This window comes from Mchenga conophoros, linkage group LG11 (assembly GCF_057382185.1).
Source record: "Mchenga conophoros isolate Kocher_MC1m ecotype Shallow Benthic linkage group LG11, M_conophoros_male_GT1.1, whole genome shotgun sequence".
Taxonomy (NCBI): domain Eukaryota; kingdom Metazoa; phylum Chordata; class Actinopteri; order Cichliformes; family Cichlidae; genus Mchenga; species Mchenga conophoros.
Window position 1 is genome coordinate 12,706,032 of NC_140536.1, and position 257,500 is coordinate 12,963,531.

General features: G+C 40.5%; 22 protein-coding genes, 1 long non-coding RNA gene, 2 other non-coding genes and 1 pseudogene across 35 annotated transcripts in view; 11 read left to right on the forward strand and 15 right to left on the reverse strand.

Moving 5' to 3' along the window:
• Window positions 1–9,057: 9,057 nt before the first annotated feature.
• On the reverse strand, window positions 9,058–14,438 carry LOC146563691 (uncharacterized). Its single transcript, XM_085290943.1, has 5 exons — window positions 14,269–14,438; window positions 13,951–13,974; window positions 12,951–13,245; window positions 12,389–12,543; window positions 9,058–11,189 (listed from the first exon to the last, which is right to left on the reverse strand). The coding sequence occupies exons 1-5, from the start codon at window positions 14,300–14,302 to the stop codon at window positions 10,846–10,848; spliced, it is 852 nt and encodes a 283-aa protein (XP_085147069.1). The 5' UTR covers window positions 14,303–14,438; the 3' UTR covers window positions 9,058–10,845.
• Window positions 14,439–18,413: 3,975 nt separating this feature from the next.
• LOC146563692 (fucolectin-2-like) lies at window positions 18,414–21,337 on the reverse strand. Of its 2 annotated transcripts, none has more exons than XM_085290942.1 (5): window positions 21,202–21,337; window positions 20,884–20,907; window positions 19,862–20,156; window positions 19,300–19,454; window positions 18,414–19,122 (listed from the first exon to the last, which is right to left on the reverse strand). In XM_085290942.1, the coding sequence occupies exons 1-5, from the start codon at window positions 21,233–21,235 to the stop codon at window positions 18,776–18,778; spliced, it is 855 nt and encodes a 284-aa protein (XP_085147068.1). In that variant the 5' UTR covers window positions 21,236–21,337; the 3' UTR covers window positions 18,414–18,775. The 2 variants fall into 2 exon arrangements, with proteins under 2 accessions (XP_085147068.1, XP_085147067.1); XM_085290941.1 differs by having other exon boundaries at window positions 19,862–20,168.
• A 3,373-nt stretch (window positions 21,338–24,710) lies between these two features.
• Window positions 24,711–37,023, reverse strand: lg11h8orf76 (linkage group 11 C8orf76 homolog). Of its 2 annotated transcripts, none has more exons than XM_085290940.1 (8): window positions 36,836–37,023; window positions 36,096–36,197; window positions 35,358–35,501; window positions 29,108–29,158; window positions 28,520–28,664; window positions 28,269–28,395; window positions 25,747–25,879; window positions 24,711–25,198 (listed from the first exon to the last, which is right to left on the reverse strand). In XM_085290940.1, the coding sequence occupies exons 1-8, from the start codon at window positions 36,938–36,940 to the stop codon at window positions 24,926–24,928; spliced, it is 1,080 nt and encodes a 359-aa protein (XP_085147066.1). In that variant the 5' UTR covers window positions 36,941–37,023; the 3' UTR covers window positions 24,711–24,925. The 2 variants fall into 2 exon arrangements, with proteins under 2 accessions (XP_085147066.1, XP_085147065.1); XM_085290939.1 differs by having other exon boundaries at window positions 28,517–28,664.
• Window positions 37,024–51,619: 14,596 nt separating this feature from the next.
• LOC146563694 (fucolectin-2-like) lies at window positions 51,620–55,756 on the reverse strand. Of its 2 annotated transcripts, none has more exons than XM_085290945.1 (5): window positions 55,582–55,756; window positions 55,264–55,287; window positions 54,295–54,577; window positions 53,733–53,887; window positions 51,620–52,190 (listed from the first exon to the last, which is right to left on the reverse strand). In XM_085290945.1, exons 1-5 carry the CDS (start codon window positions 55,613–55,615, stop codon window positions 51,844–51,846), a joined length of 843 nt encoding a protein of 280 aa, XP_085147071.1. In that variant the 5' UTR covers window positions 55,616–55,756; the 3' UTR covers window positions 51,620–51,843. The 2 variants fall into 2 exon arrangements, with proteins under 2 accessions (XP_085147071.1, XP_085147070.1); XM_085290944.1 differs by having other exon boundaries at window positions 54,295–54,601.
• An 11,359-nt stretch (window positions 55,757–67,115) lies between these two features.
• Window positions 67,116–69,935, forward strand: LOC146563695 (uncharacterized). Its single transcript, XM_085290298.1, has 5 exons — window positions 67,116–67,285; window positions 67,580–67,603; window positions 68,291–68,600; window positions 69,007–69,155; window positions 69,333–69,935. The coding sequence occupies exons 1-5, from the start codon at window positions 67,252–67,254 to the stop codon at window positions 69,677–69,679; spliced, it is 864 nt and encodes a 287-aa protein (XP_085146424.1). The 5' UTR covers window positions 67,116–67,251; the 3' UTR covers window positions 69,680–69,935.
• Window positions 69,936–84,811: 14,876 nt separating this feature from the next.
• LOC146563696 (uncharacterized) lies at window positions 84,812–87,521 on the forward strand. The gene is made up of 4 exons (XM_085291087.1): window positions 84,812–84,845; window positions 85,923–86,160; window positions 86,567–86,715; window positions 86,893–87,521. Exons 1-4 carry the CDS (start codon window positions 84,812–84,814, stop codon window positions 87,237–87,239), a joined length of 768 nt encoding a protein of 255 aa, XP_085147213.1. The 3' UTR covers window positions 87,240–87,521.
• A 15,407-nt stretch (window positions 87,522–102,928) lies between these two features.
• On the forward strand, window positions 102,929–104,863 carry LOC146563697 (fucolectin-2-like). The gene is made up of 4 exons (XM_085290593.1): window positions 102,929–102,944; window positions 103,417–103,654; window positions 104,061–104,209; window positions 104,387–104,863. The coding sequence occupies exons 1-4, from the start codon at window positions 102,929–102,931 to the stop codon at window positions 104,731–104,733; spliced, it is 750 nt and encodes a 249-aa protein (XP_085146719.1). The 3' UTR covers window positions 104,734–104,863.
• Window positions 104,864–108,531: 3,668 nt separating this feature from the next.
• On the forward strand, window positions 108,532–111,724 carry LOC146563698 (fucolectin-4-like). Its single transcript, XM_085290953.1, has 5 exons — window positions 108,532–108,706; window positions 109,001–109,024; window positions 109,733–110,039; window positions 110,446–110,597; window positions 110,775–111,724. Exons 1-5 carry the CDS (start codon window positions 108,673–108,675, stop codon window positions 111,119–111,121), a joined length of 864 nt encoding a protein of 287 aa, XP_085147079.1. The 5' UTR covers window positions 108,532–108,672; the 3' UTR covers window positions 111,122–111,724.
• Window positions 111,531–115,321, reverse strand: LOC146563699 (fucolectin-3-like). Its single transcript, XM_085290955.1, has 4 exons — window positions 115,134–115,321; window positions 114,816–114,839; window positions 114,178–114,472; window positions 111,531–113,451 (listed from the first exon to the last, which is right to left on the reverse strand). Exons 1-4 carry the CDS (start codon window positions 115,165–115,167, stop codon window positions 113,271–113,273), a joined length of 534 nt encoding a protein of 177 aa, XP_085147081.1. The 5' UTR covers window positions 115,168–115,321; the 3' UTR covers window positions 111,531–113,270.
• A 386-nt stretch (window positions 115,322–115,707) lies between these two features.
• Window positions 115,708–132,023, reverse strand: zhx1 (zinc fingers and homeoboxes 1). Of its 3 annotated transcripts, XM_085290950.1 has the most exons (10): window positions 131,190–132,023; window positions 128,548–128,878; window positions 127,972–128,435; window positions 127,445–127,648; window positions 126,924–127,139; window positions 126,079–126,243; window positions 124,700–125,923; window positions 124,548–124,576; window positions 123,911–123,977; window positions 120,974–121,104 (listed from the first exon to the last, which is right to left on the reverse strand). In XM_085290950.1, the coding sequence occupies exons 2-9, from the start codon at window positions 128,762–128,764 to the stop codon at window positions 123,947–123,949; spliced, it is 2,550 nt and encodes an 849-aa protein (XP_085147076.1). In that variant the 5' UTR covers window positions 128,765–128,878; window positions 131,190–132,023; the 3' UTR covers window positions 120,974–121,104; window positions 123,911–123,946. The 3 variants fall into 3 exon arrangements, with proteins under 3 accessions (XP_085147075.1, XP_085147076.1, XP_085147078.1); XM_085290952.1 differs by lacking the exon at window positions 123,911–123,977 and having other exon boundaries at window positions 120,977–121,104; XM_085290949.1 differs by lacking the exons at window positions 123,911–123,977; window positions 124,548–124,576 and having other exon boundaries at window positions 115,708–121,104.
• A 710-nt stretch (window positions 132,024–132,733) lies between these two features.
• Window positions 132,734–145,793, reverse strand: atad2 (ATPase family AAA domain containing 2). 2 transcript variants are annotated; one of them, XM_085290947.1, is made up of 30 exons: window positions 145,288–145,793; window positions 144,116–144,249; window positions 143,727–143,782; window positions 143,427–143,613; window positions 143,203–143,296; window positions 142,972–143,053; window positions 142,217–142,387; window positions 141,981–142,101; window positions 141,597–141,611; window positions 140,671–140,772; window positions 140,349–140,457; window positions 140,123–140,238; window positions 139,692–139,866; window positions 139,508–139,596; window positions 139,010–139,169; window positions 138,762–138,852; window positions 138,378–138,555; window positions 138,135–138,271; window positions 137,822–137,948; window positions 137,427–137,613; window positions 136,596–136,781; window positions 136,262–136,397; window positions 135,839–136,035; window positions 135,388–135,547; window positions 135,145–135,267; window positions 134,694–134,864; window positions 133,884–134,594; window positions 133,502–133,635; window positions 133,166–133,294; window positions 132,734–132,940 (listed from the first exon to the last, which is right to left on the reverse strand). In XM_085290947.1, the coding sequence occupies exons 1-30, from the start codon at window positions 145,480–145,482 to the stop codon at window positions 132,908–132,910; spliced, it is 4,506 nt and encodes a 1,501-aa protein (XP_085147073.1). In that variant the 5' UTR covers window positions 145,483–145,793; the 3' UTR covers window positions 132,734–132,907. The 2 variants fall into 2 exon arrangements, with proteins under 2 accessions (XP_085147073.1, XP_085147074.1); XM_085290948.1 differs by lacking the exon at window positions 141,597–141,611 and having other exon boundaries at window positions 145,288–145,792.
• On the reverse strand, window positions 137,168–137,304 carry LOC146563702 (small nucleolar RNA SNORA5). Its single transcript, XR_014894511.1, has one exon. It is a non-coding gene; the product is annotated as a small nucleolar RNA SNORA5 (small nucleolar RNA).
• A 242-nt stretch (window positions 145,794–146,035) lies between the features above and the next one.
• psma2a (proteasome 20S subunit alpha 2a) lies at window positions 146,036–150,021 on the reverse strand. Its single transcript, XM_085290954.1, has 8 exons — window positions 149,899–150,021; window positions 149,320–149,396; window positions 149,037–149,169; window positions 148,805–148,927; window positions 148,437–148,518; window positions 148,234–148,307; window positions 147,069–147,126; window positions 146,036–146,987 (listed from the first exon to the last, which is right to left on the reverse strand). The coding sequence occupies exons 1-8, from the start codon at window positions 149,937–149,939 to the stop codon at window positions 146,871–146,873; spliced, it is 705 nt and encodes a 234-aa protein (XP_085147080.1). The 5' UTR covers window positions 149,940–150,021; the 3' UTR covers window positions 146,036–146,870.
• Window positions 150,022–151,330: 1,309 nt separating this feature from the next.
• On the forward strand, window positions 151,331–153,561 carry mrpl32 (mitochondrial ribosomal protein L32). The gene is made up of 3 exons (XM_085290956.1): window positions 151,331–151,516; window positions 151,682–151,878; window positions 153,047–153,561. Exons 1-3 carry the CDS (start codon window positions 151,420–151,422, stop codon window positions 153,296–153,298), a joined length of 546 nt encoding a protein of 181 aa, XP_085147082.1. The 5' UTR covers window positions 151,331–151,419; the 3' UTR covers window positions 153,299–153,561.
• A 3,111-nt stretch (window positions 153,562–156,672) lies between these two features.
• Window positions 156,673–158,046, forward strand: LOC146563705 (telethonin). The gene is made up of 2 exons (XM_085290958.1): window positions 156,673–156,942; window positions 157,353–158,046. The coding sequence occupies exons 1-2, from the start codon at window positions 156,809–156,811 to the stop codon at window positions 157,711–157,713; spliced, it is 495 nt and encodes a 164-aa protein (XP_085147084.1). The 5' UTR covers window positions 156,673–156,808; the 3' UTR covers window positions 157,714–158,046.
• A 205-nt stretch (window positions 158,047–158,251) lies between these two features.
• ccdc127a (coiled-coil domain containing 127a) lies at window positions 158,252–161,684 on the reverse strand. Its single transcript, XM_085290957.1, has 4 exons — window positions 161,566–161,684; window positions 160,896–161,033; window positions 159,927–160,171; window positions 158,252–159,710 (listed from the first exon to the last, which is right to left on the reverse strand). The coding sequence occupies exons 2-4, from the start codon at window positions 161,023–161,025 to the stop codon at window positions 159,264–159,266; spliced, it is 822 nt and encodes a 273-aa protein (XP_085147083.1). The 5' UTR covers window positions 161,026–161,033; window positions 161,566–161,684; the 3' UTR covers window positions 158,252–159,263.
• A 169-nt stretch (window positions 161,685–161,853) lies between these two features.
• sdha (succinate dehydrogenase complex, subunit A, flavoprotein (Fp)) lies at window positions 161,854–173,137 on the forward strand. The gene is made up of 15 exons (XM_085290960.1): window positions 161,854–161,975; window positions 164,078–164,161; window positions 164,302–164,463; window positions 164,596–164,739; window positions 165,031–165,195; window positions 165,298–165,446; window positions 165,529–165,653; window positions 167,727–167,895; window positions 167,988–168,183; window positions 168,284–168,455; window positions 168,728–168,846; window positions 171,518–171,629; window positions 171,738–171,868; window positions 171,955–172,068; window positions 172,192–173,137. The coding sequence occupies exons 1-15, from the start codon at window positions 161,913–161,915 to the stop codon at window positions 172,276–172,278; spliced, it is 1,992 nt and encodes a 663-aa protein (XP_085147086.1). The 5' UTR covers window positions 161,854–161,912; the 3' UTR covers window positions 172,279–173,137.
• A 3,556-nt stretch (window positions 173,138–176,693) lies between these two features.
• On the forward strand, window positions 176,694–179,398 carry LOC146563708 (uncharacterized; annotated as a pseudogene).
• A 5,492-nt stretch (window positions 179,399–184,890) lies between these two features.
• Window positions 184,891–200,088, reverse strand: LOC146563709 (uncharacterized). Of its 2 annotated transcripts, none has more exons than XM_085290962.1 (5): window positions 199,955–200,088; window positions 199,597–199,725; window positions 199,355–199,490; window positions 198,590–198,910; window positions 184,891–186,222 (listed from the first exon to the last, which is right to left on the reverse strand). In XM_085290962.1, the coding sequence occupies exons 3-5, from the start codon at window positions 199,478–199,480 to the stop codon at window positions 186,064–186,066; spliced, it is 606 nt and encodes a 201-aa protein (XP_085147088.1). In that variant the 5' UTR covers window positions 199,481–199,490; window positions 199,597–199,725; window positions 199,955–200,088; the 3' UTR covers window positions 184,891–186,063. The 2 variants fall into 2 exon arrangements, with proteins under 2 accessions (XP_085147088.1, XP_085147087.1); XM_085290961.1 differs by having other exon boundaries at window positions 199,597–199,816; window positions 199,955–200,031.
• A 2,013-nt stretch (window positions 200,089–202,101) lies between these two features.
• fxyd3 (FXYD domain containing ion transport regulator 3) lies at window positions 202,102–213,394 on the reverse strand. Its single transcript, XM_085290963.1, has 8 exons — window positions 213,234–213,394; window positions 207,219–207,252; window positions 205,641–205,673; window positions 205,433–205,456; window positions 205,110–205,184; window positions 204,963–204,999; window positions 204,474–204,517; window positions 202,102–202,883 (listed from the first exon to the last, which is right to left on the reverse strand). Exons 2-8 carry the CDS (start codon window positions 207,250–207,252, stop codon window positions 202,864–202,866), a joined length of 267 nt encoding a protein of 88 aa, XP_085147089.1. The 5' UTR covers window positions 213,234–213,394; the 3' UTR covers window positions 202,102–202,863.
• Window positions 213,395–213,769: 375 nt separating this feature from the next.
• Window positions 213,770–217,949, reverse strand: LOC146563711 (uncharacterized). The gene is made up of 7 exons (XR_014894347.1): window positions 217,864–217,949; window positions 216,406–216,450; window positions 216,279–216,311; window positions 215,883–215,897; window positions 215,614–215,688; window positions 215,470–215,491; window positions 213,770–214,311 (listed from the first exon to the last, which is right to left on the reverse strand). It is a non-coding gene; the product is annotated as an uncharacterized LOC146563711 (long non-coding RNA).
• A 9,582-nt stretch (window positions 217,950–227,531) lies between these two features.
• Window positions 227,532–227,603, forward strand: trnaa-ugc (transfer RNA alanine (anticodon UGC)). Its single transcript has one exon. It is a non-coding gene; the product is annotated as a tRNA-Ala (tRNA).
• Window positions 227,604–229,394: 1,791 nt separating this feature from the next.
• Window positions 229,395–233,950, reverse strand: LOC146563713 (uncharacterized). Of its 2 annotated transcripts, none has more exons than XM_085290299.1 (6): window positions 233,706–233,950; window positions 233,273–233,387; window positions 232,668–232,894; window positions 232,042–232,189; window positions 230,694–230,816; window positions 229,395–230,604 (listed from the first exon to the last, which is right to left on the reverse strand). In XM_085290299.1, the coding sequence occupies exons 2-6, from the start codon at window positions 233,355–233,357 to the stop codon at window positions 230,522–230,524; spliced, it is 666 nt and encodes a 221-aa protein (XP_085146425.1). In that variant the 5' UTR covers window positions 233,358–233,387; window positions 233,706–233,950; the 3' UTR covers window positions 229,395–230,521. The 2 variants fall into 2 exon arrangements, with proteins under 2 accessions (XP_085146425.1, XP_085146426.1); XM_085290300.1 differs by having other exon boundaries at window positions 233,273–233,403.
• Window positions 233,951–234,653: 703 nt separating this feature from the next.
• Window positions 234,654–237,730, forward strand: cd22 (cd22 molecule). Of its 2 annotated transcripts, none has more exons than XM_085290301.1 (7): window positions 234,654–234,799; window positions 235,964–236,314; window positions 236,411–236,632; window positions 236,721–236,993; window positions 237,180–237,261; window positions 237,362–237,395; window positions 237,500–237,730. In XM_085290301.1, exons 1-7 carry the CDS (start codon window positions 234,760–234,762, stop codon window positions 237,533–237,535), a joined length of 1,038 nt encoding a protein of 345 aa, XP_085146427.1. In that variant the 5' UTR covers window positions 234,654–234,759; the 3' UTR covers window positions 237,536–237,730. The 2 variants fall into 2 exon arrangements, with proteins under 2 accessions (XP_085146427.1, XP_085146428.1); XM_085290302.1 differs by having other exon boundaries at window positions 235,967–236,314.
• Window positions 237,731–241,277: 3,547 nt separating this feature from the next.
• On the reverse strand, window positions 241,278–246,462 carry LOC146563715 (protein amalgam). Of its 2 annotated transcripts, none has more exons than XM_085290971.1 (8): window positions 245,872–246,462; window positions 245,625–245,695; window positions 245,310–245,392; window positions 245,006–245,211; window positions 243,122–243,382; window positions 242,394–242,705; window positions 242,134–242,233; window positions 241,278–241,341 (listed from the first exon to the last, which is right to left on the reverse strand). In XM_085290971.1, the coding sequence occupies exons 1-8, from the start codon at window positions 245,924–245,926 to the stop codon at window positions 241,281–241,283; spliced, it is 1,149 nt and encodes a 382-aa protein (XP_085147097.1). In that variant the 5' UTR covers window positions 245,927–246,462; the 3' UTR covers window positions 241,278–241,280. The 2 variants fall into 2 exon arrangements, with proteins under 2 accessions (XP_085147097.1, XP_085147095.1); XM_085290969.1 differs by having other exon boundaries at window positions 245,625–245,767.
• A 59-nt stretch (window positions 246,463–246,521) lies between these two features.
• Window positions 246,522–257,500, forward strand: part of hpn (hepsin) — a 28,624-nt gene continuing 17,645 nt past the window's right edge. The window contains exons 1-5 of the mRNA XM_085290968.1: window positions 246,522–246,777; window positions 248,568–248,710; window positions 256,842–256,949; window positions 257,130–257,171; window positions 257,363–257,492. Coding sequence (XP_085147094.1) covers window positions 248,674–248,710; window positions 256,842–256,949; window positions 257,130–257,171; window positions 257,363–257,492 — 317 coding nt within the window. The 5' untranslated portion in view covers window positions 246,522–246,777; window positions 248,568–248,673. The remainder of the gene's footprint in view (window positions 246,778–248,567; window positions 248,711–256,841; window positions 256,950–257,129; window positions 257,172–257,362; window positions 257,493–257,500) is intronic.

A 257,500-nucleotide genomic window follows, 5' to 3' on the forward strand; every position in this document is an offset into this window, starting at 1 on the left:
GGTGGACACAGACGAGGCCTCCCTTGCACAAATAATCGATCGATCGACTGTCTTGTTTTCTTCATGATGAATAAGTCTCTAGAATTGGCGGGGTTTGTGGAAACACAGACCCAACAAACACCCTGACTGACTCTCACTATTTACTCATCTCTTCTTATTACGTGTTAAAATACTATCTTGAACTGAGCATTATCTCTAGTCTTTGCCATGGCAGAGGGCAGTAAAATAAGGAATGACTGTTATGAACCACATAACAGGAGGGTGCAAAATGCTAGCATTCAGAGTAAACATGGAACATCACAACCAAGTGGCTGGCATAGTTCACAGGAAGATTTGTGCCTAGTATGGCCTGGAAGTCCCAAAGTCAAAATGGGAGACATCCCCAAGGGTGCTCGAGAATGACCGAACTAAGATCCTGTGGGACTTCCAGACACAGACGGACAAACTGGTGATGGCTAACCAACCAGACATACTAGTGGTGGATTGCACCACTAAAGGTGCACCGTGGGTCGTTAGTGACCTTTTATTGTGATGTTCTAATTTTATTCCAAACCTTATGTTTTTTTGGATATATCCTTCCTCATATTGACCCCTTGTTCTGTTTATTCTGGGCTCATTCCTGTAAGATCTTTGGACTGGAAGTTTGTATGAGTAGGATAAAGGCCTTGGCGTGTATTGACTACTACACTGGTAACATCTTCCCCTCCTAAAACTACAAACTTCTAAATTTCGGAAGCACTGACTTGAGATTTGTGTGACTGAAATCTTCGGCAATAATCAACAGTCCATCGGGGTGTTAGTTCTGGAGCTCACTGATCACCCGTACAGCTCACACATTCAGAGCACCTCTGTAGTATTAGCGCTGGGTGGGATGTACACTGCTGTGATGAGCACAGCGGTGAATTCCCGAGGTAGATAAAAAGATCTGCATCTAAGAGTCATAAACTCTACCAGCAATGAGCAGTAATTAGAAACTAGCACATTTGATCACTACATTGATAAAATCTTCCCCTCCTAAAACTACAAACTTCTAAAAAAACAACTATCACAGCCGCTACAGACAGAAGACTGGATTTTATTTGGAGTTAGATTTTGTGCAATTTGCAAAGTAAATTATGCGCCACAGATCTTTGAATTCGCTTCTGTGTGACTCATTTAACTATTCTCTTTCTCTTATCCTGTTCTCATTTACATAACCTGTATAAAAAAAACTGTTAAAACACAGTTTAGTAAACTAAGACGCAAATTTTGTAGTCTGCATTCTGCACATTATAGTTTTAACATGGTGGACATCCGGCACCACACTATTAAAGATGCTAGAGTAAGATTGTTCTAATAAATGCACGGCTTTTCTTTTTCTAGCTCCTTATCACTTCTCCCACCAACCTTTGATTCTGACCTTGATAAAAACATCATCAAGGTTAAGCAAAAAAGAGGTTGGGAAAAAAAAAGATAGGAAAAAAAAGATAGGGGCGATCGTGGCTCAAGAGTTGGGAGTTTGCCTTGCAATCGGAAGGTTGCCGGTTCGATCCCTGGCTTGGACAGTCTCGGTCGTTGTGTCCTTGGGCAAGACACTTCACCCGTTGCCTACTGGTGGTGGTCAGAGGGCCCGGTGGCGCTAGTGTCCGGCAGCCTCACCTCTGTCAGTGCGCCCCAGGGTGGCTGTGGCTACAATGTAGCTTGCCATCACCAGTGTGTGAATGGGTGGATGACTGGATATGTAAAGCGCTTTGGGGTCCTTAGGGACTAGTAAAGCGCTATATAAATACAGACCATTTACCATTTACATTTGAACACACCCAAGGTAAAGAAGGAAGAGGAAACGGGTGGGAGCACAGCTGAATATGTAAAAATAAATGGTAAGACTGGAGAAAAGCTCCACCATCTGGCTGAGGTGTTTGCATGTTCTCTCTGTGTTTGCGTGGGATCTCTCCAGGGTAGTCTGGCTTCCTCCTGAAGTCAAACACATGCATTTAACAGGGTTAGGTTAACTGGTGATTCGAAATGGGCTATTGGTGTGAGTGTGAGAGTGAACAGCTATCAGGAACATCACTGATGAATACTTGATAAAAGAGGAGGAAACGGATCATACCCAAATCTAAATTATATATGTAATGTTTCCAAACCGTTAAAATGTGTATTGTTTGCTGATGATACCATTCTTTATTGCTCAGGTAAAAACCTAGAACAGCTTCTTACTACAGTTCAAAAGGAGTTAAATATATTGAAAAACTGATTTGATATAAATAAGTTATCGTTAAATTTAAACAAAAAAAATGTATTATTTTTGGCACTAGATAAATGAAAAATTTATCTAAAATCAGGGTTAATGGAATTGAAATTGAAAGAGTGTACGAAAATAAACTTCTTGGAGTAATAATTGATGATAAACTTAGCTGGAAGTCTAATATAAACCATGTGAAAACAAAACTGTCAAAACCCATTGCTATTCTCTACAAGAATGTCTTGAACAAGAAACCATTACACATGCTTTATTGTTCTCTGTTGCTTCCATATATGACTTATTGAGCCTTTCTCAATTGTCGAGTATGCGAGTTCATACTCGCGTTCTCGGCAAGTCCAGACGAGAAAATCTAGGGACCAAGAACAAGTCTGATTACACAAAGAGGAAGATTTATATGAAATAATATAAACCCTAAGACATTTTTAAATTGTCTAGATTTAAAGAAAACAAACTCAAAAGTCCAAAAATCTAAAAACCGCTCTGTAAACAGACCCAGGACCATAACAAAAACATAATAAAAGGCAAACATACGAGAGATTTTAATCATTTTTCATATGCAGTAGAGGTTTATGAACACACAGAGAGTGAAGAAGAAAGGCTCAGTATATCATGGGATGTCCCCGTGGAAAGTTTACTATTAACATGTGACATACAGAATGTAAATACAAAGGTTACATGCTGTATCTTGTCCTGATGAAATACAACAATGGGAAAATGTTATATTTTTGATAACCTGCTGAATAAAAGTACAACAGAGTTCATTTAACATGCTAATAAAAAAATAAAACTACTCTTGACTCTCATGTGTACCAAGTAATTTTTTCAGTATTATTTTATTTTTTATTTTTTGTCATTCCGCCTGCCTGTGCCATCTTCTGTATTTAGAACAAAATACAAAAAGTCTTAACATTTAACTTTATTCAATTAAATTCAGTTTTATTTATATAGCACCAAATTACAACAGCAGTCGCCTCAAGGCGCTTTATATTGTACAGTAGATCGTACAATAATAGATACAGAGAAAAACCCAACAATCATATGACCCCTTATGAGCAAGCACTTTGGCAACAGTGGGAAGGAAAAACTCCCTTTTAACAGGAAGAAACCTCCAGCAGAACCAGGATCAGGGAGGGGCGGGGCCATCTGCTGCGACCGGTTGGGGTGAGAGAAGGAAGACAGGATAAAGACATGCTGTGGAAGAGAGACAGAGGTTAATAACAGATATGATTCAATGCAGAGAGGTCTGTTAACACATAGTGAGTGAGAAAGATGACTGGAAAGGAAAAACTCAATGCATCATGGGAATCCCCCGGCAGCCTACGTCTATTGTAGCATAACTAAGGGAGGATTCAGGGTCACCTGGTCCAGCCCTAACTATATGCTTTAGCAAAAAGGAAAGTTTTAAGCCTAATCTTAAAAGTAGAGATAGTGTCTGTCTCCTGAATCCAAACTGGAAGCTGGTTCCACAGAAGAGGGGCCTGAAAACTGAAGGCTCTGCCTCGCATTCTACTTTTAAATACTCTAGGAACAACAAGTAGGCCTGCAGAGCGAGAGCGAAGTGTTCTAATAGGGTGATATGGCACTACAAGGTCATTAAGATAAGATGGGGCCTGATTATTCAAGACCTTGTATGTGAGGAGCAGGATTTTGAATTCAATTCTGGATTTAACAGGAAGCCAATGAAGGGAAGCCAAAACAGGAGAAATATGCTCTCTCTTTCTAGTCCCTGTCAGTACTCTTGCTGCAGCATTTTGGATTAGCTGAAGGCTTTTCAGGGAGTTTTTTGGACATCCTGATAATAATGAATTACAGTCGTCCAGCCTGGAAGTAATAAATGCATGAACTAGTTTTTCAGCGTCACTCTGAGACAGGATATTTCTAATTTTAGAGATGTTGCGCAAATGGAAGAACGCAGTCTTACATATTTGTTTAATATGTGCGTTGAAGGACATGTCTTGGTCAAAAATGACTCCAAGGTTCCTCACAGCGTTACTGGAGGCCAAGGTAATGCCATCCAGAGTAAGAATCTGCTTAGATACCATATTTCCAAGATTTTCAGGGGCAAGTACAATAACCTCAGTTTTATCTGAATTAGGAGGCAGAAAGTTAGCGACCATCCAGGTCTTTATGTCTTTAAGACATTCCTGCATAGATAGATAGAGTTGAGTGTCATCTGCATAGCAGTGAAAATGTATAGAAGAATAGAATAGAATAGAATAGAATAGAATAGAATAGAATAGAATAGAATAGAATAATCCTTTAATTGTCCCACAAGGGGAAATTTGGTTGTAACAGAAGCCAGAAAGACACATATACAAACAAACAGTACACAGGACACAGAACAGAAACATACACAATTTTTCTTACATATTTACATTAAGGACAATGGTTACTATAAACAGAGTACTGTACAATTATTGCATTAAAGAAAAATAACTACAGATAAGAGGCAAACCAGGTTGTAGTGCGAATTGGTTGATTAACTTATTGCAGTTACAGCGCAGATGTAAACATCTATGTTTGTTGGGAGCAGTTCTGATTGTACAGTCTGACAGCTATGTCTGTATGCTATGTAGTATGCTATGTCTTCTAATGATACTGCCTAAGGGAAGCATGTATAATGTAAACAGAATTGGTCATAGCACTGAACCCTGTGGAACACCATAATTAACCTCAGTGTGTGAAGAGGACTCTCCATTTACATGCACAAATTGGAGTCTATTAGATAGATATGATACAAACCACTGCAGTGCAGTACCTGTAATACCTACAGCATGCTCAACAGTATCGAACGCTGCACTGAGGTCTAGCAGGACAAGCACAGAGATGAGTCCACTGTCAGAGGCCATAAGAAGATCATTTGTAACCTTCACTAAAGCTGTTTCTGTGCTGTGATGAGCTCTGAAACCTGACTGAAACTCTTCAAATAAACCATTCCTCTGCAGACGATCTGTTAGCTGTTTGACAACCACTCTTTCAAGGATTTTTTGAAATGAAAGGAAGGTTGGAGATTGGCCTATAATTAGCTAAGACTGCTGGGTCTAGAGATGGCTTTTTAAGTAAAGGTTTAACTACAGCCACCTTTAAGGCCTGTGGTACATAGCCGATTTTTAGAGATAGGTTGATCATATTTAAGATTGAAGCATTAATTAATGGCAGGACTTCTTTGAGAAGTTTTGTAGGAATGGGGTCTAAAAGACACGTTGATGGTTTGGAGGAAGTAATTATTGAAGTTAACTCAGAAAGATCAATTAGAGAAAAAGAGTCTAACTTAACATCAATGGTACTAAGAGTAGCTGTAGATAATATTACATCTGTGGGATGATTATTGGTAATTTTTTCTCTAATGATTAAAATTTTATTTGTGAAGAAGTTCATGAAGTCATTACTAGTTAACGTTAAAGGGATGGTTGGCTCAAAAGAGCTCTGACTTTTTGTCAGCCTGGCTACAGTGCTGAAGAGAAACCTGGGGTCGTTCTTATTTTCTTCAATCAGTGATGAATAGTAAGATGTTCTGGCTTTGCGGAGGGCTTTCTTATAAAGCAACAAACTATTTCTCCAGGCTAAATTATGATCCTCTAAATATGTGACACGCCATTTCCTCTCCAGCTTACGAGTCATCTGCTTTAGTGTCATCTGAGAATTATACCACGGAGTCAGGTACTTCTGATTTGAGACCTTAGTTTTCACAGGAGCTACAGTATCCAGAGTCGTACACAGTGAGGAGGTAAAATTATTAACAAGATAATCGACCTCTGTTGGAGCAGCGTTCAGGTAGCTGCTCTGCTCTATGTTGGAACAGGGCATTGAGGATGATAACAGTGGGTGGATTATATTCTTAAACTTAGTTACAGCGCTTTCAGAAAGACATCTACTGTGATGAAGTCTACTCTCCACCGCTGTGTAATCAATTATTGTAAATGTAAATGTTATCAGGAAATGATCAGACAGGAGAGGGTTTTCAGGAAACACTGTTAAATGTTCAGTTTCTATGCCATATGTTAAAACAAGATCTAGAGTGTGATTAAAGTGGTGGGTGGGTTCTTTTACATTTTTTAAAAAAAAATTTATTATGTTTATTGAGATTTTTTGATATAAGAGAGAAAAAAAAGAGACAAAAAAACAAACAAAAAACAACAACAACAGACAACACAACAGCAAGGGCTAAAACACACAAAGAAGACAGAAGATTACACTGCATGGACAAAAATACTACTTCAACACTGGGAATAAACAGAAATAAAACGCTAAGGTGGTAGGCCGAGTTATTGGTGATCGATCAAACAGGACTTTGTTTTAATACATGGTCTAAAAATGGCTGCCACACATCAAAGAACTTACTAAGTTTGTCCGCTAATGTGTACCTAATTCTCTCCATATGTAGTAGAGCAGTCAGTTCTGTTAGCCACATTTTGAATTGAGGTACAATATCAGACTTCCAGAGAGTCAAGATAATTTTCTTAGCAATTACCATTCCGAACAAAACTGTAGTTTGTGCAGCAGAGCTGAGGTGTAAAAGGGAAGAGGAAGATCCAAACAATGCAATTATTGGGTCCGGCTCTAATGTGCAATTATAGATACCAGAAAAACATTTAAAAATGTCCAACCAATAGTTATGCAATTTGGGACAAGTCCAAAATAAATGAGTGAGAGAGCCATCTCCAAGTTTACAACGATCGCATATCGGACTGATAGAAGGGAAAATCCTGTGCAGTTTAATTTTTTAATAATGAAGTCTGTGAAGCACTTTAAATTGAATTAACTGATGCCTTGCATTTATAGAGCAAGAATGGATCCTACACAGACTCCTCTCCCACACCTCATCTCCAATCAGCAAACCAAGCTCTTCCTCCCATGCCATCTTCAAAAAGTCAGATTTAAAATTTAAATACTTAGAAAAGGCTTTCACAAAACCAGAAACCAACTTTTTAGAATCCGGGGAGCTCAGAAGGAGTGTAAAAATTGACCCCTCTTCCGGAAGAGATGGAAATACTCTGACGAGCATAGATTCCTATCTGTAAATAATAAAAAAAAATGTGACGCAGGGAGAGAGAACTTGTTCTGCAACTGAGTAAATGATGCAAACTGCCTGTCAATATATAAGTCTTTGAGAGTAATAATACCTTTCTGTGTCCAGACCTCAAAAGAGGCGTCTAAACATGAGGGTGGAAATGCATGATTACAATATATTGGAGTATGGATCGAAGTGTCTGGTGGGTTCTTTTACATTTTGACAGAAGCCAATTGAGTCTAATAATGGATTAAATGCCATGTTGAGGCTGTCATTTTTAGCATCTACATGAATGTTAAAATCACCCACAATAATTATTTTATCTGAGCTGATCAATAAACCAGATAAAAAGTCTGAGAAATCAGACAGAAACTCAGTGTAAGGCCCAGGTGAACGATGGATGATAACAAGTAAGACTTTATTGGGTCTTGAAGACGAATTAAATGACAAAATAAAGGCAAAAACAAATTGTCAATAAATACACTGCTTACTACATCTGTGCACTTTTGGCTGCGTGAAATGGAACCACAAAAATCCCCTTTTTAATGAGACGACTTGTTGGGTAGGAAACATGGAAATAAGAAAACTAGGTTCAAGCCTTGTGGAAATATTCAAATACTGATGCTGCTGATAAAAATGTAAATTGATGGTCATGAATGGACACTTGTTTGTCAGCTAAAAAAATACCAGTTACGAAAGACCTCCACGTCTCACTGAAACTAAGCTGGATGTTTTTTCATGAAGTGTTTGATGTAAGAGAGCACAGACTAAATTGAATGAGTGACAGTACCTGATAGTTTCCTTGTCTCACAGCCAGGTCACCTCTGAACTTGTAGACTTTCTGCTTCTCCAGAGAATCTTCAGCATCCAAAGCAGCACTGTGACAAAACCACTGCAGAGAGGAACAACTTTACCACACAGCACAAAGCTGTTAGAGGATGCTGCTCAGTCAGTCACTGCCAGAGAAGTACATATCTCCACAGATACTCAGCTTCCTCTATGGTTAAACATCAACATAATAATAATAATAATGATAATTGTTGTTATTATTATTATAATTATAATATTTATTATTCCCCAAAGGTTGATTCTGTTCATCTGGACGTAGCGTTTCATCATTCATCCAAGAGACTTCTTCAGTATCAGCTGCAGGTTTCCCCAATCTTATAAACAGTACATTTGCTTAATGACTGAAACCAGCCCACTGAAGGAACAATGGGCTGGGAGGTCAGTTACTTCATCATGATTATGCAAATTCTCATGACCATAAACTTACATCTGTAAGCCTTTTTAAAAAGAAATTTCTCTCCATATAAAAACTATGAAGACATTTCAACTACTATCCGAAGCCTTTTACGGAGCCATTATTATGATTATGATTATTATGTGTTGTCTTGCTGTGCACAAGACATATGTAGAATTATACAGTGTGTTCAAAGGAGACAATCTCAAACACAGATGGAGTCATTGAATAACCTTGATAGAAACATCACACCACACTGGTGGCTGCCTGAGCTTCCCCTCGAGCTTCCTCTTAGGAGATGCAGCTGTGGCATATCTCAAAAATCAAACATCACCTCATTCTTGAGTTACAGTGTTCACTAAGTTAAGTGTCCACACCACAAATCCACCAGGTAATGACATAGTGAGGCGTGAAAACTAAACTGACAAACATTTGTACTCCATTTACAGTTTTATTTTTAAAGCAGGTTCACACATGACAGACACGAGGAAATCATGTTTTAATGAAAGAATATATAAGTTCAAAATAATATATTTTATAATCTAAAGATTTGTGAGAAATACCTAGACTCTGATTGTTTTAGTTTCACATAGCTATCATATCAAAGTAAATTCAACAGGAGTTTGTACTGAATGTAAGTTCAGACACACAAAGGTGGCAATGTCAACAGTTAAGTAGGCTGTAGAAGATTGTTAAAAATAAACAATAACATGTTTATAATACGAAAGTTCTTCTTAATTTCTCCACTGTTTATCTTCCTGCTACACTGAGCCTGAACCATAGCTGGACTGGCCATCGGGCATACCGGGCATTTGCCCGGTGGGCCGCTGGCGATTTTTTTGTTTTTATGGGCCGATGGATTTTTTTTAAGGAAGGGTATATATAATGAAAGGTGTTGGATTGGGTAATTGGTCATGATCGACTCTGGGCTGGACCAATTACAGCCGAGGAGACGGATTTACCCTCCCCCTTGTTTAGCAATCACGTGATTTTCGCGCATTGCATGCCGGGAACTCGTGGCAAAACAATCCAAGTACCGCATCAAATGCAAGCATTTGCAGCACCGCTAAACGTTCATTCTCCGTTTCCAATACCTTCTTGTTTTTTCTTTGCCGCACAAAAAAGGAATGTATAAAACAAAAGGAGAACAATGCCGGTCCGTACAAAGACAGACTCGACGAAAAGACAAAGAAAAGATACGAGGAAAAAATCAAAGGAGTGAAAGGGTCAGACCCTTATGAGCACACAGAGTGGACAAAAGACGTTAGCGTGCTGCCCAACTTTCACCACGCTCATATTTATAATCATACGGTTCTTGGAGTGAGTGCACACACTCATGAAGTTTAGTAACTTCAGGTCACTGCAACAAGCCCAGGTACAGTTTACCGACAGATGGGTACAGGACCTTGAAATGCACCGTGTAGAAAGTAAAGACCATCGTACGTATCATAAGTTTACCAGTCTCACAAATCGTCTTCATAAATACACATTCATTAACAGTTTATTAATAGGACCTTTGAGCTCAACGGTAATTAATTAGTAGTGGAAATAATTTCTGGTTCATTACAGAAATGTAGCAGTGACAATAATATTGTATGTTGTAATCGCACTGGACAATTAGTGATACAAAACAACTGTTTTATCCTGTGAATAAAAGTATATGTTTTTGTCAATGTACCATAATAACAGAAGCGAAACGCAATATTGTGTCAGGACAATTCACTATTTATGCACAATAAATAAAGGAGCATAGCGCGACAATTTCTGTTCAGTGCCAGACTTGCTTGTAACCTATATCACCAATTATGTTAAGAAAAAGGACGTATTAACTACTACAAAACTCTGACCTTTGTGGGAATACTTGGAGCAGACTAACATGTGAGCTGGAGTGTTCTGGGACCTTATATTTGGTATATCCAGACCATCCGTCGGCTCTTACTTCGGAAACATGGCTTAAATTTCTCTTCAACGACGTAATCCGATTAAAAAAACAATCTCTTTACCCGTCGGCTTCCCGTGGCTGTCATGCGACCGGCAGTTAATAATACAACAGCTTCTTGCCATTTTTTGGGTTTCTTTTTATCGCTGTGTAACGGAGTTCGCTAGTACCTCTTGCCACAAGTTCCCAGAATCCTTTGCGGTTTTACCCCTGAATGACGTCACATTTTCAATCTTTATCCTGGTGGGCCGGTCTCTAGTCAAAATGCCCGGGCCGATTTTTTGTCCCAGTCCAGCCTTGGCCTGAACCCATCACCTTTGATTTATTAGAGGAAAGTTTGCTACAACCCAACAAGCCACTACTGACACCTGTCTAACTGAATAAACAAAACCAACCCATGGATCTTCTTACACTGCACAGATGAAATTATATTTATCATAAATAGACTTCTTGTACCACAAATGGTTCCCACTTGTATTCATGGCACCACTTATGCTACAGTCTGCTGTTCTTGTCTTGTCAGCCCACTGATCAAAACCTACACAATGATCATCAGCCCAGAACCAGAGGTGCAGGGTGCAGCTGTAGTGAAGACCCAGCCAGACAAAGGGAGTGTCAGCCTTCTGAGCCTCCAACCCAACCCAGACCTGGGTCTTGTTATCAAGGATGGAAACCAGATCCATGTGTTCCTCTCTGCAGTGGTACAGGGCGTCTGCCCATGTCTTGTTCTCTTTAATCAGTTTAAAGGGCTCTAAAAGGAAAAACATCAAGAAAATGAAACTTAGAAGCATCAAACCAAACAGTGTTTCTGAGTGTCTAACATGCTGTGTTAATCCAAGCACATAATTCTTCTTACTTATTCTCGCTTATTCTTTAACCCTCAAAGAGTTTCTCAGTCTTGTTCTCTAAAACCTAAAGAATTATGCGTTTGATCAACTGGTCCCGTAATGGAATTGATACCCTGCTGGGCTTGGGAGAGCCCGATTGTCCTGCGGAGACGTTTGCTGCAGGATACTCGATGGTCGGTTGCGTCGTGTGTCTGGCGACACTCTCGATGGAGGACATTGAATGACATCTACCAATTTGGAACCATGATAACAGAGTTCTGGCTGATTGGACCTGGCTTATTGAAGTAAAAGAAGCGGCTACAGCTGTTCAAAATCCCATAAGGCTGCCCGACATGATAGACAATGGGCAGGGCTGTGAGTACTCAGATTGTGTTTTGAACGCAAAATGGATAACATCTTGGAGAAGAACAACAGGAATTGAGAGGATTGGTGCCAGCTGAAGGCCTGCCAAGGTTGAAGCTGACTGGAACAACAAAAATTCTTCCATGATAACAGGATTGTTGTCAAAACTCTTTGTCCCTCCTTCAAGGCCATCCGCGTTGATCGAAGATTGTTGACTTTTGCTTAACCGGGTGAAGGAACACTTTCTCTCGGCTGAACACAGAAAACACACACACACACACACACACACGCATGTACACTGACACAGACCTGCACTCACCCCCCACCCCCTCCAAATGCCTTTGAAGCTTATGTCTTCTATGTTGTGAGATGTGATCCTTCATGTGCTGAGGTGTTTTTTTCTGTTCTCAAACTGATCTCGCTGTTGGACCTCAGCCTGGGGGGAGTTCTTTTTTCTCCTCATCTTTCCTCATGTTGTGCATTTTCCATTGTTATATCTCTCTGACCTGACTTCCCCATGTGATGCTGTGTAATGTGTGTATGGTCGGGAGGGTAAGATGGCGCTGGCAAAGGTCGGCAGCCTTAACCCAATTTCCCTCGGGATGAATAAAGTATTATCAATCAATCAATCAATCAATCAATCAATCAATCAATCAATCAATCAATCAATCAATCAATCAATCAAGCAATTAATTTACACATTTATATCGACTCTACTGACTGACCAGTTAACTTAGTGGGTAAGAATGTTTTATTGTACCTTTTTTTATGCCTTTCATCGTCACCTCACACAGAATTAAAGGCCAAGATGTGTTTTTGTACACAGTTACAGTTACATAACGCCCCCACTTTGGTCCATTTTCACAGTTAAATGTTTTATTTTCTCCTCTAGTAGTTGTGTTGATTGTTGCACACCTGTAAACAAAGACAAAAGGTTGGACAGATGTACAGAAAGAGTTTCTGGCTCTGTTTGATTAAATCATGCTGTAAACAGTGGAGACAGTCGAACAGCTGGATAATAAATGTGAGCTGCTGTCTGAGAACATTTTAGAAAGAAGGAAAACACCTACAAATAAACAACAAAGGAAAATGAGAATAAATAAAGATTTTTATATTCTTCACATATATGTGATTATTACTCCAAACCACATCACACCATATTAGACCTCCTATTTCATCTGATAGGACTGATACAGGTTTATCTCTGTTACTGTATTACTGGGTTTAAATGCACTTAAATATTCATAAAATTATCTAAAAACATTGGACATGCTGGAGCCTGACTGAGAACAGAATGATTCAAAGTAAGATGAAGGTATTACTCAGTGGTGTCAGCAGCATTTCTCTCAGATGAGTTCCCGATGAGGATGCGAGCGCCTTCTAGATCAGTATTTGATTGATTTATGTTGTAAGTGCTGATGCAGGAAATTTCATATAGACCCAATAAGTCAACTGTCCACCAGGTGATGGTTTCATATAGAGTGGCAGAACATGTCAAATAATTTCCGTCCAAAGCTCTGTCAGCAGTGTATTTGAGACCATAATCATCTGTGTAGACTGAAGACTGAAATGCCACTTTGTCATCCAGTTTGATAGTTTCCCATCCTGGACTACATCCTGATGGTGTAACAGAAAGTAAAGTAAAGTAAGAAAAAAGAAAAGAAACAATGTCAGTGGCAATAATACTTCAGACCAGGTCTTCTAGTGTTTTTTAGGAAAAATCTCCTTTTCACTCCTAAATAATGAATCTGAATTATGACTTCATGATCTGACTGAATCTTTTGTGGCAAACATATTACACACACACACACACACACACACACACACACACACACACACACACACACACACACACACACACACACACACACACACACACAGGTTATTTTCAAGCAGCCTCACTACATTATAAATGTTGAATAGTTTTGCAGTTAGTGAATAAAAATTAATCAGAATTTATGAAATGAATAATTTGACTCTCAAAACATATCAAAGACTGCACGTTTATCAAAGCACTTATTTCTAAATCACGTTGATCACATATCATAGAACATAATTCAATATAAATTTACATTTATAACATATATTTATACAGATGTTTGTAAAATTGCTTCAGTCCAACAGAAAATCCCCACATGAAACATTCCCACAGATATGACGTCTACTGTGATGCAATAAATAAATAAATGAATTGAAAAATAAAATATAAAAATAATTAAAAAGGCATAAAATTAAATACTTTACAAATAAGTATAGTCAGAACAGAAGTACCATCATACTTTTGATATAACCTGAAGAAACTGGTTAGAAATGCACTCTTACCTGGATCCTGTTGAGTTGATCTTCCTGTGAAGTTTCAGAGAACGATGTAAGAATGAGTGAATTACTGCCAGCTCTGATATTGTTGTTTGGTAATACAGCAGAAAGCACAGAATGTAAACCATCCTTCAACACTCAGAAATGAAACTGGCTTTACTAAAGTCAAATCCTCTTTAAACTAAATGAAACGACTTTTGCTTTATCGAGCAGTTTGGATCAACTCACAGTAAAACTGAACTGTTATATTTGATCTTTTTCATTCTTTATAACGATCATTGAAACATCACTGTGCCAGGCAGGAACATCAAATGATCCACTTACCAATCAAAGTGATGAACAACAGACTCCACAGCATCTTTACTTTAGACTCTTTGCACAAATGTGTCCTCTAATAAGAGAAAGAAAAGACTTCTACCCTCACTCTGGAGTTTTCTGTAGACACACTGATGTTGATATGATCCCCTCTCTGAGTCAGAGCTGGATTTGTATTTCTGTCACTTCCCTCACAGCAGAAAACATGAAAATATTCATTTCTCCTGTTTACACTCAGAGTGAGGCTGTTATGTTCAGTAGGCAAAGCATTCCCAGACTTTTACATCTGATTTGCAGATGAGAACATACCACGACTGTTATGATCACCATGTTCAAACTACATTCTGTGTGCATCCAAGTACATGCAAATACTTGAAACTTAGCATAGCAGGAAATTTACTTCACCAGTGGAGGCTGTGTGAATAAAAGGTATTCAGTGACATTTCAACAGGTGGACATTTGGTCTACTTTAAAGAAAAAAACAGAGACATTATTAACAATCGGTCATTCATTAATAAGCTGCCGGGAAAAAACCTTCACAAGTCCATCATTGTGTCTACTTTCTGCTCTGCATCTGCATTTAGTCTGGATTTCATGTTTCATGCAGAAATTATTTATGGAAAAGTGCTTCACACACTGCTGAGTATTTGTAAATGTGTGCATGAGGGCAGGGATGCATGTTTGTGTCTGTGTGAGCCTGTTTCTCTAAGTCTATGTCAGGCTACCCCCAGGTGTGGGGGCCGATCTCACCACACTCCATACCAGTGGTTGATGCCCTCGGGCATCGGTGCGTTGGTGGTTCTCGGTGTCCAGGGCTGGGCACTTAGGTATGTACTGGGTCACTCCCGGTGGCCTGGCGCCCGTGGCTCGGTCGGGCCCCTACCAGAAGGCAGGGGGCCCTCATACCTTGGGTGGCTGGGCCTGGTACTCTGCCGCAGCTGGCTGCCAGCACAGCCTGCGGGCACGTCACTGCAGCCCCCTGTAGCTTCTGCACCTTTGCTGCAGGGTGAGTCCTATTCATCACCAATAACATGAATTCAATCATGTACAGTCTTGAAGTGCAGTTCTCACTTTGATTTGTGCACATTAAATACATTTGGTCATTGGAGCAGAGAAGCAGCTGGGATATTCAAAGTAAAGCAGCATCATGGTTTTTGCTGCAAAAGCACAGGAATCTACATATCAGGCTTAAGTCATGGCGTGTTTCATTATCACAGTGTGAAGTTCTTGTTTTTAAAAATATATACCGGTATACATATTGTAAGTCATTTTAATCAAGAGTTCCTTTTCATTGGTACTTGGTTTCAGACTCAGGTCTGTCACTGTGTTCATGTGTAAAAGAGGGTGAAAGAGTAGTGATAAAGCACACAGCTCAGTGAACATGGAGGTGTGTAGACCAAGGAGACAATATTCAACCTCATCTGGTAGTTCAATGCTTTGAGCAGTAGGTGGCGCTGCTGCATAAAATGAGGATCTGAGATTCAAACATGAAGCAGCTCCTGAGCTCAGAACTGCTTCTAAATCAATTTGTCATTTTTTGTCATTTGTCAAAAAATTTGTCATTCTAAAGAGCTCACTGAATTCGAGCATGCTACTGTAAAAGGATACCGCCACTGCAACAAGTCAGTTTGTGAAATTTCTTCCCACCTTGATACTGTTTGAATAATTTTCTTCTTTTCTTTTAGAATGAGATGCTCTGACTTTCATGGTGGCCATTGCATAAGAGCTGTCTTCTATTCCATTCATCTACACAGATTTATTTACATGGAAGAAAGTTTTCCATCTACTAATAAATCTGAACCACAGAAGTTTAATGCTGGACTTGCACTTTGCCATGGCAGAGGGCAGTAAAATAAGGAATGACTTTTATGAACCACTGTGGAGTAGGGAAATTATTTTACTGCTATTGTTAAATAATTGTCATCATTACCATTGCATTAATAATATAATCTGGAGTTTATATTGCATTCAGAGGTTGAACAGTGTGTGTGTCTTTCAGAAAGACTAAGTGGCAGGAAACAGGCTTGCAGAGAGTTTGCAGAAGTGAAAGTTATTTTGAGCAGCAGGCTAAGACGAGGCTTTAACAATGTAACAGATAGCTTTAAGAAGGCCTTAAGATGTTATGCATACAGTTATTATGTTAACCTTGTATTTCAGGTGCAGTTATAACTATTTTGTACACATTGCATATCTGTGCTTATTTGAGTTGATGTTCAGGTTCTTTAAAGGTTTGAAGCTTCACTGGCGCGACTGTTCAGGTGATACATGTTGAGGGAAAACTAGAACATAGAAGGAATTGCAATACATGCTTACAAAACACTTATATCAGGTCATTTTATATTAAGGTTTTAGTAGAGGTTCTTGATTAAAACATTTATTTAGTAGAGGACATATACATAGTCTCAGTTAGGTTGTAACACATAAGGATGAGCCTCTGTTCTGGTAAAAGGTCAGAAGTGCAACAGGTGAATTGAGAAAGAGCATTTGAGGACGAGACAGACAGTTAGTAGGTGAAGAGGTGACACAGAGAGCATGTGAGGTCGTGACACACACACACACACTCAGTTAGAGAGAATCATTTATAGGGGAAAGTTTAATTATGTTTTGCTGGGGTTGCAAAAAGCAGTTTGTCGCAGAACTGCTGCTGAGGTGTCAAGATGACAAGCGAGCATCCGGCAGTGACAGGATGTACCTGTTAGGGAGATAGAAGACAATGTTTTTTGAACTGTGTTAAAAGTCATTGTGGTTTTGATTTGATCTATGTATAAAATGTATCTGTGACGTTAAAGGGGCGTCAGTAAATTTAAGCCCTGACGGTATAAAATATCTGTTCATGCTTTGATTAAGTCGAAGACCACTTGCTGTCTGCGTACAGAGTGTTCTTCCCACACGTGTGTATTCATTAAAATCAATCGTTTGACCAAGAGCTTCTGGACCATGGGTGGTTTGTACTCTCCTTCCTCAATATTTGAACCTTAACACCACATAGCAGGAAGGTGCAAGATGCTAACATGCAGGGCATACATGGAACATGATAACCAAATGGCTGGCATAGTTCAGAGGCCGGGCCTGGAAGTCCCAAAGTCAATATGGGAGACACCGCCAAGGGTGGTCGAGAATGACCGGACTAAGATCCTGTGGGACTTCCAGATACAGACGGTCAAACTGGTGATAGCGAACCATCAGACATACTAGTGATGGACAAGCCAGTATACCGAGTAATAGCAGCATCAGGAATAACGAATACCAGAAGCTGGAAAAACAACAAGGGCTGAGAGAGGAGGTTAAGAAGATGTGAATGGTGAAGGCAACAGTGGTCCATGTAGTAATCAGAGCACTCGGGGCAGTGACCCCTAAACTGGGCAGGTGGCTCCAGAAGATCCCAGGAATGACATCTGAGATCTGTGTCCAGAAGAGTGCAGCTCTACGAAGAGCAAAGATACTTTACAGGATCCTGGTAAACATTTGTAATAACGGATGTGTGTGACTCTGAGTGAGGCACAGGATTGCTAGATCAAGGCTAGCGACCTTAAAATGGAGATTCCAGAAACTTTCTTTACCGCGATGATCAAGCATCAACACTTAAAATGGAGAGCACTTCAGTCAATGTGATATTGATGTAGTTATTTTTATTCTCAGATGTTAACTGTTGGAAAATCCTGCACAAAAACACATTTTGTCTTTTAAAAGATATCAGGAACTTAAGGCCTTTTTTGATTATATCAACGTAACATCAGTTCAAAGTACAGTCATGGGTGTGGAACCTTTTCTCAGTGTCTTTGGCTTTAATGAAGGCTATATTATTAAAACACTGTAAGTGCCGTAATTTCACTGCTCATACAGATTCATTCAGAATAATTATCACTGGTTCAAATTCATGGATTGAATAAAAGGGGCATCGGGTGGTGGTCGTTACTGAACTGTCTCCATTTGAAAACATTAAAAAGACACTTTTGTGCAAATGACCATTTTAACTGAAACAAGCATTTTACAGTGTAAAAATCATATATGAAGTTATTTAGTGAATTTAAAGGAGACAATCTGAAACACAAACACAGTCACTGAATGTCTGTAAACTTGACAAACATCCCAACAAAAATAAACTGAATTGACAAACATTTGTTTTCCAGTTTATGTTTTATTTTTTCAGGAGGTTTAAACATGAGAGACGCGAGTAAAACAATTCAAAGGCCAACAATCCATTTACAACTAAAGGAAATAATATATATATATGTCAATTCAAAATTATAGAAAACACTGAATGCTTAAGTTTTTTAAGTGTCATATAATCATCATATCAGTGTATCATGAAATACAATCAAAAGTAATATATAATAATAACATGTTTCTGAGTGTTAATAGAAAAGTTCTTCTTAATTTCTCCACTGTTTATCTTCCTGCTACACTGAGCCTGAACCCATCACCTTTGATTTATTAGAGGAAAGTTTGCTAGAACCCAACAAGCCACTACTGACACCTGTCTAACTGAATAAACAAAACCAACCCATGGATCTTCTTACACTGCACAGATGAAATTATATTTATCATAAACAGACTTCTTGTACCACAAATGGTTCCCACTTGTATTCATGGCAGTGTTCATGCCACAGACTGCTGTTCTTGTGTCATCTGGAGCCCACTGATCAAAAAATACACACTGATCGTTGACCCAGATCCAGAAGTCGAAGCCACAGATGTATTGAAGACCCAGCCAGACAAAGGGAGTGTCAGCCTTCTGAGCCTCCAACCCAACCCAGACCTGGGTCTCGTTATCAAGGATGGAAACCAGATCCATGTGTTCCTGTCTGCAGTGGTACCGGGCGTCTGCCCATGTCTTGTTCTCTTTAATCAGTTTAAAGGGCTCTAAAAGGAAAAACATCAAGAAAATGAAACTTAGAAGCATCAAACCAAACAGTGTTTCTGAGTGTCTAACATGCTGCGTTGATTCAAACACATAATTCTTACTGTCAACATTTACACATTTATATTGACTCTACTGACTGACCAGTTAACTTAGTGGGTAAGAATGTTTTATTGTACCTTTTTTTATGCCTTTCATCGTCACCTCAAACAGAATTAAAAACCCAGATGTGTTTTTGTACACAGTTACAGTTACATAACGCCCCCACTTTGGTCCATTTTCACAGTTAAATGTTTTATTTTCTCCTCTAGTAGTTGTGTTGATTGTTGCACACCTGTAAACAAAGACAAAAGGTTGGACAGATGTACAGAAAGAGTTTCTGGCTCTGTTTGATTAAATCATGCTGTAAACAGTGGAGACAGTCGAACAGCTGGATAATAAATGTGAGCTGCTGTCTGAGAACATTTTAGAAAGAAGGAAAACACCTACAAATAAACAACAAAGGAAAATGAGAATAAATAAAGATTTTATATTCTTCACATATACGTGATTATTACTCCAAACCACATCACACCATATTAGACCTCCTATTTCATCTGATAGGACTGATACAGGGTTATCTGTGTTACTGTATTACTGGATTTAAATGCACTTAAATGTTCATAAAATTATCTAAAAAACATTGGACATGCTGGAGCCTGACTGAGAACAGAATGATTCAAAGTAAGATGAAGGTATTACTCAGTGGTGTCAGCAGCATTTCTCTCAGATGAGTTCCCGATGAGGATGTGAGCGCCTTCTAGATCAACTTTGAAATGATCCATGTTGTAAATGCTGATGCAGGAAATTTCATATAGACCAAATAAGTCAACTGTCCACCAGCTGATGGTTTCATATTCAGTGAAGGAACCTGTCAAATAATTTCCATCCAAAGCTCTGTCAGCAGTGTACTTGACACCATAATAATCTGTGTAGACTGAAGACTGAAATGCCACTTTGTCATCCAGTTTGATAGTTTCCCATCCTGGACTACATCCTGATGATGTAACTGAAAGTGAAGTTGGAAATAAAAAAACAAACAATGTCAGTGGTAATAATACTTCAGACCAGGAGTTCTAGTGTTTCTTTATCAAAATCTCCTTTTCACTCCTAAATAATGAATCTGAATTATGACTTCATGATCTGACTAAATCTTTTGTGGCAAACATATTTAGCGTGCACACACACACACACACACACACACACACACACACACACACACACACACACACACACACACACACACTCTCTCTCTCTCTCTCTCTCTCTCTCTCTCTCTCTCTCTCTCTCACGCAGTTGGTGAAAAAGAAATCATCAAAATTAATGAAATGAATAATTGGACTCTCAAAACATCCTGAAGGATGACCCTGTAATATATTACACTCCCACCCACACATCAAAGACTGCATGTTTATCAAAGCATTTATTTCTAAATCACAGTGATAACGTATCATAGAACATAATTCAATATGAATTTACATTTATATCATACATTTATACAGATATTTGTAATATTGCTTCAGTCCCAAAAAAAAAATCCCCACATGGAACATGTTCCCACAGATATGGCGTCTACTGTGATGCACAAATAAAGGGAGAAAAAATATATAAAAATAATTAAAAAGGCATAAAATTAAATACTTTACAAATAAGTATAGTCAGAACAGAAGCACCATCATACATTTGATATAACCGGAAGAAACTGGTTAGAAATGCACTCTTACCTGGATCCTTTTGAGTTGATCTTCCTGTGAAGTTTCAGAGAACGATGTAAGAATGAGTGAATTACTGCCAGCTCTGATATTGTTGTTTGGTAATACAGCAGAAAGCACAGAATGTAAACCATCCTTCAACACTCAGAAATGAAACTGGCTTTACTAAAGTCAAATCCTCTTTAAACTAAATGAAACGACTTTTGCTTTATCGAGCAGTTTGGATCAACTCACAGTAAAACTGAACTGTTATATTTGATCTTTTTCATTCTTTATAACGATCATTGAAACATCACTGTGCCAGGCAGGAACATCAAATGATCCACTTACCAATCAAAGTGATGAACAACAGACTCCACAGCATCTTTACTTTAGACTCTTTGCACAAATGTGTCCTCTAATAAGAGAAAGAAAAGACTTCTACCCTCACTCTGGAGTTTTCTGTAGACACACTGATGTTGATATGATCCCCTCTCTGAGGCAGAGCTGGATTTGTATTTCTGTCACTTCCCTCATAGATGCCAACATGAAAATATAAATTTCTCCTGTTAACACTCAGAGTGAGGCTGTTAGGCAAAGCATTCCCAGTCTTTTACATCTGATTTGCATCTCTGGACTTATCATGATTCTTATGATCACCCTGTTTAACCTACATTGTGCATGCATCCAAGCAGCAGCACATGCAAATACTTTAGCATACCAGGAAATTAACTTTACCAGTCGAGGCTGACTAAATAAAAAGATATTCAGAGATATTTGGTGTGCTTGAAAGAAAAAAAGGAGGCTTGTGATTCATATTCAAATTCAGTTTTATTTAAATTCCTGAAAGTGACGTACATTCAGTGACATCTATGTGCATCTTGTAGAGATTTTCTCACCTCTCACTGCTGCCAGGAGGAAAGCTTTCTAAGTACAGAAAGTTACATTTATTTTGAAACTAGGTGGGTAAATAATGCAGCTGAGTAGGAGGTGAAGCACAAGTACATTGCTAAATAAGGAATGACTGGACTGACAGCCGTCATTGTAATGAGCTTGCTAGCATTATATTAGCATGTTGCCTTCAACAGGTGGTTAAGTAATTTCCGCCATGCACACTTGATATAACAGTAATCACTATCTTACATATCACTTAAAAAAATCTGGATTCCAAATTTGAGTTTTTGATCACTTTACTTATTGCTCAGTTTAAATTGGATTTTTAAAAAGATTTTGTTATAGGAGTTTTTTGTTTGAACCCTTTGGTATTTCCATGTGGAATTTTACTCTGTTAAATTAAAATCCATCATCTCATATTTTATGACGTTTACTAGAATAGATTTATTCATCAAATTCTGAATTTTGGGTAACCGTAGCTGAACTGAGCACAACCTCTAGAGTGTGGAGAACTACTCTGAGCAAATATAGAGTGAAATCCAGAGCAGAGACCGAGGAGAGCTGAGGAGGTGAAGCACTGTGGACTGTGGTGGAGCAGTGTGCAAGCAGGGGCTGCAGGTTATTGATCAGAGGCAGATGCAGATAAGATGATAAACTCTGTTCTACTTTTACAATCATTTTAAAAATGTGTTCTTATTCTTTTGTTGTCAGCTATGAGGTCAATTTTAAGACAATCAGCTGTTCATCTTGTTTTACAGTGAGTGCTCTGTGTTATACTGCCTATTAGCTCAGTTATTGCCACTCCTTATTCAAAATAAATTTTTAACATTTTTAATGCTCCTTTCTTGTTATTTAGTCGCGACACAGGACCGAAGGATTCACTCTTCAGCTTTATCGATAGCAGTGCAACTGTCACTTCTCTGAAGCTGTCTCTTTCCCTCTGCTCCATCTCACTTCAAGACATAAATTTCCATTCATCAGTCCAGTTCAGCACACCTGCTCTTCCCCGCTTCCACGCTGCCCTGTGAGCTCACGGCGTCACCCCTCCTCTGCAGCAGGCCAAAGACCACACGTCTGCCACATTAGTAACTGTGTTACTGTGTTGTTCTAACTTTCCAATTTGTAAAGAAATTTGTAAATCTAATAATTTGTAAATCTAATAAACTTTTTTTGACACAAATCGGAATAATAATGAGAAAATATGGATAAAATTAGCAACTTCTTTAAGAAATTATGTCTTTGCTATTGCTGCTTTTTTTAAGCCTTTTTTTCTTTTTTATCATTCATCAATGGATTAATAGTTTCAGAAATATTTATTTGTAATTCCTCTTTTTTATTGTCAGTTAAATAATGATATAAAGAATTACTGTTTTAATGTCTAAATAAAAAGAAAGACTCTTCAGCCCCTTCATAATCTTTTACAAACTTCTGGTCACATTCAGCAGCAGACAAGTAGAATAAAGGAGGCAGTTATGTCATTTCCCATTATTACACAGAGCTTCATTTATGGATATTTATCGTTTGATTTCTTTGCATGTATGAATTGGATTGGTTGTTCTCGACATCTGATGAGAATTTCGTGCCAATAGCACCTTTAGAAAAACAAATTGGGGATGTGTTCAGTTTTTATTTTATCTGCTGTATGTTTCTAATAATATTTCATCTGTTACTTCTTGCCGTTATTCCCTTTTCTTGCTGCCTTTCAATGCCCTTGACACACAATTACCTCTATATTATTGTTTCACTCTTTTCTTTCTTCTCGTCTGTTCTGTTGTCTGATGTAATCCCACTACCCGCCTTATTCTTTCTGTTAGCTTCTGTTGTGTCACCTGAAATGATTGAAGGTAAAACAAGTCAGAAAAAGCTTGCATGCTTTAAAAGCAGAATTAATATCAAATTGTGATTTATCTGATTACAGCAAAAGATTAGCTTTTATTTGAAATATACCTGAAGAAAAGTGGATTTGTCCAGCACAATACAGAAAGACTAAACAGAAAAGGGAATTATAAACAGTTGTATCCCATCAACAGAGTGTCTTACCTCTCCAAAGCTGGATGCAGATCTCAGACTTCTGTCCTCCTGTAGATATGCTGCTGTTCCATTATCATGTCAGCTGCTTGATTTTAAACAGACTCACTGATCCTGCACGAGCAGGAACATAACTACAAATCCTCATCGTCCTATCAGAGTTGTTCATTTTGCACTGCAGCAGTGGTCACAGTGCCTGATTTAGTAAGAGCTTTCATAAATGTTTAACGCTCTACACTTTTCAAGGTCCTGGGTTAATTAAATTGTTATATCTCCACATGATGCTAACTATTTTACTGATATGTATAATTGGAACCAAAACAATCTTTGCTTTGTTAAGTTTAAAAGTACTTTAAGAAGTTTGTAGTGCAGTAAAATGACAGATGTTTACTATGATTACACAAACATTATGTAGGATATAATGCATTTAAATGCATTCTGGGGTCAGCCTCAGAGACAGGCAGAAGTGAGGTGTAAAAGTGAGGTCAAATGTTACATGATATTTGGATGCAAACTATGATGTGATATTTAGAATCCCCATATACCTTTATCATTCCCTAAATGTTCAGTACAAGCAAAAGCAGGATCAATTTAAGATTTGTTTTTGTTTTTAAACAACATTTTATGAAAGTCTGACCTTCGTTGGCCTTGAAGGAAAGTTCAGAGGTCTAAAGTAACAAGATATTTAAAATCATCATATATCATTCTCTATATACCTATATGTTATTAGTACAAACAATATAAGTAAAAAACACAGTTTTAGATAACAATGCTATATACATGCAGAGCTATCAATTCTGTCAGTCGAAGATATTTTAAATCCTTTCGTGCTACTTTCTATATGCTGACAGTATACACCACATTTGTAGGAATCACAGTCTCACAGTTTTTGTCAGTTTTCAACCAATAAATCATGAAGTTGACCTTGAAGATGTTGATGGATGTAAGCCAAATTTTAATGGATTGTTAACAACATAAAATTGTTAGAAAACATCACCTCTTTGGCAGAGATGTTACACATTTTAAACATGTTAAGCACAAAATGAAGCAGTTAAAATAATTCACTTGTTTCATGGTTTGATACAGATCAGAGGCACTGCCGTATATTTATCACCGTGAAGTGGATGAAATAGTGAAGGTTCAGTCTGCAGGCTTAATGACGACCACATTCACTGTGCTGCTTGTCTGAACCATCTTCGGCTGGTTCTTCACTTCCTTCCTGTCTGTGTTCACCTTTGTAAACAGTCAACACTGCAGCATGAGGATATTGTATTTCATGCTGCTGCCCGTCAGTCTCTAACACGCCTGTCAGTAAGATCTTGTTCCACCAGCGCTGTCTGAAGCTGTGCAAAGAGACACTGGTCAGGCTCTCCCCATCCTGGTAGTCCTCCCTCATCTTCTCTGGGATCAGGTCCTCTGACATCACCTGGAAGACCAAAGAGAGATAATGTTGATGTGTAAAAATGAGCCAATTTAACCCAAACTGCCTGGAATTTAAGCCTCCTCAAGCAGGTCTTGTAGTCCAGCTAGACGGCATGTCCCGTCTACCTACAGAGAGCCAAGCTGCCAGATGGAAGCAGTCTTTAAAGTATGTGGTACAAACGGTATGTGGGCCACTGATGCTCGTGCTGTTGTTGGTCCACCAGCCAACCGTGTACAAAGAGCTGAAGTAAACCAGAGTCTTAAAAACAATGAGCTGTCCACTACAGCCACTGTCTTTGCTTTTCATGCCATTTTTTTGTCTTTGAACTTCTCCATATTCCTGTAAATCCACTGTCACCACTTTCTTTAATCAAGCCCACTTGTCAACCAGTCAACATTTAGCAGAAGCTTATGTTATCCACCTCCACTGACACCCAATCAGGATCTTGACGAACTCAACAGGAGCAAGTCTGGTGTGTGAAAACCCCTTCGACCAGAATCGTGGGACTATAAAAACTGGTTTCAGAGTATGTGTGCAAGAAGGGTTCTCACCTCAGTGAGAGCCTGCAGGGTTTCTTGTTTGGGGTTTAGCCGCTGTAACGCCTCTTCTGTCATCTGTAGGACTCTCTCACTACGCTGAAGCACAAAGGAGGACTGCTGTTGTCGTAGGATTCTCAACAGGAGTCTGTAGGAGGCAGCAAGACAATGTGAGTACTCTTATATCTAATATTATACCCTATATTATCGGTCTATACTTGGTCTTTTTTATGCTTAAATCTTTGACAGCTGGCACAGACATCATCCAAAAGACTGTGGCTGTGGATAATTAAAGGATCCATACAACACTCTGCACCACTTATTGGACAGTCACCTGTTTCAGCTCCACTTCACACCACAATAACTGCATTTATTTGTTACCATCTTACATATTAAGCTCTGTATTGTATTAAATTTAGGTTTTTATTCATTTTTTATTTTTTTCCATTTTCTACTTCACTAATGTTGTTATTTAGTGTAAGTGTCACCTTTTTGACCTATTTTGTGTTGTCATATTGTATATTTTATTTAGTAAGAGTTATGTCTTAACTGTTTTGGATACTGTAATCCAGCAACTTGCTCACTGTTAGGATAAGAACTGTATATCTCATTATATTCACACAAGGCCAGGGGGGCACTTGCGGCCCGTATTTTGGCATGAAGAACTATAATGAAATTTGGCCCTAGAAGTTAGTTTTTTTTGTTAGGAAGGATTTGTTTGTTGTTGAGTGCAATGTTAAAATAAGTTCTTTAAAAAGCAAATAATGATTTATTATGAAGGCAATATGAGCAGAGAAGACAAACATGCTGAGGGATTGGCCGTGTTAGTTCAGTAGGAGAGTTATTTGTAAAGAAAACAATTTTCACTAGCAGTCAAAAACTAATGTGAACACTTATGTCTGCATTTTTATTTTGTTAAATACGAACAAAATTATAGCAGAAGTGCTGCCACGTGTCTGGCCAGAAAGAGAGTACTAATTTGTTTATGTGGTAGTTCAATGAAAGGCTTCAGTTAGTTTAGAGTGAGGGGAAAAAAATTGCATTCACATTTGCAGTTTTGTCTTGTTACACAATATTTGAAATAAAAAACAAACAAATGGTAAATGGACTGATTCTTATATAGCGCTTTTCTACTCTCCCGGAGTACTCAAAGCGCTGTATATTCACCCATTCGCACCCCACTCATACAAGCACTTCTCAACACAAGTGCAAACTAAACTACATTCACACATGTTCATACTCCGATGAACGCATCGAGGGCAACTTGGGGTTAGTATCTTGCCCAAGGATATTTGGCATGCAGACTGGGGAAGCCAAGAATCGAACTACTAACCTTCAGTACCTAATCTGCTCTACCACCTGAGCCACAGCCACCCCATAAACATTGTGACACATTGTGGGTGTTTTCTTATTTGTTTTTTGTACTACTTGAACACTAAAGTGGTCCTGCAACGCACAGGTTCTCAATGGGGTTCAGATCAGGTGAACAAGGAGGCCATGTCATTAGTTTTTCTTCTTTTATACCCTTTCTTGCCAGCCACGCTGTGGAGTACTTGGACGCGTGTGATGGAGCATTGTCCTGCATGGAAATCATGTTTTTCTTGAAGGATGCAGACTTCTTCCTGTACCACTGCTTGAAGAAGGTGTCTTCCAGTAACTGGCAGTAGGACTGGGAGTTGAGCTTGACTCCATCCTCAACCCGAAAAGGCCCCACAAGCTCATCTTTGATGATACCAGCCCAAGCCAGTACTCCACTTCCACCTTGCTGGCGTCTGAGTCGGACTGGAGCTCTCTGCCCTTTACCAATCCAGCCACGGGCCTAATCCATCTGGCCCATCAAGACTCACTCTCATTTCATCAGTCCATAAAACCTTAGAAAAATCAGTCTTGAGATATTTCTTGGCCCAGTCTTGACGTTTCAGCTTGTGTGTCTTGTTCAGTGGTGGTCGTCTTTCAGCCTTTCTTACCTTGGCCATGTCTCTGAGTATTGCACACCTTGTGCTTTTGGGCACTCCAGTGATGTTGCAGCTCTGAAATATGGCCAAACTGGTGGCAAGTGGCATCTTGGCAGCTGCACGCTTGACTTTTCTCAGTTCATGGGCAGTTATTTTGCGCCTTGGTTTTTCCACATGCTTCTTGCGACCCTGTTGACTATTTTGAATGAAACGCTTGATTGTTCGATGATCACGCTTCAGAAGCTTTGCAATTTTGAGACTGCTGCATCCCTCTGCAAGATATCTCACTATTTTTGACTTTTCTGAGCCTGTCAAGTCCTTCTTTTGACCCATTTTGCCAAAGGAAAGGAAGTTGCCTAATAATTATGCACACCTGATATAGGGTGTTGATGTCATTAGACCACACCCCTTCTCATTACAGAGTTGCACATCACCTAATATGCTTAATTGGTAGTAGGCTTTCGAGCCTATACAGCTTGGAGTAAGACAACATGCATGAAGAGGATGATGTGGACAAAATACTCATTTGCCTAATAATTCTGCACTCCCTGTAAATACAGGGGTCACAGTCACATGTAGTACCTTGTCCTGATGAAACAAGTGCAAGCTTTGAGCCAGACTCTGTCCTCACTGAGTTCTGCGGTCTCCTCCTGATGCCCCTCTCTGTCCTCCTGCTCATCTGTTGATTTGCAGCTCTCAGAGGAGGATTCTTTGAAAAACACAAATACAGCAAAGGGAAAATGTTATATCTTTGATTACCTGCTGTAAAAAATTACAACAGAGTTCATTTACCATAGCAATACACTTGAAGAAGGAAGTTAAAGAAACACTACCTGTGGTTCTGTTTCTGTCCAGCAGTTGCAAACACATCTGTCCCAGGCTGAACCAGTGCCAGGGGTTAAAGGGCAGCAGGCTACACAGCTGCTGCAGAGACGACATCTTTGATCCTACAGCTCCAAACTGCTCATAGATGCTGACCTTGGAGAAAAAGTAAACATTAGATTTGTACAGAATGATTGGGACTGTGAGCAAGAAAAGGGTGAAAAGGCCGTCTGTGTTAGGAATACTGGGAGCAACACAGTGGAACTGATTCTTCAATATTTAAGTTACTCATTTGTAATGATTTCTAAAAAGTATCAATAATAAAATGAAAAAAGCAGTATTAATCACTTCCGAACATTTATTTTTTCCCGTGGGTAGCACTGTTGTCTCAGAGCATGAAGGTCATGGGTTCGAATCCATCATCTGGTTGGGGCCTTTGTGTTCACATGTTCTGCCCGTGTCAGGGTTGGTTCTCTCTCAAGTAGTGGAAACTAAACTAGTGAATCTAAATCATTGGGGTGTGTGTGTGTGTGTGTGTGTGTGTGTGTGTGTGTGTGTGTGTGTGTGTGTGTGTGTGTGTGTGTGTTTTTCAAGCTGACCTTGAGCAGCAGGAGGCTGGTTAGGTGACAGGTGTTGGAGGCGTCTTTGCTCTGTAGAGAGATCACGTACATATTACTATCAGGTCCGGATTAGAGTTAAACCAGTTCACACTAAATCTGGTCCGTAGGCTTTTAGCCTCTGAGGACAAACTCTGGGTGCGTTCCAATAGTCCATTTTGCTTATTAAGGTCCTAAGTGAGAAAAGTGACTCTTCAATCCTTCCTTTATTGCTTCCTTAGGATCCACTGGAACATCCTTTACGAAGGGGAGAAGATGGCATACCATAATTCAGAGCGGCAGACCATCCGACTGTTAATGAAAACAATCGACATTATAAACAAAGTGGTGCAGATCATGGAAATGTTAATTATAACTGTATTTTATACTTCATGAAGAAACAACTCATCAAGAAGTAGTTTTTAATCCAGCTGTGTGATGTTCAGAGTTCAGCTGTGACTTTTGTTAACTCAAAAGACACGACGTCGTACTCTCATTCACAGCGCTTTATCCGTTCCGCCATTTTTCATACTGAACACAACAACAACACTTCGCGGGCAACCGTACTCTCGCGATAAAACAGAAAATAACAAGTTAACAATCTCCCTCTTTCTTAAAAAAAAATAAAATAAAAGTATAAACACACCCCTGTAAACATTTGTATACATATATGTATATATTTATATAAAAAAAAACATTTCAAAAGTGCTTTGCTTTACTTAAAGCATACTATCATTGCACACAATAAACAATGGTACATTTGAATGCAAAGACAACTTTGTAGACAAAGGATTACAGTATCCAGAGTCCTTCATCTAGCGCCTTTAGAAGGGTTAAAGGTGAAACTCCCTTTTTTGTCAGACAATCAGCAAGTTGAGATTTTGAATCTGACCAACAAACCTGTCTGATTTTCTTGGCTTGTATGAGCTCTTTAATGCTGCTCATTTCTAGCCTCAGTCTTTTCTCTGTAACCTGCTTAGTAGACTTGAATGCGTCAAACAAGGAATGATTATCAGTTACACAGATCAAAGGAAGAGCATTTAGACCAGTGTTACCAGTTGTAAGCTCAGAAAAAAAGTGTTGCCAGGAAGACAGCACTGTCTATTCCATCTGACATGGCAAGAGTTTCTCCTGCCAGTGTCCTTCTGACTACGCGCCTGATTTTTTTAGACTGCCAGAAGAGAGGACAAAACTTTCCTCCTTTACCCATAAGGACGATTAATGCCCCTCCTTGAGTACCGCCATCAGGAAGGTTTCCAAATGAAGCATCACTGAAAACAACCAATGCCAGATCCTCACTGTTACCCAAGTGCTGAAACTTAAGAGTCACTTTCTCTGCCTTAAGTTTACGGATAACTTTGTTCACTTCATGAATAGACTGTACAGTTGCATCTTTGATATTAGATCCAAGGCTACATGTGTCAAACATAACATCAGGCCTTGTTTGTTTGGCAACCCACAAAATCTGTCCTATTTTTGACCTGAGTTGCTCACGTTCTGTTTCACTTAAGGAAGCCTCCCTCTGTACAGCCCGTGCTGCTTGTAACTGAACCGGTTGTAGGTTGTCAATGTAAAGTTGTTGATGCACCTCTATTACATCATTAACTGTACAAATGTCCATACCAACATAAGAAAAGCTGTCATGTTCTTCACGGCCCACAAGGAAGGTAGATTTCAGTACAGGAATGATATGAGTTGCAAAGTGACTTGAACCAGCCCAAAGGAAATCATCAACGTGACATGCAAGCACTCCTGTAACCTCAGATTGTTCATTCTGCCAATAGAACACTGCAGGATCAACCTGTGATATTTTACCACCAGTTTTAAGCATAATGTCTTTGACCTTATTGTACCAATAAAGTGAAGCATCTGCAAGTCCATAAACACACTTTTTCAGTTTCCATAGAACATTGTCCTTGCCAGCTTCAGGTGGGGGACGAAGATAGATGTCTCTTGACAGTTCCATTCCCTGCAAGAAGGCAGATTTAATGTCCATTGAATTTACTCTCCACTTGTTTTGACATATCACAGCTAGCACCAGTCTGAGGGACTTAGACGCACATGTTGGAGAGTCTTTCTGTAGTTCTTTAGTATTTACCTCTTCAAACCCCCGTGCCACAAGTCGAGCCTTTGGGACAACACCATTAGTAGTTTCTTTGAGTGTACAGACCCATCTAGTAGACACACATTTTTGACCCAGGTCTTTCACTTCATCAAACACACCATTACTTTGCCAGCTCTCAATCTCCTGCTGCTTAGCAGAATCAAAGGAAATATCTTTTGTTATGAGTACATCTGCATCTCTGTTTTCAGCTTCAGTGCAAAGACCATCAACAAGTGACATGTCTACAGCTTTCTTTTCACCTTCACTACCATCATGCTCAAGATATTGCACATTGTACCAGTTTTTGTATTGCCCTTTTGCTTTTCCCGCTCTGCCTAGCACTCTGGCTGTGTGTTGAACACCGTTGTCTCTGTTGGTAAAAGCAATCAGCTGTCCTGATCTTAACTTTACATTTGCAGAGACATGACCAGTGGGTGTAGAGGGCTCATTTGCAGTTTGTGTGACAGACATGTTTTCTGTAGTGTTAGTTTCTCTGTCAATAGTGATGTCTTCTTCCTCACTAATACTCTGTTCACCATCGGGTGTGTCAGTGTCATCATTTTCAACTGTGTCTTTGTTGTCATTATCAGTAGTACTGTGTGGTATTTGTTTATCTCCAGTCTGTGAATCCACTTTAGTCAATCTTGACTGGTGTACTCTTACAAGAGTCCCCCCATGTCTTACAAATACAACAGTTCCATCCTGCCCAATAACTACACCTGGACCCTTCCACTCTGTACAGTCGACTCGTTTGTAGTATACTTTATCTCCTGCCTCATATTTGTCATCTGTAGGCCTAAGTTGTTTGCGTAGTGCTCTCCTGATCCTTTCTGAACACTCTGCCTCAGTAAATGCTTTTCTGGAAGCATGTAATGCTGAGATATGTTCAGCTACTCTTGCACTTACAGTTGTGCCCTCTAAGGCAGGTGGCTTATCCATCAACACAGAAGGAAGGTTGGGGTTTTGGCCAAACACAAGTTGATGTGGACTATAACCATGTACATTAAGCATACTGTTTTTGGCCATAAGGGCCCAGTCTAGCGCAGTGTGCCAGTCACATCCTCGTTCCTTTTTTACCTTCAGGAGGATTTCTGTAAGTGTCATGTTATGTCTCTCCAGTAGTCCGTTGCTCCAGGGACTATACCCCGCCGTTGTTTTTACCTCAATGTTGAAGTTTTCAGCCATGTCCCGAATGTCTGTGTTGTTGAACTCTCCGCCGTTGTCTGTGTAGAGCCGTCTGGGGGCACCGTGAATGCTTATCCAGGTGTGAATGAAGGAGTTGACGATCTCTGCAGCTTTCTTTGTCTTTACGATGCTGCCGGCACTGAAGCGTGTGAAGTGGTCGATGATGTGAAGGTACCACACATTGGGCTCCAGCTCATGTAGATCCATCGCTACTGTCTCATTATACTCAGAAGCCAGGGGTAGACCAACAGCAGGTCTCGGCTTGGTTTTGCAATATTTCTGACAAATGTCACAGTCACGAACTATCTCTTGTAGAATAACTGCACATTGTTTATCTGTATTGCCAGAGCTTTGGATGAGCCTCAATATCCTCTCTGCAGATGCATGACCAAACTGCTTATGAAGTTTCACAAGGACTTTCTGTTTCTCTTTTGTAGACATTTCAGCAGTTACCATGAGAACTTCATTTTCATTGCAGCTTTCTGTAGTATTTTCATCTCTAATGTCCACACAATAGTGTCCCGAACTAGTGAGCTCTAGGGGAACAGGCTGCTTGAACATGACAACACTGTCATTCTCCATGTCTAGAACAGTCCCTGCTTTCTTGAGAGACGTTTTGCTCAGTAGTAGTGGAATGTCAACAGGAACTACTTCACTTTCAATGTCACATTTTGTTTGTCCAATTTTGGCTGGAAGTTTCACTTTTCTGCTGGAATACACTACAATACCATCCCCAAAGCGAAATGGTCTGGAGCTGGGGGTTTCTGATTGCAACAGCTTGTTTACTTGGCCTTGGCTGAGGTCACGCATGTAACTGTCTAGCCACTTCTGACCACAAACTGTACGTGTACATGCAGTATCAATAATGGCTGACCCCAGTGCCTCAGTCAGGAAGATTTCAGAGTCTGTCATTGAGGCTTTAGTGTACAAAGTAATGTTACACTCCTCCACTTTCCCATCTTCAGTTAGCTTTACTTGGTCACCATTACGATGAGGACAGTCTTTCGCCCAGTGGTAAGTGCTCTGACAAATAGCACATCTTGTTCGCTTGCCAAACTTGTCAAGTGGGTTGGTACCTTGTAGTGGTTGTCGCTGTCCACTCCGCGACGAAGTACCGTTGTTTCGTTTGTATTTGGGACCTTTTTGTTCCGTAAGGAAAACTGCTTCTTGGTTCAGTTGAATTCCGCTGAAAACTCCGGTTACTTTCCCTCCGAAAATCCGTTTCAGTGCAGACTTCATAGACGCAAACGTTAAGTCCGTGCACGCTGTCAGTGCAAGCTGTCGACTTTTCTCATCAAGACAAGCTGTATCTAGAAGCTTAAATGCTAGCACAGCGTCAGGCAGCGTCATGTTGTACTTTTTCATCCGGTTATAACGCTGTTCAAAGTCTATAATGTAGTCTGCCATGGACACGCTGTGGTTCTTTGCAATGGAGTCAAAACACGAGTAGGCTTCATAAGCGCGGTCTTTCTCTTCTCTCTGAAACACCGCATCAAGTTTTGCAAGTAGTATTTCCATACCGTCATCTTTGTCCAAATCTTCCGCGGGTATCTCCATGGCCGTTTCTCTGGCTCTTCCCTCGAGCCCCAGCGCCACCGCGAGTGCCTGTTTCTTTTTATCCAGCTCCATAACTCTTCTCCAGATATTGACTTCATTCTTCCAGCATTCGTATGGCCTGGCTTCATCAAGCTTTGGTGGTACTTTGTAATTGGAAACCATCCTCTGCTACCAATGTTAACTCAAAAGACACGACGTCGTACTCTCATTCACAGCGCTTTATCCGTTCCGCCATTTTTCATACTGAACACAACAACAACACTTCGCGGGCAACCGTACTCTCGCAATAAAACAGAAAATAACAAGTTAACAACTTTAACAGATTGCTGTTAAAATGTAAAACTATATCAGCAGATTATGGCATGAAGGACATGGATTTATGTAAGCTCTGTAAAGATTATGAGCTCGTCCTTTGCTGTATTGAAGACTTTCGGATTGTCTTAAATTTATTTTTACTTCAGGTCAGCTGGTATAAGGGAGGGATGGAATTTTATTGCAGTCACAGAAATCCTAAAAAGGGAAAAAGAAGTATGATCCACTGGATCACAGCTGGTTAATATAAGCCAAAAAGATGGGTTTAATTTTATAGGCTATGGGACAGTTTTACTAAGTGGAGCGAATTATTGTGATGCCGCAATTGCAGGGTGACCTACTCACAATGAACTATAATTTATTTACAAAGATGCAGTGAGTTCACTTCAGTAAAAAACAGCATTCTGCCAAAAGCAGCAGAGATTAGTCTCTTTATAATATTACAAACTGTTCCACCATATAAACCTGAAATGTGAGTGGAACAGCTGACGTGTACAATGTGCAGAGAAACAAAAAAAAAAATTGTCCATCCCAGTTGCTGTGTGACTGTACCACGTGTGTAGATGCACCTTTAAAATGTCAAAAGAAGGCCTAGTGGTGCTGCATGACGTTAATAAATCTGGCCCTAAATGTTCCTTCTTTATAATTTCCAAAGAGATATTTCTCACAGGCTGCTATCATTTAAATGACAAGCACAATGAGGTTAAAACACATTGTGGTGAAATAAGATTCTGTATTCTGTAGTCCATCTGCACGAGTTAGTTTCAACATTCGTCATCCGACTGGTGTAAGGTTGTTCCAATTCTCATCGCACAGCTCTTCTCTTTTCCTAAATGCTTTTCAGTGATCCTACCCACTTTTCTTTGACCTCAATGATGTTTTCATCCAAAAAGAGGAAAAGAGGTTAGAAAAAGGAGATAGGAGGGACTTTTGGAACACACCCTTAGTGTTCAGAGTTTATAGTGCAGACAGGGTCACTGTTAAGGAAGACAGATTTTTAAAAAGCGGATAAAAAGTCACAGGATGGTCACATGATAGCTGACAGTATTCACTCTGACTGTTCCTCATGGAAAACCCAGTCAGGTAAAGAATTACCAGTAACTGGGCCAACTCCAGCGCTCTGTCTCTCTGTCCCAGTCTGGTGCAGCATCGGGCCATCCCCTCCACGACATCTCGTCTAATGGTCAGGTTGTTGTCAGCGATCCACTGCAGGCAGCTGCTGTATGCCTCCAAGGCTTTCTGACCCACACACACCAAACAAAAAGAAACCAAACAAAACTTCTAAAACGTTACAAACGCTAAGGTGGAAAAGTGAGAGTGGCAGCAACAACAACAGGAAGAGTCAAACCCAGAGTGTGATTTGGTCCAACGCTTAAACAGCTTCTGTAGGTTTTATTTTTTCACTGAAACAGAAGTTTCTTGTCAATATTTTAGGAAATCTTTTCCATGCTGTCTGGAAATGTTGCTGCTGTGTAAACCACTGCTGACTACATCTGTGCTCTTTGGCTGTGTGAAATGGGACTATAAAAATTGCTCTTTTCTGAGGTGACTTATTAGGCTGGAAATATGAAAATGATCTAACTAGTCTTGTTTGTTCATAACTTTACAACAGTCTTACAGAAATATTCAAATACTGATGCTGTTGATAAAGCAACAAAGTGATGGTCATGAATGGACTTTTTTTTTTATTTGCCTGTTAGTTTGCATCAGCTGTACAGGAGGTTTATCAGCTATACAAATACCTGCTACAATAGACCTCCATGTCCCAGTGAAACTTTCCGAGGAAGTGTTTGATGTAAGAGAGCACAGACTAAATTGAATGAGTGACAGTACCTGATAGTTTCCTTGTCTCACAGCCAGGTCACCTCTGAACTTGTAGACTTTCTGCTTCTCCAGAGAATCTTCAGCATCCAGAGCAGCACTGTCACAAAACCACTGCAGAGAGGAACAACTTTACCACACAGCATAAAGCTGTTAGAGGATGCTGCTCAGTCAGTCACTGCCAGAGAAGTACATGTCTCCACTTTTGCCCTGATGCAGCAGCTACTCAGCTTCATCTATGCTTAAACGTCAGCATAATAATAATGCAGTTTAACTTACAGCGAGCAGCACAAATATCAAAGAGGAGCAATATTGAAATCTTGCACTTAATTCAGAGATGGGATATCCGATTTGTCTGCTTGTTTCTCTCCATGTAAACGAAACATGTGACAGACTCAGCCAAGTGCAATAACATGGGAGACGTCTGGCCTCTAGAAATGCCACAGGGTACTTATTTGGGCACTTATTTAGAAGCATGAACTTCATTTCCTTTAATTTGTGTGTTTAAAAACTGAGTGTCTGTAATCACCAGCCTAATTTGACACAAACGCTTAAAATGACGAACCATAGTTACAGTTATTCTCCTGTATGAGCTACATGTCAGATCGTAAACGTTACAATTCGCACTTTAGTCTTTTAGCTCCGTGTTTGTTCTGTACATAACGCTCTGTGTTCGTGTTCACCACGAAGGACAATCTAAACAACCTTCATGTCTATCTTCATGTAGTAACGTCTCTGTGTAAGACTCTCACCTCTGGCTCACACAGTTTGGCGCTGTAAGAAGACAGAGACGCACACACTCGGTCTCTGACCTCCGAAAACACCGAGTCGTCAAACGTGCTCCCTAATATCTCCATCTGGAGCTAAATACATACAATTTACTCCACAAATACAGGCTGCCCATACAGCAACTACTGTGCGCTTGGTTAAACAGCCCGACGAATTCATTTCCGGACAGAAAGGTTCCGGCTGATGACGCAGTAACCACTCAGCTCCCTGGATATAAAGAAGAATTCATATCGTGGTGTCAAACATGCGGCTCAGACAAACGCTGTAAAATGTAAAAGTGAGTCTCCATTGTGTCCTCCCATCTAAACAGTTGACCACTTTTGATAAGTGTTTGCCTCTGTGCTCAAATTGCATATTCATCCAATGAAATTAAGGCAAAAATACACTGATGATGCTGCATCATTTTACAATGTACAAGACATATGTGGAATTATGCAGTTTATTTAAAGGAGGAAATTTGACACAGATGCAATCACTGAATATCTGTAAACCTGACGGAAATGTTACACCACACTGGCGGCTGGCAGCGCTACCCCTCAGCCTCCAAGTTGATGCACCTATGGCATCAATTTTAAAAAGCCTATGTCACCTCATTCTTGAGTTAGTCACAAAGTTAAGTCTCCACACCACCCACCAGGCAACGTGATGACGTGCTGACGTGCTGAGGGTATTTGACAAATGAATCTACTTATGCTACAGACTGCTGTTCTTGTCTTGTCTGGAGCCCACTGATTAAAAAATACACACTGATCGTTGACCCAGATCCAGAAGCTGAAGCCACAGGTGTAGTGAGGACCCAGCCAGACAAAGGGAGTGTCAGCCTTCTGAGCCTCCAACTAAACCCAGCCCTGAGTCTCTTCATCAAGGATGGAAACCAGATCCATGTGTTCCTCTCTGCAGTGGTACAGGGCGTCTTTCCATGTCATGTTAGGTTGAAGGGCTCTGAAAGGAAAAACATCAAAAACATGAAACTCAGTTCCACTTTCACTGAGCTGTGTACTTTATCATTATCCTTCACACCTCCTTTCCACAGTGACAGAGCTAAGACTGAAAATAAGTGTCAAAAAAGGGAAAAGACTGAAATTGAGAGGAAAAATTCTTAATATTGTGGTAAGAAAACCCACTGGTACTTAAAAGACAATGTTATAGTTAAATACATCAAAGTTGAACTTATTTAAAGTTCAATTCTGTCTGATCCAAATGTATTTAATGTGAACCAATCAAAGTAGTTACCAGTTTTATAAGCAGGTTTGGATTCTTAGTGAAACATTGCTCCTTCATGCTATTATGTGAGTTATTGGGTGACATGGGTGAAGGTGGGAGTGGGGGCTGAGACACCTGGGGAGGGATTTAGAAACTGCTATATAGGTGGCTAAGAGTTCACCAGCCAAGAATAACAAGAATAAAAAAACATCACACCTGAACTTTTTTTTAAATCCTTTATTTTAATGAAATATTATATTCCCTTTGTACCATTTTCCTCTGTGGTCCCTGAACTCCACAGCACTCAACCAGCTGTGAGACATGAAATGTGTGCAATTTTAATTTAAAATGCCAGCTGTTATTGAGCTTCACTCTTGATAGGTTGATTTAGAAAAGTTTATATTTCATACTTGCTTGAGGACAGAACCCGATTCATTTTTGCTTTAAATAATGCTTCATGAAACGTGAGGTCCGGACTAAATGGCAGTGCTTTGGCTGCTGAGACTAGGCAACAGTAACTCAAATATCCACTCGTTAGAACCAAGGCATGCAGAAAAGTATCTCTGAACACAAAACATGAACACAATTTCTTGACAAAGGCAAATTAGACATAAAACTCTGGGAATGCTTTGCCTACTGAACAGCCTCACTCTGAACAGGAGAAATGTATATTCCATCTGCTGATCTTGTTGATCTGTTTATTTTCATATTTTTGTGTTCCAGGTGCTGTATGTTTGGTTTTCCTTATATTTTTCTATTTGTGCTCAATGCTTTTATTATGTAGTCCCGTATTTTCCCCCTTGTTCTTTTTTTTCTCCATCCTGTCCACTTAGACAACACATGAACAAGAAGAGCCTGTAGAGAATTTATAGAGAACAAGTTATAAAAGCAAAATGTGTTGAGCCCAACAGTGCTTTCAGATTACAAGTGTGCCTGCAAAAGCTACAAAACAGGACAGGATTTTAAGTAAATAAAATAAATAAAACCAGCAACAACAATGAAACACAACATGTTAGACACTGAAGCATCAAATCAAACAGTGTTTCTAAGTTTATAGGTTGATTTTGAAAAGATTTATATTTTATACTTGTTTGAGGTCAAAACCCAAAAAAATCTCGATTAAATTATGTGAACAGGTGAGAAGCATTTGCTTTAAATAATGTTGCATCAAGACTGAACTGAATGTAGACACAGAGCAGAAAGCAGGGCTTAATGGTTGACTGGTTGAGGGGCTTTTTTTTCTAGCAGCTTGTTAATGATTTACTGATTGTTACAGTAATTAGTTTTGTTTTAGTTGTTGAAAAGAATTACTATAAATTAGTTATAGAGTAGATCAAAATTTATAATTTAGAAATTGTAACTGTAACATTATGTTACTCGATACCTCATTATTCACCCATCTTCTACTTGTTATATAAATTTCCTGGTATGGAAAAGTATTTGCATGTGCTGCTACTTACGGACAATGTAAACTGAAACATAACGACCCTGGTATGTTCACAGATGCAAATCAGTGTGGGGATGCTTTGCCTAATGACCATAACAGCCTCACTCTGAGTGTTAACAGGAGAAATTTATATTTGGCTCACAGTCCCAATCTGTACAAATTAGAGATGGACCGATCCGATATTACGTATCAGTATCGGTCCGATACTGACGTAAATTAGTGGATCGGATATCGGAGAGAAATAAAAAATGTAATCCGATCCATTAAATATCAAAAAAGCACCTCACAAAACTTGCGACATGGCGTAACTCGGCTCATAACTGTAGCACGTAGTAGGTGTCACGTGATAGAGCGGCTGCCTGTATTTGTAGCCTCACTCCGGCATTTCATCTCCGAGGAAGTTATTCCAGAGAGAAGTAAAGCAAGTGTGTAAGTTCATCTCTGAATGTTTGTAAAGCATTCCCATGTTAAGCTTAACAACCGATATATGGAGCGACTGCCTCTCTCTCCCTTTCCTGCTGCTACTTCAATCATGAAACTGATCAATGATCAGCTGATCGTCGCGAGTCTGTCTCTCTTGTTTGTTTTTGGCCCACTTTGCACCAGAAAGAGGAAACCAGCGGCTGAACAACAGCAGCGCGTTTAAGCTTGATAAGCTGTTGTTAGAATGTATTTAATATAACTTTCTACACCAGGATCCTTTTCTAAGTAGCTGACGGCTGGTAACTGTGCAGGGGCGGATCTAGCAAAGTTTAGCCAGGGGGGCCGATAGGGCATTAACAGGGAAAAGGGGGCACAAAGACATACTTTTTTTTCTTATTCTCATTTTAAATGTCTAGCTTTTAATAAATAATTATCTGAATCTTACACCCAAAGTTTTAATCTGATGTAAAATATATAGAAGTCCATTACTGTATATAGTAACTGTTAAGTCTAATATACCGTAGTAAGCTATAGTACTTTTTCCTTTGGGAAGGTACGATCTGTGCAGTCTGCAGTTCTGTTGAAGAAAGATGTTGAATCTATTTAATATTTCTTGAAAAATAATTGATTTCTGGGCATTTTTTTCACACTGCATCAAATTGAAGTTGATTACGTCAATTAAGCCTTTTTTGCGCCACGGACCGGTTTATGCCCGACATTATTTTTCACAGACCGGCCTTTAAGGTGTCGCGGATAAATACAACAAAATAAAACTAGTACCGGTACCGAAAAAAAGAAGATTTATTCATGACACACGTGAAAAGACCCAGGAAAACAGAGTTAACGATAAAAACGATAACAAAATAACGCTGAAAACCGATAAAAATCCCTGAAAACTATACATTTCACACCTGAGTATCAACTCTCGCGGCCTGGTACCAAACGACTCACGGACCGGTACTGGTCCGAGGCCCGGGGGTTGGGGACCGCTGAATTAAGCATCATGAGGTGGAGGGTGGTTCCTTATTTTATTTTATTTTTTTTGCTGGGAGTTTTAGAACCCTATTAGTTAGGTTGCTTACTCTTTAAAATACCAGAATAGGGAGGATGGAGTAGGTTTAAGTTTATTAGATTGATCAGTATTGCTGAACTATGAAATATTTTGGGTGCAGTGTATTTTTTGCATACAGGTATAACAGAATAGCTTTAGTGTTTTGTTTTGTTTTTTTAACTTGAGTATGAACTTATACAAAAAGCAGCAAAATATTAAAAAAAAACAGTTTTATTGATTAAAAAACACACTATATCGGATTCATATCCAAATTTATGATATCGGTATCGGACATAAAAAAGTGGTATCGTGCCATCTCTAGTACAAATATAATGTTTACTTTGTCTCCAAGGTCAGCATCTATGAGCATTCATATCTGAGGGATCAAAGATGTTGTCTCTGCAGCAGCTGTGTAGCCCACTGCCCTTTAACCCCTGGCACTGGTTCAACCTGGGACAGATGTGTTTGCAGCTGCTGGACAGAAACACAACCACAGATTGGCAAATTGTCGTGATACATTAACACTACTTTTTACAGCAGGTCATCAAACATATAACATTTTCTATCAGTTTCATCAGGACAAGGCAGAAAACCAAACCAAAGCACATGCCAGCTTCACTGAAGTTGCAGCTAAAATAAAAATGGAGGAACAGGCTTGATGTTTAGTGAATGACTGGCATTTGTAAGATTAAAACCAAATAAGTAAAGAACACTTTCATTTGAACAAGAAAGATATAATATGCAAATACCTCACTTATTTTAAATGCATTATTTGCAAAAAGGTTTAAAACATCAGCTTAGATATATTTTTTTCCCCCTAAATTACCGTCACAGCAGGCAAAGCATTAAACACATATCAGAGGACACCACTTAGGGAAGGAGGAAAATATGTAATTTTGTAATAGTCAAAATTCCCTTGAAAGAGCAACAGGTCTGATGTTTAGTGTATGATGGTGTCACAATGTGCTTTGTGGAAGGTGGTTGTTGCTTTGCAGACGCAGATGCAGAACACAACCCACATCCTCATCTCTACTGCTCAACCCACAAATGCATTTTCCTTACAAATGTGGCACCACTGAGGGGAAAATAAACAGGCTTTCCCACAGTGTAAGATTTATTAGTAAGAAACATTGTTACAATTTTCTTTAAGTTACAATTTTTTTTACCATATTCAATATGTTTTCACCCCAAATTTGTTTAAGGAGGACAGAATTCTGATCTCAGATCTGTCTTTGGAAAGGATAAAACTATTTACTCACCTTTTCTGTTTAGTTATCCTGTATTGTGCTGTGCGACGACTAAAACAACTTTCTTAGCATTAGAATTTTCACAACACAATTTCAATTTGTAAACATTCTTACACTTGGTACACAAGTTAAGTATCTGCATAACTGCACTAAGGTGTTAATGATGCAAAAATCATATTTTGATTGGAGCTTTCATGTTGAAACTTCTGCACTTTGGTAACTTGTCTCTTTTTTCACCTGACATTTTGTTAATGTCAAAGAGTTCACAAGTGTTCAAATACTTTTTCTTTAAATATGCAAATTCTTCATTATCCTTTAAATGTGTGTGAATCTGTGTAAATCACAAGAACTGTAATCTGAACTCTTGACAAGCCAGGTTAGGGTTTGTTTTTTGTTTTATTTTGCTAACATTTGACACTGAACAGTTTCTAAATATTCTAGATATAGTCCTAACAAAGTGGCTTGAGTTATAAAACCTGCTGCAGGTTAATCTGGATCAAAATCAGAATAATCCCTGAGGAAATTATGTATTTCCTTGTAACATTGCAGTAAATCCGTTAGATTGGATCAAATTGGTGTGGAAATGATTCATTTTTACAGTGCTGTGATTGTTCTTTCTTAATAATCTGTATCAAAATTACATCCAGACTGCTTCCTTCAATAATGCCTTTCCAATTTCTTTGTACTGTTGTACTAGGTATGACTGTGCAATGACAATAAAGAGTTATCTTATCTGTTATCTTATCTTATATACTATTCACATAATTTTGCTGCCAAACAGACAAACAGTCAGCAGTGGTTGACAAACTTTGCATACTGGCAAACCTGTATATCAGCTGTTTACAGGTTTTGATTTAATCCTCTTATCCACTGCAACACTCTGTGCTACAATGTTTAGCCAATCTGAATTCTATAAAAAACTTAAAATATAACACAAATCAGGTACATGTAAAGGGGTATTGCAAGACTGAAATCTATTTAAAGCATGCAAATTTTTCCCTGTTTTTTATATATCAGATTTGTATATTTGTTATACCAATCTCAGAGAAGGATTCTTCCCTGTCTGGACATTTGCAGATGTTGGTAAAAGATGGCAATACGCTGGAACAAACTGGTCATCAAAGCAGACGTTTCCCCCAGGAATCTGGAATATTTCCTTCTTTCTTTAAAGTGACAGTGTTTTGTGTTTTGATATTATTTATATCTAAAATACTGAAGCTACATGGTACAGCTGGACAGATTGTGCTAAATGGAAGAGAGACTTAATTCTGGTATCTTAAATCATTTGTTTTGTTGCATTTGACTAAGTGCCTGGGAATACTGCACATATTCAATAAATTAAGAAAAATACATTAATATTGTTGTAAATTATTATATTTTATAGAACTGAACTTGACTGGTTAAAGACCCCAAATGTTACCCTGACAGCAGTAATAAATATGCTTATTACTATTTTTAATAAGTAATAAATACACAGACCACCATGTTCCCTGAAATAATTTTGCTAATGTTAATGAGATGCAGCCTAAAAAGGCTTGTTTTACATCAAAATCATTCTTTATTCTACTTAAATACTTATTAATGTGAACAGAAGTTTGGCTACAGAAATTAAAGAAATGATTTAAATAAAAATAGTCATTCTTTAATTCATTTATAAATTCATTGTGTATTCCCATCCGTGGTACAGAGCTACAGCTTTCAATAAAACAAGTGTTGTAGGTCAAGTAACCCAGGTAACAGAATTAATATGCTTAAGAACATTAGTAGTCACAACGACACACATAATTAACGTCACAACAGATTTGCACATTCACCTACCATCTGTTGCACAATATTAATGCTGAGTTGCTTTTTGCATGAATTATAAATAAATTGTAAAAAAAAAAAAAAAAAAGTCTGTTCAGAGTAAAAACTTTATACTTTAGTGTTCAACACATTGTTTCACAAATGCAAACAAAGATACTGAAATTTAAACTTCATTTGATTTTTGTTGTTGTTTAAAGAGGAAATGAAACACTAAACATGAAGGCTAATTTACACCACTGAGACATGCTTTTATATGTAACACTGTCTGTGAGCTGGATTTACGTAGCGTTACGTAGTAGTAACTAGTAACAGAACCAATAACTCAGGGGACAATAAGGACACAAAAACTAAAATTCCGTCTAAGGGGATCAATTTTGTGCTGCCACTGGCTGTAACAACCATGTTTATGTTAAAACTGTCCAGTTTCATTCTTTATTTCCTAAGCAGTAAGTGGTTCTTTGTTGTTTGGCTAGCTGCGCTGAACTGTTCGGTTTTGTAAAGTTTTAATGAATGAGGACTGTGTGGAAGTCACCAGATCTCAGTCCAGTAGAGCACCTTTGGGATGTGATAGAAAAGGACTTTTGGATGAGCAGCTGACAAATCAACAGCAACTGTGTGATGCTATCATGAGGCAACACACATAAACATTCAAACACATAATTCTCTGCACAGATTGTTTTCCTTTTGACAAAAATCTGTTGTCAGTTGAACAACAGATTGTGCTGCATCTCTTCTTCAGCACAGATGTTCATGGTGACACTGCCTCTGATTTAAGATGGTGGGTAATAATGTTTTCTACCAGCATTTGGCGCCTAAATTGTATTTATTTTATTAAAAAAATAATATTCTAAAGTGCTTTGGCAATTTCTGTCCTGAAGATGGCAGCACAAACTCTGTAAACAAATTCAGATAGTGTTTAAAAATGTCTTCCTACTGATGTTATGATGTTATAAACTTATCATAAACAAACTGGTTATTCCATATTTGGAAAGAATGCATGCTGGTTGATAATTTGAAATATTAATTTAACAATAGAAGATTTGTCACAGAAAAGGTGCAGAGTAGATGAACTGGCACTTCTTTTCTGAAAGTACAGTGAAGTTCAGTTCATCAGCATTGAAATCAGTTCAGGTTTAATGCACAATTCTGCTCATTTCTAATGTTACACGTGTTGTTGATGCTCCTAAATGGGCCAAATGTAGCTTTTGTGGATGTGGTGGTATTAAAGACCCTGAACAGAAAGTGGTGGCACATAGTAAATGCTTTGATTGTTGATATTCTTTGTTTTTAGTAAGGTAATGGTTAGATTACCCATCATATGATTCTTAACATATTTGAGTGTCAACTTTGTGACTGTCAGTAACCTGGAAAGCAATTTCCAAGTAAAGAGGACGAAACATTAGAAAGTGTGGGTAATATAAAGTGTTTTAATGATTTTCACATTTTTTATGACTTTCACTTTGATCCCGTTTTCACCTAAATCATCTCAATCAGTTGTTGGTATCTACCATCACACAAAATCTAAAAAAAAATACCTTGAAAACTGAGGATGTAATCCAAACTGATTACATCCTCCCTCGTTCAGAGGGAGAAATATAGTGACATTAAATAGTGACATTAAAACAAAGGCATGTCTTAAAGCATAATTTCATTGAATAACTCACACACACACACACACACACACACACAGACAGCAAGTTAGTTTTGCACAATACTCTTTCTTAGTTTCTTAGAGTGCAATGTGCAGTTTTGCTCCTGTGCTTGTCTGTTATATGTCATATCAGGGTTTCTCCGAGACCACTGTCTCATTTCACTCTGTACTGCACCACTGTACACAGTTGAAATGACAATAAAAGCCACTTGACTTGACTGTTACGTTAATATTTTAAATAATTTATACAATTTCATCACATGTAAACATGATTTCCTGTGGATTTGTTCATCTCTTTCCACAGCTTCACACTGGAAGGTCACCAATTAACACTAACAGACCAACCGACTGTCTCTTGTTACTTTTCATCATGTGTTAGGAAACCATCTTGCCCTCTAGCATCACCTATAGGCCTTTGCCATGCCAGTAGTACAGGGAGTTCTGGACTGACATCATTTTTATAATCCTGTTTCAAATCTTTTAATTATTAAATATGATAAAGTTTTTTGGGAACATCTGGACTGATGAGACTGTTCACAGAAAGCATTATGATAATTATTTTAAAGGCTGCAAACTCTATATTGGCTAATTTTATTAGTTTATTTATTTCTTACTTATTTCTTTTACACTGTATTTTATAAATATTTTAAAAATCTGAAAATTATTTTTGGTAAATGCCTTTTTCATTTGAGGTCGTTATTAATAGAGTTATTAAGTTTTGTCATAGCCCTTGGAGGAAGCACTCTCTAAATACTGTTTTAGTTCAGTTTTTTAGTTCAGTGTCTTGGTTGTGTGTTTTGTTTTGTGTTGTTCTTGTGGTTTTGTTTGTTTGTTTGTTTGTTTGTTTGTTTGTTTGTTTGTTTGTTTGTTTGTTTGTTTGTTTGTTTGTTTGTTTGTTTTCCCCTTTCTTGATGATAAAAAATATAAAAAGGAAGCAATGTCAGCCTATAGGGCAATTTGTAATTGTTACTTGTGCTTGGTGCTTCACAATAAAAATATCTGAAGAGAGAAGAAGAAGAGCTTAAAGAGCAATTAGAGAACTGTACAGATTCATTTCCATGTTAATAAAATAAAGCCTTAATTTTTAACCTGACTTCATACAGTTTTCAAGTCACAGTTCTTGAGATTTAGAGATTTGTTTAAACATTTTGAGGCAATGGAGAATTTCTGTATTTACATGAACAACAAGTAACTGTATTAATTATTAAAGTGTACAGCTATGAATACAGATTAGAACGTTCACTATTCACAAACAAAATGCAGTGTGGAAAATAGACGTGTGTTTTTACTTTTTACTTAAGTCAACATCAAGTGCATTATGTATAGCTGGCACAGGTTAAAGGGAAAAGCAGCAAAACACAGCACGCATTTCACTTTCATAACATAACTTTCAAAGTTGGATGCAGACCTCAGATCAGAATTCTGTCCTCCTGCAGATACGCTGCTGCATTACGACGTCACTGCTGTCACTGAGAACAGAAAACTCTAATCATGATCTCAGCTGTTTGATTAGAAACAGACAATCACTGATCCTGCAGGAGCAGGAAATGAATTACAAACCTTTGTAGCCCTCATTACAGTTGTTCGTTCTACACCGTGGCAGTGGTCACAGCGTTTTAAGTGGCTTAAGCACTTAAAGCTGATCTTTAATAAAACTTTTGATAAATATTTAGCCTTCCCCACATGAATGAGAGTTCAGTTTGAAGGCTTAATGACGACCACATTCACTGCGCTGTTTATTACAGCCATCTTCAGCTCGTTCTTCACTTCCCTCCTGTCTGTGCGCACATTTGTAAACAGTCTACACTGGAGCGTGAGAATGTGTTTTATGCTGCTGCCCATCAGTCTCTAACAGGCCTGTCAGTAAGATCTTGTTCCACCAGCACTGTCTGAAGCTGTGCAAACACACAGTGGCCCGGCTCTCTCTTTCCTAGTAATCCTCCCTCATCTTCTCTGGGAGATGAAAGAGAGAATTAATGTTGGTGTGTGAAAATGAAGAAGTTTAAGCCCAAACAGCCTGGAATTTAATCTTTGTCACAGTGTGTGTGCAAGAAGCAGTGCATCTCACCTCAGTGAGATTCTGTTAATGTTGCAGATCAATTTACCATATAAGCTTCCTCGCCCTATAACGGTTTAAGCAAATCTGGGGTGAAAACATAGTGAATGTGGTGTCATAGATAGTATAAACTTAGATTAAAAAGTAAGGAAATTTGTGCTTGGTCAATTATTTCTTTGGTGTAACGATGCTTCTTGGCAATAAGTCTTATACTGATGAAAGCCTAATGGTGCCACATTAAATGGTGCCACATTTTTAAGGAAAATACATTTATGGACTGAGTGTAAATGACCTCATTAATATTTGGTAAAGTGTTTTGTAAACTTATGAGTGGCTATTATATTGTTGGAGTGAATGCTTTTATTTTGAAAGTCACAGAGCGACAAGGTGCCGTAAATTAAGTGGCGTAAACCATATAGCAGAAGCGCGAGTTTTAATGCACAGAGAGAAGGTGTGCTCTATGGTTAATGGACGGGAATGGGAAAAAGAACGGCTATTAAGGTGCAACACTGAGTTGAAAGCAGTTTCTTAGCACCTGGTTGATGAGGGAACAAGGTTTGTAACAAAGTTTGTCCTGTAGATATGTATTTTGTTGTTTTACGGAGCATATAGCTGCTGACCGCTACTAAGCATAAAGGCTAAGTTTTCACCCACTAGAGGGCGCTAACGTACCTCGTCATGTTTAGGCAGCGATGCAACGATTTCCCTGTTATATGCAATAATTTACAAGTTTTAGTGTTATTTGTTATGTAAGGTAAGGAGAATTAATTTGTGATTAATGAATAAGTCAAAAGGTAAAAGGTAACACACTGTTTGATTTACTAATAGTCTTTTATTCTGTATGTTGTAGCTCTTACGGTGTGTTCACATACACAGCTGTTTAATAAAAGGATTGTGAACCATCAGTTTGAGAGACCATCTTTTCAACCGGGGATGCTACACTGAGCAGTAGACATGAGTTTGTGGGATGCAGCCATAAAACACTTGCCAAAATGTCAAACTGTCTAATTCTTTTTAATTTATTGTCTCAGTCTCTCCTTTGTCCATTGTTGAGTCATGTCGTGTGTGTAAAGGTGCTCCTGCAGTCTACACAGCCAGTGGACTCCTCCTCAAATCCAAGCTTTGAGCCAGACTCTGTCCTCACTGAGCTCTGATGCCTCCTCAGTGTTTCTATCCTCCTGCTCATCATGTTGATTCACACAGATCTCAGATGAAAAAGATCCTGTAAGGTTTAAATATGGCAAAAACAAACAAACATATTCATAATATTTCTGTAACATAACTCTATTTATCAGGAGATTTTGAATAATTAGTTTTGACTGGCTGTTGTGTGTGTCTTTCGTGTCGTGTCATTTGCTGTTAGGTGTCATAAGTATATTGGATGCAGATAATTTTAAAAAGCTGATAAAAAGTCACATGATGGGATGGTCACATGATAGCTGACAGTATTCACTCTGACTGTTCCTCATGGAAAACCCAGTCAGGTAAAGAATTACCAGTAACTGGGCCAACTCCAGCGCTCTGTCTCTCTGTCCCAGTCTGGTGCAGCATCGGGCCATCCCCTCCACTACATCTTGTCTAATGGTCAGGTTGTTGTCAGCGATCCACTGCAGGCAGCTGCTGTAAACCGCTGGTCATGAATGAAGACTTTTTTGCATCATTTTTAGTTTGCATCAGCTGTATAGGTTTGTCAAGAATGAAAATACTAGCTGAGCTTAAGCCGGATACTATTTGAGGAAGTGTTTGATGTAAGAGAGCACAGACTAAATTGAATGAGTGACAGTACCTGATAGTTTCCTTGTCTCACAGCCAGCTCACCTCTGAACTTGTAGACTTTCTGCTTCTCCAGAGAATCTTCAGTATCCAGAGCAGCACTGTCACAAAACCACTGCAGAGAGGAACAACTTTACTACACAGCACAAAGCTGTTAGAGGATGCTGCTCAGTCAGTCACTGCCAGAGAAGTACATGTCTCCACGTCTATGATATTTTTTATACATAATGCAATTTATGCTCAGAACCATAAATATCAAAGCAATATTATCTATTATTTGATCTTGAACTTGAACTTCCATGCAGAATCATGATGAAAAGAAAGTACACCAAAATCAAAGGTCTTGCACATTAGGGCATAGAAATAATTTATTTTCTGCCAAGTTCTAAAACTATTTAACTACAACCTGAATAAATGAACATCAACATTTGTTCATAAACAACAAACACAAGGCTAAAACATTAAAGTCCACAAGTCTCGTGCAACATTTTTGTTACACTAGTGTAGTGCAACAAAAATGTTGCACTAAATTTTGCAACATTGTTGTTTGTCCTGCACATAGTAATTCATGGTAGACATTTATCTAAAATAGCTAGCATATGTTTTTATGGCAGCTTATGACTGTTGTAAAATCTCGAACTTGCTGACTTATCTAGTAACTTACAGCAAGTAAGGGACTCTCACAGCTGGTGTTCTAACAATAGAGAGACACTCACTCAGTCTGTGGCCTCAAACAGGCATCTCCATCCTTCCTGTGCCTTTCCCCATGAAACTGTAAGTGCATCTAATGACCGCAGACTCACTCACTGTTTAAAAGAACTGAGGTACAGTTTTGAAATTGAACTTCTTTTTCTTTGGACATCTCAGGCACCTGGTTTGTAAATTCATTGTTCATATATAGTTTGTTGTGTTATCTGGCAAGAATTTAGAGGACTGCTTTAAGAGGATTTTGGTCTTATGGTTTTAGCTGTTTATTTGAACATTTTCAGAAATTAAACATTCTTAAACATCAAGAAAGCATGACGATTGTAGACGGCCCATGATCACTTGTATTCCAGACACACTATACTGTTGAATATGATGTTGGCCCACCCTTCAGCTATGACAGCTTCAACTCTTGTGGAAGGCTTTCCACAAGGTGTGTTAATGGGAATTTTTGTTCATTCTTTCACATTTGTGAGGTCAGACACTGATGTTGGACAAGGACGCCACATCAGGATGCCTGGCTCATAGGCTCTGCTCTCATTCATGTTCTAATTCATCTAATTCATCTAATCTAATTCATCTAATCTAATATGGAGTCATATTGGAGCAGGAAGGGACCATTCCCAAACTGTTCCCAGAAAGATGGGAGTATGAAATTGTCCCAAAAAATATGCTGAAGCATGAAGAGTTCCTTTCACTGATAATGGAGGTGTTTAAAACACCAGAATTCAATGATCTGGATGAGTGAATATAGTGTATGAACACATATCAGCTTTTCTTGACACAAAACACAAATGTGCACATCCAGAGTGTCCTCCCAGCTAAACAGATGACTGCGCACAGATAAGAGACACTTGCTTCTGTGCAGAAAGTACCGTAGAAAAATTTGAAGTATCATATTTGACCTCTGACCTCTCCTTCAAATTCAAAATGATAACATGTTCATTAACCTCCTAGGACCTGGCATCATATTTTGGGTTGTCTAGACCAAAATACTTAATATTGCTCTACAAGGCCCTGATATCCACTTACGAGGACATTATACTGCCACTTTTCTATCGAAAGTTAAAACTAATGTCCTCATATGTGGCTCTCATTTTATCAGAAACAAAAATCAGGTAAAAAAAAAAAATCAGGTAATTCTTTGTTTTTACATTCATCAGGTCCCAATAAACCCAAAGAGCAAAGAGAAATTAAAAAAGGATGTCATGAAAGAGTTTGGGTCTTAGGAGGTTACATGCAATTCAGATAAAAATTATACAAATTATATATATTTTTTTATTTTTTTTATTTTTTTCACAGCAAATTTTCATGAGACATACATGAGCAAATCAATAACTCCCAAAAAATTACCTTCAAGAGAACAAAAGCAAATTAAGATTAATTTCTATTTATAAACTGCATTTAATTAGATTACAAAAAAAATATAAAATTGCGTTATTATACCACAGAATGATTATTTTTTCTTAATTTCACCACTGTTTATCTTCCTGCTACACTGAGCCTGAACCCATCACCTTTGATTTATTAGAGGAAAGTTTGCTACAACCCAACAAGCCACTACTGACACCTGTCTAACTGAATAAACAAAACCAACCCATGGATCTTCTTACACTGCACAGATGAAATTATATTTATCATAAATAGACTTCTTGTACCACAAATGGTTCCCACTTGTATTCATGGCACCACTTATGCTACAGTCTGCTGTTCTTGTGTCATCTGGAGCCCACTGATTAAAACCTACACAATGATCATCAGCCCAGAACCAGAGGTGCAGGGTGCAGCTGTAGTGAAGACCCAGCCAGACAAAGGGAGTGTCAGCCTTCTGAGCCTCCAACTCAACCCAGACCTGGGTCTCGTTATCAAGGATGGAAACCAGATCCATGTGTTCCTCTCTGCAGTGGTACAGGGCGTCTGCCCATGTCTTGTTCTCTTTAATCAGTTTAAAGGGCTCTAAAAGGAAAAACATCAAAAACATGAAACTTAGAAGCATCAAACCAAACAGTGTTTCTGAGTGTCTAACATGCTGCGTTAATCTAAGCACATAATTCTTCTTACTTATTCTCGCTTATTCTTTAAATGGTCTGTATTTATATAGCGCTTTACTAGTCCCTAAGGACCCCAAAGCGCTTTACATATCCAGTCATTCACCCATTCACACACAGATTCACACACTGGTGATGGCAAGCTACATTCTAGCCACAGCCACCCTGGGGCGCACTGACAGAGGCGAGGCTGCCGGACACTGGCGCCACCGGGCCCTCTGACCACCACCAGTAGGCAACGGGTGAAGTGTCTTGCCCAAGGACACGACGACCGAGACTGTCCAAGCCGGGGCTCGAACCGGCAATCTTCCGATTACAAGGCGAACTCCCAACTCTTGAGCCACGATCGCCCTCAAAGAGTTTCTCAGTCTTGTTCTCTAAAACCTAAAGAATTATGCGTTTGATCAACTGGTCCCGTAATGGAATTGATACCCTGCTGGGCTTGGGAGAGCCCGATTGTCCTGCGGAGACGTTTGCTGCAGGATACTCGATGGTCGGTTGCGTCGTGTGTCTGGCGACACTCTCGATGGAGGACATTGAATGACATCTACCAATTCGGAACCACGATAACAGAGTTCTGGCTGATTGGACCTGGCTTATCGAAGTAAAAGAAGCGGCTACAGCTGTTCAAAATCCCATAAGGCTGCCCGACATGATAGACAATGGGCAAGGCTGTGAGTACTCAGATTGTGTTTTGAACGCAAAATGGATAACATCTTGGAGAAGAACAACAGGAATTGAGAGGATTGGTGCCAGCTGAAGGCCTGCCAAGGTTGAAGCTGACTGGAACAACAAAAATTCTTCCATGATAACAGGATTGTTGTCAAAACTCTTTGTCCCTCCTTTAAGGCCATCCGCGTTGATCGAAGATTGTTGACTTTTGCTTAACCGGGTGAAGGAACACTTTCTCTCGGCTGAACACAGAAAACACACACACACACACACACACACACACACACACACACACACACACACACACGCATGTACACTGACACAAACCTGCACTCACCCCCCACCCCCTCCAAATGCCTTTGAAGCTTATGTCTTCTATGTTGTGAGATGTGATCTTTCATGTGCTGAGGTGTTTTTTTCTGTTCTCAAACTGATCTCGCTGTTGGACCTCAGCCTGGGGGGAGTTCTTTTTTCTCCTCATCTTTCCTCATGTTGTGCATTTTCCATTGTTATATCTCTCTGACCTGACTTCCCCATGTGATGCTGTGTAATGTGTGTATGGTCGGGAGGGTAAGATGGCGCTGGCAAAGGTCGGCAGCCTTAACCCAATTTCCCTCGGGATGAATAAAGTATTACCAATCAATCAATCAATCAATCAATCAATCAATCAATCAATCAATCAAGCAATCAATCAATCAATCAAGCAATTAATTTACACATTTATATCGACTCTACTGACTGACCAGTTAACTTAGTGGGTAAGAATGTTTTATTGTACCTTTTTTTATGCCTTTCATCGTCACCTCACACAGAATTAAAGGCCCATATGTGTCTTGGTACACAGTTACAGTTACATAACGCCCCCACTTTGGTCCATTTTCACAGTTAAATGTTTTAGTTTCTCCACTAGTAGTTGTGCTTATTGTTGCACACCTGTAAACAAAGACAAAAGGTTGGACAGATGTACAGAAAGAGTTTCTGGCTCTGTTTGATTAAATCATGCTGTAAACAGTGGAGACAGTCGAACAGCTGGATAATAAATGTGAGCTGCTGTCTGAGAACATTTTAGAAAGAAGGAAAACACCTACAAATAAACAACAAAGGAAAATGAGAATAAATAAAGATTTTTATATTCTTCACATATACGTGATTATTACTCCAAACCACATCACACCATATTAGACCTCCTATTTCATCTGATAGGACTGATACAGGGTTCTCTGTGTTACTGTATTACTGGGTTTAAATGCACTTAAATGTTCATAAAATTATCTAAAAACATTGGACATGCTGGAGCCTGACTGAGAACAGAATGATTCAAAGTAAGATGAAGGTATTACTCAGTGGTGTCAGCAGCATTTCTCTCAGATGAGTTCCCGATGAGGATGCGAGCGCTACTTAGATCGACATTGTATTGATTTCTGTTGTAAATGCTGATGCAGGAAATTTCATATAGACCCAATAAGTCAACTGTCCACCAGGTGATGGTTTCATATAGAGTGGCAGAACATGTCAAATAATTTCCGTCCAAAGCTCTGTCAGCAGTGTACTTGACACGATAATAATCTGTGTAGACTGAAGACTGAAATGCCACTTTGTCATCCAGTTTGATAGTTTCCCATCCTGGACTACATCCTGATGGTGTAACTGAAAGTAAAGTAAAAAAAAATAAAAAAAGGAAAGAAACAATGTCAGTGGCAATAATACTTCAGACCAGGTCTTCTAGTGTTTTTTAGGAAAAATCTCCTTTTCACTCCTAAATAATGAATCTGAATTATGACTTCATGATCTGACTAAATCTTTTGTGGCAAACATATTACACACACACACACACACACACACACACACACACACACACACACACACAGGTTATTTCCAAGCAGCCTCACTACATTATAAATGTTGAATAGTTTTGCAGTTACTGAATAAAAATTAATCAGAATTTATGAAATGAATAATTTGACTCTCAAAAATATCAAAGACTGCACGTTTATCAAAGCACTTATTTCTAAATCACGTTGATCACATATCATAGAACATAATTCAATATAAATTTACATTTATAACATATATTTATACAGATGTTTGTAAAATTACTTCAGTCCAACAGAAAATCCCCACATGAAACATTCCCACAGATATGACGTCTACTGTGATGCAATAAATAAATAAATGAATTGAAAAATAAAATATAAAAATAATTTAAAAGGCATAAAATTAAATACTTTACAAATAAGTATAGTCAGAACAGAAGCACCATCATACTTTTTGATATAACCTGAAGAAACTGGTTAGAAATGCACTCTTACCTGGATCCTTTTGAGTTGATCTTCCTGTGAAGTTTCAGAGAACGATGTAAGAATGAGTGAATTACTGCCAGCTCTGATATTGTTGTTTGGTAATACAGCAGAAAGCACAGAATGTAAACCATCCTTCAACACTCAGAAATGAAACTGGCTTTACTAAAGTCAAATCCTCTTTAAACTAAATGAAACGACTTTTGCTTTATCGAGCAGTTTGGATCAACTCACAGTAAAACTGAACTGTTATATTTGATCTTTTTCATTCTTTATAACGATCATTGAAACATCACTGTGCCAGGCAGGAACATCAAATGATCCACTTACCAATCAAAGTGATGAACAACAGACTCCACAGCATCTTTACTTTAGACTCTTTGCACAAATGTGTCCTCTAATAAGAGAAAGAAAAGACTTCTACCCTCACTCTGGAGTTTTCTGTAGACACACTGATGTTGATATGATCCCCTCTCTGAGTCAGAGCTGGATTTGTATTTCTGTCACTTCCCTCACAGCAGAAAACATGAAAATATTCATTTCTCCTGTTTACACTCAGAGTGAGGCTGTTATGTTCAGTAGGCAAAGCATTCCCAGACTTTTACATCTGATTTGCAGATGAGAACATACCACGACTGTTATGATCACCATGTTCAAACTACATTCTGTGTGCATCCAAGTACATGCAAATACTTGATACTTAGCATAGCAGGAAATTTACTTCACCAGTGGAGGCTGTGTGAATAAAAGGTATTCAGTGACATTTCAACAGGTGGACATTTGGTCTACTTTAAAGAAAAACAGAGACATTATTAACAATCGGTCATTCATTAATAAGCTGCCGGGAAAAAACCTTCACAAGTCCATCATTGTGTCTACTTTCTGCTCTGCATCTGCATTTAGTCTGGATTTCATGTTTCATGCAGAAATTATTTATGGCAAAGTGCTTCACACACTGCTGAGTATTTGTAAATGTGTGCATGAGGGCAGGGAAGCATGTTTGTGTCTGTGTGAGCCTGTTTCTCTAAGTCTATGTCAGGCTACCCCCAGGTGTGGGACCGATCTCACCACACTCCATACCAGTGGTTGATGCCCTCGGGCATCGGTGCGTTGGTTCAGAAGCCGGGCCTGGAAGTCCCAAAGTCAATATGGGAGACACCGCCAAGGGTGGTCAAGAATGACCGGACTAAGATCCTGTGGGACTTCCAGATACAGACGGACAAACTGGTGATAGCGAACCATCAGACATACTAGTGATGGACAAGCCACTATACCGAGTAATAGCAGCATGAGGAATAACGAATACCAGAAGCTGGAAAAACAACAAGGCCTGAGAGAGGAGGTTAAGAAGATGTGAATGGTGAAGGCAACAGTGGTCCATGTAGTAATCAGAGCACTCGGGGCAGTGACCCCTAAACTGGGCAGGTGGCTCCAGAAGATCCCAGGAATGACATCTGAGATCTGTGTCCAGAAGAGTGCAGCTCTACGAAGAGCAAAGATACTTTACAGGATCCTGGTAAACATTTGTAATAACGGATGTGTGTGACTCTGAGTGAGGCACAGGATTGCTAGATCAAGGCTAGCGACCTTAAAATGGAGATTCCAGAAACTTTCTTTACCGCGATGATCAAGCATCAACACTTAAAATTCGAGAGCACTTCAGTCAATGTGATATTGATGTAGTTATTTTTATTCTCAGATGTTACCTGGGTCATGGGTGTGGAACCTTTTCTCGGAAGACCAGTGGAAGGTTTCCAAAGCCTTATCAATTCTCCTACTCACCTTTGACCTCAAAAGTCAAGGAAAAGAGGTTTGGAAAATGAGACTGGAAGCACATTTGGAATGCAACCTGGGTTAAGAGGCAAGAGGAAACAGGTGGAAGCACAGAAAAAAAAACATAAACACGACGAGGCAGGGGAAGTACACACATCAGAAACAGAAAACAACATTTACTGCAAAAACACAGGAAGACACAACTGAACACTTACTTAACTGAATTACTTCTAATGCACTAGTGGTTTATAAAACAGAGTGAAAAGGAAACACTGTGTCCCTGTGGTTCATGTTTTGATTTACTCTTTGCATGTGACATACTGAATGTAAATACAGAGGTTACAGTCACACGCTGTACTCAGCAAAATCTCCAGTGTTAAATTAACACTGGAGAGTGTCTATATGGGTCCACACCTCTGAGTGTTAAATACAACACTGTTGAGTGTTAAATTAAGACTTTTGACAGTGTTATATGTTTAAAAGTAATCTAGTCAGTTTTGAAGATTAACAAAGACTAACACTGAGCAGTGCTGATATTGTAACACTGGAAAATAACTCAAAATGTTAGAAATATTCCAGTGTTAATTTCACACTGGAGATTTTGCTGTGCTTGTCCTGATAACTTCATATATAATTTTTACACTGTAAAATGCTTGTTTCAGTTAAAATGGTCATTTGCACAAAAGTGTCTTTTTAATGTTTTCAAAGGGAGACAGTTCAGTAACGACCACCACCCGATGCCCCTTTTATTCAATCCATGAATTTGAACCAGTGATAACTATTCTGAATGCGTCTGTATGAGCAGTGAAATTACGGCATTTAAAGGGTTTTAATAATATAGGCTTCATTAAAGCCACAAAAACAACTGAGATCAGGTTCCACACCCATGACTGTATTTTGAACGGATGTAACACTGATTTCATCAAAAAAGGACCAGAACTTCCTGATATCTTTCAAAAGACAATCTGTGTTTTGTGCAGGATTTCCAACAGGTAAGCTGTGCAATAGTGAGCAACTGAGTGTAAAATCTTTACTTTCTTGAAAATCGTTTTTTGCAGTGTATGTAACTGAACTGATTTCTTTTGACACACATCTTTTTACTGACAGTCTGTCACCTAACCAGCCTCCTGCCGCTCAAGTCAGCTTCAGTCTGAAACTGCTTTTCATTAATCATATTTTTTAGGGTCTTGTTTCCCTCTGACAGCTTTGAATCAGCAGATGAGCAGGAGAGTGAGGGACAGCAGGAGGAGACCGTGAAGCTCAGCGAGGACAGAGTCTGGCTCAATGTTTGCACTTTTCAGGACAAGGTACAGCGTGTGACTGTAACCTCTGTATTTACATTCAGTATGTCACATGCAAAGAGTAAATCAAAACATGAACCACAGGGACACAGTGTTTCCTTTTCACTCTGTTTTATAAACCACTAGTGCATTAGAAGTAATTATTAACCCCTCAAGCATGCACGCCTAACCCTAAATGCGATCTCCTCCCTTTGCCCCCGTATCTGGGGGTGTTGGTGCTTCAGAGGTTAAACTCTCTCCTGTAGTTTAACCTCTGGACCAGCTTCTGGTATTCGTTATTCCTGATGCTGCTATTACTCGGTATAGTGGCTTGTCCATCACTAGTATGTCTGGTTGGTTCGCTATCACCAGTTTGTCCGTCTGTATCTGGAAGTCCCACAGGATCTTAGTCGGGTCATTCTCGACCAGCCTTGGCGGTGTCTCCCATATTGACTTTGGGACTTCCAGGCCCGGCCTCTGAACTATGCCAGCCATTTGGTTATCATGTTCCATGTATGCCCTGCACGTTAGCATCTTGCACCTTCCTGCTATGTGGTTCATAAAAGTCATTCCTTATTTTACTGCCCTCTGCCATGGCAAAGTGCAAGTCCAGCATTAAACTTATGTGGTTCAGATTTATTAGTAAATGGAAAACTTTCTTCCATGTAAATAATTCTGTGTAGATGAATGGAATAGAAGACCATTCATGGCCACCATGAAAGTCAGAGCATCTTATTCTAAAAGAAAAGAATAAAATTATTCAAACAGTATCAAGGTGGGAAGAAATTTCACAAACTGACTTGTTGCAGTGGCGGTATCCTTTTACAGTAGCATGCTCAAATTCAGTGAGTTCTTTAAAATTACAAATTTTGTTTTATTACAAGAAACTCACAGACCTGTCACAGGTTTAAACGAACTTAAAACACCTGAGTTTCCTAACGTCTAAACTATCAATATTGAACAAAAAACTATGTATTGTAAGTATATATGGTCCAAATGTTGATGAACCCTCATTCTTCCACGGAATTTTTTAGTGCACTCTCTGAACACCTCGATTGCACACTCATTCTTGGCAGCGACCTCAACCTTGGACTAAATGAAGAAATGGATAGGCTCAACACAACAGGAACTCAGCGCAATTGGCAGTCCACAAATATAATCAAACAGTATATGAGCAACTTTGGCCTTCGTGATGCATGGCGCTCCCTTCACCCCAACAGTAAGGAATATACTTTTTTCTCACATTTTCATCACTCCTACTCTCATCTGGATTATTTTTTGGTCAGCAGCTCACTGCTGAGTGACATTTCAGACACTGAGATTCATCCTATAGCTGTCAGCGATCATGGTCCTGTATCTTTAACACTAATGCACAAGAATAATACTACGCCAAGTAAAAACTGGAGATTTAATACATCATTGCTTAAAGATGAAGACTTTATTAAATATTTTAAAAAGGAATGGACTTCATATTTAGACTTTAATGACACTCCCGGAATATCTGCTTCTGTTCTATGGGAAGCAGGGAAAGCTGTGATGAGAGGTAAAATAATTTCTTTCTCATCACACAAAAAGAAAGAAGAAAACAAAAATATTCAGGAATTAGAAAAAACCATCAAATCACTAGAAGAAGCCTACGCATGCGACCAAGATCAGGAAACATTGAACAAAATATGCAAAACAAAACTAGAATTAAATGAAACTATTAATAAAAAAACACAATTCCTTATACAAAGACTTCGCTTGCAGAATTTTGAACACAGTAACAAATCAGGTCGATTTCTAGCAAACCAGCTAAAAATAAATAAAGAAAAAACAACTATATGTGCTGCTAAAGATTTATCGGGGAACACAATATATGACCCTGGAAGAATAAACAACATTTTTAGGGATTTCTATGAAACTTTATACTCACCACAAATAAACCCATCTAAAAATGAAATTGATTTGTTTCTTGACAACGTAACTCTTCCAAAATTACTAGACAGTCAAGCAATGGCACTGGATTCGCCACTGACGCCAGGTGAACTCCAGGAAGCCCTGATAAGTATGCCCAATAATAAGGCTCCAGGTCCAGACGGCTTCCCTGCAGAATTCTACAAAGAATTCTGGACAATTCTGGCACCAGTATTCCACAGCATGTTGCAGGAAATCGAGGAAAATGGCAGACTACCACCAAATATGAATTCTGCCAACATTAGTCTCCTGCTAAAACCAGGCAAAGACCCTTTATTTCCCTCAAACTATCGTCCAATTTCTCTTTTAAATGTAGACCTTAAAATAATCTGCAAAGCTCTCTCAAAGAGATTAGAGAAAATAACCCCCCTCTTAATTCATCCTGACCAAACTGGTTTCATAAAAGGTCGGCACTCCTCAACAAACACTCGTAGATTACTTAATTTAATAGACTACTCATACGATAAAAACATCGAAATCATAATATTATCTCTAGATGCAGAAAAAGCATTTGACAGAGTTAACTGGAAATTTTTATTCGCAACTTTACACAAATTTGGTTTTGGAAACTCTTTCATAAACTGGATAAGAATATTATACAATTCCCCAACGGCTCGTATCAGAACAAATGACCAGATATCCTCCAGCTTCTGTCTCCTGAGGGGCACCAGACAGGGATGCCCACTCTCCCCTTCACTTTTTGCAATTTTTATCGAACCTCTAGCAGCAGCATTTAGACAGGCTACAACAATTAAGGGCATAAAATGTAAGAGCATAGAACATAAAATCAGTCTCTATGCGGATGATGTGTTGCTTTTTCTGCAAAACACACAAACCAACCTCTCTGAGGTAATTACTCTAATAAACTGGTTTTCAAGAGTTTCAGATTATTCAATTAACTGGCCAAAATCTACAGTTCTTCCCATTAACTGCTCCTTCCATAATTCTTCCTCTGCCCCACTACAATCTGGAAATATTAAATATTTAGGTATTAATATCTCTCCTAAGCTTTCAGACTTAACTAAACTAAACCACATCCCACTTCTAAAGAAAGTAGAAGGCGATCTGACTAGATGGAAATCTTTACCCATATCACTCATGGGAAGGGTCGCCACTATAAAAATGATGATCTTGCCAAAAATAAATTACTTATTTTTGATGATCCCTAACAAACCATCACAAGATTGGTTCAGATCTCTGGATTCATATATTTCCAAATTCCTTTGGAAAGATAAACCCCCGCGTATCAGTTTAAAAACGCTACAAAGAACCAAGGATAGAGGAGGATTAGATCTGCCTAATTTTCACCAATACTTCTTAGCCAACAGGCTTCAGTTCATCTCAGAATGGTTAAAACATACCTTCTTAGATGAGCCCTGGCTAGATGTTGAACAGGCACTATGCAAGGATCTAGAGATTTCAGACCTACCATTTATTAGCTCAAACATCAAAAGACATGAATGCTTTAAAAGTATCAACATCATCTTTTCTCTGACAGCATGGTGGGAGTTTCTAAAAATAACGGAGTCTTCATTAATCCCATGCAAACGTACACCTATCTGGAATAACCCTGACATATTACAAAACAATAATATGATTAATTTCCCAGAATGGAGTTGTAAAGGAATTAAATACTTAGAACATATATTAGAGGGAACAGAATTTATTCCATTTGACAGACTAGTTGCACAATATGGGATCAACAAGAAAAGATTTTTAGAATATCAACAAATTAAATCCATAGTAAAAAAGAAATTTAACCTCAGTCAAGTTGAATTACAAACACCACTAAGTGCGGCACATTTCCTTACTCTTAAATCCCCCAAATTATTATCTAAAATATACAGAACACTTTCTAAGTTAGATGAATCAATATCCCTTCCTATTGCAAAGTGGGAAGCAGATTTATCAGTCAGCTTAGACCAAAACTTCTGGTCTCAGGTATGCTTAAAAACCTTTAAATTGATTAAAAATCCCATTTTGCAATTAATACAATACAAAACACTACATAGAGTGCACTATACAGGTCATTGGATGTTCAAGATGGGCTTTACATCTTCCAACAACTGCTCACACTGTCAAGGCAATACACCAGACAATTATATCCACACTCTTTGGTTCTGTCCACCAGTGCAGAAGTTTTGGCGCGAGATATGTGAAGACTTATCAAAGTGTCTGAAATGTAACATTCCAACCTCCCCTTTAGTATGCTTGTTGGGAAAATTGGATGAGGTCACTACAGAAACTACTACAGTCCACATGGTTTTCACTGCCCTATGCATCGCCAAGAAAACGGTCCTCATGAACTGGAAAAATAAAAATAATCTTAATTCTAGCCAATATAGAAACTTCTAATGGATCACATTAGTCTCGATATAGCCTCTGCCACCACATTAGATCAATCCCTCTGGGCTCCATTGATCGGCTCCATCACTTAGCGGGGGTAGGGGGTCGTGGTTTGGTCCTGCCTCAGCTACTGTGGTTAATATGGAGTTGGGACAGGCTTAGGGCGCCTGGAGGACCCCTAGAGACATTATCCCTGGAGGGCTTAACCCGGGGGTTGTGTTCATAACCTGGTTAGTGGCTCTGGTCGCTCTTAGAGGTTGTTCTCCTCGTGGCTGCGTGCAGCGGGGCTGGAGGATGGTCTGTACTGGTGGACGTAGGTTACTGGCCTGGTGGCCTGGCTGCCCCTGAGTGGATCCGGGGCAGGCGTGGGGGTTTGGGGTTCGGGGGTGCTTCGCCTCCGTGCTGGGGCTCTGGCTGGGCCTTGGGGGCTTCGGTCCTCGTCGGTGTGTCACCGAGGTTGTGAGCGGGTGGGTGCACGGGGACTCAGCCCTGGCGCAGGGGGCCTCTTGTGCATCGGCCTAACTGGGGGGCTCTTCAACTGGCGGGGAGGTTGTTCCATCCTTGCAGGAGTCCACTCTGCAGGTGGGGGAGAGACATAAGAGAGGTGGAGAATAAACTTAACCTGGGTGTCTGTAGTCTTGTGTAGTCTGGGAGACGATTGAATGTTGGGGTGGGTACAGTTTCCTCTGCGGTGGGGTAGGGTGGGCTGCCCCGGGTCCTGTGGGGCTTGGCAGTGCTACCGTAGGCCCCGGTCTGGATGGACCTGGGCTCCCTTGCCTTGGTGGGTACCAGAGGACGAGGGTACCTACTGGGGTCAGCGGGGGAGCTGGCCCTAGGGAGGGGCATCCTCCCCTCCCTCCTTTTCCTCCCCATCCCTGGCTACCTCCCTCTTCCCGCTCCACCACACTCACCCACACAAGTAGGTCCTTGGGGTGCGGGTGTGTCACAAGGGTGCAGGGGAGACACCTGCTGCTCTCTGGCAGCAGCACCATGCTCTCCCTTGTTTTAAATGCACTTTAGAACAACACGCAGCAACACTACACATGAGCGGGAGGAGGGAGGTATGGGGTCTTCACACACCCCCGTTCTCTGCTAGCCATCGGGGCGGGGGGGCTGGGAAGAGATGTTAGCTGTCCGATTGGCCTCCCTGCTGCTGCGGAGCCTGGGACGGTCTGCTTGCCTCCACCCCGGGGGGAAGGGTAACATCCCTTGGGTCTGGGTTCTGTTTCCCCCTCTGGGGGCGAGGGTACCTGGACCCGGGGTATAGAGTATGTTTGGGGAGTGTGATTGTGTGTACATGTCCATTTATGTCAATCCTTACGTTGGGTGAGTGCTGAGTGTTTGTATATGTGTGCATGAGGGTGGGAATGCATGTTTGTGTCTGTGTGTCTGTGTCTATTTGTCAGGTCGGGTCTTAGACTCCACCTCTCTGGGAACTCCCAGGCCCTCCAAGGCCTATCTCCCCTCACCACACTCCCTGCCGGTGACTGATGCCCTCATGGGTCGGTGCATTGGTGGTTCTTGGTGTCCGGGGCTGGGTACTGGGTATGTACCGGCTCACTCCCGGTGGCTACTTGGTAGGGCCTGGCGCCTGTTGCTCGGTCAGGCCTCCTCCTCCTCTGGGCCTGCGGCTCGGTGCACTCTGGCTCAGCTGGCTGCCGGCAGAGCCGGCGGGCACGCCGGTGCAGCCCCCTCTAGCTTCTGCTCGGTTAGATTAATGCGATGCTGTTGTGTTTAGTATGCTGGTTGGGTTTTTTTTTTTGCTTGTTTTCTATTCTTCTTCTCTCAACAGGTGATCCAGGAGATTTTTTTCTCCCCCCTTTTCTCACTGTCCCTCTCCCCTTCTGTTTTTCTTTTCCTTCCTCTTTCTTTCTCCCTTTCCTGTCCCTCACTCATGTCTGTCCCGTCTGTAACATCTGAAAATAAAATATAATAAATAATAAAAACAAAGGTCAGTCAAATGGACCAATACGGCAATGCCACGATGATCCATTTGGCAAAGTAAATCCATTGGGTATCCTTGTTGGTCTTCAGACAACAATTCTGATGGCTAAAGAACCAAATAGGACAGGCAAAAGAAAAGAAAAAAAAGAATGACAAATTTTTCGGGTTTTTGTAAAGACAAACTGCAAAGCTGAGTCTTACACATCCATGACCAGGGTGCATTTGTGTGAAAGACCCAGAGGAGCTCAGATATGTTTTTCCCCACAAAAAAATACTTCAGGAACCAGTGATGCTATATACTCTGAGCATGTACTATGGTCAATGTAACCTCTATGAACCTTCATGAACTTTAACTAATTAAATTCAGAGATTAAAAAAGTAACCACATTGTTTATAATAATATTGTAATGTTCTTAAAATAAGTGTAAATCAACATCTGCAACATTTCCAGTCTAATATTTTCCTCCTCAGACTCATTCTAACACAACAATACGCTTTAAGACACCACTTAGCAATACTTGGCCAGCTACGCCACTTAAAATCAATATTTAATATGAAATCATTTCCAAATACTAAATCTTTAAGTGATGCCACTTTAAAGAAAAAAGTTATTCATTTTTCACTATAGTAGATTCCAAATAACACACTGTGGTTGATGATGGAGGTTTTCTGCTTTCTACCAGAGCTCCATCTACAGTGTGCTGCTTGACCTTTATGCATATCTGCAAATCTCAGGAAAGGAGGCAACTCTGTTACATTCACTGAGATCAGCAGACGTTTAGAGTTTGAGAGTCAGGCTGCTGTGTTAACATTAATAAAAATAAATGAACCTACTAAAAAAGCCTTTTCCTGCTCCTTCTCTATCTCCTCTGTTAAAACCCTCTTTGCTTCCACTGGTTCATTCAACTCGATTGTTTTTACATCCTGCTACTACCAGTCCAACTATTTATATTGGGGCGATCGTGGCTCAAGAGTTGGGAGTTCGCCTTGTAATTGGAAGGTTGCCGGTTCGAGCCTCGGCTTGGATAGTCTCTGTCGTTGTGTCCTTGGGCAAGACACTTCACCCGTTGCCTACTGGTGGTGGTCAGAGGGCCCGGTGGCGCCTGTGTCCGGCAGCCTCGCCTCTGTCAGTGCGCCTCGGCAACCTTCCAATTACAAGACGAACTCCCAACTCTTGAGCCACGATCACTTCTGAAGGCTGATTCATGTGTTGAAATTGATTTAGAAGCAGTTCTGAGCTCAGGAGCTGCTTCATGTTTGAATCTCAGATCCTCATTTTATGCAGCAGCGCCACCTACTGCTCAAAGCAATGAACTACCAGATGAGGTTGAATATTGTCTCCTTGGTCTACACACCTCCATGTTCACTGAGCTGTGTGCTTTATCACTACTCTTTCACCCTCTTTTACACATGAACACAGTGACAGACCTGAGTCTGAAACCAAGTACCAATGAAAAGGAACTCTTGATTAAAATGACTTAGAATATTTTTTTTTTTTTAAAACAAGAACTTCACACTGTGATAATAAAACACACCATGACTTAAGTCTGATATGCAGATTCCTGTGCTTTCGCAGCAAAAACCATGATGCTGCTTTACTTTGAATATCCCAGCTGCTTCTCTGCTCCAATGACCAAATGTATTTAATGTGCACAAATCAAAGTGAGAACTGCACTTCAAGACTGTACATGATGGAATTCATGTTATTAGTGATGAATAGGACTCACCCTGCAGCAAAGGTGCAGAAGCTACAGGGGGCTGCAGTAATGTGTCTGCAGGCTGTGCTGGCAGCCAGCTGCGGCAGAGTGCCGGGCCCAGCCACGCGAGGTATGAGGGCCCCCTGCCTTCTGGTAGGGGCCCGACCGAGCCACGGGCGCCAGGCCCCACCAAACAGCCACCGGGAGTGACCCAGTACATACCTAAGTGCCCAGCCTGGACACCGAGAACCACCAACGCACCGATACCTGAGGGCATCAACCACTGGTATGGAGTGTGGTGAGATCGGCCCCACACCTGGGGGTAGCCTGACATAGACTTAGAGAAACAGGCTCACACAGACACAAACATGCATTCCTGCCCTCATGCACACATTTACAAATACTCAGCAGTGTGTGAAGCACTTTGCTATGAATAATTTCTGCATGAAACATGAAATCCAGACTAAATGCAGATGCAGAGCAGAAAGTAGACACAATGATGGACTTGTGAAGGTTTTTTCCCGGCAGCTTATTAATGAATGACCGATTGTTAATAATGTCTCTGTTTTTTTCTTTAAAGTAGACCAAATGTCCACCTGTTGAAATGTCACTTAATACCTTTTATTCACACAGCCTCCACTGGTGAAGTAAATTTCCTGATATGCTAAGTATCAAGTATTTGCATGTACTTGGATGCACACAGAATGTAGTTTGAACATGGTGATCATAACAGTCGTGGTATGTTCTCATCTGCAAATCAGATGTAAAAGTCTGGGAATGCTTTGCCTACTGAACATAACAGCCTCACTCTGAGTGTAAACAGGAGAAATGAATATTTTCATGTTTTCTGCTATGAGGGAAGTGACAGAAATACAAATCCAGCTCTGACTCAGAGAGGGGATCATATCAACATCAGTGTGTCTACAGAAAACTCCAGAGTGAGGGTAGAAGTCTTTTCTTTCTCTTATTAGAGGACACATTTGTGCAAAGAGTCTAAAGTAAAGATGCTGTGGAGTCTGTTGTTCATCACTTTGATTGGTAAGTGGATCATTTGATGTTCCTGCCTGGCACAGTGATGTTTCAATGATCGTTATAAAGAATGAAAAAGATCAAATATAACAGTTCAGTTTTACTGTGAGTTGATCCAAACTGCTCGATAAAGCAAAAGTCGTTTCATTTAGTTTAAAGAGGATTTGACTTTAGTAAAGCCAGTTTCATTTCTGAGTGTTGAAGGATGGTTTACATTCTGTGCTTTCTGCTGTATTACCAAACAACAATATCAGAGCTGGCAGTAATTCACTCATTCTTACATCGTTCTCTGAAACTTCACAGGAAGATCAACTCAACAGGATCCAGGTAAGAGTGCATTTCTAATCAGTTTCTTCAGGTTATATCAAAAGTATGATGGTGCTTCTGTTCTGACTATACTTATTTGTAAAGTATTTAATTTTATGCCTTTTAAATTATTTTTATATTTTATTTTTCAATTCATTTTTTTACTTATTGCATCACAGTAGACGTCATATCTGTGGGAATGTTTCATGTGGGGATTTTCTGTTGGACTGAAGCAATTTTACAAACATCTGTATAAATATATGTTATAAATGTAAATTTATATTGAATTATGTTCTATGATATGTGATCAACGTGATTTAGAAATAAGTGCTTTGATAAACGTGCAGTCTTTGATATGTTTTGAGAATCAAATTATTCATTTCATAAATTCTGATGAATTTTTATTCACTAACTGCAAAACTATTCAACATTTATAATGTAGTGAGGCTGCTTGGAAATAACCTGTGTGTGTGTGTGTGTGTGTGTGTGTGTGTGTGTGTGTGTGTGTGTGTGTGTGTGTGTGTGTGTGTGTGTAATATGTTTGCCACAAAAGATTTAGTCAGATCATGAAGTCATAATTCAGATTCATTATTTAGGAGTGAAAAGGAGATTTTTCCTAAAAAAAAACACTAGAAGACCTGGTCTGAAGTATTATTGCCACTGACATTGTTTCTTGTCTTTTTTTATTTTTTTTTACTTTACTTTCAGTTACATCATCAGGATGTAGTCCAGGATGGGAAACTATCAAACTGGATGACAAAGTGGCATTTCAGTCTTCAGTCTACACAGTAAATGGTCTCAACTACACTGCTGACAGAGCTTTGGACGGAAATAAAGAAACATGTTCTAACACTGTAGGAAACCAGCCCATCAGCTGGTGGACAGTTGACTTATTGGGTCTATATGAAATTTCCTGCATCAGCATTTACAACATAAATCAATCATACAATGTCGATCTAAGAGACGCTCGCATCCTCATCGGGAACTCATCTGAGAGAAATGCTGCTGACACCACTGAGTAATACCTTCATCTTACTTTGAATCATTCTGTTCTCAGTCAGGCTCCAGCATGTCCAATGTTTTTAGATAATTTTATGAACATTTAAGTGCATTTAAACCCAGTAATACAGTAACAGAGATAAACCTGTATCAGTCCTATCAGATGAAATAGGAGGTCTAATATGGTGTGATGTGGTTTGGAGTAATAATCAAGTATATGTGAAGAATATAAAATCTTTATTTATTCTCATTTTCCTTTGTTGTTTATTTGTAGGTGTTTTCCTTCTTTCTAAAATGTTCTCAGACAGCAGCTCACATTTATTATCCAGCTGTTCGACTGTCTCCACTGTTTACAGCATGATTTAATCAAACAGAGCCAGAAACTCTTTCTGTACATCTGTCCAACCTTTTGTCTTTGTTTACAGGTGTGCAAGAATCAACACAACTACTAGTGGAGAAAATAAAACATTTAACTGTGTAAATGGACCAAAGTGGGGGCGTTATGTAACTGTGTACAAAGACAAACCAAAGCTTGTGATTCTGTGTGAGGTGACGATGAAAGGCAGAAAAAAAGGTACAATAAAACATTCTTACCCACTAAGTTAACTGGTCAGTCAGTAGAGTCAATATAAATGTGTAAATGTTGACAGTAAGAACTATGTGCTTGAATCAACGCAGCATGTTAGACACTCAGAAACACTGTTTGGTTTGATGCTTCTAAGTTTCATTTTCTTGATGTTTTTCCTTTTAGAGCCCTTTAAACTGATTAAAGAGAACAAGACATGGGCAGACGCCCGGTACCACTGCAGACAGGAACACATGGATCTGGTTTCCATCCTTGATAACAAGACCCAGGTCTGGGTTGGGTTGGAGGCTCAGAAGGCTGACACTCCCTTTGTCTGGCTGGGTCTTCAATACATCTGTGGCTTCGACTTCTGGATCTGGGTCAACGATCAGTGTGTATTTTTTGATCAGTGGGCTCCAGATGACACAAGAACAGCAGTCTGTGGCATGAACACTGCCATGAATAAAGGTGGGAACCATTTGTGGTACAAGAAGTCTGTTTATGATAAATATAATTTCATCTGTGCAGTGTAAGAAGATCCATGGGTTGGTTTTGTTTATTCAGTTAGACAGGTGTCAGTAGTGGCTTGTTGGGTTGTAGCAAACTTTCCTCTAATAAATCAAAGGTGATGGGTTCAGGCTCAGTGTAGCAGGAAGATAAACAGTGGAGAAATTAAGCAGAACTTTTCTATTAACACTCAGAAACATGTTATTATTATAAATTACTTTTGATTGTATTTCATGATACACTGATATGATGATTATATGACACTTAAAAAACTTAAGCATTTAGTGTTTTCTATAATTTTAAATTGACATATATATATATATTATTTCCTTTAGTTGTAAATGGATCGTTGGCCTTTGAATTGTTTTACTCGCGTCTCTCATGTTTAAACCTGCTGAACAAATAAAACATAAACTGGAAAACAAATGTTTGTCAATTCAGTTTATTTTTGTTGGGATGTTTGTCAAGTTTACAGACATTCAGTGACTGTGTTTGTGTTTCAGATTGTCTCCTTTAAATTCACTAAATAACTCCATATATGATTTTTACACTGTAAAATGCTTGTTTCAGTTAAAATGGTCATTTGCACAAAAGTGTCTTTTTAATGTTTTCAAATGGAGACAGTTCAGTAACGACCACCACCTGATGACCCTTTTATTCAATCCATGAATTTGAACCAGTGATAATTATTCTGAATGAATCTGTATGAGCAGTGAAATTACGGCACTTACAGTGTTTTAATAATATAGCCTTCATTAAAGCCAAAGACACTGAGAAAAGGTTCCACACCCATGACTGTACTTTGAACTGATGTTACGTTGATATAATTAAAAAAGGCCTTAAGTTCCTGATATCTTTTAAAAGACAAAATGTGTTTTTGTGCAGGATTTTCCAACAGTTAACATCTGAGAATAAAAATAACTACATCAATATCACATTGACTGAAGTGCTCTCCATTTTAAGTGTTGATGCTTGATCATCGCGGTAAAGAAAGTTTCTGGAATCTCCATTTTAAGGTCGCTAGCCTTGATCTAGCAATCCTGTGCCTCACTCAGAGTCACACACATCCGTTATTACAAATGTTTACCAGGATCCTGTAAAGTATCTTTGCTCTTCGTAGAGCTGCACTCTTCTGGACACAGATCTCAGATGTCATTCCTGGGATCTTCTGGAGCCACCTGCCCAGTTTAGGGGTCACTGCCCCGAGTGCTCTGATTACTACATGGACCACTGTTGCCTTCACCATTCACATCTTCTTAACCTCCTCTCTCAGGCCTTGTTGTTTTTCCAGCTTCTGGTATTCGTTATTCCTCATGCTGCTATTACTCGGTATAGTGGCTTGTCCATCACTAGTATGTCTGATGGTTTGCTATCACCAGTTTGTCCGTCTGTATCTGGAAGTCCCACAGGATCTTAGTCCGGTCATTCTCGACCACCCTTGGCGGTGTCTCCCATATTGACTTTGGGACTTCCAGGCCCGGCCTCTGAACTATGCCAGCCATTTGGTTATCATGTTCCATGTATGCCCTGCACGTTAGCATCTTGCACCTTCCTGCTATGTGGTTCATAAAAGTCATTCCTTATTTTACTGCCCTCTGCCATGGCAAAGTGCAAGTCCAGCATTAAACTTCTGTGGTTCAGATTTATTAGTAGATGGAAAACTTTCTTCCATGTAAATACATCTGTGTAGATGAATGGAATAGAAGACAGCTCTTATGCAATGGCCACCATGAAAGTCAGAGCATCTCATTCTAAAAGAAAAGAATAAAATTATTCAAACAGTATCAAGGTGGGAAGAAATTTCACAAACTGACTTGTTGCAGTGGCGGTATCCTTTTACAGTAGCATGCTCGAATTCAGTGAGTTCTTTAGAATGACAAATTTTTCGGGTTTTTGTAAAGACAAACTGCAAAGCTGAGTCTTACACTCGCTGTTGGAGCTCAGCCTGGGGGGAGTTCTTTTTTCTCCTCATCTTTCCTCATGTTGTGCATTTTCCATTGTTATGTCTCTCTGACCTGACTTCCCCATGTGATGCTGTGTAATGTATGTATGGTCGGGAGGGTAAGATGGCGCTGGCAAAGGTCGGCAGCCTTAACCCAATTTCCCTCGGGATGAATAAAGTATTATCAATCAAGCAATCAATTTACACATTTATATCGACTCTACTGACTGACCAGTTAACTTAGTGGGTAAGAATGTTTTATTGTACCTTTTTTTCTGCCTTTCATCGTCACCTCACATAGAATTAAAGGCCCATATGTGTCTTTGTACACAGTTACATAACGCCCCCACTTTGTTCCATTTTCACAGTTAAATGTTTTATTTTCTCCTCTAGTAGTTGTGTTGATTGTTGCACACCTGTAAACAAAGACAAAAGGTTGGACAGATGTACAGAAAGAGTTTCTGGCTCTGTTTGATTAAATCATGCTGTAAACAGTGGAGACAGTCGAACAGCTGGATAATAAATGTGAGCTGCTGTCTGAGAACATTTTAGAAAGAAGGAAAACACCTACAAATAAACAACAAAGGAAAATGACCAGGGTGCATTTGTGTGAAAGACCCAGAGGAGCTCGGATATGTTTTTCCCCACAAAAAAATACTTCAGGAACCAGTGATGCTATATACTCTGAACATGTACTATGGTCAGTGTAACCTAATTATATTCAGAGCTTAAAGAAATAACCACATTGTTTATAATAATATTGTAATGTTCTTAAAATAAGTGTAAATCAACATCTGCAACATTTCCAGTCTAATATTTTCCTCCTCAGACTCATTCTAACACAACAATACGCTTTAAGACACCACTTAGCAACACTTGGCCAGCTACGCCACTTAAAATCAATATTTAATATGAAATCATTTCCAAATACTAAATCTTTAAGTGATGCCACTTTAAAGAAAAAAGTTATTCATTTTTCTCTATAGTAGATTCCAAATAACACACTGTGGTTGATGATGGAGGTTTTCTGCTTTCTACCAGAGCTCCATCTACAGTGTGCTGCTTGACCTTTATGCATATCTGCAAATCTCAGGAAAGGAGGCAACTCTGTTACATTCACTGAGATCAGCAGACGTTTAGAGTTTGAGAGTCAGGCTGCTGTGTTAACATTAATAAAAATAAATGAACCTACTAAAAAAGCCTTTTCCTGCTCCTTCTCTATCTCCTCTGTTAAAACCCTCTTTGCTTCCACTGGTCCATTCAACTCGATTGTTTTTACATCCTGCTACTACCAGTCCAACTATTTCTATGAACCTTCCTCATCCTGCTATTAACAATAATATGGCAATTATAATAATGACTGTGGCTCAAATGTAATAAAATGATTTTTGTGGTTTTATGTGATGGTCAGTGACCAACATGCATCATAAATATTTTTAGACATGGACACATGCAGGTAATAAAATGTTAGTGTGCTAATATATGCTGTGTTATTGCAGATAAACTTGTTAGACTGTAGTGGACCTCTTATCACTTCTGAAGGCTGACTCATGTGTTGAAATTGATTTAGAAGCAGTTCTGAGCTCAGGAGCTGCTTCATGTTTGAATCTCAGATCCTCATTTTATGCAGCAGCGCCACCTACTGCTCAAAGCAATGAACTACCAGATGAGGTTGAATATTGTCTCCTTGGTCTACACACCTCCATGTTCACTGAGCTGTGTGCTTTATCACTACTCTTTCACCCTCTTTTACACATGAACACAGTGACAGACCTGAGTCTGAAACCAAGTACCAATGAAAAGGAACTCTTGATTAAAATAACTTACTATATATATATATATATATATATATATATATATATATATATATATATATATATATATATATATATATATATATATATATATATATATATATATATATTGACCAGCCTGTGAGTGTGTGTGTGTGAATTCTTTGATGACAAAGAGGGAGACAAAGTAGATTAGTTGATTTTTTGCGAAATAATAATAGTCAAGAAATCGTAGTGATCAAAGAGGAGAAAATGAACTAAAGTAAATAAAAAATAAACAGTGGATTAGTGTTAAAGTAATGATAAATAAATTGATAAAATTAACAGTGACATTTAAAGGTGATCAAGTACTCAAGGATGAATGGAGAATTTGATTGCTGACTGTATGAGAGCTGTTGGGGTGAAAGGAAGATGAGGTTGGAGGAGTGAGTTAACAGGTTAATGTGTGGGTGTAAAACAATGGGGTAATAAAAAAAAGAGAGAAAGAAAAATCATGAAAACAAAGAAAATAAAAAGTGTGGAAGTGTGAGTGGGAAATTGTCTCCAACTGGGGGAAGCAGTGACGCTACAGGTCACCTTCTTCCCCTGCTGGACACAAAAGAAAACATAATTAGGAGTGTGGTGGATGAAAACAATTAACAACAACATCAAGAAGATTTTTGTGTTTGCAGTTAAGACCAAATAAAAATTTCATTTTTGGGGTTTAAAGTCAGTAGAGTTCAAAACAAAATAAGCAGAGATGTGTTGCTTTAGGAGTGATGAAAACATGTGCAGTCACAGTGAATAATGAAAGTCTCTCAGTCTGTCGATTACAGGTGGGGAACGGACCTGGATCAATTCTCCACGGGCAGCAGTCGGAAGAAAATTATAGGTTAAAATCATTAGAAAAAATGGAAACATCCAGCCAGAATTTTTTGGCTGAATTGTTTTGCAGCTTCCCGTCCTCATCCTGAACAAGCAAGCTCCAAGGAAGCTAATCTCTCCCTGAAGACACAGAGTGCAGTTTCAGAAGCACGAGCATGAACATCAACAGTGGACAGAAGTCCAAGAGACAATACCAGAGTCCTGAGCAGAGAGGTCCAGCAGCGCTGTGGGCAAACGCCATCAGAAAGAGAAGAACCAACATCTAGATTGGATGGATGGAGATGCGTTTCCAGCAAGCTGCAACCTCACTGTGTCTGAGCTCGACATTTGCCATGTTTGGAGTGAGATGGCAATGGAAGAGACAGTGGGACAAAGAGAGACACGGGACAAAGCTGAAGAAAACTGACTGCCATTGGACTGAAAAGTGGGAGAGAAAGGAGCAGAAGAGGGCTGAGGCTGCTGTTTTAGTGTGGGGAATCAAATTGGGTGAAGGAATCCAGGGAGACAAACGACTGCCTGGAAGTGGAGGATTGACACAGTGTCCAGACCACCACAAAAGGGGGAGGAAGACAAGCACTGAGGTATGCAAGTGTACTGTTAGAAAAATGGAAAGGTGACACCACACATGCACATAATATGCACTGGAGATAACAAAAATCATACACAAAGTGTTACACATTAAAAGAGGGTATTTGTAGAAGGGGTTAACAACACTCAGCGTGGTTGCCTATGGTAACCTGCAAGCATTTGGGGTTTAGCTGTGCCTGACTATGACAGAGTTTTTCCATTTAGATGTTTCTGAAACAAAATTTGGAGTGAACCGAGTTTTGTTTCAGAAAAAAGAGGGAAGGTACATAAAAGGATACATAAAAACAGAAAATGTATTAACCCGACTAACACACACACACGTAATGAAGATCAAACACAATTTTAAGTAGGCAATACTGTTACCATCATCCTGTCTGGTTTATTGAGTGGGTTGAGAACTGATACATAGACGACTGAATTAGTATTATTTTGGGGAACATGATAGCAGGGGTGAACAGAATCCTGAAGCCAGAGTTTAAATGAGTGAAACTAACAGATTTTTGTTTTGTTTTGTTTTGTTTTGTTTTGTGTTTTGTTTTGTTTTTGTTTTTGTTTCTGAAGTATGGGTGTTTTCTCACCTATAAGAGAAAGAATATTCTGTGACAAGCCTTAAGACCGGGCTTCTGTATTTTTTCTTTTTCTTTTGTTTTTCAGTTTTATTTGCCATTTTTCATTTCATTTTTATTTTTTGAACAGTGCACTGATTTTTATTTGTGAATTTCTTTTCTTTAAGCAGATCTGCACGTCGGGAATTAAAAGTGCTACTCGTCGTCAAGAAAATTGTTGCAAGTGAGCTTCTCCACATTAAAATGGGCTCAGGAGAAAGCCACTTATTTGGGACAATTAGAAAATGAGAGTCCCTGCCTAAAAAGGATTCAGCGAGGTAATCCGATCTAAAGTTCTTCTTTTCTTTTGAAATGACGTCATTTTGCTGAAAGTGGAAGCTAAATGCGACGACAGGTTCCACTATCAGCAAAGAAAGAAAGAATGGATGAATGAATGAATGAATGGAAATAAAAACAAACTGACTGACTGGTAAAAGCTGACAAGACTTGACTACGACTCAAGGTTAAACTCCACCTAGACAGGACAAAAGGGTGGATGAATTTATGTGTTTCCTTTTCAGGAGCAGAAAGATGACAGCAACATCCGAGGTTGCGTGATGATTTATCCTTTTAAATGCCATTTTCTGTGTTTGTGAATCTACCAGGGGTGTGTTATTCATGGGCTCGTGTTGCTCACAGAAGTTACTGTGAGAAAGTGTGTACACACCTGCGCAGCGCTAACATTTGCATTCTCTTTTCTACAGCATTACAGTTCTTCATGTGATTTGATGATGTGATTTCTAACAGAACAATTGGTGGATGTTTGTTTCTCTACTACAGGCTATGAGTTGGTGATGCTGTTACACTGTGTTGTTGGGAAAATGTGAAGGTTACTTTAACAATGTGAATAACATGTGAGAAATTTTCTGTGTTGAAAACTAGTGTCACTTCTTTCCACAGCTATGGATGGTTGACTTTATGGTGTTTTTATGGCACCTCTGGAATGTGGATGGCCGACGCCTGCCCACCACACGATCCATGTGTGTTGCTAATGTTTGTTTTCTTTAAGAGTTCATGTGGAGGATTCAGCAGAAGTGGACAAGTGACATGAGAAAAACAAATAAGGGATGCAGTGTTTATGGAATAGTTGAAGATGGGCTATTGAGCTCATAGTGATAAAATGGGTGGAGTGACATTGTTTAAGGAAAGTCACAGATTAAATTGTGGAATAAATTGGGATGATTCATGATTTGGGACAAATTATAGTAATAATAGTGATTTAATGATTGGAGAAAACCTGCACATGATACTTTTCTGTTATGCTGAGTACTTTATCACTCTCATGATCTATAGTTGGTTGCAAATGTGAAGTTGGATTTAACAGATTTGTCTTCCAGGTTACAGGCTCCAGGTGGAGCTGGGAGTTAAACAAGCTTATCATGTGACTGCTGATTAATGTTTTTACACAGGGTTACAGGTTGGAGTATGGCTGCTCCAAGTGGGAAACCCTGGAGATTGTTTTAGGGAGACTGTGCAACATTCTTGCGCGTGTCTCATTGGGGAGTTGACACGTGGCGAAAGCCGTGTGGGGAGAGTAGTGTCATTTTTAATCTGTAGATGTCGGGAGGTGCCATGACGAGAAGGAATGGCTGAGAGGATCGTCCACAAGATGGGAGCTGAGGCCAGGAGAGAGGCTTCAAGAGGATCAGAGATCATCTTCAGCACAGCTGACATCACACAGAGAGCTGTGCTACTGAGCTTCCAGGAGATCAAGAGGAGACTTCCCACAGCAAGATTTTAAATAAAATGAAAGATTCAATGTTGACGCTGAGGAAGACAACTAAGGTATACGACGTGCTGTGCCTTAAATCTTCAGCAGCGTTGGAACATGAGAACCTGAGGGATGGAGAGAGCGTGCCAAGCTCTAAAAGTGACAGCGCAGAGGAAGTCCAGCGATGGAATTGTGATTCTGTGTGAGGCACAAATACTAGGAGACTGGGAAATAGTTGACACCACTTTTCCCAAGGATGAAGATCACCTAAAGTGTGTCACTTTGCCATGCAGATTTGATGCTCTGCAGAGAAGCCTTCTGTGAGGGAGAGATGTAAACAGACGAGCCTTTCATCTACATTTAAATCATGTCAACTTCTCTAGGCTGGTTGAGGGGGAATTGGAGAGAAACGGTAGTGTTAGGTGTGACTGTTGTTATTGTAACTGTGATTTTTCTTATAAGTGAATTGCCCAGAGACAGACCTGAATCCATTCCAGCAACTCCACCATCACAGGCCACGGTGAAGCAAACCAAACGTAGTGAAACAGGTAAATCAGATGAGTGTTTTGATTATTATGGCGGTATAGAGTTGGACTACGTTAAGGGGTCCACAATCTCGTATACATTTGATCTTTGTGCTGTCATTAAATGCGAGGGCTTACTGAACAGTTGAGTCCAACGTCTTTAATGGCAGTACTAAATCGGATGGCGTTAGATATGTTGATGGAATAAAAAGGGGGCGTTTGCACGATGTTTGGGGATATGTATTGTACTTTCATTCCAAATAACAGTTCCTGACGGCTCTGTGACCCGGGTTCTGGAAGGCCTAAAGACGTCCACCGCAATGTATGAGCATTCGGGATTAGATGACCCGCTGGAAGCGTGGATGACCTCTGTCTTTGTGCAATGGAAAGGTTTCATTATATCAGTTATGGTTTCTTTGTTTTTATTGCAGTATTAGTGACATGTGGGTGTTGTTGTGTTCCTTGTATCAGCGCCTTGTTCGTAAGACTCATCAATCGTGCTATGGGAGAGTCTGATACAAAGGCAGACACCATGATGCCACTTTTGGGAAATGGGGAGTCACAGTATGAAAACATTATGGTGAGGGATTTAGTTTAGTTTTATCTGCCATAGAGCAGATAAAAAGGGGGACTTGTAGAATATTTAGCTGATTTAGAGTTTAGAAATGTGTTATCATAGAATGTAGAACTATTGTAGAGACATTGATGCTGCCCTTAAAGTAATAAAGGCCTCACTGTGTCGTGAACTTAGGAGTAGATTGTAGGAGACCTCTCCCCCACTGAATGGAAATTCCCCAGAGGATGTTTTAGGGTGGGGGTCTCAACATTTGTAACTGTGGTCTGGAAGGGAGAGGGGTTTTATGACCTCTAGGGAGTTACCTACACCCATAGTGTCTGTGAAGGTTCTCAGTCATCCAGGTCATCGTAGTCAAAGGAGCTTGCAAAGAAAAGCGTCTGGACTTCTTTAAGTTACTTGAAGACGTTTCACCTCTCATCCGAGAAGCTTCTTCAGTTCTAAGGTCAAATGGTGGAGAGTCCCAGATATAACCTAGTGGGAGTATCCCCCCACAGAGGGACAAAACGACCCCCTGATGATCCTCTAATCGCCTGAGCCAAGATGTGAAACTGGGTGTGGGTCCCAATCAGCCAGAGTTTCGGGTGTGTTCATTGTGAAACCTGGCCCCACCTTATCATGCGAATTCCTGAGGTCAGATGGCCCAGGATGTGAGTGGGCGTTAAGGCGTCTGGGAAGGGATCTCAAAACTGGATTATAGAAGGCAGAGAGTTGGTGTGGAAGGAAGCTGTCCCACTCAGACCCATAGTCAGTAGCATAAACTCAGCCACTTATAACATTGCTAAACACCTTGCTACCATCCTTGCTCCTCTCGTGGGGAACACCCCACACCACATCAAGAACTCCACCGACTTCACCGACAAAGTCCAGAAACTTACCCTGGATCCAGATGAAACCATGGTGTCCTTTGATGTAGTCTCTCTCTTCACTTGCATACCCACCACGGAGGCCGTGGAGACTGTCAGAAAACGACTACAAGAAGACAGTTCCTTGGAGGACAGGACCAACTTCACACCCGATCAGATTTGCACACTGTTAGACCTCTGCCTCACCACTACATATTTCAAATACAACGAAGGCTTTTACAGACAAAAACATGGCTGTGCCATGGGCTCCCCCGTGTCACCTATTGTAGCCAACCTTTACATGGAGGAAGTGGAAAGGAAGGCTCTTGGCTCTTTCAAAGGAAGAGTACCCAGCCACTGGTACAGATATGTGGACGACACCTGGGTCAAAATCAAGACACAAGAAGTGGAATCCTTCACTGCGCACATTAACGCTGTGGATAAAAACATCAAGTTCACCAGGGAAGACACAAAGGATAACTGTTTGCCTTTCCTGGACTGCGCTGTGCACATTGAAGAGAACGGCAAACTCAACATCGAAATTTACCGGAAGCCCACACACACGGACCAGTACCTCCTCTTTGACTCCCATCACCCTTTGGAACACAAACTTGGAGTAATTAGGACCCTACACCACCGGGCAGAACATGTTTCCTCTAAGCCTGAAGGAAAAAAGAAGGAACACACACATGTAAAGGAAGCACTCAAAGCATGCGGCTATCCTAAATGGGCGTTCTTAAAGTCAGCAAAGAGGCACAGAAAAGAAGACCAGACATCAGCGAGGGAGGATAAGAAGGACCAACGCAACAACATTGTCATCCCCTATGTAGCCGGTGTATCAGAGAAACTCAGGAGAGTTTTCTCCAAGCATGACATCCCAGTGTATTTCAGACCCAGCAACACGCTCAGACAGAAACTGGTTCACACAAAACGCCAAAACACAGACTTAACAATGTGGTTTATGCTGTACAGTGCAGCGAGGAATGCCCAGACCTCTACATTGGAGAGACCAAACAGCCACTTCACAAGCGCATGGCACAACACAGAAGAGCCACCTCCACAGGACAAGACTCAGCAGTCCATCTGCATCTTAAGGATAAAGGACACTCTTTCGAGGATGCCAATGTTCACATTTTGGACAGAGAGGACAGATGGTTTGAAAGAGGAGTGAAAGAAGCCATCTATGTCCACTGTGAGCGACCATCTTTGAACAGAGGCGGGGGTTTACGACACCAACTCTCTGCCATCTATAATCCAGTTTTGAGATCCCTTCCCAGACGCCTTAACGCCCACTCACATCCTGGGCCATCTGACCTCAGGAATTCGCATGATAAGGTGGGGCCAGGTTTCACAATGAACACACCCGAAACTCTGGCTGATTGGGACCCACACCCAGTTTCACACCTTGGCTCAGGCGATTAGAGGATCATCAGGGGGTCCTTTTGTCCCTCTGTGGGGGGTCACTCCCAATAGGTTTATATCTGGGACTCTCCACCATTTGACCTTAGAACTGAAGAAGCTTCTCGGGCCGGGAGGCGCTGCTGCACTGGGCCCTGGTCTGGATGGGCCTGGGCCCCCTTTCCCTGGCGGGTCGCGGAGTGTGGGAGTGCCTACTGGGGTCAGCGGGGGAGCTGGCCCCAGGGAGGAGTTACCTGCCCCTCCCTTCCTTCCCTCCCCATCTCCAGCTGCCTCCCTCTTCCCGCTCCACCACAACCACCCACACATGCAGGGCCTTGGAGTAGGGGTATGTCACCAGGGTGCAGAGGAGGCTACCCCCCCCTCTGTCCCCTTCTGGCTGCCTCTGCCTCAATTTTATCCCACAACTTAGACATTCACATTATTCACACTCTCATTACACATACATATAGGATCTTGGGGGTGGGCACGATACACGGAGTCCAAATTACCATCAGGGTGTACACCCCACCCCTGGCGTCGTTGCCCACCTCTCAATTTTAAATACACTTAGACATTGAGGGCTAGCAGGAGGGACCATGTGCTTACCTGCTGCTCCTTGGCAGGTAGCTCCATGCCCTCCTGGGTTTTAATTGCACCTTAGGAACTTTTTTTGCATCAACACTACAATGAGCGGGTGGAGGGAGGTTTGGAGTCTTCTCCCACCCCCGTTCTCTGCGGCCTGCTGGAGCGGGAGGGCTAGGTGGAGTTGGCCGTCCGACTGCGGTCTGGGGTGTGGGGCCTCCCTGCTGCTACGGAGTCGGGGTGGTCTGCCTCTCCCCACCGCAGGGAAAAGGGTAACACCACCTGGGTCTGGGTGCAGTTCCCCCCTCCAGGGGCAAGGGTACCTAGACCCGGTTTGTAGAGTACGCTTGGGGAGTGTGATCGTGTGTACAGCGTCTCTTTATGTCTGTCTCCACGTTGGTTGAGTGTGGAGTGAGTGCATATGAGAGCATGAGGGGGGGAATGGATGTTTGTGTCTGTGTGTGCCTGTATGTCTGTGTCTATATGTCAGGTTGGGTACCAGACGCCACCTCTCTGGGGACACCTCAGGCCCTCCAAGGTTTGGAGGCCTATCTCCACCCACCACCACTTCCCCTGCCGGTGGCGGACTCCCTCAGGTGTCGGTGCGTTGGTGGTTCTTTGTGTCTGGGGGTGGGCGTCCAGGTACACACCGGCTCACTCCTTGGCGGCCGCTTATCGGGGCCTGGAGCCTGGGGCTCGCTCGGGCCCCTTCGGGGGTGGGGTGCCCCCGGCCTCTCGGCCTGGGGCTCGGTCACTCAGGCACAGCTGGCGGCCGGCGGAGCTCACGGGCACGTCACTGCAACTCCCCCTGGCTTCTGCTCCGCGGCTGCTGAGTGAACCCTCATCTGGGACTCTCCTCAGCTCTTACTGGAACAGTGGCGCGGCTGCCCCTCTGTTGGTCTTCCATGGTCTCTTGTGTTCTGGGGGCCTCTGGATGTCTGGAGTTTTGATCTCCTCCATACCTGCTTCACACCCTGGAGGACGGGGCTGTGGCCCCCCCACACTCCCTAGCAGATCGTTACATGGAGAAACCTTTGGAATACAAGCGCGCTGATCCACACAGGTATGCACACGGGTGTTCACTGCTCGTAGACCCAAATTACACCTTTCTTGGCTGCTACTTCGAAGCACATCTGTCCTGCGTGCTGCACAACAACATTGAATATTTAGTATTTACTGCTGTTTACACTTAGCTAGATTAATGCGATGGTGTTGTGTTTAGTATGTTGCTTTGTTTTTTTTGTCTTTTTTTTGCTTGTTTTCTATTCTTTTCTCAACAGGTGATCCAGGAGATTTTTATTTTTTTTTCTCCCCCCCTTTCTCACTGTCCCTCTCCCCTTCTGTTTTTCCTTTCCTTCCTCTTTCTTTCTCCCTTTCCTATCTGTCACTCATGTCTGTCCCGTCGGTAACATCTGAAAATAAAATATAATAAATAATAAAAACAAAGATCGACCAAATGGACCAATACGGCAATGCCACGATGATCCATTTGGCAAAGTAAATCCATTGGGCATCCTTGTTGGTCTTCAGACAACAATTCTGATGGCTAAAGAACCAAATGGGACAGGCGAAAAAATAAAAAAATAAAAAAATTAAGTGAGCCATGTTTCTCCAAAAAAAAAAAAAAAAAGCTTCTCGGATGAGAGGTGAAACGTCTTCAAGCAACTTAAAGAAGTCCAGACGCTTTTCTTTGCAAGCTCCTTTGACTACACCCATAGTGTTTTAACTGTCACGCACACACATCCACACGCACATTCACTCATGTGCACACACATACACACAGGGATGCGCACACAGTCACACACGAGCACTCACATAGACACATGGGAACGTGCACATGTAGGCATTCATGTGCTCGTGCACATAGACACAGACAGAGTTTGCAGCACACCATAGGGGTTTTATGATGGGGTCCTTCTATAAAACTGTGTTTCACAGACAAAGGGGTGAAGATTTTTGCAGAGGGACACCGGCCTCGTCTTCCCTTCTAGAAGTGCATGCTTAAATGAAGATGAGTAAATGAAGATGAGTAAGGATGAATAAAGATTTTGTGAAAATGACTACTGAGTCCGGTGCCATCTCTGGATGCTCGAGGAATAAAAAGAACCGGGGTAAAACTGATTTCGCAACATATGGAGTGGGGTGAGCTCGGCCCCCACACCTGGGGGTAGCCTGACATAGACTTAGAGAAACAGGCTCACACAGACACAAACATGCATCCCTGCCCTCATGCACACATTTACAAATACTCAGCAGTGTGTGAAGATAAGATAAGATAAGATAGAACTTTATTAATCCCTCGGGTGGGTTCCTCTGGGAAATTCGATTTCCTATAAAGCACAGCACCGACAGAAGTTACAGAGTTACAGAATATTATATATATATATATACACACATACACACACACACACACACACACACACACACACACACACACACACACACATATAAATACAGAGACAAATATAAATAAAATATACAAAGGGGATAAATAGAATAAATAGGAATAAAAAATAAAAATACAAGTGAATTGCACATTTCAAGTATTGAGGTCTATTGCACCGTTGACTATTTACAAAAGTATTGCACAAAAGGTATCGCACAGTGAGGTGAAGAGGCACTACAGCTTAGCTGTTCCCCCCTCCTTTGTCCTCCTGTTTCCCCTCCCTCTCCCCTCCAGGGAGGAGTTAAACAGTCTGATGGCGTGTGGGACAAAGGAGTTTTTAAGTCTGTTAGTTCTTGTCTTTGGGAGAAGCAACCTGTCACTGAACAGACTCTTCTGTTTGTTAATGGCCGTGTGCAGAGGATGCCTGGCATTGTCCATAATGTCCATCAGTTTCTTTAATGTCCTTTTCTCTGCCACTGTCACCAGAGTGTCCAGCTTCATGCCGACCACAGAGCTAGCCCTCCTGATCAGTTTCTCCAGCCTGGATGAGTTCTTCTTTGCTGTGCTGCTCCCCCAGCACACCACAGCATAGAAAAGTACTCCAGCAACCACTGACTGGTAAAACATCCTCAGGAGCTTCCTGCAGATGTTAAAAGACCTCAGCCTCCTGAGGAAGTACAGTCGGCTTTGTGCTTTTTTATACAGGTGCTCTGTGTTGCATGACCAGTCCAGTTTATTGTCCACCCACAGCCCGAGGTACGAAGCACTTTGCTATAAATAATTTCTGCATGAAACATGAAATCCAGACTAAATGCAGATGCAGAGCAGAAAGTAGACACAATGATGGACTTGTGAAGGTTTTTTCCCGGCAGCTTATTAATGAATGACCGATTGTTAATAATGTCTCTGTTTTTCTTTAAAGTAGACCAAATGTCCACCTGTTGAAATGTCACTGAATACCTTTTATTCACACAGCCTCCACTGGTGAAGTAAATTTCCTGCTATGCTAAGTATCAAGTATTTGCATGTACTTGGATGCACACAGAATGTAGTTTGAACATGGTGATCATAACAGTCGTGGTATGTTCTCATCTGCAAATCAGATGTAAAAGTCTGGGAATGCTTTGCCTACTGAACATAACAGCCTCACTCTGAGGGTAAACAGGAGAAATGAATATTTTCATGTTTTCTGCTGTGAGGGAAGTGACAGAAATACAAATCCAGCTCTGACTCAGAGAGGGGATCATATCAACATCAGTGTGTCTACAGAAAACTCCAGAGTGAGGGTAGAAGTCTTTTCTTTCTCTTATTAGAGGACACATTTGTGCAAAGAGTCTAAAGTAAAGATGCTGTGGAGTCTGTTGTTCATCACTTTGATTGGTAAGTGGATCATTTGATGTTCCTGCCTGGCACAGTGATGTTTCAATGATCGTTATAAAGAATGAAAAAGATCAAATATAACAGTTCAGTTTTACTGTGAGTTGATCCAAACTGCTCGATAAAGCAAAAGTCGTTTCATTTAGTTTAAAGAGGATTTGACTTTAGTAAAGCCAGTTTCATTTCTGAGTGTTGAAGGATGGTTTACATTCTGTGCTTTCTGCTGTATTACCAAACAACAATATCAGAGCTGGCAGTAATTCACTCATTCTTACATCGTTCTCTGAAACTTCACAGGAAGATCAACTCAACAGGATCCAGGTAAGAGTGCATTTCTAATCAGTTTCTTCAGGTTATATCAAAAGTATGATGGTACTTCTGTTCTGACTATACTTATTTGTAAAGTATTTAATTTTATGCCTTTTAAATTATTTTTATATTTTATTTTTCAATTCATTTATTTATTTATTGCATCACAGTAGACGTCAGATCTGTGGGAATGTTTCATGTGGGGATTTTCTGTTGGACTGAAGTAATTTTACAAACATCTGTATAAATATATGTTATAAATGTAAATTTATATTGAATTATGTTCTATGATATGTGATCAACGTGATTTAGAAATAAGTGCTTTGATAAACGTGCAGTCTTTGATATGTTTTGAGAGTCAAATTATTCATTTCATTAAATCAATAAATTTTATTCACTAACTGCAAAACTATTCAACATTTATAATGTAGTGAGGCTGCTTGGAAATAACCTGTGTGTGTGTGTGTGTGTGTGTGTGTGTGTGTGTGTGTGTGTGTGTGTGTGTGTGTGTGTGTGTGTGTGTGTGTGTGTGTGTAATATGTTTGCCACAAAAGATTTAGTCAGATCATGAAGTCATAATTCAGATTCATTATTTAGGAGTGAAAAGGAGATTTTTCCTAAAAAAAAACACTAGAAGACCTGGTCTGAAGTATTATTGCCACTGACATTGTTTCTTTTCTTTTTTCTTACTTTACTTTACTTTCTGTCACATCATCAGGATGTAGTCCAGGATGGGAAACTATCAAACTGGATGACAAAGTGGCATTTCAGTCTACACAGATCAGCGTGGTGTTCATTACACTGCTGACAGAGCTTTGGACGGAAATAAAGAAACATGTTCTAACACTGTAGAACAACGGCCCATCAACTGGTGGACAGTTGACTTATTGGGTCTATATGAAATTTCCTGCATCAGCATTTACAACATGGATCATTTCAAAGTTGATCTAGAAGGCGCTCGCATCCTCATCGGGAACTCATCTGAGAGAAATGCTGCTGACACCACTGAGTAATACCTTCATCTTACTTTGAATCATTCTGTTCTCAGTCAGGCTCCAGCATGTCCAATGTTTTTAGATAATTTTATGAATATTTAAGTGCATTTAAATCCAGTAATACAGTAACACAGAGAACCCTGTATCAGTTCTATCAGATGAAATAGGAGGTCTAATATGATGTGATGTGGTTTGGAGTAATAATCACGTATATGTGAAGAATATAAAATCTTTATTTATTCTCATTTTCCTTTGTTGTTTATTTGTAGGTGTTTTCCTTCTTTCTAAAATGTTCTCAGACAGCAGCTCACATTTATTATCCAGCTGTTCGACTGTCTCCACTGTTTACAGCATGATTTAATCAAACAGAGCCAGAAACTCTTTCTGTACATCTGTCCAACCTTTTGTCTTTGTTTACAGGTGTGCAACAATCAACACAACTACTAGAGGAGAAAATAAAACATTTAACTGTGAAAATGGACCAAAGTGGGGGCGTTATGTAACTGTGTACCAAAACACATCTGGGTTTTTAATTCTGTCTGAGGTGACGATGAAAGGCATAAAAAAAGGTACAATAAAACATTCTTACCCACTAAGTTAACTGGTCAGTCAGTAGAGTCAATATAAATGTGTAAATGTTGACAGTAAGAATTATGTGCTTGAATCAACGCAGCATGTTAGACACTCAGAAACACTGTTTGGTTTGATGCTTCTAAGTTTCATTTTCTTGATGTTTTTCCTTTTAGAGCCCTTTAAACTGATTAAAGAGAACAAGACATGGGCAGACGCCCGGTACCACTGCAGAGAGGAACACATGGATCTGGTTTCCATCCTTGATAACGAGACCCAGGTCTGGGTTGGGTTGGAGGCTCAGAAGGCTGACACTCCCTTTGTCTGGCTGGGTCTTCAATACATCTGTGGCTTCGACTTCTGGATCTGGGTCAACGATCAGTGTGTATTTTTTGATCAGTGGGCTCCAGATGACACAAGAACAGCAGTCTGTGGCATGAACACTGCCATGAATACAAGTGGGAACCATTTGTGGTACAAGAAGTCTGTTTATGATAAATATAATTTCATCTGTGCAGTGTAAGAAGATCCATGGGTTGGTTTTGTTTATTCAGTTAGACAGGTGTCAGTAGTGGCTTGTTGGGTTGTAGCAAACTTTCCTCTAATAAATCAAAGGTGATGGGTTCAGGCTCAGTGTAGCAGGAAGATAAACAGTGGAGAAATTAAGCAGAACTTCTCTATTAACACTCAGAAACATGTTATTATTATAAATTACTTTTGATTGTATTTCATGATACACTGATATGATGATTATATGACACTTAAAAAACTTAAGCATTCAGTGTTTTCTATAATTTTGAATTGACATATATATATATTATTTCCTTTAGTTGTAAATGGATCGTTGGCCTTTGAATTGTTTTACTCGCGTCTCTCATGTTTAAACCTGCTGAACAAATAAAACATAAACTGGAAAACAAATGTTTGTCAATTCAGTTTATTTTTGTTGGGATGTTTGTCAAGTTTACAGACATTCAGTGACTGTGTTTGTGTTTCAGATTGTCTCCTTTAAATTCACTAAATAACTTCATATATAATTTTTACACTGTAAAATGCTTGTTTCAGTTAAAATGGTCATTTGCACAAAAGTGTCTTTTTAATGTTTTCAAATGGAGACAGTTCAGTAACGACCACCACCTGATGACCCTTTTATTCAATCCATGAATTTGAACCAGTGATAATTATTCTGAATGAATCTGTATGAGCAGTGAAATTACGGCATTTACAGTGTTTTAATAATATAGCCTTCATTAAAGCCAAAGACACTGAGAAAAGGTTCCACACCCATGACTGTACTTTGAACTGATGTTCAAAAAAGGCCTTAAGTTCCTGATATATTTTAAAAGACAAAATGTGTTTTTGTGCAGGATTTTCCAACAGTTAACATCTGAGAATAAAAATAATTACATCAATATCACATTGACTGAAGTGCTCTCCTTTTTAAGTGTTGATGCTTGATCATCGCGGTAAAGAAAGTTTCTGGAATCTCCATTTTAAGGTCGCTAGCCTTGATCTAGCAATCCTGTGCCTCACTCAGAGTCACACACATCCGTTATTACAAATGTTTACCAGGATCCTGTAAAGTATCTTTGCTCTTCGTAGAGCTGCACTCTTCTGGACACAGATCTCAGATGTCATTCCTGGGATCTTCTGGAGCCACCTGCCCAGTTTAGGGGTCACTGCCCCGAGTGCTCTGATTACTACATGGACCACTGTTGCCTTCACCATTCACATCTTCTTAACCTCCTCTCTCAGCCCTTGTTGTTTTTCCAGCTTCTGGTATTCGTTATTCCTGATGCTGCTATTACTCGGTATAGTGGCTTGTCCATCACTAGTATGTCTGATGGTTTGCTATCACCAGTTTGTCCGTCTGTATCTGGAAGTCCCACAGGATCTTAGTCCGGTCATTCTCGACCACCCTTGGCGGTGTCTCCCATATTGACTTTGGGACTTCCAGGCCCGGCCTCTGAACTATGCCAGCCATTTGGTTATCATGTTCCATGTATGCCCTGCACGTTAGCATCTTGCACCTTCCTGCTATGTGGTTCATAAAAGTCATTCCTTATTTTACTGCCCTCTGCCATGGCAAAGTGCAAGTCCAGCATTAAACTTCTGTGGTTCAGATTTATTAGTAGATGGAAAACTTTCTTCCATGTAAATAATTCTGTGTAGATGAATGGAATAGAAGACAGCTCTTATGCAATGGCCACCATGAAAGTCAGAGCATCTCATTCTAAAAGAAAAGAATAAAATTATTCAAACAGTATCAAGGTGGGAAGAAATTTCACAAACTGACTTGTTGCAGTGGCGGTATCCTTTTACAGTAGCATGCTCGAATTCAGTGAGCTCTTTAGAATGACAAATTTTTCGGGTTTTTGTAAAGACAAACTGCAAAGCTGAGTCTTACACGCGCTGTTGGAGCTCAGCCTGGGGGGAGTTCTTTTTTCTCCTCATCTTTCCTCATGTTGTGCATTTTCCATTGTTATGTCTCTCTGACCTGACTTCCCCATGTGATGCTGTGTAATGTATGTATGGTCGGGAGGGTAAGATGGCGCTGGCAAAGGTCGGCAGCCTTAACCCAATTTCCCTCGGGATGAATAAAGTATTATCAATCAAGCAATCAATTTACACATTTATATTGACTCTACTGACTGACCAGTTAACTTAGTGGGTAAGAATGTTTTATTGTACCTTTTTTTCTGCCTTTCATCGTCATCTCACATAGAATTAAAGGCCCATATGTGTTTTTGTACACAGTTACATAACGCCCCCACTTTGTTCCATTTTCACAGTTAAATGTTTTATTTTCTCCACTAGTAGTTGTGTTGATTGTTGCACACCTGTAAACAAAGACAAAAGGTTGGACAGATGTACAGAAAGAGTTTCTGGCTCTGTTTGATTAAATCATGCTGTAAACAGTGGAGACAGTCGAACAGCTGGATAATAAATGTGAGCTGCTGTCTGAGAACATTTTAGAAAGAAGGAAAACACCTACAAATAAACAACAAAGGAAAATGACCAGGGTGCATTTGTGTGAAAGACCCAGAGGAGCTCGGATATGTTTTTCCCCACAAAAAAATACTTCAGGAACCAGTGATGCTATGTACTCTGAACATGTACTATGGTCAATGTAATCTAATTATATTCAGAGCTTAAAGAAATAACCACATTGTTTATAATAATATTGTAATGTTCTTAAAATAAGTGTAAATCAACATCTGCAACATTTCCAGTCTAATATTTTCCTCCTCAGACTCATTCTAACACAACAATACGCTTTAAGACACCACTTAGCAACACTTGGCCAGCTACGCCACTTAAAATCAATATTTAATATGAAATCATTTCCAAATACTAAATCTTTAAGTGATGCCACTTTAAAGAAAAAAGTTATTCATTTTTCACTATAGTAGATTCCAAATAACACACTGTGGTTGATGATGGAGGTTTTCTGCTTTCTACCAGAGCTCCATCTACAGTGTGCTGCTTGACCTTTATGCATATCTGCAAATCTCAGGAAAGGAGGCAACTCTGTTACATTCACTGAGATCAGCAGACGTTTAGAGTTTGAGAGTCAGGCTGCTGTGTTAACATTAATAAAAATAAATGAACCTACTAAAAAAGCCTTTTCCTGCTCCTTCTCTATCTCCTCTGTTAAAACCCTCTTTGCTTCCACTGGTCCATTCAACTCGATTGTTTTTACATCCTGCTACTACCAGTCCAACTATTTCTATGAACCTTCCTCATCCTGCTATTAACAATAATATGGCAATTATAATAATGACTGTGGCTCAAATGTAATAAAATGATTTTTGTGGTTTTATGTGATGGTCAGTGACCAACATGCATCATAAATATTTTTAGACATGGACACATGCAGGTAATAAAATGTTAGTGTGCTAATATATGCTGTGTTATTGCAGATAAACTTGTTAGACTGTAGTGGACCTCTTATCACTTCTGAAGGCTGACTCATGTGTTGAAATTGATTTAGAAGCAGTTCTGAGCTCAGGAGCTGCTTCATGTTTGAATCTCAGATCCTCATTTTATGCAGCAGCGCCACCTACTGCTCAAAGCAATGAACTACCAGATGAGGTTGAATATTGTCTCCTTGGTCTACACACCTCCATGTTCACTGAGCTGTGTGCTTTATCACTACTCTTTCACCCTCTTTTACACATGAACACAGTGACAGACCTGAGTCTGAAACCAAGTACCAATGAAAAGGAACTCTTGATTAAAATAACTTACTATATATATATATATATATATATATATATATATATATATATATATATATATATTGACCAGCCTGTGAGTGTGTGTGTGTGAATTCTTTGATGACAAAGAGGGAGACAAAGTAGATTAGTTGATTTTTTGCGAAATAATAATAGTCAAGAAATCGTAGTGATCAAAGAGGAGAAAATGAACTAAAGTAAATAAAAAATAAACAGTGGATTAGTGTTAAAGTAATGATAAATAAATTGATAAAATTAACAGTGACATTTAAAGGTGATCAAGTACTCAAGGATGAATGGAGAATTTGATTGCTGACTGTATGAGAGCTGTTGGGGTGAAAGGAAGATGAGGTTGGAGGAGTGAGTTAACAGGTTAATGTGTGGGTGTAAAACAATGGGGTAATAAAAAAAGAGAGAAAGAAAAATCATGAAAACAAAGAAAATAAAAAGTGTGGAAGTGTGAGTGGGAAATTGTCTCCAACTGGGGGAAGCAGTGACGCTACAGGTCACCTTCTTCCCCTGCTGGACACAAAAGAAAACATAATTAGGAGTGTGGTGGATGAAAACAATTAACAACAACATCAAGAAGATTTTTGTGTTTGCAGTTAAGACCAAATAAAAATTTCATTTTTGGGGTTTAAAGTCAGTAGAGTTCAAAACAAAATAAGCAGAGATGTGTTGCTTTAGGAGTGATGAAAACATGTGCAGTCACAGTGAATAATGAAAGTCTCTCAGTCTGTCGATTACAGGTGGGGAACGGACCTGGATCAATTCTCCACGGGCAGCAGTCGGAAGAAAATTATAGGTTAAAATCATTAGAAAAAATGGAAACATCCAGCCAGAATTTTTTGGCTGAATTGTTTTGCAGCTTCCCGTCCTCATCCTGAACAAGCAAGCTCCAAGGAAGCTAATCTCTCCCTGAAGACACAGAGTGCAGTTTCAGAAGCACGAGCATGAACATCAACAGTGGACAGAAGTCCAAGAGACAATACCAGAGTCCTGAGCAGAGAGGTCCAGCAGCGCTGTGGGCAAACGCCATCAGAAAGAGAAGAACCAACATCTAGATTGGATGGATGGAGATGCGTTTCCAGCAAGCTGCAACCTCACTGTGTCTGAGCTCGACATTTGCCATGTTTGGAGTGAGATGGCAATGGAAGAGACAGTGGGACAAAGAGAGACACGGGACAAAGCTGAAGAAAACTGACTGCCATTGGACTGAAAAGTGGGAGAGAAAGGAGCAGAAGAGGGCTGAGGCTGCTGTTTTAGTGTGGGGAATCAAATTGGGTGAAGGAATCCAGGGAGACAAACGACTGCCTGGAAGTGGAGGATTGACACAGTGTCCAGACCACCACAAAAGGGGGAGGAAGACAAGCACTGAGGTATGCAAGTGTACTGTTAGAAAAATGGAAAGGTGACACCACACATGCACATAATATGCACTGGAGATAACAAAAATCATACACAAAGTGTTACACATTAAAAGAGGGTATTTGTAGAAGGGGTTAACAACACTCAGCGTGGTTGCCTATGGTAACCTGCAAGCATTTGGGGTTTAGCTGTGCCTGACTATGACAGAGTTTTTCCATTTAGATGTTTCTGAAACAAAATTTGGAGTGAACCGAGTTTTGTTTCAGAAAAAAGAGGGAAGGTACATAAAAGGATACATAAAAACAGAAAATGTATTAACCCGACTAACACACACACACGTAATGAAGATCAAACACAATTTTAAGTAGGCAATACTGTTACCATCATCCTGTCTGGTTTATTGAGTGGGTTGAGAACTGATACATAGACGACTGAATTAGTATTATTTTGGGGAACATGATAGCAGGGGTGAACAGAATCCTGAAGCCAGAGTTTAAATGAGTGAAACTAACAGATTTTTGTTTTGTTTTGTTTTGTTTTGTTTTGTTTTGTTTTGTGTTTTGTTTTGTTTTTGTTTTTGTTTCTGAAGTATGGGTGTTTTCTCACCTATAAGAGAAAGAATATTCTGTGACAAGCCTTAAGACCGGGCTTCTGTATTTTTTCTTTTTCTTTTGTTTTTCAGTTTTATTTGCCATTTTTCATTTCATTTTTATTTTTTGAACAGTGCACTGATTTTTATTTGTGAATTTCTTTTCTTTAAGCAGATCTGCACGTCGGGAATTAAAAGTGCTACTCGTCGTCAAGAAAATTGTTGCAAGTGAGCTTCTCCACATTAAAATGGGCTCAGGAGAAAGCCACTTATTTGGGACAATTAGAAAATGAGAGTCCCTGCCTAAAAAGGATTCAGCGAGGTAATCCGATCTAAAGTTCTTCTTTTCTTTTGAAATGACGTCATTTTGCTGAAAGTGGAAGCTAAATGCGACGACAGGTTCCACTATCAGCAAAGAAAGAAAGAATGGATGAATGAATGAATGAATGGAAATAAAAACAAACTGACTGACTGGTAAAAGCTGACAAGACTTGACTACGACTCAAGGTTAAACTCCACCTAGACAGGACAAAAGGGTGGATGAATTTATGTGTTTCCTTTTCAGGAGCAGAAAGATGACAGCAACATCCGAGGTTGCGTGATGATTTATCCTTTTAAATGCCATTTTCTGTGTTTGTGAATCTACCAGGGGTGTGTTATTCATGGGCTCGTGTTGCTCACAGAAGTTACTGTGAGAAAGTGTGTACACACCTGCGCAGCGCTAACATTTGCATTCTCTTTTCTACAGCATTACAGTTCTTCATGTGATTTGATGATGTGATTTCTAACAGAACAATTGGTGGATGTTTGTTTCTCTACTACAGGCTATGAGTTGGTGATGCTGTTACACTGTGTTGTTGGGAAAATGTGAAGGTTACTTTAACAATGTGAATAACATGTGAGAAATTTTCTGTGTTGAAAACTAGTGTCACTTCTTTCCACAGCTATGGATGGTTGACTTTATGGTGTTTTTATGGCACCTCTGGAATGTGGATGGCCGACGCCTGCCCACCACACGATCCATGTGTGTTGCTAATGTTTGTTTTCTTTAAGAGTTCATGTGGAGGATTCAGCAGAAGTGGACAAGTGACATGAGAAAAACAAATAAGGGATGCAGTGTTTATGGAATAGTTGAAGATGGGCTATTGAGCTCATAGTGATAAAATGGGTGGAGTGACATTGTTTAAGGAAAGTCACAGATTAAATTGTGGAATAAATTGGGATGATTCATGATTTGGGACAAATTATAGTAATAATAGTGATTTAATGATTGGAGAAAACCTGCACATGATACTTTTCTGTTATGCTGAGTACTTTATCACTCTCATGATCTATAGTTGGTTGCAAATGTGAAGTTGGATTTAACAGATTTGTCTTCCAGGTTACAGGCTCCAGGTGGAGCTGGGAGTTAAACAAGCTTATCATGTGACTGCTGATTAATGTTTTTACACAGGGTTACAGGTTGGAGTATGGCTGCTCCAAGTGGGAAACCCTGGAGATTGTTTTAGGGAGACTGTGCAACATTCTTGCGCGTGTCTCATTGGGGAGTTGACACGTGGCGAAAGCCGTGTGGGGAGAGTAGTGTCATTTTTAATCTGTAGATGTCGGGAGGTGCCATGACGAGAAGGAATGGCTGAGAGGATCGTCCACAAGATGGGAGCTGAGGCCAGGAGAGAGGCTTCAAGAGGATCAGAGATCATCTTCAGCACAGCTGACATCACACAGAGAGCTGTGCTACTGAGCTTCCAGGAGATCAAGAGGAGACTTCCCACAGCAAGATTTTAAATAAAATGAAAGATTCAATGTTGACGCTGAGGAAGACAACTAAGGTATACGACGTGCTGTGCCTTAAATCTTCAGCAGCGTTGGAACATGAGAACCTGAGGGATGGAGAGAGCGTGCCAAGCTCTAAAAGTGACAGCGCAGAGGAAGTCCAGCGATGGAATTGTGATTCTGTGTGAGGCACAAATACTAGGAGACTGGGAAATAGTTGACACCACTTTTCCCAAGGATGAAGATCACCTAAAGTGTGTCACTTTGCCATGCAGATTTGATGCTCTGCAGAGAAGCCTTCTGTGAGGGAGAGATGTAAACAGACGAGCCTTTCATCTACATTTAAATCATGTCAACTTCTCTAGGCTGGTTGAGGGGGAATTGGAGAGAAACGGTAGTGTTAGGTGTGACTGTTGTTATTGTAACTGTGATTTTTCTTATAAGTGAATTGCCCAGAGACAGACCTGAATCCATTCCAGCAACTCCACCATCACAGGCCACGGTGAAGCGAACCAAACGTAGTGAAACAGGTAAATCAGATGAGTGTTTTGATTATTATGGCGGTATAGAGTTGGACTACGTTAAGGGGTCCACAATCTCGTATACATTTGATCTTTGTGCTGTCATTAAATGCGAGGGCTTACTGAACAGTTGAGTCCAACGTCTTTAATGGCAGTACTAAATCGGATGGCGTTAGATATGTTGATGGAATAAAAAGGGGGCGTTTGCACGATGTTTGGGGATATGTATTGTACTTTCATTCCAAATAACAGTTCCTGACGGCTCTGTGACCCGGGTTCTGGAAGGCCTAAAGACGTCCACCGCAATGTATGAGCATTCGGGATTAGATGACCCGCTGGAAGCGTGGATGACCTCTGTCTTTGTGCAATGGAAAGGTTTCATTATATCAATTATGGTTTCTTTGTTTTTATTGCAGTATTAGTGACATGTGGGTGTTGTTGTGTTCCTTGTATCAGCGCCTTGTTCGTAAGACTCATCAATCGTGCTATGGGAGAGTCTGATACAAAGGCAGACACCATGATGCCACTTTTGGGAAATGGGGAGTCACAGTATGAAAACATTATGGTGAGGGATTTAGTTTAGTTTTATCTGCCATAGAGCAGATAAAAAGGGGGACTTGTAGAATATTTAGCTGATTTAGAGTTTAGAAATGTGTTATCATAGAATGTAGAACTATTGTAGAGACATTGATGCTGCCCTTAAAGTAATAAAGGCCTCACTGTGTCGTGAACTTAGGAGTAGATTGTAGGAGACCTCTCCCCCACTGAATGGAAATTCCCCAGAGGATGTTTTAGGGTGGGGGTCTCAACATTTGTAACTGTGGTCTGGAAGGGAGAGGGGTTTTATGACCTCTAGGGAGTTACCTACACCCATAGTGTCTGTGAAGGTTCTCAGTCATCCAGGTCATCGTAGTCAAAGGAGCTTGCAAAGAAAAGCGTCTGGACTTCTTTAAGTTACTTGAAGACGTTTCACCTCTCATCCGAGAAGCTTCTTCAGTTCTAAGGTCAAATGGTGGAGAGTCCCAGATATAACCTAGTGGGAGTATCCCCCCACAGAGGGACAAAACGACCCCCTGATGATCCTCTAATCGCCTGAGCCAAGATGTGAAACTGGGTGTGGGTCCCAATCAGCCAGAGTTTCGGGTGTGTTCATTGTGAAACCTGGCCCCACCTTATCATGCGAATTCCTGAGGTCAGATGGCCCAGGATGTGAGTGGGCGTTAAGGCGTCTGGGAAGGGATCTCAAAACTGGATTATAGAAGGCAGAGAGTTGGTGTGGAAGGAAGCTGTCCCACTCAGACCCATAGTCAGTAGCATAAACTCAGCCACTTATAACATTGCTAAACACCTTGCTACCATCCTTGCTCCTCTCGTGGGGAACACCCCACACCACATCAAGAACTCCACCGACTTCACCGACAAAGTCCAGAAACTTACCCTGGATCCAGATGAAACCATGGTGTCCTTTGATGTAGTCTCTCTCTTCACTTGCATACCCACCACGGAGGCCGTGGAGACTGTCAGAAAACGACTACAAGAAGACAGTTCCTTGGAGGACAGGACCAACTTCACACCCGATCAGATTTGCACACTGTTAGACCTCTGCCTCACCACTACATATTTCAAATACAACGAAGGCTTTTACAGACAAAAACATGGCTGTGCCATGGGCTCCCCCGTGTCACCTATTGTAGCCAACCTTTACATGGAGGAAGTGGAAAGGAAGGCTCTTGGCTCTTTCAAAGGAAGAGTACCCAGCCACTGGTACAGATATGTGGACGACACCTGGGTCAAAATCAAGACACAAGAAGTGGAATCCTTCACTGCGCACATTAACGCTGTGGATAAAAACATCAAGTTCACCAGGGAAGACACAAAGGATAACTGTTTGCCTTTCCTGGACTGCGCTGTGCACATTGAAGAGAACGGCAAACTCAACATTGAAGTTTACCGGAAGCCCACACACACGGACCAGTACCTCCTCTTTGACTCCCATCACCCTTTGGAACACAAACTTGGAGTAATTAGGACCCTACACCACCGGGCAGAACATGTTTCCTCTAAGCCTGAAGGAAAAAAGAAGGAACACACACATGTAAAGGAAGCACTCAAAGCATGCGGCTATCCTAAATGGGCGTTCTTAAAGTCAGCAAAGAGGCACAGAAAAGAAGACCAGACATCAGCGAGGGAGGATAAGAAGGACCAACGCAACAACATTGTCATCCCCTATGTAGCCGGTGTATCAGAGAAACTCAGGAGAGTTTTCTCCAAGCATGACATCCCAGTGTATTTCAGACCCAGCAACACGCTCAGACAGAAACTGGTTCACACAAAACGCCAAAACACAGACTTAACAATGTGGTGTATGCTGTACAGTGCAGCGAGGAATGCCCAGACCTCTACATTGGAGAGACCAAACAGCCACTTCACAAGCGCATGGCACAACACAGAAGAGCCACCTCCACAGGACAAGACTCAGCAGTCCATCTGCATCTTAAGGATAAAGGACACTCTTTCGAGGATGCCAATGTTCACATTTTGGACAGAGAGGACAGATGGTTTGAAAGAGGAGTGAAAGAAGCCATCTATGTCCACTGTGAGCGACCATCTTTGAACAGAGGCGGGGGTTTACGACACCAACTCTCTGCCATCTATAATCCAGTTTTGAGATCCCTTCCCAGACGCCTTAACGCCCACTCACATCCTGGGCCATCTGACCTCAGGAATTCGCATGATAAGGTGGGGCCAGGTTTCACAATGAACACACCCGAAACTCTGGCTGATTGGGACCCACACCCAGTTTCACACCTTGGCTCAGGCGATTAGAGGATCATCAGGGGGTCCTTTTGTCCCTCTGTGGGGGGTCACTCCCACTAGGTTTATATCTGGGACTCTCCACCATTTGACCTTAGAACTGAAGAAGCTTCTCGGGCCGGGAGGCGCTGCTGCACTGGGCCCTGGTCTGGATGGGCCTGGGCCCCCTTTCCCTGGCGGGTCGCGGAGTGTGGGAGTGCCTACTGGGGTCAGCGGGGGAGCTGGCCCCAGGGAGGGGTTACCTGCCCCTCCCTTCCTTCCCTCCCCATCTCCAGCTGCCTCCCTCTTCCCGCTCCACCACAACCACCCACACATGCAGGGCCTTGGAGTAGGGGTATGTCACCAGGGTGCAGAGGAGGCTACCCCCCCCTCTGTCCCCTTCTGGCTGCCTCTGCCTCAATTTTATCCCACAACTTAGACATTCACATTATTCACACTCTCATTACACATACATATAGGATCTTGGGGGTGGGCACGATACACGGAGTCCAAATTACCATCAGGGTGTACACCCCACCCCTGGCGTCGTTGCCCACCTCTCAATTTTAAATACACTTAGACATTGAGGGCTAGCAGGAGGGACCATGTGCTTACCTGCTGCTCCTTGGCAGGTAGCTCCATGCCCTCCTGGGTTTTAATTGCACCTTAGGAACTTTTTTTGCATCAACACTACAATGAGCGGGTGGAGGGAGGTTTGGAGTCTTCTCCCACCCCCGTTCTCTGCGGCCTGCTGGAGCGGGAGGGCTAGGTGGAGTTGGCCGTCCGACTGCGGTCTGGGGTGTGGGGCCTCCCTGCTGCTACGGAGTCGGGGTGGTCTGCCTCTCCCCACCGCAGGGAAAAGGGTAACACCACCTGGGTCTGGGTGCAGTTCCCCCCTCCAGGGGCAAGGGTACCTAGACCCGGTTTGTAGAGTACGCTTGGGGAGTGTGATCGTGTGTACAGCGTCTCTTTATGTCTGTCTCCACGTTGGTTGAGTGTGGAGTGAGTGCATATGAGAGCATGAGGGGGGGAATGGATGTTTGTGTCTGTGTGTGCCTGTATGTCTGTGTCTATATGTCAGGTTGGGTACCAGACGCCACCTCTCTGGGGACACCTCAGGCCCTCCAAGGTTTGGAGGCCTATCTCCACCCACCACCACTTCCCCTGCCGGTGGCGGACTCCCTCAGGTGTCGGTGCGTTGGTGGTTCTTTGTGTCTGGGGGTGGGCGTCCAGGTACACACCGGCTCACTCCTTGGCGGCCGCTTATCGGGGCCTGGAGCCTGGGGCTCGCTCGGGCCCCTTCGGGGGTGGGGTGCCCCCGGCCTCTCGGCCTGGGGCTCGGTCACTCAGGCACAGCTGGCGGCCGGCGGAGCTCACGGGCACGTCACTGCAACTCCCCCTGGCTTCTGCTCCGCGGCTGCTGAGTGAACCCTCATCTGGGACTCTCCTCAGCTCTTACTGGAACAGTGGCGCGGCTGCCCCTCTGTTGGTCTTCCATGGTCTCTTGTGTTCTGGGGGCCTCTGGATGTCTGGAGTTTTGATCTCCTCCATACCTGCTTCACACCCTGGAGGACGGGGCTGTGGCCCCCCCACACTCCCTAGCAGATCGTTACATGGAGAAACCTTTGGAATACAAGCGCGCTGATCCACACAGGTATGCACACGGGTGTTCACTGCTCGTAGACCCAAATTACACCTTTCTTGGCTGCTACTTCGAAGCACATCTGTCCTGCGTGCTGCACAACAACATTGAATATTTAGTATTTACTGCTGTTTACACTTAGCTAGATTAATGCGATGGTGTTGTGTTTAGTATGTTGCTTTGTTTTTTTTGTCTTTTTTTTGCTTGTTTTCTATTCTTTTCTCAACAGGTGATCCAGGAGATTTTTATTTTTTTTTCTCCCCCCCTTTCTCACTGTCCCTCTCCCCTTCTGTTTTTCCTTTCCTTCCTCTTTCTTTCTCCCTTTCCTATCTGTCACTCATGTCTGTCCCGTCGGTAACATCTGAAAATAAAATATAATAAATAATAAAAACAAAGATCGACCAAATGGACCAATACGGCAATGCCACGATGATCCATTTGGCAAAGTAAATCCATTGGGCATCCTTGTTGGTCTTCAGACAACAATTCTGATGGCTAAAGAACCAAATGGGACAGGCGAAAAAATAAAAAAATAAAAAAATTAAGTGAGCCATGTTTCTCCAAAAAAAAAAAAAAAAAGCTTCTCGGATGAGAGGTGAAACGTCTTCAAGCAACTTAAAGAAGTCCAGACGCTTTTCTTTGCAAGCTCCTTTGACTACACCCATAGTGTTTTAACTGTCACGCACACACATCCACACGCACATTCACTCATGTGCACACACATACACACAGGGATGCGCACACAGTCACACACGAGCACTCACATAGACACATGGGAACGTGCACATGTAGGCATTCATGTGCTCGTGCACATAGACACAGACAGAGTTTGCAGCACACCATAGGGGTTTTATGATGGGGTCCTTCTATAAAACTGTGTTTCACAGACAAAGGGGTGAAGATTTTTGCAGAGGGACACCGGCCTCGTCTTCCCTTCTAGAAGTGCATGCTTAAATGAAGATGAGTAAATGAAGATGAGTAAGGATGAATAAAGATTTTGTGAAAATGACTACTGAGTCCGGTGCCATCTCTGGATGCTCGAGGAATAAAAAGAACCGGGGTAAAACTGATTTCGCAACATATGGAGTGGGGTGAGCTCGGCCCCCACACCTGGGGGTAGCCTGACATAGACTTAGAGAAACAGGCTCACACAGACACAAACATGCATCCCTGCCCTCATGCACACATTTACAAATACTCAGCAGTGTGTGAAGATAAGATAAGATAAGATAGAACTTTATTAATCCCTCGGGTGGGTTCCTCTGGGAAATTCGATTTCCTATAAAGCACAGCACCGACAGAAGTTACAGAGTTACAGAATATTATATATATATATATACACACATACACACACACACACACACACACACACACATATAAATACAGAGACAAATATAAATAAAATATACAAAGGGGATAAATAGAATAAATAGGAATAAAAAATAAAAATACAAGTGAATTGCACATTTCAAGTATTGAGGTCTATTGCACCGTTGACTATTTACAAAAGTATTGCACAAAAGGTATCGCACAGTGAGGTGAAGAGGCACTACAGCTTAGCTGTTCCCCCCTCCTTTGTCCTCCTGTTTCCCCTCCCTCTCCCCTCCAGGGAGGAGTTAAACAGTCTGATGGCGTGTGGGACAAAGGAGTTTTTAAGTCTGTTAGTTCTTGTCTTTGGGAGAAGCAACCTGTCACTGAACAGACTCTTCTGTTTGTTAATGGCCGTGTGCAGAGGATGCCTGGCATTGTCCATAATGTCCATCAGTTTCTTTAATGTCCTTTTCTCTGCCACTGTCACCAGAGTGTCCAGCTTCATGCCGACCACAGAGCTAGCCCTCCTGATCAGTTTCTCCAGCCTGGATGAGTTCTTCTTTGCTGTGCTGCTCCCCCAGCACACCACAGCATAGAAAAGTACTCCAGCAACCACTGACTGGTAAAACATCCTCAGGAGCTTCCTGCAGATGTTAAAAGACCTCAGCCTCCTGAGGAAGTACAGTCGGCTTTGTGCTTTTTTATACAGGTGCTCTGTGTTGCATGACCAGTCCAGTTTATTGTCCACCCACAGCCCGAGGTACGAAGCACTTTGCTATAAATAATTTCTGCATGAAACATGAAATCCAGACTAAATGCAGATGCAGAGCAGAAAGTAGACACAATGATGGACTTGTGAAGGTTTTTTCCCGGCAGCTTATTAATGAATGACCGATTGTTAATAATGTCTCTGTTTTTCTTTAAAGTAGACCAAATGTCCACCTGTTGAAATGTCACTGAATACCTTTTATTCACACAGCCTCCACTGGTGAAGTAAATTTCCTGCTATGCTAAGTATCAAGTATTTGCATGTACTTGGATGCACACAGAATGTAGTTTGAACATGGTGATCATAACAGTCGTGGTATGTTCTCATCTGCAAATCAGATGTAAAAGTCTGGGAATGCTTTGCCTACTGAACATAACAGCCTCACTCTGAGGGTAAACAGGAGAAATGAATATTTTCATGTTTTCTGCTGTGAGGGAAGTGACAGAAATACAAATCCAGCTCTGACTCAGAGAGGGGATCATATCAACATCAGTGTGTCTACAGAAAACTCCAGAGTGAGGGTAGAAGTCTTTTCTTTCTCTTATTAGAGGACACATTTGTGCAAAGAGTCTAAAGTAAAGATGCTGTGGAGTCTGTTGTTCATCACTTTGATTGGTAAGTGGATCATTTGATGTTCCTGCCTGGCACAGTGATGTTTCAATGATCGTTATAAAGAATGAAAAAGATCAAATATAACAGTTCAGTTTTACTGTGAGTTGATCCAAACTGCTCGATAAAGCAAAAGTCGTTTCATTTAGTTTAAAGAGGATTTGACTTTAGTAAAGCCAGTTTCATTTCTGAGTGTTGAAGGATGGTTTACATTCTGTGCTTTCTGCTGTATTACCAAACAACAATATCAGAGCTGGCAGTAATTCACTCATTCTTACATCGTTCTCTGAAACTTCACAGGAAGATCAACTCAACAGGATCCAGGTAAGAGTGCATTTCTAATCAGTTTCTTCAGGTTATATCAAAAGTATGATGGTGCTTCTGTTCTGAATATACTTATTTGTAAAGTATTTAATTTTATGCCTTTTAAATTATTTTTATATTTTATTTTTCAATTCATTTATTTATTTATTGCATCACAGTAGACGTCAGATCTGTGGGAATGTTTCATGTGGGGATTTTCTGTTGGACTGAAGCAATTTTACAAACATCTGTATAAATATATGTTATAAATGTAAATTTATATTGAATTATGTTCTATGATATGTGATCAACGTGATTTAGAAATAAGTGCTTTGATAAACGTGCAGTCTTTGATATGTTTTGAGAGTCAAATTATTCATTTCATTAAATCAATAAATTTTATTCACTAACTGCAAAACTATTCAACATTTATAATGTAGTGAGGCTGCTTGGAAATAACCTGTGTGTGTGTGTGTGTGTGTGTGTGTGTGTGTGTGTGTGTGTGTGTGTGTGTGTGTGTGTGTGTGTGTGTGTGTGTGTGTGTGTGTAATATGTTTGCCACAAAAGATTTAGTCAGATCATGAAGTCATAATTCAGATTCATTATTTAGGAGTGAAAAGGAGATTTTTCCTAAAAAAAAACACTAGAAGACCTGGTCTGAAGTATTATTGCCACTGACATTGTTTCTTTTCTTTTTTCTTACTTTACTTTACTTTCTGTCACATCATCAGGATGTAGTCCAGGATGGGAAACTATCAAACTGGATGACAAAGTGGCATTTCAGTCTACACAGATCAGCGTGGTGTTCATTACACTGCTGACAGAGCTTTGGACGGAAATAAAGAAACATGTTCTAACACTGTAGAACAACGGCCCATCAACTGGTGGACAGTTGACTTATTGGGTCTATATGAAATTTCCTGCATCAGCATTTACAACATGGATCATTTCAAAGTTGATCTAAGAGACGCGCACATCCTCATCGGGAACTCATCTGAGAGAAATGCTGCTGACACCACTGAGTAATACCTTCATCTTACTTTGAATCATTCTGTTCTCAGTCAGGCTCCAGCATGTCCAATGTTTTTAGATAATTTTATGAATATTTAAGTGCATTTAAATCCAGTAATACAGTAACACAGAGAACCCTGTATCAGTTCTATCAGATGAAATAGGAGGTCTAATATGATGTGATGTGGTTTGGAGTAATAATCACGTATATGTGAAGAATATAAAATCTTTATTTATTCTCATTTTCCTTTGTTGTTTATTTGTAGGTGTTTTCCTTCTTTCTAAAATGTTCTCAGACAGCAGCTCACATTTATTATCCAGCTGTTCGACTGTCTCCACTGTTTACAGCATGATTTAATCAAACAGAGCCAGAAACTCTTTCTGTACATCTGTCCAACCTTTTGTCTTTGTTTACAGGTGTGCAACAATCAACACAACTACTAGAGGAGAAAATAAAACATTTAACTGTGAAAATGGAACAAAGTGGGGGCGTTATGTAACTGTGTACAAAAACACATCTGGGTTTTTAATTCTGTTTGAGGTGACGATGAAAGGCATAAAAAAAGGTACAATAAAACATTCTTACCCACTAAGTTAACTGGTCAGTCAGTAGAGTCAATATAAATGTGTAAATGTTGACAGTAAGAATTATGTGCTTGAATCAACGCAGCATGTTAGACACTCAGAAACACTGTTTGGTTTGATGCTTCTAAGTTTCATTTTCTTGATGTTTTTCCTTTTAGAGCCCTTTAAACTGATTAAAGAGAACAAGACATGGGCAGACGCCCGGTACCACTGCAGAGAGGAACACATGGATCTGGTTTCCATCCTTGATAACGAGACCCAGGTCTGGGTTGGGTTGGAGGCTCAGAAGGCTGACACTCCCTTTGTCTGGCTGGGTCTTCAATACATCTGTGGCTTCGACTTCTGGATCTGGGTCAACGATCAGTGTGTATTTTTTGATCAGTGGGCTCCAGATGACACAAGAACAGCAGTCTGTGGCATGAACACTGCCATGAATACAAGTGGGAACCATTTGTGGTACAAGAAGTCTGTTTATGATAAATATAATTTCATCTGTGCAGTGTAAGAAGATCCATGGGTTGGTTTTGTTTATTCAGTTAGACAGGTGTCAGTAGTGGCTTGTTGGGTTGTAGCAAACTTTCCTCTAATAAATCAAAGGTGATGGGTTCAGGCTCAGTGTAGCAGGAAGATAAACAGTGGAGAAATTAAGAAGAACTTTTCTATTAACACTCAGAAACATGTTATTATTATAAATTACTTTTGATTGTATTTCATGATACACTGATATGATGATTATATGACACTTAAAAAACTTAAGCATTTAGTGTTTTCTATAATTTTGAATTGACATATATATATATTATTTCCTTTAGTTGTAAATGGATTGTTGGCCTTTGAATTGTTTTACTCGCGTCTCTCATGTTTAAACCTGCTGAACAAATAAAACATAAACTGGAAAACAAATGTTTGTCAATTCAGTTTATTTTTGTTGGGATGTTTGTCAAGTTTACAGACATTCAGTGACTGTGTTTGTGTTTCAGATTGTCTCCTTTAAATTCACTAAATAACTCCATATATGATTTTTACACTGTAAAATGCTTGTTTCAGTTAAAATGGTCATTTGCACAAAAGTGTCTTTTTAATGTTTTCAAATGGAGACAGTTCAGTAACGACCACCACCTGATGACCCTTTTATTCAATCCATGAATTTGAACCAGTGATAATTATTCTGAATGAATCTGTATGAGCAGTGAAATTACGGCATTTACAGTGTTTTAATAATATAGCCTTCATTAAAGCCAAAGACACTGAGAAAAGGTTCCACACCCATGACTGTACTTTGAACTGATGTTACGTTGATATAATCAAAAAAGGCCTTAAGTTCCTGATATATTTTAAAAGACAAAATGTGTTTTTGTGCAGGATTTTCCAACAGTTAACATCTGAGAATAAAAATAACTACATCAATATCACATTGACTGAAGTGCTCTCCATTTTAAGTGTTGATGCTTGATCATCGCGGTAAAGAAAGTTTCTGGAATCTCCATTTTAAGGTCGCTAGCCTTGATCTAGCAATCCTGTGCCTCACTCAGAGTCACACACATCCGTTATTACAAATGTTTACCAGGATCCTGTAAAGTATCTTTGCTCTTCGTAGAGCTGCACTCTTCTGGACACAGATCTCAGATGTCATTCCTGGGATCTTCTGGAGCCACCTGCCCAGTTTAGGGGTCACTGCCCCGAGTGCTCTGATTACTACATGGACCACTGTTGCCTTCACCATTCACATCTGGTGACAGCTCTTATGCAATAGCCACCATGAAAGTCAGAGCATCTCATTCTAAAAGAAAAGAATAAAATTATTCAAACAGCATCAAGGTGGGAAGAAATTTCACAAACTGACTTGTTGCAGTGGCGGTATCCTTTTACAGTAGCATGCTCGAATTCAGTGAGTTCTTTAAAATGACAAATTTTTCGGGTTTTTGTAAAGACAAACTGCAAAGCTGAGTCTTACACATCCATGACCAGGGTGCATTTGTGTGAAAGACCCAGAGGAGCTCAGATATGTTTTCCCCCACAAAAAATACTTCAGGAACCAGTGATGCTATGTACTCTGAACATGTACTATGGTCAATGTAACCTCTATGAACCTTCATGAACTTTAACTAATTAAATTCAGAGATTAAAAAAATAACTACATTGTTTATAATAATATTGTAATGTTCTTAAAATAAGTGTAAATCAACATCTGCAACATTTCCAGTCTAATATTTTCCTCCTCAGACTCATTCTAACACAACAATACGCTTTAAGACACCACTTAGCAATACTTGGCCAGCTACGCCACTTAAAATCAATATTTAATATGAAATCATTTCCAAATACTAAATCTTTAAGTGATGCCACTTTAAAGAAAAAAGTTATTCATTTTTCACTATAGTAGATTCCAAATAACACACTGTGGTTGATGATGGAGGTTTTCTGCTTTCTACCAGAGCTCCATCTACAGTGTGCTGCTTGACCTTTATGCATATCTGCAAATCTCAGGAAAGGAGGCAACTCTGTTACATTCACTGAGATCAGCAGACGTTTAGAGTTTGAGAGTCAGGCTGCTGTGTTAACATTAATAAAAATAAATGAACCTACTAAAAAAGCCTTTTCCTGCTCCTTCTCTATCTCCTCTGTTAAAACCCTCTTTGCTTCCACTGGTCCATTCAACTCGATTGTTTTTACATCCTGCTACTACCAGTCCAACTATTTATATTAACCTTCCTCATCCTGCTATTAACAATAATATGGCAATTATAATAATGACTGTGGCTCAAATGTAATAAAATGATTTTTGTGGTTTTATGTGATGGTCAGTGACCAACATGCATCATAAATATTTTTAGACATGGACACATGCAGGTAATAAAATGTTAGTGTACTAATATATGCTGTGTTATTTCAGATAAACTTGTTAGACTGTAGTGGACCTCTTATCACTTCTGAAGGCTGATTCATGTGTTGAAATTGATTTAGAAGCAGTTCTGAGCTCAGGAGCTGCTTCATGTTTGAATCTCAGATCCTCATTTTATGCAGCAGCGCCACCTACTGCTCAAAGCAATGAACTACCAGATGAGGTTGAATATTGTCTCCTTGGTCTACACACCTCCATGTTCACTGAGCTGTGTGCTTTATCACTACTCTTTCACCCTCTTTTACACATGAACACAGTGACAGACCTGAGTCTGAAACCAAGTACCAATGAAAAGGAACTCTTGATTAAAATAACTTAGAATATATATATATTTTTTTAAAAACAAGAACTTCACACTGTGATAATAAAACACACCATGACTTAAGTCTGATATGTAGATTCCTGTGCTTTCGCAGCAAAAACCATGATGCTGCTTTACTTTGAATATCCCAGCTGCTTCTCTGCTCCAATGACCAAATGTATTTAATGTGCACAAATCAAAGTGAGAACTGCACTTCAAGACTGTACATGATGGAATTCATGTTATTAGTGATGAATAGGACTCACCCTGCAGCAAAGGTGCAGAAGCTACAGGGGGCTGCAGTGATGTGTCTGCAGGCTGTGCTGGCAGCCAGCTGCGGCAGAGTGCCGGGCCCAGCCACGCGAGGTATGAGGGCCCCCTGCCTTCTGGTAGGGGCCTGACCGAGCCACGGGCGCCAGGCCCCGCCAAACAGCCACCGGGAGTGACCCAGTACATACCTAAGTGCCCAGCCTGGACACCGAGAACCACCAACGCACCGATACCTGAGGGCATCAACCACTGGTATGGAGTGTGGTGAGATCGGCCCCCACACCTGGGGGTAGCCTGACATAGACTTAGAGAAACAGGCTCACACAGACACAAACATGCATTCCTGCCCTCATGCACACATTTACAAATACTCAGCAGTGTGTGAAGCACTTTGCCATAAATAATTTCTGCATGAAACATGAAATCCAGACTAAATGCAGATGCAGAGCAGAAAGTAGACACAATGATGGACTTGTGAAGGTTTTTTCCCGGCAGCTTATTAATGAATGACCGATTGTTAATAATGTCTCTGTTTTTTTCTTTAAAGTAGACCAAATGTCCACCTGTTGAAATGTCACTGAATACCTTTTATTCACACAGCCTCCACTGGTGAAGTAAATTTCCTGCTATGCTAAGTATCAAGTATTTGCATGTACTTGGATGCACGCACAATGTAGTTTGAACATGGTGATCATAACAGTCGTGGTATGTTCTCATCTGCAAATCAGATGTAAAAGTCTGGGAATGCTTTGCCTACTGAACATAACAGCCTCACTCTGAGTGTAAACAGGAGAAATGAATATTTTCATGTTTTCTGCTGTGAGGGAAGTGACAGAAATACAAATCCAGCTCTGACTCAGAGAGGGGATCATATCAACATCAGTGTGTCTACAGAAAACTCCAGAGTGAGGGTAGAAGTCTTTTCTTTCTCTTATTAGAGGACACATTTGTGCAAAGAGTCTAAAGTAAAGATGCTGTGGAGTCTGTTGTTCATCACTTTGATTGGTAAGTGGATCATTTGATGTTCCTGCCTGGCACAGTGATGTTTCAATGATCGTTATAAAGAATGAAAAAGATCAAATATAACAGTTCAGTTTTACTGTGAGTTGATCCAAACTGCTCGATAAAGCAAAAGTCGTTTCATTTAGTTTAAAGAGGATTTGACTTTAGTAAAGCCAGTTTCATTTCTGAGTGTTGAAGGATGGTTTACATTCTGTGCTTTCTGCTGTATTACCAAACAACAATATCAGAGCTGGCAGTAATTCACTCATTCTTACATCGTTCTCTGAAACTTCACAGGAAGATCAACTCAACAGGTTCCAGGTAAGAGTGCATTTCTAATCAGTTTCTTCAGGTTATATCAAAAAGTATGATGGTGCTTCTGTTCTGAATATACTTATTTGTAAAGTATTTAATTTTATGCCTTTTTAATTATTTTTATATTTTATTTTTCAATTCATTTTTTTACTTATTGCATCACAGTAGACGTCATATCTGTGGGAATGTTTCATGTGGGGATTTTCTGTTGGACTGAAGCAATTTTACAAACATCTGTATAAATATATGTTATAAATGTAAATTTATATTGAATTATGTTCTATGATATGTGATCAACGTGATTTAGAAATAAGTGCTTTGATAAACATGCAGTCTTTGATATGCTTTGAGAGTCAAATTATTCATTTCATTAATTCTGATGAATTTTTATTCAGTAACTGCAAAACTATTCAACATTTATAATGTAGTGAGGCTGCTTGGAAATAACCTGTGTGTGTGTGTGTGTGTGTGTGTGTGTGTGTGTGTGTGTGTGTGTGTGTGTGTGTGTGTGTGTGTGTGTGTGTGTGTGTGTGTGAGAGAGAAATGTTTGCCACAAAAGATTTAGTCAGATCATGAAGTCATAATTCAGATTCATTATTTAGGAGTGAAAAGGAGATTTTTCCTAAAAAAAAACACTAGAAGACCTGGTCTGAAGTATTATTGCCACTGACATTGTTTCTTTCCTTTTTTAATTTTTTTTTACTTCACTTTCAGTTACATCATCAGGATGTAGTCCAGGATGGGAAACTATCAAACTGGATGACAAAGTGGCATTTCAGTCTTCAGTCTACACAGATTATTATGGTGTCAACTACACTGCTGACAGAGCTTTGGATGGAAATTATTTGACATGTTCTGCCACTCTATATGAAACCATCAGCTGGTGGACAGTTGACTTATTTGGTCTATATGAAATTTCCTGCATCAGCATTTACAACAGAAATAAACACAATGTTGATCTAGAAGGCGCTCACATCCTCATCGGGAACTCATCTGAGAGAAATGCTGCTGACACCACTGAGTAATACCTTCATCTTACTTTGAATCATTCTGTTCTCAGTCAGGCTCCAGCATGTCCAATGTTTTTAGATAATTTTATGAACATTTAAGTGCATTTAAATCCAGTAATACAGTAACACAGATAAACCTGTATCAGTTCTATCAGATGAAATAGGAGGTCTAATATGGTGTGATGTGGTTTGGAGTAATAATCAAGTATATGTGAAGAATATAAAATCTTTATTTATTCTCATTTTCCTTTGTTGTTTATTTGTAGGTGTTTTCCTTCTTTCTAAAATGTTCTCAGACAGCAGCTCACATTTATTATCCAGCTGTTCGACTGTCTCCACTGTTTACAGCATGATTTAATCAAACAGAGCCAGAAACTCTTTCTGTACATCTGTCCAACCTTTTGTCTTTGTTTACAGGTGTGCAACAATAAGCACAACTATTAGTGGAGGAAATAAAGCATTTAACTGTGAAAATGGACCAAAGTGGGGGCGTTATGTAACTGTGTACCAAAACACATCGGGAGGATTTTTAATTCTGTGTGAGGTGACGATGAAAGGCATAAAAAAAGGTACAATAAAACATTCTTACCCACTAAGTTAACTGGTCAGTCAGTAGAGTCAATATAAATGTGTAAATGTTGACAGTAAGAATTATGTGCTTGAATCAACGCAGCATGTTAGACACTCAGAAACACTGTTTGGTTTGATGCTTCTAAGTTTCATGTTTTTGATGTTTTTCCTTTTAGAGCCCTTTAAACTGATTAAAGAGAACAAGACATGGGCAGACGCCCGGTACCACTGCAGAGAGGAACACATGGATCTGGTTTCCATCCTTGATAACGAGACCCAGGTCTGGGTTGGGTTGGAGGCTCAGAAGGCTGACACTCCCTTTGTCTGGCTGGGTCTTCAATACATCTGTGGCTTCGACTTCTGGATCTGGGTCAACGATCAGTGTGTATTTTTTGATCAGTGGGCTCCAGATGACACAAGAACAGCAGTCTGTGGCATGAACGCTGCCATGAATACAAGTGGGAACCATTTGTGGTACAAGAAGTCTGTTTATGATAAATATAATTTCATCTGTGCAGTGTAAGAAGATCCATGGGTTGGTTTTGTTTATTCAGTTAGACAGGTGTCAGTAGTGGCTTGTTGGGTTGTAGCAAACTTTCCTCTAATAAATCAAAGGTGATGGGTTCAGGCTCAGTGTAGCAGGAAGATAAACAGTGGAGAAATTAAGCAGAACTTCTCTATTAACACTCAGAAACATGTTATTATTATAAATTACTTTTGATTGTATTTCATGATACACTGATATGATGATTATATGACACTTAAAAAACTTAAGCATTTAGTGTTTTCTATAATTTTGAATTGACATATATATATATTATTTCCTTTAGTTGTAAATGGATTGTTGGCCTTTGAATTGTTTTACTCGCGTCTCTCATGTTTAAACCTGCTGAACAAATAAAACATAAACTGGAAAACAAATGTTTGTCAATTCAGTTTATTTTTGTTGGGATGTTTGTCAAGTTTACAGACATTCAGTGACTGTGTTTGTGTTTCAGATTGTCTCCTTTAAATTCACTAAATAACTTCATATATGATTTTTACACTGTAAAATGCTTGTTTCAGTTAAAATGGTCATTTGCACAAAAGTGTCTTTTTAATGTTTTCAAATGGAGACAGTTCAGTAACGACCACCACCCGATGCCCCTTTTATTCAATCCATGAATTTGAACCAGTGATAATTATTCTGAATGAATCTGTATGAGCAGTGAAATTACGGCACTTACAGTGTTTTAATAATATAGCCTTCATTAAAGCCAAAGACACTGAGAAAAGGTTCCACACCCATGACTGTACTTTGAACTGATGTTACGTTGATATAATCAAAAAAGGCCTTAAGTTCCTGATATATTTTAAAAGACAAAATGTGTTTTTGTGCAGGATTTTCCAACAGTTAACATCTGAGAATAAAAATAACTACATCAATATCACATTGACTGAAGTGCTCTCCATTTTAAGTGTTGATGCTTGATCGTCGCGGTAAAGAAAGTTTCTGGAATCTCCATTTTAAGGTCGCTAGCCTTGATCTAGCAATCCTGTGCCTCACTCAGAGTCACACACATCCGTTATTACAAATGTTTACCAGGATCCTGTAAAGTATCTTTGCTCTTCGTAGAGCTGCACTCTTCTGGACACAGATCTCAGATGTCATTCCTGGGATCTTCTGGAGCCACCTGCCCAGTTTAGGGGTCACTGCCCCGAGTGCTCTGATTACTACATGGACCACTGTTGCCTTCACCATTCACATCTTCTTAACCTCCTCTCTCAGGCCTTGTTGTTTTTCCAGCTTCTGGTATTCGTTATTCCTGATGCTGCTATTACTCGGTATAGTGGCTTGTCCATCACTAGTATGTCTGATGGTTTGCTATCACCAGTTTGTCCGTCTGTATCTGGAAGTCCCACAGGATCTTAGTCCGGTCATTCTCGACCACCCTTGGCGGTGTCTCCCATATTGACTTTGGGACTTCCAGGCCCGGCCTCTGAACTATGCCAGCCATTTGGTTATCATGTTCCATGTATGCCCTGCACGTTAGCATCTTGCACCTTCCTGCTATGTGGTTCATAAAAGTCATTCCTTATTTTACTGCCCTCTGCCATGGCAAAGTGCAAGTCCAGCATTAAACTTCTGTGGTTCAGATTTATTAGTAGATGGAAAACTTTCTTCCATGTAAATAAATCTGTGTAGATGAATGGAATAGAAGACAGCTCTTATGCAATGGCCACCATGAAAGTCAGAGCATCTCATTCTAAAAGAAAAGAAGAAAATTATTCAAACAGTATCAAGGTGGGAAGAAATTTCACAAACTGACTTGTTGCAGTGGCGGTATCCTTTTACAGTAGCATGCTCGAATTCAGTGAGTTCTTTAGAATGACAAATTTTTCGGGTTTTTGTAAAGACAAACTGCAAAGCTGAGTCTTACACGCGCTGTTGGAGCTCAGCCTGGGGGGAGTTCTTTTTTCTCCGCATCTTTCCTCATGTTGTGCATTTTCCATTGTTATATCTCTCTGACCTGACTTCCCCATGTGATGCTGTGTAATGTATGTATGGTCGGGAGGGTAAGATGGCGCTGGCAAAGGTCGGCAGCCTTAACCCAATTTCCCTCGGGATGAATAAAGTATTATCAATCAAGCAATCAATTTACACATTTATATTGACTCTACTGACTGACCAATTAACTTAGTGGGTAAGAATGTTTTATTGTACCTTTTTTTCTGCCTTTCATCGTCACCTCACATAGAATTAAAGGCCCATATGTGTCTTTGTACACAGTTACATAACGCCCCCACTTTGTTCCATTTTCACAGTTAAATGCTTTATTTCCTCCACTAATAGTTGTGTTGATTGTTGCACACCTGTAAACAAAGACAAAAGGTTGGACAGATGTACAGAAAGAGTTTCTGGCTCTGTTTGATTAAATCATGCTGTAAACAGTGGAGACAGTCGAACAGCTGGATAATAAATGTGAGCTGCTGTCTGAGAACATTTTAGAAAGAAGGAAAACACCTACAAATAAACAACAAAGGAAAATGAGAATAAATAAAGATTTTTATATTCTTCACATATATGTGATTATTACTCCAAACCACATCACACCATATTAGACCTCCTATTTCATAGGTGTCAAACTCTGGCCCGCGGGCCAAATTTGGCCCGCAGCCTAATTACATTTGGCCCGCGAAGCTATACCAAATTATTATTAGAGCTGGCCTACTGGTATTAAACAGCTAATATATATATTGTTTAGTATTAAGCTTTGCTTGTTCCATATTCAGTTTTCCAGCAAAACTTATTTGAGTCCATAAGAAAAGATTCATTCCTATATCTGGAGGAAGATTTTTTTAAAAATAAATATTAACGTTAGCCCGCGACTTTGTTCCAGTTTTGAATTTTGGCCCACTGTGTGTTTGAGTTTGACACCCCTGTCCCATTTCATCTGATAGAACTGATACAGGGTTCTCTGTGTTACTGTATTACTGGATTTAAATGCACTTAAATATTCATAAAATTATCTAAAAAACATTGGACATGCTGGAGCCTGACTGAGAACAGAATGATTCAAAGTAAGATGAAGGTATTACTCAGTGGTGTCAGCAGCATTTCTCTCAGATGAGTTCCTGATGAGGATGCGAGCGCCTCTTAGATCAACATTGTCTTGATTTATGTTGTAAATGCTGATGCAGGAAATTTCATATAGACCAAATAAGTCAACTGTCCACCAGCTGGTGGGCTGTTGTTCTACAGTGTTAGAACATGTTTCTTTATTTCCATCCAAAGCTCTGTCAGCAGTGTAGTTGAGACCATTTACTGTGTAGACTGAAGACTGAAATGCCACTTTGTCATCCAGTTTGATAGTTTCCCATCCTGGACTACATCCTGATGATGTAACAGAAAGTAAAGTTTTCAAAAAAGATGATGTACGTGGTACTAACACTTCAGATTAAGGCTTTTGCTGTTTCTTTATCAAAATCTTCTTTTCACTCCTAAATAATGTATCTGAATTCTGACTTTATAATCAGATTAAGTCTTTTGTAGCTACCATATTTAGCACACACACACAATTAATATTGTGATGCACAAATAAATAAAGGGAGAAAAATATATAAAAATAATTAAAAAGGCATAAAATTAAATACTTTACAAATAAGTATATTCAGAACAGAAGCACCATCATACTTTTGATATAACCGGAAGAAACTGATTAGAAATGCACTCTTACCTGGATCCTGTTGAGTTGATCTTCCTGTGAAGTTTCAGAGAACGATGTAAGAATGAGTGAATTACTGCCAGCTCTGATATTGTTGTTTGGTAATACAGCAGAAAGCACAGAATGTAAACCATCCTTCAACACTCAGAAATGAAACTGGCTTTACTAAAGTCAAATCCTCTTTAAACTAAATGAAACGACTTTTGCTTTATCGAGCAGTTTGGATCAACTCACAGTAAAACTGAACTGTTATATTTGATCTTTTTCATTCTTTATAACGATCATTGAAACATCACTGTGCCAGGCAGGAACATCAAATGATCCACTTACCAATCAAAGTGATGAACAACAGACTCCACAGCATCTTTACTTTAGACTCTTTGCACAAATGTGTCCTCTAATAAGAGAAAGAAAAGACTTCTACCCTCACTCTGGAGTTTTCTGTAGACACACTGATGTTGATATGATCCCCTCTCTGAGTCAGAGCTGGATTTGTATTTCTGTCACTTCCCTCACAGCAGAAAACATGAAAATATTCATTTCTCCTGTTTACACTCAGAGTGAGGCTGTTATGTTCAGTAGGCAAAGCATTCCCAGACTTTTACATCTGATTTGCAGATGTGAACATACCACGACTGTTATGATCACCATGTTCAAACTACATTGTGCGTCCATCCACGTGCAAATACTTTAGCATACCAGGAAACTTACTTCACCAGTGGAAGCTGTGTGAATAGGTTTTCAGTGACATTTCCACAGCTGGATCATTATGTAGGGAAACAAGAATTTATGTTTTCATTTTTAACAGGACACTATGCCAGACTTTCTGCACAACATCTGAATTTAAATGTCCTGAAACTTCATGTTTCATTATTTAAAGCAAAATGCTTCTCACATGTTCACATCCTTTGATCCAAATTTATTGGGTTTTGTCCTCAAACAAGTATAAAATATAAATCTTTTCTAAATCAACCTATCAAGCCAGAGCCTCAATAACAGCTGGGATTTTAAATTAACATTGCACACATTTCATGTCTCACAGCTGCTAGCTACAAGCTGAGGAGTGCAGGGACCACAGAGAGTATTTTCAGCCTTCTACAGCAACACTGGAGAAACAATCACACACACCAGGATTAATCAAAGGTCATCACAGAAACTTTAAGTTAGTGGAAATGTTGGTTCCACAGACGCAGAGTAACAAGGATTTCAACTTTGTAAAAGCCTCAGTAGGTCAGTTTCATTCAGAGAATCTTCTCCAGTCAAAGCCTATCAGGAGATTATTTACAGCTATAGGAGTCGGTACCGCAGTTAAATTTAGGAGCGATATATTGAAATGGCTTCAAACCACTGGTTAAAGTGGAGCGTACATGTGTTCGTCCTGCATTATCTGTGTCTGTGGAGAAACAACTGTAACTAATTACATCCAGACACTGTCATGAATCAGCAAAAACAGATCTGAAGGTACACAGAGTACTGATGCAGAAAAGAAAACACTTGGGATCCAAAGCAAACCGCACCGACATGAAGGAAAAATCTGATCAGAATACAGAAGGTAAAAACTTTACAGTGAGATTAGAAAAAAATCAATTCATGTCCACAGTTATTTTCAAATCTGACAACGTGTATTTTCTAAAACCAAAAAGCTGGCAGCTGTAGAGTGAAAACATCTGGATTGCTGTAAGAAACATTCAGCTAACTACCTTTAAATACAGAAAACAAGTGAGGACTATAGCAGAAGTACAGCAGGTACAGATATGACATATGAGCGTAATAGGACCGCAGGTAAACTACTCAGATCACAACGTTAGCTTTTAGCTCTACAGCACAAGGTTAACTGGGATACGTGATGAATGCTGGATATAAAATCATAACTCAGTGAAAAGACACGGCAGCCTCGATATAAGCTACACATCTGTGTATTTATAGCTTCAAGAACTGTAAGACCAGATTAGACTTTACCAGAAAACATCTTTGAACAGCTGCTAATGGGACCACATCACTAATATTTATTGATGATGTGACTGCTGACAGAATTAGTAGAATGAATTTTAAAGTCTACAGGGTTGTACTCTCCTCTCAGACACACTCAAATGCTGTAAAACTGTACAACCATTAATACAATTCTTTCTTTAAATGCCTTAACTTAAAGCTGAAAGTCTGCACTTACATCACATCTAGATTGCTTGATTTAAAATCAACTTGAACTGTGGTGCTGTACATAGGCACTAACACAAAAGAAAAACGTGCCAGTGTCCAGATATTTATGGTTCTGACTGCATGTTTATAAAGTAATTTAGGATTAACATTTGAGCCCGAGCGATCAATACTGGTCAATGTTAATGATTTGCTGACCTACTGGTATCAGCATTTATATTTAGTCAATAAAAACTAAAATGCAAAGAAAAGGCAGGAGAACCAATCATGTTATGAGTCCTAACGTTGCACAGTTTGTCCACCAGAGGGCACTCTCAACTTCCCATGTTTATAATCTGCACTGTCATTTTATCATAATAAGGACTTAGTAATAACTATGTATGTTCAGAGAATGTTTAGGTGCGATTTTCTATGTCTAAAAGAAAACAATACTGGCTCATAACTTTTGCACTGTCCACTTCCTGCTGTGACAAAACAAATTTCCCACGTGTGGGACTAATAAAGGTTATCTTATCTTATCATTAGTTGTGTTCTAATTAGCACCTCAAATATGAACACACTATTAGCAAGCACAATTCATTCAAACATTAATCCAGCTGACTGCATGTCTTTTCTCTTGAGTTATGATTCTACATTTTTGCAAAGTACCAAAAAGCCACTTGTGCACAGTGAACTCTAAAACTGATTCTAATTAAAAACACTAATCTATTGTACATATTGAGCCTGTCTTGCTAACAGGAAGTCCACTGTTGACTGGATAGAGTTGCAATGACAGTTTTCATAGATAGAAACATATAAAAACCATTCAAAACAGATCGACTATAATAATGAAACAGCACACTGTAAAAGACTGTGGGCTGGATACCTGGGGGCAGCATGAAGCCTAACCTGTAGACTAAATTGAGTACTGACTGCCATTTTGTACCATGTATAGACATTAGCATATGAGATCATAAATGCTTAGAAAAGAGCACAAAACGGCTGCACTTGGGGTGTTTTTTTAAAAAAAAATGTTGTGCAAAATAGAAATAAGTCATTAAAATAAGCCCCTCTAAACTAAAAGTAGCTCAAACTTAGCAAATATTCCAGTGATTTGAGCAACATTTTCAAAAGAAAACAGGTCCTCAAATCGCATTTTTAAGCTACATTTTCAGTTTAACCAGGATGAGGCTTCTACTGTGCCAAGTATACCAACCCCAAATATGTACAAATGTTGTTTGTCTTGGTTATTGCATGCAGTATTAGACAAAAGTATTCTTTAAAACGGTGACTCTGTTATTTTCATGACCAGGCACTCGTCACATGATGACCAAACAGATAAAAGGTTTCAGCTGGATTAAAGCTAAAGATGTTGGAAATCTAACCGCAGTGACTTCTAGTGCGACAAGTGCCCGGGGATACGTTCTAAACACTATCAAAATTCAGAACTTCAAGGTGTCTGTTTAAGGACTTAGAACTGAAGTTACCAATGTTAGCTTCAGTGTAGCTAGGCATCTAACAGCGTCAGCAGAAAGCAGAGCTCGCTCATGCATCATCATTAGTTTGAACAATCCTTCCTTAAGTTTACTGATTTCCAAAGTTGAGAGTTGGTGAAATTCTGTTCAAAACAAGCGACGAGCCACGTAGGCACAAAGGTTAACCTGCAAAGCTTCATCGGTTTCTCTCTCCTGTCAGTGAAGAACAGCAGTCGGGACAGTTCGCAAAGAGTTTGAAAGAGTCAAGAAAACAGAGAGTGGAGCTTTATTTGGTAGTCTTCTCGCCGCAGAGGGAAAGCTGTGCCACGTCTTCATCACAACGATTCCTCCGATGAGAGAAAGCAACTTTATCCAAGAACGTCTTTTAGTTTTCCAAAGCGTTTTTCAGTTTTCAGTCCCTTTGCCTCTGTGCCTGCTTACGCTGCAGACAATTTACCGAGACAGAGAGCCAATACGACGCTGCTAATGTTTACACCTTGGGAAGTGCGCATCATGTAATAGTCACTTATTTGACAAACAACACAGGAGGAGAGGGGTAAAGCAGCGGGCAGGGGGGTGTAGAAACAAGAGGGAGACGCGGGAAACGGTTCCCTTGATTTAAAGCAACAACAGGATTACAAGACATATAATGCAAATGCATTTTCATACCAAGAAATCTTGAAAAATTGGGCTCAAATTGTGCAATTTAGTGAAACAACATGTTGGGTGATTGTTCTATTATTTTCAGCCATATAAACATCAAACTATGAAACAAATATATTATTAAAAAAGTGATTAAACTGGTAACATTCCAGGTTAGTACAAATAAAAAAAAAAGGCAAAACACTGGTTCAGTTTGTAGTCATACAAAACAGATTTGGTCTTCCATTTCATGGAATTAAATGAGATTAAGGTGCCTAATCAGTATTTAGTCCACTGAACACAAGTGGACAAAGTGCATTGATTTTTAAAGTTTACTTTAGGTGCTTCAGGTTTCTCTCTTCAGTGCAGAAAGGAGTCAGATTGTTATTTGAAATACTGCCTAACTGTTTTTGCTTTTATTTTTCTAAAGTACGAGTCAGAGCCATCGTGATTCACAGGCCTCATATCATTGATGTGGTGCTAACTCCAGTCTTGTTAAGGTGAGAACTTGCTTTTATTTGCACGATTTTAGGGAAACGTACAGGTCACAACTAGTAAAACACTGCAGCAAAGTTTTTGCGTCTGTGTTGTTATTTCAATGGAACCAGAGGTCCATCTCCCAGTGGCCCTTATTTAGTGCACAAATGGTGCCTTTGTAGCTCACTGCCCAGAAGACAACACATTCAACTTCACATAAATGCTCTCATTCTCATGATCTACACAAGCCCCTTTAAAAAGGTCAGAACAGATCACAGGAGGTGTTTTATCAAAAGGTGAAAGCAGTGCATATTAAACGCATTCTTTCCCATCCGACCTGTAGGTGTTATGTTAAAAATCTATAAGAGTAAAGAAACAATGAGCAAGTATAAAGGGAAGACTTGAATAGACATCCTGTGTTATTTAATGCCTGGCCTTGGCATTCATTCAGCATTAAGGTACTTTTTTTCTCATATCATTTCACACAGATCATCAAATTCATGTCAGCTCGAATAACCTGCTGATTCTCTTGATCTGCTCTTCACAGGTGCTAAAAAACAGGTAAAATGAAATCCCACAGTCATGTGCTGGTTTCACTGGATACACCGCTCAGCAGTGACATCTAGCTGCAATACATTTTCAAGCACCTTTTTAAGTACAACTGCTCAGAGGAGGGTGGGCATTCACAGAATTACAAATTGATATTTGAATTCAGGCCCTTGCTCACAACTTATCAAACACTCCTTCCAGAAGAAAAGCAGCATCAGTGTCTGAAAGGGGGCAGCTTAGTAGCTTCATTTAAGCAGGCAAGGAGTGCAAATTAGAAAGGAGCAAAATCTGTCGTTTAGACAGTTTGCTTCCTTTAAAAAAAAAAAAAAAAAAGGGTTTAATGGATGTGTTTGGATTCAACATATTTTTGGATACCTATCTCACTGACAGTTGTCATCCTCAGCTCAGCTTGAAGATTGTATTTCACGCCATTCCTCTTTATAAACATTATGTAGGTGCTGCTTTATAAGCGTTATCAAAGTTTCATGTGCCTCTGTGTGGGGTCGGATTCTTGTTTTCACCTTAGTTACAGTGAGAGATTGATCTAAAGCTAATAGTCCGTGTCTTAGTGTCACATAGACGTGACTCGGAAACAGCTTGAAAAGCAAATGAATGTGGAGAACTACACATGCAAATCAGTGGATAAAAACACTTGGTCTAGCTAAGTGCCGTCCAGCGTTGATTCCTCCAAACAGTATTTCTTGTAACATTCAGTTAAGCTTCACCCTGCTTCCCCACAATTGCTAGTCTTCAGAAACGGACAAAGATTTCTTGACGCTGCGTGATGGCTCCCAAACCTCACTGTCGTCTGTGTCATCACCATCCTCCTCCTCGTCCTCCTCCTCATCTTCTTCATCTCCCTGCCCTGCGCCTGTCTGCTCGTCGGTGGCCATTGACTCTCCCTGCGTCTCCTCTCCTTCCTCCTGTGTTCCTTCGTCTCCATCAGTCCTCTGTGCGCTCGGTTCCAGGAAAGGATCTAACCCCCCGTCCAAGCGTCGCTGCACCTCGGCGAACCACTCCCTCACCTTTCGACAAACAGAGAAAGAGGAGGTCGTGACCTCAGAAGGTTATTTCTCAGCTTCGAGGTGGTTGAAAATACTTTCACTTTACTAGTGAGTGTTAATGACATGAAGACCAGTTAGGTCCATGCAACCCTTAGTACGTTTTCTGTAACAATCCTGATTATCTTTTAACTAGTGGCACAGAGACAACCCTAGCCTCAGGGGGTCACAAACTAGCATAGTGCTGGTCCAGGATAAATGGAAGGTTTGCCTCAAGAAAGGAATGTGGTGAAAAATCTGTGCCAAATACCAAATCTGTGTCAAATAAAGTGGACTCATTCATTGCGGTGAGTCATGGAGAAATAAGAGAGCAGGCAAAAGTACTTTAACTCATTATCTTTTGACTAAATATACATTATTGGGCCACATCTCTTAATCTTTGAATTCAGCTTTTTTCCAATGTCATTGCAGCAGATGTACAATATCAAGTAACTAGCATGACAAAGGGCCTTTATAAACATTTGTAAAAGAACAGGTTGTTCTGCAGAGATCACTGAATTTAAGCGTAGTGCTGTAATAGGATCTCGTCACTGAAAACATTTCCAGATATTTCTAGGTACAGTGTTTCACAATCAGTGGTAAGTGGTAATACAGCAAAGTGAAAGTGTTTAGGAACCACAGACACTCTGCCGTGAAGTGAAAGTTACAGAGCGCTCTGCTGACTCAGTAATTGCAGAGATCCAAACCTCCTTTGACATTAACATCAGCATCCCAGTGTCGACTGGGAGCTTCATTGCACTAAATTCAATAACTGAGCAGCTCCTTTAGATGTTCCATGTAGGTGGCCCAGTATTTTGTCTATACAGTATACAGCGGTCCCTCGCTATAACGCGGTTCAGCTTCCGCAGTCTCACTGTTTCGCAGATTTTTTTTGTGCAATTTTGCATGCTTTTTTTTAACAGAGCATTGTGTTCTGCGTCCTGATTGGCTGTAGATAGAGCTGGGCGATATAAGATTTTTTCATATCACAATATGCTTTTTTCATTTCAGGCGATAACGATATATATCACGATATAACCCAAATAACTATATTTGTAAGATTTAAATGTGCCGTTGCTCACAAGTAAAATGTGAAATAATCAGCAGCTTGTTTTGATTTAAATATTTATTTCCCATAATAAGTTCAACAGGGTAGATGTACTTAAAATGAGGCTTCAGTTTAGGCAAAATAAAGGCAAATATTACAAACTACACAAAAGGGAGCCGTTAAAGCGTTTAAGTTTCAAAATAGAACAAACAAAACAGACTGCTAAATTGTCAGTTCCACGTAGAAACAAAATATTAATTCTAAAAATAAATCTTAGTTTATTTTACAGAAGAAGAGACAAAATTGACTAACTTTTTTAATATTGCTTTGGAAGCGCTGTCTGAGAAATGTTTATGTCCAAGGAGTTGGTAACGAGGATCCATTACCTTAATTAGCTGCTTGAATCCTTCATTGTCGACCGTGTTTATTGGTAGCATGTCTTTAGCAAGACAGTAAGCTATGACATTCGTTATGTTGATATGTCTCTTAGCTTTTTTGTCATATGGTAAGACGCTGGAGAAAGCCAACTCAATTGACTGTTGCTGCTTCTCAGGGATTCCCCCTGGTTGTTTTCGATGACGAATTAGCGCTTTCAGTCAGAGATTGAGCGTGCTCTAGTGGGTGGCACTGCTTCAGGTGATAAAAAAAAAAAAAGGTTTGTTGTATTTCCAGACTTTGTGGGAACATGCTTTCGGCACAATTTACAGTGGGCGTTACTCTGTTTTTTGTCAGACTTCAAATAGCTGAAATACCTCCACACTACGGAACTTCTCTGGCCTTTCCTTTTGACAATCTCTCCGGCATTGGAACCGTCATCTGTGTTCTCTTCGGTAACCTGGTCACCCAAGCTCTCGGTTGATTTTTCTCTAGTTGGCACACTCATTTCCTCCATTACCCGGCGGCTGGCTGCTTCCCAAACAAATACACACGTGCGGCTTGGCACTTGTGCGGCTTGGCACTTGTGCTCACAAGTCACGTGACGTGGTTCGGCTCTGCGCTACTTAATTTGGATTGGCTGTTCTTTTTTTTTTATAAGAGAGGAAGAGCGAGAGAGATGAGGTCTATTGCAACAGTTTCATTTTTCTATCGAGAAAAAGTTATTTCGCAATACATATCGTTATCGTTCTATCGCCCAGCTCCAGCTGTAGACCACTGTCAATCAATCTCCTCTGTGCCGTGTCTCCAGTACAGTACAGAATGCGTTCAGCTTGTCAAATTTACACAAATCTTCGATCGCTAGCAGTGTGACTCTGAAGTGCTGCACTGTATGTTTGTAAGTTTTCTCCCCAACAAACACAACAATGCCAATAAAACGTTTCGCACCGCAAAGGCAACCGCGGGTGCCTTTGGTTTCATCCTATAATACTGATAGTGTTTAAACAAGAGAGAAAAGTGTCTGAGAAATGTGTATAAAGTGTGTAGTGAGGGGTTTTACAGCCTTACAAAATCTATAATAACTGTAAAAAAGAAAGTTGGCTACTTCGCGAATTTCACTTAACGCGGGTTATTTTTAGAACGCAATAAACGAGGGACCACTGTATACCAAATCATCTCATAAGGGGTTTTTTTTTAGGTAAAAACAAAGTATTTAAAAACCAGAATGTCAATAATACAGAAGCTTATCAAGCTCATAATCCAACACAGTCCACAGGCTACTGTAATGAGTGAAGAACAGAAAGGAGTCTAAGGAGCTTGAAAAAGAAAAGCGTCTGGACTTTTTTAAGTTGCTTGAAGACGTTTCACCTCTCATCCGAGAAGCCACTTTTCTTCCCAAGCTCCTTAGACTACGATGACCTGGATGACTGAGAACCTTCATAGACAAACAGAAAGGAGGTTACAAGTTTTCCTGTTACTATACTAACTAAATTGCACAAACTAAAGATAATTAAACTAAAACTAATTAAAATCTACAAGAATGCACACAAACAATCATATTCATGGTTATGGGCACTTTTCTCAAAAATTGCTACTCAACCTAGGGCAGGGGAGTCCAACTTCAGGCCTCTAAAGGCAGTCTCCTGCAGGTTTTAGATATCACCCTTGGTAAACACACCTAAATCAACTGACTAGTTCACTACCAAGCCTCCGGAGAACTTCAAGACATGTTGAAGAGGTAATTTAAATCAGCTGTGTTGGATCAAGGAAACATCTAAAACCTGCAGGACACCGGCCCTTGAGTCCTGGAGTTGGACACCCATCCCTAGGTGGTGTAGCGATTCTTGGGAAACGTGTCTATAAAACTATAAATACAACCCTGACACTGAGCAGAATTTAGGTGAAGACCTTTTAAGTGATCGCTGTGCAAGTTTCTCTAAAATCTGACCAATATTTATAATTCTTGTGAATTGCACTATGAAGGACGGATGGACAGATGCCTCACCATTGCATCCGTCCATTTGGCTGGATGAGCTAAAATAGGAAGAGATTTTAAAAAAGAAATATTGTTCAATTCTGCAGTTATTATTGTTATTATTATTATTTTACTTTCCTCACCTAAGAGGAAAGGTGGTCCTAGGAGTTACTTGTTCTTACCTGTTCATAGCTCATGTTGGTCTTGGTGACAAGCTCGTCCAGATCTTGCTCATTCAGGAAGTGGTGCTTCAAGTAGTACTCCTTCAGGATCTCCTTCCCAGTCTTGAACTTCTTTGATGGGGTTGGCCGGTCGACATCCGAACTTAAAGAGGTGGACCTTCTTGGCTGCTTCCTGGTTCGGGATCGTCCCCACCCACGATTTCGTACACGTCTTTTCCGACTGCCGCTTCCCAGTTTACTCCCACCTCCGCTGTTTGGTCCTTCGATGTTGCCACTTTGGTATTGAAAGAACCACTTCAGGTTTCCGTTCTTCCAGGAATACCGAGAGTCTCCGAACCAGCTGACAATGTAGGAGCGAGGAAGGCCGCTTTCCTCTGCCAGCTGATCGTACTCCTCTGGTGTGGGCCACTGGGTCCTAACAAAGGCACTTTTCAGAATATGGAGCTGCTCCGGAGTCTTTTTACTCTTGTCCTTAATGTCCTTCTTGTTGCTGCTGGGCAAATGCTTGGTGCGATTCCCAGGAGGAGTTTGACTACCTTTTCGAGATGAGGAGGCAGGAGGTGAAGAAGAGGCCGTTGCTCCTGTTCCTCCCCCTTCTCCTGCTTTTGCTCCATCTGTTTCTATTTTTCCTCCTTCAGAGGAATCTGGAGACGAGGTGCTGACGGATGGCATTTTTCGTCTCTCGGTGAACCAGGCGTCAATTTCCCTCCGTGTCAGTTTAGTCTCCGTCCTCAGACGGCTCAGCTCTTCATCTGAAGGTGTGGTGTTCTTCTCAAAACTCTCCTCCAGCACCACAAGCTGCTCCGGCGTCTTCTCCTTAAACTTCTGCAGGGTAAAGTCTGGAAACGGGTTCCACGTTTTGGGACGGGTCTCCTTCTCCTTCACGGGAGGTGTACGTGGAGGATGGGGTGATGTCGGGGTCTCGTCGCTGGAGTCGATAACAATGGTGGTGTTAGCAGCGCTGCTACATGTGCCCCCGCTTCTACCACCTCCGTCGTGAAACACGATGACGTGGCTGTTCTTGGAGTTGCGCTGGTTGTACCTGGTGTCACTGAACCACTTTTTGATCTCCCCTTTCGTCAGGTTGGTAAGTTTCATCAATCGGGCAATTTCAGCATCTGTGACAAAGTGGTTCTTCAGGTAGCTGGCTTTCAGCTCCGCCAGCTGCTCTTTGGATTTCTTAGGTCGCATGCTGAATGTGTCAACACTGAGGGCTGAGTTCTCCTTAGAGACAGAAGGAAAAAGTTACATTTTATTTACATTTTGTTTCTCCAACACAGTTCTAGCTGAAAGAAACACCACAAGGTTATTTTTGTGTACTGATTATAAAGCCATTAAAGGTTCTTCTTGGTAGCACGAGCTGTAAGTGCTTTCCACACCTGTGGTGAAAGAGAGGGAGGCTGGATAGTGGTAGCCCGCTTCAGCTCACTGTTTGTCAGGGTGGGCTGGCAGGAAACTCTGCTGGAGCTCTGGGACTGGCTAGGCAACCCTGCCACTGTCAGGGTGATGGGACTGGTCACTGGAAGGTTGCCTCCTGGGCCAACCTACATAGCATCAGAAAAAAATAATAAAGGACAGAGATGTGATGTTTTGTTTAAAGGGAAAACGTGTTTATAAAACAAAAGTGGTTTTTTTAAGTGTTTAACCGCTGTAATGTTTTCATGTACTTGTGCTAGTGGCTTTTTTGGCAAGACTCCAATTCCCATCTCCTCTCATGTCTGGCTAAAGACCAAAATCAACAGAGGTCAGAACATCCAGCTCACTCAGAAAGAATTCAGTTCTCACACACCAAAGTGAGAGTAATAATTCACCTATTTGTTCTGCATTCATTTGGTATAAGAGGCTCGGTTCCAGAGATGCAAAGCAACGTCAACATTGGGTGTAAAAGCACGAGGGAAGTCTGTGTGTCCATCAGTACTGTTGTTTCTGAGTGGCTAATTTAGTATTACTGGAATTCAGAATGCAATCGCAGCCAGCTTTTATGGAATTGGTTTTTCAAACAGTTAAAGTGATGTGCTCATTTTCAAATCGTCACTGTGACATAAACAGGAAAGCTATTCATATGCGCACACCTTCTTAGATGGATTTGTAATTGATTACTCCTTTGCATTACATTACTACTCATTCAGACTAGTTCATTGTACCTGAGACAAGATGAAAAGCTGAGAAACCCAAGCCAGGTTAAGGCTGGGTCAAATGTAACACGTGTTTTTTCCTTACCTACCTGTGTGAACACGAGGCCAGGCTGGCCCACTATCTGGCAGGTCTGAAGGATGGACTGCAGGCCGTTAGCAGCAGCCGACAGCTGGTGAGCAGGTATGACAGTGATAGTCTGAGGCACAGTGTGCACCGTGCCATTAAACTGCTTCCTCCTGGCCTCTTCCACTTCTTCTGGAGTCCAGCTGACACCGTGCTTCAGCCTCTGAGCTGAGAACCACACCTGCGACACAGATCGAGCACATCTGACTCTAATATTTTGTTTTAAAGTATACTTTAAAACAGTCCGTTTGTAGATGAAAAATGGGAATTCCAATTGAGGAAGCTTTTCACTTGTAAAACAACAAGTAATACTACACTACAAAAACAATGATGGCCATAACACAAAAGTAATTATCAGTAATGAGCCTCTGAATTCCTTACTGGTGACTCACCAATATATCCGATTTTAGTCCTACTTACTTAAATGTGTGAAAAATATTCAAAGTAAGAACTAAGAAATCATGAAAGCTTTATGCGCAGAGGTACCTTGATCTGTTCCTCTGTGAACTGTGTTTGTGCTGCCAGGCTGCTGATCTCAGCCATGGAGGGGTAAGGGAACTTCTTATATGTGGTGCCCAGCAGAGGGTTGGTGTCCATAGCGGCACTGTAGGAGGGGATGCTGCTAAGTGGAATCAGCAGCTGGGGCTGAACTGCTGCTGTGTTTTGCTGGGCCTGGAAGGCAGAGAGCACCTGGAACAAAGACAGAGAGGGATGGAAATGAGAAATGTTATCCATGTAGAGCAGCTAAAGGAGAGATGGTGTCCAAGCTCTATTTGGCAGGCTTCTGACCAGCTGAAGTGTTCCTGAACGAGGCAATGAATATTTATCAGCTGAAGGGCTGCTATTATGCTGTTGATATTTAACATTACAGCAACCCTTTGTCCAAAAGCTTGCAGCAGGTTTTAGGTACAGACCGCTGCTGGGTCTCACCACATGCATTAATTGCTCACAGGCACTGGTAAAATCGGAATTCGTACAGCTGTAAAACACATGACATTATATAGTGTCTCTACCTGTGCCAGACCAGCAGGCAGGACTGTAGGATTTAAAATGGATGACTTCCTCTGCTGTTCAAACTGAGGGGTGATCAGCAAGCCGCCTCCCCCGAGCTTCATGGAGTCGTGCATGAGCATCTCCACAGGCGTCATCGGCCCCGGAGGAGCTTCAATGGGTTCCTGCTCCCCACCCAACTCTCCATCGCCACCTCCTCCAAAAGCCTCCGCTGCCTCGTCTGCCGATTTCAGGGACACAGCGATTCTCTTGGGTTCAGATTTGGTCTTCATCCTCATGATCGGGGTCTTGCTGAGAGAGATGGCAGCAACTGCAGCGGGGTCTGCTCCCCCCTCCTCAGGGGTGTCACACTGTTGCTCGTGGGTGGACTGATCGCTGCTCAGATCCTCAGGAGGATTTGTAGTGCTGCTTTTCAGTGACGGACCGACAGCCTCTCTGTTGTCTACAGTAGATACACCAGGTTCATCTGTAGTATAAACAGTAACAATAATGCAGCATTCATTATTTACAGCACATCTGTGTATACTAAGTATATTACAGGTTTGTCAGGTGAGAATGAGACCAAGAAAGAGTCTTACCTGAATCTGGTGGAGCAGGAACAACAACTACAGCCTGCCCCAGCTCCTCTGCAGTCAGCCCCTCCTCCGTTCCCTCCTTCACCTTTCCCTCCTCCTCCTCCCCAGCGTCTTCCTCCTTCGTTTTCTCTGTTTTCTCCTCCACCTCCTCTTGCTCCTGCTCAACCACATCAGAGGGCACCACCATGCAAGGTGTGGTGGATTTCCGGCGGCTCGACATTGTCAAACCAAACTTTTTACTTCTCCGGCAAAACTAGATGCGTGGCAGAACTGCCGAGACTCACATATCGCAAGCAAACGTGCTCCCACTTTAAAGTCCTTGAATTCTGTATTTCTGTTGAAAAACACACACACAGACAAAACAATTATTCAAATAATCTGCCCACTGTTGCTTAAGCGTTGCTATTGTTGTTATCAAATCTTTCCTTTGCTGCCAAAGGTAAGAAACTGTGTGTGGGACAGGAGTTCAGTTTTCAGCTGTGTATTTGTTACTGAGTTGAGTGTTTTAAAGAGGCACGTAGGGAAGGGCATTACAAGTAAGCCCAAGCTATTTAACCTGAGTGAATGCAGGTTTAATTAATTACAAAGCGTAATTACGCTGAAGGCTTAAAACTCCAACTTATTCTTACAAAATGACTGGACGGGTTTTTATTTATTGTTTCTTTTATTCTTTGTGTTTGATTTTATTAACAAATGACTTCAGGCCCCCGGTTTGGACGGGCAATCCTTAGGAAAGCTGCAACACCACAGTCTGTAACATTCGCGCTATTTTAAGAACAGAAGCTTAATGATTGTCTAAATGTCATGCATTTAGGAGACATCTATGAACTGGAGCTACACATGCTGCACTAGCTTTGTACAATTACCACCTTCAGGATATGATTCATAAAACCCACATAAGACTTTCACTTCATCTTTAAGGCTTTTACCACTTGACTAGCAGTAAAGGGGTCAATGACGGTGGGGTTAACCTCTGATACTGTTACCAATTTCAGTTTAGAGCATTACTATGGAATCATGCTGACCGGCAGCAGTCACTATTTAAGATTAAACAATCACCCAAACAAATCATTGATTAACACAGTGAGTTCCACTCTATGCTGCAGATGAAGTCCCCATGAGGTGATTTCTTTTTTCATCTCGAATGAAGTTATTCATTATGTTCATTCATCAGTATACTGCAATATGTGTCTTTAATTACTTGATGTGTGATGTGACTTAATGATGATGTTATAATAGTGAGACAACTAGGCCAGTTAAGTTATATTTTTACATAGTGCACTGCACAGGCTACGAACTGCACAGTCCTTCAGATGATGATGTAACTGCATGAAATTGTGAGGCGTAACTAAAACTTGATCAGCTGAGTTCTCTGCCTCCTAAAGTCATCACAGACACTTGTGAATTTATACCAGAGACATTAAAAGGGAGATACTGCAACAGCAAACATGGTGCTACAAGCATAACTTCAAAGAGTGAGAAGATTGTTAAAAACAAAATCTCATTTTAAGGCAAATTCAGCTAAATTTTAAGCATTTTTTTTTTTTTTATCAGATTTGATGAGTGATTTGATACATGTGGTATATTTGACCGTTGAAAACAAGCAGCATTCAGACAGTGTATGTCACATGTTATTAACAGGTTATTATTAGACTATTAATAACAGGTGTTACACATAATACATTGGGCACAGAAGGTAACAAGAAATAATCATACAGGACTTAAAAGGGGCCGCATCCTCATATACAGTCACGTGAAAAAATCTGAACAAGCAGAGACTGGATCCACTTTGAAACAGTTAAATCCAGCTGAAGAAGATATTCAAATAAATGACAGTAAATTTACATTTAGATAAACAAAGGAGATCCATAAAATTTGAGTCAGGTGTTTGAGATTAGGTGTCGGTGATAACAACCTTCTTCGGAAGTGACAGTGAGTTCTGTTTTATTTAAACTTTGACATCTGTGATCTTGAAGTGTGTGATCCTGTCAAGTTCTAAAGAGCCCTTTGAGGCCTTCAGAATACATCTTGTAGTTGTGGAGACTATAAGTTTGGCAAGGGCTTTTAAAAAGGCCGCTAAAATGACTTAAATTAGTCAGATCAGGATATATTAAAGCAATTATGGTAGGGGGATCATATCATAATCTATTTCATTATTTACATCTCGCTTTAAGGCACAGATTTCCTGCTCAAAAATAATATTTGAATTCACTTTGCATGTGTCTTTGCGAATTAAGAGTTCAACTTAAAAGCTTATGGATGCCAGGTTGTTGACTGTGACACAAGTGCTACAGCAAATAAGCAAACATTTTCCTCTAACACGCCTCTGCACACGCTTTGAGCCAACTTCTCCTGACTTGTTGCTGGTAAAGTCACCCTAACAGATTACACAGAGGTGTGGACGGCATGCTACGCTGCTCTGCCATCATGCGCTCATTTGCATCAACTGTTAGCAACTCAATAATGTGGAGGTGTGAGCTAGCTCATTCGTTATAATTATTAATGCCACGTTCAAGCTACGAATTATTAAACAAAATATGGTTAGTTCGACTCTAAAGCATCCGACACGTACAAAGAAATGGGCCAACTAGCCAGTGTTAGCCGGGCCAGTCATAATTATTGATCACGTCTGGCGGTAAACTTACTGGAACTACTGAAATGTGCACTGTGTTGCTACCAGGCTGTCGAGACAAGGCGAGGAGTGATTTCCTGGGTCTCAGCAGAGCAGCTCTCAGCTCCTCTCTGGTGGTATCTGTTGGCGTCTCTGCTTTCCCCCGGCTAACCGCTCAGACCCGAGCCTGGCCCGGGACCGCAGCAGCGTTAACGTTATCCGGGCAAACGGGTCTTCCCAAACCCAGCCGAGGGACGCAGACAGACAGACGGACCGGTCTAACGGCTACGGCTGTCGTTGGCAGATGCTGGAAAACACCGGACATCTCCCTCTCTCCCCGTCGGAGCAGGTTACTTCACGCCAAAGCGGGGGCTTCTTTGTCAAAGTTGAACCACCGAACGAACGCACGGGAGTTACATTCATACCGTGCTGTTTGCTGACCCAATTCTCTGATTTTTTTTTTTAACGGCAGATTTTTTTAATGATCAAACGGCGTCATCATTCAATGTAATACGTCCTGACGTCATTCCTCGGCGACTCTCTCTGTGCTCTTAAAATTTTTGGGGAGAAATTTTAGGCTACAAAATGCCCAATTTAACAGCACTACAGTGGACTCGGTGTGAGCTTGTTTTGGCCGTGATATCCTTAGAGAGTAACTGCGTGTCAAACAGCGTGTGCGGCGGGCCGTAAACTCATCATTTCCCCGATCCGGCTGCGTGCCAAAATGTCCTTACATGACCTGTCAGGGCACGATGAGAAGCTACTTAAGGACAACACTGACAATGCAGACTTTCCTTTCAACACACGCGATACTGTGTACAGTTGCTGTTCAGGCTTTTCTCGTGATTATTTTCACTTTTGAAAAAAAAAAGGGGCTATTATGTAAAGAGCTTTTTAAGCTGCCGTAAAAAAACGTCTTTTATATATTTAAAATAAAACGAGGTTGTCGCCTCCTTTTGGCTATAAACAATAACAAGAATGCGTCAGAGTATAATGCAACAGTCATACATGAAGCGCGGTATAACTGGTTAAACACTTCAGGTTGTATTTACTTCGCTTTTTGTTATCCGTTAGTTATCACTGGCATTACGCAACCAAAATCAGTGTGTGGATCATTTTAAATGCACTTCATTGAATTAATGTGCCATAATAAAGTCACATGGTTGTTAGGAGACAAGTTATGAGCATCTGTGAAGGGATGAATGCCTAAAATGGGGTCACATTTTTAAAAATCCTGGATCCTCAATTTCCCATAATGCAATTATTTAATCTCTCCGGTCTACCTATTCTTAACAATGGTCGTTAAAAGTATTATCTATATATAAGATCAGATAAGTTTGTTTGTGTAGTCCCGCTGCAGTCGCTGATAACAACTTGTAAAACTTTCTAAACCTGATTGGCTTTCGAACAGTCAACCACAACTTGTAGTAGTGAAATACAGGAAGTGATAGTATTATGATGCTTTCTAATACAGTCTGCTGATACCCTGAAGTGCACAAATATAGCAGATTTCTGTGGACCTAGTCATTTTTAAATGATCAGCTTGGGGATAAAAAAAAAGAAGGCACACAACAACAGTTAGAGGAAACCCATTTAATTAAATATAAACATGAGAAGTAGTACAAAGTATTAGCTAATGCAAATATAGGTGCCTGTGGATTTCTATGAAAATAGAACCAATTTGTTTCTATTTACACATATGGAAGGATGGGAATAACTATTAAAAATGACATTGCTGTTCATGTGGACATGTCAACAGAAGTCTTCAATTTCTTGCTCCATCTCCTAATAAAACAAACACACAAGGGAAGAACTACAGATTAGGAACATTAAAATACTAAAGCAAAAGTAGACATCTTTGAAAATAAAATACAAAACAAAACTGATCAACAAAGTTCAATTGTGATAAAATACTCATAATCATACAGAGACCCATCATTAAAGTTATCAGTTACACCAACTCAGAATATCTCCAGGAGCAAAGTTTACCAACGCTCCTCCAGTAATCACCTGTATTAGTGCAGTTTTGTTGTAGTCTCGTCTGTGTCTATAGATGCTCTGGCAGAGCAGAGCATACAGTTTCTCCAGCTTATACACCTCATAGCCTTCTGTTTTAGTTACCACCTGCTCCAACAGCACCTGAAAACACACAGGACAAAAAAAGGAATGGAATTACACATTTACAATATGTATGTATGTATGTATGTGTGTATATATATATATATATATATATATATATATATATATATATATGTAGGGAGAGAGAGAGAGAAATCTGCAGTTGAGCAGTTTAGTTCTCTTTTTTTCCTCGTTGTCAGCACACACTACACAGATGGTATCCCACACCTTTAATTTGTCTTTGTCCACAACTACAGGAGGGGTTTCCTCATCCAAGATCTGCAGAGCTTTGTCCACATTGATCATCTGCTGCTGCAGCACAGCGTTTTTCAGAGCCCGAGTCATTCGCCTCACGTTCCGCTCTGAGACACCAAACAAACATGCACACACAGGAAAACACACAAAATGTTTACACGATTGTAACAGACGATAGCCTGCTGGTATTTTCACTCTGAGGCCCAAGGACTGTGGTCTAGAAGCACTATACTAGTAATCTGCTTTCCCTGCTGGACATGACGTGTGCTTTTTTCCCCTTTCAGCAACATTTTCAACTAAACATCTGGTGTCACATTAAATGTGAGAAACCAGTCTTAGTGTGTTGACATCCAACCTGTGCCTGTGTCCTCCTCTCCTCTGGCAGCTGTGCAGGCATCTGTGGTTGAGGATTCTTCCACCTCCATTGGTTCAGCAGTGATGTTCTGCTCTGCCTCCTCTTCTGTAACTACCTTGATGTTTTCTTCCTGGCCTACACAGCGACTCGGCTCAGTCTGAGTTTTTGACAAGTTTAGAGTTTGAGCATTTACTGCGCGGGGATGCTGGTTATCTGCTTCAGCCTCAATGTAGCTGTGCTTGTTAGTGTTCACTGAAAGAGGTTTGTGGTTCTCTTCTGCTTCCTGTCCTAACAGCTTGTTTTCCTCTAAGTGATGTGCAACAGCATCGTCCACCTTCTCTTGTTCATTCTGCGTCTCGCTGTGATTTTCCAGTTTTGCTTTTTCACATGAGTTGACCTCATCTTCAGGATCTGCTTTCTTCTCCACTCTCCCCTCCTCACTGCTTTGCATTTTCTCAGAAAGTCCAAAACCATCTATGTGAGTTTCTGCAGGTTCTGACTCTGCATCAGCTATTGTATGATCCTCCTCTGCTCCATCGCCCTCATCACATTCTTCTCCTGCTTTCTCAACTTCATCCTCATCATCTCCATCCTCTTCCTCCTCATCAGACCCAAGCTGATCATCATTTTTGGACACGTGAGGAGAAATGGACTTCTTCTTTGCATAGTAGCCAGTGGACCATCGGCTCTTCCGACGTTTCTTCTTCTGGGCTGGGGGAAAAAAATGTTGTAATCCATAAACTGAGAGATTATTTGCAACTGATTTATGTGTATGATTATTTGCTACTAATTTAAGTGTATGATCTTTACCTGTATTTTTGGGCGTTGTAAAAGCAGAGGAACATGGATTATTAGTAGCTGGAATTGTGGATCCATCCAGCTGCTGTGAGCTGCTGTCGGTGATCTTAGCCTCAGCAGGAGATTTGGACTGTTTGGGAAGGACGTGGTAGAAGGAGGGAGTAAATCGTGTAGTGGAACAACCTGAGGTAGTCAAAAATAGAAATATGTACACTTTTACTTGTTTAAAACTGCAAATGAACTGCTCCTTAAGGAAACCTGAGACAAACAGAGTTTGTTATATCACATTAAAACTAAAAATTTCAGATTACTCAAGGTTTTTTTTTTTTTTTTTTATAGCCATTATTGATTGACCCCAGATTGTTTATTTTATAACTGAGCTAAACCAAACAGTCTTTTTAATTCCATTGGACCAGGACAAATGTCAATAATCATGCACACACACATAGAGACACAAACTGACCTCTTGCTCTGCGTGACTCCTTGGTCTCCTCACAAAGCTTCTCAAAATCTTCATCCAGTTCATCTTTGATGATAGCATGGACTGTGTCTTTCAGTGCACATGCTCTGTGCCGTATCTGACGATCTGAGAAAAAACAAACATTTACACTCCAATCAGCCTATGTGTGAGCACTTTGTATTTCACTGATTCTTCTCTTATCCATGGTGTATGTGCATGTGTGTGTCTGTTGTCCACTGTGTGTACCTGAGGGATCCCTGTCTGGGTTGTATTCGAGGGCATTCTGCCAGATGAGATCCACGTCCTGAAGGAACTCTTTGACTGTTCCGTACTGATGGAGGTCTATCCTGGAGAGGACTGTTGACAGGTCCATAGGCTTCTTGATCACTTCAGCATAATCTGGAACCTGAAACACAGGACAGATGCTGAGTGAAGGAAAGAGATGAAACCAAACATTTCAGAGGATCTCAGAGGACAAAATCGGTTGATATGAGCACGGCAGTAAATTGCACATTAAACTTGTCATTTGTGGGGATAGGTTTGCTGCCCCCCAGTGGCAGTATCTAAATACATACTTTAGCTAGGCAAATCTTTAACCTTCAGTCATTGCTCCCCTCCTGAAATATTCTCTACTGTAGTAATCCAGTGCTGTCTAAGGCATTGTTGGAGTACAAGGTAATAATAATAGCACTACTACCTCCTCTAAATCCACTGGCTTTGTAAAAGCCTTGAAGCGCTTATCTTGGGACAGACGGTTGGTGACATCACGTAAAAAGAGGCGAAGCTCTCTGAGGGTGTCTTCCTCCTGCTCCTCCAATCTCTGAGTCTCCTCTTGTGTTAGCTGACGTGGAGCTGGTAGAGGGGCGACTGGCAGCACTTCCAATGCATGAAGCACTGAGACAAGTGAAGAGTTGACAGATTTAATTCAATTATGTTTTGCAAGAGACAAAATGTATATCTTGGAAGCATCTGCTTTTAGCTTCCATCTAGGATAAGATGAACATTGCCGCACTGTGCGACCATATGAACAGATGTTGCACACTTAAACTACAAGACTGCTGCTTTGAGCCAATTTTAGTCATGAGCTGGGAGATATGTTAGTATGAATGTATAGGCTTACCAGCTTTCTTATTTGAGACAGGGGCCTTAGCAGCCTGGTTGAGGATTAGATCCTCAAAGAAGTCTCTTCTTTCCCTACTGGTGGGGACCTGAACTTGGAAAACCTCTCCGTACTCAAGCCGAAACAGCTCCTGTACCTGAGATGAAGAAGGTGAAAGGTGAGACTACCGCAGATGAATGCAGCTCTAAATTTTAGCGGGCCCTTTTGCATTCAGTAAAAACAGAGACACTGATTTATTACACCTTGTAAGAACATTTGACAAAGCAGATAATAACTGTTTATCCTCTGGCACATTTGCAACCCATGAAACAGAGCATTACTCATCTTTCCATACCTCAGTGCTGAGTTGGTCATAACGGAGGCTGCAGGTAGCGAGCAGAAGGATAGGAGAGAAGGCCGGGATGGAGCTCAAGAGACTCAGGAAAGTAGCTCTTAAAGCAGGACCAACTGTTTCCCACCACTGGCCAATGTGAGGGATGTACAGGATACTGGGGGAGGTTCTCTTGGCTTCAACAAAAATCTGCAGAACATGTGACAAGAGCAGTAAATTCTAATGCAATTGCAACATCTGGACTGAAATCTACAGACGTGGGTATGGACGTGTAACAGCCGTCAGTTCCCTGCCCCTCCTTCATTGTGACTAATCTATTCTGTGTGTTTTCCTTATGCTAAACGCTCCGCTTAAGCCTCGCCCAGGACTGGAGCATTAGTTTCTTCTGTCGTCTTCTCTTTTCTGTTCTCATGACCCTGAATGGACCAGTACCCCAGTTCCTGCTTCAATGATGCTGCACCATCAACCATACCTCCTGCTTAAAAGTGCAGCAAACTAGGGTGGCTTATGATTGTGTGTGAGAAGCCTGCTGCCATGCATCACTGTAAAATAACAGCATCTTCTTTCATACACGCACTTGTCTGTAGTACATAATTATCCCCACTGCTCATGGTACAAGGAAGTGGAGCCCATGAACTACAGTTTTTCTGTGGCAGCCATTTTGGCCAGTCAGGTCCACTTAAAAGAACACACTGAATTTGACAAGGCTGCAGAGGCAAAGATTGCCTCCAGACCACCTCAAGTCAACATGTACCTCTACATTTTCTTTAAATGCAAATGATCCAAATGTAACCATAATATCACATATTTAATTTGGCTTTATAGCTCATGTACCTGAGCACATGTCTCTTCTGGTGCAGTTGCGCTGGCTCCAAACAGCATGGCCATGTCCAGTGTGTACACCGTGAACTTCTCCAGAGCGTGGAGCACAGCAGGAGCTAGGTGAGAGCTCTGGCCTGAACCTGGTCTGCCCTCCAGCAGCAACCGGGGACGGTAGGATGTGGGCTGGCTCAACACGCTCCTACACAGGACAGACAGAGATACTGAGATGGTGAAGTAATAGGAATGTTTCACTTCAGTAACATCTGGGTCTCAGGCATTCCAGATAGCTAACAGAGAGGCAATGTAGAGACACAAAGTGGTAGAAGTAGATGGCCATTTGATTTAAAATTGATTTCAAACAGTACTTGTCAAAAATACCACCTTATATTTGAGACTATGTGTCCTACCTGTGGAGGTTCAGGAGGCCGTTAGCGGCAGGTGTTTTGTGTTGGGAGGTCTGTCCAATGGGGCAGACCTCAGAGTCCTCTTCCTCACTGAACATCAGATCATCATCAGATACAGCAAAGGCCACATCTTGGATCACACAAACACAGCAGGTAAATAATTACACCCTGAATTAAAGAAAATGAAAAAAGCTCTTTGTGTGTCGCATCTTTTTATTGTTTCTCTCAGTCTTTGATTTCTTGAAAGAATTCCTATGATGAACATAACATGCGTGTAGCAACAGAGCAAGAATAACAAGGTAAAGCAGGACCGCACCTTGTTCCCTCTTTCTCTTTAAGCCCATCTCAGCATGCGGAAACACTCTGCTGACTGTGAGGAGGATGCTCTGCAGGGCTGCATTCAGCAGTGGACGAATGGCAGGTACCAGAGCCTTAGCTGGTGACACTACCGCTCTAAAATAAATAAATAAATTATCATAATCATTATCAAAAGTACTTAACAGTATGTATGCAGCAACCAGGCTGCATAAGGACTGTGAAGACAGCACCAAAACTTTACCTCTGGGCAGCAGGTACCATCTTGGACATGGCAGACATAAAATCTTTGTTAGTGATGGAAATGGAGTTAACGTCAAGTACAAGTTTCTGTGATGAGGAGTAGATCTGTGGGTAGCGGCGCCGCAGTGCGCACAGGGCTGCCTCTGAAACGACCGCCTTGATGTCCGCTCCACAGTAACCTTAACAACAGAAAGTTTATTAATAAGCAAACTTTAACCTGTATGGCCAGAAAACTTCATGTGATCGCTTCCTAAATGAATTCAGGATTGTTAGTGTCTCAGGTTTATTCCTTCCTTCTTCCTATCACTTTTCAACTTACTTATACAGTATGGACAACTATAACTTAATGAAGCATGTATCTCTACGTGACATGTGCTCAACTTACCAACACATTTATCTGCCAGTTCCTCCAGAAAAGCCTCAGAGAGTGGAGGAGTCCACTGTCTGGTATGGATCTTTAGAATCTCCTTTCTTGCCTGCCATACAACATAAGATGCCAACAATTCATGTTCAGAACGAGCAATGCTGCTTTTTTTCTACTCATGCTAATGTGCAGCAGTATTGAAAACTACTAATATTTACAAAATACTACCAATATTTACTATATCGTATTGCTGAAACTACATTCCTCACCTCTCTGTCGGGAAGGCCAAACAGGAACTCTCTGTCAAAGCGTCCGGGTCTTCTCAGAGCTGGGTCGATGGAGTCCAGCCTGTTCGTAGCTCCAATCACAACCACTTCTCCTCTACTGTCCAATCCATCCATCAGAGCCAGGAGGGTCGACACAATGGAGCTACAGACACAAAGGGTTAGATTTAGTTTTCATTAACAGTCTTCTCTGTAACAAAAAGGACACACAGTGACACAACAAGCCCTAAATATTAAGGCTCACTCTATCAAGGTACCTAACTGAGACAGTGTAAACTGGAAAAAACAAACAAACAAAATAAAAACCGTTCTGCTTCATTTTTCTGGTGCGTTTTAGGGCTCTACATTTAGGAACTGAAAGAAGCTTCTGTAACAATTTCCTAATGTAAATTATACTTTATTCCTAATAAAATATACAAGCAAATGTTTATTTTACAGAGTTGTTAAATTTGAGATAAAGTCAAGACTGCAAACAAGCCTGACCTGTGAATCTGGTCCTGACGGCTGGACCTGACTGGAGCCAAACCATCAATCTCATCAAAGAAAATAATGGAGGGACGCATCTGATATGCCTGGAAAGAACCCAGTAAGAACCTATTAACACCTGATACATGTACAGGTATTAAATTTTTAATTTTCAACATAAAGGCAGATGAGTTCAGTTTACCTGGTCAAACAGGAGACGTAACTGTCTCTCAGATTCTCCAACCCACTTGCTGAGGCAGTCAGCTCCTTTCCTCATGAAGAACGAAACCTTTTTGTCGCCCTGACTGCACTCACTGGCTAAAGCTCTGGCTACAAGTGTTTTACCGGTGCCCGGGGGACCATAGAAGAGACAGCCCCTGAAAGACAAGAGAAAACCATAGCGATAGGGCTGTGCGATATGACCAAAATCTCATATCCCGATATAAGACATCTATCGTGCAAACATGTTTGTGTAATATCCTGTATATCTTGCATACATAGTGTAGTGTACTTTATGTAGCCTCATTATTTGGGAAAATAAATTGAAAAAAATCTTCAAACTACATTAAAAATAATGTGCAACCGTGACTTTTTGACACACAACTTTCTCCTGTTCACAAACACACTGCTTACCTGGGTGGCTGTATCTTGAACCTCTCAAACACCTCTGGGTAAAGCAGCGGGAACACCACCATCTCCTTTAGAGCTGAAATGTGTCTGCTCAAACCTCCGATGCTGTCAAACCGCACCTGATCGCATTCACAACAGAGTTACATTAGGATTACATGTTTAATGTGCTTTCGTGTAACATGTTTTTTCATTGCATCTGTTAATCGGGCCATTCTCTGACGCAGCTCACCGTCCTGTCAATCTGCATGGGGTCCACATCAGCGAGGCTAGCTCCGATCTTCATCCTGTCTTTGTGGATCCCCAGCAGGTCTTCTTTCACAAGGTTCATAGGTAAACATCTACAGGACACACAAACAAAAACTGTAAATAGCACCAGCATTTTATTATTATAAAACACAACAATCAGGAGTTCTGGTATTCTCACTAATGAGTCACAAGGCTAACCACAAGTTTTTCTTTAAAATCATTTGTACAACCTTTTATGTGTCTTATTTCACATTGCAAAAAAACCAGAAAACAAAACAACACCTTGATACACCTACTGCTCTCACCTATTGACTGACCGGCTCCTGTTCTTACTCCTCCGTCTCTGAAATTGCTCGTCGTCTGAGGAGGAGGACGTGGAGTCGCTGCTGTGGATGGCATGTCTCCTCCTGTGCACCAAAAGATGTGAACACAGCTTATTGTAAACAAACAAGGTTATCAGCATGGAGGCAGGTTACTATCACCAACAATGAGATTAGGATTAGAAGCCATCTGTAGCCACATATAAACTGTGACAAACAAAAAACAATACACCACCATTGGTCATCATTCATTAGTAGAAATCATATTGAGGAAAAAACAAAGCAAAATATCTGATTTGTACAAGTGTAGCAAAACAGGAGTGACTCATCCAACCACTTTAGATGACACCATCACCTGACGACACCTGAGCAACACACAGGGAGAGCTTCACTTGCAGAAAACTTAAAAGGCTTGTGAGGCCAAACCAATTGCACAACATTCAAACGTTTTTAAAGTGACAGAAGTTTCAGATTAGATGTGCAGAAATGAAAACAAGTGCACCCAAAAAAAGCTGTCAAATGTAATACAAAGTAATACAAAAATAAACTAAAATAGAAAGTTAGGGCATTTGCTCTGTAACGAGCAACAGGGGAACATAAAACTAATTAATGAATAATCAAGTTAAGTTTTTTCATTATCTACATTTTTCCACATGGTCAAGACTGATATTTAACTTATGATTATTCACTGACGAGCTCGGATTTTTTACAGCAGCCTAAAAGAAATGCTCTAAAGTGCATAACGTTTGAATGAAGATTGGTTCATCATCTCTTTACTCGCCACAGCAGAGTGAAACTCAAATGCACCAACAGCAATTACCAACAACCGCAGAGCTAACAAGGAGAGACTCTATTAAAGACAAACTACAAAAACTGTAAACACTGACAAAGAAGAGCAGTGAGGGTCTTACCTCTCAGAACTACTCCTGATGGTAGGACGGGGAAAAAAAGAGGAAGAAAAGAGGATGGATTTGACATGCAGTGATTATGCTAGCAACTAGTAGAAACAGTGTTATGGCAATAGCTGTCAAAGAATCTGTTTGAAATCAAGCCTTTGCCAAACATTTTTGAGTATGTCTGAGATGAGGATCTAAACAGGTATGTGACTGTTTAAAAAAGTTCATAGATAACCTGAGAAAAGTGGACAATGCGCTAAAATAATCCTGTCTGATTTAGTAATAAACATCTGTCACGTGTACAAATTTAAGAAAAACAAAACATAACAACATGAGGTGTTACTCCTGCATATGCTGTATGTACAGGGTAATGTTCGGTAGCCGAGCTGTGACACTAACCTGCTGGTTCTCCTCCTGTTGTAGGGGCTCCTCGGGGCTGTGGAGCTGAATCTGAACCTGCGCCTGGTAGATGAGGAGTGGTCCTTGAAGTACATGCTGCGCTTCCTGGTCTCTCTCGGTTCTACAAAAGAAAAGAAAGCATCCTTCAACAGTGCAAAATGACAAGACAAAAGCAATTTAAGCAATTATTCTAGTTAATCATGATGATGATCCACAGCTCTGAATGGACAGCATACCATCTAGTGGGGCCTGATAGCGGACCACGGTCTTTCGCTGTCTTAAGTCATAGCGTCTTTGGTTTTCTTCTTCCTCATCTTCAGCATCCTCATCATCTTCTTCTTCCTCCTCGTCATCTTCTCCATCTTCCTCCTCCTCTTCATCATCATCATTATCATCCTCATCCCCTCCTGTGAATTCAATGAAAATGTAAAACAAAAATGAAACACCACATGACACTGCTGCTGTCCAAACTTCACTATATGTTGAGATTGATGTTGAGATTAATCCTCCCCTGAAGAAGATAAACTCAGACCAGCATGCCTTCAACTAGAAACGTTCCTGGTTTCTAATAAACGTGAAAAAAAAATTAACTAACCGACTAGCCTAAAACTAACAAGCCCCTAGATATCAAGTTTTATTTGAGGAGCCTTTAATGGAAAATCTCAAAGCTGCCTAAACAAAAAAACAAGAAGGCAGTTTGTATCCGCAAAATAGCCAACAATAATAGCCCTAACAAAAATTTCAGGTCTTGATTAACAGAGTGATGGCATTTATTTTTTAAACAGTGACTGCAGCTCCATCTGGTGGCAAATGGCTGCATAATATTCAGGACACAAACCCTGCATTGGGTATCAATTCAAATGTTTATAATTAGATTAAACAACTGGTACGTCTGGTACTGAACAGTGACAGTAGCAAGTTGTGCACATTCCCACTGCACACAGTATTCCTAAACTGTGTTCCTAACATTACTAGACTTTAACCATCTCACCTTGGTTCTCTTTCTCAGTTTCTTTAGTCTTCACATTGTTCCTCAGAGACCTTCTCATTCTGCCACTTGTGTACACACTCAGCTGCTCAGAGGAAACAGAAACAAACACTCATCAGTTCAACAGCTCGAAGATGGCTTCACACCGTCATCTACTAGCTACCCACTCTCTATAAAAACACTACATTACAGAGCACCATGCAGAACTGTGAAGTTTCCTGTGTGGATTATCACCTCTTCCTTAGCGTCTCTATCCCGGTCTCGGTTCCCCAGCCTGCGTCTCATCTTCTGCATGTCGTCCATCTTCTGGAGAACAGCTTCAGCAGTGCTGAGGGACAAAGGAAGAATGGGACATTCATGTCTTATCTAATCCCTCATCAGCCCGCAGTGTATGGAACCGTGTTTGTTAAATACTACTAGAGATGACAGTTTTGCTGAGTGAATTCTGCTGAACTCACTTAGTAATTAGGCGGTCATACAGCACAGACTGGTTGCGGGAACCCAGTTTGTATCTGGTGATTCGAGAGCTGCGACGCACTGAGCGATGATCCTCGTCTTCCTCCTCTTCTTCCTCCACTTCTGGGCTTCGTAGGTTAAAGCGGCTCCTCTTGGGAGTGGATGAGCCTTCCACTTCATCCGGAACATCTGGGATGCAAAACATAAGCTCTCCCAAGTTAGATGTATAGAGACTAATATAGAAATATTAGTTACTCTACACTGCTTTAATTTAAAAGCATGGATTCTACAATACATGGTACCTGCTTGCTGCTTGCCATTCGATGCCTTTCCATCTCTCTGCAGCCTGGAAGATTTCCTGACAAATGATGACAAAATAATAATTTTCTTGTGTTATATTGCTGCATTTCATATACATTAAGCACTGATGGAAATCCACTGAGAACTAGATTTTGCATACAGCTGGTGAACTTGGATGGCAAAAATATTACAGTTTAAATTGGGCATTGATTCAGCTAGCTTACGAAAATATAAAAATCTCATTTTTATACCCATCAGTCATTTTAGTGAATGGCAGGTATTACACATTTAACACACAACCTTCAAATCTGCAGGTAGAGGCACCAGAGAGCTTGTTAAACAACACGACTAAAAAAATAATCAGTTAACAATGTGAGTGGTGTTGGATTACCTGGTACAGCAGCCTCCAACTTTGTCCTCATCAGCAGGGGAGCTGTTCTTGGGTCGCGAGTCCGCAAATGAGACCTCAAATTTAACCTTTTGCCCTCTGGTCCTCAGAGAGTGGTGGAGACCACTGTCCTCCCCCTGTTTCATATCAGCATGTGAGTGACACACAGTGCTGTTATAGTTTACAGAATATGTAGTCGGGAGTTAAAAGCTGCCTGTCCAATGAGTTAGGAAGTCAATCTCATGCTCAGATTAAGTGCAGTTAATGATTAACATTAGAGTGAAAAACTGATGTGCAGAGAGTGCACATCTACTAATCAGTTATCACCTGTGTACTGAAAGGACCTATTTATATATCATTAATTTACATAATTTATCTAGTTCACTTAAATTCCTTCACATGTAGTATCTTATATTTGAGATCACTCTTTAAAACGTGCTCACACACACACAAACACTAACATGTCTAACTCCAACTATGTTATGAGCTATAGGTAATTAATTAATTCAAAGCAAATATAGCAAACCGAAGCTCTGACATGAATGCAAAGAGGACTGCTGGGTGGAAGTGATGGTCATATGACTGAACAGCTATAAACTTGCTTTCCTGTGCATTAAACACGATAGTATCTTGGTTTGCTCTAGTAACTAAACCACTATTTGCTCCTCTAGTGCTGCGGCTGACCTCGGTTCCTGCAACTATTTATTTTCCATCAAGCAGATTTAAAAAGTACTTTTGTTATAAAGTAACAGACGGGTCTAAGATAAAGGTCAATGAAGAATTACTGAATGGACAGAAGCCTTATAATCTTTCTACTAACAATACAAACACGCACACGTAACTAACAGTGAGTTTAATTATGTGATATCATACGATGTTGTTATATGATTATGATGCAAATCAATAAGATGATTTAGTTAAGAAGTCATTTAGACTGCGATAATAAATGATTGTCACGCATGAATAAAAAATAATGTGACTATGCTTTTAACTCTTTCGATACATCATGATAGGTAACAAAGCGTCATAACTTAGTAATGCAGAGGAGAGGATAGTATTTAGCCAACTTAGCATGGTAGCTAAACTAGCACAGCAAAGTTGCATTCATAGCAGACTTATCCAACCAACAAACGGTTACTACTTATCTGACCAGCTGTTTCAGTGTGTGTTCTCACATTCGCAGTGTTGTTTTCAGGGCTGCTAAAGCTGTCATACGGGGCCCGGGAAGATCGGCTGAGCCGGGCGGACTTTCTCTGCGACGCGGGAAGCAGTGAGAGAAACTCGGAGCTCGTATCCAACTCAATCGTCCTCGTCGGTGTTGTCGCTACCGGCTCGGCTCCGACACTGCCGCTGCTGCGTAGTACCACCATCTTGGCTCTTAAACAACCTTATAATGACATGAACGACGAGCAATAAACTGTCAATCTACATTAAAATGACTGGCGGTTACGGAACCGCCGACACATTACATAAAACGGTATATCCACCAGCTGACGCACACTAGCTCCTTACTAAAGCCTTGATTTCTGGCGCCATAAACGTCATCAGAGGTTATGAGGTAAGCGGCAACGGCCTGCCGCTCGCAAAAATAGACCTCCTAGCTAAATGCAAAGCGGAGTAATAAGATGAACTTTACACGGGTAGTGAAATTAACTGTTAAAGTAGATTTATTTTCATCATGTCGATATTACGGCGGGTTTGAATGGTCGCAGTATTCGTAAAAACATTAGGAAGCGGAGGGACACACTACAATTTGAAAAAAAGGTGTTCCGGCTCATGTTAGAGCGCGCTCTGCTGTGAAGTACGCGCTCATTTAAGTCCGCAGATATTCAAACGGCTCATTCGCAGTTTGAACATAAAAACACCGCGATAAGGCTGCCATTTCACAACAAAAGCACATACATTAAACACACGGAGTCATCACAAACTCACCGGCTTTTATTTGAATAAGTGACAGATATCAGAAGAGAGGAAAAAAATACAAACTTTGGAACTGTTTGTAGGCTAAAAAGAAAAAAAGAGTACATCATGTAAAACTGCTGTACAGGCAATCAGATCCTGACAGTAAAATCTCAGAATCTCCCATTAGATCCTCCCTATGTGCTTCTTTTGTTTATCCTCTTTCCTAGTGGGTTTCAGAGTGGATGAGGAAGAATTAATCAGGGATGCAAATTAAGGCTTCTCCTGGGCTCAAGAAGTCTCACTTACATTTAAAACCCAAGCCATGTCTAGCAATACCACTTTTGAATAAATCCATGCTCGATCTTAAGTGCCTTTCAAACATTAATGAGCAACAAAAACAGATTTGATGGAAGACTTGAGATTTTACTCATCAGAGTCCACATTCCTTTTCATTTGCACAGTAGCCAACTGTCACATTTCACAGCACCAGGGTGTGTTCAACAACAATACCAACTGGTTAAAGATCGGTTATTTGCCACTGGCAGATTTTAGTCAATGCACAACGGCTGCCTCATTACTTTAATGGGTCTGGTCAGCCGGCCTGTTGTGATGGTCAACAGGCCATTTAATTCTGTCATACAAGATAAGAATGCATAATAATAACAACTATGAATATGAAGAAGTTACAGCAGTTTTTTTTCTCCGGTGTTTGGAGAACAGAAGCTGTCTCATCATAAGACAATGGGGCCATATTATCTTTATAATGGGTTTACAAAAAAAAAAAAAAAAAAAAGCATCATGAGACAATTGGCTACTGTGCTGGCTTTTGTCTTGAATGTGACCGAGGGGGATGTGTTCAAGCAATGGCTGCCAGGTAGTCTTTCACCTCTGCTGGGGTGAGTCTTTTGAAGCCAGCCTCGTTGCAGATGCCCACCTCAATGTTCTCCTCTGTCATCTGACCCTCAAAACTCTCCTGAAACACAAAGACAAGATGGTTTGAATAACCACCACTAAGGTGGAGTCACTAAGCCGTTTCTGGTTACAAGCTGCATACCTTTAATGTCAGGATGGCTGTGTGGATGGCGTCTTCTAATTCCAAGTCATTGTTATACCTGAGGAAGAAAAACAAAGTGGTCAAACCCTTGAACTATTGAAACAATAGACCCCTTTCACAGCAGCTCCTTTTTGCATTAAATGGTGCTGTGTGTTAATGGTTCTCTATTCAAGTACAGAGCCTTTAAAATGCATTTACCCAGTCTTCATTTTCAAAATAGACAATTTAAAGTAGGTCAACAGTCTAAATTCAAACTGTGTGAAGAGCTTATTGGTTACCACTCATTCAAACTGCTTTATAATAAACCACAAATGAGATATAGCACTCTAAACACAGTTTACACATGATCATTGAGACAGCTACAGTAAATACACAGAGCTCTTACTGTGGGAGTTTGGCCACCGAGCACCAAATACATCCAGTACAAAATATCAAGCTCAGTCCATGGAACAGAAAATCACTGAATTTTAATTAAACGTGACTTTATAAATGGGACCTATAATTCTAATTTCCAACAATATATTTTATTGTGCGGCATCCCTTAAGTTGATGTGAAAGGCAACTTACTTATCTTATGGAGCCCTTCAGATTTCATATAAATGATGCATCTATCCCACTGGTTAGTGGACTTCCAGCACTTCTTATTTATGTTCTTGAGTTTGGACTTTATGCATTGCCATCTACTATACTCTGAATATGTATCATTCTTTCATTAAAAATGAGGCTCAAACTGTGTTACTAAGGCCATAAACTACTTAAGATTTTTTTTAACAAGATAATTCAAGTGAGTTGTATGGCCATCCTCTCAGACTTCTAATTTAACAGAGGTCGCCCTCTGCAGGTTTAAGTCACTTTGGCACTGAATTCACTTTTCAGAACCATCTTTCAACTCAAAAACAACCTGTTTTAGCCAAACCGCACCTTTGTAAAGGCTTATTTTTTTCTAACAGGCCAATATCTGGAAGCCTGCAGAGCGTCAGTGCTTTTGAGCACTAATGTACATAAGCGCATAAGTACTAAAGTTGGCCTTAAGCAAACAATTATACAGAAAAACTGTGACAGAATCAGACGTAATATATATTCCTTATAAGTTTTACATAAACATGCAACAATTTAGTAATATGAATGAAAACAGGGAAATAATGAGTTACTCATTTACGTGTACCTTTTTTCAAGGAATGTTTTTCCATTAACATAGTTCTTCCCCATGGCTGTGGCTTTCCATGCGAAATATGCACCCTGCCAATCACAAACAGAATAAAAAAAAACTTTAGGTTAGCAGGATGACCTGCAAAAGCATTTTTAAAAGCACAAGCAATATTTAATCCTGAGCTGTAGGCAGCAGTGCTGAGAACTAGAAGAACGTACAGAAGGGTCCGACTGGAACAAGTAGGGCTGGTCTTCATCCCATCCAGCTATCAGCAGAGACACACCGAATGGACGCACTCCACTAGGGATGGAGGGGTGAAAAAAAGAGAAATATTACACGTCACTAATTAATTTCTCTCTAAAGACCTCGAAACTGTCAAGCAAAATCAGTAACACATTAACACGTCTTTTAAAGTGGACTGAATTTTGAGAAAATATCACAGCAATGCAAAACAAATTCTACCCCTAAAGCATGTCACTAGTAAACAGCAGTGTGTCTACCTTTGTGTGTGTGTGTGTGTGTGTGTGTGTGTGTGTGTGTGTGTGTATGTATGTATGTTTGTTTGTTTTGTTAAGTATATACCCACCCAGACTGTGTGTACTCCTGCATCACAGAGGCCACCCTCTGGACAAGCTGGCCTGTAGGAATGGGCTCCTGGTAAACCAGGAAGTACTGTTGTGCCAACTTGCGGGCTCGCCGCACTAAAACCCTGCCAACATGACACACTCATTATTTTTCTGCAATTAGCTTTCAGTTGTCATTTCAGTTGCCTAACAAAATGTCACACTATAGTCTGCAAAGCCGTTGGCAACACTCACCGGTAGTCAGGCCCCATGCCGCTGTAGACCATTCCTATGTGTTTAGTGATGGGCTCCACTTTATGGACGCTCTGTTCATCATACAGTATGGACTTCTGTTTTTTCTCTGTTGCCAAGACAACGCCATTGGAAGCTGGAAATCAAGAGTCACGCAGTTTTTGAAGAATATGCGTTTCTAACCAGTTTCAACTCTGCTTGAATGTGCAGAGCTTTCAAGTATGCTTTGCGTCGCTAACATGTTGACAGATTCACTCTCAAAGCTACAGTCGAGTTCTGGACTCACCTTTGATGCCCACCGAGGGGGCTCCGGCTGCTACAGCTGCCAGAGCATACTCGATCTGTACCAGCTTACCGGAGGGGCTGCAAGAGAAAAAAAACACAACAAGCTGCTTCACTATGTGTTAAAGTCAGATAAACGATTGGAAATCCGAATTAGCGTATTGTAACTAACAGAGACGAAACTGAAAGTAAAATCTAAAACAACTGACTCATTTAAGCTAATTCGACGCTTTGCCAAAATAATCTAAATATTTAGCATTCAAAACCAAGCCGTCCATTTCAGTCTGCTCGGGTACTGTTCCGCATTAAAACAGGTGAGCTTTTGTTATGGGTTTGAACAAAGTTTATCTTTTCGAATGTTCAGTTTGGAAAAACTGTTAGCCAACATGCTAATAGGCGATGTTAGCCGATTCATTATCCGGCAATGACAGTGCATCAACTCCAGCGGCTCCAAAACCTCATCTACGTTTTGAAATAAAAAGTAATGCATACATGTGATGACGCTACTGCCACAAAGCAATTGTTACATGCCATAAGCTTCGATGCGGCTACTCAATTTTATCCATATTTTGACAAAGTTTACCTAAATGTGGTGAGAGAGAAACTGTAACCACGTTCCGCCATCTTGAGCTTCTTCTTCTTCTCTGCTGCTCTGGAGAGCTCCAAGTGCGATCACGAGTGAACATCGCCACCTGTGAAGATTGTGTGCTCGATCAATATTATTTTATGACTCCGTTTTTTATCATTTTTACTTTGCATTTCATTAAACTTGGGAGTTTAGTCCTTTCCACTGTTTTGAAAAAATATTTTTCTTAAGTATATATTATTCTTTAAAATAAAATAAAATACATATTTACATATTTTGAACTGAGTGTAGATATTTGTGTGATTACATATCATTATGGTTAACTAAAACTAAAAACTAAAACTAGACTTCTGAACAAAAAAATTAAATGAACTGAGATCATTTTGTGTCCGTTAGGGTAACTAAATTAACATAAAACTAAAGGTTTTATTTATAGAAAATACTTAGTTTTAGTATTTGTTAATTTGGTAAAAAATCTTATTACAAGTTGCCTGATGCGGCATTGGATGGTGTGTTTATTGAAACTCTGGATTTCTACTTTTAGAAGGTTCTGTGTTTTGTTTTTTATAATAAATTGACTGATTTTCCTAAACCTTGTCTTTGACACATGCCCAGTATATGGTGGCTTTCTCCACCAAGCTTGTATTATGTCACAAAGATTACATAAATATAAACCAGAGTTCTCTAGTCTGTGCTTTAAATGTGGCATTGAGGAGGATTCATTCCTGCACAGTACGTGGTTTTGCATAAAGGTAAACACATTCTGGCAAAAATGTCAAAACTTTTAGAGTTACTCTTTTCTTTAGATCCTCAAATATGTTTATTAGGAGACTTTACAAATGTTAGTACACTATTAAGAAAAAGCCCACAGAAGTTCCTGGAATTGGCACTATGCATTGTCAAAAAGTGTAAACCATTACCCGGAAAGCTGGAAAGCTGCCTATTTTTAGATTGATCTCAGAGATGAATAGTTGTATTCCACTTGAAAACATCACCTACACTCATCTTTATTTTCGTTGTCGTTGTTTCTCCTCTTCTGTGTGCGTGGGTTTAGAGGTGTGTTTTGTTCATGCTTCGCTAAGTGGAAAATCGAAAAGTAAAGTATTGCAAAAAAAACGATCACAACTAAAAATAAAACTAATAGAAACGAAATTAAAACTAAACATTTTAAAACAATCAAAAAAAAGCTTAAACAAGAACATTCACTCTGGATACTAAACTGAACTAAATAGCAAAAATATAGCTATAGCAAAAAAACAAAAAACAGCTGGAAAGCTTGAACTCAAATTTCCACACAAATCTAAAATATGCACACAAGGATTGAGACACAGTTTTGCTACAATAAAAGCTCCACGGTTCACCGCTAGATGGCAGCAGCGTACAAAATCTTTCCTTTTGTGTGCCGGAAATTAAACAGACGAAGTGCAGCTTGGCGTCGCTGTTTTACGACGTAGGGATCCTCAGTGACCGTGAACTGTTTGACATGCTGGAAGAAGAGGAAGCGTGTTGGTAACAAAAATGATGAATTTATCCGCGTTAATTCACAGCCTCAGGTGCTCTCTGCTGCGCATTGAGAGTAGACTGTTGCAGGCGGTCGGACTAGAAGCACAGTTGGGTGAGTGAGCTGCTGCTAACAGCCTCTTTTTACGATGGGGTCATTCACACAAACATACTCATTAAAGACATTTTTCATTTAATACCACCAGTCCGTGTCGTGTTGCTGTTTCGGTGGAGTTAAAGACGTAGTGATTCCTGTAACGTTGTTTCCTTCTGCGTGCAGCTCCGGGTCTGGCTGTGAACGGCCCCAGCCTCCTGCCTCAGCTCGACCAGGAGCAGCAGCTGGAGGAGCAGCAGAGCCCGGAGCAGCAACCCGGCCTCTTGGACAGCATCATGTGGATGGCAGCACCCAAGAAGAGGCGCACAATCGAGGTCAACCGCACCAGGAGGAGAGCTGAGAGCAAACTTATTAAAGTCAAGGTACGCTCCGCAGTGACTGGATGATCTCATTGGGTCATTTCAACGTTTAAACCAAATTATAGCTTCATCTGTCTTACTGGTACCTAATTTTACTGCAAAGAGGGGTTTGATTTGTGGCAAATAAACCATTCAGTACGACGAGTCACTGGTAATATTTAGGATTTAAGGAGAGCACCTCGTTCATTAACGTTGGGTCCAGCTGGAGTGACTTCCATAGATCAGAGTACGCAGATTGAAATGAAAGTGTACTTTGTGAAAGATACTAATATTTTAAACTGAATCCAAAATCTTTCTAGGAGGCAAACATTTTAGCATTGGCACGGACCTATATAGGCAATTCTTCTAAAGCATCATCTAATTTAGCTGCAAAGTCAGTGAACTTTGGCCCAAAATACAGTATTTGAAGTATTTTTTCCTTCGGAAATTATTTTTGTCTCCCAAAGATTTTTATTTATACTTCTTCAATTGCTGTTTCTCCTCTTGAATGTGTCTGATCAAACTATCTAAACAGATTCAATTATGGGGAAATGAGATTATTTTTATTTTACTTTAGTTTCATGCTTGCAAGACCTGTGGCATCCCCTGGGTCAGTCCTCATAGACTCCCAGGTTAAAATGTTAATACTTGTAAGCCTATTTTCCGACTCCCTTAGAGCAAAAATTCCTTGAGTGAGGAATTTTCTTTGGTCTGAACTCAATTTGTACACTTTTTAAAACACAGTTTCATAGAAATTTCGAACAGAATAAAATGATATTTTGTATTGGAGCGCTGAGAGTTGAGCTTCACTTAGACATCACTATGAAAACAAAAAATGACACTATTCAGCTCTACAACTGTGTAATAGAAGGGAGCGTTGTGACCATGTCACATGTGATAAGAAGCTGAACGGGTCACACTAATGTCAAGTGGCCACCTTCAATGTGTGTGTGGTGCAGCTCTCCTGTTTGCTGGACAGAAAGAAAGAAAAATAAAACTAGCTTTATTTTAAAGTGATACCTAACCCCAGTGATGTGTAAATGCTACCATTGATGTATATAGGTAGTGTTTACTAAAACGAGACCACAAAGTGTGGTGCAGGAATATCAAAGATGATCAGAAACATTTAGAGAAGCAGTCGCTTGCATCCATTGACCCTGTTTGCTTTCCCCTGCACCCCTCTCTTCCTCAGAACAACATCGAGCCGTGTCCAGAGTGTGGCCACTTGAAACAGAAACACATCCTGTGTGGCTTCTGTTACACTAAGGTGTGCAAGGAGACCAGTATGATTCGTCATCAGATTCAAGCCATGGAAGGAGGCCCATTGAAGGCCCCCACTGTGGAGACTGTGGTCTTATATGAGGGGGAAATCCCAAAGGAGCAGGACAAAGACAAGAGGATAGTGGAGAGGCCCAGGAAAAGGCCTGCATGGTTCAACTACTGAAGCTGTGTGTGACATATACCACGACAAACAGCATATTTCAGTCTCTCTGGGTCAGTTTTTCTTCCACAAATTAAGAATTAGTTTGTTCAGAACTGATCCAGAGAGCTTAAACATCAGAAACGTGTTTCCAGTAGAAAATATGCCTTTGGAGTTGATGATATCATAGTTCGGTTTTTCTAAAAGCCAAGACTGTCAGATTATGGACATAATTCAACTGCATAATACTTTTGATGGTTTGACAATAAATTCCTTATTTGAAATAATCTGCTTTGGGTGAAGGTGAATGACTTCTTCTGCTTCATGAAACAGGAGGAAACTTCCAGACTGTTTATGAAACGTTCTCCAGTCTTCTGAGCATTGGAGGGACGCCATTAATTCTTAAAAAAATGAACATATTCTAGTTTATCAAATCCCATTTAAACCCTGTTGTGTGACCTCTCTCCTTAAAGTAGGAGGAAAATGAACATATGCAATCACAATTATTAGTGACGAGAGGTGCTTTCACTATAAATGGAATAATGACTCAGAGTCTGATGTTTTTAAGATCTGGAACACTTAACATCAAATCATGAGTGTCACTGTCATGTTTACTGCTTTCTAATGCTTATCAGAGTCTGGCTGCACAATTGCTTGTGGTAGAAAACTGTCGGTTAACAGGATCAGACACTGGTGTGTACAAACAAGCATGCAACGTCGCTTCAGCCACAACTTCCTTTAATCAGGATTCGGCATTAAACCAAAGTCATGTAACGGTGGCTCATGTGTCGCTGGAGTAGACTGTTTTTGCTGGGATGAGTCCAGCATACCTTCCACTGCCTCAGTGTCCCTGTGATTCAGTTTCCCCCTCATAGTTTGATAAGACCGGGCTTATCAGTGTTCCACTGAAATTACTTTGGTTTACTTGGTTTGCACAGCGCTGTAATCTTGCTTGTTATGTTCTTACCAAATTCTTTAGCAAGAATTTAGTATATTTTTAAACAAATGCTTTCACTTGCCTTTTAATTAAGGCTGCCAAATATATTTTAACCTTAAATATTTTGTAACATCTGCAGACATTTGTATGCAATCCATCAAATTAATCGTTAACTGTATTTGTGTTATCTCTCTTGCTTTATCAAATGAATGATACCTAAATTGCAGGTGTACAAAGGTGGTGAACCCGTGAACTGTAAGTGTACAAACGTATAAAAAATGATTTAATATTGGCAAGTGTGTTTTATCAGCACTGTTTCAGTATTTTGCCTATCATGCTAATTTCTAACACTTTATCTTCATTGAACTATTCTAGGGCAGCTTGAATTAAAGCTCAGAATAATCCTTATTTACCTCTTAGCTCCCCTTCCTTTAAAGCTAGATTTCTTTTGATTGGCTACCCCTCATTAGCACAAAATTTGAGCAGCAGGTGGGAGGGGCTTCTGTGCTCACAGAGCTGTGTGTGCATGAAATGGCAATATTAGAAAAAAAATCCCCTCACACTGACCATCATGCAGATCCCAAACACAACAATTACAATCCCATTTTCAGAAAAGTTGGGAAGCTGTGTAATATGTAAATTAAAAAGAAAAATAATACAATGATTTGGAAACCTCATGAATCCATTTTTATTCACAATAGAGCCTAGAAAACATTTAATCTGAGCTATTTTAATGCTTCATGAGCAATAGTAGCTAATTTTTAATTTAAAGGCAGCAACATGTCTCAAAGAAGATGGAAAAGTAAGCAGAACTACAAAAACAGCCAGAGGAACATTTCACAGCTAATTAGGTGAATTGTGAACAGGTTAGTAACATTAAAAAAAGAGCATCTTAGAGAGGCAGAGTTTCTCAGAAGCAAAAAAACAAAATCAAATTGTGGAACAATTTCAGTGTAAGACTTTAAAAATCAAGGTCAGGTGGGTGCCTTTGCCTTCAAGCCGTCAGGCGACTCTCCATCAAACAGGTTTCTGTTGTGAAAATCACTGCATGGGCTCAGGAGCACTGTCTGTGAGCACAGTTCACCGTGCCATGCACAAATGCACGTTAAGCCTCTATTATGTGAAGAAGACGAGGATCTAGAAGTGACGTTATCTCCTTTAAGCTCACTTAAAATGGACTGAGGCAAAATAGAAAACTCTTCTGTGATCAGATTAACCGAAATATTAAAATCTTTTTGGAAAACATGGATGCGCCATCCAGCAAACTAAAGAGGAGAGGGAACATCTGGTTTGTTATCTGTACTCTGTTCAAAGGCCTGCATCTCTGATGGTTTGGGAAGGCATTGGATATTTCAACAAGACAAAGCTAGACTACATGCTGCAACTATGACAACAGGATGGCTTTGTAGTAGAAGAGTCCAGGTGATGAACTGGTCTTCCTGCAGTCTACACCTTTCAGCAACTGGGAACATTTGGAGCAATCTTGAAATGGGAAATGTGGGAAAGGAGACACAGGATTGTTGAGCAGCTAGACTCCTGTATCTCCTCTCTTGTTTTTCTTCAAATGGTTCATGTTCTCATATTAAGTAACATCACATGTATGACAGGTCATAAGGAAAGGCCGGGTCCCTCTTAATTATTGTAGCAATCATCAGTATAGTGATAACCTGCCTTCCTTTATATCTTTCCATCTGAAATCAAAGACCTCTGTTAAACTCAAAGCTGCTACCACTCATCCACCATTTAATTACTAAGTAAACTGTTTAAGAACTGAATGCACTCTACTGATCTGCTGTAGCAGTGATGACTGCGACAGAGTACCTTTGTAGCGTGGTGATTTCAGCCGAGGACCTGACGCGGCTTCGGATTAATGAGTTAGATTGTGAGTGTCAGTTAGCGCTCTAAGTGCCTTCAGCTGTTTCCCCACAGCAACATGTGACACTTGAGGAGCAAGAGGCTGGATTCTCTGACCCGATCAGATAGGCGATCTTGCATTCATCTCGTTTAAGCAGATTAGTCATTTTATATTTCCTGTCATCACACAGAGATGAATTAACACGTCCCGCAGCTTTAAACGCACTGATCCTTACAAACATATACAGTATAAGAGAAAAAAGTGTATTTACAAACCCAAGAGACAATAAATGTGACTGAATAGTTATAGATTAAATGTTAATGTTTAAGATTACTACTTAGTTTTATCCAAGAGTACATAAAAATCTAAAAGATGAAGTCAGAGAGGTCCACGTTCAGCTTTCATTTGGATTATTCTGGTTGGATCACATCATGGAAAGAACTAAATTCCATTTCATGTGAAAAACAACCTTCAGGATGTCTTAAGCAGGGACATTCACTACGTTCACTACAATGTGACACAGAGGAGTAAAAATAGAAACAAGACTGGATATTTAAGACATTGGCCAACACACACACACACACACTTCTCACGGTGTTTTGAACATACATTTAGCATGATTTGACAGATCGTTGTATCCTTTATCCCACGAGTTTTATTCATCTGTAGAAGCACCCACATGAAAGAGGACATTCATCTTGGAGCAAATTACTAACATTTGAGTTACGGACAAAACCGCACCATGCACTGTGTGAGCAGAGGAGGCTGCTACCTGGTGAACTCCTGGTGTGATCTTCGGGAGGAGAACAGGTGGAAGAAAGAGAGCTATGAAGCCTGCTGGGTGAGCCTCGTCCTTGAAACCAGACCACAGTACAGGTAGGTTGCTCACATTAGATACTGAGCTGTGCATGACTCACTAAATATACTTTTTTGGAGGGTAAAATATTCTGTGTTGCGCTCATTTGAGCTTTGCTGTGTATTTGTAGTTTGTTGTGGTGTTTTAAGATGTAGTATTACACTGAAGCAGCCTATTTGCTCACTGTAATTTGGCAGTAAAGCCATGACATGTGATGTTGTATTTTAACTTAGACGGAATAGCAGTTAAAATCTGCTTTGCTCAGCAAAATGACTTACCAGGCTCTGATCAGTCAAGCCTGTACAGTGTGTTTTATTGCAGTTAACAATTCAGACGATTCAAAATGTGAACTAACACAGAGGCAGTGACGCAGCTGTATACAGCGTTAGTGTTTCACGGATGTAAGAAAAGCTTGATCTGTGTGTTGCAGGCTGAAGCTGTCAGAGAGCGACAGCATTCGCAGAGAGAGTTATAAACAGCAACAGGTGGCCCACTTCATGGTGGAGAGGAGCCCCAGCCAGATACTGATGCTGGGCAGCACCAGTGGAGCGATGACAAAGCACCAGCTACCCTTATTCAACACCAGCAGGGAGGTGGATCGTACTACAACCAGCTTTAGGCACACAGAAGAGCCTGTTATAAAAGAGAAGCTGATTGCTGGAGCAGATAGACAGGGAACAGGAGCCACCACAGATCAAGATCTTAGCAAGCCGGTTAGAGTGAACTTCAGGGCCTCGAGTCTGATGTCCTCTCCCAGGGAAATCTCTAATCGGGTTCAGAGAAGGGAGTGATCACAGCCTTTGTTGTAGCAAATTTCTCAGCAGTATTAACAAAATCAAATATTCTTCTAAAATTGACTATTTTAGAAGTACTATTTTTATGCACATCAAACTCGAGGATGTTATCTCACATGCTATACTTATATTTGTAGTAGTGTCATATCTTCAGCAGCTAAATAATACTAAAAAAAGATGTGCTATAATTTGCATAAAAGCTCTGGGTGCTGCAGAATTGAGTCTGGTGTGAACTGTAACTTTGTTCCAGGAGGAAAATGCAATTTTGTCACACCTGGTGATTTTTATGGTTTGTAAAGCTTAATTAAACACTTTCTGGAAGCTTGCTTCACAAACCTCAATCAATATTCTCGTGTCAGTTGTTTTTACACATTCCTCGTGCATGCACCTTTTTAATCATGCATTATGAGCCTCCACATAGCTAACGGATTAAATTATATCTTTCCTGTATCTAAATCCAGATGAAGCTGCTCCTTGAAGCCCCCTCCCCCAAAAAACAGTCTCTATGGACAAAAAGGACAACCTACAAACTGAGTTCTAAACAAAAACAAATGTATTTAAATGACCACACAGAGTTGTAAGTGTCAGTTTAGCATCCAGCACTTAATCACCAAGGTCAAAATGAAAACATGGCAGCACAGAAAGGCCTGATAACCAAAGACAAATGCTACAGATTCAGTAAATCCTTTCATTGCATGTGTGAATGTGTGTTACAGTAACAAATTAAATGTGCTTTTTATTTTATTTTACTTTTTTTTTTTTTTACAACACATTATATTATTCAGCACTATTTTGCATACATGCACCGTCGGTTAAGTCCGGCGTCACTGACATTAGTGAGGTACCCACAAACCAGTCATAAGAAACATCCTCCCTGTTCTGCTCGATCATGAGATCAGGCTTGTTTTAAATGGAGGAAACTCAATGAACAGAGAGGTTGTTGAAAACAGAAAGTCCCAGAGTTGTCTTTATAAATATCTCCCACATCACTCCTTCAACAACAGACTTAAATTATCTACAAAAACATAATAATAGATTTGATAGAGTGTTATGGCATCCCTGAATTCCTATCTAAGGAATAAAAAAATTGTTCTTCCGAGATATAATCTTAACTGACAATAATTCATGGCATTCAAAAATATGGACGTTAAATCGACATTTTTATAGGGGCTAAATTATAAAGTTTTATCATCTTCTATTTAATAAACCATGCATTTTTGTATCCAATATGGATATCACCTGATTAATCCTACTAATATTTCTGTTTTTCTTCAGTTAAATGAAATAAATCCTTATCTGAGCAGCTGAGGTTAACTGCTATAAGCGATATTAGTGCATCATCAAAATGTGATCAAGGGTGGAGTTTTCAGATGGTGATATTCAGCTTGTTAGACCTCACTGACCTTCTGTGTGTTTGCATAACATCCCTACAAGTAAAGGTTATTACACAGAGGGGATAAAAAAAACAAGAATTTTCCATTTCTAAACCACACCCTCGCCACATTCTTCAAGTCAAACCAAAACACCAGCTTAATGTTGCCTATTTGTCACTTTGTGTCTGAGTGGATTTTTCCTCCTAATATGGCTTCCTCGGCTCTTTTGTGTTTCTGGACGGTGATTTGCAGCTGCCAGTACTTGAGGTACACCCACATGAGGCTTCCGTTCTTCCTCCTGTCCATGTTTAGCAGGTCAGCACAATGCTTGTCTCTCTTAAAAATATCCTTCAGGTCAGTCTCTAGATCCAGGTCTGGCCCAATGGGATCTTTAACGACCTTAAGCAGCATGTTCTTCTCCATCTCCAGCCGCTGATCTCGAGGCTGGATGAGGGAGCAGTAGGCGTTCTGCCGCTCCACAAGTAAACCCTCCAACTCCTTCAGAGTGGCTGTGGCTCGGTTGTACCAGTTCTGCTCTTTTTCCAGAGCTTGATGCAGCAGAGCACCTGCAGCTCCTGATTTCACCAACTTTTGCTTCTCTTCCTCTAAGGACTCTCGCTCCTTGTTAGAAGACAGAATACAAGGTTAGTGAGTAAAGGCTATGCATTACAAAGGAAAATGACACAATGATAAAATGGGTGCAATGTTCAATGTAAAAGGAGGACAACAAAAGACATATGTGTGGCAGGTAACTGAGATGGAAGAAAACAAAGGTTTAAGACAGATTTCTACTCATTAGCTCCGTTATCCCTTATAAACCCTTCAGCAGATCTTTACCTGCTGTAACTGCTTTCTTTCTTCCATAAGCTGCTGGCTCTGTGAGACCAGGGCCTGCTTGTACCCTTTGACCCGCTGTCTCTCTTTCTCCAGCTCCAGCTCCAGCGTAGCTGCTGCCCTGCGCCTCTCGGTAAGAGTCTCCCGGTAACGGGCCTCCATATCACTTTTTATTGTAGACACATCTTTGTCATACTGAGCTTTCACCTTCTGGATCTCCCTCTGAGATTCTCTGGTCCAGATCCATCCTGAAAGGGCAATGGGATAAAAAAAAATGGGGAAGATGTTAAGTGATACTACCATGATTTTCTGAAGAGTAGAGTAGCTGGAGCTACTTATGAACTGAATTTTATAAAATCATGGCAATGACTTTATCTAAGTAACAGAGATGATCTATCATACAATCACACACAGATCAGAACAGATGCATGCTGGGGAAGCACACAAGCAGTTGTAGGTTTTTCCTCTGCCCTATACCCATCTTCCTAAAAATTGTTGGGAGGTTTGCGCTAAGTTTTATGGTGATGCTGATGAAGGCAGCGAGCCAGAATGTGTGCGTCTTGTCAATAAAAAACAAAACAAAAAACAACAACAAAACAAAAAATTGTTCTGTATATTACAACTGTTGCAGGTGTTTCCCCCCTGTTTTACAGTATGTAAAGTTGTGCAAGAAACCTCTGCTGTGCTTAACCTGGAAGGGTCAAAATGTCTCCTTTTAGTGGAATAATTTTTACTGATCTGCAGTTTAGTCTACTCCCCCCCCCACTTCTGTGTTAATCATTAAATGCCATTTGGCATTCTAATGACAAAAGAGACTGTGTGTCTGTAAGCCAGACACTCACTCACTGATCATCATATTCTTTTGACTGCTCCCTTTAAGGGTCACCACAGCAGATCATTTGAAATTGATATGCTGTTCTACTCTGTTGTCTCATCCACAATCACACAGGTGAATCTCCTTGTGTAACTTACGAAATGCAGCCAGTCCCAGCATGGGGACCAGCAGGGCGTAGTTCCACTGGTTGCCATCGCCTGCTCCCGCCCCCCTTCCTCTGGGATCTGGTTGGATGTTCCATCTTGGGGGATCATTCAAGTTGTTCATGGAGGCCGCTGTTACACACACACACACACACACACACACAAGCACGAAGAGAGCTCAGCCCAAAACATCACCAACAATTGACTCTTTCTCGGTTTTTATTTGTGAGTAACATATAATCTCAGAGGTGTTTTCTCTTTGACACGTCTATAATTTACTCTGCATTAACTATCACATCATTTGCTACTGGCTGAATAAAGAGCAGTGAATAAACGCCAATGCATCTGCTAGGGTGTGCAATCTGCAAAACAGTGTTTGGAATAAGCACTGGATGTGAAAGTGCATTAACAAATAGCTTTTTAGCATGAATCCAAACAATGCACCGGGCATGCAGGGCGAAAGGAGCCTCTCATGATTCGGAAGTTTGACAGCTGAGCTAACCATAAACAAAGCTAGCTATGTGCTACATGCTAGCCAACATTTGGCTTCGTGGCTCGTCATTGTGTTTATAAAAAAACACAACAGAACGAAGGGGCTTCATAGTTTTGCAATCCTGACAACGTGTCAGCGTACGCCTGTTAAATGTATGGAACTGTGTCTCACCTTGAATGAAAAGTGTAGGTCACTTATGCATTTGTTCCTGCACACGCAGATTATACAATTTTAACGCTTTAACGTTCCACCTTAGCCGGCAGAGGGTGATTTTAAAAATTACTTTCAAAAAGAACCTGTAAGTGTTGCAGTAAAAAACCCTGTATATTTACTCAGATGGTTTCAAGGTAATAATTTAATAATTACCCTTAAAACACATGGCTAAATGCTTTAAATAATAACTATCATATAAATATTAAATAAATGAGTGACCCCTCTTTTAGCACATTGGTTTAGTCCGGTCCGGCAGAATATGTGTTCCTCCGCAGCGCAGCAGGAACAATCCTTCGTCTGACAACATGGCGAGTGTCCGCGCGGCGTCCCGTCTCCTCTCCAAGAGGGTTTTATCTACTGCGAAAGCAGTGAGTAGTGAAAAGATGCTTTTAAAAGTTAAATATTTATATATGTAGTATATTGTAAAAGATAATATTTTATTTTCCCTTTTTTGTTTCTAAAACGAAGCTTTCATAACCGGCGGATTCTGACTTGCGTAATCTGTTATGTAGCTGGTGCTGTTTCAATGTGACACTATGAGCAAAGGTATTTTGCAGGTCCAACAAAATGATTTATATTATATCTATTACACTTCTATTATCTCCACAATTCACTTTGTTTCTAATGCCTAACCGAGACGTTTCGTCACCATGAAAGTCGTAAATGCCGCTGCCCTTGTGTAAAACAGTTCTAAGTATGTAGACGCTGTTGTTAGCTACAAAAGTAAAATGGGGCAAACTGCAGATATGAAAGGTTTAGACCGACGAAGATGAAAAATAACCGCCAAGAGCAATCGTCACTATAAAAATGGTCGTACGTTTGTTTTTGTTTTGTTTTTTGCTATGGGTTGTTTTGGTAAATGCCTTCACAGCCATTATTAAACATAGTGCTGTAAGGCTGTTAACAGAAAGTTTTGTGCAGGAGTCCCCCCCCCCCCCTATTATAAATCACTGCTGATGTCGTGGCACAGGTATAGCAGATGCTTTTGGTTGGTATGCTGCTTGTATTTTAGCAGATCATTTTTCAAAGGCAGGAGCCACCTGACAGTTGATCAGACTGTAACCTCCCTGTCACTTCTCATGTAGATCGTTAAACTTATAGTTTCAGCTTAACATTAATTTGTTCTTTTTTTTTTTAATTTCTAATGTGAAATTAATATAAGTTACACTTAAATTAAATGAATCTGTTAGTCATTTCTGCTGCTTTCTGACACTTGTAAGCATCTGATTGTTGATGCCCCACAGGTAGGGAAGACCAAACAGAAAAAAAAGAAACAGATTATTTATTATTCACCAGGAATTATTCTTTTTTTTTCTTAAAAAAAAAAAATCCTGCATATAAGATATCGGGCTATTTTACACCAACAGATGCCATTCGTTCTTTTTTTTTTTTTAACATGGGGATCCTATTCTGGCAAATTTAAAAATATAACGATAAACAGCTTATTAATGTAAAAAGGAGATTTTTTGGTATACTTTCTACTTGATTCTACTGATAGAAACCCTGTAAATCGCCTGCATTCCCCAGTACATCCAAAAGTGACAGAAATAACAGAAACTAGCCAGGTGTAGTATTATTTACTCTGAATTTGCAGCAAGTCTTATACTATACTTACCCACAGTACAATTTCTCAGGGGATCATGCTCGGTATATGAGCACACTTCAAGATGACCATTGGATAGTCTCAGTGTCCTCCTCTGTTATCGGTTGGCCAAGCAGACAGTCAGTTGATCTAAGAGATGCTAGATGATAATTTACATGATAAATCATCACCTGTGATTTATATGATATTATCATTTTAGTGTTTAAGACCCTCCTTGCTATAATGTATAATGAGCTTCTTCCCAATATGGAGAGTCTGTATTTGCATCAGTGGGATTGGGGAACCTCTTTTTCACTGTGCTGTGAAGAATAAAATGTTGAATAGTCTTAATCACATTGTGTCAAAGGGCAATGAAGATCAACGGTCTGCTAGCTTAGTGTAAGTTGTTTACACTAAAGTGATTTTGGGAAATTCAGTCATTTAGTGTAAATGGTTTATTCATCATGTGTGAATAAGGATATCTCACACAAAATTATTTTAATTACTTCACATTTTGTCAGGAAAGTTTAAGCACGTGGGGCACAGTGTTGTTGTGTCTGTTAAAGTGATGCATTAGTTCCTCCTACTGGCAGGTTTGTATACTTTTAAATTCAAGTCAGTGTTGAACTACAGAAGGTTTAAAATACATTTGCATCTGACAAGATCAGCTGTGTAAATGCTGGTAACATTTTCAGTGATGAATGGCTCAAAATATTAATGATATGAATTATGGGTTGTGGAGGTGCCAAGACTGAACGTTTAAAGCTTTAAAACTTCACTTCATTGAATAATCATTTTGTTGTGTTTATTAGCAGAGTCTGGTTTTTCAGTGTGTTTTATGTTTGGGATTAATTTTAGTTTTATTTAAGTTGCTTTTTCTTCTGCCAGGTCCCTGCTGCTGCAGTTCAAGGTTCCAGGAACTTCCACTTTTCCATTTATGGCAAGAAGAAAAATGCCAAAGTATCAGATGACGTAAGCCACATTAAGTTTGTGGTTTTTTTTAATGCAGAACAGTATGTATATGATATGAAAACCAGGACTCCGCATACGTAGAGTACACTCTCATTGCTTCAAAAATGTTTGCAGTACATTGTCTTTTCAACTGGTTTCAGATCTCCACTCAATACCCAGTTGTGGATCATGAGTTTGATGCTGTGGTGGTTGGAGCTGGTGGAGCGGGACTGAGGGCAGCTTTTGGCCTGTCTGAGGCTGGCTTCAACACTGCCTGTGTCACCAAACTGTTCCCCACCAGGTCTCATACTGTCGCTGCACAGGTAAATCAGTGGTTACAGTAAATGATTTTGTGTGTCAGTTAGGACCAAAGTCTCAATCTCATTGCAAATATTTTACTAATCTTGAGTCATCAAGTAAACACGCATAATGTTTAAACTTACCTTGGTTAATAGGGTGGGATTAATGCGGCTCTGGGGAACATGGAGGAGGATGACTGGAGGTGGCATTTCTATGACACAGTGAAGGGATCTGATTGGCTTGGAGACCAGGACGCTATCCACTACATGACAGAGCAGGCTCCTGCAGCCGTAGTAGAGGTATGATCTCTCTTAGAAACACACTAACATGCATAACAAGTCATTATGTTAACTGGCAAGTACTAGGCCTTAAACAAAAGACATAAATGAGTGTGTAAGCCATGTGATCTTTAGGAATACCTCATTGCATAATAAAAGCCGAGCAGCTTATTGGTGGATTTAAATAATTATTAATTTATTTTATTTTTAATTTACACCAGATGGGGGTCATTCCACCCAGAGCTGTGTAAAAAGACAGTTACAGCAGATTAGGAATTCATGTTGCTCTTGTTTCCTCTTTTTTTTTCCTAGCTGGAGAACTTTGGCATGCCATTCAGCCGCACTGAGGAGGGCAAGATCTACCAGAGGGCCTTTGGAGGTCAGAGCCTTAAGTATGGAAAGGGAGGTCAGGCGCACCGCTGCTGCTGTGTAGCAGACAGAACAGGCCACTCACTGCTGCATACGCTGTATGGAAGGGTGAGTACACATACTTTCCTACCTTCTTTCTGCAGCGTAATCTTTGTGTTGCCGAGGAGCACCAGTTAAGTGCCTCTGTGCGTCTGCCTGACTTGTCTTCAGTCACTTCGTTATGACACCAGTTACTTTGTGGAGTATTTTGCCCTGGACCTGCTGATGGAGAATGGAGAGTGTAAAGGGGTGATCGCTCTCTGTATGGAGGACGGGTCTATCCACCGCTTCAGAGCCCAGAACACTGTTATTGCTACTGGGTAGGAGATGCCTTTGCTTAAACATTTCTTCAACTGTCATTTTATCTACAAGCTTAGAAATAAGCTCTGTCTTTCTTTCCAGGGGTTATGGAAGAACCTATTTCAGCTGCACATCTGCTCACACAAGCACAGGAGATGGAAATGCGATGGTGACCAGAGCGGGTCTGCCCTGCCAGGATATGGAGTTTGTCCAGTTTCATCCCACTGGTGAGAAAAGAAACTTAATTTATTAAACCAAAAAATGTTGCTGAAGCATTGAGGAGAGTTTTATTTTGAAAGCGAAAGCTCCACAGGAACTATACAAATTCCTCAAAGATATGTTTGGAATACCTACAGTAAAGTTAACTAGTATAGATGCTGTATCAATAACAAGTCAATGTCTAGTAAGTGCAAATGTAATATAGTTAAGAAGAGATTGGAGAGAAAAATGAATGATTTTACATAGTTTGGCCACCAGAGGGCACTCTACAACTTCTGTTGTCAACTTCTGGAGTCAGAAAAACAAAAACCAGCTGATCTGAGTGCAGTCTGGCAGAGCATAAAGGAGTAACCTACGACTTGTGACAATAAAACAAAATTATTTTTTAAAATGCATTGTCATATTATCTTAGTTGAATTGAACTGAATTGAAAGCCTTTATTGTCGTTATACATCGTATAACGAGATTAGAAACAGCTCTATAAAAGTGCAGACGTGCTTTAGCACATTAAAAACTATAGAATAATTTAACAATACACTTAATATAAGTATAAATACACAGTACAGTAATGGATAACAGAGACAGACAGGCAGAGAATTGATGATATTTCAGTGCAGATTACTTTTTGTGCAAGTTTGAGTTGAGTATGGTTATAGCTTTGGGGGAAAAGCTATCCCTGAGTGTGTTTGTTCTGGTCCGTATGGATCTGAAGCGCCTGCCAGAGGGCAGTAGGTTGAAAAGATGGTAGCCGGGATGGGTAGTGTCCTTTAAGATGTTTCTGGCCCTGCTGATACAACGGGAGTTGTAGACGGCAGACAAGGAGGGCAGGGGGCAGCCGATGATTTTTTTGTGCTGTGTTTACCACCCTCTGCAGTCTCTTCTTATCTGCCTCCGTGCAGCTGGCGTGCCACACTGTCACCGCATAGTTTAGCAGGCTCTCGATGGTGGATCTGTAGAAGGTCACCAGCAGCGGGGTGTTTAGTTGCTCCTTCCTGAGCATCCTCAGGAAGTGTAGCCGCTGCTGGGCTTTCTTGACTAGCGCCATGGTGTTAGCTGACCAGGAGAGGTCTGCAGAGATGTGGACCCCAAGGAATTTGAAGGACTCCACTCGCTCTACACATTCTCCGTTGATGTGCAGGGGCAGCTCTGTTCCACCTGAAGTCCAGGATGAGTTCCTTGATCTTGGTAATGTTAAGTGCCAGGTTGTTTGATGCACACCATTCTCCCAGTTTCAGGACCTCATCTCTGTAAGCCGCCTCATTTCCCCCTGTGATCAGCCCCACCGCTGTTGTGTCATCAGCAAATTTGACAATGATGTTCTCTGGGTGGGCAGGACTGCAGTCAATATGTGTAGAGGGAGTAGAGTAGTGGGCTTAGTACACAGCCCTGGGGAGAGCTGATGTTGAGAGTGCGAGGGGAAGAGAGGTGAGGACCCAGTTTCACCCGCACTAAAAATTAACTACACATAAAAAATGTAAGGGAAACCTGTTCATGTTTCATGTGTCTAAAAGAAAAAACTATTGACCAATATTTCAGACTTTTAACTCACTAAATGTCTACATTTTACCCTGAAGACAACTTTCTTTTTCCTAAAGGTCATGTTTATTTTTGTTTTTCCTGGATATCATGATATCATTAAATATGGATGAAGTAGCACATGTGCCCTGTGGCATAGATGCTCCATCTTTGTAAATGCTTGTTGCATAAGGGCAGCAGACTTCGCCATGTTTCATGCATAACTCTGCTACACTGGGGGAAAACCTATGATTTAAATTGGTTGGTGGATATAGCAGGAAAAACGTACAGTTTTTCACAGATTCTAGAGATAAAACTTTAAAATTGTTAGTGAAATTGCTTAACAGTACTGGGTCTATAAAGCATAATGTCTTTGGTTTTATTGACATTATATTGTGCCATGGCAATAAAACCTTGTGGATTTTACATTTACAGTGTTGACCTTGTGTTTCTTTGATGGGAATGAAAGCTTATAACTACTGTTGTTATTTATTCATAAATATTTGGATGTAACAGGTTTTTGTTTTTTTTTGTTTTTTCTTCTTCTTCATGTTTCATGCTTACAGGAATCTATGGAGCCGGCTGTCTGATCACAGAGGGCTGCCGTGGTGAGGGAGGAATCCTGATTAACAGTGAAGGAGAGCGCTTCATGGAGCGCTACGCACCCAACGCCAAAGACCTGGCTTCCAGAGACGTGGTGTCCCGTTCCATGACCATAGAGATCAGAGAGGGCAGGTATGCTCAACTCACCTGTCTGTGTGATGTCTGTCAAAGCTTTTAAGCCAGTTCCTGTTCCTTACTGACGTTTACGTTTTTAATTTCTTCAGAGGTGTTGGTCCAGAGAAGGACCACGTGTACCTGCAGCTTCACCACCTGCCTCCTCAGCAGCTGGCCGCAAGGCTGCCTGGTATCTCAGAGACAGCCATGATCTTCGCTGGAGTCGACGTCACCAAAGAACCCATCCCTGTCCTGCCCACCGTCCACTACAACATGGGTGGAATACCCACAAACTACAAGGGACAGGTACATAATCTCTGCATGTGTCATCTCCACGCGTCGTGCACTAACACTGTTGTTGTGAGCACAGCGGGCTTGCTTAGGATTTGTAATATTTGGCCCTTAGGTGATTACTTACGTCAACGACGAGGACAAGGTGGTTCCCGGACTGTATGCCTGTGGAGAGGCAGCTTCTGCCAGTGTCCATGGAGCTAACAGGCTGGGTGCCAACTCCCTGCTGGACCTGGTGGTGTTTGGCAGAGCTTGCGCCCTCACCATTGCTGAGCAGCACAAACCTGGTGAGAACCTCTGCTTTTCACAGAATACTTTATTAATCCCAAAAGTAGTGTATTTGGTTACATTTATTACAATAAAAAGTTTCTTAATCTTAAAAAATAAGCATTAATAATGAAAAAAAAATCATAAAAACAACTGATTAAAACAGACTTAATACTTTCTGTTAAAATATTAGCAGAAAATATATCTGTTCTACATTCACATTCGGAGAAAAATCACTTTTGCTGTCTCTGTGTTCATGCTGACGTTGGCTTTTTTGTCTTTTCCTGTGCAGGAGAGAAGCTGTCCCCTCTGAAGCCCAGCGCAGGAGAGGAGTCTGTGGCCAACCTGGACAGGCTGAGGTTTGCCAACGGAAGTCAGAGGACCTCTGAGATCAGGCTCAACATGCAGAAGGTGGACATGCTAACATGAACACAGACATATTGATGTATAAATTATATTTGTACTTAACTAATATTTGGCTTTACATGAATTATTTATTTTTATTATTATTATTGTTAGATATTATTTATTATATACAACTCTACACCTTATCTGTAGATCTTTTCTAAATGATAATAATCATCAGGACATAAAAATGTAATGTATAATTACCACCAAATCTCTTACTAATGGCTACAATCTGGAAAGACCTGCCACAAAATAAGGTTTAGAAAACTTTTCTCTCCACAAGAAAGGTTTTTATTTTTCATTCCCTTTTTTTTTCTTTTTGTTAACGGGGTATTGTCGTGACCCAGGTGTGGGGAACCCAAGTTTATGACTGCAATAACTCAAGAAGGAAGTCACCCAGTACTTCCAAATTCATACCATAGGTGCATCTACTATAAATCTCAGAGGAGTTTGAATCCCAGTGACCTTGAACTCAAGGTCAGTGGTCAGGTATTATGAAAATCGTGTGAATGTGATAACTTGAGACGTCGTGATACAATACCATACATGCATCCAGTAGGGATGAGGGCAGGTGCCAGTGGGGTTTTTTTTTGTGAATTTTAGTTTCCTTTTTTTGGTTTCTAAGGATACTTTTCTTGTTTCAGTTCTGCTTTTATCAGTTTTAATATTAGTCAATATGGGCGGCATCTGTTAGCGGCAGATTTAGGAAGTTCAAACCAAGCTAGTGTCAATAAACTCATGTAGTAGAGCTCTTCTCTCTACCTCTTCCTCAATATTACTTCTTCACTAACAGGTCAATCAAACATAAATGTTCTTACTTTTGCTGTCAATAAAAAAAACAACAAAAACTAATTAATCGCACCATTTTCTGTAATTTATCGCGATTAATCACATTATTTGATCAGTAGCCTGGTTGCAATTACATTTTTTTCAACTTTATATTTAAGCTAACAGACACTTATGCAATATCATGTAGGGCTGTTCGATATGACGATATGAAAACGTCTATCATTTCATATTACGCTATCGTTTGTTTCATGGTGTCTACGGCAATATTATTTTGATGATTTTGATGGTCACAGTAGAATTCCTTAAAGTTCTTTCTTTCTCTTATATTTTAAATAACAACACTACAGACGGACAAGCGACTGTTTTTATGCGTCGTCTTTAGCAACAGCGACGGTAAAACCATCGCGTGGCTCTGCCCTCCGCTTGTTTATTTTCCACATAAACCTTTCACAATAAAGCTGAAGATCCTTTTGAGACTTTTCAAGATAAACTGAATCATGTGAAATAGTATGCAGAGTGTTTACGGACGAGAAGCTAAAAAGAGTGTGCTACTACTAGTTTTTTCCCTGCAGCACGCCGTGTAATAAATACAAAATTCCGGCCGCTTTAACGTATGTAACACTCGACTCCAGCTGAAAACACTTCACACAAGTCGAGTTGCCCGAGATTCACAGAATTTACAGAAAATGTAAAATTTTTGTGATGTATAACGTTGTTGGGACGATAAATGTCTTATATTGGGATATGAGATTTTAGTCATATCACACAGGCCTAATATAATAAAATAAATGCAGAATAAACAGAATGTATGCTTAAATTCAAAGAAAATTTGAATAGTTTTCTTCAATCGTTTAGCACAGGTTCTCTCCTGCGAAATACAACTTTAAAAAAACTTGTATACTAATAGGCAAGTATACGCTAATATATAATATATATTAGTGCTGTCAAACAATTAAAATGTTTAATCAGATTCATCACAGGGTTACTGTGGATTAATTTTGATTAATAACAATTAATTATCATTCATTTTTATTCTATATTAATAGCATTTCATTTGCCTGAGCAAACAGACTCGAGAAAAAAGGCAAAATATACGCACTTACCATGTCACTCTTGGGGAGGCACTTCAAGTCCTTGAAACGAGACATCAAAGCTATGTAAAGCACGTGTTCTCAACGATATTAATAGGTCTGCAGTTTGTTGCAATCCACTTGGCAATTGTGTCAGTCAATATGTCCGAGGTAGACTTACTGAGTCCCCGATGCTTCATAAGTGGTTTGGCTAACGTGTCACCCAGCTTGCGACAAAGTGCTAGCAGCATGCTTGGCTAACGTATGCTCTGCGTCAATGTGATATTTCAAACTGGAGGTGCTTCGGTGAAAAGAAAATTCCTTCTTGCACAATCTGCATAATATTTTATGTCGGTCGACTGCTCCGTCTTGTTGTTTTTTTTAAATACCCAAATTTCCCATCTTCCATACGGAGTTGATTGGTTCAGCTGCCCGTCACTACCAGATCAACTGCCCATTTGCGCATTTGCGAAGGTAACTACTTGGACAAACTGCCCGGAATGCGTTGACAGAAACAGTTCAGGGATTTTGAGTTATTCTGCACTCCAGATGTTAGTTGCATTAAAATAATTTAATCGCGTTGACCGTGATGGCAGATTAATTTGCATTAATGCAAATTTTGACAGCAGTAGTTCTTACATATATCTTTACAATGATAATGAGCATTGGCCAGGATGACTTGATATCTGGATTTGATTACCACCACCACACAGGTTAAACAGGTGTGAAACACCACAACTGGCCCCTGTGTCATCCATGAGATTTCATTGTCGTGGTTCATTTAGAGTAACGTGTTTCTCTGCTTCTGCTTTCAGACCATGCAGACCCATGCTGCGGTATTCCGTACTGGCTCTGTCCTGAAGGAAGGATGCGATAAGATGGATGCTATTTATCAGACCCTGGAGGACATCAAGACCTTTGACAGAGGTACTGCACCACACTGCTGCTCTTCTTGTGCAAAAAGTTGTTGGAGGGTTACTTTGAAATGGGTTTGTTTTTTTTCCTCCCCTCTAAATTTCATCCTCTCTCCTTCAGGCATTGTGTGGAACACCGACTTGGTGGAATCGCTAGAGCTGCAGAATCTGCTGCTGAACGCCGTCCAGACCATCAACTCTGCCGAGCAGAGAAAGGAGAGCAGGGGAGCCCACGCCAGAGAGGACTACAAGGTCTGCGTCAACATGTTTAGCGTAAGGATGGAATTAATGTCTATACAATCTGCTCTCTGCCAACATTTCTTTGAACTGTGCTTCAGGAACGTGTGGATGAGTACGACTACTCTAAGCCCCTGCAGGGTCAGGAGAAGAAGCCGTATGACCAGCACTGGAGGAAGCACACTCTGTCCTTCGTTGATCAAAAGACTGGAAAGGTGATGACCCCCTCAGTGTGTGTGTTTGTCTGTGTCTTACAGAATAATTTAAACAGTTTTTGAAGCTATTGACAGCTTCAGCTGTCAGTATCCTCATACTCCTTTGCTTTTGACCAATCACAGGTCACATTGGAGTACCGCCCTGTGATCGACAGCTCTCTCGATGAGCAGGACTGCGCCCACGTTCCACCTGCCATCCGCTCCTACTAAGATGATTCCCTCCTGCCCTCCCCTTTATTCCCACCCTTTGCCCATCACATCCACCTTACTCAATTACAGAAGGCTCATTTATCTATTATTAAGGAAGCTAAACTTTCTGTGCTAGAGATAACATTCTGAGACAAATTCAGACTTTTATTGCACATTTGTATGCATTTAGATCTGTTCAGTACAATACTGTCTATACCATTTTGTGTCACTTCCTGTTTCTCTCTTTCTCTTTTTTTTGGCGTGTTTTGCCTTGATTTCAATCTGTTTGCAGAAACTAAATTTCCACATGGTTCTCATGGCTTCTCGCGCTGTGTGAGCAGGTTGTGTGTGCGTGATATATATATATATATATATATATATATATATACACAAAGTTGACAATAAGCCTGGCTTTTTGTGATGACATCATACTCTCATTTCCCAGTCTGGCATTGCAGTAAGAGCTTCTTGTAACCTCTTTCTCCTTTTAGCTGAGTTGAAGAGATGATGGAAGTGATTGTAATTTCAACCACACACTTTGCAGGCAAGTTTGAAGTATGTAAATATTGCATAAATGTACAATAAATATGGTGAGTTGTACTGTATGTACTAGTTAAAGTGCAAGTCTCACATCTCGCTCACTGTGGCCTTCATTCTTGTGGAATACTCATTACACTTTGTGCATGTGTTCAACACTTGCCGCTTGTTCTGTAGATAATCAGCTAACAGGCTGTATTTGGCTCTAGCGTAAAATGTTGATGCCTCTTGTGCTGAATCAACAGTGACTTAATTTATTTGCTACAAAAAGTTAATCCTCTGCTTTTTGCTGTTTGTACTTTCGTTTTCATATGTTCAATAAAGTCTAGGCTGTGGATAGAAACGAACGCTTTTCTTTTTTTAAGCTTTTCTTTTAGTTTAGGTTTTAGTAAGAGGCCGGGAAAGTTTAAGACAAACACCTTCACAATAACCGTGAGAAGAATGAAACTGAGGAAGGGATTTTGTCACAGGTCTAAATATAAATGTGATTTTTGTCCAGTGGAGGGCAGCAGAAGCAAACATCCACATGTCACCCAGGAACAGCTGGTGCATGTTTGCTCTGCGGCTGCTCACTTGTCCTGCTATCATGATCTTTAGGAACATATTTCTATGTGTTACTGATAAGGGCCGGCACAATAATGACTGGATTTGTTCTGTAACAGCCTCATGGAGCTGCTTTGCCTAACTGTAAATGTAGTGGAAGGCTGTTATCGCTGAACAAACGGGACTGTAACCTGAGCCCTTCTCATATTCCCGGCAGCTGTACAAGCCCAGCTCGATGACGGCTGAAGTAAACAGGGTTGGAGTCAGGTATCACACTCCTGTTGGAACAAAGGAGAGGGTTTGTTAGGGGGAAGATAAAGGTTGGTTAACCTTTATTTGCTGTGGCAAATCGGTTGCATTTTAAAGTATGAATACATTTGATGAAAGGTGGATTAAAAAGGAAAAAGCGTGGGAGGAGTCACTGTAACTGCCTTTACAGGAAATCATACTCGCATTCTTTACGTTAAAGCTCATACGCCCACTCACATCTTGAAGTCATTATCAGCGTCTGGATTTTTTCCACCAGTGGGAGAAAAATGTTCTGTACTCATGAACATCCTCTAAAAGGAGTTAAAGTGTCAGTTCAAATAATTTAAAGGTAAATACAAGTAACTGGTAGACTGGGGGAAAATAAATACTACAGTGGAAACAAATGAAAAGCTGTTAAATTGAGTAGGAGCTAAAAGAAGTCAGATTGAATCTCACCGAATCTTAAATATAGCATCCGTGTAACCAGCACATGCAATTTTTCCTCAGTCAGTACAGCTTTAAAAATTCTTATGACAATTCCAGTCTGTGATTCTCCTTTTAAAGCCATTTAAGATATTTCCCAAGCGCTGTTAAACAGCAAGCATAGTTTTAACATAGCCTTTTCTAAATATCCTGGTTTTATTTTGGATATTGTAGAAACAAAACTACAACAAACAGCTGTGTGTTGTCATTTTCAACAGTCCCACACATCCATTCTTTCTTGGCGACTCTCTCAAGGTCCCCACAAATTTGCAGTGTGATTCTAGTCAGGGCTTTGTGCAAGCCAGTCAGTAATACTCCCATTGGTTTTCTGGAGGTACTTCTACAGGAGCGACATATTTTGTGGCTCTTTGTGTTGTTGGAATACAAACCCAGACCCAGATTTGTGCTGAGTGCTTGCATTTATTTCTTTTTTTCTTATTTTCACATGTCCTTCTTTCTTCATGTTTCCCACAGCATAATGCTCCCACCACTGTGTTTCACTGTGGGGACAGTGTTCTTTGGATCGTACACCTCTCCCTAAGAATGATCTCTGTGGCCAAAGAGCTCCAGTTTCATCTCATCTGACCAAAGGACCTGTTTCCAAAGAGAACCAGACAGTATAGAACAGTATGCTAAGGATGACCTTTCTCCTGGTTGTCAATATCATACTTCAATCTGGCTTCAGTCAAGTGAAGATTTTCTTGATCTTGCAGTCAATTCTTGTGCAAGGTTTTAGTGACCGCCTTCTTTGAGAGGACAATTCATGACTTGGCTAAGTCATTCACTAATGTCTAGGCAGTTGTTCTTGAGACACATTTCACACTAGTTTTCTTTCCAGAGTCTTTGAAATGTTTCACTTCCTGCTTATACCAGGCTCATTCTATAACCATGTGTGACTCGCCTTGAATTTCTTAAAAATACTTCTCACTGCAGTTCTTACACTTGGAAATGCTTTGACTACTTTGTATAGCCATCTCCGACTGTGTTAGTGTTAGAGTCAAATTGTTAAATGTTGCCATTATTGTACTTACATTTGTAAGTCTTAGTTCAAACAAAGACATTCCTTTGTTTCTGACCCCCGATGACGAGCCAGAACCATGCAGGAGCGCTGACGGGCTTCAGCCTGGGTTGAAGCCCGCCAGCGCTCCCCAGGACGATGATGACGTGCTGGACATCGGCCTGGACATCCATGGTTTGTCGGAGGATGAGCAGGAGAGCTCATTGTCGGCCCAATGTACTGCCGCTGCTGCGCCGGTCGGCCACGATGACACCTCTCTTTTCTCCCTGTTTCGCCGTGCTGCTGAGAAGCTGCAGGTGGACTGGCCCTCGCCTCCGCCAGCTCAGAAGCCGTCGCGGTTCGCGGGGTTTTTCCTCCCACCGGAGCCCGCAACGGCCAAAAACTGCCTTCCCATGTTCCCAGACTTTCTCTGCGAGCTAACAGCATCATGGGACAAACCTCTGTCTACCCGCGTCACTGTGCCCGGCTATGGACAGTACATGGAATTGGACGGCGCTGAGGGGGCTGGCTTAACTAACCCACCCCCTATAGAGCCGTCTCTGGCTGCTCATCTGGCCCCGTCCCATAACCATGGTGTCGGCGGCCCCGCAACTCTGCCGTCCAAGCACTGCAGATTCTCTGCTTCGCAGCTGGAGAAGATTTATCGAGCTCAGGCCGGCACTGCTCGCGCCATGAGCTCTGTCACCATGCTCCAGACGTACCAGGCAATGTGCCTGGCGGAGCTCGGATCGCTGGTTCCTGATGACAGCCCGCTGGCACCTCTTCTTAACGAGGTCAGAGTCGCCACAGATTACATCCTCCGTGCGTCTCGCTGTGCAGCGCTCTCCCTGTGCAGAGGGATGGCTTCGACAGTAGTGGCGCAGAGGCACCTGTGGCTGACCCTCTCTGACGTCCCGGATAGGGTCAGGGCTGTATATCTGGACGCACCAGTGTCTGCGGCTGGGTTATTCGGACATTCACTTGAAGCCATTCAGGCTAGATTCGATCTGAGGAAGAAGCAGACGGAAGCTCTGTGCGACATCATCCCCAGACGTCAGCCGAAACCCAAGCCCGCAGCTAGCTCTCACAGGCCCGCCGCTCCTCTGCCGACTGGCAAGAGACCGGCGCCCACTGCTGAAATGGGTGTGCCGCCAGCGAGAGCACATCCTCCGGCCCGAGCTCCACGCCAGTCGGCCTGGAGCAAAGGCCCACCCTCGGGCCCCCGGCGGGACCCGACGCCCAGGAGGAAGAAGCCTCAGCCCTCCTAGCTGTGGTTTCGAGTGGAGAGGGGGTCCAGCAGCAGGGAGACGCTGTTTTTACCCCTCTGTTGCCGCACAAGAGGTGCCGCTTAAGTTCTGTTCAGGTTGTCAGCCCCAGAAGGCGCTGCACTTTCCTAACACTGTCTCCCAAGCACAAAACCCCTGCACACAAAATGCCTCAGGTAACTCCCTGTTCAGGTGTGTTAAATGTTCAGGTGACCACATCGAGTGTTCCCGCTATTTTTCATTGTTGTGCCTTAGAAAAGGTGCCTCCAACAAAATGTATAAATGTACATGTTTCCATGTTAAAATCAATAAAGAGGGTTGTTTATTCTCAAACAATCACAAATGCTCAGCCTGCAGGCAGAATGTGCCAGGTCAGGCAGGTGATGCAGTCCCCTGCAGACACACTGGGGGGTGACGACACACTGGGGGGCGACAACGCCCCGCCGACGGTCAGCCGGCTGGCTGCTGACTTCCCTCAGTGCTGCGCTTGCGCCCCCTCTCCATGGGTGCTGCGAACTGTTGCCATGGGTTACCGGTTGCAGTTCCGGGTCAAGCCGCCTCGTTTCCAAAGAGTCGTAAACACGACTGTCAACACCGAGGCGGCCATGATACTCAGAGAGGAAATAAAGGCGCTATTGCAGAAAAGAGCAATACGAGTGGTCCCCGCTTCGGAGACAGACAAAGGTTGGTACAGCCGTTATTTTGTTGTTCCGAAAAAAGGGGGAGGGCTTCGTCCCATCCTCGACCTGCGAGTCTTGAACACGTATATACGAACGTACAGGTTCAAGATGCTAACACTCAGACAGCTCTTGAATGCGGTCGGCTCGGGAGATTGGTTTGCAACAATCGATCTAACAGATGCTTATTTTCATGTGGCTATACACCCGAAACACAAGCAGTTTCTGAGGTTTGCATTCGAGGGCGTAGCCTACGGATACCTAGTGCTGCCGTTCGGGCTGTCGCTTGCTCCTCGCACCTTTACGAAATGTGCCGAGGCAGCACTAGCGCCCCTCAGAGAGAGAGGAATCCGCATCTTAGCCTACCTAGACGACTGGGCTCTCGTAGCTTGCTCCAGAGAGCAGGTAGAGACACAGCTGTTGCTGGTTCTGTCACACATTCAGACACTGGGGTTCTCTGTGAACTTTCAAAAGAGCTCGCTAATCCCGAGTCAGCAGATTACTTTTCTCGGTTTGGAAATATGCTCGCTTTCCAGCCGCGCGCGTTTGTCGGAGCACAGAGTGGCCGCGTTTCATCGCTGCCTCGCTCAGTTTCATTTGGGACGCAGACTGCGTTTCCAGACGATATTAAGCTTGTTGGGCATGATGGCATCTTTGATCGCCGTAGTGCCACTTGGACTGTTAAAAATGAGAGCGTTTCAGCGCTGGACTCTCTCTCACCGTTTGTGTGCATCGCGTCACCTCTGGAGGAGGCTGCCGGTAACCGCGTCTTGCATGCTAGCTCTCAGTCCTTGGAGGGAGCCCGGGCTGCTCCTGTCTCGCTCTCTGCTGTTATGGTGCAGTGTTCATTTTCTCTCTCTAAGAGCCACCCATGTCCCGGGCCACCTGAACCTGGGGCCCGACCTTCTCTCAACGGGGGGGTCCTCTGGTGAGAGAATGGAGGTTACACCCTTTAATAGTGGCTCAGATTTGGGACTTATTAGGCAAGGCGCAAATAGATCTTTTTGCTTCCAGGGTAAATACTCACTGCCCCCTGTTCTTCTCCATAATCGACCACGATGCACCCTTGGGCTTGGACGCGCTAGCGCACCAATGGCCAGACGTGCTCCTGTATGCATTTCCCCCAGTGGAAATGATATCTCCAGTTCTAGAGAGAGTGCGTTGGCATTCCCTCTCTCTGATTCTAGTGGCCCCTTGGTGGCCCGCAAGGTCGTGGTATGCAGAGATAATCAGCCTGCTAGCAGCGAGTCCTTGGCAGCTTCCTCTCTGCAGGGATCTCCTCTCTCAGGCGGGAGGAAAAGTGTTTGATCCGCACCCAGATCTGTGGCGCCTTTATGCTTACCTGCTGAGAGGTTAAACTTGATTGCTAAGGGTTTGCCACCTAGTGTGATAGCGACAATTCAGAGCGCTAGGGCCTCATCTACTAGAGGCTTGTATGCTTACAAATGGCGAGCCTTCGAGCAATGGTGCCAGGACCACCACATTCTCCCATTTCAGTGCTCTATTGTGGATGTTTTGACATTCCTGCAGGAGCTGCTGGATAAGGGCCTTTCATTTTCGACAATTAAGGTTTATTTGGCAGCTATATCTGCTTGTCATATTGGCTTTGACGGGGTGACACCAGGTGCACATCCCCTCGCCATACGTTTTCTGAAAGGAGTTCGCCAGCTGAGGCCCGTGCTTAAGTCCAGTGTCCCTGCTTGGGACTTGTCTTTGGTGCTGGAGGCCCTTTGTAGCCCCCCGTTTGAACCCATTGAGTCTGTGGATATGAAATTTCTTTCATAAAAGACTGCATTACTTCTCGCTTTGGCTTCGGCAAAGCGAGTGGGTGACCTTCATGCGCTCTCTGTGCATCCCTCCTGCACACAGTTCTCTTCTGATGGCCACAAGGTCGTATTGCGTCCAAATGCTGCCTATTTTCCCAAGATCATGCCTGCATCTTCTAGCTCAATGCAGTTTGAGTTGCTGAGCTTTTGCTCCCCTCCTTTTGCATCTGAGGAGCAGAGGAGGATGCATTCTCTTTGTCCAGTGCGTGTGCTACGCACCTACATTGAGCGCACTCAGAATGTGCGTTTATGTGACCAGCTGTTTGTCTGCTTCGCTAATCCAAATAGAGGTAGAGCTCTGTCGAAACAGAGGCTGTCCCACTGGATTATAGAAGCTATCTCACTGGCATACGGCTTGGTCTTGCTTTGCCCCACGGGGTGAGAGCTCATTCCACCAGGGGGATGGCAACCTCATGGGCTCTTTTTAAAGGGGTGCCTGTAGCTGATATTTGTGCGGCAGCTAGTTGGGCATCACCGCACACTTTTGTGCGGTTTTATCGGTTGGACGTTACAGCCCCTTCGATGGCTCATGCTGTCCTTTCTGCTGGGTCTACCATTCACTAAGGATGTGGTGGTCCGATTCCAGTTCGGTGGCTGCTCTGTGGGGCGTGTATATATGTCCCATACTTATGTGTTGTACCGAGTAAATCGACTGAAAGGGAACGAATAGTTATGTCTATAACTTCTGTTCCCTGAAGGAGAGGAACGAGGTACAACACAAGGTGGCCCCACTGAGCAGTTTGGCTTGGTGAAGAGCGGCTATCGAACTGAGGGATGACTGTGATGACAGCGGCTATATGTGCAGGCGGGGCCATGCGCGTGTCATCACACGTCATCTGCCTTAAAGGCGTGATTAAAGGTTTCTTCAGCCAGGACACGCGAGGGCGTGATATCCCATACTTATGTGTTGTACCTCGTTCCTCTCCTTCAGGGAACAGAGGTTATAGACATAACTATTCGTTTTACAATGGGTGTTTGTGGAAACTGGTGAACAACAACTGGTGCAACAGTGCGAACGTTGTTCCTCTCACACGCTCCTGCACACCAAATCTGGAACTACTGTCCATCATGTGTCGTCCTTTATATCTACCTCGGGAATTTACATCGGTCATTGTAAGTGCCGTTTATATTCCACCACAAGCGGACACGGTCACCGCCTTATGCGAGCTGCATGAGGCACTCACACAGCACCAGACACAACACCGGGACGCTGCGCTTATTGTGACGGGGGACTTTAATAGTGCCAACCTCAAACGCGCAGCGCCGAACTTTTATCAACACATCACCTGCCCCACCAGAGGTGAAAGGACACTAGACCACTGCTACACTACGGTCAAGGACGGCTACAAGGCACAATCCCGCCCTCCGTTTGGCAAATCCGATCACCCCGCCATCTTCCTCATGCCAAAATACAAACAAAGGCTGAAACAGGAAGTTCCGGTTCAGAGGAAGATCAATCGGTGGCCGCGTTAAAGGACGCACTCGATGACGCAGACTGGGGCATGTTCAGAAACAGCTCCGAGGATGATGTCAACGTGTTTACGGAAGCAGTTGTGGGATTCATCGGGAAACTAGTGGATGATACCGTGGAGACAAAGACTATCACAACGTTTCCCAACCAGAAGCCGTGGGTGGATAAAACCATCCGCGACGCTCTGAGATCCCGCACCGCTGCCTACAACACGGGACTCACGACGGGGGACATGGACCCGTACAAAGCCGCGTCATATAACGTGCGGAGGGCGGTGAAAGAGGCGAAGCAGCGCTACGGGAGGAAACTAGAGTCACAACTCCAACAGAGTGACTCTAGGAGCCTGTGGCGGGGACTAAGGACAATAACGGACTATAAAGCACCAACAACCGGTATGACGAACGCGGCCGTGACTCTGGCAGACGAGCTGAACACTTTCTATGCTCGCTTCGAGGCTGCAGCTAAGGACTCCAACAATGCTAGTGCTAGCGGCGCTAACGGCTGCAGACAAGAAGATACTGCCAGCACCGGAAACGTTCTCGTCATCTCCGAGCATGAAGTAAGGAGAGCCGTCAAGAGAGTGAACACCAGGAAAGCAGCAGGACCAGACGGCATCCCAGGTCGTATCCTCAGAGACTGCGCATACCAGCTAGCTCCTGTGTTCACTGAGATATTCAACATCTCTTTATCTCAGTCAGTGATCCCCACATGCTTCAAAGAGTCCATCATTGTTCCTGTCCCGAAGAAACCCCACCCTGCTTCTCTCAATGACTATCGCCCTGTAGCCCTCACCTCAGTAGTGATGAAGTGCTTTGAACGCCTGGTCAGAGACTTCATCATTTCTTCACTACCAGACACACTGGACCCACTACAGTTTGCTTACCGTCCAAATCGTTCCACAGACGATGCCATCTCTCATCTCCTCCACACATCACTCACTCACTTGGACACTAGAAGGGGGAATTATGTTAAAATGCTCTTCATAGACTACAGCTCTGCATTTAACACCATAATTCCCTCCACACTCACCACCAAGCTGGAGCATCTGGGACTCAGCTCATCTATGTGTCAGTGGATCTCCAACTTCCTAACTGGCAGACCACAGGCAGTAAGGATGGGCGGACATGTCTCAGCCTCCACCACTCTCAGCACTGGAGCCCCCCAGGGGTGTGTTCTGAGCCCCCTGCTGTACTCTCTGTACACATATGACTGTGTGGCCACTACCAGCTCCACCACCATCATCAAGTTTGCTGACGACACCGTCGTGGTGGGCCTGATCTCTGATAACAACGAGACGGCCTACCTGAAGGAGATTAGGAATCTGGAGAACTGGTGCCAGAGGAACAACCTCCTTCTAAACGTCAGTAAGACAAAGGAGCTGATAGTGGACTTCAGCACTAAGCAGGAGAGGAACTACCAGACCCCCGTCATCAACGAGTGCCCAGTGGAGAGAGTGGACAGCTTCAAATACCTCGGAGTTCACATCACGCAGGACCTGTCATAGTCCTGTCACATCAACACCGTGGTGAAAAAGGCCCGACAGCGTCTCTACCACCTCAGACGCTTGAGAGACTTCCAACTGCCCTCCAAGGTGCTCAGGAACTTTTACTCGTGCACCATAGAGAGCATCCTGGCGGGAAACATCTTAACCTGGTTCGGGAACAGCACCATGCAGGACAGACGAGCTCTACAGAGGGTTGTGCGGTCAGCTGAGCGCACCATCCGCTCCGAGCTCCCTGACCTGCACTCAATCTACAGCAGGCGGTGCTGGACCAAGGCCAGGAAGATCGTGAAGGACCTCAGCCACCCCAACAACAGACTGTTCTCTCTGTTGAGGTCAGGAAAGCGATTCCGCTCCCTGAAGACCAACACAGAGAGACTGAGGAGGAGCTTCTTCCCGCAGGCGATACGGTCTCTCAATCACACACCACACAGTACTGACCCACACATATGGTTCTTACACACACACTGGACTTTCTGGACATTGTTTTCACTTCATCACTTAAATCACTTTAAGCATATTTGCACTGCACAAGACATAATGTGGATTGCACAACACTGGTTACTATATTCTTCATTTCCAGTTAATACTTGTACAGCTGCTGTTATTGTGAGTACAGGGAGTGCAGAATTATTAGGCAAATGAGTATTTTGTCCACATCATCCTCTTCATGCATGTTGTCTTACTCCAAGCTGTATAGGCTCGAAAGCCTACTACCAATTAAGCATATTAGGTGACGTGCATCTCTGTAATGAGAAGGGGTGTGGTCTAATGACATCAACACCCTATATCAGGTGTGCATAATTATTAGGCAACATCCTTTCCTTTGGCAAAATGGGTCAAAAGAAGGACTTGACAGGCTCAGAAAAGTCAAAAATAGTGAGATATCTTGCAGAGGGATGCAGCAGTCTCAAAATTGCAAAGCTTCTGAAGCGTGATCATCGAACAATCAAGCGTTTCATTCAAAATAGTCAACAGGGTCGCAAGAAGCGTGTGGAAAAACCAAGGCGCAAAATAACTGCCCATGAACTGAGAAAAGTCAAGCGTGCAGCTGCCAAGATGCCACTTGCCATCAGTTTGGCCATATTTCAGAGCTGCAACATCACTGGAGTGCCCAAAAGCACAAGGTGTGCAATACTCAGACACATGACCAAGGTAAGAAAGGCTGAAAGACGACCACCACTGAACAAGACACACAAGCTGAAACGTCAAGACTGGGCCAAGAAATATCTCAAGACTGGTTTTTCTAAGGTTTTATGGACTGATGAAATGAGAGTGAGTCTTAATGGGCCAGATGGATGGGCCCGTGGCTGGATTGGTAATGGGTAGAGAGCTCCAGTCCGACTCAGACGCCAGCAAGGTGGAGGTGGAGTACTGGTTTGGGCTGGTATCATCAAAGATGAGCTTGTGGGGCCTTTTCGGGTTGAGGATGGATTCAAGCTCAACTCCCAGTCCTACTGCCAGTTTCTGGAAGACACCTTCTTCAAGCAGTGGTACAGGAAGAAGTCTGCATCCTTCAAGAAAAACATGATTTTCATGCAGGACAATGCTCCATCACACGCGTCCAAGTACTCCACAGCGTGGCTGGCAAGAAAGGGTATAAAAGAAGAAAAACTAATGACATGGCCACCTTGTTCACCTGATCTGAACCCCATTGAGAACCTGTGGTCCATCATCACATGTGAGATTTACAAGGAGGGAAAACAGTACACCTCTCTGAACAGTGTCTGGGAGGCTGTGGTTGCTGCTGCACGCAATGTTGATGGTGAACAGATCAAAACACTGACAGAATCCATGGATGGCAGGCTTTTGAGTGTCCTTGCAAAGAAAGGTGGCTATATTGGTCGCTGATTTGTTTTTGTTTTGTTTTTGAATGTCAGAAATGTATATTTGTGAATGTGGAGATGTTATATTGGTTTCACTGGTAAAAATAAATAATTGAAATGGGTATATATTTGTTTTTTGTTAAGTTGCCTAATAATTATGCACAGTAATAGTCACCTGCACACACAGATATCCCCCTAAAATAGCTAAAACTAAAAACAAACTAAAAACTACTTCCAAAAACATTCAGCTTTGATATTAATGAGTGTTTTGGGTTCATTGAGAACATGGTTGTTGTTCAATAATAAAATTATTCCTCAAAAATACAACTTGCCTAATAATTCTGCACTCCCTGTATATATATATTTATTTATTTATATTTCTTCATACATTCTTATATAGTTCTATACTGTTTATTTTGTTGTACAGTTATTTTATTTTCAACTTTAATTTATATATTTTATCTTATTCTTTCCCAGTTAAATTTACCCTTCATTCTAATTTGTGTTGTACAGTTATTTCATTTTTAACCTTAATTTTTATATTTTATTCCTTCCTAGTTAAATTTACACTTTTTAATTTTTTATATTTATTTCCTATCTTATTCATAGCCTTTTCCTTTTTTTTTTTCTTTAGGTCACGAGCAGTTGTCTAAGCATTTCACTGCATATCGTACTGTGTATGACTGTGACAAATAAAATTTGAATTTGAAACTGCGTGTCACAGAAATAAAAGGCTGCAGTGGAAGCTGGTTCTTCGAAGTGGTCTGACACCAAGGGCAGAAGGGCTGCTCTGAGATCCTTCCCTTGCTAGCATGTGAAAACCGGTTGAGCTGCTCTGTCTTGCTTTGTTAACAGAAATAAGTCTAAACCAGTGGGACCTGTGGAAGTGCAGGCCCCGCTCAAGTCTAAACTTGTTGTTTTGGCACGATGCTTTCTCAAATGACACTCAGACCCTTGAGGTTTTTATACCGTGTGTACATTGGAAAATAAAACCCATCGCTGGTTTGTGTTATGGTTTCTAGGGGGGTGGGGGAGCTAATAATATCCACTCAAATCATTTTGTTTTTTTAATGGAATAATTTTGTAGTTGTGTATTAACAGAAACAGTTTTCTTTAAAATGCACCTGTACACCTGTAAAATAATGTATTCAACAGTTAAGCTGCAAACTCACTTATTCCACAGTTGTGTTCCCAAGGTTTCTATGGGAAGGCTCTGAAACTGGTCTGATAAAACTCATCCAATTAAACAACACAAACATTTTTCTCATGACATACTTCAACTTTATTTATAAAGAAATTTGGTATACAGTCTTAAGCATTGGCTACAAAGAAAACACAGAGCGCAACAGAACACCAGCGATACCTACACAGAGCGAATTGGAGCCCGACTGAACTGCTCCTCATAATGCCTCAACTGTTTCTACTTTACTGCTGATTTCGTGAGAAGCTTTGCACTCCTCTAAACAGTCTATGACATCCTGTTTAAGATTGCAAAACTGATGATCAACAGACTTCAGTCTTCCACTGTTTTTCAGCATGGACAAAACACATGTCTCCATCAGTGAGGAATTTTAATGTTCGTAAACATTTTAGCCTTTTAATACTTTCACAAAACTCAAAGTCAAACTTTAATCTCACAACCTAAAGTTGTGATAATCATTTGCCATTTAATCATGAAACATAAACTTTGTATGGCATGAATTCTGCTTGTGTAATGACAGCACAATAAACTCTCATTCATAAGGCATCAAAATTGAGAAACAAAACCCCATACATGTCAAAAATGTGACGATAGATGCGTGATAACATACAAAAGCAAATCATAAGCAAAATAACTGATTAGTAAATATGAATCTTTGGCAATAGATGCTAGTCTTCACACTGCTGAAGAGTAATGGGTTGCAGTGATTTGGATGTATTCAGCAAGATCATAACAATAAATTGCCAATCACTGTTGATAATAATTTGATTAACTCTGTAAGACCCAACCCATCAAAAAATAACCAGAAAAAATTCAAATTGTTTTGGAACTGAGATGTTTAATAACCCTTATAACCAAATCCACATTTTCTGTGCTATATTATGTTGTTTATGAGATATTTATGAGATATTTTCTTTGTATCACATTTGATACATTGGGCGTTTTTGACAATTTTTTGTTAACAACAATGTTAAATTTAGACTCTTTTAAAAAAGAGTTTTGTCCATAACATTTTAAAATTATGGAAGGTATTGATTATGTTGATGAGAAAGAGGGCAAATATGATACAAATGCCATTATAGGGTTAACGTCAAAGATTTTTCAGCACATTAGGGGCCACAAATTTAAAAAGTTTCCAATAAAACGTCATCCTGAAAGCCAATAATGTTCCTGATATGATCACATAACCTGTTTCTGAGCATGAAGAGGCAATATAGAAAAAATGTTAAATCAGTATTTGCCAACGGCATTTATCACAACTGCCACATAAACAATTGTGAGGATCAGGCCAGCAATACCGAGTCCCAAAGCCACATGGTTCAGTGTCCTGGCTGTCCTGCTGCTCCGCTCCGCTGACATCCGATCGCCAACGTGGTTGGATTCCCGAGTCTGAAAGTGATAAGGAAGAAAAACAAAGCAATTTGGTTGTTGTTGCTGCTCTTGGTTGTTGGACCTCCACTGATGATACTTGTTTAGAGCTTAAAAACCCAGAAAGCATATCGTTAGCTTCATAGCATAATTGCCTAAGTCAATGACTTAGGCACTTATGCTATGAAGCTAACGATATACTCTGATCTTCTGAAAATGGAAACGTGTGGAAGATGTAATGTTTTCCAGCAGTTTGAACATTGAGACATTCTACAACCGTCAACATTCATAATGTAAAGAAAATTATTAAATTACATAATAAAAAGAATGAGAAGTAGCATAGCCACGCAAGCCAGGACGTTTTACATTATCTCAGTAAGAATTCCAAACCAAGTTTTCCTGCTTGATTATCAGAATCAGAATACTTTATTAATCCCGAAGGAAATTATAGGTTACAGCAGGCAGCACGCTAATGGCGCATGCACACTTACAAAGGAACCTTCTGACCAAACTTACACAAACAACACATTGGGAAGACATGTCAGAGAGGTAGGCTGATAGGAAAGGATGTGTATTGCTGTTCTGAGTTCTGGTTCAGGTTTTCATTTCCCTATTTGGAGTTTTTGGTTACATTTTGGCTTTAGTATCCTGGTAAGAACTGGTTGTGTCCCTCTGTGTTCCCTAATTTGGATTTGTGTTAGTGCGTGTGCCCCTGCCTCTATCATCATGTTTACTGTGGGGATTTCTATTGCTGTGTGGCATTGCTTGCTTGGTTCCTGTTTTACTTTCACAGTCAATTGTCTCTTCTAACCGTCGTGATGTTTTCCCATATCTCATTCCCCATTGGTTTCCTGTGAGTCCCACCTTCCTCTTCCTCCTTTCAAATTGCCCGTTGCTCCTCCTAATGTGCCTCAGATTTACCTTGCCTAAAGAAATTGTGTCTCATATGTACGTTTCTAGTTACATCCTTTGTTGGATTTTTGGGTTCTCCAGTTTAGTACAAACCCTTTTGTCAAGTATTGTTGGCATCCTATGATTCTGCACTCTGCATTACTCTGTAGTGGACATGCATCAAGTTCATTTTTTCTCATCAGCCATCTCATCCTGCATCCTGTTCCCTCTTAATGATGATGTAAACAAAGATTATTTTTCACTTTGGAAAATTTGAAAACGGAGTATTGAGGAACTGATGCATGCACTTTCAGAAACACAAAAGCTTAGCAGTAACTCTTCACAAACACAATCATGGCACAGAACACTCTAAATTACTGTACCAACTGTTATGTTGTTAGAGGTGTGGCAAGAACGTTTAACTTACGGAAAACAAGCTGACTGTTGAGACTGTGGAACAAATGGCCCATGACGGTGATATGCACACACTGAGAAGGAACTCTATGTGATGATTACTACTTATGGGTAAACTGTAATTTGCGAGCAATTGCTGTTTAAGAGCCACACTGCAGAATATTTACTGAGGCAATATGAAGCACTCCCATCGTTTTATCTCTTAAATAGAAGTTTACCAAGAGTTTTAATCCAATATTTACTCCATTAAAAAAAAAAAAAACATTTTAGGCCACATGAAAACTTAAACTGACATGTTGGGACAACGTGGGAAACCACAGGACTTTTAATAAAATAGGAAACAACAGACCAGCTGTTGTTAGCATACTTTATTCAGTACTTAGACTGGACCACACCTATCCTCCATCTTTATTTTGAGCTCCCACTAAAAATGCTGAGGAGACATCTGCTTAATGTTTGTCTAATCCATTAGTTTAAAAAGTACCTTGAAGCCTTGAAGACTAATAGGGGCCACAACATACAAAAACAACATCACATTGCATTCAGTGACTCTTACAACTAGCAATCGAGCACAACCTCATCAAGTGAGGTTGTACACAAGAAAGCAAAGGGCTGTTTTCCTACAAACATTTAAGAACCACAGAGTCATCTCTGCTGCCAATTAGGGGGGGGAATTCCTACAAAAGCCAAGGAATAAAACATTAAAATATATTCTTATGGTGATATTACAGCTGAATTATTTGTAGGAAGGAGCTTGGCTAACAGGATTAGACAGTCCATTCAACAGAACAGCAGGCCCAAGGGAAACAAACTAATCTGATAAAAACACAGCCCAAACTGGTTTGTAGAAAGGGCAGCCTTTCTACAGACTAATGCACTAATGCACTAGTGCACTAGACTAATGCACTAGTGTCCCAAAATCGAGAAAGTGCTCTTTGAAAGCACGGCTCTCCTTTCCTTCTGACTAGCTTGCCTTGTTGTAGGTTAGACAGTATAATCTGTGTGCCGTCTCAATGGAGGGTTATCAGTGTGTCTGCCCGTGCTGCTTCTTCGTCTTCTTTCTGCATGGGATTTGGTAACATTGCAGCAAGCAAAGCTGAACGCAGCTGATAAAAAAGTCTGCATAGTTTTGCCACAATGAAATGAAAGCAAAGTGACGGGCAAAGAGTAGTTTAGCTAGCTTATTCAGTGAGTTAATATTGTTCAGATGTTCTTGTTCTGTCTCTGTCTTTTCAACCTACAGTTTACCAACAGTTTAGAGATTTCCTGGAACATGTACAACATCCTCAACACATCTTAACCACACAAAATGTCACTCACCTCTGTGAGCCATCCGAATCTTGTGGTAAGGCTAACAGCAGGGGGGTTGAGTGGCATTTTACTCTTTAACAGTTTTATGTATTTGTGGTTGAAACTCAGAAGCATATTTCTATGTTAAACACGTACCAACACGTACATACTTGTGATATATATGGAGTCATGGGAAAAAACGTTTTCACAGCCTTTTGGCCAAAGGTCAGACTGTTCAATACTCAAAGAAATTAAAAACTAATAATACAACAACAACAACAATAATAATAATAATAAGAAAATTCAAGAGCCAATGACAGTACAATTAGAAGAAACACAGCTTGTATGGAAGGGTTGCCAAAAAGAGTCTTTCCTCTCTAAAAATAAGATAGCAACAAAGCTTAGGTTTGGAATTTTCACAAGACTCCTGGAAAAATGTCTTTTGGATGGACAAGCACAAAGTAGAGATGGTTGTTACGGTCATAATGCACAGTGCCATGTTTGGGGAAAACCAAACGTGGCATATCAACACAAACAGCTCATACCAACTGTCAAGCACAGAGGTGTGGAGTGATGATTTGGGCTTGTTTTGTAGCTATAGCATTTGGGCATAGCTCTAAAGTGATTCTGTTTCCCACACTACGCCGCCACAGTAGAACTTGGGGTTTTTCATTATCTGCCAAATCACAAATCTGTCTGCGGGCAGGATGTGGACCTAAATGTACTCAGAAACAGGAAGCTAACAGTTGCGTTATTTGCTAAAACACTCTTTGTAAGAAGTAAACTTTACAAAAACAAAACAAGAACCTCAAACATGAACTAACTAGACTCAGGAAACTAAAACTAGGAAGCATAGACTAGGAGAGTGGAACTGGGAACCAGAACTTCACCAGAACACAGAGGGATGAGACACAACACGGAGAAGGTGTGGATGACGTTAAAGATGTGACACAGACAGAGAGAATCGCAAGGCTTAAATACACAGACTGACAACGAGAGGATAGGGAACAGGTGATAACACAGCAGGAATAAATCAGAGCTAACAAGACACAGGAAGCAACGCAGACCAAACGCAAGACACGAAAACTTAACACAAAGACATCAGACACAGCAACAGGGAGGGAACACAGATGTGGGACCAGGACAGGCACAGAGACACAGAACAGGAGCTAAAAATACAAAACAGAAATCAAACCCTAAGAACAAGAAAATCTTAAGAATTAATCTAAAACATAAGATAACAGTATTCAAAACCAGTGAGTCAACTCAGGACCACGACAAAATCTCAAATTGAACTTTTAAAAACCCAATTGTTTTTTTCTTCATTACATTTGCAATTTAACTTGAAATAAAGATTGTATTTACCTGCATTATCATAATTATTTTATTATTATAACTAAGTGGCAGGTGAAGGTTCAGATAACACTGCACAAAAATAGGTGCTACACAAATACCTGTGCGTCTACTTAAGTGACAATTGTATGTGCTTTTCGCACTGCTCTGTTGCCCTGCTTTTAGATTTGTTAGCGATGACTTTAAATAAATAAACTTTTTACAGTCAAATATGCCAAAAGTTTTAGACATCAGAAAGGAAAGGGTTAAAACCGGATTCAGTACACTCAGTGATGAATTCTTACCTCACTGCACAGCTCTAATCAATGTCTTGCTAACCACTTATCATGGTGAAAACAAAATAATCTCTCATTAGATCTTTTTCACATCTTTCTACAGTTCTCCTGTCATCAACTGTTATTTCATTTAACCGAGTGAACGTAGAAAAGACGCCATTCACATCTGTCAAATAACATTTTCAAGTAAGTTTAATGTAATGTTCAGATAGAAAAGTGGTTATTTCTCTTTAGAAAAAAAATATAATGTAAAAAAACAAAACAACCAAACAAAAAAAACAGCTTCTTGTTGCTATCAGGTAGTTGGTCACACTGATCTGAGTAAAGTCCTGTCGGAACAAATATTTACTTTGGCTTTATCGGTTTTGGTGACTACAGACAGTTTTACATGAAGATCCTTTTACAGAATCAAATCTAATTTTCTTTAGTGTTGATCAAACATTTTACACTTTAATATTTAAATTTACCTCAATCAGATGCTACAGAGCACCTGACATTACAGCCAATGACCAGTGTTTGCCTTTATGTTGCTCTCTGTAGCTCCGTGGTTAAACACAAAACTGTCTCCACTTTGATTTCAATACGTAACATGACAGTTCAGTAACAAGAAATGCCATGTTAGACCAAAAATAAATTTGTATCACATTTTAATGTGACACAAACTAAAATGTATGCCACATTTTAAGGTCAGCAAGAGGAAATAACCTTAAATTCCAGTTCAAATACATCACCCCTCTGCAGAAGAATTAGCTCATCTGAATGTTCACTCATTGTAAATAAGGGCTTCTGAAGAAAATGCTGGCATTTGGGGAATGTTAGGGAGTTTTTATTGTTTTACTTGCTTATGCTTCAAAAGTTATGTTACACATATTTCACCAGACACAAGAGATCAGTACAGAAATACACATCTGCAGAAGTTGACTTGCATTATATTATTCTTAGAAATTGACTTGCAACACACATACTTTGTGACACACACACACACACACACACACACACACACACACACACACACACACACACACACACACAGACAGCATCAGGACCTGCGTAACAGGAAATGTGATTATATTTGCATATTGACGATGTAACCTATAAAAATAAACGAATACTGCAGTTCGGTGTGATTTGCTCTGAGCTTTTCACCCATGCCGCACGTTGTCAATCTTAAGTGTCTCAGTGTTGTTTATTCACCTGACTGTTTGTTAACTGTAAATCTCTGACAGGGAAACAAAGAGCTGTTTGGTGATGCCTTCACAAAAGCAGGCAATGCCCTTGAGCTGAGGTAACTGACTGCTCGAGCCTGATTGCGACAAAAGTGGGGATTTTTGGAAAGCCCGGGGGCATGTAGTGCTACTGAAAGCTCCACAGTATTTTGTCATAAAGCAATTAATTCAGAAAAGCTCACAGAAAAGGAAGAAAAACCCGGAACTTTTCCATTAGAAAGAATGGAAACAAACACGAATCACCGTTACCTCAAATTGTTCATAACAACAAGCCACAAGCTGTTAAGCCCCTGTTGCAACTGGCGTTGTTGCTTTCACAAACAGCAGCGTGCACCAAAACCTTTGGTCTTTATTCCGCTGGTTGTGCACCTCTCAGTGTCTGTCACCTCACACATGTGGTGTGGCAGGTGGTGCCAGGTTGAAGACATACAGTGGGGCAAAAAAGTATTTAGTCAGCCACCGATTGTGCAAGTTCCCCCACTTAAAATGATGACAGAGGTCAGTAATTTGCACCAGAGGTACACTTCAACTGTGAGAGACAGAATGTGAAAAAAAAATCCATGAATCCACATGGTAGGATTTGTAAAGAATTTATTCGTAAATCAGGGTGGAAAATAAGTATTTGGTCACCTCAAACAAGGAAAATCTCTGGCTCTCACAGACCTGTAATGTCTTCTGTAAGAAGCTTTTCTGTCCCCCACTCGTTACCTGTATGAATGGCACCTGTTTGAACTCATCATCTGTATAAAAGACACCTGTCCACAGCCTCAAACAGTCAGACTCCAAACGCCGCCATGGCCAAGACCAAAGAGCTTTCGAAAGACACCAGGAAAAGTATTGTAGACCTGCACCAGACTGGGAAGAGTGAATCTACAATAGGCAAGCAGCTTGGTGTGAAAAAATCAACAGTGGGAGCAATCATCAGAAAATGGAAGACATACAAGACTAGAGATGGCACGATACCACTTTTTTATGTCCGATACCGATACCGATATCATAAATTTGGATATCTGCCGATACCGATATGAATCCGATATAGTGTTTTTTAATCAACAAAACTGTTTTTTAAAATATCTTGCTGCATTTTGCAAGTCTGCAAGTTCATACTCAAGTTTAAAACAACAACTACACTAAAGCTATTCTGTTATACCTGTATACAAAAAAAATATTTCATAGTTCAGCAATACTGATCAATCTAATAAACTTAAACCTACACCATCCTCCCTATTCTGGTATTTTAAAGAGTACTTAGCGTAAATATTAAGCAACCTAACTAATAGGGTTCCAACTCCCAGCAACAACAAAAATAAATAAATAAAAAATAGGGAACCACCCCTCACGCGCCACCTCATGATGCTTAATCGACGTAATCAACCTTAATTTGATGCAGTGTGAAAAAAAAATGCACAGAAATCAATTATTTTTCAAGAAATATTAAATAGATTCAACATCTTTCTTCAACAAAATTGCAGACTGCACAGATGGTACCTTCCCAAAGGAAAAAGTACTATAGCTTACTAGGGTATATATATTAGACTTAATAGTCACTATGTACAGTAATTGACTTCTATTCATTTTACATCAAATTAAAACTTTGTGTGTCAGATAATTATTTATTAAAAGCTAGACATTTTAAATGAGAATAAGAAAGAAAAGTATGTCTTTGTGCCCCCTTTTCCCAGTTAATGCCCTATCGGCCCCCCTGGCTAAACTTTGCTAGATCCGCCCCTGCACAGTTACCAGCGTCAGCTACGTAGAAAAAGATCCTGGTGTAGAAAGTAATATTAAATAAATTCTAACAACAGCTTATCAAGCTTAAACGTGCTGCTGTTGTTCAGCCGCTGGTTTCCTCTTTCTGGTGCAAAGTGGGCCAAAAACAAAGAGCCGATCAGCTGATCATTAAGCAGTTTCATGATTGAAGTAGCAGCCGGAGAGCGAGAGGCAGTCGCTCGTTAAGCTTAACGCAGGAATGCTTTACAAACATTCAGAGATGGACTTACACACTTGCTTTACTTCTCTCGGGGATAACTTTGTCGGAGATGAAATGCCAGGTTGCTAGCGAAGCTCCAAATGCTATCCAGACCACAGGTCCCGCATGCCACAGCCGCTCTATCACGTGATGCATACTGCTCCGACGTGCTAACGTTCTGAGGTGAGTTACGGCGTGTTGCAAGTTTTGTGAGGTGCTTTCGTGATATTTAATGGATCGGATTACATTTTTTATTTTTCTCCGATATCCGATCCAGTAATTTAGGTCAGTATCGGACCGATACCGATACGTAATATCGGATCGGTCCATCTCTATACAAGACCACTGATAATCTCCCTCGATCTGGGGCTCCACGCAAGATCTCATCCCGTGGGGTCAAAATGATCATGAGAACGGTGAGCAAAGATCCCAGAACCACACGGGGGGACCTGGTGAATGACCTGCAGAGAGCTGGGACCAAAGTAACAAAGGTCACCATCAGTAACACACTACAACGGCAGGGAATCAAATCCCGCAGTGCCAGACGTGTTCCGCTGCTGAAGCCAGTGCATGTCCAGGCCCGTCTGAAGTTTGCCAGAGAGCACATGGATGATACAGCAGAGGATTGGGAGAATGTCATGTGGTCAGATGAAACCAAAGTAGAACTTTTTGGTATAAACTCAACTCGTCGTGTTTGGAGGAAGAAGAATACTGAGTTGCATCCCAAGAACACCATACCTACTGTGAAGCATGGGGGTGGAAACATCATGCTATGGGGCTGTTTTTCTGCCAAGGGGACAGGACGACTGATCCGTGTTAAGGACAGAATGAATGGGGCCATGTATCGTGAGATTTTGAGCCAAAACCTCCTTCCATCAGTGAGAACTTTGAAGATGAAACGAGGCTGGGTCTTCCAACATGACAATGATCCAAAACACACCGCCCGGGCAACAAAGGAGTGGCTCCGTAAGAAGCATTTGAAAGTCCTGGAGTGGCCTAGCCAGTCTCCAGACCTCAACCCCATAGAAAATCTGTGGCGGGAGTTGAAAGTCCGTGTTGCTCGGCGACAGCCCCAAAACATCACTGCTCTCGAGAAGATCTGCATGGAGGAATGGGCCAAAATACCAGCTACTGTGTGTGCAAACCTGGTAAAGACCTATAGTAAACGTTTGACCTCTGTTATTGCCAACAAAGGTTATGTTACAAAGTATTGAGTTGTATTTTTGTTATTGACCAAATACTTATTTTCCACCCTGATTTACGAATAAATTCTTTACAAATCCTACCATGTGGATTCATGGATTTTTTTTTTTCACATTCTGTCTCTCACAGTTGAAGTGTACCTCTGGTGCAAATTACTGACCTCTGTCATCATTTTAGGTGGGGGAACTTGCACAATCGGTGGCTGACTAAATACTTTTTTGCCCCACTGTAAGTGTACCATGTCTTCAGGCACATGCTGCTGTAAATGCCATAAAATTGGTTTTACTGCTGTTTCAATGATTTGTCAGTACTGAAGCTAAGAGATTCACAGATTACACAGAGGCAGATTAAAAACAAAAATAAATCAGTGGGCATTCTCCATATTGCCAAAATGATGAGATCCTCATGACCGCGTGATCACCAACAATCTGAAATTCCTCAGCTTGACAAAAGAGCCAGTGTCTATGAGAAGAACTGCATTATTATGTCTAATGTAGACCAAAACGACCAGCCCCAACACAGAGATACTGTTTCTACAAGACAACACCAGACAAAGTGTTAGACCCAGCGGCTGTGATATAGTAATGGAAAGAGGTGGGGCTGCTATAATGCCAACTTTGTGTAGGCACAGACAAAACAAGGGCCAGGATGCGTGAACCTGCAGGAGAGACGAGGAAGACAGAGAGGGAGACATCGAGGAGTTCATGTTCTTCCAGCACGAACTGAAAGTGTGTCTATGCATGATTCGGGAGAGCAACAAATCATCAACCTTACATAAGTGCCCTTTATGAATGTGAGAGTGAATGAATAGTGGTATTGTAAAGCGCTTTGAGGGGTCCCGAAAAGCGCTATAGAAATGCAACCCATTATTATTATTATTAAATGCTAAAAGAGGCCGAAATAAGCCTTGAGTGATTAATTTTAAATCTTCTGCCTTAAAGCATAAACTTAGTGAATAGAGTTTGTTGATCTTATCGTGCCTTTGTCGTATCCCAGCATTTGATGCTAATTTTTTTCATATTTAATCCGCACTGGTCAATATAGATGCCTTTTTAAAAATTGTATTTATTTATTTTTAAGCAATAATCCTACAATGTTATGTAATGGTAAAAAATATGTTTTAGTTTTATTCTAATTAGGTTCACAACAGCAACTGTGGGAAACTGTGGACAACCACAATGTAAATACTGAAAGATGCATGTGTAACATTTTAAAAATAACAGCTCGGAAGCATCTGCTGCTTTGGAAGGTATGTGTCGCGAGTTATAATTAGCACAGCATGACATGTGTAGTCTCAGCCATAACTTTAACAAAACCTAGCACAAGAAATTTAGAAAAGCTTAAAAGCTTAATGACTCTGTTTTTTCATCTGTCATTTTCTTTGTCTCAAGAAAGGCTAAAAAAAAAAAACAACAGAAAATGCAGGGCAATATGCACGCTTTGTGTTTCTGTAGGCTTCTGAATACTGATGAAAAAATAAACATAATATAAAACATTGTGCACAGTCACATAGAAGTGCATTGCAAGTCACTATGGCAAAAACATTTACATTAAAGCTTCAGAAGTCACCTTTATTTAAAAGTGATACTCTGCAGGAGTCTCTGCGAATGCAGTAAAATGTAAGGTTATTTTTGGCCTTTAACTACAAACATGGAGGAAGCAAGGGTGTCTTTTCCATCCTGTAAGAATCAACTACCACAACTTCCAGAGACAACGTGCATGCAGTAGCACTCTAATGAGACCGTGTTAAAAAAGGCATTAAAGAGGGCTGTTCTGCTCATTTTCACCTCCATATTTGTATTCCTGGACTAATTGTTGTAACTTTGAACAGTTACTAAAACTAAGATTTGTTCTAGTACAGCTATAAAGCAATGGCTTTAAGCACATCCTGCTTTATAGCCCTTCTTGACACTAATAATGACCATATTTTACAAAATAATCATCATATTGTTTTCAATACCACTTAAAACCAGGGACCATAAACTCATCAGAAAAGGCTTTACTGAGACCATGGATAAAGGGAGCCGTAGACTGTTTTCCCCATATATTCCTGTTTAACAATATTTGTTACCACAAACATAAGAATTGCCCCCTGCTGGCTGGAATAAAGAATGCAACTTCCACATTGGATTCACTTTGAGACCCCTTTTATTTGCAGCCTACGGAAATTCTTTTTCTGTCCCTTTAAAGCCCCTCAGTAAAGACCTACTTTCTTTTAATTGCTCTTAATTGCAAATGACAATTTTTCAAATCTACAGTTATGTCTTGGAGCCAGAATCTCGACTCTACCAGAATACAAAGAGCCCAACGTCAGCAGCAACAACGATTACAGCAGGACGTGCCTGTAAATATTGCATTCACTTATTGTGGTGGATTTAGTCCCTGAATAACTGGGATGGTTGTTGTTGATGATCTCTGGTGAAACGCTCTGCAGTGCAAGGGTTTCACTTGCATTCACTTGCAACGCCTCTTTGCTGCTCACTGTGTGCCTCAGAGGAAATTATGTGGGTCTATATTCAATTACGCCGGTAATTACAGCTGCCTTCTTTCAAATGCAAGTGAAACCCTTGCACTGCAGAGCGTTTCACCACCAGCGTGTTCTTACTGCTGAGTTTTCCCACAATGGTTATCTACTCTACTCTCTCTCTGTCTCTGTGAAAGTCACACCTGCTGACTCGAAAAGACAGCCAGCTGTTTTATGATGGCCACACCCAATGCAGCCACTACTTACTCTTCTCCCTGCCCTCTGCAAAGACATTCAGGTCAATCAAGTCCAAAACCAACCATTTAAAAAGCCATTCGTTCCAGATGGAAGTAAAAAGCAATACCCATCCTCCCCTCCTCAAGACTGTGGGTACAATATTTTTTGTTTTGTTTTTAAACATCTCGCTCTCATCTCTCGTGCCACATTGGATATGGCATCTTTACTTATTCCCCTAGTCTTTTTGATTTCCATGTGAATTCTTGTCACACAGTTATTGCACATCTTTGCATCTTTCACTTCTCCTTTTCTCTGCACAAATTTTTACACCTTCTGGTAACCTAAGCATGTTCTCTAATCTGGTTCCCACGCAGTAACATGTGGGTGTTAGATGTTGTTCTGAACAGCATGGTTTACTTTAATACCTCAATGAACTTTATACTGAATGTTTTAAAACTATGGAGGGCTAAATGTGCTAAAATAAAAATAAAAAAAACTGCGTAAATAATAAATGAATACATTAAATTTATCATTAATTAATTAACATTTCAATTTGTTTAATTAAACATATCTTTAAATATTCCACTTTTTAATCAATTACTTCATGGTTCCTGTCCTGGAGTGCACCATAAAATTATTTTAAAATGTAAATTCTTGCTGTGGCTTTTCAACAGACCCCAACATCTAACAGCAAGTCAACACAGATTATCCAAGGTACTGAGTTGATGCAGTGTTACAGTCAACTGAATTGGTGCTGGTGTGGACTTGATGTAGCCAGGTCTCCCAAAATACATTATAAATGAAACCACAAGCATCAGTGGTGGAAGAAAGCCACCAGAACTATTAGTAATCTTTGAGTTTATTATTTTGATTATTAGTAGAATTATTATTTATTCCCAAATTTAATTACTTAATGACAAATTTAATTTATTATTTCATTTCATTTTAGAACTCTTGGAATTCTTTAGGTATCATCTCATCTCCTTAAACAAACAGCTTTATGATGTGTATTTATTGCAGTGCAACAGTCCATGAAGAATGAAAAACTTTCTTTTTTGAGACTCACCAAGATGGAGAAGATAAGGGCAGCAATTCCAAGTGGCAGGCAACAGCACAACATGGTGAAGATGGAGTAGCCCAAGTAGTCATTGACGGGGTTAGTTAGAGGACCCTGAGCCACATACACTGTGGGCTGGACCACGACAGTACCCTGCTGAGGTGCAGGGTACTGTCCACCCATGGGATGAGCTGGCTGTCCATATCCTGCCCCTGCAGGCTGTCCATATCCTGCCCCTGCAGGCTGTCCATAACCTACTCCTGCAGGCTGTCCATAACCTACTCCTGCAGGCTGTCCATATCCTACTCCTGCAGGCTGCCCGGGATAACCCTGCAGGACACAGAGGTGAAATAAGACCAACTCATTTCCACTGCAAACGAAACAGGTGGTTGAAGTGGGAAAACCGGTTGGATAAGTGATTTATGGAAAAACGAGACTGTTGTTGATAGAGGTTAAATATAGAAGGAGTACATCTTACCTCGTCTTTAGATCTCTCTCTCTCTCTCCATATTATATATATATATATATATATATATATATATATATATATATATATATATATATATATGCAGCTAACCAACTCAGCAGGATGAATATCATAATAACACAACCGAACGAACCGATGGGAAAAGTCATGATTACATGATAACATTGTTTAGCAGTCTATAGGTAAATAGAGAAAATATAACTAAAGTTTTTATTGGATTAAATACCTCTCTCTCTCTCTCTTTTTTAGATTGTCTTAAAAAATGTGTCTTTAAATGTGCTGGTTACCTGCAGTGGATATCCAGGGCCAGGGTTACTGTCGTCCTGGTAGGGTGGAGGGGGCGCTTGGCCCATGGAGGACTTCTCACTGGACCATCCCGCTGGTGGAGCGCATGGGTGTTTCCCCGAATCCATAATGCAACTTCTAGGTTTTCACACAAAAAAGAAAGTCAGCCTTGTTTTTTTGGCGCCGGGTTCGCGTATAGCTTACTTCTCTAAAATATTTAATTTTTTTTTTTCCTTTTTCTTACCAAGCCCTTTTGAATTTTACAGCTGAACACGGTCAGCTACACGTCGTAGTCCTATTCCAAACGCTTGACAGTCAGCGTAGCCCCTCGTCGAGCATTGCATATCACACTTCCGCTTTCAAATTAAAAGAGCTGCGGAGCATATTCGCGGTTTTATTTTATCTTGTACCTGCTCATGCCGCGGTATTTTTGGTCTTGATCAATATTGGTCATAATGAGAAAACTGAAAATACAAAAGTAAAACAAACAAACAAACAAACAAAAACAGCTGGGTCTGTACTCGATTTCACAACTTGAATTTGATTATGGTTTTCAAAATTAAATGTCTTATAGTTAACATATAAATGTAATTTACACGCACCTAGGAAAAATGCATAGGACAATGTGCTTCAAAAGGTCCCCCTGCGATGCTCAGGTCCTGCTGTAATGTAATTTTAGTCCGTCGTTAGGTGGTTGCCAGGCAAAGTGGGTGCGTCATGATTTGTCATGGTAGGGATTATGGTTGGAGTTAAAGTGACGTGATGCTTTAAGATAAGTCTTGGGTTCATACATGTTTAAAATTTGTAATTTTTAGTCCGTTAGTTGGTGGTTGTTAGGAAACGAGATGATGCCTGCCTTTCTATGTAGGCTCTGGAAACAGGTGAAGAGACAATATAGAATGAAAACAAGCTTATTTTTACCCTCAGCCTCCACAGACACATGTACAATTTAACCAAACCAATCTTATGATTATATGGGTCACACGAAACACATATCAACAATAAAACCCGGAAAATACCTATCTATAGCCACAAAAACACGTATAATTTCCACATCCAAAATGGTGTCTCCGTCTTGTTTCTTTACGGTCTTCAACGCAGTACGCTTTTATTTTGTGAATGCAAATATGCTTAATTTCCGGTCTCAATAGCTGGCTGGACATATGTAAATCAGGACCTATAGAGCCTATAGTATGGGTCGGCTCGGTGGGCATAATCAGGGGTGACGGTCTCTCACAAAAACTGCGAGTTAACTGGAAAACAGCCCTTTATGTGAATAACTGAGAAATATTATGGTCTTATGGTTTGAAGTTGTCATACAGTTAATTAAAAGAACGACTCATGTCGAGTTCTTCTCTGTAGATTTACACACCATGTAGTTTTGTTACTCAAGTATTTAAGTCTGTATCTCACGGGTAAACACGTGGGCACCGCATGATTGGAAGGCTCATTATGCGGTCTCACTACCTTAATCAGGCAGGGGGAAACAGATTGTCCACTAGATGGCGACAGAGCATGTCTAATAAAGAAGAAAGAACATGGCTATGAAGGCCACTCATTATACTTCTATTCATTTACTTACTTTGAAAACCCCTTTAACGCTTACACAAGATGCTTTATGTGAGCTCCCTTTTTGATATAAAAACCAGCACAACTATTTTCAAACAATAAAAGTGAAAAGACAGCACTTTGTAACCAGCTTTTACGTCCCCTCAAGTCATCTTAAAAGACAGAAGCTACGGAAGTTTCTGGATTGTTTTTGTGGATGCAGTGGCACCCTGTGTTCACTGAACATAGGTAATGTGAGGATTTCCACTTTAAGGTTGTCTGTTTTTTATCCCACGACACAGAGTGACACATTTTTATTTATTTTTTGTTCATTGTATACTTTTTTGTTGTCTTTTTCACCCTTGTATACAGCGACTTAAACCTCAAATTCTTTTCTACATTTTTCAAACAGATGAGGAAATCAGCAGTTGATACATAACATGGTACACAGCCTTTTAAAAAGTGGTCGACTTCTTCTCTCGGGTGCTCCCTTTAGGGGTCGCCACAGGGATCTGCTCCCATCTCACCCTGTCCCTAGCATCCTCCGGTCACATGTATGTCCTCCTACACTACATCCATGAATCTTTGTGGTCTTTCTGCCCCCTGACCGCTCCATATTCAACAGCCCTATGCCTCGTTTACACATTTCCAGCTATTCCTCTCCAAATTGCTCTGATATGATCATTTCTATCTTGCTAATCCTTTTCAGTGAAAATCTTCATTCTTCTACTACTTCCAGACCGACCTCCTGCCTTCATCCAAACATCATAGCAGGTCTCACTACCACTTTCTGTCACAAACCACCTCTGACACTCATCTCCACCCACTTCACCCTGCCTGCACTGTATTCCCCACCTGTGTTGTAAACTGTCCGTTGCGTCAGAACGTTGACCCAAGGTATTTAAATTCATCTACCTTCACTACACCTACTGCTTGCAGATTGTTACACCCATGAGGTGAATCTTTCCAATTCTTTACTCCTTAAAACATCTTTCAGAAAATCAGACACACAGCGTACAATGAGAAGCGTATCCAGTTAAGCCTCATTCAATTGTTGGAAACAACACAGCTCACTCTCAACAACTACATCATTTTTGTCTCTGTATTACTGCCTTCGGTATACTGGTATTGTACAGCAGGCCTTAATTTGAAACTTCATAAAAAGCCCCTTTGTAAAAAAGTAAGAAGTAAAGAGCACATAGGTGTTTCAGCATTTCTTTTATAGAAACATGACTCTCTGAACAGTGCAATCCACTACACTCTTTCAAAAGGCAAAACATGGAAACGAACAGATTTTGATGAATTCCCAGCAGCACCCTAATTACTCATGAATACATGGATTTCATATAATTCACACAAAAGCACACAGGGTTAGGCCGGCCACAGTAAGTGACTAACATCTACATCAATGTTTGACTCAGACATACAGTACAGGTATGAGGAGTAATGTGAGACATTTATTTGGGAATAGGTTTGTGCTACTATTTTACTTAGATACATTCAAAACTACTAACATAAAAAAAGACCTGTGTGTCAATGACCAATTTCTGTCGTGAGCAGCTGGGTATCACAGCTGGTTAATATCGATTTATTCATTTTTATTTTTACACAGTGTGCAGTATCACAAAAGGTAAACTGATTGAAATGAAAGTGGCAAAACCGTAATATATATATATATATATATATATATATATATATATATATATATATATATATATATATATATATATATATATATTTTTTTTTTTTTTGAACGTGGGTGTATGGGTTGAGGGGCGGATTGAAGATCAGTAGCTCAGGTAGAAAGCGCCACACCTCAGATCAGGTGCACACAGACTACTCTTTGTTTATCTCTCTAAATAAACAACAGTAGGGTGTTGTGGGTTGTCACGAGTCCCAGTGCTCATCCTCTGCGGTGTCTGTTGCTTGCAGATTTGGGAAGTCGGTGTGTTCTGGCTGACATCTAGCAGTCGCAGGCACGACCTACAGAGACACACACAAAGGAAAGCATGGTTGACTTTCTTCCTGAAAATATGATCGCCAACATGAGGCACAAACGGGGTCCTTTAGTAGGGTCTGCATGACTTTGCTTTAATCTGCAATATAACTCAAACTGCATTTTTAAAAAAAAAATTAAACCTCTAGACTTTAGAGAACACTGTGACAAAACATTGCAGATTTAACTGGGACCTTGTGACAGCAGTAAACATATTTAGAGAAGTAACTACTGAAAAGTGTGACTTTTTTTTATTAGGCATTAAAAAAAGGAAAGAAGAAGCAAAATACAAACAAAATAAAAAACACCCCCCAGCTCAACCCCATCATGGCAAGTGAGGCCGTAACAACGTAGCAATCATAATTTTATGTAAAATGATGAATGTTTGTGGCTCTTTGTAGAAAATCCACTCTTTGTTATATGCTGCTCATCATCTGAGAATGAACGTCAGAAAGAGGAAGAGTGTGTGGGCCTGTGAGTGGAAACTGCCTAACAGTGCAGTATGTCCCTGTGGGATCCTGCTGAGTTGCCTGTATACACACCCAGTGTTTTTTTCCATATGGGCCACCTGTGTGTTTGTCCTATATTAAAGCTGCTAAAATCAAAACAGCTTGGCCTCAGTATCAACAGCTCCAACACAGAGTATACAAATTAACAATATTTCTGTGTTAAAAAAAAAACAAAAAACGCTAAAAAATGCAAAGTTAAATGAAACAGCAGTACTTTTTGCCTTCCTCTCTCCTTCCCTTCTCTGCCTGCCAGACTCCCAGAGTCCCTGCACCTGTTGAACAGCGAGGTCTGTGCCATCTCAGTCCAGCACTATGAGCGTTTTCCATTCTGTGTCAGTGTGTGCGTGCGTGTGAGAGACACATGGGGATGTCTACAGTGAAGCAGATGAACCGAGTATATATAACTTGAGATCTAGGCAGGATGCCAAGTGGGTGATAAAATTGTGAATATGTTGATAAGAGAAGAAGTTGTTTATCCGGCTTCACACAACTCATAGGTATGCATTAAAAAGCTGAAATAGAGTGTCCTATACAGGAACAAAATATTCCATTTCCAATATTTATAACTTCATCACATGACAGAACATCAAACTTTTTTCCTCTTTTTCACTCAGTTTAACTGTCTAATGAGTGTTTTTGTTATAAACATTTATGTGGTTGTTCCCCCACTTAGAAGAACTTTATCTTTGCTCTCTGAGAGGAGCCTGCACACTGTGCCGAATGGGACATTAAATGGACTGGCCTGTAATCGGACACACGTGAGGCTGACCAGTCAGTCACTGATTCAGGGTGAGAATGCTGGACAACAGTCTCTGGCCGGTCGACTGGTGCACCTTTAGTTTGTGAACCAGTTAATAAGGTAAAGAGTGTTGTCAATGGGGCGACCGTGGCTCAGGGGGTTGGGAAGCGTATCTGTAACCGGAAGGTCGCCGGTTCGATCCCTGGGCTCTCTGTCCTGGTCGTTGTGTCCTTGGGCAAGACACTTTACCCTACCGCCTACTGGTGTTGGCCAGAGGGGCCGATGGCGCGAAATGGCAGCCAGGGATGTAATCAGGATGTATGCATTACCTTGATCGGTAAGCATCTGCTGAGCATTGCTTCCTGTCCTCCGCCTGCAAAGAGAAGCAAGAATTCAAGAATTGGGGTTGAAAAAAACAAAACAAAAGCCTAACATGACTTGCAAGATAATATTTGATATGCGGTGCCATTAAGGTCCGTCCACACTGGAAGTGCTTTGTTTCTTGTGCATTGCTTTGAAACTGAGGGCTGGTTGCAGATATTCGAGGCTCCAGTTGTCAGGAGTATCCTGTGCTCTCATTGGCAGTTGCTTCAATCGCTTAGCTGGAAGTGCCACACAAAATGTGAGAAAAGTTTATCTCAGGTCCTGGCCGCTTCATGTTGCCAGCGGTTATTTAACCTGTAGTCACTTGTAGTCAAATGTGATCACTTTCTGTGGTCTCTGGTGGGCACATTGCTGCAAAACATTTCCGGTGTGGCCGCAGCGTTAGTTTACTCCTGTTACACAGATGTTTTTTAAATATTTCGATGACAGATCACCTCTTATTCTGGTTGAACTTGCACCTGCAGTGGCCGCCTGAAGTGAGAGAAAAGAAGCAAAGATGACTGCGTGCCTTTGATGGAGTCTATTTATAGCTGTGCATATATTTGTATAATGCATGTATCTGTGAGTATTTTGCCACTTACTGAGAAGGATGGTGATGCCAATGAGACAGAGAACGGCAGCTAGGATGAGGCCTCCGACACGCAGTCTGTGATAGTCTGCACGAACACATCATGTTAGCCATTAGACAACAACAACAACTTGAAGTAAAAAAAAAAAAAATAGTCAGACAAAAGGTCGAGACTGAAATCGATGCACCAACAAGTAAATAAATATTATAGACATTTACCCAACAATATTTATATTGCATTCTTCTTTTATATAAGGGTGCAACAATCAATATAAGGCATCATCTTCTTACTTTAATCAACTGACATAAGACAGTAATAAATTTACAGATAATTACCAAAGGTGAAGGGGTCATCTTCCGCTGTAGGAACAGAAATAAAGAGGATCAGTTAAAAGCAGACACACGGGAAACATTCAGAAACATCTAAGTAGTGTTATCATCAGTGGTATTATCAGAGTTACTAAATCGTGGCATGCCTAAGTGTCAGGAGGACAGGTTTCAAACATTAGGCTCTATTGAATCTGACGTCCAGGACTGTACTTACCGTTCTGTTCTTCTGCGAACACCAGGGACACAACTGCAAGGGATCAGACACAACAGTGAAACAGAGCCAATCTCGTGCTGCTGATAAGAGATCTTGAAAGTGGAAGCTGATGTTAAACTATTTCATGCAGCATTCAAAGAAAGGCAATGAAATTCTCTCAGTGGCAATTCATAAATACCCCTTAAAGCTTTCGTATTTAAAATTATAAATAAAGCTCCGTTTCACCAAATATCATCTCTAGTTTCCACTTGATGAAGCCTCGCTTCATTACCAATGGAAACTACACTGTCAGAAATTAGTTCCACATACGGTGCTGTGAAAATGTATTTCCCCCCACTTCCTCATTTATTGTTTTTTTTTTAATGTAACATATTAATGACACTTAAATGTTTCTGATAAAACATTTTATTTTTAGACAAATATAATCAAAGTGAATACTAAAATGCAATTTAAAAAAAAAAAAAAAAAAAAAAAGGATTTTATTTATCATGGGAGAAAAGTTACCCAGACCTATTTGACCCTGTGTGAAAGAGTTTGGTTTGAGGTCACAATAAAATATCTCGATCAGTTTTCACTCAAGATTGTTTTTTTTTGGGTGGGTGGGTGTGTGTGTGTGTGTGTGTGTGGGGGGGGTTGTATTTTGAGCCATTCACAGGTGGACACGTGGTATATCTAACTGAAGTGTTCTTGAGCTTTAGGACATGAACTGATGGATGGACATTCTCCTTCAGGACTTTCTGGTAGAGAGCAGAAAGCAGCCCAGACCATCACACTACTGCCACCATGTTTGACTGTTAGAATCTCGTCGGTGTTTAGAATATTTTCTGCAAAGTTTTGGGGGTCATCAAGTTTTTTTGGTAAATGTGAGAAGAACCTTTGGGTTCTTTCTGGTCAGCGGTGGTTTTCTCCTTAGAACTCTCCAATAGATGCCATTTTTGCTCGATCTTTTTCTTGTTGTTTAATCATGAACTCTGACCTTAACTAAGACTAAGTGAGGCCTGCAGTTCTTTAGTTGTTGTTCTGATTTCTTTTGTGACTTCCTGCATGATTTCTCCAATCATCAAGTATTTTTTAATTTATGATTTAATAATTGAGGCAATTACTTTTTCACACAGGTAGGTTTGAATACCCTTTTCCCTTAATAAATTACATCATCATTTAAAAAGTGCATTTTGTATTTACCCAGGTAGTCTTTGTCTAGTTTTTCAATTTGATGTGCAAGAAAAAGGAAAATCAGAAAGAAGCATATACTTTTACACAGTACTGCATTACTGTAAACCTAATTAAACCAAGACTGAAATGGTGACCAGATGATATCTGTAGCCACTCATGAACTCTGCTGTTTATTTTCTCCCCCCACCACGTTATCAGGAGTCCTCAAATATTTGTACAATGTGGTGACAGGAGAGAGACTTGCAAGCTCTGTTAGAAGGAAGTGAAGCTAACTGGTCATGCTTTCCGATTTAACAAATGAATGAAAATAACTTAAGTTTCTCATTTTAGAAAAAGAAAAAGAAAAAAAAAACGTGATACAATTTTTTCCCCCACACTATATTAAAAGACTTGAGTTTTACTTACTTGTCATTAACACCAAAACACAGATCTTCAACATCTTCAGGATTTACATAAGGACAGAAACACAAGCTCTAGTTAGTTGAAACATCCAGAACTTCATGTTTCACTTGTGCATGCATGTTGACTGAAACCATTAACTTCTAGTCAGTACAAGGCTCTGGCTAGTACCAGCCAACAAAGTCAACAGACATGATGCAACATTTAGCCTCACAGTATTTTCTGAGGGGCAGTAAAAGGACTAAACACACAGAGATACGCTTACAGGACATGCATCTGTCCCCTTTGAAGCACACACAAAGTCAAATGATCAAATTCAAATGGATACAAAGTGGCCCCTCCTGCTTTATTTTCACACACAGAAACTTGAGCTGATGTTGATGGACACAAAGTGCTCTAATGGAGCCTCAACAGGAGAATTACATCTCTCGTGCATACTGCATTGCACTGCTGCCATCTTAAAGCACCGAAGCATTAATGTTCTATAGCCTGAATATAGACCACATTCTAATGTCATCATGCATTATATATTGTGTGGCCACAGCTATGGTGACTGTCCAGGTGTTTGAAGTTTCCTGTCAGTTTTTTTTAAGTCTTCTTTGTAAATTAGCTTTCACTTGCAGATAAACAGGATAAATCCACAAGAATATGGTAAGTGCACTCAAACTTCACAGCTATTTCTGTCTGAAAAAACAAGAACAAAACAACTGAATTCAACTTTTTTTAAAGGTGAACTGTGCATTGGCCAATTGAGCTATTTCTACTGTTGCCTGAGGAGCTTGGAAGAAAAGCATCTGGACTTCTTTAAGTTTCTTGAAGACGTTTCTCCTGTCATCCCAGAAGCTTCCTCAGGTCTAGGAGCAATGGTGTTCCCTTAGAAGTGAAGAAGATTCTCAGATGAGAGGTGAAATGTCTTCAAGAAACTTGGAGAAGTCCAGATGCTTTTCTTTCCAAGCTCCTTAGACTAAGACGACCTAGATACATCTATAAACTTGTGTCACTGTTTATAGAGAAATGTATTTCCAGAGAAGGGCACCCATATTAAACACACTATCTGAGGTATTTGTGCTGTGTGAGGTGGAATATCGGAGCAGGGGTATCATGTGCTCTCAGAAAGGACACGCCTTAACCCCCTGCCCCTGAAAGAAAAAAACCAGGGCAGCGATTTTCCACTTGGCATAAACATTCACACATTGGAAACCTTTAAAAAGTCTGGCATCCCCTGACATCCTGAGACAATGGGTTGGTCTGAGTTTTCAGTCATAGACTATAAGACTTTTGCAAAGATCTGGGATCTTGACAGGATTAGTTTTTTTCCCCCAAGACTGCAACGAGATTCTTTTTGGGATTATTCTCCATCATGCTCCTGGTGGAAATTTACAAGAAGAAAAGCTGTTGATCCATGGGGGAGAAACAGAAGCAGCGTTTAGTAACGACTGCCTTGGATTGAATGTTGTTTGCATGAGGCCAGACACAAAAGTTAAGATAACATTAAAGAGAGAGGGCTCCGACTGAGCTTTGCGGCCACCTTACACCAAACAAACCAGATGGGGGACACAAATTTAGCAAAACTGTCATGTATGCCCTGCAGCATTTGTCTGTGAACTGAAAGGCTGCCATAAGAGGAGATCTGAGTGCACCCCTAGTTACTTGTCAAATTTGATGCCCCACTTAGCTTGTCTAAACTGTCCAGAAACCAGTAACAGCTTACCACTTACCCCCCTCTGTTTTTCATGAAACTACTATTTCCTGTAATTTCATGAGAAACATGAGAAATTATTGATTTTCTCCACCATACTTGATATGGGAAAGACTATCTTTGGATTTTGGACTGACAGACAAAAACAGACACCTGCCAATGATCTGATGGGTCTGTGAGAAAATCTGTATTTTTCACGTGTCATTTTATATACAAAATTATTAAATTGGTCAATTAATCTGGTATCTTCTAGCATTTTTGCTTGTGTGAAAGGGAGACATGGTGGTCACTATAAAGAATGTAAGCAAGAACAATGTGTCTCCCTGTTCAGCTGGTGGTATTTCGGAGTTTGGCAGCAAAGAGGAGAAAAAGAAGATCAGGACGAGCGCCTCCATCACAGTGCCTCCCCACAGCAACCCAAGGCGAGCCAGGGGGAATGCACAGTTGCTGGAAATAGGCCAACAACCACTGGAGAATGGTTTACCTAGTTAGAAAGGCACCGGGGGAGAGAGAAAGGTGGGAGAAACAAAGGCAAAAGCAGACAGAAAGACAGTAAGAGAGAACAAAGATGGAAAAAAAGAAGGGCAGCTGAAAGGTCAGGCAGGGGAGAGAAAGGTGGCGCCTCCCAGCTCCTACTGAAAGATCATATTCTAACGCAAATGTTAGTGTAGGGTGGGGCGAGGCAGTAAGTGATGAAGGTGTGTATCCCAATCATTGTGTTCATGACTTGCAGAAACATAAGAACAAACCACCTGGTGTGTAAGTAAAGTGTTCAAACTTGGCCAGAATATGCGGATTGTTCATGAATAACTCACATTTACACAACTACTAGATTTTTCATGTATAAAAAGAACAAGAAAAGCTGCAGATCTTCAAATTGTAAATGCTGGAAACATCAATCTATATTGTATTTTTGTTTAAAAACCTACAAGAGTCACTGGCTAATCATCCTGTTGTTTCTGACCTAATTTAGTTATGGTTTCAGGCCACTTGGAAATTACAAATGTTTCCAGAGAACCACTAAAAACCTATATTCACAACTGCGGGCACCAACTCCCCGTGGAGCTTCTTCTGCTCCAAGGATAAAGAGCTTTCTGTTCTGGCTCTCCCCGCCTGTCTCCGACTATCCCTCGCGTTTTGTTGTCAGCTCTCGGAGCATCCCTCTCCCTCCTGACCTCGGGAGTGCTTTACACTCCGTCTCATGCTCTCTTGCTGCGTCCTTTCACCCATTGCTTCTTTCACTTCATCTTCTCTGTCCTCATCAGAAAGTGTTCAGCAATCGCATGTTTGTTTAAACACTGCTGTTTCATACAGCTCTTCTGTTTTTTAAGCTCCTGTTACCCTTCCAGTGCCCTCCAGTCAGTTTAGACCTCTCCTTTATTCTCTACACTCTTCAGTTCCTGGACACGCTTCGTCACGTCCTTGCACTTTCCCCAGCATTCTCTTGTTTATCCCTTCCCTTACAAATTCCCTTGAAGATAGGCTCTCTACTCTATACACTCGAGCCCATGGTGAGCTTCCCTTTTCCGCCCAACACTCCTTCTCCTCCCTTTTCTACAAGTGAGGTTACGCAATAAACTTCAGCTACGTTCCACTTCGACTTCTGCTAACAAGTAAAGCTTCTGCAAACTGATTTTTAAGTAACGTGAACATTTTGTGATCAGAATTTTTTCCTTGTGTTGGTGCTACTGCAGGAAAGATCGTAGGGATCCAAAATACACAAGGAGCGCTCCTCGGCTACCATTCAGTGTCAAGAAGATGATCTTTGGGGAATGAAATGAGCAAAGCACACAAACATGTGAGCACCTCGGCTTTGAATGTGAGCCAACTGCCAGTTCCACCAGATCATGCTTAAGCTGCTTAACTATGTTTTGAGCCATGAGGGTAAAGTACAAAATGAATCAGTGATACAAGTACGCGTGTATGAAAAACACACGCATGCAGTACGTTATAACTACACTCTAAGTCTTAATATCAGAGCTTCCTCTACTGTGTGTGTGTTTACAGCATGTATGACTTGGTTTCTGTCTTCTAACAATCCCCCCACCCCCCGTCCACCTGTTTGAATGCTGGACACTGGTGTGCTTGGGGTCATGTAATGCACTACAAAGCCAGCTGCCTATTTTCAGAGGCATTTTTTTATTCCTAAATTAGAAGCAGTGAATTCCAGTATGCAAAACATCCTGTACGAGTCACACACCCACAGGGAAGTCTTTGTCCTCGAAGAAACACACTGCACACAGTGTGAACCTGCTTTAACCAATACTTTTCCTCTACTTGCCCAAGACAGAGCAGAACCTCCCTTCACTTTGTGACTCCGGCATTTGATGATTTTCCAGAAACGAAAGGCTGGAAACGAAATGTGTGATCACAAATGCAAGCTGAAAACAGCAACCACAAAATGGGCTCTGTTGTTGCAAAACTGTGTGGACTCCATTGACAAGTAAAGAGAAACAAGCAACAGAGAAAGGAAGGAAGAGGCATGAGGTGGAGGAGATCAGCACTGGCAAAGAAAATGAAAGAGTGACAAAACTGAAAAAAAAGGGAAAGAAATACATCACATGACATAAAGTTTTGAAGTAGGATTTAAGCTGACAGTGAGTGGGAGAGAGGAAGATGAGGGAGAGTGCGGTTGGGTAAGAGAGGGGAAGAGGAGGGACACAGAGAGGGAGTGGAGCATACTAAAGCCATGAATCACTCATGGAAACCACAGTGAGCGGCTAGAAACAGTCTTTATGTTGTAGAGTCATACTCAGCAGATCAACAAAGACCGTACATTTCCATAATTTAACCTCCTCTTACACCCATCAATCTCCCAAGTGCTGACTAGCAGTTGCTCAAAACAAAATTTTTTGGAAGACCTCTATCATCTGTTTCTCTTCCAACATTATCCCAGAGAAGGAAAGGAAATGCTCTGAAGGTCACAGTCACATGGCTGATCTAAAATCAATGTCTTCTTGTTGCAGTTTCTAAATTTGTGTTTGTCAGCCACTGAACTGATGCAATTAGGAAAGGTGAGCAGCAAGTGTGCCACCTAAGAGCGCTTCCTCGTCCTCCCTTTTCTCTCCACTGCTGGTCCCGTTTTCTTTTTAGGCTTTTGTAATTTACATGAGGAGGAGAGGACGTCCAGACAAGTCTGTCTCAGCTAAGAAAGGAAAGAAAACGCCATTGCAAATACTTTGACTATATAAGTGAAGTTATTATCATCACAAAATCATCTTATTTAGCTTCTGTCCTGTCTTCTTACCATCTCTTCTATTATATCACCAGCCTATTATCCTAATGTTTGCCCCCTAGCTTATATCACTGGAAAAACAGGGAAGAACTGTTGGGAGAGAGTTGATCATCATTTTCCACAGAGTACATTTGCTCTGCAGCACTCCCATCACGTCTTTGCACAACACATTTCACAGCCTCACTGTGGTTATTTGGTTCTGTGGGGGCTTTATTTTGGTGGAAAGTTAACTTATTTGCTCCATATCTGAATTCCTTGTGCTCTTGCAGAGTCTTCTTTGCACATGCACAGTCTGTATCTGAAACCATGACGATCAAATGATTGCTTTGATAAATTAGCAGCATGCTATGCATGTCCTGTGCAACATAATCTGACTGCCTGTGTCCTTGTCCCACTCTGTCCTGGTGGCACACAGTCACTTCTGCTCTTATCAGCTGGTCACACATACCATTTTGCAGTCCTGTTAAAAAAAAGACCGTGTATACAGCCTACAGTATGAGCACGTTAGAAAAGTCTAAAGTAGGAAAGCTTACAACCGAAAACGGAAAAATAATGTGCGCTTTTTAAAAATCCAACTCCTTATTGGTGCGATAAAATATGCCGCAAATATTCCTTTGAGTTTTTCCTCTTATCTGATGAATTTAAACAAGGACCTATCTACAAAAAGCTGGTGTACATTAAGCCTGTTGAGCACTTAAAAAAATAGCAAAGAAGGTGATGGACACACGCACGCAAATAAGCGCGTGCAGTCCCGTTGTCCTGGCACTGGTGAGCTCGATGGAAACGGCCAAATAGACGTTATAGGCGCCTGACGCTCTGCTTTTCCGCCTACGTTGTATTTACTCGTCTTATTTGAACCTTTAAGTGTAGAAAAACACAATAACAAAGTTTTTTCCCCCCAAAAGTTCTTCTTTTCTAAGATGACAACCTAAATGTGACGTGACCCTACAATTAGCCCGGAATGAGATTAATGCTTTCAACTGACGAAAAAAAACGTAACTTCATCAACAAATTTCCGCAACTAAGGATAGACGAGGGCGTCACTGCTGTGTGAAATGTGAGCTAATTTATTTGTTTCGGCACTTACCTTTGTGTTTAGCAGCGACAAGCAAATCACGAGGAAATTTCTCACGAGCGGACGGATACGTGACACTGAAACTGCGACTTCTCTCCACGCGCTGCGCCAACACCCTGCCTTCAGCACTCCGTGACACTCTACAGGTTGGCTGGGTTTTAGGGAAAAGGGGGCAGAGTTTAAACTGCTGGAGCTTTGTTGCCGTATCCTGATCCCAGGTCAGTTTTGGGGAGTTACGTTTGTCAGCAGAAGGGTTGGCGGCTGGAGAAGAGCTGGGTGTGGAAGCTGATCCAGAGTCAGTTGTAGGCGCAGAGTTGGAGAGGAGGGGAATGTTTGCTTGTGGAGAAGGAGACGAGGTTTGTGGGGTCGGGGTTGGCTTTTCCTTCGCTCTGTGATGTATGTTTACAAAAACGGGCAGTAATAATTTTATAAGTACTGTAATAATAGCATTTGTCACCATTACAGTTGAATATGAAATAACGTCTTATTTTACTGCTGGAAATGAAAGTATGCTAATTTGCTGTAGGGAAGTTATGAAAATGAGACTCTTGGTTATTGACACCGACATTTATTTTGACTTTAATTTCGAATTGACTCAGGATATTTGACAGAATACACTTTTCATGATTATTCCAATAGTTTAGAGTTTGACAGCATCAGTATGGACAACTGATCAAAACAGCAGGTAGTAATGCTAAAATGCTAACTGTGTATTACTTAATCAGCTTTACACAATATTAATAACTAAAGAAGCACCATATGGCAGACTGGATATGATGCATGGATGAGTGTGTATTTACAAAAATAAACATCAACGTATCAGCACAGAAGTGGACATTTACTTTTTCTCTTTGCATCTCCTTCTAGCAGACCGGAAGGAAGTGATGTCAAATTTGAGCAGTACTTGATTAAAAAAAAAAATAGGATGTGTCTTCACACAGGTATCTGAGCAGGTGAGCCTCCTCTGAACCCCCCTGCTCTCAGGAGGCAGTCAATCTCTCCGCCCCATCTCCTGCCAGCTCTTCTTTCAAGGCCAAAACCAGTTTGTCAAGCATCAGATCAGATTTCACTGCTGTTGTCAGTATGTTTTCTACAAAGTGACAGAGGAGCGAGAGGAAGTAATTAGTGAAGTTTCAACAGAAAGACGGAGATGGAGACAATAAATAAGAGTCACTCAATTAGGGCTGTCCCAAACGATTATTTTGATAGTCGACTAGTCACCGATTATTTTTGCGATTAGTCGACTAATCAGATCATGCATCCATTGAACGTAAAACGTACAGCTTATTGCACCAGCAGCATCTGCTCTTATATAACTATCATTAGCTTACAGCTTTAAGTGTTTAAGGTATGTGCTAACTAAAAATAAAGACAAGATAGTTTATTAAATTTAAATGAAATTTGCAGATTGTTTCGGTGAAGTTTAATAAACTCAGCCGTCTGCTCCTTGCTATCTAAAATATAACAGGACACCGGAGTATATTCTCAAGCATCTCACACTTCTGATAATCAGTTGTCTGCTTGACGTTTATTCAGCTGTGTATAAACTATAACTTTAATCTCAGCCAAACCGATTTACTCAGGAACAAATACTGAAAAAAGCCAAACACTAACATTTTTAAGTTATCTAAGTGACTTATATTACATGTTTAACCTGAGTAGCGAAAGACGGCGGTGGGTTTGAAAACGATTTGCCGGTCCGGTGTTCTCACGGGCTCTAGTGAGCCTTGCCCCCGGCTAACTATCGAGCTAGTGGGTAACAGACGTCTCTGAAAACTTCGGAGCACTTTTGAAAATATGTGGTGTCTTGATAAACTGAGCAGATATTTCAAGTTTACACAGCTACATTAACATAAAATATGTTAAACGTTTATTTTGTGACCAGAAAGAATAATAAGAGTAACATTAAAACTAAGTATCTGCCGCCATTGTTGGAAACTGAGCTGGGCTGCACTATGAATTCTGGGACACAGTTTCTTCTTCTCCGGGGTTTAACGGCAGCTGGCATCCTTGTACATGCAGTGCTGCCATCTTCTGTTTCAGTCCGTTATTACACTCTTAAATCCTGCCACTTATTCCTGCGTCTTTTGGGATCTTACAAAGCTTCAAACAACGCGTCGACTATTAAATCAGTCGTCGACGATTTTGATAGTCGACGTAATCATGACTAGTCGACTAATCGTGGCAGCCCTACTCTCAATTTATTTTACAAAGTGAGGCTTAAAAAGACACAAAAAGAACAGCTTACCCTCTCTTCTTGCATTTGCCATCTGTGGAGAGAAACCATGATGTAGTCAGTCCCAACTCAATTACAGTGACCTTTTTTTTCTACAGAGGTTCAGAGGCACATTTTTGTCCATGTGTGTGTTTTTGTTGCGATTACAGTACTTACAAAGCAAAAAACCGATTCCTGCACTGATCAACAAGATGGCAAAGACCAGTCCTCCAATCCGTAGGCTTTCATAGTCTGTTTGATGCAAAGCAAACACATCCGCAAATCAAGCAGAGAACCAGCACATTTTCATTTATGATATGGATTAAACTGAACAGAATACACATTGTCATACTCTGTTCTTTTATAACTTTTTAATGAGCACATATTATTGATGTGGTAGATTTCAAATTGTATATGATAAAAGAAATAAGAGCATGTACACTTACTGTAAACAAATGAATCTTCAGACACATGAAGGAGGCGATATAAGAGAGGGAAAAAGAAGTTAGTGACAAATTTGAAGTAGTCGTGAAGTGTGACAGCATTTGGTTTCCTTGAACCAGAGGAAAGAGAGAATGTAAAGCAAATGGAAATAAATAAATATGGTGTAGTAATGACATTCTGTGAATTATCAGTTGAGTAGCTATTATTAGAACTAAGCAAACTGATTTATCTGCTCTGCGATGACCTTCTGCAAACAGTTTGACTCTAAAAATATTAGTCAGGGCTGCAGAAGAATGACTTTGATTGTAGGGAGAAATACATTTGTGGATGGCTTGTTTATAAACCAGGACTGCGACAAACCCATTCTCAAGGTTAGGTGCACGTAGTTTTGACCTTACTTGCTTCGGCTTCCACAAAAAGGCCGAACAGCACTGCAAGAGAAGCAAGGGTGATAAAATATGAATTCTATGGATTTTATGTGGACTTTGTCTTTAATGTCATTTTCTGCATTTCTGTTTTGTTTACCTGTGAGAAAAGCCACAAGAGTGAGATGGCCCATCTTCAACACAACTGAATGAGACAGATGGAGAGAAATGGTGAGACACGATTGCGAGACATCACTTTTTCTCACATGCATACATAAGAGAGCCAAACAGCGCACGCTCTGCCCTCTCCTCGGGAAGATTGCCCTTGCCGTGTGAGAGGTCGGTGTCTCGTCAGCAGGGATGCACTCCGAGTGTTTGGAGAGTAAACAGCGGATCGCTTTTTGTTTTGGGGAGGAACCCAGCGGGTCCTTTCCCTCAGCCTACGCTCAGCTCTGCAAATGTTCATTGCAACTGGATGAATGCTGTCATGTGCTTTCCAGTATCGTTTGTTTTGGAAGTAACATGCTCAGTGGAAAAAAAAAAGAAAGAAAAGTTTTGCAGTCTTTTAAAATGTATGGTGTCTGAGGAAATTAAGCTCAGCGTCATCCCCGAGTTCTGAATGACCTTGGAAGACCCCTGGGCTGGCAAGAGTCAAGGCATTCTAGAAATTTAGCACCTTTTCTCTTATTGGCTCTTCTCTCTCTTGCTAAAAGTGATTTTCCATCACTGTTTGGATTTTTAACAGCCATGCCTCTTTTCAAACCACGCACAAAACCCAGCAAGATAAAAGACACCTCGTGCTTTTAAAACACATCAGATTTGCCTGTCAAGAAGATCAAAAAACACCTTGATGCATAAATATGCCGTCTGATTTTTTTTCACCATGCATTGATCCAAAATCACAACTGCACAGAGTGATAACGGAGTTTACCAGGAATGGGAGAATTTCTGAAAAAACCCATCAAAAATGAAAAAAACAACAACAACCCCAAAACAAACAGACCGTGGTTGCAGTGGACACCTTTCTCAGTTTCACTTCAGCTCTTTGTAAGCTATAAGTTTGTAGTTCTCTATGGCTCACCGATGGACCAATGTCAGCAAAAACACAAGTAGTACGAGGTAGGTAGACCGCTTGTTTGAAGCTACATTCAGACTGCCAATGCATCGCCAGTGCACTAGAATGGCTGAACCATAATTTGCCCATCAGAAAACAGAGCAGCAACATGTTTCGTTTTTACAAGATCATTGATTTGATCTATTCAGAATTGACTTTTCAATTCTGAATATGCAAAGAAGACACCAAGACAAAAAACATCCTAAATATGGAAAAAGATAAAGTTTTGCAGTCTTTTAAAATGTATGGGGTCCGAGGAAATTAGCCTCAGCGTCATCCCCGAGTTCTAAATGACATTGGAAGACTCGGTGCATAAATAAACCAAATATCCTAGATGCCCTTAACAAGTCTACAAAACAAAAAAGATTTGCTAAGCACTCTCTTAAAGCAAGCTCAGCACACCTACACCATCACCGAACAGCAACTACAAAGAATCATAACCTTGGCGCCTGATTCCTAAGTCCTAATTCCCATTGTACCTCGCTGCACCATACCTGTGCTTACCTGAGCTGATGGTTCAGTGGCAGTGGTGTGTGCGGTGACAATGTTCTAAGACACTGTCTTGTTAAAAGCGTCTTTCTTATTTTACCTGACTAAGTGCTCCCTCCTCCTCCTCCTCCTCTTTATTTGGGATATAAACAATTGTGTGTACACGTGTCCGGTGTGGATGTGAGATTGGCTGCTGTGTTGACGCATTTACACATGTATCAGAGACCAAAGTCACTGTTGCTACATAAACATCTGCGTGTGTATGGGGATAGCAGGAACAAAGCCTGTCATAATGTCCCTCAGAGAGGACATTCTTAAACGTAGTTGAGAAACTCTGTTATATATGTTGATAGACATTATTATCATGCTCTAAGCTAAGCACTGCTTTGAACTGCAAAGGATGCTTTGACATAACGGTGAGTCGATGAATCCTTTAAATAGACTCATTTGCTGTCCCTGCTGCTTTCAGAGTGGATAGAAGTCAGGAAAATACACACACCAACTCCCTGACAGTAGCATATAGACCACCTTGCTAGCAACAGGTTAGGTCCCTTTTGCCTTCAGTTCTTTAATTTCCGAAAGATCAGCAGTTTCTGAATTACTCAGACTGTCCGGTCATGTCTCCTTCAAAGTCACTTACATCACCTTTCGTTCTCATTCTGATGCTGGTTTGAATTTCAGGGGGTCATCTTGACCATGTCTACATGCCTAAATGCATTGAGTTTTTGTCCCAGGTTGGATTTTCTAGCGTATTTACAGAAACACTAAATCAAGTTGAAGCTTCAGCTCCCTGCACAGGTTTTTCTATGGATTTGCTACGGATTGGCTAAGCCCCTCCATGATCTTAATGTGCTTCTTCTTTAGCCCTTTCTTGCCTTGGCAGTATGTTTTGGGTCACTGTTATATCATGAGACCCATCTACTAAAATATAACAGAATAGCTCTTTATTGTCATTGTACATGTACAATTTGTTCTGGCTGAGGGAAATAAGTTCTTATGGTAATCCACAACCAGTGAGGCAAGACCTTGCTTGGAGATTCATACTGAGGGCGATTGATGGTCTTTTTTATATTTCTTCCATTCCTGAATAATCACAGCAACACTTGTCACCTTCTCGGCAAGCTTCTTGGTGATGGCCATGTTGTTCAGTCCATTGTGTGTGTTTATAATCTTGTCCCTTACATCCTTTTGCATGGGATGGAAGAAATTGTTTCTGCGGACAGGTGTGCTTTGCACATATAATGAGTTGCGATCAGGATTGATTGATCAGTGGGTCACATGGGCACACAGCCAAGCTGTGGGAACCAGAATTCTGGCTGTTATTCGAGATCAAATACTTATTTCAGTCAGTGACATGCAAACCGTTTTATAACTTCTATGTAATGTGTGTTTCTGGATTTTTGTTTTATATGCTATCTCTTTTCATTAAAAAATTAAAATACCATAAAAAGTAGAAACTGTTCATTCCTTTGGAAGTGGCAAAACTTACAAATTCAGATATCAAGTAAGAATTTTTTCCTATTTTCTACTCTATTCATTTTTTGTATAGTGTTATATATTTATCAGTTTTTATGTTTGAAAGTAAAATTTTGCCTGAATTATTAAGGCTTACCTCTAAATGTAGCCTTAAATAAAGACATGCTCGTGTGAGCCTTTGTCATACATGTTATTTTTCATTTCCTTCTCCTTCTCCTTTTTTGGTCATGCCCCCCCCCCCCCCCCCCCCCCCCCACACACACACACACACACATATTGTCCTGTTTCTGCCATTTGAAGATCTGCTAAGTTTCCAGGTATCCCCGGTGCTCATCTTTCTGTGGAATATGTTGCACTGTTTTGGTCTGATGGTTGCTGGGCATTTTCCGTTTATTTGTCCTGGGCAGGATATAGAGGTCGTTCTGAGAAGAAAACTTTCAGCTTTCTCCTTGGTTAAAAGATAGCATAAACAAAAACACAGTTTTCAAATTGCGATGTGTTTGTTTTTGTTTAATAAGGTGTTTGTGTACAAGTATGCTGGTTAGTTATCCGCGTAGATTTTCTTTGGTGTTACATTTTATCATGCCGTATAGTGGTGCCATTCCTTGTTCTGTCACACAGCAGAAAAAAGCCGAGGTAGACTGTATCCGTCTGATACCTGCAAGGTTAGAAAAGAGAGACAATGACACAGACACAAGAATGTAAAGTATGTGTGCTGAGGTTTTGGTCTATGGGAGAGTAAAATACTTTGACACATGATAGTGGCAAAGCTGATGACAAGAAAGGAAAATGGGGGAGTGGAAAAACTAAAATCCAACATTTTTTTTTTACATCCCAATGCTATGCTTATGCTTAGCTTAACTAATTTATAATTCATCAATGGTTTGAAGTTATTTTTTATACAATTAAATCACATTATTAAGCATACAGGGGTGAAAGAATGAGGCACTCAATAACAGCTGTGTGTGTGGTGTCTGTCTGCATAAAGCACCACTTGCTTGTCATAAGTGAGGTTAAATAAAGGTCATTTTCTTCCATGACATTGGCATGTCACTGATAGAATTACAGGACGTGTCCTGTACAATATGTAAAGGACACTCATGCATTTCTTTTTGTGAAGGTAAGAGGTTTCTATCTGCAGGCGCTGTTTTCTTCTTCTCTGGCCTCCTATCTATATTAAAGAACATTTTAACAGCAATAAGAAACCACAGTAAAGTTTATCCTCGAACAGGTATGAAACTACTCTGAAACTACCCCAGGTCAATATAGCATACTATTGTTCTTTGACAGTGAAGCTGTTGAAAGTCTGGTTCTTTTCTTTAAATACAGGTTGTAAAAGTAAAACAAGCTCTCAAAAATAACATTTACAGTCGCAGGACATCATTACAGTTCGTACAGAACTAAGAAAGAAGGCATTTTCTGCCCCGTCTTCAAGGACTAGATTATAGAAGCTCTCTCGATGATCGATTTCACTTGCAGACTTTAAAAGACATACAAATGACCTTGTGAAATCATCACTGGGAACTAGTTCCTGTTTTTGACATGACTGTGTAAACATTAGACAATTCTTTGCTCTTTTTATGTTTTTTGTTTTTTTTATTGTTGTAATTTTAATATGTTGTCTCTCTTGTATTTGAGACATTGAGTCTCAGTGGGACTACCTAATAAATAAAGGTTAAATAAATAATGTCAACTACTTGTTTTGGAGACATAATGTTTTAAAGCATGGCATAAACCAAAATGTTTATAAAATATTTATGTTATGTGTTGATTTTTGGAGAGCAAAATTTAAATTTCAAATCTCTCAGGAGCTCTCCGAAGGCGAACAAATCCTCCTTAAAAGCACAAAAAAATAGAGGCTGTATCTAAAAGTTGTAAAAGCTATAAAACTGATCAACTGCCCCACAACTAACTCAACTCGGCCAGTGCTACTAGTTATTACTAGTCTACTACTAGTCATTTCTTTCGATATAATGGAACAAGTTAAATAGTTTCATTGTATTTGACAAAGGTCATCTTGAGAAGACACACTGAACAGTGGACACACACGTGCGCCTCTGTTATGGTGGTATTTGAGGGTGTTTTTCCATAAACAGGAGAAAGAAAGGTGTGAGGACAGGTAAGCTTACGTAATAGTTAGAAGTCAGACCTAGAAATGTGTATAATAATAATCCTTGCACATAATTATCCTTACAATGATATCATTATAATGATATCATAACAATAACAATAAAAGCCCAACAATAACAATAAAAATGATAAAGCCCTTCAAAATAAAGTCACAACATGGTTTATACGCAAACAGAAAGTCATTCAGATTTACTAGTTGGTGGCCATGTGAGAGTCCTGTGTGTTTAGACAGTTAGATTTAATCCCAGCCAGAGTAAGAAATAAAAAGTGAGGAACATAACCTGACTGGCTCCTAAACACACATCCATCATTTTCCTCATTCATCTTTTAGCCATGCTAACACTACGGGCTAAGATGAGACACTAGAATATGACAGAAACCTATCGTGGTGCGGACCGAGGTGCAGATGAGCAGCTGAATCAACACTTTGCTCCAAACTACCTCACTGTATCAACTAAAAGTTGAGGGAGAATTCTCTCCTGCTGATCTCACTCTCTCTCTCTCTTTCTTTCTCTCTCCCTCTCTGTCTGTGTGTGTGTTTTGCTGGGCTCGTCAGTCAGGTGTCACAACACACAGCAGAGTGAGTGAGGATCCCAGTCAAAGGCAATCAAATGGCAGGGTAAGCGCTGTATTACTAATGAGAGACTTGGTCCCTGTTTTATGCACCCAGACGTGGCACGTTTTATGAGTAGCAATGTTTTAGTGAAGTTGGAGAGAACTTTAGCAACATTAAGTTTAGAAATAAATGGTTAGTTTATTGGAAATGTTATGAGCAGCTTGCTTAGACTGACATGAGGGTGGAAAGTTAAAAAAAAAAAGCAAATACAAGTAGGTAGTAGCTGGTCCTGAGACAAACTGTAATCACCACCAGGGGGAAGCAAAACACAAGAGGTCGCTAAAAGAGATTTACTTCATATCAACAGGGAATTACAGTTTTTTCTGAATGCTTAAACCCTAACTGTGATTCCTGTAGCACAATCTCTAAAACTATTCAGACTTATAGCAAAACCACTCACTGAGTTTGCAAAACTAAAAGCACAAAAACTGCTTTGCACTCAGTTTGCAATTTTGTAACACACACTTTGCACAACTGTAGGCACAATTCACTGCACAACACTCAATTACCAAATTTCCAACACACTCCTAGCAAAAGTATACACATGTATGGCTATCATTAACACTAATTTGCCAACTGTCTGGCACACTTTCACATGTCAAAACTTTCTTAGATAATTAGTTCACTTTGCAATCAGCCTAAGCACTATAATACAGGTAAGCTGTGTGTGCGGAGTACAATGGAGGGAGCAGAAAGAGTGAGAAGTAGAGGAGGCCGAGGAAGAGGACGTGGAGGTGAAGAAGTAGGATGAAGAGGACGACAAGGACAAGGAGGAGCAAGAGGAAGACGAGGAGGGGGGAGAGGAAGATGAGGAGGGGGGAGAGGAAGGGTAGGAAGAGTAAGAAATAGAATTGCTGATGACATCAGAGCTACAATAGTGGACCATGTAATCAACCGTGGAATGACCCTGAGGGTAGCTGGCCAACGGGTCCAGCCTAACTCGAGCCGCTACACTGTAGCAAGCACCATAAGGACATCTTGAAATGAGAATCGGTTAGTACAGTCACTTCGCACAAAGATTTGTAGCACTGCCATATACCAATGAGAAACACACCAATACCATTGATGTAAAAATACTGAAATTGTTACTTTACAGAATTGCTAGATGACCAGATGCTGGGGGCAGAGGAAGCATGTTCACTGCAGACCAAGTAACCCATATAGTCATTATGGCGATTGCAAATAATCCTATACTTGGAAATGAACACTTGTGTTTGTTTTGATGTACTTGAAGTTTGGATCCCTCTATGCTTATGGATCTATGACAGAAGTATGAGCTCAAACTGACATAGCCTACCTTGTGCACAGAGAAAGCAAAAGCCAGATGTGTTTTGTATTCATACCATCGGTGTGCAGTTGGCGCATTGTGTGCTTAGTAGATGATGGCTTGTGTGTACTGTTTGATACGGAAACACCATTTTTACGAAGGTGTGAAGAGTTAATCTAGCTGTGTTTGCTTTTGCAAGAGAACTACAATGTTTTGATTATTGGGTGACAGGTTTTCTTATTTGTGTGAAGAGTTTTGCAAAATTAGCCAATAGTTACAAAAAATGTGCTTAAGCAATCAGAAAAAACTGTAAGTCCATGCTGAAGTGGCAAAAACTGCAGTTCAACACAGAGTCTTGTGATAAAAAGTGAAATTTTAGAGGATTCAAAAGCATATTTACTCACTGTAAAAAGGCCTTTGCATGGTTTCACCATTCATAACAAAACTGAGAAGGGTGGTTTATTTATTTATTTATTTATTATTATCATCATCATCATTAGTAGTAGTAGTAGTATGCATGTATGAGGCCACCTCTGGCTTCATTTCATGGCTCAACAGTTTTCTCTGGTATCAACTGCCTACTGTTATATGCTACTAAGTCACTCTGAGAGTAGATAGTTAAGCATACTGTAACTCAAATTTGTGTATAAAATGTGGCATGTGTAAGACTAATGCAGACATTACGCAGTGGAGTTCCATCAGGAAAAGTAAGGCAAGTAACGCTTGCCTTACTATCACATTTAGAAATAGACATTAATTAAATAATACCGAAAAAAGGGATCTCTCTCCTTTCATTTCAGACAGTGCTGTCATAAAGCTCCTTGCCTATTTACATCCATCCGTTACATTATTGCCATCTGTATGGTGTATCCATCTCCTGTTAACAATGGCTTGAACTGGGCAAGCTGAGAGGCCAGGAGCTTTTTTCTGTTTTTTTTCACATTTGCATCATCGATAAACCTCTGCCATGTTAAACAGATGTGGGGAATCATCTCTGGATGCCTTTCAGTGGTCCTCGACACTGACATAGCTTTGACAGGCATGATTTGCTCGTCTTGGTTCAGGTGTCCATTGTTCTTGTGGTGTTATCATTTGGAGGATTGAAGGTGAAAGCTTTTGCAGATTGAAGAGCTTTGCTATGGGCTCAACATGTGGTCATAAATATTTTGTACTTGTAAGTCAGTTTTGTACTTGTAAATCAGGATTTGTATGTGTAAAAAGATTTGTGTGTGCGTAAAAAAGATTTGTGTGTGGACTTAGCCAGAAAAAAACCCTGCAAGTTACAAGTACGAATTTTGACCCTGTTTTTCTTCCTTTCATCTGATTGGTCAATGTCATGTCAATCACAAATGTAACAATCCAATCAGAGAACAGATGGGTTTTCAAGAAGTCATCTAAAGTCATTTAAGGTCCTTGAATAATATATCTGTCATTAAAGGAGCCTTTGTCACTGTAGCTCAAAGCCATGTAATGCTTTCGTGTTTTAATGATGCAACTGATCTTGCCTGATCTGCACTTCTCGTTTTAAAGTATCTACAACCTCAGAGTACACCGTTGTTTTCAGAGATCATAACATATGTATATGGTATAATGTGTGTTACAATGAAAGGATTAATAAATAATATTAGCATCACACTTAGCATAGATTTGATTAGTGCATAACTCTAACGTACAGATAGAACAACCATTACTATCGCATTTGATGTTAAGCTGCCAGTTTCATTCACTATGGGGTCACTTCAATGCAGACAAAGTTTCTTCTGTCTGCGCAGTCCCTGATCATCCACGTGCTGTTTGTGTCAAACTTGGACAAAGTCCCACAGTGTTCCCAGTTGGACGGACAGTCCGGCAGCATATCTTTGGGACCTGGTTTGTCTCCATTTAACCAAAACCATTTTCCTCCCAGGAAGCGCAAGCCAATCCAAGCCTGAGAAACACAGGACAAAACTGGGAGAGTCACTCCTGGCTGTGGAAGTGTTGATATAAGAGATTTCTATTTGCAAATTAAGCCGGACACAAATACTCATTACCGAGGCTTTAGTGAAGCCTTTCCTGAAATGAATATTGATCCTTTTTTTAATTTACCCCCACCCCCTCCTTCCCCCCCCCATGCAGTTGTTTTGTACAGTATAGATTTTAAACACATTGGACATGAAAGGACATCTCCACAGCACAGCCTGCCTTAAAGCACTGAACTAGTAGAAAGAGTAAAGCCACTTGAACGTGAACTCCTCTGGTGTTTAATGCAGAATCTATGAACAAGTGATGCATTTAGAAGAACATCTATAATTCAAAACTAATAAACTCAAACCTCATCAGTGGTTGCTCTGTAGATCCTGTCTCTGACATAGTTGTACTGAGAGACATCGGTCAGGCTCAGGAGGTCGTATGTACAGCCAGCACATGATGCTTTCATCTCTCTGCAGTGAATCAAGGCGTCCTCCCATGTCTTGTTCTCATTCACCACCACCAGGTTGTCAACAAAACAAAAAGGGTTAAACTTTTCAGAGCAAGCATAGCCTACCCAGCCTCCGATAAAAGCATACAAAGAGCCACAGTCTGCAGTGAGTGGCTGTCCTGGTGCCCAGTTTCTGTAGCTAGATGCTAAACTACCCGTCCAGTTCCAGGTCTTGCCTCCCACTCGATACAGTCCAATCCAGCCCCGTTTGTCAACATCACCTGAGTTTACCTGGGTGACAGTGGCTAGGTAACCATAGTTTTCCATACAGAACTTTACAGCATCATACCAACCGAGCATAACAGTGTGATACTGGATTACATCACCTCGGGAACAGTAGACATTATTGATACTTGAACATTGTGCACTGTACCACATGAGGTCATCTCCTACAACTGCACAGTAGTCCTGCTGTGCAGAGGCCCATTTGCTGGTATGTGAGAGGTCATCACCTGAGACACCTTCACCTGTTCTGAAATCAACACAACAATCATCTCAAAATCAGCATAAACAGACATGGATATTGACATAAAGGTCATTTCAAAATTGACACTCACCTTAGATTTATAGACTTCCAGAATGAGTCATCTTCAGGATCTCTGAGCAGACCAATCCAAGTGTTTGGGATATTCCTTTGGACCAAAAATGGTATAATAACTTTCATATTTATCATGTCCAAAGTAGCCAAGTCAACATAATGTGTCTGGCAGAATAGTCTTGCTTGTGTCCAGTTCCTTTTCCCAATAAAAATTTGTGTGTCACGTTCAATGTTTCCTTGTAAGCCACAGGCAGCCGTTAGTACGAGGCAAAGTGCCAGTTCAAAGTTGCTTTTCCCCATATCTGCTCCTGTTTGGACAACAAGCCACACAGATCAGTTTTCAGAGATTGTATTTGCTGTCAGTCAGTTTATGATGTGATCCGTGGCTGCTGAACAGCAATCACCCTGCTTTTATAGCAACCAGCTATGTGATCAGTGCCACCTACACACACCTCAACATCCAGCTTACCAATAGGAACTCTGCACAATTTCAAATACAATTCAAATGGCCCTGTTGTTGTACTCTCCTGTTGTCACCTTTGACTTTGTTCTTAAAGATGCTCTCCTACTCTACTGTGACACTACATGTTTTATTTTATATTTGTTGAAATAGTTTGGGAAAACTCTTCCTTTCTCTCTAATTGGGAAACTAATTGCATCTGTTTGAGAATGTCTAATTTCTTTCTTAATAAGTGTGCAATCCAGTTAACTCCCACTACTACTAATAAGTGAGGTTTTAACAACAGCTCAATCATATTCAGTCTTGTATGGAGCTTGAAACAGAGTTAATCTTAGTTCAATCTTAACCCTGTATCCCTAGCATTACCCACTGCTAAAACCCCCACCAAATCTGGTATATATTTATACGATATTTGCATGAATGGGGGTCTTTGCTTCTTTCAAGCAGTTACAAAGGAAATAGGGATTGCAAAGTAACATCTTATCCCTGCTACCTGCAGGTAACGTCAGGTATAAATTAATTTTGAGACTATAATAGAGAGTAGCATGTAGAAAAATATGTTAAAATCCCACCTGACGCTCTCTTGTCTGCAGGCGCCTCCTCTTCTGCTAAGCGGGAAAATTACTTTGGAGAATGTATTCCAGACGACATTTGGGAGAACTGCCTTGAAAACATACAAGAACGCTTTCCATTGTCTTATTCAGTTTAAATTCATTCCCAGGCTTCATTATATTGTCAGGGGATGTAGCTCAGTGGTAAAGCACATGCTTTGCATGTCTGAGGTCCTGGGTTCAATCCCCAGCATCTCCAGGTTTTTATACCATCAAGCTTCTGAGCTACAGCTCAAAACTTCTACTGAATTTCCTGGAGGAATCCACCCGAGGGATTAATAAAGTTTCATCTAATGTAATCTACTCCGAGTTGCTGTATAATATGTATCGAAATGTGTCCAGAGTTTTTGACTATCCCACAAAATCCAGCTTTTTTTGGCTGAGATATGTACCCCAATGTATGCGGTCACTAAGAAACTGTTTAGACCAGAACCTTTTTTTTGCTCACTCATGGTGTTTCTGAGACTTTCAGAAACGTTTTCTGTCATATTGTCTTTTAGCAGGCAATAAATAAATAGATAATAAATAGACTGCCCACTCAACCTGACAAATACACTCCATCTAAAAAAGATAAGACACGCTGGGGATGACAAGAGATGTACCTGGAAAGACTGCTGAGTGAGTGAGATTCTACATTGGACTTATTTGTGGATGTGAGAAGGATTTTTATTTTCTTTCTTTTCTGCCTCCACATCAATCTTTCCCTAAAGTTTTCATAAAATGTAGGTGTGTTTAACAAAGGATCAGACGTTTCTTTCTACTAGAAAAACCATGACAGTAAAAGTGGCCTGATCTCATTTGCTCCTTATGTAAGAAAATGGGAATCGTAAAAAAACAAATTTTAAGTAAGCACATAAAGTGGACCCAAATGCAGCCATGTGTGGTGGAGTAAAAGGCTCTGATGCTCTGTGTTTTAAAGCCCCAAAGAGATTTTCTACATTCAAATCCAGCCAGTCTCTGGGCTTAGTTGGCAAATTAAGGTTAGGTAAATGTCTGAATTTGAATCTTATTCAATATGACAGGCTACTGACCTCTGTCTCTTTCACGAGTCTTAGTTATTGGTCCAAATGACTGAAGTGCAGAAGAAGATGATGAAATGATAAAAGAAGATATCAGCAGAAGGCAAAAGAGCAAAGGACTTTCAAACTGGATCTGTTAAAATAAAACCTTTGGTATGGTCGGCCGTTCTGAAATATTTAACTGACTCAGGATAATGAGCCAAACATGTGAAGGGAAAATCCATCAGTTATCATCATAAAGCTTCATAATTCATAATGTGGATCAGCTGTGGACTGCCTTTCTTAATTTTGAATATAAACAGAGAAGAGAAGAGAGTACAGTCTAATACTCTAAAACCATCTGCATTGTTGATATAAAAGTTCACTTTAACTAGAACCAAGACTGCAAATGAAAGTGATGTGCAGTTATAGGTAGAAAAATCAGATTTTATACAACAATTTGTATTTGTTGTATAAAAATGTGGAATTTTTCATAGATTCAACTAAAGAAATGGGAGCAGATGTTGCGCCGGATATTGTGATGTCTAATCGCATTACTGACTCGTGGTTGCAGGGACAATTCATCCAGGTGTCTTGTTCTAAAGTGAATACAAGAAGGTCTGACCAGCACAACATTATAGAAGGAAAAAAAATCTGATGGTAAACTTCCTACAGACTACAGAAGAAAATCAAGCCTACATCTACAACAAATGTCATAGACATAGACATCCAGATATCTCATTAAACACAACGAAAGGCCGTATCAAACGTAGTTTTTTATCTAACTTATCTTCTTAGGCTTTTCTGGGCCTGGATTCTACAAAAAACATGGTCATAGAATGATTTTTTGATATATTGATTAGGAGTTAGAGCACCTAACCTGCTCCTCTAATAACTAATGACCCAAGATTACATAGTGACCCACAGAGCGAATCAAACAGCTCAATATGGAGAAAAAAAATCAGTAAGGGCTGGATTAAAGTGCACTCAGCTTTTATTTTTAACATCAGTGTGTCTCATGAAAAGTGTGAGCAGCTGCAGCAAGATATATGTAAAGAAACATACAAATATATTTAATATATGAAAAAATTAAAGTAGAATGCATAGACAGCAAATAACCACATACACACAAAGCATAAAGAGTGATACACCCTGAGCTGTAAAAACTTAAAGCAACTCTGCTCTGTGCTGTCTTTATGGAAAAAGCAACATATAAATATAGATGCTCACTTCATTCAATAAACTCCAGTACATCAACATCTACAGTGTACTTTTAATTTATTAGCATATGCAAATTATGTTGACTAAGAGTTTTTATTCACAGTCATTCTTTGATGATCAGCTTTTCCTCAGAGTAAGTGCTTCCCTCAAGTGGACAAACTGACCTACTGTTAAAAGCACATGTAGTTCCTGCATTAGTGAGCAGCCCATTGTCAGGCTGAAAGCCTTCAAAAGCAGGCATAAATGGAGCAGAGAGAGAAAAATGTCAGTGCCATGTAGTAAAACATGGCACCGACTGGCTACAATGCACCGTCATTTCTTTCCTTTTCCTTCCACCTGGAGCTGAGATGAAAACATGTTTACAGATTCAAAATCATCAAGTGATACTAAATTACTTGTAATCACAATTTCAAGTTTAAGTGGCCTAAATCACATCGTCCTTTCAATAAGTAATCAGAATTGGTACAGGTGATTTTTGCGTCGTTGCACTGCATAAATGTGGAATTATAATATTTCCAAAATAAAACAGCTATAAAATACCAGTGTTGTTTTTCAAGCTAAGAGAACGACTTATTTAGATGTAAATGAGCTCATTGCTCTTTGTCTGCCTGATTTTTCTTTTCTCTACACACATACATACACTAATTTTAAGTAAGTAAGCAAGATTTATTTGGCTTGTGGTCACGAATAATTTAAAGCGTGAGAAGAAATTATTCAAAGCATCTAAATTGAACAGATCAAAGTGTAGGAACAGATTGTCTCGTCATATCTATGAGCACTTTCAGTAAAAGTATTGATTTTAAACATTTGCAACAGCATTATCTCCAGACCTTGGCTCAGTCCAGCTCTCACTTTAGCTAGCCTGGTAACAAAATAGAAACAGTTTGTGTATCTATTTTCAGTCTGTCACATCCTGACTTGATTTCTTCTTTTGTTCCGTTGATACAATAGTGATCATATCATCTTCGGTTTCTTCCCCACCTAAAAGCACAGACACATTGTATATTAATTGTCAGTCTATTTATTCTTCTCAGTCATTTCTTGTGCTAATAAATTTATCCATCACTCACCGAAGCATTCCTGGAAGGACTCAGATTTGACCAGGAAGGTGTATAACAAAGCTGCCACTAACAGGACGCCAAAGAATCCTCCAAGAATACAGCCAATGAGAAGGACATTGGTTGCACCAGTATCTAGGCATAAAGTAAAAATAAAAACAACATGAGTGCAAAACAGGACACCGCCATGTAAAGGAAACTTTACATGCTGTCTCAACTACACAGGCTTTTCGTGGTCTCTGCAGATTGAGCCAGCCTTGTTGCATCGTGTTTAAGAGAGGTCTCACCTTTCAGAGGGTATCATTCTTTTTCTCCTTATCAGAGGAGAAAAAGATCACTATATCTAAGATTATAACTGTATCTGGATCCTATGTATCCAAGTCATGCCATGAACAGATATGATGAAGAAGGCTTTCAGTTTTAAGGCATTCCTCAGAGATGAGCACCTCCCTGTAGTTTGTGTGCTTAGAAATGTCCAAAAATCTCAATGCCCATATATGGATGAGCTGGATGATGTAACCAGAGCAGCCCTAGTCTCGGCAAAGTAAATACATTAGAAATTAGACTTGCACCTGATTATGTACTGTGTGTGTGTGTGTATTTAACTGAAAAGGCTGAAAAGACGCATTGCTTATTACACTTTCAGTTTGTCATAAGGTGCGTCCTGCTTCGAGGTAGGTAAAACTATATGCTCTCTATCTCCTCTTTTCTGCCTCACTCAGTCCTCTACTTCCTGGAGAGATTGAAAATGAACACTGACAAAAAAACAAACAAACCACTCAATAAAAAGCTAAAGGGTTAAAATGACTGCACATTAATGAAATGCTGCCAAATTGAAGTTAAGAATCTCATATTGAAGAAACAATTTGAGTTTTAGTGGTTTATCTGCAAAAAAATGATCACTTAAACTTGTTGCCATAAGATGTAAAAGCTGCAATGCCCATTGTCTGTGGAAAGTCACTAAGCTCAGGGTGTCCTCTTGACAGTACAGCAGGACTCCATAGACTGCAAACATTTTGTTGGGAACAGTGGTCTCAGACTTAGTGTCCCCCACAGAGAATTGACAGGTCTTAGTGTGTAATGTTGAGGTCCTACAATTAAGAGAGAAAACCCAAAAGTCAGATGATCCCCTCTGAGAAAGAACTAGGAGATGATGTTCTTTCTCCTTTTAACCCCCTTTTAATGGTAAGAAACTACGGGAAACGCTCAAAGTGGGGCAACCATCTGATTAAACTGCAACTACTGAAAGGTACAAATAAAGCGACTTGGACCTGAACCCAAGAGACTACTGGATTGAATTAAACTGAAGACATGCAACGTTAGGCAATGCACTTAGTTTTACTGTATTTCAATACGTCACCATAAACATGCAGGACGGCAGAGAGCGCTCTCGGGTTGCTCAGCTGCTGACAAACTACTCTTGTGCCGTTGTGGGGCAAGGCAGTTCCCAGGAGGGTCCACGTAGCCAGCGACTCTCCATTCTTCATTTCACAACGTCCATAGACAGCCTGAGGATGGAGAAAGAGGAGAGAAAGGAGACTGAATAAGGGATTCAAAAGTGCTTCAAAAGAAGACGTTTTCATAGGGTGATTGATGGTGGTCAATTTACAATGTCAACACAATCTTAACACACGTAAGACGATGATACTATAAAATGATCCTGGGTCGTTTGATGGGGATGAGTTGAAAATGCACCATAGTGCAAACATGTTAAACTCATGATTGAATGTCCTTATAATGACCACTTACAATGAAAAAAATGAATATGCAGACACGCTTAGAATATATAAATCCACGGCACAGTGAGGGCTGCTGTAACCTTATTGTAAATGTGACTTTGGTTTCCTAGAAAAGCTTTGTCATATTTGTTCCTCAATGTGCACATCCTGTTTCTGCTTCTTCAGAAAGACTCCCTGTAATCTAATAGCAGCTGTTTCCTGTCAGAAAACAACAGTCACATGGTCACTCCCCCCTCCCCTCCCTCACCTGGGGGATGTCTTCCACGTGGCCACCGGGGCAGGTGAGGCTGTAGTTGTGATTACTCCCATACAAGGTAAACGTGAGGTTCGGATGCGCTTCGGGCACGCCACAGTGAAACACTGCAGGCTCTCCCACACCCACTGAGATGTTAGATGGCTGTGTGCTGTACTTGAGAGCACCGGTGCTTGGAGCTTTGGTGGTGGTGCTAGCAGTACTCAAAGTTGTGTTTTGAGCTGGAGCAGTGATTGGGTGATCAATGCATGCGCGTGAGAGAGAGAGAGAAGGAAGAAAAATGATCAGGTAAAAAGTAAAAAGTTGCAATTTAACAAATGCACTGCTAACCCAAATATATCAGCAATTTATATTTGGTAAAACTAAAGAGTACAAAAATTCTTATAGAAAGTAAATAACATCAAAGTTATTTCACAAAATAAATACAAAACAAATATCCAAATACAGAGTCACACCTCCTCTCCTAAATGTATATCTAGCCTAATGACTGGAATGAAATGGATGGAAAGATTTGCGACGATGGAATGAGGAAGCGTGAGAGAGGAATGTCTCAGTGACTGCAAAGTATATTTTGGAAGTCATGGATGTGGTTGGTTTACCTGAGGAAGGTGTGCTGATCTGGAGCACAGTCAGAAACAAGCACATCAGAGGAAGCGCCCTTCTGCTCCTCATTTCTCCGTCCATATTTTCTTCACTATAGTTCCAGTTAGTAACCTGCAAACAACAAAAACTTCATAAACCATAAAAGAAGTTCAGTGAATGCAAAACCAGGTTATACGGGTGCCTGTGTGCGGGAGTGTGTAGATAACCAGTTATTTATGCAACCATTCTTTTCATGGGTGTAGTGCAGCAGTAGATGAACACTGTTCTAGAATTAGATATAGCAAACTGAGAGTGTTGACAACAACATAGTTTTAAAAATACTATAAATTAAACATACACGCAATCTAACATGCTGCTCTATGTCACCTGAGCAAATGACTTACTTTTTTCATTTTAGAAAACATATGAATTTCAAATGAAATTACTTACACTGAGCACAAAACGAACTGGAATTTCCCAACCAGCTCTACAGAAAGCTTCCTTATTTGAAGATTGTTTGACGGTGCCTCTTTAAAAAGAAAATCCTATTTATTGCACAGATGTGGTGGAGACCGGCCGCTGTGACGAACATCTGCGCCCACTGTCCATAACAGTGTCACTGTCCTCACACTTCTTACCCTTCGCTGCTTCACTTCTTTCTGCCTATCTCCATCCGCTCGCTTCAGAAGTTCAGGACAACAGGGCGCTTTTAGGAATGTGGAGAACTTCCTTATGTGCAAGCTGGATTGATGAAAACAAGTAACAAACAGGTTATGCAGGCCCAGCCTGAACCGATTATAGCTGGGTCAGACGTCAGGTTCGCGCACGCGCACACACACACAAACAAATGTCTTAAACCTGTCTTCTTTGTTCACCCTTCAATCAGTGATGCTTCTCTTTGAATGGTTTAAAAAAGGCACAAGGGACAAAGTTCATGGTAAATGATCGTGACCTGCCAGAAATGCCTTCCTTCTGTTAGAGGGTTTTCTTCATTTTTACATTTTGGTGTTTGGCTGGATGGAAAAAATAATCGAGGGGCATTTGTTTTCAAAGTTGTCATATTTTCATTACGAAGTGAGAGTAATAACAGAAATGGAAGTTGAACTAGTGAAACACAAGTTCCCCATCTGCCAGCTTATAAAAAAAATCTTGAAAAAAGTGAATAATAAGTTACAAATAAATGAATATTTGCTGTAATTTATTTATGAATGGGTTTCACAAATGTTATTAAATTAGTTTAAGGCCAAAATAAAACCATTCTGTCTTCTGTTTTGTTGTTTTTTCACCTGACTTTAAATTGTCACATTTTTGGCAATGAGTCATAACGGAGGATGGGTGAGAGACCGCTGAGCCCTCCCACTGTCTGAATCTCAAGTTCATGCAGAGGTCTCAATGCAACTCTACAGAGCAGAATGCAGAAATGTGTAGCTGGCGTCTACTGTATCAGCTACAGTAGACGCCAAGACTTCAAAGCTGTGTGGAAATATTGCGCATTGATGTGGAGATGATGATCGCAGTGCTGCTGCTCCTGACTGTGAAGTCAGGTAAGAAGATTATTTATCAATTGAGTTTTAAGATAACATAAAAGCTTGGAATGGAATAAAACTTCTTTTGATTGCAATTCTAGACTTTTTTTTTAAGTATACTTAGTAATTATCTGTTATGTCTACACTGCATGGGGCTGCTTTTACTTTGTAAGAGCCAAAGAGTGAATGTGGAACATGAGGATAGAAAATAACACAGTTGTTAAGATGACTGTACCTGCTGAAGCAATGATGCATCAAACAGGAATAAATAAAAAGATGAGACAATGAGTAGAGGGATTATATTATTCTGAAAGCAGGTACTTTCCAAGATTCAAATTTTTACAACCAACCATCTTTTTTTCTTCAAAGTTTCACTTTGATGTTTTGGACTTTCAGTTGCTAATGTGTAGCAGTGGAAGACTTAAATGCTGAAACAGTTAAAATGCTGTTTAACTGTTTCAGGATGTGTGATTTTCAGCGACTGCAGACACTCAAATACAAAAAAGTACTCAGTGGGATTTTCCTCTTTGAAAGTTAAAAGGCAACAAATGAGCAAGAAAAAACATTGATGAGGATGAGAACAGCAATATTATTCTCCTTAAATTTTATCGGAACCGATTGTAATCCATCAAATATGAAAAGCTTGGTAGAGAGCTGCCAGAAGAATATTATCTGATAGCAATTAGACAGTCACGTCACAAAAAAGAAACACACCCAACCTCTACTTGCTCTCTTAAAGGAACCTACTTACTTTCCTATTCTGTACCCAAAACACGTACCCAGTTTTCACTGTGGCAGTTCACATGCACATTTGAAAGTATTTGCATTACACGCACTGCTGGCAATCATGTAATCGGGTAATTTCCCCTGATTAACTGACTGTTTTAGTATCTGTCAGGTCAATGTTTGGTTATTTGTTTCATTCTGAAAAGCCAAACCAAAATGATGACAACAAAAAGCTGCAGTTAGTGGAGGCCGAATAAGAGTGAACAGCAGAGTGATCTTCACCTTCTTGTTGTTGCCTTGTTTTGACAACTTCACTTCCTCATTTTTTTGTAAGAAGTAAAAAACACACTGTTCAGCGGTTTACTTCAATTTCCCCTTTACGTCTTGTCTTTGAATTCTCCATAATAATAAAAGAAACTAACAAAATATGTTCTGTCGTGTTTCATCACCTGTCAGCAGGAACTGTGAGTGCTGCTCGGTCAGTGACATTTGAAAACCCAGATCTTTGTGCTATAAAGGGATCATCTGTGACTTTTAGGTGCGTATACAACTACACAGCTGGGGAAACTGTTAGAACGACTGGATGGTACAAGGGACGTTTGGAAAATGGTGTCTGGAAACGAGTTGAGCTTTCAGTCGACCTTCTGTCGTATCGCCATCGTTATGAATATCTTGGCGACCAGCAGCACAACTGCAGCCTGAAAGTTCGTGACCTGCAGGTTAATGACACTGGATATTACTACTTCCACTTTGGCACGGATACGATAGGAATGCGTAGCAAAACTTCTGTGCATCTGACCGTCTCAGGTAAAGTGATTTTACATTAAACCTGCTCTCCAGACTTAATGTTTCCAGCCTCTTGTTCTTTTTAAAAAAAAAAACATTTAACTGACCCACATCCAGAGATGAGAGCCACAGTGCAGCCGGAGAGAGTGAGAGCTGGAGAAAAGGTGACTCTTGAATGTGTGACATCGTGCCAACTTGGAAGCACACTCTGGTTCAAAGATGGACATCCAATGACAAAAACATTGTTGTGGGCGCAGGCAGAAGACACTGGGAAATATTCATGTACTGTCAAGGGGTATGAGTCAGTGCAATCACACCCTGCTGCTCTGGATGTTCAGTGTAAGTAGATGAAGATAATATTGATTCTTGCAAGCTGAGTTTTTACTCATACAACACAAAGTGCAACCAGTGACTTTGTTTAATGCAGATTCTCCACTGAACGTGTCTGCTGAGGTGAGTCAGGCTGGCCTCCTGTCAGTGGGCAGCAATGTGAATCTTACCTGCAACAGCGCTGCTAACCCTGAAGCAGATAGTTACACCTGGTACAGCTCCAGCTCCAGGCTTCAGGTGGCCTCGGGCCGGGTGCTGTCTCTTCCCTCTTTGGAGGTGTCCCACAGTGGAGTCTATCTCTGCCAGGCCGGGAACAGTCTCGGAGAAAGCAACTCGACGGCGGTCCTGCTGGAAGTGGAAGAAACAAAGAGTGAGTCTGTCAGGCGAGTGGGCATAACCTATTGTTCAAATGATGCAAATTATTAGTAGATATTTCATAAAATTGTTAAGAAATCCAATCTAGTGGCTCAAAAAAATTTGCATTTATTTTTACATTTTTGCAGAGGAAACTATGCAGGCTTGGTCATTTGTCATTTTCTCCTACTTTTCTTAACAGTTGATCGTGTTATCCTCCTTTTTGGTATTGGAGTCAAAGTGGTTTTGATGCTTTTCCTTACACTGATTATTATCTGGGTTCGGTAAGTGAATCATACCAACTACTCCTAATTTAGTAGCAGTTGGATGATTTTGAATGTTTTTGTGCTGTGTTTGCAAACGTCTCTCGTTTCCTTGTTAAAGGAAGGGGTGGTGTAATCCTGCTGGGGACAGTAAGGTGAGAAGGATGACACGTTGGACTCGGGTCTGTTTGAAATATTGATTCAAACTGATTATAACCGTCTCTCACAAAATGTCTAATGCTGTCCTTTTATGTTTCAGATGGACAGCAATGATTATGAAAATATGACAATGTGAAATGGGTAAAAATAACCCAGAAAACAAGAATCCACACATACTATTATCATTTGCTAAATGTTGTCAGTACAAAAGCAGCAGGCTTTAAAGCAAGTTTTAGAGATAGGAAACATTTTATGAAAGTTTGACCTTATTCAACCTTGAAGAAGAGATCAGAGGTCTAAAGTAACATGATATTTAGAATATCCATATACAGCAGGTAAAACTTGTATATAATATAATATAATATAATATAATATAATATAATATAATATAATATAATATAATATAATATAATATAATATAATATAATATAATATAATATAATATAATATAATAGGGGCACGGTGGTTAGCACTGTTGCTGCACAGCAAGAAGGTACTGAGTTCAATTCCACCATCAGTCTTTCTGTGTAGAGTTTGCATGTTCTCTCCGTGTTTGCGTGGGTTCTCCCCGGGTACTCCGGCTTCCTCCCGCAGTCCAAAGACACGCTGTTAGTCGGGATAGGTTAATTGATTAATCTAAATTGCCCATAGGCGTGAATCTGAGTGCGAATGGTTGTCTGTGTTTCTATGTGTTAGCCCTGCGACAGACTGGCGACCTGTCCAGTGTGTACCCCGCCTCTCGCCCCATGACAGCTGGGATAGGCTCCAGCGCCCCCCGCGACCCTGGAAAGGATAAGCAGAAGCGAATGGATGGATAATATAATATTTAAGCATTGACTACGTCAACAAGTAAATATACTTCCAAAGGTGCTAAACTGATCAAATCCACACATTATGCAATATTTTGTGCAAAATCCTTTGTTGGTGACTACAGCTTCAAAATGCCTCCTATTTAAAGAGAAATTATTTGCATGCATTGCTCAGTCGTGATTCTTCCACACAAACAGTCCTGATGGTTCAGTGGACCCTTTCTGTGAACTCTGACCTTTAGTTCTTTCCATAGATTTTCACTTGGGTTCAGGTCAGCTGATTGGCTGGATCATTTTAGCAGCTTTATTTTCTTCCTCTGAAACCAACTGAGAGTTTCCTTTGCTGTGTGTTCGGGATCATTGTCTTGCTGAAACGTCCACCTTCATCTTCATCATCCTGGCAGCAGATACATTTTTTCATTCATCCTTCCTTCAGTTATATTAAACATGTTGGCATGGTGTTGTTGGGGAGATATATGTAGTGCCTTTTAAACATGGTGTGTTTTTTGGCATCTAAAGAGTTTTTCAATTTTGGCCTTGGCATTGCTTTCTAATTACTGATAGATTTCCTCTGGTGCCATGACTTTCCACATCTTTTTGCGTCTCCCTTTTTTCCTGGGTTCAATACTTTTTCCCTGTGTCATTTCCCATTATTACACCTAATTTGTGGACATCTGTGGTTTATTTCCCTTGCATGTGTGGATTGGATGGGTTATTACTGACATCTGGTGAGAATTTCATGTCAATAGCACCTTTAGAAACACATTTACTTAGAAAATTGGTGACATGATAAATACTTATTTTACCTGCTGAATCAGTCCTTATGTGCCCAAATGTTGTTAATAAAAACAATGGTAATATAAATGTAGTTGTAAATAGCTCTATATAGCATTAGTTACTTTTACCTTGGAGGAGAGGTCAGCGGTCATGTGACATGAAATTTAAAATCTTCATACAGTGCTTTCTATACGTTGCCAATACGCACCACACTTGATGGTCTTATAGTCTCTAAGTTATAAGGATTTTTATCTTTGTCCAATAAATGATTAACTTGACCTAGACGACCTTGGTGGATGTAAGCCAAATTTTAATGGATCGTTAACGTGACCTCACTCTATGTTCCTACAAAGTTTTATCGGAATCAATTCAGATTTTTAGCTGACAGACAGAATGACAAGCACAGAAAACATAACAGGTTTATGCAGAAAGAAAGAAGAAGAAGAAAAAGCTGAGCTGCAAGGTTGCCTTCGTTAATACTGGGTCATTGTTCAATTTCACGGCGCAGGGAGGGAGAAAATATAAATGTTTAATTCAACAATTGAGGCCCACAAGCCTTAGTGTGAATAGGAATTCTCCTGGGTGAAACTGAGAGGACATGTGATCTCTTTAAGTCTTCCTTCACACCAGTGTGTTATGTTAGCCACATTGCTGATGTGTGGACATATGGCTTTCATTGGTTACAACACTTTCTGCTCCCCCTTGAGTTACAATAAGCATGTGCATTCTCTTCTGCTCACAGGTCACATGACACCATCGCTCTCATAGTCTTTTCTGTTGCTAGAACTGTGGTTAATGTTTTAAAATGTTCAATGTTAATTGTAACAGAAGCTTGGATAAATATTTGCTGCCATATAACTGTATAAAGATTATTGTGTAAAACTTGTTGCCTTTTGATCTGCTTCCGGCTCTTCTTTTTTTAACTATTTTTTTTTAATTTCCAAGTTCAGTTTGACTTTGAAAACGGTCCGAAGTCTGAGTTTTGTAAGTTTTGGTCCCACTGCAGTTTGCTGGATGCTTTTCAGTATAAATTTCAGCTCGTGAGCATTTAATGAAATTATAAGTTGGCACTGACAGCACAATACATGCTCTACAGATCACATGAAAACATCAAATGGCTGCAAAAATGTGTATTAAATGCAACTTGTTACAGCTAAGAGTCACATGTGCAAAACTGTCTCTTTGGATAGTTGTTAATGAAACACTTTATTGTTTATTAAAACAACTTTGCACGTCACACCTCACTTTAATATGGCAAATCAAACAAAAGCAAAATCCTAAAATAGTGCAGTTTTTAGATGTCTGGGTGTTAGAGTCACTGTCCTCTTGGTTTTCATCCTCTCCCACTTCTCCTCACGCTCTGCTCAGTATCTGCTGGAGGCTTATCGCTCTCAGGAGTTTACTCAAAGCCACACAAACAGGATCCAGTTGGACTTGCCAGCAGCACTTAATTGGGTTATCATCTTCGCAGTCATCATCACTGGCAGGCCTTCAGTAATAACTTCTTCAATGTTTTCTCTTTCTGGACATTGCTTGTACATTACCCGGTGCACTTTGTGCTGTGTGGTTACAACCCTGTGTCAGGAAGTGTTAGCGAGATCTCCGGATGTCGCCTGTAGTCGTGTTATGCAATGAACCGTGGAGGATATTTAAATTCAAATCTGTTACGGCAACACTCCAACAAACTGAAGCGAATAACATAAAATAATAAAATAAAATACAAATAAAATAAACTTAAAAACAGTAATAAATAAATTTGAGGTCATATGAAGGGGTAACATTTGTTTCCTAGCTTCTTTCTTTTGGAATAAAACCTTTTCTTAGAGATGCATCACTTCATCCTCGACTCAGTACTAGGCTTAATCCTAAAGAAGAAATGCATTTAAACTAATGGAAAACAAGCGGGTGAAATACATTCTGACGGTGCTCCATTGTTCGCTTCTTTCTGAAAAGGAAACGAAAGCTCAGGTCAGTGCTTTGAAATCTGTCGCATCCTGCTTGCTTGAATGAACATTGATGTTTATCACATGAGCTGCACACGCTCACAGCTGGTGAGAACTGGTGCCAAAATTTGATTACCACCTTAGACTTCAGCCATAGTGTAATAATCATTTAAAGTTAATGTGATGTGGTCTTACTTTGGGGAAAGTGATGTTAGTAACCACACAGGAGGAGCTGAAGAAAAATATTTGCTCTGTGTGTGTGTGTTAGAGAAATGTACAGATCTGTTGTTGGTGCATGTGCTGCACTGTGGGTAAGATTCTAGGTAGAATAAAGCCTGATTTCACTGACTCTTTAAGGCTCTGACGCAGTTGCAGTGAGCACATATGACTGACGTCTGGATGACTTCTGTCTCCTGAAAGCAAAAAGAACAAAACATTTTAAGAATAAAGACATTGTCACTGCAATCTAAAGTCACTTTTCATGTTATATAATGAACTAAATTCATTAATTCATCCTTTCAGTCATATTTAAACCTACTGTTTAACTATTTTGGTTCCTTAAATGATCAAAGTTAGTAACCAATCAATCTACCTCAGAGATTTAATTAGACTCAACTAGACTTCTAAAAAGGTATTTGATATATGAAATTAAAATGAACAGCAATCATTATATACTGTATATTCAAACTTCGGGCCATAACATTTTTATGCATCGGTGATGACTCAGCAGACAATATTTTTTAAAAATATATGATTATATAAGAGAGACCCAAGTCTTGAAAATGAAAATGTGCACATATTTAACTACATCATGTTCAGTGTTATAGTTACAGTACTATGTAGAAACGCTCTGATATATGGAATTAAAATTTCACAGGACTCATTATATAAATTCAAACTTCCTATCATAAAATTTTTATCCAAATCTGAGATGGTCGAGCAGAAATCTCGTGTTGATTTGAGATAGAATGACCCAAGATAATTGATTGATTTATCTTTTTGGTCATATTTAAACCTAACCTTTAAGTAATAACTCATTTGCTTAAATGATCCACGCCAGTAACCAACGACTCTGACTTAAGCAATGACCACTCTCATTTGATTTTAATGAAATTATTTCACACATATTGTGCACGAGCCCAGCTACAGGGACTGTGAAGTGAATTATGATGAAAGTTACTGGTTGTAAACAAACAAAGGCCCACCTTATGACACAGATGGCTATGACAACAATAACCAGAAGGATTCCAATGAACACTCCAGCAATCACCCCTTTTCTTTTTCCAGAGAGGGGTGGGATCACAGCTGCAGTTGACAACAAAATACACATTAGTAACACTTAATGTTTGAAAAAAATGGATATAATGATATTGTGGTGGTAAAGTTTGGCTTTATGTGATGTTTGACACTGTAGGCAGGGAAAGGTCTTAATATTATATTAAGACCTGCCTCTTCATACACCTACCTCTGGAGGCTCTGGGCGTTATACTGAAAGTCTGAGATCCATGTCTGTTTCGTGCCACACAGCAGTGCTGCCCAGATTCCTCAGTGGTGATGTTGGCACTGCTGGATGTCTGGCTGCTTCCTGTGGTTGTAGCTACAGTTCGTCTGCCTTGATGAAAGCTTTTGTCTGCGTCACTGAGACATGCTGCACCCTGGTACCAGATGTATGTGTGCACGGGCGGGTTAGCATCACTGCTGCAGGTCAGAGTCATGGGGAGCTCGTAATCTAGCTGTCCAGCAGGTGACACTGAGACGGTTGTGTTTCGAGGAGCATCTAGAAGGAGGCATTAGAGATAAGTTAAATCTTCAAGTGAGTTTGATTCAATTCAAATCAGTTTTATTTATATAACACCAAATCACAATAACAGTTCTTCAAGGCACTTTATATTGTAAAGTAAAGGCCCTACAATAATACTGAGGAAACAGAGGAAATAAAAACTCTGTAAGAGCACTGCTTGTATCCCTGTTACAAAAGGTTAACCCAGGCTTAATGCGGAAGTTTCTTACTTTTAGAATTTCTCTAGAAAGAGTTAAAATGCTTCGTCAGCAGCACATATTTTAAGCTTGAAAATTTTCTTTCTGCTCTTTGGAGTTCTGTGTGTCAAAACAAGCTTAATAAATAAACAGATGAATGACCTTGTATATAAATGTTGATCTGATTTTTACATTTATAACAAAAGCTTGACTTACACTGCACATCAACTGGTAGTATGGTTGAGTTATGCACTTTGGCTCCAGTTTGCATCTGACAGTAGTAGCTGCCAGAGTCATCTGATTTAACTTCAGTAATATTCCACACCTGTCCAGTGTGTGTTACGCTGTTACTTGTGCTCTTGTGCCAAGTCACATTGGCCTGTGACTCTGCAGGGCTGCAGCAGGCCAAACGTAAGGTTGCACCCTCTGTGATGCCCCTGGATGGATTTGCTAAGGCAGTGACTGCACTGGGGGAGTCTGAAGGGAAAAAAAACAGAAACAGACAAAGCACATATGTGGTGAGATTATTATTTCATATATTCAAATGGAAAAAACAATCATGAATTACAAAAAGCTAAAAGTCAACAACTTTTAAAACACTATCCTAATAGTTAACTAGTTCATTTTTGTTAATGAGGACAGTATTCAAGGAACAAGCTCTGCAGCTGAAAAACAAAGCCAAAGTAAAAAAAACAACAACAAAACAGTTCCTCTAACGGTAACTGGAGGCTGACTCTAAAAGTGAGTCAGCCTCCATAGGTGCACATGTAAAAATGCACAAATAGAGCAGAAGGAAGTACACTTACAGCCTGGTGTCTGTAGTCTTTAGGTACCCGTCCAACAATGCAACAACCAAAATACCACATTTGAGTCTAAAAAAAGTGGTTGGTAAGCCAATGGGTGGAGTGATTTATATACCATTTGTACATGCCTATTTTCTATTTAAAGGTAGGAGGAAACCACTATGAATGCTTTCTATTCCATTGTTTTTTGGGCCATATCACTATTACATGTGATAGTATGTATGTACTATTTAATTTCTTTATAGATCCACAGAAGACCACCAGTTTTAAAGGACAGGACTCTGATGCTCTCATATGCATGCAGAACCAGACAAGCTATACCAAGACATAGAGCTGAGAGGCTCATATTAAAGCACACACACAGGGAATGTGTTTTAATTTAATGCTAAACACTATTATTCCACAGTGTCTTAACATAATCATATAGCTATTTGCTGTCATTTCTCACACCAGCTTTATGTAAGACAGACAAACTCAACTCGATTGCCTCTCAACAGGTTATAATATCTTTTTCTCCCAAGCTCTGCAAATACTAACCCGTCTTTAATGTTTAGCTCTAAGAGTAATTTGACTACAACCTCAAAAGCATCAAAGGTTATGAAACAGAGTCTTACATCAAGATTACTTAAACCCAACAAGTCGTCGGTTTCACTTCAGCTTCTCATAAATAGCACAAAATGTCAGACAAAGGGTTGCACAAAGGAAACTGTTACTGAATATTGCAATGGTGCTAGAAAAAGCAACGAGCTTTGCTAAGCAGTCATTTAAGAAATACAGTAAGGTAAACTGTAAACGCTGCTAGCTTTAGGTTATTGGACAGTAAATGCTGGTCTCTGACTGCGCTGTGTTTCTGACAACAGGGAATCACACTCAGATCCATTCATCAAGAAAACAAAATAAGAAACAGAGCAAACAGAGATATATTCTGTGACAAGGAAGTTGAGCAACTTACAGAGAAGTTTTTTTTTTATCTTACTTACAGAGAAGTTGACCAATACATAGCAAAAGAAAGAGAAAGACAGACAAAACCACAATGCACATAGAAAATAATAAGAAGGGATGTGTGGTTTGTCTTTAATGGTTTGCCAGGTCATACTGATGTGACTCATCCAGGGTATAAAATGATCACGACAACAGGAGGAAACTCATAAAAATAGATATAAAATAAGGTATCTTTTCTTGCGTACTTTGCAAATCTATAAAAGCTTTTGAATGATGGGGGGACGATGCGTTTGCTGATTGCACACCATCATTGTTAACGATGAGAATGATATTTTTACTCATTTAAGGTTCACACCTGCCACCAGGAGCTGTACGCCGGCCTGCTCTGGCATCTTCTCTGTGGAGTGGTTGGTGATGAGGTAAAACACGTAGGTCCCGCTGTCTGACTGCCTTAGATCAGTAATCCTCAGAGAGCAGACCTTGCTTCCTAGTTCTCCCAGGTACTGCACCCTGTTCTGGTAGGATAGATCTGGGAAGATGTGATCGCTGTGGTACACGTATCTAACACAGACAGAGGGACAAGCAGACAGACTTAGACACCTGTGCTCTTTACTTCCACCCTCGTGTGTGTTTCTGTGACTTCAACACATCATTGTTACCTTGCCGTAATACACCGGCTGTCTTCAAGGCACCACATCTCAGACAAAACCATGTACTTTTGTCCTCCTTCACCTCCTCCACCCTAACAGATACACAGAGCTTTTTAAATCAGTGGATACTGTAAAGTGGAAAATTCTAGATTAACTTGACTGTATCTGTTCAAACCACACCCAAAACATCACCTGTAAGCTTAGCATAAAAACTAATTTTGGCTAGTTTTTATCAAAGAACTGACACTTGTTTTTATTCTGACTGCAGTTTTTAGCTCTTAATGCACAGTATAACTGCTAACAATGCCTTCTTTATTGAAATACCTGAGCAGAGGGCCACCCCTCTTCCCTGGTTTCATTGGAGGTCTGCGGGTAGTCATAGGAACACGGGATTTCTATGGAAGAACCAATCACAGCACAGATGGGACCAGATGGGAGATGAACTGACCAATCACCAGCAAGAATACCTGTAATACCAACAAAAAAACCCCCTAAATTCTAACCATCACTGTCTTTGCGTGAAGCTCGGATCCCAGCATGACTGCTGCAGCGCTTTTATATATGTACCTACCTTTAAGAGAGAGTGTGACCAAGAGCCAGCAGTTCTGAGCCATGCCTCCATGCATCTTTTGCCTTCTTTGCTGTCTGTTTAGCTGTGGTGCTCTGATCCTCCCAACCTTCTTTGGCTTCACTCTCACCCTGTCTAACAAGGCGTCCTCTTCTAGTCTTTGGGTAATTCAGTGCAGTTGTATGTGTAAGTCAAATGTCAAATTCCCTTTTATACTATCTGCCAACGAGGAACTAGGACCGTGACTAGGCTTTCATGTCAGTAAAGAGAACTTGGTGTGTGTTTGTGTGAGAGAGAGGGTGCCGGCTGGTGGATACTGCATGCATCTGCTGACTCAGATTGAGGTCAACAAGTTCAGTATAATATACAAAATAACAGCTGACAGTGTTTGTCTCAGTGAGCTTGTGTTTATATGTCGGTGCGTTGAGCTGCGGCAGGTCTGTAGGGGTCCCGAGAGAGCCCTCGCGCGCGGTTTGTCCACTCAGAAACGTGTGCTGACGTCACTCGTGCCCCTCTCTTGTGCGCAGATGACCGCTCGCAGGACGACCACAGCACACGCACACACAGAGCGACGAAACTAAAAGTTTGTTTTAATTCGTCCAAATGTTCCTCTCTCTCCAGTTAGAAGCGAGCTCTGGTGGTTTTGGTTGACAGGAAGAGCTGTCGTAGAAAACGGCTATTTACTGTTTTTTCTTCGTCTTCTTTGTTGGGGTCAGTAACCTGTGGAGAGAGCAAAAAAAGGGGGGGAAGGATTTACTTGGCAAAAGCTCGGAAAGTTTTGGATTTATCCGTGTTGGCGTTTAAAATTGCTATCCAATTTCTTCCTATTAGAGGTTTTATGGGCCTTCTTTTGATTTGTACATCTTTTTAAAGCGAAAGGCTCCACCTGTAGCTGAGGAAAACAGACAGGTGAGTCATTGTCTGGAAGGCGATTTGAATGGTGTCTTTAAGCCTTGTTGGTTATTAGCAGTCACGCTCATTTCGTTTTCTCCTTAAGGAGTTAACCTTGCTCAAGTTATTTGAAATAGTCTAAACTAAAGTTGGCAGTGATATTTTAATTATTTAAAGTTTATATGGCGAGCTTCTTAAAATGCCCTTGGGTCTGTTTAACCTGTTTAATCAGTGACACTCAGCGGTTTAAATTAGTCTCCAATACTCACTGCCAATATTAGCCTACAAACAAACACTTTTCAAACGTCACAGCACAGGTTTTACATTGTGATGTATAGAATGGCAATGGGATAGACTTTTATACAGCCAGGATACATTACTTTAAATGAGATCTTCAGATCTCAGCGATCTCATTTGTATGTTGTATGTATGTTGTGCTTTTTCAAAAGCAGCAAAAATTGTAACTAATTTTTAAATGGCCATCATCCACTTATCTGTTATTACGCACATGTAATTACACTCACTAGCCACATTTTTAGGTCCTTGGCAGCAAACCGATGCATTTAGGCAGGCAGACATGGTTAACACAACCTGCTGAAGTTCAAACCAAGCATCAGATTAGAGAAGAGGAAGGATTTAAGTGACTTTGAACGTAGATTGTTGTTGATGCCAGATGGACTGATTTGAGTATTTCAGAAACTGCCGATCTGCTGGGATTTTTCCAACTCAACTATCTCCAGGGTTTGCTGGGAATTGTCAGAAAAGTAGAAAATGTCCAGTGAGTGACAGTTCTGTGAGAGAAAATACCGTGTTCATGTCAGAGGTCAGAGGAGAATGACCAGACTGCTTTGAACTGATAGAAAGGAAACAGCAACTCAGATAACCACACATTACAACGAAGGTATGCAGAAGAGAATCTCCAAACTTGTCAAACCTCGAAGCAGATTGGTTAATAACAGGAAGTCGAGATTTCAATTCACACAGGCTTATCCTGTGTGTTGTAATCTAAAGCTGGATAATAGGAGACTGAAAAAACATTATCTGGATTGATGAGTCTTGATTTCTGCTGATAGGGTCAGAATTTGGTGTTGCGTGGATCCACGCTGCCTTGTTTTATATGTTCTGGTCGATGGTGGTGGTATAATGATGTGGATTATCTTAATAATGAATATTATAATAATGAACCATGTTGCAAAGTTCAGATCATCTCAGCCTGGTTTCTTGAGCACTGCAATGAGTTCATGGTACTCAGATGGCCTCCACAGTCACCAGATCTCAATCCAACAGAGTGCCTTTTTGGGATGTGATGAAACAGGAGATTCCTAGCAGCCATCAAGTCTGCAGCAACTGTGTGATGCTGTCGAGTGGATATGGACCAAATGTTTCCAACAAATTGTTGAATCTATGACATGAAAAATTAAGGCAGTAGTGAAGGCAAAAGTGGATTTAATCTGGTACTAGCAAGGTGTACCTAATAAAGTGGCAAGTGAGGGTGTAATTCATAGTCAAGCCCAATGTAACAGGAACTTGTTGGAAAGCCTGGATGGGTGTGGGTCTTGGGTATAGAGGATAGACATACATCCTCCGAATTAAACAAAGTCAGTGACTAACAGCTGCTGTAACATCTCAGAGTTTCAGGAATTAATTGAAAATATAAAGATCAGATGTTTTAGAGATCATAAAATTTATCAAAGCAGGTTTTGAGTGAATTGTTTCTGCCCAAAGATAGACTATAGTACAATATTATACTACCCGCTTTATCGATTTTTTTTCTTTTTTACACAATCCTATCAATGTCATGCTGCCAGACAAAAGGGAGCACCAAGGACTTGGACCATCTGCCTCAAGGAGTCAAGGAGAGGAAGAGAAAGGAAGAAACTGCCGCTGTCGACTGTTGCTTCCTGTTGTGCACAAATGTATGCTGAAAAATTTGTGACTGAAGGAAAGATGGGTGAGTGCGCATGTGAAATATACAAGTCTTTGCAGTCTTATCTCCTGCCTTTCACACACACACACACACACACACACACACACACGCATGCATGCATGCATGCATACATATCTGAAGATTGAAATGCTGCGCTGGTCATGCTGCAGCCCATGCTGCCTACTTTCTGTGTCTGGGAAGAGACATCAGTCCACATGACAGTTAACCATTAACTGCTTTTTGCAAAGCTGGCTGTCTCTATGATAGTCACTGGAGTTATTTTTGAGGTTCTTTTAGGGTGAAAAACATATACTTGAACTGGCTGATGTTTTTCTCTTACAACAAGAATAAGCACCCAACCCAAGTAGAAATCTGATATGTCAAAGTCCTTTGCACACTAGCACGGTAAACTGTAACACAATATACTAACTGCAATAACAACATCATCCCTTGGCAATCGTAAACTAACTACTTACTGTAACCTTAGTTCTCTTGTTTTATTCCAACAGCATCAGGGAAAACCAACATTAAAAAGAAACCAGAGACTCCACATGTCCTCCTGTCTTTTGGTATTAGCTAAAATGTGATGTGGCACAGTTTTATACGCAAGTTTTACAGCTGCAAATGACTTGACTGTAATTTATGGAAGGAAAGATAAGATTATTTGCCATGTTATTGCTGAAAGGCACTTGTGTCAGTATGAACTGTGACATTCTGTTTGTGATGTCTACATAAATATGTGACCTTTCAAGAGCTCTTATCATTTTAATCCTAAAACAGTACTTTAACACTGTTTTTATCTCTTTTAAATGTGCTACTTATAAGTTGCTTTCCTTACCTTACACGAGGCACAGCTTTCCAGCATTGAAGCCGATAGTCTCCCAGGAAATGAAGTTTTCCTTAAAATGATTTCCACATCTTCCTCGGTTCTTCTCCTTCGGCAAGGCTTTGCTGTAATTTACTTTCTGTGTTTCAGCATGGGTTTGCGAACCACTAATGCCTCACAGAAAAGGCGTCCACCCAAACACAGGCTGCGTCTTTAATGTGTGTAATTATATGGAAAACACACTTCATCTTAGGTGTGTCACATATGTTGTGGCTAATTTTGTTTTTGTCTGAGCTAAGATTAGGTGGTACGTCATCAGCTTTCATTGGCAATCTGTGTTTGTCTCAACCTCTACATGATTATATACCACGTAAGTGTGAATAAGTAAAGAAAAGGAAATATGCACATGCGTGTAAGCACACTCTTCTCATAGGATAGTGTGTCTGTCTTATTAGATTAATATTTCCTGTGTTCGTGTTTAATTTTAGTCTTGTGTGATAATGGCCGCTACATGTATGACTCATAGCTCGTGTTGTAACTTTAGCTGTGTGTGAGGTCTCTTTCTGCTCCTGTACTGTTATTATCCCACTCCTACTGTACCACACCTAGGCTTACTTGATGATGGACATTCCTCTGTTCGTTTTGCGAACCCCTTAAACCTTTTTCCTATTTATATTGCAGGGGATGTGTTTGTTGAAGCAAGATCAGACCTGTTTTGATGAACCAGTTACATAAATATCTGATCTTCCTGGTTTCCCCATGTCCAAATGTCGCTGCTTAGAGGATAAAGGATGATACATTAGATGCTGACAATGCAGTAAGGAATGGAGAGGGTCAGCAGACCTAATAAACATTAGCATAGCACAGGGGTGTGAAACATAAGGCAGGGGGGCTGAAATTGGACAGACTGCGATCCGGCCCACTGAACAGCTTTTAAAAATGTGACGGAGGGCAGATATTTTTACTTTAACTGTAGTTTAAATAGGTTTTTATAGTTTTTCCTACTGATAAAAGTCCCACCCACATTTTTTTTTACAATAGGTTCGCAGCAAAATAAAGAAATTAATTATCAGATTTTTTTCTGTAAGCAAGGTCCATAAAGACATGGATGAGCGAGTTTAGTGTGGAAGAACTTGACTGGCCTGCACAGAGTCCTGACCTCAACCCGACAGAACACCTTTGGGATTAGAGCAGAGACTGTGAGCCAGACCGTCTCGTCCAACATCAGTGTCTCACCTCAGAAATGTATTTCTGGAAGAATGGTCCAATAAATACACTTATAAACCTTGTGGAAAGCCTTCTGAGACAAGCTGAAGCTGTTATAGCTGCAAAGGGTGGGCTGACATATTCAATTAAATTCTTCATTATTGATTAAGAATGGGATGTCTCTTAAATTCATGTGCATGTGAAGGCAGATGAGTGAATACTTTTGGCAGTATAGCGTATCATAAAATGCACTGTGGTAACATGACAGTAGTCATGTGGTGTGGTGTTTTTGTGTTTTTTAACTTGGTTTAGGGAGGCTTAACCTGTCATCTGGTGCATAGCTGTTGCTTTTTAACCAGCAGTCAGATGCTACATGCGATGTTAAAAGTATAACGTCCAACATCCCACAGAATGACTAACATGTGACTCATGATTGAGAACAGACATTGGAAACTATAAAAGAGTTTGTGGATGATCTGCACGTCTCTGTGGATTGGTCATGTACTATATTATGATTCATTCTTACCCTTATTTGCCATAAAGACAACAAACCATGGCAACAATCTATCCAGACACACTTCGTAGCAGCTCTAAATTTGGAATTCATGGTAAAATTACACCAAAACAGTGATGTTGCTAATACACACTAACTAAAATGTTTTTGTTGACTAAGCTTGTTGTTAGCAAGAGCTCAGGGCTCAGACTTTGTATCTTGTAAAAACTTTTGTTAGTAGCTTTTATGTTTGGGTTAGCTGTCAAGATAAATGAACAGGATTTGCTAGTGCGTTCTTTCAGGGTAGCATATATTCCTAATATCATTCATATGGACTACACTCAGTGCTTTATAGGAACATTAACTATTTTAATCCAATCATCGACTATAAGACCACAGCGATTTCAGAAAGCCCTGCCTCATAATACACACATTGACATGTATACCCACACACACAAGAGAAAAGTGGGTCTCAGGTAGAGGTAGATACAATGGAGAGCTTGTTCTGACCTGCTTTGTGATTAGGAAAATGGCATGTGGGGAAGTATAGCTGGAAAAAAGAAGGAACGGCCAATATGAGGAACAAGAAGGGTGAGTGGCACCAGTCTAGAGATGTTTCACATGTAAACTGGGTATACTGGAGAGAGAAACAGTTAGAAAGTGACCTTTATTCACATGTAGAATATGATTACATGTAGCTAAACAACAAGTCTATATGATGCTTTGTCATTTCTTCAAACACATTAGATTTATGTGTGGGTGTTGATGGCTGGAGTGTGCAGGTGGCAGGAAACACTATGCCCACTAGTGTGAATTCTCTAGACAGTTACTCTTGTCTCTTGAGTGGGCTCAGCTGGCCATCACATGGAGTTTGTAATAGGAAGATGGAGGGGTATACCTCCTTTAATGTCTGACCTGACTGAGTTAGACATTTTTTGGTCTCACGTCTCTGTTGGATGTCTATCAATGTTCAGGGCTGCAGTGTATTAAAGCAGCAGTAGTGTAGTGGCTCTATCCAGAAATCCCTGTGGGGTTGTGCCAAGAAGGACATCTGATGTAAAAACCAACAACATTTCTTTGTGAAAAGAGAACAGCCAAAAATAGCTTTTTGGCATGTTTTTGTTAGAGCTGAGGTATGGTGGAAAGAAAATGTGAAAGAGCAAACATGGGTCGTTAAGCTTAATCATACATCTCTATACCTCTGTTTCTATCTTCACCATCTCCTTCTGACCTTTGGGTCACAGCTGTTACTCACAGTTTCAAAGAACAATAACACCATTGTTTAGCTGGATGGGAAGCCTGAGGACAGGAGAGGTGGAGGAGAGGACAGGTATGGAATGGGAGGAGGAGAAGGAAAAAGGTACAAAGAGAAGAGAGGGAGGAGGCAAGAAAGACGTAGGGAGTTTTCAAGCATCTGTGTACAGGTAGAGTTAGTCAGGGAGCAGTATCGGTTTTTGATACCGGCGACACGGGCGGTTGCCCGGGGTGGCATCATGGTGGGGGACGGCATCACGGGCATCGACCAAAAAATAAATAAAATTGCTCGTACTCATGCTGCCTCGACGTCATGCCAGCGCATATTGGGAATGGCATAGGCACCGATCGGTTTTCTATCGCCCATTTGCTGGGAGTAAGGGCGCCCTCCGTTTGCGAGGTGCGCCTGCTGCTTGCGGCACAGGGAGGAGAGGGCGGGGCGGCGGGGGATTCTCTGGCTGGCTGGCTGGCTGGAGCGGCGTCTAATAACCAACTCGCAAAATAAAACAAAATAAAAACAAAACAACAAACACGAAAACACCAGACATCATGATACAGACTTATAATTTGCACCGATGTTTTTTCGAAATTCTATACACGAAAAGTGAGCGCGAGAGCCCTCGGTGCACCTGCTCGCTGCTGAAGTCAAAGTAAACTATACTGTCGTCTCCGCTACTTACAGTCCAGTATATAGAGACACGAGACGACGAGGCTCCAGTTACAGCAGTGCAAGTAAACAAACAATAAATATAAGAAGAGTAAGAAAATAAACATATACATTAGGAAAGGGATCAATGACAATTTAAAATTTATAATTTACAGTTTGAAGATTTAAAGTCTTACACACAACCCTTCGAAAGGGTCAAAAGCTCTTTCCAAATAGAGCACATTTCATTCATAATGTTGTAAATCCAAGCCCATAATGTATTATTATGTATTCATGATTTGAATCCCGGGTTGTGCGAAATCCAAGAAATAAACCCTAGACAAAGCATATCTGTGAACTAAGGTGTAGGTCTATTAGGTTATGTTGTGGTGATCCTCGAGTTGGGGGATGGGTGTTCATACTGGAGTGCAAAATTAAAACCAATGGAAGATGGACAAGGGAGTGTTCGCCCAGGGCGCCAAACAGGCTAGGACCGCCACTGTCAGGGAGAGGTTATGTTGTGCAGTGTGAGGAGTTAGCAGAGTAGAAGGTTAAGGTCCCTGGATCAGCAAGTCTACACAACTATCACGTTTCTTGATAACAACATAAAAATTCAGCAACTGTGGAATTGAACAGTCTCACTATATTTTCTTTTTAATGCAGTTTAATGCAATTTTTAAGATTTTTTAAAATTTTGCTGTTACACTTCTGCTGATCACATACTGGACAGAAAAATCCACATAAAGTCAGTACCTGTGGGGCAGGAGGGCTGATGGGGAGTAGATCTAATAAGAAAACCATTTAAGAACCCTTTAAAATGACCTGATCATGTTTGTTTCAGTGACATGTGTAGGCCAACTCAATGTGTCTGAGCCACAGATGTCAGGCATGAACTCTGGAGGTCAGAACCGCCCACCAAAGGGTCCTTTGATGGATTTGCAGTTTGAAAATTGCAGAGGACACAGGCATAATTTTCATACTGTTCACTGTTATTAAGAATGAGTCACATCATAAGACAGATTGTCTAAACTGTTAATTTATCCAAACTAGTGTTCTGAAGTATCATTAGGTTTATCCATCATCTGCCATACTACATCAAAGTAAGGTAGTCAAGCAAAGGAGCCAGGGTGACATGTAAAGACTAAAAATATGCAGAAAAATGAGACATATTGTTGAAAGTGCACTCATTACTCAGACATCTTGAAATGGTTATCATGTTTAGGGAATGTCATGGTAATTTCTGGGCTTTGTTATGAACTGTTCTCTTTTAAAAGTGGAACGATTGTACAGCATGCATCTTTAATGACTTAAAAAACAATAATTGAGTGCACAAGTTTGTATTTATTTTGGAGTTACACAGACTCCCACTAATATTGATTAAATGTCTATTAGCAGCGTGCACCTTGACCAGATGCTTTTTACAATCATAAACAAGCTTTGGCATAATTCTGGCTGGACATGTGACCACTCTTCACAGCAGAAGAGTTGGTTGGTTTCCTGACATTGAACTGGCCTTTAAACACAGAACACAGATTTTCAATAGGATTAAGATCTGGAAGTTCATTCCAGACACGTAATGGGCCATTTCTCAACTACTGCGGAGTACAGGATCTTCAGTTTAAGCAATTGCATGTAAGTACAAGTTATTCTGATATGTCATCACTTTGTCAGTCGGTGCTGAGCAAGAAGGAAGTTCCTTTTCTAAAATTGACATCTTCAAGCTCGAAACTTGTAGCCAAATGCTTTCTGGACAAACATGTTATGATCAGACGAGACAAAGATTGAACTATTTGGCTAAAATGGCAATAAATATGTTTGAGGGTGAAAATGTGAGGTTTTCAAACCTAAGAAAAATGTATGAGCTGTCAAGTATGGTGGTGGTAGCATCATTGCTGTTCTGCTGCCAGTGGTACTGATACATTGGACAAAGTGATGAAAGAACGAAGATGGACTGCCTCCAGGTTCTTCACCTCAAATTATTAGCTAGATGGTTGAACCTATGACACAGCTGAATAGTCCAACAGCACAAGGATCCAGGCACACATCAAAAGTTTTAGGAATGTACAAAGTATAGTAATGTTAAGCTTCTGAAATGGCTTTTTCAAAGCCCTGACCTCAAACTTAACTAATATTAGTGTACATATTCAGCTCCTGATGCTGTGTGGATTTGAGAAAATCCAAAAGAAATCGTTCAAATTCTTGTTTTTTAGATACTTTAAAGACGTATGCTGTACAGTCATTCCACTGACTGTACAGCATACGTAAAGTGATCAAGGAAATTAATGGAAAGCCTCAAATCACAATGCCCATGATGAGTGTTTGTAAACTTCTGACCACAAGATGTAGGTATCTTTGCATCTGTCCCCATGATCTAAAACGAGCTTAGATCTCTGTATTCCTGTCTTTATTAAACGACTTGAACGTGAAATGACCAGCAATACTTTTAAACACTTGTTCACATAGCTGAGGCTAGAATGCGGTGTTCTTATTATTAAATTCAGGAGTACATTTTAAGGTTCTTTACACTATAAGGTAAAGATGCTACAGTACAGTAAATGACTTGTCAAATTGTGAAGCACTTGTGTACTCAAGTAGCCACTTGACATATTACAGTTTAGTATTTCCATAAGTTTCATCATGGCCAGTTAATAACTATACTAATGCTGGTGTGCTTAAGTATATCATAAGTGAAATATAAGTTGATATAGTCAGTGTGGTTGGGTATTTTATTTATACTTGTATCACTGTGGATGCCAAGGACATGAAGGAGGAGGAGAAGTGGAAGTACAGTAGTAAAGATTTGAAGCTGCAAGTCATCTGATTTTAGATGTGCTGTAGTTATAACCTTGATGAAGATTGTAACGACAGTGGGTTTGTGTAAATGGTTGGTAGTGGGAAGAGACACGGGGAGACATATAATTCACTATAAGGGATTGCATGGCAGACTGACAGTTATCGTAACGAGTTTCTTTATTATTATTTGAGTGAAGTTTAACAAACTTGTCAAAGCAAGAACAGGACTTATGAAACTGTTACAACAAACTGCAGACCAAATGGTTGTAGATCATGACAGTGAGCAACCCGACACAATACCAGGAACTTGAGACTGGCATACTAAAATGCTGTAATACTGTTAGGTTTTCAGTCCATCACATGTGTGCAATGAAAAATGAGTAATTACTCAAGGTCAAGTTGACAAGCTGTTCTCACAGCAGAGAAAAGCAGACAGGAGGGGAAACACTGAGAGCGACACCCCAGTGCAGGTGCAACACAAACAGACAGTACGTGCACTCAGGACAGCTTTGGCACTATATCATAGTTGAAGAGTTTGTTCTTGCTTGGTGGAGAAATCCTAGACTTTAGACTATTGATCAGTAAGTGTCACTTGTACTTTTCAGTTTGTGCCAGGGAATGTGCTGTATGTCTGCTCTCACTGGGGCTTGAGCCATCTCTGTGAGGGTTTGAAGGGCAGCTGGAAAGTAAAAACATGAACTACACAGCAGCTACGCAGCTAGTATAGCTCACTATTTACTCTTTTAGATTTCATCACCTTTTCAGCAAAGTGTATTTGTTGGTGTGTTATGTAACGTTAAAAGCTGGAGTGCTGCACAAGCATGTTAGCATGCAAGCTTTTGTGCTTGTCAGTGTGTTGCTGTGCAAAGATGCTTTTATATTATCCTCTGCTATTTTATGTATGCTTGTTTGTGTGTCCTCAAATGTGTGTGTGCAGGGAGCAGGGGCATCTCTCTGACCTGTGTACTGACCCCCTGTCGGGTAATTGGAGTGTGTGTAACGCTGATGACCTTGGGAGCCATTGGAGCAGCCGTTTGGGCCGTAGGTCAGACTGCAGTTCTTGCACACCTACACACATTTGGTTCAAAAGTGTTGACGAACATAATCTGTTATTGTTGATATTTCAAGCAGTTGATATTCTGTGCTCTGTGCTCTGTCTGATGATGAAAATGCTTTCATTGTTTGCTGTAACAGACTGATGTGCTGTTTTTATTAAACTTTGTAGTTACATATTGCACAATGGAGGAAGACATAGAACAGTATGATGGTGAGTCTACTGATAGCTTTGAATGTATGTCTTTCTTTCTTTTTTCTTCATTCTTTAATTAGTGATACCGTCAGAACCCCCTCCACCCCCCCACACACACATATATATATATATATATATATATACTACATTACAGGAGTATGTGCTATTGGACCAGTAGTTTTAAAAGTTGCTCTTACAACTCCCCACAGTTCAGGTAAATTCACCTGACCAGCATCTCAGAGTCTTCGACTCCACTCACAGGAGGTGGCGTCAGGTGTGTTCCTCCCCAGTTGATGAACTGCTAGCTAGCATCAGCTGTGAAGAAGTGGGATTTGTCAGGTGTGGTA

Excerpts from the sequence above, each read along its gene's own strand:
- LOC146563691 (XM_085290943.1), bottom strand. The coding sequence starts at position 14,302 with ATGCTGTGGAGTCTGTTGTTCATCACTTTGATTG. Across the intron at positions 13,975-14,268 it reads GTTGTTCATCACTTTGATTG|GAAGATCAACTCAACAGGAT; the intron begins GTAAGTGGATCA and ends GAAACTTCACAG. Across the intron at positions 13,246-13,950 it reads ATCAACTCAACAGGATCCAG|GATGTAGTCCAGGATGGGAA; the intron begins GTAAGAGTGCAT and ends TTACACCATCAG.
- LOC146563692 (XM_085290941.1), bottom strand. The coding sequence starts at position 21,235 with ATGCTGTGGAGTCTGTTGTTCATCACTTTGATTG. Across the intron at positions 19,455-19,861 it reads AATGCTGCTGACACCACTGA|GTGTGCAACAATCAACACAA; the intron begins GTAATACCTTCA and ends CTTTGTTTACAG. Across the intron at positions 19,123-19,299 it reads GATGAAAGGCATAAAAAAAG|AGCCCTTTAAACTGATTAAA; the intron begins GTACAATAAAAC and ends TTTTCCTTTTAG.
- lg11h8orf76 (XM_085290939.1), bottom strand. The coding sequence starts at position 36,940 with ATGGAGATATTAGGGAGCACGTTTGACGACTCGGTGTTTTCGGAGGTC. Across the intron at positions 35,502-36,095 it reads TGAGACAAGGAAACTATCAG|AAAGCCTTGGAGGCATACAG; the intron begins GTACTGTCACTC and ends TGTGTGGGTCAG. Across the intron at positions 25,880-28,268 it reads ACTTGTTTCATCAGGACAAG|ACTCCTGTTGAGAATCCTAC; the intron begins GTACTACATGTG and ends TGCCTCCTACAG.
- LOC146563694 (XM_085290944.1), bottom strand. The coding sequence starts at position 55,615 with ATGCTGTGGAGTCTGTTGTTCATCACTTTGATTG. Across the intron at positions 53,888-54,294 it reads AATGCTGCTGACACCACTGA|GTGTGCAACAATAAGCACAA; the intron begins GTAATACCTTCA and ends CTTTGTTTACAG. Across the intron at positions 52,191-53,732 it reads GATGAAAGGCATAAAAAAAG|AGCCCTTTAAACTGATTAAA; the intron begins GTACAATAAAAC and ends TTTTCCTTTTAG.
- LOC146563695 (XM_085290298.1), top strand. The coding sequence starts at position 67,252 with ATGCTGTGGAGTCTGTTGTTCATCACTTTGATTG. Across the intron at positions 67,286-67,579 it reads GTTGTTCATCACTTTGATTG|GAAGATCAACTCAACAGGAT; the intron begins GTAAGTGGATCA and ends GAAACTTCACAG. Across the intron at positions 67,604-68,290 it reads ATCAACTCAACAGGATCCAG|TTACATCATCAGGATGTAGT; the intron begins GTAAGAGTGCAT and ends CTTTACTTTCAG.
- LOC146563696 (XM_085291087.1), top strand. The coding sequence starts at position 84,812 with ATGCTGTGGAGTCTGTTGTTCATCACTTTGATTG. Across the intron at positions 86,161-86,566 it reads AATGCTGCTGACACCACTGA|GTGTGCAACAATCAACACAA; the intron begins GTAATACCTTCA and ends CTTTGTTTACAG. Across the intron at positions 86,716-86,892 it reads GATGAAAGGCATAAAAAAAG|AGCCCTTTAAACTGATTAAA; the intron begins GTACAATAAAAC and ends TTTTCCTTTTAG.
- LOC146563697 (XM_085290593.1), top strand. Across the intron at positions 103,655-104,060 it reads AATGCTGCTGACACCACTGA|GTGTGCAACAATCAACACAA; the intron begins GTAATACCTTCA and ends CTTTGTTTACAG. Across the intron at positions 104,210-104,386 it reads GATGAAAGGCATAAAAAAAG|AGCCCTTTAAACTGATTAAA; the intron begins GTACAATAAAAC and ends TTTTCCTTTTAG.
- LOC146563698 (XM_085290953.1), top strand. The coding sequence starts at position 108,673 with ATGCTGTGGAGTCTGTTGTTCATCACTTTGATTG. Across the intron at positions 109,025-109,732 it reads ATCAACTCAACAGGTTCCAG|TTACATCATCAGGATGTAGT; the intron begins GTAAGAGTGCAT and ends CTTCACTTTCAG. Across the intron at positions 110,040-110,445 it reads AATGCTGCTGACACCACTGA|GTGTGCAACAATAAGCACAA; the intron begins GTAATACCTTCA and ends CTTTGTTTACAG.
- LOC146563699 (XM_085290955.1), bottom strand. The coding sequence starts at position 115,167 with ATGCTGTGGAGTCTGTTGTTCATCACTTTGATTG. Across the intron at positions 114,840-115,133 it reads GTTGTTCATCACTTTGATTG|GAAGATCAACTCAACAGGAT; the intron begins GTAAGTGGATCA and ends GAAACTTCACAG. Across the intron at positions 114,473-114,815 it reads ATCAACTCAACAGGATCCAG|GATGTAGTCCAGGATGGGAA; the intron begins GTAAGAGTGCAT and ends TTACATCATCAG.
- zhx1 (XM_085290949.1), bottom strand. The coding sequence starts at position 128,764 with ATGTCGAGCCGCCGGAAATCCACCACACCTTGCATGGTGGTGCCCTCT. Across the intron at positions 127,649-127,971 it reads TGCCTGCTGGTCTGGCACAG|GTGCTCTCTGCCTTCCAGGC; the intron begins GTAGAGACACTA and ends TCTTTGTTCCAG. Across the intron at positions 126,244-126,923 it reads CTGGCCTCGTGTTCACACAG|GTTGGCCCAGGAGGCAACCT; the intron begins GTAGGTAAGGAA and ends GATGCTATGTAG.
- atad2 (XM_085290947.1), bottom strand. The coding sequence starts at position 145,482 with ATGGTGGTACTACGCAGCAGCGGCAGTGTCGGAGCCGAGCCGGTAGCG. Across the intron at positions 137,614-137,821 it reads GGCCTCCTGAACCTCCACAG|GAGCGTGTTGAGCCAGCCCA; the intron begins GTAGGACACATA and ends TGTCCTGTGTAG. Across the intron at positions 136,398-136,595 it reads ATGACCAACTCAGCACTGAG|GTACAGGAGCTGTTTCGGCT; the intron begins GTATGGAAAGAT and ends TCTTCATCTCAG.
- psma2a (XM_085290954.1), bottom strand. The coding sequence starts at position 149,939 with ATGGCGGAACGTGGTTACAGTTTCTCTCTCACCACATTTAG. Across the intron at positions 148,519-148,804 it reads CAGGAGTACACACAGTCTGG|TGGAGTGCGTCCATTCGGTG; the intron begins GTGGGTATATAC and ends CTCCATCCCTAG. Across the intron at positions 148,308-148,436 it reads TGTTCCAGTCGGACCCTTCT|GGTGCATATTTCGCATGGAA; the intron begins GTACGTTCTTCT and ends TGTGATTGGCAG.
- mrpl32 (XM_085290956.1), top strand. The coding sequence starts at position 151,420 with ATGATGAATTTATCCGCGTTAATTCACAGCCTCAGGTGCTCTCTGCTG. Across the intron at positions 151,517-151,681 it reads CGGACTAGAAGCACAGTTGG|CTCCGGGTCTGGCTGTGAAC; the intron begins GTGAGTGAGCTG and ends TTCTGCGTGCAG. Across the intron at positions 151,879-153,046 it reads GCAAACTTATTAAAGTCAAG|AACAACATCGAGCCGTGTCC; the intron begins GTACGCTCCGCA and ends TCTCTTCCTCAG.
- LOC146563705 (XM_085290958.1), top strand. The coding sequence starts at position 156,809 with ATGCACTGTGTGAGCAGAGGAGGCTGCTACCTGGTGAACTCCTGGTGT. Across the intron at positions 156,943-157,352 it reads GAAACCAGACCACAGTACAG|GCTGAAGCTGTCAGAGAGCG; the intron begins GTAGGTTGCTCA and ends TGTGTGTTGCAG.
- ccdc127a (XM_085290957.1), bottom strand. The coding sequence starts at position 161,025 with ATGAACAACTTGAATGATCCCCCAAGATGGAACATCCAACCAGATCCC. Across the intron at positions 160,172-160,895 it reads GCTGGGACTGGCTGCATTTC|GATGGATCTGGACCAGAGAA; the intron begins GTAAGTTACACA and ends TTGCCCTTTCAG. Across the intron at positions 159,711-159,926 it reads AAAGAAAGCAGTTACAGCAG|GAGCGAGAGTCCTTAGAGGA; the intron begins GTAAAGATCTGC and ends TCTTCTAACAAG.
- sdha (XM_085290960.1), top strand. The coding sequence starts at position 161,913 with ATGGCGAGTGTCCGCGCGGCGTCCCGTCTCCTCTCCAAGAGGGTTTTA. Across the intron at positions 165,654-167,726 it reads TGTCCAGTTTCATCCCACTG|GAATCTATGGAGCCGGCTGT; the intron begins GTGAGAAAAGAA and ends TCATGCTTACAG. Across the intron at positions 168,456-168,727 it reads TGCTGAGCAGCACAAACCTG|GAGAGAAGCTGTCCCCTCTG; the intron begins GTGAGAACCTCT and ends TTTCCTGTGCAG.
- LOC146563709 (XM_085290962.1), bottom strand. The coding sequence starts at position 199,480 with ATGGATTCGGGGAAACACCCATGCGCTCCACCAGCGGGATGGTCCAGT. Across the intron at positions 198,911-199,354 it reads GCCCTGGATATCCACTGCAG|GGTTATCCCGGGCAGCCTGC; the intron begins GTAACCAGCACA and ends TGTGTCCTGCAG. Across the intron at positions 186,223-198,589 it reads CCCTTATCTTCTCCATCTTG|ACTCGGGAATCCAACCACGT; the intron begins GTGAGTCTCAAA and ends TATCACTTTCAG.
- fxyd3 (XM_085290963.1), bottom strand. The coding sequence starts at position 207,252 with ATGTTGAAGATCTGTGTTTTGGTGTTAATGACAA. Across the intron at positions 205,674-207,218 it reads TGTTTTGGTGTTAATGACAA|TTGTGTCCCTGGTGTTCGCA; the intron begins GTAAGTAAAACT and ends GATCCCTTGCAG. Across the intron at positions 205,457-205,640 it reads GTTCGCAGAAGAACAGAACG|CGGAAGATGACCCCTTCACC; the intron begins GTAAGTACAGTC and ends CTGTTCCTACAG.
- LOC146563713 (XM_085290299.1), bottom strand. The coding sequence starts at position 233,357 with ATGGACGGAGAAATGAGGAGCAGAAGGGCGCTTCCTCTGATGTGCTTG. Across the intron at positions 232,895-233,272 it reads GATCAGCACACCTTCCTCAG|CTCAAAACACAACTTTGAGT; the intron begins GTAAACCAACCA and ends TCACTGCTCCAG. Across the intron at positions 230,817-232,041 it reads TGCCGTCCTGCATGTTTATG|ATACTGGTGCAACCAATGTC; the intron begins GTGACGTATTGA and ends CTTTATGCCTAG.
- cd22 (XM_085290301.1), top strand. The coding sequence starts at position 234,760 with ATGATGATCGCAGTGCTGCTGCTCCTGACTGTGAAGTCAG. Across the intron at positions 236,315-236,410 it reads TGTGCATCTGACCGTCTCAG|AGATGAGAGCCACAGTGCAG; the intron begins GTAAAGTGATTT and ends ACCCACATCCAG. Across the intron at positions 236,994-237,179 it reads GGAAGTGGAAGAAACAAAGA|TTGATCGTGTTATCCTCCTT; the intron begins GTGAGTCTGTCA and ends TTTTCTTAACAG.
- LOC146563715 (XM_085290969.1), bottom strand. The coding sequence starts at position 245,926 with ATGCATGGAGGCATGGCTCAGAACTGCTGGCTCTTGGTCACACTCTCT. Across the intron at positions 245,393-245,624 it reads AGGGGTGGCCCTCTGCTCAG|GGTGGAGGAGGTGAAGGAGG; the intron begins GTATTTCAATAA and ends TGTATCTGTTAG. Across the intron at positions 245,212-245,309 it reads AGCCGGTGTATTACGGCAAG|ATACGTGTACCACAGCGATC; the intron begins GTAACAATGATG and ends TGTCTGTGTTAG.